The sequence below is a fragment of the Melospiza melodia genome, chromosome 14, assembly GCF_035770615.1.
Source record: "Melospiza melodia melodia isolate bMelMel2 chromosome 14, bMelMel2.pri, whole genome shotgun sequence".
NCBI lineage: Eukaryota > Metazoa > Chordata > Aves > Passeriformes > Passerellidae > Melospiza > Melospiza melodia.
Genome location: NC_086207.1, coordinates 17274293 through 17494668, shown reverse-complemented (window position 1 = coordinate 17494668; position 220376 = coordinate 17274293). Strand labels below are relative to the sequence as shown.

Genomic DNA, 220376 nt, shown 5'->3' with positions numbered 1-220376 from the left:
GAGCGGGCGCCAACAAAATGGAGTCCGCCAGGCCCTGCGCCCCGGCGGGGCACCCGGGCGGAGCCGGTCCCCGTGCACCGCTCGGCACCGCTCCCGGCCCCGGTGCCCGCGGACGGTCAGCGGGGCGGGTGGCGCGGGTCGCCGCCCGCCCCCGCTGGGCTCGGGTTACCCCCTGCCATTGTCCGCCGCGCCCCGCGGGCCGGCCCGGCGCCCTCGCCGCGCTCCCCCACCGCCCTCCCGCGCACCGGCGGGCCGGGCCGTCGCCGTCCGCGGGGCTGCCGTGCAGAGCCGTGCGAGCCTTGCCGAGCCTCGCCCGCCGGGGAGCGGCGCCGGGTGCCCGCGGCCTGGCTGTCCTCGCCGGGCTCCGCCGCTCCCGGACAGCCGCGCTCCCACCCGCCCTCCCGCCGCCGAGCGGCGCGCACCGGCCCCGCGCCCGCCCGTTCCGCCGGGACGGGCTGCCACCGCCGCCCCCCGCAACCGGCCCGCGGCGGGCGGCGGCTCCGTCGCTACCTCCGCTGCGGGCCGGGGTCTCCGCCGCCAGCCGCACGGGTCCGGGCGCCGCGCCGCGCCGCCGCCGCACCGGCACGGCTGGGCAGGCACGGGGCGGGGGGCAGCCGGGGCAGCGCGGGGATGTGGCACCGGGGCGGTGCTGCCCGGGCCGCGCGGGGGGCAGGGCCGCGCTGCCGCCCCCCGGGGTGCCGCCGCGGGGCTCGACGCGGCGCTGCCCGGGCGGACCCGCTCCCCCCGCCGCCAACGCTGCCCTTTGTTTCGCCCCCCCCCCCCGACGTCCCGGCCGTGCGGGTGCCCCCGGCCGTGCTGGCGCCGCGCTCCCCCCGCCGGGCTGGGCCCCGGAGCAGCCGCTCTGCGCACCCAGGCAGGGAGCGCCCGCTGCCCGGGCCTCGCTGCCCCGCGGGCGCAGCTTTTCCCCGCTGAAACGCTGTCCTGGAGCGGCTGCGGGCTGGCACCTCAGCGGGGCACTGAAGACTTGCCTCCTCCCTGCCTGCGCACCTTGGCAGCCCCGCTGAGGGCACCTGCCTTCCTGGTGCCCCTGCCGTCTTGCCCATGCACTCCCTCTGCCCTGTCTGTGGCTGGTGATGGAGCAACCATTTCTCCCAGCATCTGCTCCTGAGGAGCCACACCAAGGTCCCCGACCCACTGTCACCTCACTGGTGTGCTGCAGCCACGGAGAGACTGCCATGTTCAGCTCGTGCCACTCCAGCACACCCACGGAGGGTGGGGTGGCTCGGCAGGAAGCTCGTGACATGTTTGTGCCTTCGAGGTCCCAGCCCAGGGCTCAGCTGGTGCCACCTGACCTATTTTAGGCCCTTTCCCTCCATGCTCATGTCCCATGGTGACATGTGGGAGCTGGGGCCACACTGTGCCCCAGTGCTGAATGAACTTGGCACTGAGTTCCAGTATCGACACAGGTCTTCCCACCTTCAGAGAGCTGGGGCATCACCCAGTGTGCCTGGATCCCTTGGTTTACACCTGAATGGGGGAAATATATTGTCCATCTCTCAGAGATCAACTGGCAGCCGCAGCCTGGCACACCTGGGAGAGGCCCCAACAGCCAAGTTTCCTCCTTTCTCATTGGAGCCACCTGCCACGCACGTTTCTGCCACGTTCCCAAAATGAAGCTAGTGGTTTATTTATACCCCCCCAGGGGCAGGCAGGGCGTGTGAAGAGCAGGAACGCCTGGTGTCTTCCCAGAGCCTGGTGTCTGAGGCCCAGTGAGCGACCTGGGGAGATGTTTAGGGCTGTTCCAAGCAGAGGAACTGTACCCTGGGCACTGTCACCAGCTGCCCTCCTTCTGCAGAAGTGCCCCCTCTTAGGCTGAGGGGGGAGAGCCAGGGCCACCATCAGGACACGTCCCAGCCTGGTTTCCCCCGGTGAGCCCTTGGTCCGTGGGCACAGGGCACAGCACACCCCGATGGGACACTGGTGTGCAGGGGCTGTCCTGCTTGGGCAGCGATGCCCGGGCAGCTCCGCACACCCGAGGCACGTCCACACCCCGCTGTCCCAGCGGGGCCCCGCAGCGATCCACCTGCAGCCCTGTGGGTATTGGGAGGAGCAGGGCAGCGGTGGCGGGGTGCCCTCAGACGCACTTCCCATCTGCTGTGTCACCTCTGCCCGTGCCACGGCCAGGCCCGCAGGAAGGGCCCGGCTCCGGCCCGTCTCTTCCGGCAGAGAACAGGGAAATGGCATCCCGGCCGCTGCCGCCCGCTCCCGCCCGGATGTGCGGCACGCCGGGCAGCGTGGCCGGCCCCGCCGCCTCAGGGCTTTGTCTGCGGGCTGCAGCGAGGGGCGCGGGGGCTTCGGCCGCCCCACCGCGGGGTTCGCCCTCAGCCCCCACCCCGCCATCGTGCCAGCGCTATGGCCGGTCAGGCCGGCAGCCACGGAACCGCCGGCACTGCGGGCTCCCTCTGCAGGCCCCGGTGCCCGCGCACAGATCGCATCCCGGCGCCCCCACGGGAACGGCCCGGTGCCCCCGCGCCCGGCGGGAATGCATCCCCGGCTCCCGTCATGGCCGCTCCGCCCCCGGGGGGATGCCGGAGGCACCGAGGCCCCGCACCGGGGGCTCCCCCGCGCTTTCCCCGAGGGAGATGAGCAGCGGGGAGCCCCACACCCCAGCGCGGAGGGAGCCGTGGCCCGTGCGGGAGCCGCGGGCAGGATGGGCTGGTTGCGAGTCGCCTCCGGCAGCGGACGTTCGCCGGGGCGGGGCCTGGGGGGAGCGCGGACCCCGGGGGCAGCACCGGGATCCTGCACAAAGGGCCGGGGGCGGTGGCTGGAATCCGTGGCCGTGGGGCTGGATCGCGGCCGGGAGCGTGGGCGAAAGGGTTAAGGAGTCACGGCGGGCAGGGGGAGGGCTGGCCCGGCCAAGGGAGAGGAAGGAAGCAGAGGAGGAGAGGAGCGGAGAGCATCCTGCCCGGAGGGTTTGCCTGGGGCCCCCTTTCCCCCAGGAAGCGGCTTGCGTGGCTTGAAACCGCAGGGATGGAGCGGCTGGAGCCGGGGCCATGGGTGGGGCTCAGCCCGGCTCCGTGCCCGCAGGCGCGGCTGCACCCGCCCGGTGTCCCCGGCTCGGGGGCTGCTCCTCCTGCCGGGGTGACCTCTGATTCCCAGGTCCCTCACCTCGCAGTCCCCCTGCCCAGGTGCTTCCATAGCCCCCCGAAACCTTGCGGGGGCAGCCCAGATACACACAAGGGCGGTGGGTGCGGGCAGGACCGCTGGCAGGAGCTGCAGGGGACAGGAGCCATCACTGCTGAGCAAATCCGCCCGGCGCGGAAGAGCTGTCGCTGCACTGTCACCTGGAGGCTGCTCTCTGCAGCAGCCATATGCAGCAGGGGGATAATCCCGAGGGGCCGAGGCCCAGGGAGCCCGTCTGGGTGCTGCAGCTGCTCTCGGGACTGCCCTGCTTCCCCAGCCCTCAGGTTGCCCCCCATCCTCAGCTTAGGGGGTGCGCAGGGCTCTCAGCCGCGAGCAAGGAGGCTGAGCTCACGCTGGGCTTTGATCCATCCATCCATCCCAGGCAGAGCCAGGTTCACCAGGCTCGAGTGCCCATGGGCTGCCCTCCCCACACTGCTCCTATCACCTGGAAGGATACAAAGGGATGCACATTGGGACACAGCTCTGCAGCCCAAGCCCCTGCCCTGCCCCGCTCCCAGCCCCATCCATCGGTGCGGGTGATGGAGAGCAGAGCCAGGATTCATCCCCATGCCGCAGACCGTTTTTCCCACTTGCGTTTGTCATCCTTCCACCATAGTCCCGTGCCTGTCCTGCCGCGAAGGCCACTGTCACCAGCCAAATACGGGGGATGTGCGGCAGAAAAGCCGCTCACCCGCTCCGCTCGGCCCGCCCCGCGCAGCTCCTCCCGCCGGCCGGGAGATGGGGCTGAGAGTCCGCGGCTTCCCGCAGCACCGGCGGGTCCGGGCGGCGGGCGGGGGGTCCGCAGCATGGGACCACCGCCCTCGTCGGCACCCCCAGCCTGGCCTGTCCGGATGGGGCTGGGGGTCCGATGTGGGGCTGGGGGTCCGCAGTAGCGCTGGAGCCTCGGCTCTGCCGCTGGGGGTGCATGAAGGGAGGTGCAGAGGTGTGTGTGTGTGTGTCTGTGTGTGTGCGTGTGTGTGTGTATCTCTGTGTGTGTGTGTGTGGATAGGGATTGTGCTGTACATGTGTGTGCGTGCAAGTGGGTGCATGCAGATGTGTGAGGATGCACGGGGATTTTGTGGGGGATGTAGTGTATGTGCGTAGCTGGAAGTGGATGCACGCATGGGGAGATGTTCCTGGAGGTGTGCCTGAGGTGAGTGTGCACACATGGAGGTGAGTGTGCACACATGGAGGTGAGTGTGCACACATGGAGGTGAGTGTGCAGGTGCTTCTCTATGGATATGGGGGCCGGGTGCATGCCTACATCTCTGCGTGTGCCTACATCAGTGTGTGAGGTGTCCCTGGCGGGATCCAATGTTTGGATTCCTCCACAGGAGAGATGGGGCCGTGCCTCAGCCTCTACGCCGATGTGTGGGGGCTCATGGGCCCCTTTTCTCTGCCCGCTGGCCCATGGGGGCTCTTCCCTCCCTTCGCTGCCTGGGCACACGGGGCACAGGCACGGGACAATGACAGCAGTCGGGGAGCAGGGCTAGGGCAGGCAGGAGCAGCCAGAAGGGCAGTGCCAGCTCCTCCTGCTGTGGGGCAGACAGCAGCCTGGTGCCTTTCCGCCCCGCCAGCCTCACCCTCTCCTGCCCGGGGGGAGAGGCTTTCTGCATCTCACAGAAACCAGATTCTCCCCAGAGATAAAATCCTGTCGCCTTTGTTTTGTGGAGAAAAGACAACATCAGCTCCCGGCCAAACAACAGAGTCGTTAAGCAAAGGCATCTCCGGGCAGGGGCTGGGAGCCACATCCCGGAGCTGGAATGAGGAACCAGCTGGTGTCCTGGCCCCTGGGGTGCTGTCTCCCCCAGGGCTCAGCATTCCTTCCAGAACCAGATCCAGCACTCAGCATCTCCCCAAGGACTACAGCAGCTCCCCCAGGACTCAGCATCTTCCCTGCACACACCCTTCCCCTACCCCAGACCAGAACCACCTTCCCCAGGGCTCAGCATTTCCCCGGGGATCACAGCATCTGCTCCAGGAGCACAGCACCCCTCCAGAACCACTGTACTCCCCACAGGGGACCTGACATCCCATGAAGGACCAGCAGTGTAGTGGGGTGGCTGTGAAGCTTAGCCCCACCAACACCCCACATCCCATAAGGACTCACAGACATATCCCAGAAACACACAAGGGGAATCTGCAGCCCTGGAGCGGCAGATTCTGGGGGGGCAGCAGGTACATGGCCCCAGAACTTGGGCAGACGGGATGCCCGTGGGCATGGCCGGGCAGGGATCGGTGCCAGGGCCCAGGGGCTGGGAGCAGGCACAAGGGGGGCTGTAATGGTGGGGGTGTGGGAACGCTGCCTCAGGAAACCAGCAGGATTTACTGGGCTACACACTAAATCCCCCTCACAAAAGGGGCCTGTTCGTGCGGACAGGATGCTGGTGGCTCAGCCACACTTGTTTGGCCAGCAGAGCCTGGCGGATTAAGGACAATTGGTTCAGCCCTGACAGAAAATACCAGGAATGTTAAACAATAAAAACTGCCTCCAGTTGTCGTGGGGCTGCTTCCCTGCCCAGCCGTGGCCTCGGCTGCCCTGTGCCTGGCAGAGCTGGCTCGGGCACAGCCCATGTGCCCACTGCTGCATCCTTTGGGGGCTCACTGGGGGATGTGGTGGTGCCTGGGGATGTGCTGAGGGCCATTCCCCCAAGTTGGGGCAGGCAGGTGGGCACAGTGCTGGGCACAGCCAGGACCCTGTGGGCTGCACTGGTGTGGGCTGTTGGGCTCTGGGTAGCAGGCAATGCCTGCACCTGTGGCAAGACTTTTAAATGTGCAGGGAGTGAGTGAGGTTTGGCAGGGGATGGCAGGTCCCTGCTCACAATGTCCCCTTCTGCCCCACTCCTTCCCTTTGGTATTAAGCGTTAGCAAACCCACCTATGCCTCCCCCTGAACCCAGGGAAAGGGCAGTGCAGGGTGAGCAAGAACTGCCTGCCCTGTGTGCTGCCCTCAGCACAGAAACCCCGGTCTGGAGTGAGGTGGGCACAAGCTGGGCACAGCCCCTCCCCGTGTTCAGTCTCAGTCGGGTTTGGAGTGATTGCAGCCGGGATCTGGGCAGCCCCTGTGGGCAGCTTGGGCAATCTGCCCTTCAGCGTGTGAATGCCCCATTCAGGGCTGTGCGAAATGCATTGGTTCTGGCACATTAGAGGACAGCTGGGATCCTTCCCGGGCAGGCAGGCTGCGGCACAGGCAGGTTTCACACCTGCCAGGGGGCTGTCTGCCCCCAGCCGCCCTGGGGAATGGGGGGCTCCTCCCAGCAGAGAGGGGAGCTGGGCTGGACATGGAGGCTGCAAGTGTGACACTGGAATGGGACACGCACAGCAGCCCTGTGAGGGGCTGTGAAAAGGAGGGGACACCAGGATGGCTCTGAAAGCTGTTGGGCTCCCAGCACATACAATTCACAACACCCAAGGCTGTGTCACGTCCCAAGTTCTGTGTCTCCTGTGACCCCAGACCTGGGCACTACCACAGCAGCAGCCAGGATTGAGGGACTCCTTTTCCAGCTGCCCTGGGCCCATGTCCTGCCCCACAGCACCTGGCAGCCCCCATCACCTTGGCTGTTTTGGGGCAGGCTGTGCCACAGAGCCAGCTTCCATGCTGGAAGAGGCAGCTTCCAGGCGGGGGGCTGTGAGTGCAGCTGGGAGCTGAAGGAGGAAACCAGATCCTGGGACTAACGGCCGGCAAAGCCTGGGCCTGGATGAAACCCTAGACCCGGGGAGCAGGCTGGCAGGAGGGGGTGAGACAGCTGCAGCCCTCCTTGCCCACGCTGCCGTCATTGCTGGGCACCACAGGGCAAGGGGGGGCAACACAGGCATCAGAGAGCAGGGGCTGGAGACCCCCAACCTGTGCTCCCATGGGCTTTGGGGAGACAGAGCCCATAACTCACTTTAATCTGGAGTGCTGGGCCAGCCTGGGCAGGAGGGTGCGGGGGGTCCCCAGTGCGTGGGGCTGGGCCCCAGAGCACTTTCCCAGCCTGGGAGCCCGTGGCAGTTGGGGGATCAGTTTCAGGGCAGTGCTGGTAGCGCAGTTCACGGTGGCTTAGTGCAGCAGTGGCTAATGGGGAACAGATGCAAGGGTGCTTTGTGCTGGAGCAGGCCTGGAGGCACAGAAGTGGGGACATCACTTCCTGCACCTGTGGCACTGTCTCTGTGTCCCCCAGGAGTGATTGCAGCCCCTGAACTGGCTGGAGCAAGGAGGCAGCGAGGAGGCACACCCTGACCTGCCCTCCAAGCTTAGGTGAGCCCTTTGTGCTCCAGAGCAGCCCAGAAACTGCACCGGGGTGTATTCCAAAAAAATAATTTATCAGGTTGAAATTTCATGTACATAAATATTCATCTCTGTGGCTATGTACAGATGCAGCAGGAGCCTGGCAGCAGTGGGGCTCCTGCCCAGAGACACTTCCACTGAAGCACTGGCCAAACCCCATCTCCCTGGGCTACGCCATGGGCATCCCAGGCAGTGCCCACATGGAGAGGCTCTGGCTCCTGCTGCCCCACAATACCAGGCACATCTCAGCCAGGGCTGATGGCTCAGGGCCCAAAAGGAGCCTGGGGAGAGGGACACCCTGCCCTGGTGCTGTGGCTCAGAGCCCTGCCCACCCACTGCTCAGCCCGGACAAAGCAGGCACCTTTGGTAACTTGGACCCCCTCCCTGCAAGGGCAGAGGTGGCTTCAGCATCACCCTTCCCTGCCCTCCCTTAAGTCCTCACGCTGGGGTAGGAGAAGAGGTGAGGAGCCAGCGGCAGCGGGTCGTGGGTGAAGACGGAGTCGTCAGAGGAGCAGGAGCTGGCAGTGTCCTCACAGGAGGGCGAGTACTGCTCAAAGGGCATGGAGAGGTCCAGGTACTGCAAGGAGGGATGGTGCCATGACTACCAGTGCTGTCAATGCCCACACTGCCCACCCCTCACCCACCAGACTCCCCTCCTCTCACCTCCTCTGAAACAGCTGCCAGGATCTTGTCCAGCCCCTCCACGAGCTGCTTGAAGGTGGGGCGCTGGGAGGGCACGGCGTGCCAGCACTCCCTCATCAGCATGTACCTGGGGACAAGGGGGTGTTAGCAGGGTCTCACCATGCCCCCTGCCCACCCCCTGGCTGGTACTCACAGCTCGTGGGTGCAGTTGGATGGCCGGTCCATGCGGTGCCCCTCCTTCAGCAGCTTGAACAGCTCCTCCACAGGGATGCCAGGGTATGGGGAGCCCCCCAGCGTGAAGATCTCCCACATCAGGATCCCAAAGGACCACCTAGGATCACAGATAGCAAAGGGGGAGTCAAATACATCCTAGGGCTCTCCCCCAGCCTGGCCCACTGCACCCTGCACTGTTCCCACAGAGTATCCCCATTCTGCTACAGGGACCCTCCAGCACATGCATAACCCCACAGTGCTGCCTTGTCCCACACCAACAGCATCTTCAACCCACAGCCAACAGACCCTCATTCCCCCAAGGACTCACACATCGCTCTGGTGGGTGTAGACACGGTCAAACAGGGCTTCGGGGGCCATCCACTTCACTGGCAGGCGACCCTAGGAGAGCAACCCCTGCTCAGCTCAGCCCTGGTGGGGGTCCCTGTGCCCTGTCCCAGGAGCCCCACTCACGTTGCTGGTTTTCTTGTAGTAGTCGATGTCGTGAACGTCCCTGGCCAAGCCAAAGTCAGCGATTTTCATCACGCTCTCCGCTGTCACCAGCACATTGCGGGCAGCCAGGTCACGGTGGATGCACTGCCAGGGGGAGCAACACCCACAGGGGTGTGACATGGTGACTCCAGCTCCACGTGTCCCCTTCAACACTGAAATCACTGTTTCCCTCCCACACACCCGCCAGCACCTCTGCAGTGGTGGGGCCGTCCCATCACCAGGCTGGCTGCAGTGACAGGCACAGTGGGGCAGCCACATACACTTCCCCAGGGGAGGTGGGCCAGGCTTTGAGTCCCATATTTTTGGGGAGGTACTGCCTTGAGCTTTGCTGGATGGGGCTGGGAGGTTCTGGAGAGCCCATGGGAATTGGCTGGGCTCCCTTTCCACAGGGACAGTGGGGTCAGCAGGGATACACAGCTCCTCTGTCACCGCCACGCCCTCCCCAGCTGTGCCCAGCACAGGTAGCCATGCAGGCCATGCCAGCCATACCCGTTTGGACTCCAGGTACTCCATGCCACGGGCCACCTGGTAGACGCAGGAGACCAGATCCTTGAAAGAGAGCTGCTCCTCAGGCATTGCCATGACATCAAAAGCGTAGTCAGGTGTCGGGGGGCGGCGGGCACGGAGGTACTCACGCAGGTTGCCCTTCGCAGCAAACTCCACAATCACGTACAGCGGCCCTGGGAAGGGTGGCCCCTTGTTCAGCCCCTGCCTTGCCTTGTCCCTTCCCAGTTAGCCATTGACCCCAGTGCCTGCATCCCTGGTCATGCTCCATGCCCATGCCCTGCCCAAACCCTGCCTGCACAGCCCCCTCACCATCCTGTGTGCAGACTCCCAGGAGGTTGATTATGTTCTTGTGTTTGTCCATGAGCTTCATCATCTCCATCTCGGATATGAGGTCAGCCAGGTCCTTGTCAGAGGCATTGTCTAGGGAAGGAAGGCTGTGTCACGATGCCAGCTGGGTGGCACCCCCGCCCAGTGCTGATGCCACCTCTGCTCCCAGGACACTGGCACAGGAGCCATTACCTTTCAGCATTTTGACAGCCACGGTGACAGCTCTGTCCGGCCGGTCTCTGTCTATGCCGTAAGCCTCTGCCCGCACCACCTGGCCAAAGCAGCCTTCCCCCAGGGGCTTCCCCAGCACCAGCCTGGCAGGGACAAGCAGAGCCATGAGAGATCACAGGGATGGCCTGATGGTGGCCAGAGGCCTCCCCATCCATGACCTGCATGCTGCAGCCCCTGTCCCTGCCCTGTAGAACCGTACTTGTCCCGGGGGAACTCCCACTTGGCATCAAGGGGCAGGTCCAGCTCCATGACACCAGCCAGCATTGGGGCACAGCTGGAGGAGAGACGAGTGACCCGCATCAGGGACGTGCTGGACTTCCCAGAAGAGCTGGAATCCAGGGAGAACTGTGGAGAGAGACACAGCTCCTCAGCCATCCATCCCATCTGATCCCATGATCCAGGGCCCAACAAAGATGCAACAGAAAAGCAGAGATCTCACTTGGAGCAATGGGGTGAGAGAGCTGCAGGGGGAAGTGGGAAGGGCAGCTCCAAGGCTGGCAGCAGGGTAAGGTGTGATGGGCACAAGTGGCACTCCTGGAGCCCATTGGTCACCAAGGTCCCCTAGCTGCATTACTAGGGCTCAAGTTTGGTACGCACCTGTCGGATGAGCGGGAATTTGGAGAGCTTGTGGACTGCCATAGGCTCCAGGTGCTGCTTGCTGGACTGAGTCTGCATCCGGCACAGCACCACAATAATGATGGCCATGGCCACGGCCAGTGAGCCCGAGGTGTAGATGATGATGTCCGTGTACTTGGTCTCAGGGGCCTCAGCTTCCCGCACCAGCTCCTCTTCTGCAGGGAGTGAGTGAGTTGGCCTGAGGCATGGCCTCTGCGTGCTGGGGATCCCAGACCCCACACCAGGACCCCACCCCTACCTGGCAGGACGGTGAGCCAGGCAGACTGGTAGGAGAGGCCGATGGAGTTCCCTGCCAGGCAGGTGTACTCGCCAGCATCCTCCATGGACACATTGCGCAGGTACAGCACCTCCACCTCAGAGCTGTTGATATCTGCAGTCTGTCAGAGAGGGATGGAGGTCAGTATCCCTCTTCCTCAGGGAGCTCTGTGCACCCCTGTCACCACTTTAGCGTGGGTATCTGGGACCTGAGTGCTTCCAGCCCTTGTTACCTTTAACACTTGCACATAGGGAACCCCGTCGGGGCCGTAATTGCTGCCGTTCACTTCAATGTGCTTCAGCCACTGGATGTGGGGCTGGGCATCACTGTAGACCTTGCAGAAGAACTCCACATCGCTGCCCACCAGGGCTGTGGTGTTGGCAGGCAGCCCAGCCTGCAAGATGGGCCTGTGCGGGGACCTCTCTGTGCACGGGGAGCAGAGCAGTGTCACTGACATGGTGGCCCAGAGCACAGGCTCCTTTCTCCCTCCTCCTCCACCCACCAAGGAGCCCTTCCCGAGCCCTAAAAGAAACCAGTGCAACCCAAGCCTGGTCTCCATCCCATGTCCCTGGGTTGTGAGGGACATGTGAGCTACACCAGTGGATAGACCACAAACAGAGGCTCCTGCACCCCTTTTCCTGACCCCACCAGGCATGGGGAAGCCCAGATCAGCACCAAGCTGAGGAGCCCTCACCCAGCACGTCCAGGAGGTAGCTGTAGCGGATGCTGCCAAACCTGTTTTCCACCAGACAAGTGTAGTTGCCGCGGTCAGAGGGCACCACGCTCTCCATGACCAGGCTCCAGTGCTGGTGCCGGAGCTGCAGAGGGGCAGGAAAGGCAGTGAGGTGACTTGGGGAGGATGGCTCCTGGGAGGGAAGCTGTGGTGGGAGGAGCTGGCCCGTACCCGGATGCCCCCGATGCGGTGCTCCCCTCGGAACTCACGCCCGTTCTTGAACCAGCGGATGCTGGGGCTGGGGCTGCCCGAGGCCGGGCAGCGGAACTTCACCGTGTTCCCCGCAGGGACTGCGTACAGCTTCTTGTCCATCCGGTGCGGGTGAGTCCAGTAAGGAGCTGGGGACATGCAGGATGTCAGTGGGAGGGGCTGTGCAGGGAGCAGCAGTGCCCCCTGCCCCTGGTTCTGCCCCACCTGCCCTCTCCTGTAGTGCCCCGGCGTGGCACTGACCTCTGTGCACATAGACTGACTCCTCATTTCGCTCTCCGTGGGGACCGTCCCCATCGCTATCTTCATCATCATCACCTGACGCCAGGGAGTCTGCAAAGGGAACCGGGTTGGGAGGGACATCCCTGCCTGCAGGGCTGGGCGGGCAGGGGCTGCCTCGCTGCCCCGGGGGTAGCTGGGTGCTGCTGGGCTCCTACCCACGACAGAGATGGTGAAGTTGCGCAGGACCTCTCCAGTTCCCCGTGCCCGGCACACGTAGAGCCCTGAGTCCTCGTAGGCGACCTCTGAGATCTCCAGCAGGCCCTGATGGAGATGGATGCGACCCCCCGAGAGGAGTGGCCGGGACTCCTTGTACCAGACCACACTGGCACCACTCTGGTTGGCATCACAGTACAGCTTCAATGTGTTGCCGGGGTCCAGGAGGAGATGTTCATCTTCTGACTCCAGTAAGGGTCTCTCAAATAGCTCTGGAGAGATGTGGTGAGCATCCACCCCAGTGCTCACCCCTCCCTGACAGCAGGACCCCTCCATATGCCCATCTTAGAGCAGAGTATGTGGTGTGACACAGCCCAGAGCCTGGCTCTGCTACCCCAGAAGCGGGTAAGGGCTGGACTCTGCCCTGAACACAGGGACACGGTTTCCCCAATGGCATGTCCCCGTCCAAGGCCACACATGCCACTATCTTTCACCACTCCCAGTGGCACAGGGTGCTCCGGCTTGCTCTGCCTTACTGAAAGAGGATAACAAACCCCTCCAGACACCCAAAGTCAGACCTCTACATGCTCCAAGCATGTACAGCCGGGTTGTCCCTGGTAGTGGAGCCCAGCTTGCCGACGGCCAGCAGCAGCATGTGCACTTGGAGGGCAGAAACAACCTGGCCGCCAGCACAGCAATCCCATGGCAGCCCGACTGCCCACGGGAAGGAGCCCGGAGCGCACGAGTGTGTCTCCAGCCCAGGTCATGGCCAGCACAGGAGGGATGTGGGGCAGCTGGTCTCTGGTCCCAGGGGACGCTTCTCCCGCACCCACCACCTCGAGGCACAGAGTGCCCGCATTTCGCCAGGAGTCACACACAGCAGCCACAGCCCACAGCGGTCTCGCAACCCCTCTCTGCCACGCGTGTCCACCGAGCGAGCTAAGCCCCCGCAGCACAGGGACAGCCCGGCTGGAGCCACCCTGCCCCTGTCAGTGATGGAAACGCCGGTCCCTGTGCCGTGTCCTCAGCTCCCGCCAGCCCTGCCCTGCAGGCAGAACGGTGGGGCTGCGTGCCCAGGGCAAGCACCCGCATCCCAGCCGTGGGGTCGCCGCCCCAGAAAGCACAAACCCACTCCCGCCGCCCCCCGGCTCCGCTTCGCCCCCCGCAGCCGTACCTGGCTCCATTGCTCTGCCCCGTGCAGCCGCCGCCAGCAGCAGCCCCGCCACGACCTGCAAGAGGGGCCGCATCTTCCCGGCCCCCCCAGCGCAGGGGTCCCACCCTGCGGGACAGGCAGGGTCGGGTGAGCGGATCCGGGCGGGCAGCCCCCTCCTCTCCCGAGGCACCGGGGAGAAGCAGTGCGAGGTCCCCAGGTCACCGCGAGGGTGGGCGGGCATGGAAGGGAGGCAGAGCACGGGGGTCCCTGGGCAGGAATGGGAGGGGGCAAGGGATGGGAACACCCCGTTTGGGTGCCGGGAATCCGACCGCTCAGCCAGCGGCAGCCTGGGCAGGGCGCTCGGGGAGGCTAACCGGGGCGGGGGACGGCGGGGGATCCCAGGGAGGGGGAAGAGTGTCCCGGGACGGGGGGGCCCGAACGGCACCGGGGGCGAGGGTCGCGGTCGGCGGGATTACCGGCGGTGACGGGGTCCCGCGGCGGAGCCGCCTGCGCTGCGCGGGCCGGGGCAAAGTCCGGGGACAGCGGGCTCAGCGCCGCCGAGCCCCACACCGCGGCCCCATGGCGGCAGGGCCGGGGACGGCTCCGGCTGCGGGCTCGGGACGGCTCCGGCTGCGGGCAGGGCTGGGGCTCGCTCCGGGCTGGCTCCGGCCCCGCTCTGCCGCCGCCTCGGGGGCGCGGGCACTTTGTAGGGACGCGCTCGGGTTACAGCGGCCCCGCCCGGAGCGCTGGGGAGGCGGGAGGGGGGGACGGGGACCGGCCCCGCTTCTCCGGCATCTCTGCAAACCGACCTGCCGCCGAGCTGGACGGGGGAAGCGGGGGGGGGAGCACCGGCCTTCCCCCCCAGCAGCGAGATGCGGCCCCGGCCCCTCCATCCCGGCTCCGGCGGTGCAGCCTCCCCTCGCGGGTGGGGCACGCAGGGGGGTGCAAAACACCCGGGGGCTCCCCTGTGCTGTCCTCCAGGCGTGGGGAGCAGCAGATGGGACAGGGGACAAGGCCACCCCCGTTTCCCCCCGATTGCTGGCAGTAGGAGCACTCCAGCCTCAAGCAGGTGTGGTGGCCCAGGCTGGGCGCTGAGCGTTGCTGGGTGCCCAGCAGCCCACACGCTAATTGTGCCATAATTAGTTGTAGCGTTATCGCTGTCAGTGCCATAAAGTGGCTGTGACCCTCATTAGGAGCCCATAATGGAGTGCCATAAAACGTGGCTAAGGTGCAAGCCATCGTTGGAGTGGCCTAATCCAACCCATAAACACTTCGCCCTCACCTGCCCTGTGCTGTTGCCTGGGCTGGGGCAGGCAGACCCCACCATGCCCTGGCCTTGCTGCTCGTTGGGCCATGCAAGACCCCTGGGCACTGGGGCAAGCCTGGCCTCAGACACTCTGAGCTGGTGTGATCCCAAAGAACAATGTCACCTGAGCATCCTGCGGCCATCAAGAGGGGTCAGTGTCCCCCAGTACATGGCCAGGGTCTGGCCCTAGAGCTGCTCTCCTTTCCCGTGTCGCCGTCTGCTTCACCACCTACTTTCCAGCAAGATCTTCCAGGGCTGAGCTGAGCCCCACACACAGCCTTGCCCATGTCTGGTGTGGATCTTGAGGCCCTGTGAGTGAGGTACACTGTCAGTGTCACCCCTCATTTTGTAGGGCCACACTGTGAGTCCTGGGCACAGCCTTGTTCATGCTTTGCTGTGCCAAACCATCCAGCATGACGAGGTTTCACTGTGAGGTCTGGTTGGTGCTACAATCTCCCATAGCACCATCCACTCTGTGCTGCCCCCCATCTGGAGTACTGGTGTCCCCTTGGGGTGCAGAGGTGCACAGAGCAGTCCCGGGGGCCAGCAGCCCCCAGCAGCTGTTCATTCCTGCTGACGCGTGAAGCGGACGAGAACATCAATTTCATGGAGCAGCAGCCGCCCCTGCAGAGTTCACAGCGTGCCGGAAGCACAGAAAAATGTTGGGTTCATCTCAATTCGAACCAAAACCAAATTAAAACCAGAGAGAAGGGGATGTTCCCAGTACTGGGAACACGAGGGAGAGCTGGGACTCCGAGGAGTCTGTGGGAGCCGCAGCCTGGGATGAACATGGAAAGATTCCCTGTATCCCAGGGCTCCCCAATGCTGAGTGGAAGAAGGGCAAGCAGACCAGTGTGGGCACATTGCCCAGTGTCACACTGAACATCCCCACTGGGCCAGGACAATGCCAGGCACAGGCCAGGGCTTGGTGGGGCTCTGCTGTAGGCGGCTGGGAACTGGTCACCTCCCTGCCGTGGGGCAGTGCAGGGCTGGGGCTGGGCTGCCTGGCTTGATTTATAGCAGCAACTGACGGCAAACAAAAAGCCCTTCACAGCAGCCCAGCCCCACCGCCTGCCACCCGCTGCCGGCAGCACCACAGCGGCCTCTGCCACGCCAGCAGCTCAACAAGGGGGGATTGTGCCAGCACAGCACTGTGCTGTGGGTGCACCCCTGCCCCAGCACCCTCCTCTGGTGCCCCTGTATCCCCCAGCTCATGGGCTGCCCCCATCACTGTGGCACAAGCGATGTGTGACCCGTGGTTACTTAGCTCAGACACAGCAGGGTGCCCAGAGATGAAGTGCGTTCTCAGAACTCCACAGATGGTGCAGAAGGATCCCTCTTGCCCCATGTCCCCTTGGGAGAGACGACGACCCCCTGGCCAGACCCTTGGCCTTGGTTACGTGTGCAGGGCCCCACGGCAGCGAGCACGCACAAGGGGCCGGGCGCCGGCGTGCTGGGGCTCCATCCTCCCGCCCCTGCCCCTTCCCCCAGGCAGTAAATCATCCCCACTCTCCTCATGAAAGGCCCATGTATGTGCTGCCGGTGCAGGGAGCCTGCCTGGTGCCAACAATATTGCTCTTGGAAGGCAGCCGGAGCTGCGGGAACACAGCCGCCCCTTGTGCCTGGCCCCAGCACTTGCCGCCACTCCCGCTGTGGTGGCACCTGCGGCCAGCCAGAGCCCGCGCAGCACGGTGGCTCCTGTGGGGGCCGGAGCCTGGGGGGCTCTTTCCTCCTGGAAGTTTCTCTTGGCCTCCCCTGAATGGCTCTTGTTTGGGGCACAGAAGCCCCAGCTCACAGTACCCTGTACGTGCATAGGATCTGAGGCTGAGCAGGCTCATTCCATGGGCTGGGGTGATGTGAACCTTCTGGCACTGAGGGAATGGGTCAGCCCTGGAGCAAGGGGTGAGCGCCAGCACAAGGGCTTCCAGCTCCATGCAGTCCCACGGGCTTCAACGTGGTAGCTTCCAGCCCAGCCACAACCTGCTGCCCTCATATCAGTGGGCACCTGCTGAGGAAGGCAGGGGGCAAGCTGGGCAGGCAGGCAGCTGCTCCAGACTGGGCACTGTGCTCTGCAGGGGCTGGGTCCTGCCCTGGAGGAAAGCAGCCAGGTTTGGGGCAGTGCGTCCCACCAGGCCCTGGTCCTGCCTGCCCATCCTTATCTCAGCTGGGAGGGACTCAGGGAGCAACCCAGCTCGGTTAAGGTTTAACCAGGCAGAACTTGGCAAACATAAACCTGCTGCTCCCTCTGGGGAGCCAAGAATGTGGGGCCCAGTGCAGGGGCTGCAGGACAGGGACACCAGGGGCCCAGGCTCCTTCTAGCCTCCAGCATGGCACAGGAGCATCCACAAATCTGGGCAGTAAAGGCTGGGCAGGGAACGTACAAGTTGAGGGTGACATGGCAGGAGGGTGGGCAGCGTCATGCCTTGTCCTGCTGCAGCCCAGCCACCTCTTCCTGCTCTGTGTGGGGAAGTGCTGCAGTCACAGCTGGCACAGGGAATGAGGTGCATGGGGCCAGCATGTCCTGCTCCCCATGGGGACATGGCACACACCATGTGCTGGGTTGGGCACCACAGTGCTGATCTATGGGCCAAGAAAGCAGGAGCTTTGCTCACCAGCCCTGTCCCCTGCACAACACTGGGGGCTCAGCCCAGTGAAGCAGCAGCCATGGCAAGGAACTGCAAAGGAAGAACAGGGCCATCCCAAACTTCCCAGCCCCTAATTGTAAGCAGGCACCCGGTCCTGACTCCACATCTGCACTTGATTTACTCAATGGAGCCTGAGGGGCCACGAGGGATGGCAGTGGCTGGGGCTGTGGCCAGGACTGAGCTTCTCCTGGCTGAGGCAGGGACCCTGGGTGTGCGTCTGGAGGAGCAACTGGCTCCACAGAGCTGGCTGTGGCCTGGGCAGGGGATTGTGGTGTTTTTGTGGAGGATGTGGCTGGTGGGTGGCTCTATCCTCTGCCAGCCCAGAAGGCAATGGAGTTCAGACTGGCAAGGCAGCCAGAGCCCTGGCCCAGGGCAGGGAGGAGCAGAGCTGGGTCAACAGCACCAACACCAGGGCACACCTAGGGACAAGGGCCATACTCCATCCTCAGCCTCCTGGCCATGTGGGTGGCTCTGGTCCCACAGCCAGGCTCGAGGTCCCCTCTTGTCATGCCTGGGAGTGCCCATGGGTGCTGGTGTCCCTCTGAGAGCAGCCCAGCAGCAGAATGGGCAGCCCCCCAGAGGGGACAGGGAGAAGGTGCCACTACCAGCTTGCTGCCAAACCCTCCTTACACCAGATAGACACTTCCTCTCACACCGCACCCACCTTCACAGGAAGCAATTACACAATGAAAACTACTCTAAGGGAGTGAAGTATTTGCTGTCTAGCAAGTCTCTTCCAGCTGGATCCTTTTCCTGACAGATTCAGTCCCCGTTCTGCTCAACGGGTGTATACAGGAGGGTAGGGCTTTGCTTATCCAGAGGGATAATGAAACCATTGTGGGCTGGCAAAGGATGTGCATTCTGGGGCCACCAACAACTCCAAGAATAGTGCTGCAACTTGCTCTAGAGGTCTTGGCTGAAGTAACTGTAGCCTCCTGGGCCAGTTGACTCTTCCCGGACATACTGTTGTGGCGGGAACGGTCCGACAACCGGCACTGCTCCTGGCATCCTGCACATTGAAGGGAGCAAGAGAAAGGAAAAAAAGGAGACAATGTCACAAATGCTCTGAAATGTGCCAGCTGCAATCACTGCTCAGCAGGCAAGGCTGTCAGCAGAGCAACAGCCTACTGCAGCCAAGGCAACAACTTGCCAGAAAATCTTCCAAGTGAATCCCTGCTCTCTGTGCCTGTGTGTAAACAGACACCTTTAGCATGGCAGAATTAGCTGCGGCAGAGCTCAAGGGCTGCTAAAGAGTTCCCATTACAAAGCAAGCATCCTGCCTCTCTGCAGGCTGCAGAAGCAGGAACAGGACTGCACAGCTGAATCCAGAGCAGCATTCTGAAAGGGAGCTGTGTGGCTGCAACAGCTCTGACAGCAGCAGTGTCCTTAAAGAGAACATTAATGTGTGTGTTGGGAACATGTTTTCTCTCTAGAATGGGATACTTCCTATACACTGATCTAACTGTGATGTTCGAGAGCTGGAACTTCCCTGGGATGAAAGACATCTTCCCATCAAGTACTCCCCAGAGCTCAGGGACCAGGAGGCTGTTATTCCACAGACATGCAACAAGAGATTCCAGTTTTCTTCCTATCCCTTCTGGGGAATTTGGCTAGGAGCCTGCCCTCCCTTCAGGTAGGATTTCCTAATACTTCTTCCTTTTAAAAAGCTTTCTAACCAACCCAGGCTCATTACCCAGGCTCTTTAAGTGAAGGCTCTTAAATTAAAGATTGGCAGTCTCCAGAACAAGTATTTTTGGTATTAATCATCTGGCAGCTTAATTTTTTTCAATTAATAATATATGCAGGGGATGCCATTATTTAACTTGCCAGCTGCAAGAGTGAGTTCAGCAATACAGTCCAGGTTTCTGGAGCGTGCTGACTATATGCCAAATTTTAAAACAAGCAATCCCAAAGGGGATTAGAATTGCAAGCAGATCTCCACTGAGCCAGTCCTTAATTAAATTAAAATCTCAGTTGTTAAGAGAAACTGTGTTTAATAGGTGTCAGGTTCACTGCAAAGGTCTGTGCTGAGCTGAACTATTAGGAACCAAAAGCAACTGGAGGCACTTCTACCTCGGCAGCACGACTGGGCTGTCTGCAGAGGGAGCTCCTGGAGCAGCGTCAGGACACAGAGAGCCTGCACAGACCCTGCTGCTCTGTTTGGAAGTCAGCTGGAAACACGTGCTCAAAACTGCATTTTAGGTTATATTTAGGCCATCGATTTGAACAGCAAGGCTGGAAACACACTTAGACAAGAACATTACTTACTGATTCTTGTGTTTGAAGCCGCTGATGTGAGCTTGGTACTGCTCTATGGAGTTCAGCACTATGTTACATGTGTTGCAGGGGTAGCCCTTCCCAGCTGAAACAGACAGCAAGGTTAGCACACACAGAAGCCAATCCCCGTGCCTGAGCTAGAAACAAGCAAGATACTCCATCACCTGATTTATTAAACCCTAAACAAAGACAAGTAACAGTCAACAATCTGACCAAGCAGGGAGACCACAGAATCCCACTACCCCACCATGTATCAGCCAGTTATTGCAAGGGAATCACTACGCCAAAAAAGCTTTCCTGATCAGAACACAGTTTGTTCATCGCTAAAAAACACACACATGTTCCCTGCAAACAGTTCATAGCATCAGGCATAGTAAAAGTTTCAGATTTGGACCCCAAACCCCAAAGGCTATACTGCCTTTGCAACTCCATTTCTCTCCCATATTCCCACTTCTGCTCATCTGGACAACTCAAAACAGAAAATAAAGCTATACTGAACTTGTAAGCTTATAACATTTCAATAAAAAAGGCAGCCAGAGGAGATTACACCCACTGTCCAGCTCCACAATGCAGCATTTTGCTAAGCCTTGCTGAGGTGCCAGCTGAGGATATTAAGCTCTGTCCTCAAGCAGTTTGGTTACAGTCAGTGGATCAGTTAACTGCCAGGGAAAAAAAAAGTTTCCAACAATAGTGGTACTTGACAGGATCATTGGTTTTGTGTAACATGACAACTCCAGCTGGACTGAAAGTTCAGGAGGTCACAGATACCAAACAGGCAAGTACTGCAGCACAGGAGTCTCTAACAGGGAAAAATCCTGGCACTTGTCCTCAAGACAGTAAGCGCTCCTAAATTTTGGGTCACTGGGGAAGGGCTCTGGTTGGGACTCTCACAAGGAAAACATTTCCTTAAGGTGAAAGAGAGATGGACTCCAGGAGTGCAGAGCAGTAAATCATTGGGAAGCTCAACTCTGGATGCAGCAGACACTTTGCCATGTGGCTGCTGCACCTCAGATATGTCAGAATCCAGTGGGACACTCAGCTCTCAAAATGGAGCTGGATCTGGGCAGTAAAGGTCAGAGGAGCTGATACAGCCTTCAGGTCTGCTTCCCTGCACCATCAATGTCAAGGTCTCTCTGTTGCAAACCCATCCAACAGGCACATGAACAAAGTTGTCTAAACTCCACTCCTCAACTCCAAACCACTTTTTCCCAAAGAACTTTAAGCAGGCAACCACCTCAGTGTTGCATTTGCAAAGAACACATCTTTATCTGCTGCAAGTCAGGTCTCAGCAGAGAGTTTGGCTGTTGGCACAGAGACACAGGCAAAGAGAGCGGGACAAAACATCCCTGACTGCAGCCCATCTCATCTGAGAAGCCCCTGATAATAGCCCAGCTCTGAAACCTTTGCTGAAGTGCCCTGGAGATGTGACTGTACACACTCCCATTCTGCTGGCACTTCTTGGGACACATCAATCACACAGGCAAGGGCACTGCCCACCTACCCAGGCAAAAACACTGCCCACCTACCCAGCCTGCCTGGGCTGGGGCTCCTGCCCCTGTCAGCACCTGAGTCACACTCAAGTGGAACCATTCATCAGACCCCACTAATTAGGTGCAGAGCAGATGGGTAACGTGAGATACTGAGCACCTTTTCCATCTCCCACACGGCCACGCAATGTGGGAGAGAACATTACTTGGCTAATTGAGCCTCATTTGTCATAAGTGCTACCGGTATCTAAAGGTGGCCTGCAAAGAATTAGAATAATTAATCTTCTGCTTGTGTGGGTTTTTATGACAGAGAAAGAAGCTCTTGATGAAGATTTTAAGATGATCTGTCTGCTTATTATTTACCTCAAGTATCCAGCAGGTACTAAGACTTCCTGGCCCAACAGAAGGCTGCTGGGAGGAACAAAGGAGTTTTCTGTGAGCGCCTAATGCTTTCACTGGACTCAGAGGGCTTTCATCACGTACAAGTGCTCATAAGCAGCAGATCATAAACCAAAAGAGTTTTAACTGTCTGCCTAAAGTTCCTCCTTAATAGCTCTGGGGCTTTTTTTTCCACATTCCTGCTTGCTCCAGAGAGAGCTGCATTAGTTCATCAGATGGAAGTGCCCACACAGAGGCAGAAAGGCATTCAGGGAGAAATCTTTCTGGCTTTCATGTGCTTTGAAGCAGCAGGTGCAGTTAAACCTATTCCTTCCATCTCTGGCTAGTCCCCTCAAAGACGACTTTTAAGCATCAAATGCCACTTTTATCTTTCCATTTTGGATGCAATCACCTAACTAGAAACAGTACTGGCCAAAATCCCTGGATTATCCGCACAGAGAATAAAAAGGACACGTCCCCGATTAAACAGCACTGCACAACACAACCCAAAGCCTGTCACGAGTAGCTACAGTCTAAAACATCTGCTGCTGGGGGTTACAACATCAACCAAATCAATCTTAGGGTGTATCATCAAGTTCCTCATCACAAGCAATACTCCCCTGCTCCCTCCCCACACACTCTCTTGTCCAAAGGCCTGTCAGACATTCTGCTCCTCTCCCACCCTGCTCTTCAGCTGCTTATCAACCTCCCTGTTGAGAACTCACCCATGAAGGATGATGCTGGTGCATCAGGGGTTCGTCCATAGTGTGCCATCAGCTTGTGTTTGGTCTCCTGCTTTCTGTGCTTCTTGCCTACATAGTGCTGTTTTGCCATGAGGGGGTTGTTGAAGGTGGCATGGCAGAGGCTACAGAACTTGTCCGGGTCAGTAATGTCCTTGTTCTCTTCATTAGAGGATGCAGTAGAGGTGGGGAGGGCAGCAGGGTGTTTCTGTGGGGGCACCGTTTCTGTAGGGTGAATCCAAACCCCTGGTCAGTCACAGAACTCGCAGGTAAAAACTACTTTATTTCACCCAAACCCACATTAAAACCAGTAACACACTATATCTAAACCCCAAACCTAGCCAATGTAAAATATCTCAATCAATTAATGATTTTGCTACCTCTTCCCTTAATGCTGCAGAATTTAAAGATGTGGTAACATAACTCAGAGTATGCCAGGAAAACTTTCAGGGTTTAAAAAATCCAACAGATTTGCATATTTCTCCTTAACATAAGCATGACTGTATTCAAGAAACACTGGGTATGAATGAGCTTCCACAGACAGAACATGGGCACAAGCCCTTGCACAGCAAAGGCATTCTGGAAAGGATTCTGGAAGCACCGTGCAGCAACAGGACCTGATCCTGAATTCATAAGGAGTTTTGTCTTATAAGACACAGCACAAATGGGACTAGGTCTGACACAGGGAATCCACAGAGGGAAGCAGCTCTTCTGTGTGGTGGAGCAACCTGCACCCTCTCACTCCAGGGTGCCAAACAGCAGAGTGAGTAACCTGCTAGGGATCAGAGAGTACCTCTCACCAAAGGAACACACCAGACTGCTCAGTGAACATCTTCCTGCAGGCTCCTATCATACCTAAAAGCAAGAGCTCCAAAGAACAAGAAGATCCTGGAGGTGGGCTTTGCTGTGCACACATTTTAGCAAAGTCATGAAGACATGCTGGGACAGACATCTGCCTGGAAGATCCCAGGAGTCGGGAGTCTGGGTGACTCACAAGTCCCCAGCTTGGAATTAGCACAAGCTGCCATCCTCAGGTGCACTCAAGGGCTGTGTTTTCCTTCTGTCCTGGCCAGCTGCAGCCCCCCTGGCCAATGGCCACCCCTGCCTGCCCTGGACAGAGGGTGTCACTCCTCACCCACCAGGCCTTTCTGGCTGCTGGCAAAGGGATGGGACACACAGGCAGCTGTGTGGGGGCAGACAAGGTCAGAACAAGCACATACTGATGTGTCCCCAGCAATCTGCAGCTCCTGAGTCTGTGAACCTCAGAGGCCACATTGTTGTAGCTGAGCAGCCCTGGGGAATTTGCCAGATCAGAGTTTCACCAGTCACTTCAGTCTCTAACATTTAATGAGCATCACACCCTGTGGCAGGCAGTTCTACATCTTAACATCACACACCTGGTCCCTGCATACAGGGATGGGTACAGTGCCTGCTGCCACCTGCATTTCCCCCAAACAAAGCAAAAAAAAAAAAACCCCACACAACCTCTTGCCAATGCCAGTCCACTGAGCAGGCTGGCACAGCCAGGTCTCTGGAGGTGCACTGCTGGCTTAATCTGTTTCATGGCAAAGAGCACGCACTCTTACAAGAGCTCACACTTGGGGTTCAACAACCATCTCAACAGCCCTTTGGGACAACGTGAAGGTGCTGCAGACACTCATACCTTCTGCTTTGGGGGCCTGCTGCTTCATGTTCTTGGCATGAGTCTTGCCCAGGTAGTGAGAAGTTGCCACGGCCGGAGAGGAGAAGGTCATGTTGCAGATGGGACAACACTTGTTCCTGTCTTCCCCATTGCTGCCTTCCTGCTTGCTGTCCTGTGCACAGAGAAACAAGGAGCTGCAGAGGCTGGGAAGGACCTCTGCAGGTCATCCCATCCAGCCTCCTGGTTTTGAGGAGAAACACTACAGTTTGGGGGTCTAAATAAAGATCACCAAAGACATCTGGGTGTTAAGTCGATGAAGCATGACTAGGCAGAACTTCCATGATGCAGCATCACCCTCTCCCTCCCTGGAGAGTGCTCTTGCACCAGATTGCTGTTTTTAACCTGTTGGCAAACACTCCAGGCAGAGAGGCAGCTCTGGCCTGTTTGGGTTAAGGACAAGGTTAAGCCCGTGGCTGCCGAAATTGGACCACACAGCCTCATCCCCTGCAAGACGTGAACTGAGCAGCACAAACATCACTATCAGCTGGGTCATCTGCAACACAACACCAGCTGAGGAGGCAGCAGCAGGCAGTTCTCAGCCTGACACTATGTGCAAAGGCATCTGCTGTTATCCCCCAGCTCCCTGCAAATGCCAGAGTTGGGGATTACAGCTGAAGCAATCATAAAGTAGAATCTGTTCCCCAAGGGAGTCACGGGGCAGACAGATGGCTGAACGGAACGTGGGGCCTTCACTGACCAACAGGCTCCAGCTACCAGCTGAGGGAACCTAAATAAGTAAAATAAAGAACGCTCTGGGAAGAGAATTCCTGTGGATGATGAACCCAACGTGCTCTGCATGATATACAACGATTCTCCTGACAAGCTGTTGCTCCTGTTTTTTCTCTGTCATTTCGAGCAAGACTATCAAAAAGAGGAGCATGCATTTGTTTAAATGGGGAGAACAGGCTCAAAGAGGCTGTCTGAGCAGAGAGGGAAGCAGGAACTGGGACATGGCCTGGTGAAACACCTGCCATTGAGCTTCTCAGTTCTCACAAAGCCCTTTCTGAGAGCATGTTCCTTGTTAACTCACAAGGCTGTGCAACTGCCTTGAGCCCTGCAGGTCCCACAGAGTTGTATTTAGCCCTGGTGGATCCTGTGCTCACAGAACACAAGGATGGATCAGGCTGGAAGGGACCACAGTGGCCCACCTGGTCCAACCTCTCTGCTCAAGCAGGGTCATCTCAGCACTTTGCACGGGATTGTATCCAAACGGTTCTGGAATATCCCAAGTAAGAGGGACCTCACATTTCTGGAACATCCCCATCAGTTGCTCTTCACAGGACTTACCCTCTAGATCTTAAGACACTGTAGACATTACTTATAGACATCGATCAGCTCTCCTCTCACCTGCTTCACCTCCAGCTTCATCTTCTTCCCGTGGGCACCCTCCTCGCCGCCGTGGATGGACAGGTAGCGTCTCACCTTGTTGGCGTGTTTCTTGCTCTGGGGAAAGCAGAGGAAGCCCCGCTCGGTGCCTGGCCGAGCCCGGGGCTGGGCTGGGGCGGAGGCGAGGGGCTCCCCGTTCCTTACCTGATAGTGAGCCAGCCGCTGGGACTCGGAGATGAGCAGGGCGCTGCACACCTTGCACTGCGCCTCGGTGAAAATGTGTCCGTTCTCCCGGATCAGCCGCTCCACTGTGGGGTGAGAGGGGTCAGACACAAAACGGGGGCGTCAGCGGCCCGGTGGGACCCCGCGAGGTGCGGGCCGTCCCTGTTCGGGATGCCCGCACCTCGCAGGATCCAACCGGGCTAGAGGGCACCACGTGGGGCCCGAGCACCCGCCCGCTCCCGGTGCCGCCGCCTCACCCGCCTCTTTGCCCACCAGCGGCCCCGCAGCGTCCCCGTTGCTACCGGCCCCGTCCGCCATGGCCGCCGTCGCCGCCTCACGCTGTTCTCGCGAGAAGCCGCCCGCGCGCCCCCTCCGCGCCTAGCAACGGCAGGGCGGATCCCGCGAGAGCACCGCGCCCTCCAAGGGAGGCGGCGGCGGACATGTTGGTTGTGGGCACAGGGGTATTGCGGCAGCCCCGTGGCGGCTCGTTTGTGTGGGTGTTTAAGCGACGCAGCGCATCCTTCTCTTGAGGAAGCGGCGTCCGGGATGATATAAGGGCGAGACCACGAGTACCTTAGAACGATGTATCTGGGCCTGCTGTCCGCCAGCCACGGACATGGCGCTGCCCGCTTCAGCTCCCCGATGACCACGTGAAACGCAGCGAAGCCGCTGCCGCCATCTTGGTTGAGGGCAATGAGGCCTCCGCCGCCAACTTGAGCGCGGGTGCGGGGCCCGCCGACCGGGGCCGGTGCGGGCGACCAGGCGGGGAGGCCGCGGGCAACGGGGCGGCCCGGGCCCGGTGAGTACCTTGTGTCCTGCGGGGCATGCCGCTGCTGGGTCCCGGGCGAGCCGCGGGGCTCCCGGGGCTGCCAGGGAAACCCCTTCCCTCGCCCGGGGCCATTCTCCGGTCCCTGCCCCCGGGCTGACCTCCTCCAGGTATGACCTCCGGTCCCCGCCCGCGGCGGCCCGGGACTGGCCCCCAGCGCTGTCCCCTGGGGAAAGGACACCTTGCGTCTCCCTCTAGGGGCACTTCCTCTGTCTTTTGCCTGGAGGGATCTCAGGTGCTGTCCCTGGGGATGCCCTGGAACTCCTCCTGGACCGTCCCCTGGGGAGAGGACCAGGAAACCGGAGCTCTGCCTTGGCCGCATCCCCTAAGATCGAGGTGCTTCTGCCTGTCCTGTTCCTCTTGCCAGGCCCGGCTCCCTCCCCTTTTTCTGGGCGTCCTCTGCACGCTCCCTTCCCTTAGGTTTGCCCACCTGTGGCCGATCCCCTTCCCCAAAGCTCACGCCTCTCCCGCCGGGGATCCCCCATGCTTCTCCCCAGCCTGTCGAGTATCGTGACCCCATCCTTGTAAATTTCCACGCAGTGCCCGAAGGCAGCGGGTGAAGGGAAAGGACCGTGGGTGGGTTCTGGGGCGAGGGTCGCTTTTTCCTCCATGTACAGGGACGAAAACATTTTCCTCCCCTGCCCTTGGAGGAGGGAGGTGCTGCGGGCTGACTCGAGGGCGCTGGAGCAGGGAGCATCTCCCGAGAGCTCAGCAGCGTGCGCGGATGCGCCCGGCCATGCGTGGCCTCTGCAGTGCCCTGTCCCCTCTGTGCAGAGCCAGCTCTTTAAATGGATCAATCCTCTCAACAATTTCTCTCTCCCCGGGGCGCTGCCAGCCCTCGTGTCCTGCTCACGGAGCAGCAGCTGGGCCCTGCGTGCGGGGTCGAGCCGAGGGTCTGGGGATGGCATTTCCATGGAAGCGGGTGGTGCTGACCCGCCTGAGCGCGGGGAGCGTCGAGCCTCTGCTTCCCGAGGTGGGGGGAGTTGTTTACAAAGCGACAGCCTGTGTCTCCAACCACTCAGGAACTCATCCGGGGATGAGAGTCATTCATTTTTTTTGGCTTGGTTTTTTCGAGCATTTTTCAAGCTGTCACAGCTTGGCAGGTCTGTAGCTGCAGTGTCAAGATTTAGAATTATTCTGTCGGTAATTGCTTTCTGATTCATCAAAATGATAGATGAGAGGGAAAATGACAAATAATCACAAGTTGGGGATCTTCAAGGATATCCCTAAAAATGTGACTGGAGAAGCGTGGCATGTGCGAGTTCCTTGTCAGGAGGTCACCTTTGCTGTCAGAGCGTTTACAAAGAAATTCTCTTAAATTCAGAGTTGGAAAAAAATCTGGATAACTGCAAAATGAGTCTGCAGACTGGACTGCAAAGGTAATTTTAGATAATTCAGTCTCTGGCCTTTTTCTCTTTTTTTGCTGGGTCTGAAAGCAGGTATCTTCCCCTCAGGCACTCACAACTATCCTTTCCAAGAGTGCTAAAAGCAAAATATGCTCAACTTCGCTTCCTGAAGAGGAGGTCTGTGCTCTGATGCGTGTTGTCTTCCCTCAGCTACACCAGCTTGTCTAATAAAAGCTATTACTGCTCTCCTACTCACAGCTTCAGACTAGCACAGCTACCAGTGATCTCTTACTTGTCTTGTTCCCTTAGTTACATTTTCAGAGACTCTCTTTGCCACAAGTCCCTTCATTTTCAGAAGCGTTGTGGGAGTTGTGTGGTTACATCTCTTACATCTCCTCTTTTCTCTCCTTTAAATGTTGAAGGTAGGTGACTCATCATAACTTCAGCTGATATTTCTCAGTGATCTCTTATTTAGCACAGAGCACAGAGAAGAAGATGTATCGCAGAGTCAGAGGAGCAATGGTGATACCAGCATGGATTGAAAACAAAAAAAAAAAAAAAAATAAAAAGGCAGCGCAGCAGTTGTTTTTTGCTGTTGCTTTTGTTGTGGGGGTAAGAAGGTTTATAGGCTGCCTCTCCAAAGCCTCAGTGACCCTGTGTCGGCCCTTCTGTGCTCCTCGTGGCTTATGAGTGAGTGGTTTTCCAAAGATAAGGGAACATTCTCCACCACCATGGATGCATTTCGTGGAGGCAGCTCACAGCAGCTGGGTGTGAGGCTTGGCTCATCTCCCTGAGCAGGGAGGGCAAAGAGACCATTTGTAGCAAAAGAGAAAAAAATGGAGAGCATATAGTGAGGATATTCCGACAGCACTGGAGTTCAGCTTAGCTGGAACTGAACAGCTTTGTTTTTCAAGAGCCAGTGCTTCACCAAAAGCCGAGCTTGTTTTTATTTTCCCTTCCTTTAATGGCTCCAAATCCTGACAGAAGGCAGGATTAAATTAGATATTAGGAAGAAATTCTTCCCTGTGAGAGTGGTGAGACACTGGCACAGGTTGTCCAGAGAAGCTGTGGCTTCCCCATCTCTGGGAGCAACCAAGACCAGGTTGGACAGGGCTTGGAGCAACCTGGGATAGTGGAAGATGTCTTAGAAAGGGTTTGGAATGAGATGATCTTTAAGGTCCCTTTCAACCCAAACCATTCTATCATTCCTCAACAGACAAGCACTGGAGGACTGCAGAGGTCCTTGCAGTCACTTTGGCGCCGTGACTGCCCATTTGTGCAACCTTCTGCTTTCAGAGGGCTCAGCAAACCTTTGGTGCAAATCATGACTCACCAGGATAATCACCTTTTGTCTCTGGGCGTGTGTGTGCGTGTATTTGCAGAAGGAAGGCTGCAGATCGTGGGGAGGGAGCGTGGTTATTCCTCACCGTGCTGCTCGGACTGTAGATGGAGCAATGCACTGCTGTTCTCGGCGCTGATGAGGATTTTGGCCTCCCTTAGTGTTTCTCTATGCTGTGGCTGTTTGCAGTTTTGTGGTGTTACAGAGAAGGGTTTGGCTCTATCCTGGGTGATGCAGGGTTTCTGTTGCATCTTCTCTGACTCTTATTTTAGATCGCTGCACAGATCTGAGCTATTTCAGTGATCTTGAAGGAAGGCAGAGTGATTCTGGGGAAGGACACTGGTCTGGGAACCAGCCAGCTTGACTTGCATTTCCAGCTCTGCTGTTCCCTGATGTGGAACCAGGGGCTTGTTGTTCAACCTCTGTCTGCTCATGTTTAATTGAACTTCAGCAGAGCTGGTCATGCTCAGCCTGCTTTGTAAGGCTCTTTTACATCACAGTTCAAGAAGCACTGAATGTTATTGTTGAGCTACCAGGCAAAGAGCAAGCATAGGCAGGAAAGGGTGATTTAACTCTGTGCCATCCTGCTGCTCTCCTTTACTGAGATCTCTTCCCAATCCTCGCCTCTGAGCTCTTATGGGTCCAGACAGCTAATGCTTGCTGTGCATCCCTCTCCATCAGTCTGTGGGCTGCCAAGGGAAGGGATGCTGAAGTACCGGTTTGCATTGTGTGGGCACCTGCTCTCAATTGTTCCATGCACTCAGGTTTGCACTAATAACACTCAGCAGGTTGCTCGCTGCTCTTTAAGTGCCTTCGTTAATGCGGATGGTTCGGGCATGTCTGGATGGAGTTCTTCCGGAGGCTGCTGCTGCTCATTGAGAAATCCACACTGCCAGATAAACCTGTTGTCTTGTTTCCAGCCTGCCTGCTGCCATTGTCTGTGTTTTCCCTGTCTGTAGTGCTGGAGCAGCCATGCACTGAGCTGTGCAGACAGCAGGACAGCATCCTTGAACGCACAATGCCTTTCCCCCTGATTTTGTCAAATACAAAAGCTGACAAAGGGCTGTGCTGTGGTGGTTTCTTGGTCTGGTGTGCAAATGTCAGCTTGATTCACTGCCGCAGCCTGGTTTGTTTTGGTCAAGATGTGGGGCTGAGGTGGGGAGGTTGTGTTGGAGGGTGGCAGACCCCCTGTGAAGTGATGCTGTGGAGGAGTTTGCTGATGGGCTTTTAGAGGAAAGCCTCATTGCTCTGGAACAAGGCATTCAAAGTGGCTTTGGTCTGTGTTGCTGTTCCCCTGAAACCCCTTTTTAGCAATCAGCTGTAATAAAGTGTTCTTAACTAGATGAGTGGTGACTGGTGCATGTGGCTCCCAGTAACACTAAATCCACCATGCTTTGTAATAAGGTTTCAATGCCTGGGGTCTTTTGCCTAAATATAGCAAAAAAAAAAAAAGTGCTAGGGGAAATCTAAATCAGAAGGAAACAAATGGCTTTTAATCTTTCCCTCTGTTTCAGAGTGAAGGATGCCGAGGAGGAAGAAGCCTGCAGAGGGCCTGGAGTCTCGAGGTCAGGATGAGGAGGAAGAGGAGGAAGAGAAGAAGAACCCAGCCAATGCCAGGAAGAAGCGCAGTTTTGTGGATGCATTTATTGTTATATCCGACAGTGATGGAGAGGTCAGTGATGGGTTGGGGTGCCCAGAGCCTGGGCTGGGCCCTGCTGCTGCAGGACAGTGCCAGAGTAGCCCTTGCTGTCGTGCTGGGGTCAGGCTTTGCACAGAGGGTCCTGTGCTGTTCCTTTTCTTACATATGAGATGAATCAAATCCTATTTGACTAGGAAATGAATGGTGTGCTTCATGAGGGTGAGTTATGAGTCTGGGATTTGATAACCAAATCCTCTCAGAACTGAATCTGAAATGTAATTTAAAAGTAACCTTTCCTCAATCCCTTTACAAATCTTTTTTTTCATAATTTTTGTTTGATTGATTTCCAGCTAAACCTTAGCAACATGATTCTGTATTATGTGCAAATAGATAAGAAAATGATTCAGAACTCAGGCTTGTGAGTAGCTCAGAGACAGGCAGTGCCTGGTAAACTGATTCTGAATTACAGGAGCCTGAGTTTGTAACCCAGCTCCAAAGGATGTAAAGGTGAATGTGGTGTGGGAGTGCCTGGCTAAGGCATCAAGGCTCAGATCCATGATCTCCAGCGTCAGCTTATGCACATCAGCATTACCCTCAAGATTGAAATGTCTGTGTTGGTTACACGGCATGAGCATGGGAACTCCTGCCTGGGGGAAACCCAGAGCCCTCAGAACCTGTGCCTGACTGAGGGAGGCTCATCAGAGGAAATTATTACAATCAGTTTTTTATGTGTGACTCGTACGGCTTTGCTCTGTCTTGCTGGTGATTGGGGATCCTAAGCTGCTTTTTGTAATTCCACCATTTTCAAAAGCATTTCAGTTCACTCTCAAGCTGTAGATCTTAAATCAGGTCCCTTTTGCTCCCACATCTGCAGTGTGCTGCTCTCCAATAAGGCGATTATCATGTGAGGAGGGGAAAATCACTAGAAATAAACAGTAAGAAGCTGTAGGGCAAACGATATTGGATGTTTTTTCTTCACATTGTCTGAGTTCTTTCCCATTGGGAAATTCCCTGAAAGAAATGGAACATATGGCAGTAATAGTTCAGTGGGGTTAAACCCTTAGCTCTGCAATATGCTAAGTTAACTTCAGATGTCTACTGCATCACTGGCCTTTATTGTGAAACCTATAAGGAAAAAAAGAAATCAGCAGCTATAAGAGCTGCTGCAGTACATAAAAGATCAGGACCTGTTATTGTCTGCAATTATTCATCTCAATGTGCACGTATCTGAAAAAGAGGAAACAAACGTCTCTTAAAACACATCTATAAAAAGGTTAGGCTCCCTCACTGTTCTCTAAGTTTGTCTATAAACAATAAATTCTGATGGCATAATCGGTCATATTACAGAAAAGGATATGCTCAGAGAGGCCGTTAAAGAGCCAATTAGGTTGTGTTTAAGTGACAACAGTTCAGTCAGTTGAATGAGTGGATTTATTCAGTTCACTCTCTTTCTGTGAGTCATCAGCTTCCAGATCCAGTGCCACAGTCTCTTGTCGTGTTGTTTTCTGCAAAATCAAACGCAAAACTGATTTACTTGGGATCTCAAAAAAATAACTGTCTGCCTTCTGTAACTGTCTCAGTTCTTCTGTGTACATCAAGTTGAATTTCAATTTTGGACGCTGTAACTGTTGTTCTTGCACTGGTAAGACCTTGTTGTGTGTTCAAAAAGAGGTGTGGGAAGCTCAGATCAATAGCAATTTTAGAGAACAATATATTCTCAATTAATCTTGCATCTGTTAGGACATGGTTCCTTATGAATCAAAAGCTACAAGGACAATTTGGGCATCATTGATTCGATGGCTTTCTTCCTTGGCAGTCTCTTGGCAGGTATCTATAGAACAAGTCCCTAGTTCTGCTTCCAGACCAGCAGATCTTGTAGCAGCTGCACCTGGAAAGCCTCCAGCTTCTCACTTTTGATGATCTTTGGCAGACTGCCTCTCCCAGGAATTTTTCAGTCATGCTGGATTATCAAGCTCATCCATGTTATTTTGCCAAGTTCCCTTTCTTTGCTCATGTCTATGCTGTGGCATCTGCAGAGCTGCATCAGAAAAAAGTTTTCTGGACGTGAGGCTTTCTGATATCTGCTATATATAATCCTGGATTCAGGGAACACTTCTCTTTTTTTGGAAAGGGTCAGACAAAATAAGAGCAGTCTCTCTGGCTCTGTGGAATCCAGAGGAGATGACCTTCTTTGTGCAGACTGTGTCTCTGAAAATGCAGACATGCCAAATGAGTAGAGTGGTTCCCATCTGCCTTGGCTGTTTAATCCCACTGGGAATTGGTTGTCTGTGCCAGAAGATGGATGTTCATTCACAAACACACAATATTTAAAGCAGTGCCCAACAATGCTCTCTGAACATGACCATTCCTGGTCTCCTGAACCTCATGCTTGCATTGGGCTGTTGGTTTGACCCCTGGAGCCATGTCTGAATGATGATTGTTCCTCAGCACAGAGCCTGGCCAAGCATGAACTCTGAGCATAGCCCAAAAGTTGTGCTGACCTGTTAGACTGATCTGCAGCCTTTAGTGCAGTTGATCCTCACATGCTGCTGATCTGGTCTGGGACCTTTTGGAAGGGTCTTTTGCCAGGATAGATCCTTTGGGAGCTTTGAGAGTACCTGCCTGCACTTAGAAAGTTGGCATCAAGTCTCACAAGCTCTTTCTGCCAGATCCATCATCTCTGCCAGCCCTCAGGGAACATATGACAAGACTCCAGGGTGATGGTGCCATCTATTTCTGCATGGCCTGTCTTCCCTTCAGTGTGGAACATCCCTTTGCCTGAGTGTTCCTGTGTTTGGAGATGCTCACAGTCGGGGTAATCAGCAGCATGTGTTGGTGTTCCAGATCAGATTTTGGCTGTTTAGGCATTGGCTAATACCCAACCACTGCCCCGTTCCCATCATCTGTGACAGTGGAGACTCACCTCAGGACCAGGCATGGCCTGAGGGAGATCTTGCTATGGAAAGGGTGGCACTGGAAATGTCACAGCCAGGATAGTCACCCACCTGTCATAGTTGAACCCCATCCAGCAGCTAAGTACCAGGCAGCTGCTTGCTCACTCCCACCCCATGGCAAGGAAGAGAATCGTGGGGAAAAAAGTAAATCTCGTGGGTTGAGATAAGAACAGCTTAATAATTGAAACAAGATAAAATATAATAATACTATTAATAATCCTAATGATAATATCAAGAATAATTGTAATGAAAAGAAAGGAGAGAGGAACTGCTTTTCATCAGGAACTGTAGTGATAGGACAAGGAGGAATGGGTTCAGACTGAAAGGGGAGAAATTTAGGTTAGATATATGGAAGAAATTCCTCACTGTGAGGGTTGTGCAGCACTAAAAGAGGATGCCCAGAGAGGCTGTGGATGCCTCATCCCTGGCACTGTTCAAGGCCAGGCAGTGAGCAACCCAGTCTTGTGGGAAGTGTGCAGGACAGGAGGGTTGGAATGAGATAATCTTTAGGGTTCCTTCCAACCCAAACCTTTCCATGATTCTCTGAGTAAAACCCAAGAGAAAGCAGTGCCACAATGCAGTTGCTCACCACCCACTGACCAGTGCCCACCCAGTCCCTGAGCAGCAGTTGGTGTCTCCCAGCCAGTTCCCCCCTGTGCATACTCTGGCCATGAGGTTCTGTGCTGTGGGATTTCCCTTTGCCCAGTTCCCCCAGCTCCTTGTGCACCTGCTCACTGTCAGAGCACAGGAAACTGAGCAGTCCTTGATTTAGAGCAAGCACTGCCTGGCACCAAATAAACCATTGGTGTGCCATCAACATTATTCTTGTACTAAATCCAAAACACAGCACTGCACCAGCTCTTGGAATAAAAATAACTTAATCCCAGGACACCACCTCACACCACTGACCATTGGAGCAAAGCAGAGCCACACAGGAGTTTGCTGCAGTGCCCTGCTGTCTCCATGGGCTCTGCTGCTGCCAAGGGACCCAGTGCCTCCATCTCCCAGGGGAGAATGCAATGTGAGTTGGTTCTGGAGGAGGCTTCATGGCTCTGCTGAGCTCACTTGTTGAAAATCAGGTTGATGTGAATCCAGGCTCCTCACAGCCCAGTAAAAGCCCTTTTTCCTACAGAGTCCTCTCTCCCTGTGTCAGGAGCTGCATATCCTGGCATGAGCCCCGTTGTGTCTTGTTGTTCATCTCCACTTCCAGCAGGTTTGTTCTAATGAGCTGAAAGAGCAAAGCTGAAACAGATTCTGAACTGAAGTCAGAGACTAATAAAGTAGGGTGTGATATTAATTTCAGCAGCAGCCTTGGCAAGAGCCAAACATGGTAATTCCAACATCTAATTGGCTTTTAAAAATAAATTAGTCTGGTTTTCATCTGCATATTTCCCATGCAGGATGTGTGCTGTTTGGCTGTGCCCTATTGTTAGATGGTCCCAACTGCTGTTGAGCAGTAAAATTACCCAGACCTTTTGACTTTGCAGTCTGCACTGTTAGGGGTGGAGACATTCTGCTGTAGCCTTTTCTTCCCTGAGTCAGTAGAAGCTGATTTCTGTGGTTTATCATGTGGATTTGAGGGAGCAGGATGTGGGATTCTGGCTACTGGCTTCCATTTATGGGCTTTTAGAAATGACTGGAGCTGTATCTGTTTCTGCTGGCAGAGTCAGGTTCTCTTAAGTATGTGCAAAAGCATTTTTAAAATGGGAATTTGATTTCCTGCTGTCTGGTGAAACCAAGCAGGTTACAAAAACAAGGAAGAATAATAGTGGCTGCCTTCCACTAAATGTGTGGAAGACTTTGGAAACCTGTCTATTTCTTCATCTGTGTACAATGCTGACAGTGAAATTGCTCATAAGAGAGCATCATAAATTAAAGTGCAGAGCCTGACACACAGGAAGAGAATTTGGGTTCCTTCTGGCCGTTCTGCCTTGAATTGACAGCAGAGGAGGAGGGCTGCTCTCCTGGCTGGCACTGAGCAGAGGTGTGCAGTCCCTACCTTGCTTCCACTACAATAATTAGTTTCCCTTGGAAGATATGTGTATTGGAGATGACCTTGTAACTGAGAGTATTGGCTGCAGTTTGGGAATATTTTAATTGATTAAGATTATTTTTGGACTAGTGATCTTATTAGAAAGGCAGTTGGTTGAGAGGCCCCTTGAGTTCCTATTATCCTTGTAGATAGATGAGCGTTAAAAGGTTGGGTCAGGAGGAGCAGGCCCTGTTGTCTTCTCTGAATTTTCTTGGCCCCTTCTGTTTCTACCATCCCCGCCTGCATTTATGCAGAGCACTCTGGGGCCTGTGGGGCTCTCTCCCAGCAGAGGTACAAACAGCCATAAATCCTAATTAAAAGGTATGTTTTATTTTCTGAGTTTAAAACTAAAAAAGATTTGAGAATTCTTGGAATTGAGATGTGTGTATATATTTTGGCCCATCAGGATTAATTGGATTTGCTTCAGCGGTTCACTGTAGCGTGGCTGCTCAGTAGAACGCTGCTGAGCAATTTAAACATCCTTCTCGAATGTATGAGGTTCCTACAACAACGTGTCCTGCAATAATTTTGCTCCTGCCACTGATGTAAATGTTGAGATTGTTCAGGAGCAGCACAGGGAAGCGAGGCACGTCCTTGGCTGTGCTGTGGGTGTGGGCAGTGTGTCCTGTGCTCTGCTCCCCTCAGGAGCCCTGGAGGTGCTGCAGCCCCACGATGTGCCCTGGTGTGAGTTGTGACTGTGTCTCTGTGCACAGAGCAGGCACTCCCAGCCATGCAAAGTTTGGTGTGCTCATAAATCACATCCGTGCCCTGCGAGAGAGCTGCAGATGAGAGTGTCAGGGTTGACCTTCCAGCAAGTGCAGGAGTGATGAGGGGAAGATTGATGCCTAGAGAGAAGAGCTGGGGATTTACAGAGCCTGTTAGGATTAAATTGCCCCTGCTTTAAGCTGGGCTGGGTTTGGCATTGTTAGGCAGGGTTTTGGGGGAGGGCAGGAGAGCTATTGCTGAACCTCCTCCAGTGTATAACACTAGTGCAGTCCTGGTGTGATCCCACGGGCTGTTCCCCATCCCCTGAGGTGGGAGCAGCCCCTGAGGTCAGCATGGAGCTGTTGCTGCAGACCAAGGCAGGGCAGTTTGGGGTGGGACATCCCATGGTTTATGGAAAGCTGTGGAGAGGGGCACTATGCCTGGAAGAGAGAGGATTTCACCTCCTGAGCAGGAGCTTGGGATCCATCTCCTAGGAAGAGAGACTCTGTATGTGAAGCAACCTTTTGGAGACACAGTGGCAGATCTTGGAAAGGAGGTGCCTAAACCAGTCTGTGTGGGGAAGAGAAGGAATCACTCACGGAATAAAACCCTTAGGCACAAGCATGAGTGTGTGTGGGCTTGCCAAGCATGATTGCTGCTGTGTTGTGAGGTGATTCTTAAGTCAGTGGAAGTGAGGAATGGTGTAGTATTAGGGCATGCAAAAGCTGTAATGTATTAAGGTTTCAGGAAACCACCTAATAGTATGTCTTGCAAAATCTTAGTTAGATAAATAATTTAATTTGGTCTAGATAGCAGCATTCCTGGATTGAAATGCTGCTAAAAGACTGTCAGCAAGAGCTGCTGATGAACAAAGGAGAGGCTCATCTGGGGGAGATGTAAAGCTGAGGCCAAGAGGATCAATATTAGGTCTGTGTGTCTTTTAACATCCTCATTAATGATCTGTAAGAGGGAGCAAGTGGTGTATATAGATTAATAAAATCTACAGATAACACTAAAGCCAGAGATGTCTTCAACAAAACTCAGCACACAGATGCAGTCTGAAAGACTTCACAGGTTCAGAAACACGGGCAAAGGACAAAAGAAATAGATGACACTCAAAAATAATCACTACATCTGTTTGTGTTAAAGTCGCCCAAGCCATGTGCCCCTCCCTGAACCCTTCTCTTGGCACAGGAGGTGGAGTGAGGCACAAGCATGTGGCCCATGTGTCTCCTGGGCAGCAAAACTCAATGTAGCTGCAGAGGGAGCAGTGCAGAGCCCATCCTGGCCAAGCATGGGTCTGTGCCTGAAACACTGGATTTGATTCTAATCCTACCTGATTTAGAGACACAAATTGGAAGGGGTCCAGTGCCAGCCTTGGGTAATGTGTGTGCCCTTGCCTAAGCCATTAGGACAGCAACTTGCAGAAATTTGTGTCATTTAAGCCTGTGCCCATTTGTGCTGCAATCCTTGTGCTTAAAGCAGCACACATTTAAGTTGTTCGTGGGAGTATTGTTCCAGGGAGCCTCGAGACAACAAGTTTCTCAAGTATTCAGATTTCAAAAATGAAAAACTTTTGGCAATACTGCCCAAAGAAGATGTGGATGCCCCTCAAAGTGTTCAAGGCCAGGTTGGATTGGGCTCTGAGCACCCTGATGTCGTGGAAGGTGCCCTTGCCCATGGCCGAATTGAAATTAGATAATCTTTAAAGTCTCTTCCAACTCTAACCATTCTTTGATTCTATAAATACAATGAGAGAATAGCATGAGGAAGAAATACAGCTGGCCCTCCTGCCCTCAGGCTGCATTGGTGTGGGTCTCCAAAAGTGGCCAGGGATTCTGGTTTGGACCACCTAAGATTGTCTGGGCATAGTACTAGAGGCTGCATTGCAGGAAACAGCCCTGGCTTGCAGGTGTGTGATGCTCAGTTATAAAAAGGTTCTGTTTTTCTCTTTTGAGTGCTTACAAATATCAATGTTTTAGCAAGGCCAAACAAATTCTCTGTAAAATCATGGGTAGCAGGTGCAGTGCATGGTGGTGACTGGCATGAAGTCTATTGTCTCTCCTACTTCTCTGTTTATGTCAGTCTGTAACTCTTTTTGCTCGTTATGCTTATCACACAGCTTTTAATAGTTACAGAATGTGTTTGAATTACGTTTGAAATTCAAATTTCACTCAAATAGACGCTTGTTCTTGAACCAGTGTTTGTGTCTGAGTAGTTTGGGGGAGGGGGCTGGTAGTATTTCTTACATATTGCATGCACTCACCATGTTCTTTTCCATTGCAGCAGGAGTCAAAGGAAGAGAGTGGCTTGCAAAAGAAGAGAACAAAGCAGCTGGATCGAACAAAGTTTGCTGCTAAAAGAAAAATTGCACGTACGTCTCGACTGTGGGGCTGGGGAAGTTGTCTGGTGCTGAGCAGCTTCTGCTCTTTGTGTAAGAGATTATTTCCCTTGCAGAAAGGCTGTGACATGGCTGGGGATGCAGAAAAGACCCCTCACAGGGCTAAATTTTGCACTTCTAAAATCAGCGTGCGAGGGTGTTGGTACCTCACCGGGTTCAAAGCTGTCTGAGGCTGATGTGAAAGCGCCGTCAGTCACAAACTGCTTTCCTGTCCAGGCCCCTCTGCTCCTGTCTGTCCCTGAAACATCACCGTGCTCTGACCCGACAGCTGCCGCTCAGGAAGGATCTGAGTCGCAGCTGACAGTTCTCTGAAATCATCAGCTCACAGTGTGGGGGCAGCCAGAGCACCAGCAGCGCTGGGCATCATAAGGAAGGGTGTTAAGGGATTTGGTTGATGTAATTTTGCTGTTACATAAAGTGTTGGTGCACCCTTGTCACAGTGCTGTGTGCAGTGCTGGCCTCTGCATAGCAAGGACGCAGTGGTGCATCCAGAGAAGGGCAGCCCAAGTCATGGAGGGGTAGAAAAGCTGCCTGGTGAGGAGAGTCTGGGAAGATTGGGGCTGCTTTGTTAGGAGAGAATGGTAGGATCAAAGTTCCCATTGGGAAGGCAACGCCTCAGCTGAGCACAGAGCTGTTGTTTACCAGCTCCTGGGGTGTATCAGTGGAAACAGCAAAAAATAGATGGGTTTAAAATGGGTGAAGGACACTCATGCTTCACACAGCATGGGGTGAACTCCTGGAAGTTTGTGTCACAGGAGGTTATGGAGAGGTCAGCATCAACAGCTTTAATAAGGGATTAAATGCATTCATGAACAATAAATCTGTGAACAGATGCTAAAGACTGGGATGTTCCTGCTCATATTCTGATGTACAGGCAGAAGGGCCCACTGAGCATGGCCACCATACCTCTGCTCCCTGTACTGCCCCACATATTACAGCAGCCAGGCCCCAGAGGGTCCCCACTCATGTTCCTGTGCTCTGTGAGGCAGTGGTCCATCCAGCACATAAAATTCAGGACTTTTTTAGAATGGGAAGGATGTTGCCTCCTGCAAAACCCAAAGCAATCACTGAACAAAATGGAGCACGCCAGTGCTCCGCAAGCAGCGGCAGTTGGGCTTGTCAGTCCTCACAGGGCTTGTGTGAATTAAATTGTTTTTAATAGAGGCCTAAGGCCATAGCACAGAACAGCCCAGCTCTTTGTAGGAGCTGCAACCCACTGTGCATGTCAGTGTTGAGCAAGTAAGATAGCAAAGTCAGAGATGGGAAAAGAGTTCTTTTTCTCATTCTTCTTTTTCTCCCAAAGGAAACAGAGCACCAAATTAAAGCTGAAACCCCCCTTGGAGATGCCACTAAAATGTGACCAAGCATATGGTGCTAAGAGCAGGGATCTGCTGAAGTTGGATGTCCTCGTTGCATCATTGAGCATGTAGGGTTTCAGGAGCTGGTGCTGTGCAAAAGGTGTTCAGTGTGCTTCAGAAAATCCACAGGAGACAGGGCCGGCTCTCCAGACGTTGTGTAACAGAGGAGTTTTGCTGTGTTTCTAGATGTTGAAATTATTAATAATAGTTTTTCTTTTCCTGGGGCACAAGCTGTCTTTTTTTGTTGCTTGGTGTGCTTGTCTGAGTTTGGGGGTGCTTGGCACCACACAGTCAGCGAGCAGGGGCTTATTTAAGCACGTGTGATGGTGGGGCTGTTCTCATTTGTGGGAAGCTATAATTAGACTTTTGGTGTTTGCTTTTAGGCAAATTAAGACTTGAAGTAGTAATTATTTTTCCCAGTGTCTTTAAATAAATTCTTTGAATTGCGAGGCAAATTGGTCTTTTGTAAAGATTGGGTGCTTCTGGGTAGAGCAAGTTCTTTCTCCTCAAAACTGGAAAATTTCGGATATTGGCAGGCACTCGTTATAAAGCGTATCCTCCCTTTTTTGCTTTGTTGTGGTTTTATTCATTTTAACCTAGAGCCATAACTAAAATATATCTGTGACGTTTCATCCTGACAGGATAAATGGAAATACAAAACCTAAAGAAGTCTCTCTCTATTTCCAGAGGAAGTCAGTGCTTTAAAGCACATTTGAATGTTTTTACTGTAATTGCGCTTTGGATATGTAAAAATACTGAGATCCCGCATTTCTGTTATTTTTGAGTAAATCTCTTATTAGTAAGTGTTATAACTACAACTAGTGGGGTTTTGCATCTAATTCACTTTGCAAATGTCAAAATGGAACATAAATCGCTTTGCAAATTGCCGTATTAGCATTTAAAAAGGCTTGAAACGGTTTAATTTGTTTAGGGCTGCAGTATCTTAAAAACAGTTTCTCTCTGACCCCTCCTTGCCAACTGCGGGTCTCCTGGATGCCCCAGTCCCCAGAGGGGCGCTGGGATTTCCTGCCGCGTTGGGATGGACCTGTGACACGAGAGGATTTTGGAGTGTGAGATTCCCAGTGCCGGTGCTTCCCCCGGGAATGGGCTCCTGCAAGGCAGGCGAGTGATGAGTGTGAGCTGAGCATCGCTCCAGATGGAGAGGGCTCGTTTCTCCTGGGATCTGTGGAGCCCCCACCACACGCTCTGAGCTCTCTCCCCAGCTCTGTTTGCACACAGTGGTCGGGGGCTAACGCAGCACTCTGGGTTTCTAATCATCATAAATTATGACGGCTGCAATCAGCATCAAGTTTAATAAAACACACGGTGCTGAGAAGTGATCAGTCCTGGAGCATGAAATACTGTCAGCTTCACTTAAAGCAGGTCAGGTCTGCTGGAAGGCACGAGCAGAGCTGCTCTTTGCTCTCCCCACAGTAATGCCAGGTGGATTTTAAACTCGAGTTTTCCCCATCTCCAGAGCACCTACTCAACTGGAACGGTGCACTAAGTGCATCTTGTTTGTCACTGGTTTCTTTGCCAGAGGCAGCATTTGTCTGGCACATTCCCTGTCCCCAGAGGGGAAATTGCTGTGCCAGGGAGGGAGAAGAAAACAAAATGTACAGCAGTAACTCGCCAAAAAATGTTTCTTTTTATTAAGCTTCATGGATGTTGATAGCCTGAACTGGCAAATGTTCAGGCCCCTGTTGAAGCACGTGGAAAGTCGTGTGTTGCAGGGTGCTGATCATGTGCACTAGTTTTCCTGCACATGTCTGAGTTTACAGGTTCTAGCCTGGTTGCTGCCATGGTTTAGGTAGGAAAACAAATCAGCACACACTTTCTGAATGCTCAGAAGGTGTTTGGTGTTATGGGAATAAAAAAGACGGTAGGTAGCACTAAGTGCTATGGTCTGGATGACACGGTGGTGATTGGTCAAAGGTTGGACTCAATCTCAGTGGTGTTTTCCAACCTAATTTACTCTGTGATATGCTGTTTAATGCTGCTGTTCTTGGGGCTGGGAGCTTTCTCCATACGCTGGATTGTGCTTTCCATTAAAGAATGGTTGTTGTTTTTTTTTTTTTTGCCCTGGTCCCTCCTGGCTGTAACATCATTGAGTGACTTTGTCCAAGGACAAAAGATCCCCACGAGCCCTGAAAGCGCTGCAGTCAGCTTTCCCTTCAACCCCTTTCCTAATTTTCAAATAAATTACCCCCCCCACCCCACCCCACCCCAAACCAACAACCTGAAGCTATGTGCTGTTGTAGTAGGACACATAAAGGAATCTGAAGGTAATCAGTCCAAAAACGCTTCAGACCCTGCTTGGGTGGGGGAGCAGGAGGCTGCCACCACCCAGGAGCTGGGGGAAGGGCAGAGCTGTGCTCTGTGGATGCTCCTGCTTGCAGCAGTGCTGTCATGGACAGGCTGCAGCACGGCCAGAGCGCGGCTGCACTGCTGTGGTGGGGAGAGCATGGGATGGAAAATGGAAAATGGGAGCCTGCAACTTGTGAATGCGGTTTTATCCAGGGAAATGCCTGTCTCTGGAGCTGGCTGCAGTGAGGGCATGTTGTGTGCCTGGGCAGCCTCCCTGTTCAAATGGCATGTCTTAAAGATGTTGTAGCCGTCGGAGAGCGCGAGCCTTTGGTTCATGCATGAGATGGCGCGTGCAGGATTCTGCCTGGAGGAGGGAGCGGGTTCTGAAGGAAATCTGTCAATTTGTTTCAAGTGAGAAGATGTATTTTTTCAGCTCCTGAGAGTGCTGTTGAGTTGTTTTTCAAGCTGCACTCCATTCTGCAGGCATTGTATATTTTAAACAGAGTGAAAGTGTTGGATTGAATCTCAGTAAATAAGTGTTTTCCAAAGTAACTAACTGCTTTGTTTCTACATAGCTAGTCTAGACTTTTGGTTTGATTGGAGTGAGGAATATTTCAGGAATAAATTTTCTGCTGAAATAGCAGTTACAACTGTAGGAAACCTGTTTCCCATGCATGACTGACTTAGTGATGCAGTAGAGTGGTGATGTGAGCAGAAGGGGGTTGTATGCATGTGAAATATCCTCTATAATACCACCAAGCAAGTAACATTATCCTCCACAGAGCTTTCCACCTGAGGCTCGGGGTGAAAAACATGTAGCTCTTTTTCTCTTGATAGGTCTCCTGTGGTATTGCAGGTATCTGTGTCAGAAGACAATGAGGTGTGCTGCTCAGTTAGTAAAAAAGTCTCTTAAAGATGTGTTGTTTATCCTGCTTTGCTGCTGAGCCTAGCCAATACAAAAATGAGCACACTTCAGAAATCTGTCCTTTTCCTCTCTCCTTGAACATGCATTCTGCAGCTGCAGTGTGTGTTGTTTGATGGCAAATAAAATGTCATGTTGCAGTTAATATACTCAGGGAATGGGAGCTTAGATTGCTGTAGAAACCTGAGGTGAAGTTCCTGACCTGAGTTACCTTTCTCATTTAGTGTTGCCTGCTCCAGTTTTGTTGACACCTTTCCAGGACAGCTGAGGTTTAGATGATTTTCTCTGCATTCCTCCTGGGAAGGTGGGGCTCTCACCCATTTCTCCCTACATGCTGGATGTTCACTGAGTGTTTACATACACCTGCAGCTGTGACTTGACATTATCCTGTTTCTTCTGCTGTAGAGATGACTGAAGAGGAACAATTTGCACTGGCCCTGAAAATGAGTGAGCAAGAGGCTAGACAAGTGAACTGTCAGGAAGAGGAAGAGGAGGAGCTCTTGAGGAAGGCCATTGCTGAGAGCCTTAGTGTAAGTGCACTTCTGTGAAGAGGCTCACCAGGGTTCTTAGCAACATTGCTGTCTCTGCTTGCTTTACCATGCTGCAAAAGAAAGTTTTACTGGGGGACATAGATATTCCCAGCACAAACTGGAATGATGGCAGCTGCAGAGTTGCTTTATACTGTTCCTCGTGAGAGGAGCATGAAGTCTAACCCCAGCTGTCCCTGTTTTGGGGTACCGAGTTCTGATTTGGGATAGAGGAATCTGCAGTCCAGTGTGCTGGGGCAGCCCTTGGTTGTGCTGTGCTGATAGGGAACACATCTGTAGGAGAGTGAACCTTTTGTTTTTCAGAGCTGTCAGCCCTCAGACTCATCGACTGCATCTCCTCATCTGTCAGTGGAAGCACTGGATTCACAGGGCCCAAGCCAGCCTGCTGAGAGAGAAGGCTCTGAGCTCCTGGGAGACCTGGCATTCTGCCCTGACACCCCTCCCTCTGACTGCAGCTCCCACTCACAGAGCTCCAGAGCTGATGGGAATGGACAGATGGATGTCGCCCGGAGCCCCTTGGTAGTGTTGAGGAGGTTGAGCCAGGAAATCGTTGAAAGCTCACTAGTATCCAGCATAATCGTGTCTCCGGGGAAGGGCCAGCCTGTGACAAGGTCAAGTGAAAAGTCTTCCTCACCAGCAGAAAGTGATTCCAGTAACATGTTACCCAGCACTCTGGGAGGGGACTTCATGTCTTTGAGTCCCACCTTTGGCAAGGTGGCTTCAGGAGGCTCCTGGCGACTCACACCTCGGAGACTGTTCAGCAGCCCATCCAGCTCTTCTGAAGCAGCAGGCCACGAACCAAAAGAGCAGCTCCTGCCCTGCACTGGCCATTCTGCAGGAGAAGCCGGTGCTGGGAGCTCAGCCACTCCACTCTGGAAGAGTAGGACCACAGGACAGTGTGACAGCCCCAGGAGGAGTGGTGGAGGAGCAGGTACCAAACACAGCTCACAGCCTGGGCACACTGCCAAGGTCTGTGTTTCCACAGAGCAAGCAGAGCAGAGTGAGGGGTCTGGCAGTACCCCAGACCTTTCCATGCTGACTGTGGAGGAAAAGCACAAACAGGAGGAGGCAAGAAACACAGTGCACTATTACTGGGGCATCCCCTTCTGCCCCAAAGGGGTGGACCCCAACCAGTACACCAAAGTCATCTTGTGTCAGCTGGAGGTTTACCAGAAGAGCCTGAAGCAGGCTCAGAGGCAGCTGTTGCATAAGAAGGAGTTTGGTAACCCGGTTGTGCCCAGTCCTTCCTTGAGCCAAAACGAGCTTGGGAAAGGAGAAGAGATAGGCAGGGAGAATGGGGTTGCTGATGGTACAGAAGATGGAGACACAGAAGGACAAGAGTCTGAAAACATCACCTGGCTCCACCCTTCAAAGAGGAGGGAGGCAGAGAGTCCAGGGCACAGCATGGAAGACGAGAAGAACTCCACTTCTGATGATGAACCGACCACCAGCTACTGCCAGGTAAGAGCTTTGTCACTGAGCAGAGGTTGAGCAGCCATGCCCTTCTGTCCTTTTTATGGTTCAGTCCCTTCTGCAAAGCAGGCACTGCTATTTAATGCCCCTCTTAAATTTAGGGACTTCCTTCCCCAGCCACACAGGTTGTGTGGAAAGGAGAGAAGTGTACAGGCTGACACCCAGCTCTCACAAGACAGGGGCCATTGAGCAGCGTGGCAGTCATCATTAATGCTGCAGAAAGCAACACATCCAGCTGATCCTTCTTTGAAAGGTGCAGCCTGGCAGTGTGCCAAGGCAGAGGACACAGAGGTGATGCTGACCACCACCAGCTCTGGTTTATAAACCTGTGGCTGTGTGGGGAGCTCTTGGTTTCCCTTTGCAGACAGATGTGGGTTTGTCCTTGCAGCACGGCCTTTCTTGTTTGCTCCTCCATGCTTATCTGCATCCATAAGTGCTTCACTTTGGAAGTGCTCTTCTCCCTCGTGGCTGGGAGAGGCTCTGTGTGGTCACAGGCATCTTCTGCCTGCCCTGGTGATCTGTCAGCACGGTGGTGCTCCCTGTCCTTGTGCTGGTGTTGGACACCAGGCTCGGGTGTGTTAGACACTAGGTGTCAGCCTCTGTCTCTGTCAGGGCTCTCCTGCTGGAGCGGAAGGCAGCTTTCTGTCACTGCTAAGTTTAAACAGATTGCTAGTCAGATGAAGTATTTATTACTGCTGTATTTTAGGTTTGTGTCAGCCTTTTCCAACCCTCATTTTTCATAATGACTTCACTCCCGGATCATTGTATAACTTTATCTTCTCTATGACTGAAGCCTTGGCTCTGTTGTTCCTGTTTTCAAGTGTATTTGATCATTTACCCTGGTGTTAGAAAGATACTTAACTTGTTTTGTGATATTTATATTCTGTCTTGTAATATTGAACACTTAGGAAAAACGTCATGTCTGCATTTTCTGGTTGCAGAAAAAGAGCAGAGCAGCCTGTGCTGAAATGTGACTTTTCATGACAGTGCTTTGGCTCGGGTTTAGCAGATGGAGATTTAAACAAGCCTTAGAGGTGATCTGCAGAGGAAAGGAACTGACTTGTGCCCTTTTTCATTTCCTCAGGATAGATACAAAAGACCTGAGAGGTTCTTAAAGCAAACTGCCCTTTTTTTCTGTAGCTTTTCCTCTGGAAATGAAGGTGTCATTATGCTGGAAGATTGGGGTGACTAGAGGTCTTTGGATGTGTACTCTAAAGCCCTTGGGAAGCTACAGCAGCTGGGAAGGGCATGAACTTTTAATCAGTACTGAAAATTGTGTGGTATTTTTTAAAATATTATCTGTTTAATGCTAATACCTAATTAATTCTTGGGGAGAAAAGAGGTTTTAGTGGTGCTGAGTGGTAACTTGTAACCTATTCCTCTTGACCATGGGAGCTGTCTCAGAGCCATAGCCCAGAGATGTAGCCTTTCTGATATTTTCAAGGTGCAAAAATAAAGGAGGGGGAGCAGATTTTACAATTTCAACCATAGCCTAAAATTTGCCAGTCTTTTATTTACACGAGAGAAAATATTTTCTAAATGCCTTTTCATCTGCTTTATCACACCCAGCATGAGAGGCAGCTCCTTTCTCTCGCCTCTCTGTGCAGTCACACACTGAGGCCAGAGCAGGTGATTTACTTGCAAAATCAATATGTTTGATGTTTGCTTGTGCCTTGTCTCCATTTTTTTTTTCCCTCTATCAAATACAATTCCACTGGCAGTGACAAAGGAGGGGCCCAGAGCTGTCATGTCTCCACCTTGCTGCGTCTCTTGGAGACCCTTTGCTGCCTGTGCTGCCCTGGGGCTCCCCCAGTGCCACCAGGGCTGCTCTGCTGGTGGGGCTGGTGGGAGATACTGGGCTGTGCTGTGTGTAGAAGCCATCCTTGAGGACTCAAAACCGTCCTTGAAAAAGGACATGGCCTCATGCCATGTGTGAAATGAAGGTGCAAATGATGTGCTTGAGGGAGGCTGCCTCTACTCCTGCCCTGAAACCTTCACCTGCAATGGGCACAGACCTTCCACCCTGGCAGCAGTCAACTCCTGCCACTGCCTCCCACAGCCAGGGGTTGTTTGCACAGAGCAAATCCTGGTTGTCAGGAGATCTCACAGCCTGTGAACCCGCACTAACAAACTTCAGTGCTAATAGAATCAATTTTTTTTCAGAGCCTTTCATATAAGGTTAGGGAACTCTCGGTGTTTAAAAGATTCAGAGGGAAAAGATCCAATTCTGGAGATTTAGAGTCTGGTGACCTGAATTAGTGCCATATTTTATAACAGATGTACAAGGAAAAACAGAAACATGGATGAGTGTTCATGACCAGGGCAGAGGCGTTTTTAAGAAATGCACAATATGGGACAAAGACAAATAAAAATAAAAGAGGAGGTGTGGTATTTTATGTTAATGATGAGCTAGGCTGTAAAGAAGTAAAGAAAGTGTAGATAAAATGGGATATTTGGGGGTTGGAGTCATGTTAGGGAAATTTGACAGGAGAGGCCTTGATTTGAAACTTGCTGGGGAAGCATCTCCAGGGGTGGAGCTGATCGAAGTTGAAACCTTTGGTGGAAATCAAGCTCACAGCATTTGATAGACTCAAGGAAGGGGGAGGAAAACTCCTTGGGTTTCTTTGAGACCTAGCATGAGAAATTGTAGGCCTGACTGCAAGGACTGCTAATAAACCGTTGTAATTCCACCTGATTAGAGGATGGCAAGTGTAGCGTGTACACTGCAGAAGAAGAAAGGGATCTGGGTAATGACTGGCATGTTAGCCTGACCTCAGCAGTGCATGAGGCTTTTGAACAAATTTTAAAGGAAAGAATAAGTGGAGTCGTAGAGCTAAATGAAAAACTGGATAAAATGCACACAGATTTTCCAGCAGTAGATTGTGCAGGTTAATCTATTCCCCTCCTTAGATGGGACAGCTGATTTCCCAGGCAAGAAAAATGCAACAGATTTTATCTCTAGGAAATTTCAGAAAAGTGCTTCTCATGGTCAGGCATCAGCTGTACCAGTTGATCAGGTCATTCTGGCTTAGGAAAATAAATTTTGAAGTGGAGTAGGTGAGGGCTGCTAGGGTACCTGGGGGAATGTAGGGGACACTAAAAACTTTGGGATGTTTCAAGCTCAGCACAGGTAGAGGTGGAGAAAAGCTATGATTGCTGCTTACAAACACATTGAGATGGATGCTGAGAACAGGCAGAGAGCATGGAAGATGATGGGCAATGTTGGGAGGAGTGGATGGGCATGGGCTGTCCAGGAACATGTCTAGGCAGCAAGGTAACAAAAAGTACTGCCAGGCTTTATTGCAGGGAGCACCTTGCCAAAAGCAGGGATGGAGAGAAAAAGCTGACTCGTTCCGGATGGATACTGAGCCATTTTCAGATAAAAATATGGAGCAGACTGGCTGCAGTGTCGTGGACAGAGCCCAGTGACCCAGCAGACCCCAGTCAGCTGTGCACATTGTTTCATGTAACACCTGAATTTCCCTTTCCAGCCCTCCCAGGTACTGCCTGCAGAGGATGTGCCCGAAGATGGGGAACCCATGCAAATTGCGCAGAGGTGAGTAGGGTGATCAGAGTGTGGGGCTCACAGGTTCTCTCTTGTGATATGGGCTCTTCCACTCTCCCTGGAGTGTTTTGGGGTGCAGTCCTCCCACAGCTTGATGGAAAGGCTGGCTGCAGTCCCTGCTGTTAAGTATCCCTGGAAATAGATGCCTTTGGAGCAGCAAGGGAGAGGAGGGGCACAGCTGAGGAGAAGGGATCATTTGCTGTTGTTACTTGATAAGATGTGCAAGGTGCATTATTGTACAAGTTGAAGGAGTTGCTCCTTGCCCTCTGAAGCTCCTGTGACGTGGTGCAATAAGGCCATGGAGAGCTGGAGGTGAGTTACAGCCGTGCCATCGCTTGTCTGTCGGGGAAGGCAGCATGGGGAAGGGTTTACTGGATTTCTGTGTGTATTTTTATGTTCTTGCCTTGCTGCTGAAGAGGAAAGCAGGGAGGAGGAAGCCAGACGGCACTGCCTATCAGCCAAAGATAGAGTGCAGTGCTCCAGAAAAGCCACTTCAGCAGATGACAGGTGTGGGGCAAGTCAACATGCTTTTCTTCAGATTTAAGCCTACTCCTCTTTTCCTTTTTTCCCCCCTCTCCTTCCTGTGGGATGCAATTCTGCATCAAAGGGTATGGAGAAGAAGGACAAATGGGAGAGGATTCAGGGAGCAAGTTACAAGAAAGGCCAGATAATGTCATGTTTTTAATTTGTTGGGTTTTATAATTTAAACCTGCTTTGGAACAAAACTGCCAGGTTTCCTCTGATCTAACAGCATTTGGCCTGAGCAGTTAATATCAATATGCAGACTATGAAAATCCCTCTTGCTTGCACCTTTCTAACAAGCTTAAAACCTGCCTTGGGGAGCAGGAGGAACCTGCAGCTGCTGCTCGGGCTGAGGCTGATGAGCCTGTGCCAGCTGAGCTCTGAGCTTGCGTGGAAGGCAGCGAGGTGTGTGCTCTGCAGCGCTGGCCTCCCGCCTGCTTGGGGCCAGAGAGCCCAGGGTGGGCAGGATAGGAAGGGACAGGAACGTCTTTTCTTTGGTGGAGCTGGTGGGGTTAGCCTGGGACACTGCCCAAGCTGCCCGGGAGCTCCTGGCTGCCTGCTTTGGGGTGGGATGCACCTGGATGTGTTGGCCCCTCCTCGAGCAGCTGGAACATCAGCAAGGCAAGAAATGGCTGCAGTCTTTGCAGTTTTGTGCACATTAAGTGTTGCCATCTGGCTCCTGGTAATTTGCCAGCGCAGGCCTCTCTTGGGTATGGCTCAGGCACCCCAACTGGCTGGCCTCAGCAGCTCTTAATAGGAAAACATGGCTCTGAGCTGTCTGGAGGGAGTGGAGCAGTTCAGGAAGTGCCAGTCCTGTGAAGAAATTGCTTTGCTTTCTGTGGGCTGCTCTCCCCGCTTGTTCCACGCTTTGTACAGAGCATGGAAGATTGGGGTTTTAATAAATGATTATAGGCTTTGTTACCAGGAGATAGTTGGTGTAGCAAGAAATGTGGTTTGACTTCAAATTGATTAGCCCATTTTATAAATGTCATAGCAAGTTGTTTTGTGTGAGTTCTTTTGAAGAGAGCCCTGATGTTAGACACAGAGTAAAACACGCTCAGCCTGGATTCATAACAAATGCTTTGAGATGCTTTATTTAGAGAGAAAAGCCACTTGTGATTTCCTATCAGAATTTTGTTATTTATCATAAATCAGCAGTGGCTGTTCTCTCTTCTCTAAGGCCTGTGGTTGAGCTTAATAAATCTTGTGTTTGTCAGTGCGGGGATTCATGTTTTTAAAGTGTGTTCTTGCATACTTGATCAGACTAATCAGAGAGCCACGCAAGGCGCAGAGTGTGTCAGCATGGGTGCCAGACTTACTCAGCAATGCCTGGCTGTGTCAGAAAGACACTGTGCAGTGAGGTGGGAGGAAAAAAAAAAGGATTGTGCAGTGAGGTGGGAGAAAAAAAATAAAAAAGGAGGAATCCGAAGGTCAAAATGACAGGAGCAGTGCTGGGTGCTGCTCCGAGGAACCACCACACTAATGCTGTAAGGGCTTTGCAGCAGGAAAATGCCTTGTGTCACATCCATGCTGCTGCTGGCAGCACAGGGATAAGGGAGAAAATGAGCAGTGTGAGGAGGGAGAGGATAATGTGGGATAAAGCAGGTCTGTCTTTCCGCTGTGAGGATTTCCTTCCCCAGCCAGAAAGAGGCACAGTGCTGGTACCTGCACTTCTCTCACAGAGAGTCCCACAATTGTGAGCAGGTATTTTTAGTCCCTTGAGGAGAGATAATGACCCTTTCTGCCTTTCTAGAAGAAAAAAATGTTCCCTTTTGGATTTTTGCTTAGGATGGCATTTTAGACCCATATTTTGCTGCTATCCTGGTCATTTCTGGCTGTCAGATATTGACCACTTGGAAATTATGGCATCCTCTGCTGTTCTGAACTGTGTGAGAATGGCAGGTGTGGCCCTCACTCCTACTGGGTTGGAGACTCATGTTATATTTATGTTTTGAGCAGCATCTCCACAATGACCCCACTTGGCAGTAAAAGGAACCCAGATACTGCCACAGAAAACTCAGCTGAAGAAGAGATCTCTGTTTGCCCAGGTAAGAGGCACTTGAGATCGTTATGAATTTTGTACCGAAAGTTACACGCTTAGGAAATTCAGAGAAAAGAGAATTTTCAAGTTATTTCAACAAAATGAGATTTCTTTCCCCTCTCCATTTTTCAAGGCTAAAATTATTCAGGTAATTTAGTTTGAGCTCCTAGTTTTGGACCCATTTCCTCTAAGGCAGTTCTGTGACAGGGATTGCTGGAGACTTGCTCAAGAGACACCTGGATGTGCGTTGGGCATGGAGGGATCACTCAAAACAAGGTGTCTCTGCAATGCAATCAAATTTTCAGATTTTTCAGTGTGAAGATAATGTGGAAAGCATGAGAGCTGAAATAATTTTTGTTTATATTAATTAAGCATGTTTGGGACTAAGGAGTTTTTCTTCCTTCGTCTCTCCTACCGTGTCTGAGATTTTCTGGTCCAGGGTTTTAAGGGAGAAAAATAATGAAGAGGCTGCTCCTGTTCACAAGCAGCTGTAGCAGGATAGATCATGGTGGTGCTTGGAGGCATATTTTGTTGCTAACAAAGATGTGGAGGTCTGAAGAAGGTGTGACTGCGAGACAGAGCATGGAATGGGAGCTGTGCTTGTCTTGATGTGAAAGCAGCTCTATTCTTGCTTTGTCTCCATCCCAGCAAGTGTCCCACACACATTCCCTGTGTCTAATCTCACTCCCCATGAAGCTGCACAGCTGCAGTGCCTTTATCCTCACACTACCATGCTGTGACTTTAACCCCTCATCTGGCTGTGTTGTTGCACTTTGTCTGATAACATTTGTGGCAAGTCTAAAGAATGTCTTGAAACTGTGAAAACTCTAAAAAAGTGTTAAGGACTAAGCTACATCAACAAGTGGAGAGATAGTTGGGGGCTGCAAACCTTTGCTCATGGAGCTGTTTTTCTGCAGAGACACAGCCAAGCCCACTGGAAGCTATTGAGGAGAGAGAAGAGTTCTGTTCAGACAGCAGAGGTGCACCAATGCAGGTAAAAGAGCTTAAAATTGAAGAGTTCTGTTTCCAATCCTACCTTTTAGACCTTGGTTCAGCTGAGCTCTGCTGGCATTTCCCTTTGGGTAGCTGGAAGCTTGGACTTCTGCTGTTTGGATCCTCACAATCAGTTCCCTCTTTGCTTTTCTCTACTGCTTCATATCTCCAGTCCCTTTTGGCTGGGGACTGCATGCAGCTGCTTCTGAAGCCTTTCAGTCCTATAGCTGGAGAGCTGTTATCAATTCCAGCCTGTTCTTTTATATCCCAGTGCTGCTGAGCTGGAGGATGCCATCAGCGTGGGCGGCAGTGCTGTGCTTGCCCATGCTCAGGGGCACAAGCTGTGATGCTCAGCAATGCACAGGGACCCCAGGAGCTCTGAGGGGAGTCCAAGTAAACCTCAGTCACTTGTGCTGTCACCTGCTTTTTCATGTTACAGTGCTCTGAACCCCAGTTTGCTCTCCACAGACTATATCCAAGAGGCTAAGAGGAGAGCTTCACCCAGAGATCAGACTGGTGTAAAGATGTGCTTGAAGTGTTGAGGGCTGGTGGTAGTTTTCAGGCCAAGTAGAGTGTCCCGAGTCTGGAAATCTTGAGTTTTGTGCAGTAATAGTTAATAGCAAGTCAGTGGCAGGGCCATCCTCTTACCTCTTGCTGCAGATGTTGCTGTGTGCAGCCCCTTTCCCCATGTTGTCACACCTGCACAGCAATTGCTTTGCAGCTGTCACTGTACCAACATCTGACTTCAGTTCCTGCTTCTGATAAAACTCCCTTTGTCTATTAATTTAGAGAGCGATATCAAAGGGGTTGCCAAGTACTCCTCTGGTGCAGGGTACATGAATACAGAATCATACAGCTCTTGACAAGAGGATTCATTTGTGGAAAGCTCATTCTGGGAGTTTGCAGCTTGTACAGCACGTCTGCAGTTCCAATGTCTCATTCTCAGAGGCCTCTTAATAAACCATCTTCTGCTCTCGTGTGCCTTTCATTCTGCAGGTATCTCCAAGCACTGCTCAGTCAATTAGGGACTGCAGCAAGGAGAGAGGCAGTCCTGAGCTGGCCACCAAAGCACATTTGTGACCCATTTGGCTGTGGCCAGGACACTGCCCTGTCCCTTTGTGCATTGCAGAGGGTGCCCTGTGTCTCACACCTCGGCCTGGGTGGGGTGGGGAGCAGGTTCCTAGGGATTGTTTAACATCATTATGGCTGGCAGCAGGTCCCAGACCAGAGCCTGCAGCCCTCCAGGAAACAGCAGAAACAGCTACCATGGCATCAGTGGTTTGCAGGAGCCAAGCAGAGAGCACTGGGACTGACTTCTTCCTAGCAGATGCTGAGCCAGGACACAGGAGTCTTGTTGAGCTCAGCCTCTAGCATTGCTCTTGGCTGGCTCTTGGCTGCAAGTACTATGTCTTGTAGGCAATTTCCTCTGCTAAAAAGCAGAGGCAACTGTCTCTGGCTCTGACAGGGTTGATTGGTTCTGCGGTTGAGGTTTTCCAGACTGTTACAGCAAGGTTTTGTACAAGCAGTCTTTTGTTACAGAATGTTGCATTTCCATTTAAAATTAGTAATTTACCGCTGAATGTAGGCGGGCAGGGTGTGCAGAATTGGTGATCTCCTAAGATTGCTTTAAAAAAGGCAGCTAGAAGGAGCAGTGCCTGCTGCTTTTCCCATCATATTTTTATGTGTGTTGTCTGTGTAGCACAGGTTTGATCTGATCATTCATATTTGACACGTCTTGTGTTTTATGGCTCTTGAGTGTGATGCCCCACAGTGAGGACTTCGCAAGATGTAATGACACTGAGATGTGAGAGAGGGGTACGAGTGTTAATGCTGTAAGTGATGTACTTCAGCAGCCTGTGTTTGGCTGGAGGAACTCTTGTGGCAACTCCTCTGCAGAAATTCAGGGCAGAGAGCCTCCCTGGGAATGAGGGATGTTCCTGGGGCTCGCCGTTGTAGCCTTTCACTGGTATTGGGGAGAAATGCATTTTGAGAGTCAGAATCTCAGTTTGAGTCCCAGTCCTGCAATTTTTGTCTTAGCTCCTGAGTCAACAAAGCACCCTCCTTCCCTTTAGGGCATAAAAATCAGGATCAGATCCTCATTTGGGAAAGGAAGTAATAAAGCGAGTAATACAGCAGAGCGCTCCAGTGGCACGGAGCATCTTGGCTGACCCCAATTACTGCTTCCCTGAAATGATACTGTTGGAGGGAAGCAGACAGCAGTTTTGCTGCACACTGTCCACATGTCACTGCTTAGCTCTAAGGACAGAAACCTCTCCCATGTTATTTTTCTATAGGTTTCTCTACGTGGTTAATATTTAAATAGCTTTTCTTAATCATCGTGGGGAGGGGAAGGTTTTTTCCTTAAATGTGGTAAAATCTTACAGCAAGCCTGACTAGGCAGAGATGCAGTTCTGAGTGAGATGGCTGCAGTCTGCTGCATTTGGGAATGTCAGTGGCATAGGGAGCAGGCTGGGTCTCTGTGGGTTGTAGTGGAGCACCTTTGCAGCTGTGTGACCAATGCAAAAAGAGAGTGTCCATAAGTGGTAGTGGCACCCTGAGAACGTACACGAGCTGTGACATTCTGCCCTGGCGAAAAGCCTCTGCTAGTAATTCTGTGTGACACGGATTTTTAATGGTATTCCCTCTCTCCTTGATCGGTGTCCCCTCTCATGACTGCTCCAGTCACCTCCTCTATAAAGGAGGAGCTTCAAGTGATCTCTCCAGGGTTCCTAACACCACAGCAGCCTCCTTTCATCCTGGGGGAAGCTGTGTTCCCAGACAATGCTGCCTGTGTAGCATGGATCATGTCCAGAAACTGATGAGCACAAGTCAGGTGTTGAACTCTTGCTTTGCCCCATGAATTTTCCATCAGTTTCGCTTCTGAGATTTCCTGATTAATGGAAGCTTTGCCGTTTTTCCACTTTAGTGCAGGTGATGTTTGCCTTAAACGGTGTGCATGGCTGTGCAGGGAGTTTCACCATGATTCAGAAGGACATGTTGCCTTTGCAAGAAAAATTAGTTATTAGTGCAGTGTAGTTCATTTAGCCAGTGGTGTTATTTCTGAGCACTAGGTGATGAAGGAAGAGTAAAAGTTATCAAGAAAATCTGAGTCTGTGTGAAGGTGAGCGGCTACCAGACAGCATGGAGCTCTGCAGCTAAGCAAAGTAAAATAAACTCCTCTGTCTGGCTAATTTTTCTTCTTCTTCCTTAGGTTGGTGGGGATGAAGACGCTGGCAGGGCTATGTCTGAGTGCAGTCCTGCAGCTGGTGGCCCTGTGTCGTGCCCTCTGTGTGACCACAGCTTCCCAGCTGAGGAGATCGAGGTGCACGCCATGTACTGCGACGGCGCGGCGCGACCGCAGCCTGCCCACGACGCTCCAGGTCTGCCACGTGCTGCTTCCACGGCTTTGCTCCTCGTGCTCACCCCCTTCCCTGTTGGTACTTGGCAGGCAGGTGCTGCAGGCTTGTCTCTCTCAGGATATTTGGAGTGTTGGGAGGTTTGTTCACTCTGCCTTGTTCCATCTCCATGCTGCCCAGGAGTGCTGTTGGAGGCTCTGGTATTTCCAGCATCTCCTGCACAGAGATGGCATTTCTGATTGACTTCACACAATAATTCACCACATTATCAGCTCATGAATATTATTACCCCAGGATCTAGTCCTGGATGCTTCAAGCAGTACTTGTAAGATTTGTCTATTGTGTGCTTTGTTGAGGACCTGCAGAGAATGTGGCAGTGGTAGAAAATGGAAGGCTTGAGCCATGTGGGCAGTCGTCCTTCAGGGCTGTTGAGAGGGGAAAATGTCCTGTACTACTGCAAGAATGGCCTGTGCTCTGCATGGAGTCTGACATTTGTATGTGCAAAAAGGGCCTGTTTGGGTGGCAGAGACTGCAGAAAAGTTTCCCTCTTGTTTCACTAAAATTGCAAAATGATAACTATCAGTCTAGGGGTGTGGATTTTTCTCCTTCATGTGAAGAATGAGGCATAGAAGCACTGTCAGAATGCCCATAGTAATCCTCTTTTTATTCTTTTTCATATCAGTTTTCCATAGCCAACCTTTGTAGAGCTTAAGTGAACAAATACACTGGTTGGTTATCAACATATTCAGTAAGTTATGTTTTAGCTGCTGCTTGAAATGTAAAATCTGTGTTAGCACAATGTCAGGTAATATCAAAGTAGTAGCTTGTAATAAGATTAACTTTTCAGGCTGTGAATATATAATTTTCAGTTACATACTGGCTTGTTAAATGCAGCCTAAATCTATGATGTTTGAGCAAATCATAGCTAGTACAAGAACTGTAACTTCTGCATTCCTCTAGCAGGAGGAAGTTTCACCATGTAATCTTAATGCAGAGTTGATGTAGTTTAAAAATAAAAGGTTCCTGCTATACTAAATCTTTGGGAATGTGACATGGGTCCTGTCAAGATAACTGGAGCCAGAGTAAAGGCTGATGCTGGCTGGTGCTTAATTTTGGTGGAAGGTTGTCTCTGCAGGCACAGCCCAGCTACTGATGCAAAGCATTTGGCTCAGGCAAATCACAAATTATCACAGTTCCTCTCCCATCCTCGAGACTGATAAAGGTCTTATTTGTGTTAAAAAATGGAGCAGAATTTCTAGTGTGCCTTTTAGCAGGAATGTCTTTGGCCTTGTGGTATTCTGGTCCCTGGTGTGGCTGGACTGAGAGTGTATCCATTGATCCTGGGGAATCCCGACTGTGATCAGGAAAAGGCTTTGAAGTCTTTGGCAGTGCAAGGGAATTTGTTCTTTTCTTTGGCATTGGCTTTCAGCAGGACAGAGTTGAAGGCTGGCCTCTCCATTCTGCTTCCAGGCTGGTCTCCTTGGGGATGTTTGTAAGGGTTATTATTTTGGAATTGCTACTCTGCTGTTCTGGCTTGTTCAGAACAATCCTCCTGTAAGGAAACCAGCCTGGAATAAAAGGAATTTTGCTCTGTAATAATGGCTGTAAGCAGAGCAATGGGTCTGGGACAAAAATCACAGTAATTTGAGTTTTCTATTGCCAGTTATTCTAGTATTTTCCCTGTAGAGACCAGGCTCTATTAGCCATAACAGTCTAAGCCACCTGTGTTGTTTGCACCCAGGCTCTTTGGAGTACCATGGGCTTCCCAGGCTTGGGCAGAATCCTGCCTGCCTGTGGGGCTCTGGCTCGTGGGGCACCTCAGGCCAGTTTCCAACAGCTGTTGGAAGGCAGATGCACCCAGAGGGCTCTCAGCTGCTGGGCTAGTCTGTGGGATTTGGGTTGAATAGGCAGAGATGATGTTCAGCTCTGAGCAGAGGCCAGACAGTAGCCTGGCACAGCTGTGCAGGTACAAAAGGACTCTGTTTCCAGGGCTGTTGCCTTGGCATCCACCACTAGCACAACATCCACAGGTAAAGCTAATGCATGGGGAGAAAAAAGATGTGAGAGAATTGTCTTCTGAATCAAATGCCAGCTCCTGTGTGGGTCCAGAAGCTGTTCTCTAGTGCTGCAGCCCTGTGTGCTCTTGGCTGGCTGCTGGCTTCCTCGGGAGCCCAGCAGCAGCCTTGTGTGAGAGGAAGTCAGAGTTCTGCCCTCTAAGCCATGCCCTGATCTGTTAAGAAAAAAATGGCTTCAGTTTTCCTTTGGTGCACTGGATCAGGGGTTCTTAGTCTGTCTTCAGATTTATTAATTAGCCTTACTCCTGATGTCTCTGGAATTGCAGCCCTGCAAACTATAGCTGTCAGTGGTTTTCATTTTAATACTACAAAAGGATGGGGTCTTGCTGGTTTTACTTCTCTTCTTCCTTCTTATAATCATGCACCAAAGTCTCTCAGTCTTAGGTCTCAGGAGGCCAGTCAGTCTGGCTGATATCTAAGGGCAAGTTTTCAAATGAGCAGCTGGGCAAGATGAGCTACAGTTGCTTCCCCTACGTACATGGTCAACCTGGCTGGATGCCCAGACTGCCACGTACCTGGGCAGCATGAAAATCTTATCATGAATTTCCACTTTCCTGTGATCTGAGTAAATAAAAAGAAGAGCCTGATGTTGTGTTAGCCACTGTACCAGGCTGGGGAGGGCTGAGGCCCTGGGTTTCCAGCTCAGTGACTGGTGTTAATTCCAAGTGAACGAGTGGAGCTGTGGAATTTCTGTGCCAGCTCCCTCTTTCTTCATGCACTCAACTGAAGGGGCTCACTTGTGTGAGAGGGCTCTGCTGGAGTCACCACATCCATCTCCCAGTGCTGCTGCCAGTGCAGGGATCTGCTGGTCTCAGTCTGGAAGGGAGTCTTGGCTGCAGCTGAGTACAGCAAATACTCCTGGGCTTTGTGACATACTCAATGCCTCTCACCCTTCATCTACATCCATCCAGCATTCTCAGTTCCCAAGTGAGCCCAGGAAATGAGGATTTGGTATATCCCTTCCTCCCAAAGGCTCAAATGCAGTCTTGATGCAGCTGTCAGTCTTCAGCAGCAGCACTGGTGCTGTTAAAAAGCTCTTCATATCAGTAGAAGTGGCACTGATACAGCAGAAAGAGTAATGAAATGGGTGCAGAGGAAAACTGTGTGGCTTCTGAGAGGGGAGAAGATGCCATGAGCCAGACACTGATGGATCCTGCAGGGAGGTGGCACAGAGAGCACAGGGAGCTGGTGGATCAGACTGCAGGTGGGCTGAGCAGGGAGGTGAGGAGCTCAGTGGCTCTGGCCTCACTGCTCCACATGCCAGCCAGAGCTGGCAGCCCCAGGAGGTGCCCAGGCTGAGTGTGCTGATAGCAGGGCCATACTGGGCAGGGTTTGCTGCTCTTCCCCAGAGTGAATGCTGGAGCCAAACAGGCCAAGAATGACTTGTCAACCAGAATTATTGCCGAGTGAGGGAAAAGGTTGTTCTTGGGCCATGGAGTATGTCTGACCCAGCAAAGAGCATTGCATTTGGGAGGGTTACAAGGCTCCTGTCACACAAGCAGGTCAGCACTGCTCTGTGGTGGAGATTTTGCTTGTGGCAAGTCTTTTCCTGTGTTCTGAACCCCCTTCTTGGGGGCAGGGGTTGTTCCACCAGCTGGCCCTGTTCTCTTTCCTCTGATGCTTCTTTCAGCATTGCAGCTGAGGGTCTCCTCCTGGGCAGCTGCAGAGCTAGTCCCAGACATCTCTAATGGGCCCATTATGCCAGATGTGTTCACTGCTTTTGGAAGAAAATAGAAGTGATTAACACCTGAGCTGGTGCACAAGGCTCGTTAAAGAATATTAACGAGCACACGCTGATTTGGAGAGCAGTTCTCACCACGCTGTCAAACACACGTGTTGGTTGGCTTCTTGGGAGGCTGGATGGCCTGGGGGGTGGCCATTGTTACCAGTCATCCTAGTCAGGCTGCCACTTCAAATCTGGGCCAGGCTATATTGAAGAGAGGCGTTTGCTTTAGTTCCTGTGAGCGATGAGCTGTTGGTATCACTCATCGCCTAGGAGACAATACCCACATCCCAGGAAGCCTTGAGCTCGTTTCTTCAGCATGGTTGTCTCCCATCAGCCCCACCAGCTCTGAGCACTTCACAGCACATTGCTGGTTGTAGCTGCAGATCAGTGATTGCTGCTGAAAGAAAGGCTCTGCTGCATTGTGGATAGATATTGGGGTTGCCCAACATTCTAGAAATGGAGTTTTGCTAAAACTCGGGAGAATTCTCTTTGTTCCGCACAGAATTTTGTGCTTCGCTTTCTTTATCACAGATGATGTGCTAACAATAACAGGTTTGTTGTGTCTATACCTTGGAGTCAGACTTTTGTCCTCATGAGTATGGGAAGCAGCATCACCAAGCCGTAAAACAGCTCCCTGCATTGTCCCCTTAGCCAGCATGCCTGAGAGCGCTCGCTGTGACATCTGTTTTGGAGCTGGAGTCTTGAACGTCCCTGGTGAAGCAAGCTAAGCTATCTGAAATGTTCCCTGAGGATCTTTGCTGGTGGTATGTCAACAGGAATATGCTGAGAGGAATTCAACTGAAAGGGACAACACTCCAACGTGCTCCCTGCAGATGCCTGCAGAGCCAGGGGGGAAAGGCTGCTGGGGCTTGCTGGGGGAGCAGAAATGGTTGGGCCCGTCATCAGCTGCTCAGCTGGGATCTCACTGGCTGCTCATGTGTTGGAGCTTCTGGAGAGCAGCACTGCTCCTGCTGGAGATCTTCATCCAAGGGACTGCCAGGGCTGTCTGTGACAACAGCGCCACAGTTCACGTGGGCAGTGGGAAAGCAATGAGTGTGGGCTAATGTTGTAACTTCCCTTTCCAGTGTGAGCTGTGTCCCTTCCCAGCCAGGCTCTCCATCAAAGGTCTGGTGCCTCTGCAGAGCCCTTGCCTCGGCTCTGCATTCCCCTGAGCCCACAGCTGGCACTGTCCCATCCTGCAGCAGGCACGGGAGCCTGGCTTGGCAGGGAGCTGGGCTGTGCTGCCAGAGCAGCTGGGTAACGCTGCTCTCAGGCTATCACACTGCTGTCAGCAGCTCTGAAATTCCTGTAAACTACAGACTGCCAATCCAGCTGTTTCTGGCAAATTAGGTGTGAAGTGGTCAGCTGGCTCTCCAGTCTGGGAAAGGTAAATTTTTCAGTATCCCCCCAGGAAAAAAGGACACTTGTCCAGCAACCTCTTCTGTAGGAAAGAAAACCCTGCTTGTCCCAGTCCACTGCTTCTTCACCTCTGCCATCACTTCTGCTGCAGCTTTGAGTGGAAGTGATAGAAACTTGGTGCATTTTAGCATGATGTAGGGATGATTTGGGGTGAATGGTAGTAACCCTTTTTGTTAACCCTTTCTGTTTTTCTCCAGTGCTCACCCGGCGTCAGAGAGAGGCAAGAAATAAAGCTGCCAGTGGTAAAAGCAGCCCACCATCCTCAGACATTGACAAGTAAGTAGGTATGCCTGCTCCTCCAAGATTATCTCTGTGCTTCTGTACTAGCTTGGCTATGGATGTCTTTATTCCTGTACATATGCTGGCCGTTGGCCTTATAACAGTGTTTCCCTAAGAAATTGCTTTTCCTCATTGCCTCTTGTTGCAGTGCTGGCTATATTTAAACAGAAGCAAGAGGAATTTGCTGTTCTCAGATTGTTTATTTTTGCACTGATTTCCTTTCAGCCCAATCCATGACGGGTCAGGGGCACATGGCTTCTGGGGGGGAGCTGTAGCTAAAATGGTGCTAACTCAGCCAGTTTCTGATGGGAGGTTTGAGCTTGGTAACCCCTGCAAAAGAAGAGGCCAGGACATGGAGGATGTCAACATGGCACCTGTAGTGATATTCTTAATTAAATTAGACTTTCAGAATAGCAGTGGCTTTGTTTAATCTCTCTCCATGCAGCCCCTCCTCCTGCCACCCACACAAAGCATCATAAGAGAGGATCTGACAGTAAAATCCCTGCTATGGAAGCAATTTTGCTGTTACAAACAGTGGATGGCAACATCACTAATGGAATTAGGCTAATTATAGAGAGGACAGCTTCTGTTTAGACACATTATCTGGGTAATCAGCACTGACTGGAAAGAAAATACGGGAAAAAGTGCTGCAGAGTTTTGCTCGATGGGGGCTCTCCATATGCATTTTAGAGCCTGGGGTGTTTCACTCAGAGAGTACCACTATCAAACTGAACACAATGTTGCTGGGGCCGGTCCCTGGGGGCTTTGTCTCTTCCTGGAGATAGTCCATTCCTGAATGCAGCTTCCCTCCTGAACAGCCAGTGTCCTCTTCTGCAGGGTTCAGTCCCTGCTGAGAGCTGGTGTGGAAGTGAGTGTAGCTGTGTAAATCTATGCCTGACCTTCATCTCCTTTCGCCCAGAATAATCTTCTTCCCAAGAACACTCAGTTGTCCTGCGTGAGCCTGAGCATCTTCCACCCAAACGAGGGGGTTTGAGAAACAAGCTGAGCCAACCCCCCAGCAGGAGCATGTGCTCTGCAATTCCTCTCCCTGCATGGCACGATGTAAAATGGAGACAGTGCAGAGAAAGGCTTGATTTACTAGTCAGACAAGTTCATCCAGCCCTGGTAAAATGTCTCTCTGATTTAACACACTTGGTTTGCTTTTCAGGCAGAATTTAACTCCCCTTTGCAAAGCCCTTGCACTTCATTTCTGTAGATTTTGACAGGGTGCTTTATGTCTGGGGAAAAATCAGTGGTGTTTGAGATAGTTAGATGAGCAGATTTGATTACTGTCCCGCTGCTGCAGCAGCAGGACACAGAGGAGCAGGCAGGGAGAACTGATAATCACTCAGTCCTTGAGATTGGTGCTGGCCTGACCCCACTGGGTGAGACTGGATTTGGTGACACGTCTTCTCCACAGCATGGCCTGGGGGAGAGGAGTCACTGCTGGTGTCTGGGAGCCCGGTGCAGGGTGAATCCTAATGCAGTGCTCTGTCCTTTGCTGCCTGGCAGGTGTGAGAAGTGCTACCTCTGTAAGTCACTGGTGCCACTGCTGCAGTATCAGAGGCACGTGGACAGCTGCCTTCAGGCTGCTAGGCAAGCTCAGGGAACCAGGAGGCTGCGAAGAGCCAAGGTGAGGGGCGCCCCTGCACACCATCCCCTTTGCTTTGTGCTGCCTGTGGGGCCGGGCTGGCAGCAGGAGCTGCTTGCCTGGCTGGCAGGGATGAGCTGACCTGGTGCAGGATTGCCTGTCCCTGTGGGCTGCTGTGGACTGAGAACTCATTGCCCTCCTTCCCACGACGGTCTGTGGGAGCACGGAGCGGTCCCAGGGGTGAGCTAATCCAGCAGAGCTGCCAGCAGCCTCTCCAGTGGGCAGGCAGCCAGGGCTGTCCTGCTGCCAGCCAGCACAGCCTCCGTCCTGCAGCCTTCTTCTGCTGAATGTCGATGGAGGGGAGGCCAGCGTCAGCATGACAAACCTCTCTGGATATGCACAGGCCCATTCCCTTGGGGAAGGCTTTGGAGCAGGGGAAATGCTCAGTGCTGGGAGCGAGCAGCAGCAATGTCCCAGGGGAGCTGTGGGGGAGTGCGTGTGCTGGAGTGGAGGTGTGCTGGGTGTGGGGAATGTGCCTCACTAGAGAAGAGGAGGTGGGAGGCAGGAGCGTGGGTGGCAGCTGCCTCGCAGTCACTTGCCAGGTGTTAGCCCCCACCGTGCTTTTTCCTGCTCGTGGCAGTCCCAGGGGAGCACAGAGGGTCCTTCCAGGCCTTCCTGCTGGCTCCTGCAGGAAAAAGCCTCGTGCTGCGGCTTTGCCTGCGCTCAGAAATGTGATTCACGGCATGAAGATGCAACATGATGTCTTAGTTTTGTATAATCCCTTAAATCCATCACAGACCTCAGCCCTTTGGGGATTCAGATGCAAATGATGAGATTTCTGGTTGATGATTTTGGCTGGGATACAGCCAAGCACTGTGTGGTTCAGAGTACTGCAGGGCATGGCTGCTCCTGCATGTGACCAGCTCTGTGGGGGCTCTGATTCTGTCCCTGTGCCCCACAGCTGGCTGGTGTGTGTGGGTTCTGCAAGCAGGCACAGGGGATGGGGGAAAGATGCTGAAGCCAGGGGGCTCTTTGGGAAGGTTCAGCAAGGCTCTGTTACCTCTGGCTTTGTCTTTTACTGCAGTGGCAGCTCACTGGGGAAGCCTGGATGTTGGCTGGGCCATTGCAAAGCTTCCTAATGGCACAGTTAGGCTTGCAGCTTCCTGCAGTGGCCCATTTTGGGGGGATTTGCAACTCCAACACCACAGCTGGTATGCCAGTGCCTTCCAGAGCAGTTCTGGGGGCAGGGAGCAGCCAGGAGAGGGGATTCTGCTGGGCCAGTGAGGCTCAAAGCAGTCAGGCCAAGTGATCTTCCCCTAGCATGTGTGACCAGCATGGCTGCATCTTCCTAGGGGCAGAGAGAGGGCACAAGGTGTGTTCCCTGTCTGGCTGTGCCCTGAAGGAACACACTTCCCTCCAGCACCAAGCACCAATACCTGTGGACAGAGTGGGCTGAGTCTGCCCTTGGACATGCAGTGCTGGGGGATGTGTTCCAGCGGTGTCAGAGCCCCTGATGCCCCCTTTTATCACAGCCCTGTGCTTGCTGGCTGGGCTTGGGGGTGGCATCCTGTACCCTGGCCTCCCTCTTCACCAGGTTCTGCTTGATTACTGCTCTCTGCTGCCTCTGCTTGAGCACTGGTTGGGCTGGGCACAGAGCAGTGCCCTTCCCTTGGGTGGCAGCAGTCCCTCTTGTGCCCAGCCTGACCCTGCGGGCTGGGGGAACCATCCTGGCTAAGGGGTCCCTCGTGGCAGTGCTGTGATGGTTGTTCTCCTCTCCTTGGCAGGACACTGGAAGGCAGGAGAGAGGACTCCTCAGGATGCTGGAGCTCTCGGAGAGCAAATTTGAAGGTGGAAAAACTTTCTATTCCAGCCTGGCTGGGTTGTTGCTGCTTTTCCCAGCTCTCCCCTTTTGGTCCTGGCTCAGCCTGGGCTGTTCTGGGAGAGTAAATTCCCCTTGGAAGGGTCTGTTCTTTCTGAGCAGAGCAGGGGGCTGTGGGCTTAGCTGGCTGTCAGCATTCCCCAGCTGGCTGCACACATTCCTGCCAGTACCCACTGGGTGTGTGCCCACTGGACCCACACCAGAGCCCTTGCAGGAGTAGGGGGGTCCTCTGAACCATTGCCCCAAGACATGTCCAGCTTCCTGGGGCATGTGGGAGACTTCTGCTGTCCCTGTCTGTGCACCAGTGCTTCCCTCCATGGATCCAAGGACAGGAGGAGAAGAGGGGGGAGAGGTGCTTTGGCAGCACCCGTGGTTCACCCAGGAGGGCTGATGTGCGCTTTTGTTGCAGGTGCTGACGCGGGGACTCCCCTCACTGGATTAGGAGACCAGCACTCCTCTCCCACACTCTCAGCCGCCGATGGGGAGCCGTCAGCAGACAGCCCCATCTCCCTTCAGCACCTCCCTTTCCATGGCTCCCCTGCCAAACCCGGCATCTCCTTGGAAGCCATGGATGGCGTGGTGGACTCGGAGCCATGCACGGCTCTCCGTGCAGGCAGCCAGCACCGGCCCAGAGGCTGCCGCCGGAGAAGGCACAAGTTCTGAGGGTGGCAATGCTGCAGGGACCCCCAGCCGCTCCCTGTGCCCCAGCGAGGGTCTCCTTGGCACTGTACCCCTGCTTCACCTGCAGCCTTTGTCTCCTGCGCCCCTTTTATATGTTTTATACGACCTGTGCTGGGAGCGCTGGGTGGAGAAGTGACTGTGTGTTTTATAGGTGCCTGTGCAGCTTTGCTCTCTCTTACAGAAATGGAAATATATTTATGTATGTTTTTATGAAACTGCAGCACCACGGCAGAGCTGTGCTGGCTTTCTCTGGGGAATGGGAGGGCACGGGAGGGAGGAGAGAAGAAGCAGCGGGCGGTGGGTCCCCAGTCCCACTGCCAGGGGCCTCTCCTGGAGCTGGGGTTGGTGGGGAGGCCTCGGGGCAGAGGCTGCAGTGTCCTGTGCTCTGTGCAGCAGCACAGCACTGACGCTCCCAGCCGGGAGGGGCAGAGGGCACCTTGGTGCCAGCTGACAGCCGCAGTCAGCGGATGCAAGGACCGGAGGAGCCACGGCCGCGGTGTCCCCGTGTCCTTGGTGCTTTCCCTGTCCCCTGTCGCTCCCCGGGGCTTTGCCTGTCTCGCACCGGGCCTTAGAGGGATCTGCTCCCCGAGAGCATCCTCACGAGGAACGGGGGAGGGCGACCCATGGCTAATTAGTGGCACGAGCTGGTGCGGAGCTCATTAAACCCGGGCTTTAAACGGCGCTGCCGCGCGGCCGGGAGCGCGGAGCGGGGAGCGGCCCCTCACGAGGGTGGGGCCCGGAGCGGCGCCGCCCATTGGCCGCGGCGGGGCCGGCTCGCGGCGGGCCGACCAATGGCGAGCCTGGGCGCGGCTGTTGCCAGGGTGACGGCGGCGGCAACGGCCCCGCTCTCGCTGGCACGGGCGCCGGCCCCATAACGGCCCCTCACAGCGGCCGCGGCCACCGCCGGCCCCGCACGCCGCCCCGGCCACCACCGGGCCCTACACCGGCCCCGGCCACCATCGGCCCCTACACCGGCCCCGGCCACGGCCACCGCCGGCCCCGGCCCCACACCGGCTCCAAACACCGGCCCCCACCATCGGCCCCTGCCTCGCCGCCATGGGCAGTCGCAGCACCCGGCCCACATCCCAAAATGGCCGGCCCGGCGGGGCGGATAGAGCAGACCAAGGCCTGGGCGCGCACGAGCAGGACAGCCGGTACGTTGGCCGGCGAGCGGCTCTTGCCCTGCGGAGACCGCTGTGGGGCCCGGGAGGGGCCGCTAGGTTCCCCGGATCCCTCAGGCTGTTGCAGGGGACAAACATCAGCCTCTGGCCTCTTGCAGGTCGTGGGGACCCTCTGCTTCCTCCGCCCCCACACTCAGCCCTATGACCGTGACGGGGCAGAGCCTTCTCCTCCACGACCGCAGAGGCAGTGGGAAGGTACCGCACAAGGACGACCATATGGACCCCTCAATGGCCATGGACATAGACAGCAGGTGGGAGCAGAGCTGGGTACAGGCCCCCCAGCCCCACTGTGTGCCTGGGCAAGGGCAGGCATTTGTCCTGTCCTGCAGGCCAGAGGTCAGTGGGTGACATGCCACCTCCCTCCATGCAGGTTAGGGGGCAATCCTGATAGTTCCCACAGCACACCGGTAAGGCCTGTACCTGCTCCTGTCGTAAGTTCCCTGCCCTTAGTTTCTGCACCTCTGCCCTAATGCACCGTCCCCAGATACAACGAGCCCTGCGATCACTCAGCATCCCACTGGAGAGGCTGCATGTTATGAAGGGCCACATGATACAGGACATGTGCAAGGGGCTGAGCCGCCAGACACATGCACACGCCAAAGTGCGGATGCTGCCCACCTACATCTGCTCCACTCCCAACGGCACTGGTAAGGCAGCCCAGCCTGAGGATGAACTGTTCTGCTACCGGCAGCCCTGCACACCTCACTGGAGTTGACCTGGGGATGCTGGGAGGGGTAAACCACTTTTGGATCAGTTACAGGGTCCATAAGCTTCTCTGCCACTCCCCAGTGCAGGGGCAGTAGCCAGAGGCTTGTTCCCTTGGCCCCTCTGAGAGTCTCAGGATCTCAGGATCTTCCTCCCTGGGTCAGTGACTATCCCTGGGAGAGGGCAAGGAGCAGATTTTGGGAGATCTGCCACAGGAAAGGCCTCTGCCTGACACTGTCTCTGTTTCCCCATAGAGAAGGGCAACTTTCTGGTGGTGGAGCTGTGCCAGACCCAGGTTCGGACCCTGCTGGTGACCCTCTATGGAGATGGAAACTTGAGTCCCCAAATGATGTACAAGATCTACGACCTGCCAGAGGGCATCACACAGGGCGAGGGGGAAGCGGTATGAGGAGGCCATGGCAAAGGGTGGCTGGTGCTGGGCTGCCCAGCATCACGGAGGCTCGGCAGGGCACCGGGCTGGTTGGAGCTCAAGGCTGCCTTTCACAGCCTGGGTACTGAGCAAAGCAAGCAGCCCTTACCCCCAGTGATAACTTTGCAGCTCTTTAACTTCATTGCACATTGCGTGACCCGGTTCCTGTCTGAGACCAGCAGCCCTGACACCAACTCTGAGCAATACCTCCCCTTGGGCTTTGTGTTCCCCTTCACTTGCCGACAGACACAGCTGAACAAGGTGAGGGGGAGAGCCCTGCCCCAGGCTGTGACCACAGCACAGCAGCAGTGGGGAGAGGAACCGTCCTGGTACCGGAGGTCAATGGCTCTGCTACATTTTCTCCACAGGCAGAACTCCTCTCCTGGTCCAAGGGCTTCAACTGCAGTGGCATGGTGGGGAAGGATGTGGTGGAAATGCTGCAGACAGCCATCGATAAGCACGCTTGGCCAGATAAAGAGGGGGAGGCCAGTGGGGGAGGCGGTTGGTTTAAGGGCAGGAAATCTTCTCAATCTGCTCCTAGCCAGTCCCGCCATGTGGAAGTTGTTGCCCTGATGAATGACACTGTGGGCACCATGATGACCTGCAGCATGGAGGGGAGAGCCTGTGAGGTCGCCATGGTTGCAGGTGAGACCTGGGCACGGCACGTGCCGTGATGGTGCTGCTGGGGGGCCGTGCTGGTGCTCAGCCCCATCACTCCTGCAGACAAGGGCTCCAACTGTTGCTTCATGGCCGAGGCGTACCTGGTGGAAACAACAGAGGAGACCAGCGGGCGGATGTGTGTCAACACTGAGTGGGGCTGCTTTGGGGATGATGGCACCCTGAAAGACCTCATCACACCCTTTGATCAAGCTGTGGATGAGGAATCTTCCAACCCTGGGGAAAAGAGGTGCTATTTCTCCCCGAGAAAAGACAGGCTCCCTATCTATCCCTGAGCATGTCAAGCCCCACCAAGAGGAGCACTCATTCCCCTGCAATGCTCCTGGGTGCTCTTAAAGGGCCAAGAGGTGCTGCTAGGGAGGCATGACTGATTCCCATGGTGACTCAAACTCACACAGGTTTGAGAAGATGGTGGGCACCCTGTACCTGGGGGAGATTGTCAGGCACGTGCTGATTGCCCTGACTGCTGAGAAAGCTATGTTCACTGGGACTGATACTGCTGTCCTGAAGGAGAAGGGTGTGTTCACAATGCAACATCTTCAAGAGATTGTCAAGTGAGTGTCTGAGGACCAGGAGCTGCTGAGGGTGGGAGGATGGGGGGTGATGGATGGGTGTTCCTGGCTGCGGGCTGGTGAACCTGCAGGTTGCTGCAAGGCTGTGATCTGCCTTCTAGCAACGAGGACAGCATAACTGAAGTTAAGAGGATTCTGGAGGCGGTGGGGCTACAGCCCAGCGAGCGGGATTGCGGCCGGATGCAGCAGATCTGCCGGGCAGTGATGGGGCGTGCTGCCACATTCCACGCCACTGGGCTGGCTGCCATCCTCAGCTACATGTGCCAGACCCGGGATTTGGAGTCGCTGATGGTCAACGTGGGGGTGGAAGGAGAATTGTTCGCGGGCTACTCCAGGTGATGAGGAACACAGGGCTCCCAGTGGGGTGCTACCCCAGTGAGATGCCTCACACCCAGCCCATGCTATCCTCTTCATCCTGGGCAGGTTTGAGGAGATCGTGGTGAGTGTGTCAAGACTACTGGCCCCTGAGTGCATGGCCACCATCCTGGCCTCGAGAGATGGCTCTGGGCGGGGGGCAGCCATGGTGACAGCAGTGGCTTTGCGCCTGGCAGCCCAGCGCCGTGCAGTGAATGAGGTGCTGGGCCCGCTACGGCTCAGCCACGATGACCTGGTGAAAGTCCAGACACTGATGAGGCAGGAGATGGATCGGGGCCTGGGTAAGGAGACCAATCCCAGTGCCTCTGTCCGCATGCTGCCCACCTACGTTACTCACACACCTGATGGCACTGGTAAGGAACGGGGACACTGGCAGTGGGGTGCTGAGGAGGCTGTGGCCCTGCTAATGCACTGTGCTGGCTCCCCGCAGAGAAAGGTGACTTCCTGGCACTGGACCTGGGGGGAACCAATTTCCGTGTGCTGGTGGTACGCATTGCAGAGGCTGGCATCACCATGGCCAGCGAGATCTACGTCATCCCAGTTGGCGTCATGCAGGGCAGTGGCGAGGAGGTGAGGCTGAGGACCTGTGACCCAGTGCCTGGGGCGAGGGTGTGGGCATTGCCTCCCTACTTGCTCTCCATGGGGCCATGATGGGGCTGGGAGAGGCCCCCCAGCATTGCCCCAGCCTAGGCCATGCTCACCATGCTCACTCTCCACAGCTTTTCGACCACATCATCGACTGCATCATAGACTTCCAGACGAAGCAGAACCTGGTGGCACAGATGCTGCCTCTTGGCTTCACCTTCTCTTTCCCCTGCCAGCAAGTGGGCCTGGATAAGGTGAGGGGGTGGCTCCAGCACCAGGATGGTGGGAAGGACCCCAGGATGTGTGCTGCCCTGGCTCCTGATCTGGCCACTGTTGCAGGCATTGCTGCTGACCTGGACCAAAGGCTTCAGCGCCTCAGGCTGCGTCGGAGAGGATGTTGTCCAGCTGCTGCGGGACGCTGCCAAACGCAAACGGGTAGGGAATGTCTGGTGGCCTGTCCCTGTCTTCAGGGTAGGGGGACCTGCATCCAGACAGTGTCCGCCCCAGGAGGTGTCTGGATGCCACTAGACCACGTGTCTCCATCTCCTATTTGGCAGCACTTAGGGATGCAGGTGGTGGCTCTGGTCAACGACACAGTGGGAACCATGATGGCCTGTGGTTATGATGACCCCAAATGTGAAATTGGCCTCATTGTGGGTGAGGAGCATCTCTGCATCCAGGAAGTTCCCCATCTCCTCACCACCCCTCTACCCCCCACGGCATGGCCACATGCCTCTACCAGACCTGCTATGGGGGTGACACCAGCATGGGGCCTGCAGGGACAGGGACCAATGCCTGTTACATGGAGGAGATGAAGAACGTGGGCACTGTGGAGGGGGACCAGGGCCGCATGTGCATCAACATGGAGTGGGGGGCCTTTGGGGACAACGGCTGCCTAGACCATCTCTTCACCCACTTCGACCTGGTGGTGGATGAAACCACCATCAACCCGGGCAAGCAGAGGTGGGTGAGGGCCCTGGGGCAGAGGGGGTGGGAGCGGGTGGCTGTGCTTAGCTGAGGCTGTGCCTTGGATAGGTTTGAGAAGCTCATCAGCGGCATGTACCTGGGCGAGATCGTGCGTCAGATCCTGGTGGTAATGACAGAGAAAGAGCTCTTGTTCCAAGGGAAACCCTGCCCCAAACTGCAGACCAAGGACATCTTCAAGACCAAATTCCTCTCTACCATCGAGCTGTGAGTGTTGGGTTCCTATGGGTTCCCTGAACCCAGGGTGGGGGTGTCAGAACGCCAGGTGAGGAGCCAGGCTACATGATGTGGCACAGACAGGGTGATGGGAACAGTGATGGGGATGGGGACTCTGCTGCTAACAATGGCATTGGTCTGGACAGCAATGGGCTGGCCCTGCGGCAGATCCGGACCATCCTGAACGAACTGGAGCTCGATGCCAGCTTTGAGGACTGCGTGCTGATGCGGGAGGTGTGCCAGACCGTGTCCCTGCGCGCGGCCCAGCTCTGCGCTGCTGGCTTGGCTGCTGTGGTGGAGAAGATGCGGGAGAGCCGAGGCGTGGACCAACTGTCTGTCACTGTTGGGGTGGATGGCACCTTGTACAAGCTGCACCCATGGTGAGTGGGGCCAGGGGCAGCAGGCACCCATGGGGCATCCTTGCCCAATGAAGAGATCTGTGGTGGGAGGCATGGTGTGCATAGGGTGGGAGCATCAGTCCTCACCGTCCCCTTCCATCCTGCCCAGCTTTTCCAACAACCTCCACATGACTCTGAAGGACCTGGCACCCAAGTGTAATGTGACCTTCATGCTGTCAGAGGATGGCTCAGGGAAAGGGGCCGCGCTCGTAGCAGCTGTGGCCGATCGCGCTGCCAAGGCCAAGGAATAGTCACCATTCCAATAAAGCTCTCTGGTCTGCATCTCCAGCTTCTGGGGGGATCATGAGGGGCGTGGGGCAGCGCATGGCCGGGGACAGCCCCACGTAGCAATATATATCGAATTTATTTACATTCACGTCCGGCAGACCCCCCGCCCGCGGCACCGCTATTTACATAAGGCCAAGTGTAAATACTTGAATGCACTTAATACAGAATTAAAAAAACGGGCTTTACACAACACGGCACGGGGCCCGGGGCCGCCTGGCCCCACACGCAGACACCACGACGGCACCGCACGCACGACGCACACCCTGTGCCCCCCCAGTCCCCCACCATGGGGCTCTGGGACCCCAGGGCTGGGCTGAGTCCCGATGCCACAGTGCTGGAGGGGCCTGACTGCCACGGGGCAGGGGCATCCTGCCCTCCCAAGGGGGCCAGGTAGCCCTCCTCGTGCGCTGTGGGGCAGTAGGAGCCTGGTGGGCCAGCCAGGGCCCCCCTTAGCCCCATGGTGGTGGTCCCCTGGGACCCACCATGCTCAGCACTCAGCCTCCGAGAAGAGGGCACCGTCCTGCTTGCCGACCTCGGCCACGGCGGCAGCCAGCTGGGAGAGGTTGCCATTGGGGAAGTGCCGTGCTTCCCACAAGTTGAGGATCATGGCTGTAGGGCTGGCCTTCGAGGCGAAGAAGCTGAGATGGCTGGAAGTGGACAGAAGGACCATGTCAGGGCACAGGGATGGCTCCACATCCCATTATCAGCCCCGTACTAGCCTCACCTTGTTCAGCAGCCCTTTCCTGGGATCCCACAGCATTCCAGCATCCATCCATAGGTGCAGGATGAGGCCAGAACCCCTGCCCCCATCCAGCATACCACCCAGGCCCAGAAATGTCCTCAGTCTGCATTACCTGTCAAGGTTGAGCTTTTGTGCCAGTGTCCTCCAGTCAGCTCCCCGTGTGCCCGGCGGGTCCAGGCTGCTGATGATCTTTTGGCGGATGAGGAAGGGGATCTTGAAGGCACTGGGGCCCACCAGAGCCGGCGTGCCCACCTCGTCAGGGACCAGCCAGTCTGAAAACCTTGTGTCCTAGGGGAGAGCATGAGCAGGGAGGGAAGGGGATGTGAGGCAACGCTATGGCCACCCCAAGGAGTGGCCCAGTCCTGCCCTCACCTTGGCGATGTTGAAGTTGACGGTGAAGCTCTGCCCGTCTCCCTCCACCTGCCAGACCCAGATCTTGCAGGCCAGCTCACAAGTGCTGGTGCTCAGGCGCTCCAGGGTGAAGGTGCAGTGCAGGAAGGGCTGCAGCCCGCTCCAGATGTGGTAGAAGGGGATCTCCTGCAGTGGGGTGACAGAGCTGGGGGGTGTCAGAGTTGAAGGGACACCTCCCTACACCTCTATCCAGATCCCCACACACCGGCCAGACTCCTCACCTGGTAGCTGGCGAGGAGCTTGCTCTTCCAGAGGGAGCTGGGCATATCGTGGATGGAGAGGCGCAGGTTGTGGTAGCTGTCCTTGAAGTGCAGCACCCGGGGGGCTCCGATCAGCTGCCCTCCCAGCTGCTTCTCCAGCTGGATCACCTCCTGCCAGCACAAGCAGCGGTCAGGCAGGAGATGCCGCACACCAGGAGCGCAGCTCTCGCTCCAAGCCGGGACGGGCAGGCTGGGGACCCTGTACCTTGAGGACGTCCTGGGTGTCACTGAGGCAGTAGACACGGATGTTGTACTCGAGCGAGGGGCAGGCGGCCGGCGCGAACAGGACCAGCTTGAGGCGCTTGGAGGCCGCCATGCTGAGGGACTCCCCGACCAGGGCAAAGCGCCCCAGCTGCTCCGTGAACACGTAGCAAGCCTGCGCTTCCAGCTGGCAGTAGTACAGCTCTGTGCACGGCTCAGCGCCCAGCTGCAGCACGTCCTACCGGGCAGAGATGCACCTCAGCCCTGGCTGTCCCTCCTCCATCCCTGAAACCCCTCGCCCCTGCTCACCTCCCACGTGCCCTCGCACGACTGCTTCTTCAGCCGGATGCTCCAGTTCTCAGCACTGGCTTCCACGCAGTGCCCCATGGCCAGGATGGCGGGGCGGGTGAGGAGGACCCCGGGGGGGCCACAGCTGACAATGGGGCTCAGCAGCGTCTGGCAGCCAGCCAGGGGCAGCCTGGGGCAGCAATGGGGGCAGCTGAGTGAGGACAGAACCCTGTCCAACAGCCCCGTGCCCCAGCAGCCCCAGCACCTACCTCACCTCCTCCTGCTTGTGCAGGGTCAGGTAGACCTCATAGATCTTCCCCCGTGGGATGGCATCGGGTGGGATGAGCAGGCTGATCCCTGGGTGGGAAGAGGGGTGCAGGCAGGGGGTGAGCCCCATGAGGACCCTGCCTGGCCTGGGCAGTGCTCTGGAACCCTCACCCCGCTGTACCTGTGTTGGGGATCATGAGCCTGCCCCCCAGGAAGTTGAAGGTGCCATAGGCCATGTTGTTGGTGCCGCGGGGCAGGGAGCGGAAGTAGCTCTGCGTGGAGAGCCGCGCCACGAAGTCAGCACCCTCGGCGGCGGGCGAGCTGTGGTGCAGCGTGTGCCGTCCAGCACCCAGCGGGCTCAGCAGGTGCCCGTTGGGCAGCTGGAGCTTGGCAGGGCCATCCTGGCGTGGGCAGAGCGAGCCCTGGTAGGTCATGGTGGTGGTGCTGAGGTCTGGCTGGATGGTGAGCAGGCTGGGGTTGTCTGCAGCACAGAGCAAGCGACTGTGGTGCCAGGGCAAGGAGGAAACAGGGGGTTTCCAGCAATGATACACGGGCACAATCAGATTGAGAGGGCATGGGGCACACAATCTCTGCCCCATAGTGAGGACCCCATAGGGCACAGCCACCACCCCTGAGGATCTGACCCTATGTGGCATAGAGCACTGATCCCACAGTCAGGGACTCTAAGACGCAGAGTTCCCGTCCCTCGGTCAGGATATCCCATAAGGTAAAGAGTCAACTCAAGATCAGGGACCCACAGGGCACAGACCCCCACCTACGGGGGATGCCCTGTAGCAGACAGCCCCTGCCCAGAGACCCCCTGGCAGGTATGGCCACCTGCAGGTCCAAGGGACACCATGTCCCAGTGTGGGTGCACTGTCCCTGCAACTCTCACTCACCAGCCTTGCTGGGTTTGATGCTGACGGGCTGGAAGCCGGCGGTGAGGATGGAGGAATCAGCCACATCAGCGTCCAGGCCCCCCTTCTTGCGGCAGTACACCAGCACCCCCACCAGCAGCAGCAGCACCAGGCACACGGCCACGGCCACCAGCCCCACATATAGCGCTACGTCCTCTGCACCGGGGGCAGCTGTGTAGGGCCAGCACAGGGCATCAGCACACATGGTCACCCCCTGGTCCCCTCTGCCAGGGGACAACCCTGCCATCCCCATCGTGCTCACCGTGGGTGCAGAGCTCAGAGGTGCAGTTACGGGTGTCCAGCTCGGGGCCATGACAATCCCGGCCTCCGTTGCGCGGCGCTGGCTCCGAGCACTCGCGGCTGCGCCAGTGGGTGCATTCGGCCCCACACTCCGACCATTTGCTCCACTCCGACCAGGCGCCGTCCACTGCAGGCACAGCCTGGGGTCAGCGCCCTGCTGCCACCCCCCTTCCCTGCCCCGGGGCTGGCAGAGACGGACACATAGGGGAATTGGAGGACAAGACACCTGGTGGGGACGGGGACTGCAATGGGCGCAGTGGGGAGTGCAGCATCGGCACGACGGGGCGGTGGCGGTGCCCCGAGCAGGGCAGGTACCTGGGCAGAGGGTGGTGCAGGCGGTTTTCTGCACGTTTTGGCCCTCACAGAAAGCACCCCCATTGAGGGGTGTGGGGTTGGTGCACGTCCGGCTCCGCTTCTGCCAGCCCCGTCCACAGCTGGTGCTGCAGCCTGACCACTGCGTCCACGTCGACCAGCCGCCGTTCACTGGGTGGAGAGGGACCCGTCAGCGCCCTGCCGCTAAGGGGACGCAGGGAGGGACAGGACAGGGAGAGTGACACCAGGGCAGCGTGGTGGGGACTGGCGTGGAGGGGCCATACCGTAGACAGTGATGGCAGCGGAGGCGCTGCGGCGACGAGCCACGATGTTTTTGGCCACGCAGGTGTAGTTGGCGGTGTCGGCCAGGCGGGCCTGACGCAGCACCAGGCTGTGCTCTGGTGTCACATAGACGTTGGCATCCAGTTCTGGGTCCACCAGCTCCTCGTTGCGGAGCCACTCCACCTGTAGGGCACAGGGATGTCACTGGGTGCCTGCCTGGGATCACACACATCATCGCCCTGGGTGAGGGGTATCCCTAGCCACAGCCTGTCCTGCCCAGCTGCAGGGACCCACCTCGGCCGGGGGGATGCCCTCGGGAGGGCGGCATGGCAGCACGATGCCCTGCTCAATGGAGACCTCCCTGGCTGTCGGCTCCTGCTCGAAGTTCTTGCGCAGATCTGGGGAGGCACAGGGGTGAGATGGGGGGCTGGGGCCGGTGCCCCACAGAGTCCAGACACCCGCAGACACTCACAGGCGATGCGCACGAAGGCCTTCTGGCTCTTGGTGGTGCCGGAGGAGCTCCAGGCCACGCACTGGCACCAGTACTCCTCCAGCCCAAAGATCTTCTCCACTTGTTGACGGGTGACCTCGATGCGCACTTCCATCACTGGCAGCCCTGGGACCGGACAGTGGCACGTCACACTGGCATGCCAGGAGCTGTCCCCGATGCCCCAGCCCCAGCAAGCCCTGCCAAATGTGGCTCCGCAGGAGTGGGGCTGGCACTGCCGCTCCTGCTGGCGCTCACCGGTGCTGCGGTCGGTGCTGTGCTGCGTAACGTGGTCACCTTGGTGCACCCACTCGCCATTGCACTTGAAGTAGATCTGCGTGGCAGGGGTGGCACGGCAGGCCAGGCTCACTGCCTTGTTCTTCACAATGTAGACATCCTCCGGCTCCAGCTGGAAGTGTGGCAGCAGGTCCGAGGATGCGCCAGACGCCGGGTTGGCCACGGTTGCGCTTTGCTGAGCACCTGTGGGGAGATGGGGCTCGGCCACCTCCACGTGCCCTGGCTGGGACATCACCCACACTGGCACAGCCACGTGCCAGTGGCCCTGTGCCTCCCCAGTGTCCCTTCCACCAGCAGTGCGGCAGCCCTGTCCCACCCTGCCATCCATCAGGGAAAGCAGCCACGCAGTGGCTGTGCCCGCTGAACCCTTGCCGATCCCTCATGTCCACACTTAGCACTAATGAAAAGGAAATGTAGTGTGACCAACAAGGGCCATCGCTCACGCCTCCGGGGCGCCTGCCACCCCCTTCTCCAGCACACTGAGAGACACTGACCAGCCACATCCTGCCCTGCTGCACCCCAGAGTGGCACAGGGATGCTGGGCAAGTGGTGGTGACACAGCAGGCTGGCACAGCAGTGTGCCCTATCCTGTGGCCCTGACACTCACACAGCACATGGGGGCTGGCTGTCCCCAGGGTGGTGAGGATGGCTCAGTGCTGGACACACGTGCCCCCATGGGGACAGCAGTGCTGGGGACACGACACATGGCACACTCCCATGATATCCACATCCCCCAACCCAGACAAGGCCAGGTGTCTCTACTCCCCCCACCCCGCCGGTGCCTGCTGTGGAAAGAGTTAATAAACCAGGGCCCTAAATAAGCATTTGATTAACAAACGATAAAATAGCGATTGTGTCACTGAATGAAGCTGTAATTGCTGCTGCTAATTGGCTGGTTAGGATTTAATAAGCAATTAAATGGGATGGAATGCGCAGTAATTAAGTACCTTCGTTTGGCAACCACCAGCCACTCCCCATGTGCCCGTGGGACCCCACTGCCTGTGCCCACCCCGGCTGGCTCCCGCCCGGCACGGCCGCCTGTGTGACGGGAACGGGAGCGACACGGGGGTCCCTTGGGCCCTGCCTGAGCCCCCAGGGAGGCTCCAGGCCCTGCCGCTCCCCCGGCCGGCTCAGGCCCCTCGGAGCCGGGCAGCGGGTGCGGACGAGCCCGCCGCGATGCCCGCCGGGACGGGCAAGGTGCGGCAGCTAATTTACGCGGGGAAGATAAACGGCGACCATAACGCGCCGGTTATTACCCCATCAGCACTTTTACAATGTCACTGGCAATTAATTTAATTAAAACTCCTGTCGGGGATATACAGGCATTTCATATTCCACCGGTTTAACGACCCCCCCCAGCCGCAGCCTGAGGCCGGCCCGGGGGTCACGGCACGGACAGGCGCTGCGGTGCCCGGCGCTGCGGTGCCCGGTGCTGCGGTGCTGTCCCTGCCGCATCACCCACCGCTGTGCCTGCTGCTCGGGTACCGCGGGTGCCCACACTGCGCTGCCCGTGCTGGCATGTGGGCTCCGGGTAAATAAACCCAATTTATTTATGAAATGCCATGTTTGCTGCTGCACAGCGTCGCGGCTGCCTCCCGCCCGGCAGACGCGCCGGGTGAACTGTGCTGCGGGACCGGCTTTTTAATCACACGTGAAATGAGTACAGCGATTGCCGAGCTGCGTGTCTATCCATCACGGCTGAGTGCAGGGGCGCAGGGAGCCTGGGACCAGCGGCAAGGCGAGGAGGAGGCAGGATGGCGATGGAGCCCCCGCAGCTGCCCACCCAAGCGGGGTGCTGAGCGCATTGTGGGCAGGGCGGGGGGGCATGGGCAGCAAACAGAGCTGGGGATGTGCAGTGAGCAGCAGAGGCAGGATGCTGCCCAGCCTGGATGTTTGGCTGCTGAGCACTGTGCCAGGCTCTGTGCTGTGCTGTGGGCACGGATGGAGCAATGTGGCACAGCCAGGAGCCCTGTGAGGGAGCAGGGGAGCTATGATCTGGGTACCCCGTGCACCACAGACACGCTCCTCATGATGGGTACCCTACACACCGTGGGCACTACGAGCCCCCCACGCACCCTGTGACCATCCCGTGGACCGTGGCCACCACCCCACGCATCACAGTTATCCAAACACCTCGGCGATCTCATGCACGGTGGAAGCATGTCACACACTCTGGGCACCTCACATCCCCACGCCCTTCAGCCCCCTCTATGCCCTGTGGGCCCCTCCACACCACCGCCATTCCCCACAGCGCGGGCATCTCCCACGGCACAGACGCTCCCCCAGCACGGGCTCCCCGCACCCCACGGCTGCCCCGCTCTCTGCAGCCCCTCCGTGCCCTGTGGGTGCCCCCCAGCCCTGGGTGGGTGCGGGCTCAGCGTGGGCGCCCCGTGGGCAGCGGCCCCCACGTGGCGCGTGCCGGCTCCCGCATCCGCCTCGCGCTCACCTGCCGCTGCGTTGCCATGGAAACAGGCGAGATGCTTATGTCACCTTGGCAAAGGGAACCGGGGAACTTCGGCGGGGACGGCGGGGAACGAGCGGGCGCGGTGGGGAGGGGGGCCCTGGGTTCCACCCGCCCCCCGCCCCTCCCTCCCCGTGGCCGGGCACAGCCTGGGCCGCTCTCCCCGCAGCCAGAGCAGGGGCTGGGAGCTCGGTTTGCTCCAGCGCCGATAAATCTCAGCCTGCAAAGTCGGTGCATTAAGCAGGGCTTTAATATCAATTATCCCCCCAACACGTGGGCTAAGGAGCGGTGCCTGATGGAGGGGAAGGGTGGTGGGCTGGGGAACGAGTCTGCGGCAGCCAGCTCAGGGTGCAGAGGGGATGGGGACACCCCACTGTGAGCTCTGGCACCCACCCCTGCCTTCCTCACAGCGCTGTGGGACCCCCAGCTGCTCCTGCCCCCCATGCACAAAGCTCCCCCTGTTTTCTGCCACCCCAGGTGGTCACACAGCCTCTCCCCAGCAGCAGCAACACCAGGTGTACTGGTGTTACTGGCCAAGGAGAGGCCGCAGGACACCGCACTGCCCATTTTGGGGGTGGGGGGGGGCACTGATGGGACACACCAGGCTCCCATGGGTGCCCCAGTATGGTCCCTCTGCCCCTCCAGGGGCTGACCCTGCCTGGGTGACGGTGCCAAAGCCCCCAGCAGTGCCGGGAGCAGCCTGGGGGTGCCTCCGTGCCTGCCGCGGGGAGACACCGAGAAGGTCAGCGTGCTCTTGGTGAGGAGAGGCTGCGGCAGCGCCAGCCCCGGCACCGGCACCGCCACTGGGTGCCCACGGGCACAGCTGCCCCCGCGAGGGAGCCACAGCTGCCCCTGGCAGGGATCAGGCGGCTGCCTGCAGTGGGACAGCAGCACGGGTCTGCCCGAACACTGCTGCCCACCGCATCAGCCACCCCCGATGGAGCATCCACCCCATCCTCCCTGTGCCCCCACCCTCTGCGTGCTCCCCTGCCTGCTGCTGCCCCTCTGGGGCCTCAGTGCCAGCCCCTGCCTGCAGCCCTGTGCCCATCCATGGACCTCCCGAATCCCCGTGGGCTTTGCAGCCGCAGATTCGCTCCCAGCTGGTGCCCCATCCATCGAGTGTGCCAGGCCTGGCACACCATTAACATGAAAGATTTCCTCGCACTTTGCTGGCGCTCAGCCTTCGCCCCAGCATCAGGTAATTAAAGCCATAATTGCTGTTGATTGCTCCGGCCTTAACGAGGGAAGGGTGGGCATCAGGGGGAGGGCAGAGGGTGCCCAGCTGTTCCCAGGGGAGCCCGGGGGTGCCAGCCCTGCACGCAGGAGTCCCCGTCGCTGGCACTTTGCTCTCTGCGGGGTGCAGAGAAGGGAACTGGCACAACTCACCACAATCAAAAAGCTCGTCTGAGGCTTTGAGCTGGGAACCGTCCTGCTGGGAGAGGCTGGCTCTGAGCACGATCAGCTGCTGCTGTCTCTGGGAGACCCCCCAGGCGAGGGCCACAGCACTGCCCAGCACTGCCCAGCTGCTCCGAGCCTCACCCGGGGCATCAGGACATCGGCAAACACTTCCCTCACACCCACCCCACACAGCCCCACAGCAACGCCAGGCGGGTGCCAGTGCCAGCCCGGGCTGGGCAGAGCGCCAGCAGGGTCGGATGCCAGTGCTGGGCAGCAGGACCTGGCCCCTGGCCAGCCTGGCGCGTGCTGAGCACCGGGCACGACGGGCGCACGATGCCAACGCCACCTCCACGCTCCAAGGGGCACCGTGTCCCGGGCGTGCCCCCCCTACCCTGGACTGTGTCCCCACGAGCTGGCCACTGTCCGGGCCCCTCGCGTGTGTGGCCCCCGTGTGCCAGCCCCGGGGCCGGGGGGAGGCTGGGTGGGGGTGCCCGTCTCCCGGTGAGTGCCTGGCAGCGTCTGGGCGCTGATGAAGCGAGTGCTGGTTGTGAATGAATTAGGCGGGTTTGCATGACAATGGAGCTGCCTAATTAGGGATTTGAGCTGATACTGCTCTCCCCGTTACATGCAATTAGCATGTGCCAGGGCGGGCAGGGCTCCCAGCGCCCGCCCGGGGCTGCCTGCCCTGGCTGTGCCCGCACATGACCCCGCTGCACCATGCCCAGGGGCTGAGGACAATGGTGCCAGCGCCACCAAAGGCAGCCGGACCCGGCAGCCCCTCCCCAGGGACCACCTCTGCCCGCTTGAGGGCTAAACCAGCTCCAGGACCCGGTGTTGGGTGTTCTGCCCCAGGCACACACAGAGCCCGAGAGGGGACACGTTCCCACCGGCTCTGGGAAGCCGAAGGGCCCCACAGAGCCCAGACCCTCTGTGCTGTGCCAGCAGGACTCGTGCCAAGGCCTGCCAGCCCCTCTCAGCAGCACGGCATGGGGAAGGGGTCCCGTGCTCAGCGGAGGATGAGGGGGTCCCCCAGCCCAGCTGAGGACGCAAGGCTGGCCCAGTGCAACATGCAGGAGCTGTCTCTGGGGTCTCCATCCCGGGAAGCCGAGAGGGTTTCCTGGCTCTCCTTTAACTGACAATGGGAAGCAAAAGCTCTGCCAAGCCCTGGTCCCACGGGAGGAGTGTCAAGGTCACCCTCAGTCCTGCATCCCACCAGAATGGGCAGGGGACAACGGTCCCAGTGCCAGTGTCCAGCCCCACAGACTCTCCCCTCTCACCCACGGGTGTCACCCAGTGGTGATGGCAGCCCTGGCACCTCACAACCCTATGGCAGCAAGGGCTGTCTGAGGGACCTGGCACCTGAGAACCCCATCCTGCAGGAGCCCCAGCAGAGCAGGGTCTGGGGACCCATGGGGAGCAACCTGCCTGACACCCCCTGGGAGCAGCACCCAAAGAGCAGGCAGATGGCAGAGCCAAGGGGTCCTGGGCAACTGGGACTGACTGGGTGAGGACAGGGTCCCAGTGTGCCCAGTCTGGAGCCAGCCCACCTCAGCCTTCCCACGGGCAGACATGCAATCCATGCACCAGCGATTGTGCTGACAGACAGAGCAGTGCTGGCACGGAGGGCGCACCCCTGGGCACAGGGAAGGGGGGACAGTGGGACATGCACAGCCCTCAATCCCCATGCCAACATACCTTGGGCACCAGCATCGCTAACAGGGTGGTCTGGTGTGCTGCTGGCCACCCGGTGGGCCAGGCTACGAGGAGCCTGCAGTGACTCCGGGGGTGCCCAGCCCCTGGTGGCACCGTCAGCATCCCGGCTCCCTCCCGCAAGCACCTGCCAGGCTCCACACGCTTTGATGTAGTGCCAGCCCCGCGTGGCACCGAGCCAGAACAAACAGCCCTGGGCAGGCTGCGTCTGCCGCGTGCTCGTGCTGACAGCCAGCATGGCACGGCAGATTCCCGGTGCCCGGCAGATCCCCGGTGCCCGGCAGATCCCCGGTGCCCGGCGCACTCCAGCCCTGCCCCACTCCAGCCCTGCCCGCCCCACGGAGCCACCCGTGCCCAGCCAGGCACAGGCTGTAGGTGCTGTATGATGCAATGACCCGGGGTGCCAGGCTGTGGGGCATCAGGCTGTGGAGTGCAGTGGTTGGGGGCTGTCTGCTGGATCCTGAGGGTCCCTGGCAGCCTGGGGAAGTCAGCAGCACAGCATGACTCGTGTGCTGTTGGAGCAGAGTCTCTGGCCCCAGCCAGAGGAGCTGGAGCAGGAGCCGCTGTGGGGCTGGGGCAGGAGATGGGCTAGGGCCTGGCACTGGCTGCAATGATGCCAAGGAGAAGGGTCCACGATACAGCAGTGCCAGGGGCAGCTCTTGGGAAGGACCCTGCCCCCCTGCCCTTGCCCCCCTGCCGGTGCAGCAGCGGAGCAGGGCAGACCCCACCTTGGGGGCTCGCCCCTCCCTGCCGCCCATGGGTGACCCCCAGCCCTCGCTGCTTTCTCACCAGCCCACAGCCAGGGACGCTGCTCCACCAGCAGGCAGGGGCCCTTTCCTGGACACCTGGGTTCACTGTTCCCAGCCTGTGGCTTGACGAGCCTGGTGAGGGGAGCTGTGCCACGCCACGCTGTGCCATGCCTTGCCAGGCTGGAGCAGAGGCCCAGCCTGCCCCGTTTGTGCCAGGCAGTGGCTGTGTAGGTGACTGGGTTCAGTCGTGCCGTGGCTGGCTGTGAGCTGCCTGCCAGGCGAGAGATGGGGACCAGCACAACACCACACTGCCCGAGCCAGGCTGGCACCTCCGGGCTGCTCACACCTCCTCACAGGGCTGGCACGAGGTGCTCTGGTGCACCCCCTGCCCTTCTGTCCCCCACCTCCATCCATCCATCCTCACAGTTCCCGCGGGTGCTGCGGGGACGGCCGTGTCCGTGCCCAGCTGGGGTTGGAGACCCACAGCACCCTCATAGAGAGTCCCCCGCCGCCAAGAGGTGCCACCCACGGCGCGTCTCTGCAGCGTCCCCCTGCAGACGGGGCCGTGCTGGGAACGCAGGTCCCTGGGGATGCCCGCACGGCTGTGGGAGCACTGGGGCTGCAGCCCCATCAGCGCACTGAAACCACACCAGGGGACATCTCTGCTGGCGGGCGGGGGGTCAGGGGACCCTCGGGCGCAGAGGGGGGGTCCCGTCCCCCCCACGGGACCCCGCAGAGCTCACGTCCAGCCCCGCGCAGCTCCCCGCCCCCAGCCCGGTCCTTTGTCTGCAGCCGCCACTTCCCGTCTGCCGTGACACCTGCGAGCCCCGGGCACCCACCGCGCTCCCGCCCGCCGACCCCACGCACCGGCCACCGGAGCGACCGAGCCCGGGGCTCCCCGCGGCCGCTCCCGCTCCCGCCGGGTCCTGCCCTGGGGGGCATCGCCGGGGGCAGCCGTGCTCCGGACCGTCCGCGTCTGCAGCAGCACCGATACAGTCCCGCATGCTCCCCGCGTCACGACCACCCACGCGCACCCCCGCGGGGTGACGGCACCCTCCGGGCTGTCCCGTCACCGCGGTCCCCCGTGTCCCGGCCGAGTGATGGCAGCGGCAGGAGCGCCGTGCCAGCGGCAGGGATGCTGTGCAGGGGCAGGGACAGCACGCGTGGGGCAGGTGCGCTGCGGGCACCGCTGCCCGGCGCTGCCAGGGCCCCGGGGGAGCGGGGAGCGCCAGAACGCCCCGGTGCGGGCAGCGTGCGGGGCAGCGCCGGCGGGACACGCTCGGGCGAGGGGCGGGGGGCGGCAGTGCCGCCGTGGGGCGGGGGACACGTCCCCGTTCCGGGAGGGCGCCCCACCAGCACCCGAACCTCCCGCAGCCAGCGGGCATCCCGCACGGAGAACGAGCGGTCCCCGTCCCCGGGAGGGCTCCGGTGTCCCGCAGGACGCGCACCCGCCGCCGCTCCCCGGGTGACCTTGCCCGGCGCCCGGTCCCGGTGCCGGGTCTCCGCCGCGCCGCCGCTCCCCCCTCCCGCCCAGCGCGCGGTGCCCGCGGGAGGCGGCGGCGGTGACTCACCGGCGGCGGCGAGCAGGGCAGCGGCGAGCAGGGCACCGAGCGGCCCCGGCGCGGCGGCGGCAGCGGCGGCGGCGGCGGCGGGGGGGGCCCGGCGGCGGGGCGGCCGCGCACCCATGGCGCGCCCCGCGGAGCGCTGCGGGCCGAGGGAGCAGGGCGGGCCGCCCTCAGCGGGCCATGGCGCCCCCGCCACCGCCACCGGCCCCGCCGCGGCTGCCGCCCGCCGCCGCGCCGCTCCGCTCCGCCCGGGCGCCGCCAATGCGGGGCGGGAGCGCGGACCCGCCCGCGGAAGGGACGGCGCAACAGCTGGGCGCGCCCCCGCCGCCGCCCCCCGCCCGCAACGCCGGCACCGCTCCCCCCGCTGGCTCCGCACCCCCGCCTCTGCACACACCCGAGCCCGCACGGGGGGTCCGCGCCGTCCCCGAGCGCAGAGCGGCGCGGCGCCCCCGGCTTGCATCCCCCCGGGCACGGCGCATCCCCGGCACGGCGGCACTCCCCTCTCCGGGCCGCCCTCGGGCTCTGCGCACCCCGGGACACCCCCGGGACAGCTCACACCTGCTACGGCTTCGTCTCCCCTCCACGACCCACCCTACCCCCAGCCCCGCTGCACCACCGGGTGATGCCCAGGGATGCACCCCAGCCCAGCCTGGCATCCCCCGGGAAACGTCACAGAAGAGGGACCACAATCTTTGCGGCAGCGTGGGTCACCTGTGGGACCCCACCTTTCTGCTGGCCTCAAGGTACCCCACGCTCAGCCACACTGGCCTCTCCCAGGGGATGCAGCCGCAGGATGTGGCCCCTTCCCTCTCTGTCCCCTCCCTGCACCCTGCCAAGGTGCCCACGAGCAGCGTTGCTGTCACCAGCGGGCAGCGGCAATGTGGGCAAGGGGCAAAGGTCAGAGCGGGCTGAGGCCGTACTGGGGTGCCCGGGGTGCTCCCCAAACCCTGTGCAGCCAAAGCCTGTGGCAGCTGTGCAGAGCAGCCCTGTCCCCAGCAGCAGGGGCCAGGCAGTGGCTCCCAGCGTCGTGCAGCAATAATTTCATTAGCGGCATCAGGAACAATTAACAACTGCTCTGATGCCTCCAAGAGCTGAAGCGTGTGTGAAGCCAGCGCAGCTCTCCCGGGTGGCACCGGCTGTGTTGTGGCCTCTCTCCACCCCAGCGCAATGCTGGCAGGGCCAGGCAGAGTCGAGCCCACTGCCAGCACCGCTCTGGGACGAGGCCAGAGCCATCTCCCATCACCACACACCTCCTGCGACCTCCTGTGCCAATGCAGTCCTGGTCCAGCCACGCACACAGGTAGGGCAGAGATTGTGGGGTGACACCCGTGGGTGCCCATTTTCATCCCACCATGCTGCCCCAGGCAGATCCACGAGTCCCGGGACATCTGCCTGGACATTGGTGGGGGCCAGTGGCAGAGGAGCCCCCCAGCCCCTGTGAGCAGAGCTGTGGTGCAGCAATAAGAGCCCTCCTTCAGGCTGGCTCGTTATTACTGATGGCATTTGCATGGAAACAGGATGTTTTTACTCCTCGCGGCTCCATCTGCTCCTGCTGAAGTCACCGCTCTGCACATGAGCTCGGGGGGCTGCCATGGGAACGGGGGCGAGCTCCCGCAGTGCCGGGACCTCCAGCTCGGGCTCCCCCGGTGCCAAAGCCCCAGGCAAGCAGCAGGACGGGGCGAGCTGGGGTGCCCAGTGCAGATGGCACCACCTGAGGTGGGCACCCAGCACGGGGCTCCCCTCCTCCTGGTGGGGAGGGGGCTGGGGGTCCCACGTGCGGTGCCAGCCCAGCCCCATCTGCTCCTTGCACCTCTCTCCCGGGATGGCTTCCAGCTCCTGCTCCTGGCACGGCGCCGGCAGTGCCAGCAACAACACTCCCACCCCCTGGGCACCCACTGCATCCTCCCGTCCCCGTGCCCAGCTGGGGGTGCTGGTGGTGCCCAGCCCAGCCTCAGCTTCTCTCAGCTCCCTCGGTGCCATGCCAAGGCTGTGTGGTGTCACCCTGCATTGTCCCTCCTGTGCTGCGGGCCAGCGTGGCTGGGTCATCAGTGGAGAAGTGGCAGGGTGCACTGACGAATGAATAAACTCTAATTAATACAGATTGAGGAGATCACTTTTAATTCCACTTGCTTTCCCTCTTGCTGAGGAAAAACTGAAGGGATGGATGAGCCAGATCCTGCTCTGCAGCTGCCAGAGCCCTGAGTCCTGCTGCCAAGGGTCAGTGTCTGCCAGGCTCATGCCCGTGGGGGCATCTGGGACCCCTGCCCACCTGCAGGGTGCTGTGAGGGGCTGCAGCACATGGGGAGCCACGGGAATCAGAGTCTTTGAGGAGAAGATTGCAGAGCCCCAGGCCTCCAACCCCACATGCTCAGCACCTGGGTGTCCTGCAAGCCCCAGGGGGATGCCAGAAACACCGGTCCTACTGGGTGCTGTAAATGGATTATTACTCAGAGTAATTAGGTGGAATTAAAAATTAATTCTCCTCTCCAGTGTTCCGCGGTCATGGCTCAGCCACGTGCTGCAGCCATTGTGTCAGGGCTTTCTTCTGAAAACGACTGGATTAAGGTGGAGGCGGGGGGAGGGCATCACCTGGTGAGCAGTGGTACACCCAGCCCCTGTGGGCTGCAGCTGCCAGCTCCCTGGGGATGCCAGCTCCCTGGCACGGCTCACCTCTCACCACACGCCCCAGGTGCCCCTTCAGCCTGGGCCAGCTGGGCTGAGGCAGCTCCCACCCCCCCGGAGCCTGGCAAGGGCCCTGTGCCCTGCCCGACCTCCTGCCCAGCCCTGGCAGCCACGGGCAAGGCCAGCCCTGAGATTTTCTAAACTCCCATCAAATATTTAAGTAGATATTTGAGCTCATGTATAATGGATCGCCCGTGCGCTGCCTCCCTCTCCATTTGTGGTATTTAAGGAAGGCGAATATTAAACACCATTGTATTAGCAAAACCGCGCCTGCTTAATTGAGTTACAAACAGGGAAGGTGCTGATGGGTAAACAATGCATAATGCAGGGCCCCAGGGCAGCATGTGGCAGCCCTGGCACCAGGCAGGGCTCTGTAGGGCATGGGACAAGAGGGTGCTCCAGCAGGGTGGGCACTGGTGCTGATGGTACCACTGGCAGAGCCAAAGGTGTGAGGAACACGTGTGCTGTGTTACAGACAGGTGACAGCATGGCACAGCACAGCCTGGCATGGGACAGCTTGGCACAGCACAGCATGGCACAGGACAGCTTGGCTTGGGATAACGTGGCACGGTGTGGGACATCCCAGGTGTCATCCTGCACGGGGATGCTCAGAAATGGAGCCAGTAAGAACAACCCCAGCCACACAAGGAGCAGAAAGATTATGAAAATGAAAAGTAAATAAATATGGATGTTGAGGACCTAATTCTGATAAGAGGATTTTCAAAATTAGCCATTTGCAAGAGTAGATTAACGACGCACAGTGCTGGGGGTGGGAAGGGCTCCTTTAGGATGTGCACAAAGCCCATTGGGCACAGCCTGTTCCTTGTAGCCCTGAGCACCCAAAGAGTCACTCCCAGCTTTTTGAGGAGATGGATTTGCTGCTGCTGTGGGGGAAAATGAAGTGGCCAGAAGCACAGCATGGTGCCACTCTGCAAACACAAGCTCTGCAGACTCAGAACCAGGGTGCCAGGACTTCACCACAGAGAATCAACATCTGCCAGCAGTGGGATGCAGATCCTGGCACCCAGGATGACCCACCCCAAGCACTGCAGTGGGTGCTCAGGATGGAGCTGGTGCTGATGCCCCCCTGGGAGCTCCGTGGGTGCTGGGGCAGGGGCACCTCTGTATGCTCTGAGCAGGGGCAGGAGGCTGCTGGGGCTTGGAGAAGCCTTTCACATCCTCTGGCTGGGATTTTCTATCCAGGCAGCCAAGCAGAAATCTCATTACAGACTGGCACAAAGGCAGTCCCCATCCCTGTCCCCACAGCAGGCTGGGGGCAGGCAGGGTGGGCACAGCTGTGAGCAGTGCGAGGTTGCTCTGGGCATGGGCAGCCAGCGGGCTGCAAGTGGCCATTTGCTGTCCCCAAGCATCCTTTGTAGCACTCACCCTGCCCTGGGCCCATCAGTCCCATTCCCAGCCTAACACAGAGCCCCCACTTTGTGGTACAGGTGGGCCTGAAGTGGGTGCTGGCTCCTTGACATGAGTGGGGCAAAGCCCCTGTGCTGGCAGGCAGGGTGAGGCAGGGCAGGGCACAGGCAGGGCAGGCAGCCCAAGCACCCCGTGCCCAGCACTCCCACAGCAGCAGCAGCAGCAGCCAATTAATTATCAGGGCGGTGGGAGAGCAGCCGGCAGAGCTGTGGGGATCGATGGGCACATCGACCGCCCGGGAAACTCCAGCCCTCCCCGCCAGAGCTGAGGAGCTGGGGCACGCAAGGAGCCTGGCAGCCCCGGCCCCGCGAAAGGGATGGCTGCGGGTGCAGCATCGGCAGCCCCCTGTGAGGGCACAGCGGGGCGCACAGGGCCAGGAGGGAAGGGACAGGCACTGCCCTGTGTCCCCGCAGCCTCGGGGCTGCCACCTGCTCCCCTTGAACCGGGAGAGCGGCTGCTCCCCGTGGTGGTGCTGATGTTTGGATGTGTCTGTGCTGAGGGAGGTCAGGGTGGTCCCTCGGAGCTGTGGCATCCACTGTGGGCGCTGAGGGAGGGGGTGAGGGCAGGGGCAGTACCAGACTCTCAGGGACAGCACGGACACGGTGACTCGTGGAGATGAAGGCTCTGTGGGCACGTGCAGCCATCTGGGGTCACCCAGGCCGTGATAACGCACCCCAAAGGGTTGGTGGCACTGTCTGCACAGCCCCATGCCGCAGCCATGCCTGCAGGTTTGTGACCACAGCTCCCGTCCCTGTCCCCATCCCACCCGCCCGCTGCCCCCGCCCGCCGCTGCCGAGCGAGCAGCGCCAGCCCGTCCCTGCGGGGAGCGAGAGTGCTCAGCCGTGTTCGGAGCCCGCTATCCGCCCAGATGAGAAGTGACAGCAAAGGACCCTTCTCAGGTACAGGCTCCCTGAGGCGCAGGGCAGGAGATTCTGTCCCCGTCTTTGCCTCTTCTGCTGCTGGCACTGGGGACGGCCCTGCAGGCATTTAACCCCTTCCCCACCGCGCAGCTGCAGCTGGAGGGCAGCAGCAGCCCTGCAGCAGCAGTGCCTGCCCCAGGCTGCGAGAAACAGGATGGAGCAGCAGAGCCCGAGTGGGGGAGCAAGAAGCAGAGGTGCAGCCCCTGTGCTGTGCCCCTCTGTGTCCTGCCAGCCCTGCCCAGGCCCACGGGCCCCTCACCTCCCGCATCTCCCGCACCGCTGCTGTCTCTGCCGGGAGGTTGTCATGGGAACCGTGTGCTGTAGGTACCCCTCACCCTGGGTACCCCTCCTTGCACGCCACGGTGATTCCGAATGGAGGGTGGGCACAGCCTGTGCCCTTCCAGGGCTTGGCAGCGAGGGCACGGGGAGCTCCGTTCCAGGAATGCAGGCGGATGTGGGCGGCAGCCAGGGACAGAGGTCCCCTGTGTACCCGCAGCTCTCCTGCAAGGTGCAGAGTCCCCTGGGCCCTGCCTGGGTGACAGGGCAGGCAGGTGGGCTCAGGCACTGCGGGAACAGCGTGGCACAGCCTCAGTGCTGGCAGCCACGCTGCCTGCCCACTCCCACGGTGAGCCAGCGCTGCCTGTTCCTCCCCGGCCCACGCGCCCTGCACGGAGCCAGCAGCTCCTTCCCCAGTTTTCTGGGGGATTTTAACCCTGCAGCACTCACTGGTTGCAGGAATGGGTGCCTGCACCAGAGGTGTGCTAGGGGCATGATCTGTCCTTGCTGCCAGAACTGGAGACTCAGGGAGAAGCTGGACTGGCAGTGCCTGGCCATGGCTGCATGCCAGCGGCTGGCAAGGTGACCCAGCGTGGGCACCCAGCACCACTGACCCACAACTCCTGCACGGAAATGGGGGCACAGGACCCCATCCCTGCAGCAGCAGAGTCCATCCCATTCCTGCTATGCCCCACAGCAGCCCCAGCCCCATATCCCCCACCCCTCTTATGCCAATGTGGGTTCCTTGACCTGCTCCTCCCATCCCCACCAGACCCCACAGCACTCCTGCCCCCCCCAGCCCTGTCCTTGCAGCCCCTCTGTCTGCCCTGCCTCCCACCCCCACCTCCAGCCCTGCCGCATGTCTGCTGCCATCTGCCTCTCCCTTTTGATTAGTATTAATTTTTAATTATTATTATTGACAGGGCTGCCAGCTCGGCTGCCAGCTGGGACAGCTGCCCAGCATGAGATAGGCCGGGGGCAGCCCTGGCACTGCTGTACTCCCTGTGTGGCTCCTGGCAACTGCTGTCCCCACCCAGGGGGTGACTTTGTGCCCCCCCAGCACCCTCTGGCCCTCAGACAGGGACTGTGGGGTGCAAAAGTTGAGGATGAAGGTCACTGTGTCCCCAGAGGGCAGGCTCTGGGTGGGCACTGCCAGCCCCCCAGCCTGGCTGGGCTGCAGGGCTGATGGGAACCCATAAAGCCATGGAGATAAATGGCTCCTATTATTTTTCCAATCAAAAGAAATCCCACTGTGGCTACATGAGAATGGTGATGAACCACGGCACTGCAGCAGCCTCTGCACCCCCCCTGCCCCAGCTGACCTTGGCCTTGTGACGTGATGGGGCAAGGGCACCCCATGGGCACAACGCCCTTGCTGGGCTGTGGGGACAAGGACAGCCTGGCTGCAGGGTGCTCTAGAGGGGCAGTGACAGGGCCGTGTGACACAGTGCAGTAGGTTGAAAGGACAAAGGGACAGACAACCCCTGCCTCTCACACACTGGATGCTGTCACTGCTGGGGAGGGGCATTAATGGTGCATTTCAGGGGGTCTCTGCAATCCCTCCTCCAGTTTCAGCTTTGCCAGCCCCACGCGTGGCCCTGCCTGTCTCTCATTCTGGGGGGGGATTGGAGTGGGGGCGGCTGGGGTAGCGCTGTGACCCCACTGCAGGCAGGGACCAAACAGGGAGGGCAGGACGGACAGACGGACAGACAGACCGCACCGCAGGCAGGGCAGGACGGACAGACAGACAGACAGACCGCACCGCAGGCAGGGCAGGACGGACAGACAGACAGACAGACCGCACCGCAGGCAGGGCAGGACGGACAGACAGACAGACAGAACGCACCGCAGGCAGGGCAGGACGGACAGACAGACAGACAGACCGCACCGCAGGCAGGGCAGGCTGCCATCCCTGCCGCGCCGGAGCCGCCAAGGCCGGGCGAGCGGCACCATCGCGTGGCGAGGCTCCGGCGGTACAGGCAGCACCGTGCAGGTACGGGACTGGCGGGCAAGGCCGGCACAGCCACCCCTGAGCCCTGCTGGCATCACCCCCAGTGTGGGGTGCTACCCCCGTAATGCATCCCCTCATCCCAGTCCTGCCACCAGCAGCAGCCCCAGTTTGGGGTGCTACCCCCCATACTGCATCTCCATCCTGCTGCCCCCATACTCCATTCCCTCATCCCAGTCCTGCTGGCCCCCTATACTGCATCCCCTCATCCCAGTCCTGCAGCACCCCCAGTTTGGGGTGCTATCCCCCCCATAACTCCATCCCCTCACCCCCAGTTTGGGGTGCTATCCCCCCCATACTCCATCTCCTCATCCCAGTCCTGCTGCCTGCAGACCTCCCCAGCCCCGTGCCCCTGCTGGGGAGGGCAGTGCTGTGCTGTTGCCCTCGCACAGAGAAATGACCCAAAGCCATCACACGATGCAAGGACACAGGGACATGGCCTGACACGCTGTCTGCCAGGGATGAGCCCCTGTCTTCGGTCTCTAGCATCATCCTCTGCCTGGAACAGGAGCAATGTTGGGTGTGGAGGGCCCCGCGCTGCCCTGGGGGAGCTGCAAGGCTGATGTTCCTGGAGAAAGGCAGCTGAGTCCCAGGGACAGCTCTCTGCAGCCATGGCAGCTGCAGGGCTCAGCAAGCCCAACCCCACAGGCTGCACTGCAGGCAGGCCAGACCTGGGGTGACACAGCCACAGCAGCTGCCTGTCAAGCTGTGAGCAGACAGGTCACAAACAGTCAAAGAGCAGAGAGTGGTCAATACCTCATCCCTCTGCAGGACAGCTCTCTGCAGAGCCTGTCTGCAGGCACTGAGCCATCACAGCAGGGACAAACCGCCCTGGCTCTGGGCTGATGAGGCGGCACTGTTAAGGACATGTGGCCCTGGAGCAGGTGCAGCCCTGGCTGAGATGGAGCCTGGGTGCTGCTGGAGAGAGTGGAAGATATCCTGGATGAGAGCAGAACTGCAGCTGCACTGTCAGGGGGTGAGCAGACAGCTCCCCCTCTGGAATCTGACTAGGCAGGGCAGCACAGATACAACAATCAAACACACAAAAGATTAAAGGACAGAGTGTGGGGTGGGGCTGGAAGAGAGTATGGGAGGCCAGGAGCACCAGAAGGGGCAGCAGAAGACATGGGCCATGGAAAGGAGGAGTCAGAAAAGTCCCAGGGCTCAAAAGACTGAGGTTGTGAACCTGTAGGTCTGGCACCAACAAAATCTTGGGAAGGAAATGAGCTTCATAGCACCTGTGCTGTGAGTGTCTGTGGGAGGGGATGCAGCATGGGGACCGTGCTGTGCTGCAGCCCAACACCCACCCTGCAGGGACACTGCCAGCCCTCAGATGGCAAACTGATCTTCCTGAGAAGGCAGACCCATGTCCCACACATGTGCAGGGACTTAGGAGAAAAGTGGACCAGCTCCCCAGGCTGAGCTGACCCAGATGAGCTGGGCCTCACTGGTCCCTCCCATGCCCAGGTTTTCAGGGCAGTGAGCTGTGCCCATGCCTTGGCCAGGGGAGGACAGGACCTTCTGGCAGCTCTCCAAGGCCCCCGAAACCACAGCAAACACCCCCATAGCCTCAGGGAGAGGGGCACTGATCCCAGGCTCTAGGGTAGGTGAGGGGACATGTGCAGTGTCCCAAGCCCACCACAATGCCAGCTCTGTGCCCCCGGCCCCGCTCACCCAGAATGTGCCAGGGTTTGGCACATCATCCTCTTCCTCCCAGGAAATGTCCCCAACAAACATGGGCCATCTGAGGTTGCCAGGAGCCCTGGAGACAAAGGCCATGCTCAGATGCAGAAATTTATTGTGAGACAGAACATGGGGACTTCATAGGCAGCTCCCCACAGTCACACCACAAACTTGGTGTTGGCAAGGGAGCCGCTCTTGGTGGCTGTATCTGCATGAGCCTGGTACCCAATGGCCACCTTCTGTGACAGGCCCAGGTGCTCCTTGTAGACACGCCTGGAGGAGAGAAGGGCACGCATGAACAGGGCAGCACCTCTACTCCCATTGTGCCTGTTCCCCCAAGCAGGGGGAGCCCTTATTGCCCCGTGCAGCCTCCCCCAGAGCTGCTTTACCCAATGTGGGTGACCCCTTCCTGGTTCTCGGCTTCCCGGGTCCAGATGGCAATCTTGTCCCCCTTGGTGCGGATGTTGATGACGGCCCCGCACACCTGGTCGCTGTACTCATCAAACATCTCCCCAATGAGGCACAGCAGCTGTTGGGAGGAGAAGGGGAGCCTGGCACAGTCCCCACTGGGGCTCAGCCCTGGGGCAGGGGGAGCAGCCCCAGCAGGACCCTGGGGTGGGCAGCACTCACTGTGTCCAGCCAGAAGCGGTCCAGCTCCGTGTGCCGCTGCTGCTTGGCCAGCGTGATGAGCCAGCGCCCACCGCGCTTGTTCTGGCTGTCCTCCCACATGGGCTCAATGCCATCCTGGGGGTGGGCAAAGGGACAGTCAGGAGCACCAAGTACTGGCCAGAGCTGGCCTGGGGAGCTGCATCCAGCCAGGCTTCCCCTCCCATCTTATGGCAGGGCATGCTGACACCCTTACCAGCAGCCAGTGCCCCCCCATGATGCTGGGTGCTGGGGGATTCTGAGCATGGGTGTCATACCTTGAAGAGGGAGTAGTCACAGCCAGCTGCGAGCTTACTGGCGAGCTGGATGTGAGTGTACAGCCTGGGTTAGATGGAGACACAGAGCAGGTGAGAACGGGTGCCTCAGACTCAGACCCCCCCCACCAGAACAGCTCCAGAAGGGACACGGTGGGTGTGCCCACCCAATGCACACTCACGCCCAGAAATCCTCCACAGTGCTGAATTTGGTGACCAGGCGCAGGTTTGCCTGCCACATCTTGCTCTTGTCATTCTTGAAAAACCAGAGTGCCCATCTGGGGACACAGGGGAAATGGGGTGTTCAGCCATGCCAGAGTCCCTCTCCGGCCCCTACACCCCTCCCAGCGCTGGGAGAGGCTGCCCATGGCCAGGCCTCCCATACCTGTTCTGCAGGGGGTGCTTGCCCTGGATCTCTGCCGGGAGCAGCTCTTGCTGCCGAGCCCTCTGGCGGCGGCGCTCCTGGTGCCTCTGCAGAGGAAGGCGGGACAGCCCCGAGGAGCCCCATGAGCACCCCAACAGGGAGCCTGCAGCCCCGCAGCCGCCTCCCGCACCGGGCACCCCGAGGGCCGGTGGGGCTCTCTGTGTTCTGCAGCCTCCCCAGCCCACAGGGCGAGCACCCACCTGCTCCCCTGTAGCCATCCTGACCAGCAGAGGCTCCCCCAGGCTGCCTCTGGCCCTTAAGTACCCACAGGCAGGTGGGGATGAGGAGCTGTCCCAGCTGCACCTGGTGGGGAGGAAGGGTGGGTGGTGTCCTGGGGAGACGGAGCCAGTCCTGCCCCTCCTGGGGAGCAGAGAGATGGGGATCCCTCTCTAGGGCAGGGAGCTGGGGGATGAGGACAGGGGCTCAGAGCGGGATGAGGGAGTAGAGTTGTGTAAGTTGGGCACCATGTGTGGGGAGCATGGTGTGGTACGGGGAGGGCAGGATGGTACCCAGGGAGGGTGGGATAGCAGCGGGTTGGAAGGGAGGGACAGGATGGGATGGGGAGGATGGAGTCAGGACAGGATGCGATGGGGAGGGAATGGGTTCAGAACTGGATGTGGTGGGATGGGAATGGGGTGGGATGAGGTGGGGAGAGGACATGACGAGGAGGAGATGGGAATGGCATAGAGACAGGGTGGAATGCGGAGGGAGCTGGATGGCGGTAAGGATGTAATGGGGTAAGGGCAGCCTGTAGGTGGAAAGCAGTGGGATCGGGACGAGATGGGACAAGGAATCCGAGGAGATGTGACCGGGAGAAGGTAGGCAGGACGCGATGGGGGTCAGGGCAGAATAGCGTGGGGACAGCATGGGGTGGGATCGCGATGGACGATGGGGATGGGAAGAACGACGGCCCCGGGGGGCCGCGCAGCGCGGGGAGGGAGCCTGCGGGGCCGGGCCGGCGAAGGGCCGGGGGCGGCGCGGGGCGGCGCGGGGCGGCGCGGGGCGGCGGGGCACAGCTCGGCACGGCCGAGCACGGCTCAGCCCGGCTCAGCCCGGCGCAGCCCGGCGCGGCGCGGTCCCCCCCGCGCATCACGGCGCAGCGCGGCGCAGCGCGGCCCCGGCACAGCCGCACTGAGCCCGCCCCGCCGCAGCCCGGCCCGGCCCGGCCCGGCCCGCCCGTCCCCGCCGACAGCGAGCCAGGTCGGGCGGGCTGCGGGGCCGGGGCCGCGGGACCGGGATGCGCGGGACCGGGATGCGCGGGGAAAGGGTGCGCGGGGAAGGAAGGGATGCGCGGGGAAGGGATGCGCGGGGAAGGAAGGGATGCGCGGGGAAGGAAGGGATGCGCGGGGAAGGAAGGGATGCGCGGGGAAGGAAGGGATGCGCGGCGCGGGCGGGCACGGGGCCGGGGCGGGGTGAAGCCTTGCGGCCTCTCCCCGCAGAGCCGCCATGGAGGTGTTTATGAAGGGCTTGTCCAAGGCCAAGGAGGGGGTGGTTGCCGCAGCTGAGAAGACCAAGCAGGGGGTGGCCGAGGCCGCGGAGAAGACCAAGGAAGGGGTCCTCTATGTCGGTAAGGACCGGCTTGCCCTGCCAGCCCCCTGCCTGCCCCCTGCCTCTCCATCCCCGGCTAATCTCTGCCCGTCCCTGCCTGCCCTGCCGGCTCTCTCTGCTTGCCCTTGCCTGCTCCTGCGTTTGCCCTTGCGTCCTCCAGCCCATCCCCCTGCCGTCCCCCTGGCGTTCCCACCTGTCCCCGGCCCCGCTCCCCCTGTCCCCTGCTCCTTCCCCGCCACCACCACCCTGCGGCAGAGTGCCCCGGGGCACAGGGTCGGTGCCCGCAGTGCCTCGCTGCCCACCGGGAATCTGCAGGGCAGGAGAGTGGGCTCCGCAGGCAGGAGCAGAGTCGGGGACTGGTCCCCAGGCTGAGGGGATGGAACCTTCGGGGACCGGACCCCTTGCAGCTCCCAGCCTGAGGGTCTCTCAGCTCTGTGCCCGGGATGATTTGGGGCAGGAAAGCAGAGGAACCATGATGGAGGGGGTGACCCCTGTGTTGGGATGTGCCTGTCTTGGGGCAGGGGGGTGGGGACCGCGTTTGTCCCCCTTGGAGAGGCAGTGCCCTGGCGCTGATCCCACACCGGCATCTCCCCTGCCCCCGGCTGGTGACTGAGGGGTCCCTCCGTGCTGCCCCTCGGGGGCGGGCTCTGTTCGGGGTCAAGTCCTCGAAGACATGGCTGGCAGGAGGAGCAGTTCCTGGGCAGTCTGTGGTGCTGGAATGCCCAGGGAGGGAGCTGAGGCCAGCTCTGCTTGCAGTGGGAGGGAGGAGGGTGCAGGGCTGAGGCTCTGCTCTGCTCCAGAGGGCACAAGCTCTTGTGGGAGAGCTGAGGACCCAAAACTGTTCCCCTGGGCAGTGGTGGGTGCATGCCCTGAGTCCCCATCCTCACTAGGGTGTATCTGCTGGTACAGCAGCTCAAGGAACAGCCTGAGGCCCCGTCCTACAGAGGCTGCCCAGCCCTTCCTTTCCTTCCATCCTAGACACCCCACTCCCATTCCGTGGGGTATCCTGGGTGTTGTTGCTCTGCTCGAGGGAGCCTGGCAGGGTTGGCACAGCCAGCAGCAGCACCCAACTCCGGGCACTCCAGCTGTGGGGCTTTTCATGCTCTGTTGGCACCAGCTGTAGGTTTGGATCCTGTGGAAGATTTCTCTCAGCAGCACTGCTGGCATTCACCCTGCCTGGCTGTGCCCTGACACAGTGCTGGGCCCTGGGGTCTCTGCCCTGCCTGGCACGTGGTGGCAGCTCCGTGCTGCCCCAGTTCTGGCTCCTGCAGGGACAACAGGAGCCTTGAGGGGAGCCAGGCAAGTGCTCAGCCCCCCAGGTGCCCTGGCATGGGGTGTGGACAGACTGCTGTCGTGGATCAGAGCCCTGCCAGGGTCTGGGCATGGCACATGTTGGAGCCCAGCTGTCAGTCCCTCTAACCCCATCTCTGTCTCTTTCTACCCTCAGGGAGTAAAACCCAAGGTGTGGTGCAAGGCGTAACCTCAGGTACGAGCCCCTCTGTGTTCCTTCCGCGGTACCCCTCCGGCCCTGAGAGCATGGCCACACTAACGAGATCAGAGGCTAATTGAGGGGCTGATGTCACTCTGCTAAAGCCTCTTATATAACAGGGCTGGCAACCAAGGATTTGCAGCGGCTGCTCACACTCCTTGCCCAGCTGCAGAGCAGTGTCATGGCCCCCTCCCCTCCCCACCAGGGCAAGGAAGTGAGGAGAGCCTGATCCTGCCCAGCATCTCCCCGCCAGCTCCCCCGTGGGTGGCACAGGGCATGAAGCCACAGCTGGGCACCCTTTGTGGCACGGGGGGCACTGATGGACACCCCTGGCTCTTGCAGTGGCTGAGAAAGCGAAGGAGCAGGCGTCCCAGCTGGGCGAGGCCGCCTTCACCGGTGCCGGCAACATCGCGGCGGCCACCGGGCTGGTGAAGAAGGAGGAGTTCCCTGCAGACCTGAAGGTGAGAGTCCCGGGCACTGCCATGCCTGTGGGGAGGCTGGCACGTGCCCGGCTTTGGCGAGGAGCCCTTTGGCTGTTGCCCAGCCCCAAAGCAGAGAGCATGAGGGTGCCCAGGTGGTCTCCTCGTGCCCCGGGCGGGCACGGCCTCGTGCGCGGCCTGTGCGGACGTGTGCGCGCTCGGCGCCTGCCATGGCGGCCGGGCCTGGCCCGGGCCTGCGGCGCTCCAGCGCTGCGAGGTGACCTGACAGCTGCGGGAGGGGCAGCGGGTTCCAGCTCGCCGCCCCATGAGCCCTTGGCTTCCAGCTTAGCCCAAAATAGCATCAGCTGAAGAAATGAGGCCACCGCCGCCGCTGCACGGGGGGATTGGCTGCCCCCCTTTCCCGGCTGCCAGCCCCGGGGAGGGGTTACCCAGCGCCGCCCTCCCCTGCCAGGGATGCAGGATGCTCCTGCAGCTCCCTGCCAGCTCCTGCAGCCTGCCGAGGCCCACGTGGTGCCAGCACTCATTGCCTGCCCGAGGCTGGGGCTGGGAATAGTGTATATAGGGACCTACACACAGCCCCTGATCCCACGGACTCATGGATGTCACCTGCCAGCTGGGTGCTGTGTGCCAGGATCCCACTGGCTCCCCACGGAGCACCTTGTATCCTGGGTGCATTGCTGGTCTGGCAGGGGTAGGCAGGGTGGGTGTTGTGTCTGTGTGTGGGGCACTGACCTCCTGGTTCACTCTCAGGCAGAGGAGGTGGCCCAGGAGGCTGTGGAGGAGCCACTGGTCGAGCCGCTGCTGGAGCCAGAGGGGGAGAACTACGAGGAACCCCCACAGGTGAGGGGACAGGGTGGCACAATGGACACAGTGGGACAGTGGTCAGTGCACTGTCCAGAGCAAAGCTGCTATTGGGCTGGAGAAGAGAGGGGCTCTGTGCCCCACCTGAACTCTCACACTGGCTCTTTCCTTCCCCATCCCACAGGAGGAATACCAGGAATACGAGCCAGAGGCATAATGGACCCCCATCCTTGCCTCTTCCACCAGCAGCACAACGAACCGCCGGTAGCCCCCTGCTCCTCTCCAGCCGGCCCCAGCCGGTGCCCGTGCGCCGGGGAGGAGCAGGGGCGCCCCTGCCCCGTTCGCTCACGAGTTCTTCCTCCAGTTCCGTTCCAAGGGACCGTGTCCGTGTCTCCGTACCATGTCTAGCAGTGAGAAACACCCGCTGTGTCCAAGCCCCCAAGCCCTGGCGTGTGGCCGAGCCGTGGGCACTGCCCACAGGGGCCAGTGTGTGTGAGTGTGTGTGAGTGTGAGTGAGTGTGAGTGTGAGGCCCGGGTTTATGGCTCTGTCTCCCTCCCAGCACCATAAACCCTGGCCATGTCCCGGTGTGTCTGTGTGTGTACAAAGCATGTTTACCTGCTCGCGGGCTGCTGTACATTTCGCTTGCACGCGTGTCCCTGTGGTTCTGCTCTGGTCATCGTGGAACTATTTTTTTTTATATATATCTCTCTCTATCTATGGGTGGACGGGTCTTTTGCCTTTGTGAACCCTTGGCGCCCCAGCCCGCTCCCCAGCCTGCTGGGTGGTGGCGGTGCCCGCGCCTCCCCCGAGGTCCCATAGTGCCGACGCTGTGTTGTGACGTGGCATGGATATTCCCCCGTCGCTGGATGTGCAATACGAGGGCAGCTGCCAGTGACACAGCTGCCCCCGTGTCCGTGAATAAAGCCAACTCTTGTCTGTAGCCCCCTGGTCCTGCTTGTGGGGTCCCTGGGGAGGGGTTGGCCCCATGCTTTGGTGGCAGGGGCAGTTTTGGGGCTGGTGCTGGGGGAGCGGGCAGGGCTGGTTGCTCATGAGGACAAGATGCCTTTCTGTCTGCTGGCTGCTGCAGCACAGCAGGTCACTGTGCCCTGACTCCAGCCAGACTCTGGCTGAGACTTGGGGTGCAGGCAGTGTCCCCATAGCACCTGCCTGTCTGCAGGACTTTGCATCTGCAGGGGGCCCTGTGGGGCTGAGAACAACAAGCCAGGATGAGGGTAGACACAGCCCTGAGCTCCAGCCCTGGTTCCCCTCTCTTTATATGCCCTTACTCCCCTCAGGAGGCAGGGGACATGGCTGTCACCCGCAGCTTGTTCAGATGCGATGTGACCACCGGAAGGGCAGGTGGGTGTCGCACATTCTGTGGGATGTTTGTCATGGTTGTGGGGTCCCTGGGTTCTGTGGGTCCAGGGTTCTGTGCCCACCCCACAGTGCCTTTCTTGAGTCTTCAGCTCTCCCAGGGCAGGACCACCAGCCCAGCCTAGGCTCTCAGCTAGCCTTTAGCCCCTTGACTGCATCACAAGCTGGGGTGAGAGGCCGGGCTGAGTGTCCCTGCCATGAATATCAGATTAGATCCCCCACCTGTGCTGGCTCCAGCTTTGCCAGCGAGGAGTGAAGCTGCAGCCGTCAGCATGGCCTCACAACAGGTTTGCTGATGCCAGCAAATCCCAGCCTGGCTCTGGTTGCAGCAGTGCTCACAGCACTCACTCTGTTATTGGAAGGACTGAAAAAGCTCTTTGGGGGCTGCCTGGCTGTTCCCTAGAGCGTTTTTTCCTTCCCTTGCCAATTCTGCTATCCATGGGCAAGCAGACCCAAACCAGGAGCAGCATGGCTGGGGCTGGGGCAGAGTGGGGGGAGACAGGAGAGCTGTGAGAGCTGGAAGCCAGAGAGCAGGGAGGGAACTTGCTCAAACCATGCTTTATAGGAAGCAGGGTGTCCCCTCTGTGCACAGCAGGGCTGTGACCCTCAGGGGGCAGCTCCCCTGGTGCTGTGTCTGTGGGTTCAGCTGCCCTCACTGCTCACAGTGAACACCTGCTCCAGGTTCCCTGCCCACACCCAGGCTGGACTTGAGTCGTGGCTGGAATTTTCTAGAGAGGGCAGAGCTTTGAGGCTGGTGTGTGCCAGGAGGGTTTGGCAGCAAAAGGGGGGCAGAGGTCCCCATGTGGGCAGTGCCAGGTGTGAGCACCAGGCACAAGCCTGGCACAGCCTGGAAATGGGGTGCACAGCTTTGTGGGAGCACAGAGAGGGACAGGGACCCAGCAGCAACAAGGAGCTGCTGAGCATGAGGCTTTATCTGAGATGGATGGAGTCGCTGTGGGAAGATGAACCTTGTGCTGACCTGCCAGGAGCTGTGATGAGGTGCCATGGGTGGGAACCCCTCAAATACAGCCAAGGGTCTCTGTAGCAAGGCAAAGAGCCCAAGAACAAGGATAGGTGAGGCAAAGAGCCCTCAGGTACCTCAGCTGACTGTTCCATGGTACAGGACAATCCTACACACAGTGGTGGGAGGAAGCTGGTGTTTGTCCAAATATAACTTGCTCACTTTTTTCTGCTGCCCATGATTTTCAGTGCCAACAGGCTGATGTCCCAGTACCTTCAAGAGCATCCTCTCCTCTGCCCTGGGGGAAGATCTGATAAAACAATGGAGACTGAGAATGGAGAAGAGCCAGGCAAGGTCATTCCAATGGTCCTTGCTCCCTGCAAGTGTGCAGGTGTTCCAGCCCACTTTGCCAAACCCTCCAGTGACATGGAGCAGAGATTGGGGTGTGGGGAGAGGGAAGCTGTGGGGACAAACATTTAACTTGACCCTCTGTGCTGGTAACAACTCCTTCTCAGGAGCTTTTGCTGAAAAGCACAAATAGAAACCTCAGCATAGCTGTTCTTGGTGAATATTTTGGCTGGATGGAGACTAGGACCTGGCAGGACAGAGATCTCCTTGGCTGGTGGGAGGATAGTGAAAAGCAGAGTCGGCTCACCTTCCAGCTCATCCTGTCTTTATCACCTCCAGAGCTCCTGGACGTGGTGTTCCAAGCACAGCATACTGTTCAGCTCCGAGGAGCCAACCCTGATAGAAAACAGATCCAGTGAGAAACAGTCCCTTGGTGGGCACCACGCAGCATGCAGACACAATCTGAGCAATGCTGCACCTCACACTCCTGTGCCATTGGCTGCCACAGCACCAGCACAGAGCAGGGCCAGGAGGGACATCAACTTTCCTGACTGGGACAGAGGATTTTCCACTGTTTGCCCTGAAGCCCTTACCAGCTTGGTACAGCTCCTAAAAGCAAAACTGACACTGCAAAACGAGTCCCAAAACTCAGCAGAACTATGCACAGAGTAGTCAGGGTTTCCAGCTGTCTCATTCTCTGCTGTATCAGCTGTACCAGCGAAGCAGAAGGATGTGTGGAGAGAAAAAGGATCAGCACAGACAGGGCCGTTCCTGCGGGCAGGAGCTCAGGGTGCAGCCTTGGTTCAAAGCCTCTTTCACGGGGGAGGGAGCTGCTGTGAGGAGAGAGGGCTTGGAGGGATGCACAGAGGGCCAGCAGCACTCCAGCTGTGTGTTTTCCAGTTTATTCCTCCCTGTCAATGGCCTCGGGAATGGGCAGCTGCGGGCGCTGGATCGGGGCAGCAGCGCCTGGCCAGGAGCAGGAGCTCCTGGAGTTACAGCAGGGGGAAGCACCTCACCGCAGTTGCGAGCTCGACCTGGTCTGCAGGGAAGGGAGGGCAGGTCCTCCCTGGGAGGAGAGGAAAAAATGCAGTGCTGGTGCTCTCAGGGTCCCACCGAGCTCCCAGGCTCCAAACTGGGGCTATCAGAGTTTACCCAGTGCCCCACTGAGCCGGTGTGGGTGTTGGCTATCCATCTCCCACTCCCCAAGTACTGACATCAGGGGCCAGCACACCAATCCCAGGCCCTGCGGAGGTAGAAAAATCAGCCACGTCTTGTCCTGCAACTCATTTGCTGAGCTCCAACTGAAGCATATCTAGAACTGGGTGATTTCCACAGGCTGGTTATGGTCTCTGAGACACCAAGGAGACCCCTGACCAAAATGTGGTGCTACCCATGTCCCAGGGCCACCCCAGATTTCCTCAGGTGTGAATGGCTTTGGCTTTCACAGGGTCTTTGCCTTGGCCCTTACCAAGAGGGAGTGCAGAGGTCTTTGCCTTGTGATCAGCACTCACTGAACTCTCTCTCACATGCTGAGGCAGGAGAAACCTTCACTCCTCGCTGAGTCTGAGCAGGGAGTACAGGATAAGGTCCAAGTGAGGCCCTGCCCAGTAGGAGGACAATCCTGAGGGTCCCTCTACACCAAATTCTTAGTAAACTGTGAAGGGATGGTGGAGCACCAGGACAGTGACAGGCAGTGATGGTGGCATCCTCTCTATCTGCCTGGCCAGGCAGCTGCTGCCTGCTCCCCTGGCTGCCAGCACACACTGCTTACAGAGCAGGGACAAACCCACCACCTACAAACTCCTTCTTCGGCTTTTCTATAGTAAAAGGCCTTGTTATTTTCTCAGGCTCGTGTTCCTGTGCAAGAACAACAAAACACAGTTGTTACTAGAGGCCCCAGGAAAAATCACAGAGCTCAGTACAGCATCCAGCAGCTGTCCTGCCCTGCCTGCTGGCTCCAGGGAGTTTAGTCACAGCAGCTGGGGACCCAGGAATGGAAAAAAGAGATAAAGAGATGTGTGAACTTCTGCTCCCTTTGCTCACTGCCCTTCTAAGCCCGTGCTGATTTGCCCCTTCCCCCCGCACAGCAGGCAGGGGTGGGAGCATCCCCAGTCCAGGCTCCCTCAGCGTGTCTCCAGGCAGATGCACCGACCCATAAACCAGAGTTCACCCCCCTGTGCCGCCCCAAGCTGCTTTTCACAGTGCTGGGTGAGTGTTACTCACTACAAACGTCTCCCCCCGCTCGTCAGAGCACACTGGCACCGGGAGAGGGAGGGCTGTGCAAATGGAGCGTGAGTTATGGGCTGTCGGCAGGGAAACGAGGAGTGAACTCACCCAGCATTTCCTTGGATTCATCCTCACACCCACCATGGCAACACAAAAAGGAACATCTGGAGAAGGCTGGGTGAGGCAGACAGATGTTCCCTGCCAGCTCACCTGCTCCCCAGGGGGAGGAAGTGACTCTGGCAGTCGTGACCGTGTTGGTGAATCCAGGCAAGGGGCCACGGCTCCCCCGTGCCACACACACACGGCTCCCTGGTAATGCCATGGAGCCTCTGCAGAGCAGAGCTGGAGGCAGGACGGGATACGGACCTTGAGCCTGCCACAAATGCCACCAGCCAGAGCCGAATCCATGACAACCCAGGCACAGAGGCTGATCTGAGGAGCCCCATGCTGGACACCTCCTGATCAACACCAGCATCCCGGGCTGCCAGGAGGGTGTTCTGCAGCAAGACCTGCCCTCACTCATTTGTGCCCAGGGGGGCATCCTGCTCCTCCAAAGGCCGGCTGTTTTTCACAGCACCTAATGAGCTTTTCTGACTCGTGGCCCCATCCCATGCCCAAGTCACTGTGTGCTTTTTGTTCCCTTTGTACTGACCCACCACAGTGCATTTGTGTGCTGTTAATGCAGCCAGGCTTTCACTTCATGGGCATGGATTGAGCTGCTGAAATGAACCCCTGGGAAAGGAGAGAGGAGAGGTGAAGAGTCCCTGCCTGTCTGCCACAAAGGCACAGAGGCACTGTAGGAAAGGTTTTTGCTCTTCTGGAACAGCAGCATCTGGTTGTGATAGATGAGGGTATTGATGATCAGAGGGCAGGAGCATTCAGCTGTGGAGACAGGATGGGAGAGCTGGGGCTGTTGAGCCTGGAGAAGGCTCTGAGGAGACCTTAGAGCTCCTTCCATACCTAAGGAGAGCTGGAGAGGGCCTTTTTCCAAGGGTGTGGAGTGATAGGACAAGGGGGAATTCTTTAAGCTGAAGGAGGATAGATTTAGCTTAAATATTGGAAAGAAATCCCTCCCTGTGAGGATGGTGAGGCCCTGGGACAGGTTGCCCAGAGAAGCCGTGTCTGCCCCATCCCTTCAAGGTGAGGTTGGATGGGACTCTGAGCAACGTGATCTAGTGGAAGGTGTCCCTGTTCATGGCAGGGATGTTGAAACTCGATAATTTTTAAGATCCCTTCCAACCTAAACCATTCATTGCTTATATGATTCTCTGTGTTTGTTGTTTTCCAGAGCTCTCCCTCATCCTGTGCTGAGAGGTGAAATGTGTGGCTGGGTTGTTCCCCAGTGTCACCACCCAGCTCTGGCTGACTGATGCCGTGCTTGGGTCCCTCTCAGTGGCACAGAGCAGCTGGCAGAGCTGGGCCCCTCTGTGCCCCTGTCCCTCTCTCTGCCCCAGCTGGCCCTGGGGCCACATCCCTGTCTGTACCCAGGAACACCCTGAGTGATGTCCTCGGCCACCAGGCTGCAGCGCTCTGGATGCAGTGCTCTCCCATCCCACGGGGCTGTGGCACGGGCTGTGTTTTGGGGCACCTGGGACACGAGGTGGTGGCAGGGATCAGATATCCCCCCCCAGCATATCCACACCGAGGCAGCTGGGGAAACAGCGCTGTTTTTAGGGTGCTCGGCGCTTTTGGGTAACAGGGTCTCTGGGTAACACCCCGAGGCACTCACAGCGCTGGGCACGCTGAGGGTCCTCCTGCCGGTGACACGACTTGGGGCACAACACGGGACACATGGCTGTGGCTGGAGATGGAATCCTGGTGCCGCTGGGCATGCCCTGCCACTGCCATCTGTGAACACCCCACCACCTCCTCACCCGACACCTCTGCCCGCCGAGGGACCGTGGGACCCCCTCTCTCCTGGCAGGGGCCACATTCCCAGCAGCGCCTGCCGGCTGTGTCCCACCGCTGCCGGGCACACCGGAGCCGGGGATGGGAGCCGGGCAGGGCTGGGCCGGGCGCGGGGCCGTGCGGGGCCGGGCGCTGCCGCTCCGCCGTGTGCGGGCCCGGCGGCTGCGGGGGAGCCCGGTGCGCGTTCACGTGGCGCTGCCCGTGCGGCGTGGGAGGCGGGCCAGGGCCCGGGGAGGGGGCGCGGCGCTACCTGCGCCAGCTCCCCCTCCGCCGAGGGAGAAGGCGCTTTTCAGGCAGCAGCCTGGCTCCTCCCGAGCCGGCAGCGCGGGAGTGCGTTGCCAAGGCGATGGGGACCATCTTACTCATCCTCCTCGCTATTGTTCTCCTGCCAGCCCTGAGGTGCCCGGGCGGGGAGAGGAGGAGGAGGAGAAGGCAGCCAGCCTGGGATGAAGGCTGCCTGCGGGGAGGGAAAAATGCTCCCCATGGCACCCCCCATCCACACCCCCCCGGCCCCCCAAGCCCCGGCCAGCGCTGGTGGGACGGGGACACGCTGGGGGCAAGGCGCCGATGGGAATGGGGAGAGACGCTGCTGGCGGGGCTTAGAGGGGCAGTGGAAGCAAATGGCAGCAGGATGTGACCCCGCAGCCTCCTGCCTGCGGTACAGTCCCAGCCAGAGGCCGGGGGTGTTTGTCCCCTCCCCTGCCAGGACCTGTCCCAGTCCATGGTGTCCCTTGGACCCAAAAAGGAATGTGCTGGGGGCTGGGTCTGATCCCATACAGGGCACTATGGGATGTAACCCCACACCTGTGCCCCACAGGGAGTTAGTTCCCCCGCCGCTGCAGGCATGCAGTTGGGTCCAGTCAATGCTGCAGGACTGGGAGCAGCAGGCAGGACCAAGTGTGGGGACCAGCACCTTGAGGAGGGGACACATGAATGGGTGCAGGGCTGCACCCTCCACTCCAGCCTCTCCAGCCATCTGAGAGTGCCCGTTGGTGACATTGCAGTGCCTCGCTCTGCCCCAGAGAGGGAGGGGGGCAAGGATTTTTATTTAATTTCCATATCCTGCCTCCCTATTTTTAGCCTTCGGGGTTTTGTTCCAGGCTGGCTGTTTACTGAAAGAAGCATTTCCAACCTCCCTTGTCTCCAAGCAACCAGGTGTGCCAGCTCCCATGGAACCAGCCTTACCCCATAGATCTATAGGGCTGGGGGACCGGTGCTAACGTTATCTCCAAGATGGGGACACCTGCCTAACCTTAGCACCCACCCCTCCGGACCCTATAGATCGACAGCTGCTGTCTCTGAGCTGACATCTCTGGGTCGGGGAGGGGAGCCTGGTCCCATAGGGCGCTGAGGGGCAGTTTGGGGGTCATGCTGGAGGTTTTGGGGGGGATGCAGGGATGCAGGTGAGGCGAGCAGGCCGCCTTCCCCCCCGCAGCGCGAGCGGGAGTGCGTGGGAAGGAGTTAGACAAAGCCCGAGCCCGGGAGCAGAGGCAAGCGCTGCCGGGAGCTAGACGGGGCCGTTCTCCCCTCCCCGTCCTCCCCCACCCTCGGGCGAGGGGTACTCGGGAGCCCATCTCCATCCCGCCACGCTGGCACACTGTCCCGGTCCCTCGGGCTGACCGGGGCGCAGCCGCGGCCCCGGGAATGCCCGGGAGGGAAGCGGCCGCCTCCATCACCAGGTAGGAGCGGGACCGGGCTCTGCGCTGCTGTCACCCGCACCCACGGGACGTGCGCTGAGGTTTGGGATCCCCTGACTCTGACGGTGCCGGTTGTGTGTCCTGCTGTGCCCGAGCGCACCGGGAGAGCCGGGATGCTCGTCCCCGGGGCACACGGCGCGGGGATGCTTTGGGTACCGGGGGCCTCTGGGACCACGGGGGACTCCCGGGGCGGGCCGCTGTGGTGACAGCGGTGACAGCGGGGGACATGCGGAGCGCCAGAACCCCCTCTCCCCACGCGGAGCCGGCTGTCCCTCGCCTCCCCGCTGCTGCTGGGGGTGCCGGGGCGGGCGGCAGCCGGGGGGAGCGGCCCGGGGCACGGTACCGCCCCCGCCGCCACCGCCCTACGCATGCTCGCCGCCGCTGCCGCCGCCGCGCCGCGCCGAGCCGAGCGGGACGGGGCCGGACGGGACGGGACAGGACGGCACCGGGCGGAGGATCCGCCGCAGGTACCGGCGGCCCCGGGGCGCACGTGGCGGGACCGGGCCGGGCGCTGCCGTCGCCCGCTCCGTACCGGCACCCCCGGGGCGGGGGGGTTGGGGGTGGTCTGCAGCCCCGGGACGGGCGGCGGGGGCGGGTCGGCCTCCCCCGGCCGGGGCTGCCGCGGGGCCGGCTTTGTCCGGGGCTCGGCCGGGGAACGGGGGCCGGGGCGTGCACACACACGCGTGTCCGTGCGTGCGGGTGTGCCCGTGGCCATGTGCTGGCGTGTGCGTGCCCGTGCGTGTGCACACGCGTGTGCCGGGACTCGCAGCTCCTTGGCGGAGCATCGGTACCGGGCACGGCACTGATCCCGCGGGGTCGGGGCGCTGTCGGGGCAGGTCGGGCGGCGCGGCCCTCCGGGGATCGGGGCGCTCCGTGGGAACCCACAGACGGGGCGGGCATCATCGCCTCCGGGCTCAGCCCTGCTGGGGGACAGCGGTGACCGCCTGGTCCCCGCTCCTGTCGCCTCCCTTTGGGGGAACTCGCTCGGCTCCAGCTGTGTCCGCTCGGCTCTGCCTTTTTCGGGACCCACGGGTGGCCGTGTCCGGGGGCATGGAGTGCCCCACGCCTGCGGGACCCATGTGCTCCCAGCTCTGCAGGGACTCCCTGGCATTGCCAGAGCTCCCGGAATGTTTGGGGCTTCCTGCTCTGTTTCTGCCCCATGGGGCTGGGAAGGGTTTGGGGACAGCCAGGTGACACTGGACCGCGTTCCCCTCATGTGGAGAGGGAAGGGCTTGGGCTCCTGCCCTTCTCTTCAGCCTCCCTTGGACCCCAGGCCCAGCTTGCTCTCACCCCTCACTGCCCCCAGCTTCCCACTGACGGGAGGGGGCTGCCGAGCCCCCGGTTCTCAGCCTGGTGCCCGGGACCGTTCTGCAGCTCACACTCTCTCTGCAGGGGTGCCTGCACCGCGTCTCCCGCTGCAGCAGCCCCAGCAGCGCCTGGATCCCGCTCCCGGTCCTGCTGCGCCGGGAGGAGGCTGACTTCTACGGTAAGCAGCCGACACTGCTCCTCCCTTCCGTGTGCCACCACACAGGCTGTGCCAGGGACAGCCAGTGCTCCAGGTGGCCACCCAACCTGTTGTCAGGGGTGGCATGGAGAAAGGCAGCGGGCAGCTGAGGTGTGATGGGGATCCGTGTGCTGCTCGCTCCTCACTGCCCCATCCTCTCTCTTGCAGACCCGTGGCGGGACTAGCATGGGAGAAGCCTTCCCTGGGCATGGGCAGCGCTAAGGAGCCCGAGGGGCTGCAGGTGCTGAGCTGCCAGGCTGGGGCTGAGGACGCCTGCGAGCCCAGTGCCAGCTCCCCGGGCTGCCCCGTGGCAGGCGAGTGCCTGCCCGGCTCCGGCTGTGCCGCGGGAGCCCGTGCCATGAGGACCTGCTGTGTGCCCGAGGCAGAGTCTCAGGGCACCAAGGCCAACTCAGTGGCAGAGAAGAAGGTGCCATCACCAGCAGGACCAGCTCCTGGCACAGTTCTCCAGGACAGCAGCACAGAGCAGAGTGTGGCAGCAGCAACAGGGAGCTGCGGAGGACCGAGTGGTGCTGCCTCTGCCTGTGGTGCCACAGGGATGGGGGTCCCCAACACCCAGAAGGAGGATGCAGCAGCCCCCACTTCCCCTGTTTCTGATCCCTGCCTCCAGGCAACCAGCAAGGACATGGGGAGCACGGCAGCTCTTGCCAAACATGTGGCGTTCGTGGAGCCTACTGCAAGCACCGGGACAGCTGAGCCTCCAAGCCAGGAGCAGCCCCAGGACAGCAAAGGGACATCCCTGGGTGCTGCTCCCCAGACAAAGAGCAGTGAGGCTCCCAAGCACCCCCAGGGATGCACAGCAGACCCCCCCAGCACCAGCACCGCGGGCACTGGGGGTCGGAGTGAGGCAGGACCAAGCTCCACTGCTCTGGGCCAGGGCAAAGCTGAGGGGAGCTCAGTCCAGGGTGGGGGTGCTGGGAGCAGCCAGCAGCCCCACACGGCCAAGCAGCTCTGTGAATCCTACTCCTTTGAAGTGACCCCGCCCCAGGACACTGGGACACAAGACATGGGGACGCAAGTGGACAACCGTGTGTCCTTGGTGTCGGTGGCCTTAAGCCCCATGAGCCCCCCGTGTGGGGCTGCTGCCTTCACCTTCCCCAAGAGAGAGGCAGCCTCTGCAGCCCCGCGCCTGGAGCCCTCCAAGAAGGACGCGGAGATGCAGGTGTCCATGCCTGTGGAGACCCGCTCAGTGGCCACGGGGCCCATGACACCGGTGGCCAAGTCCCCGCAGACCTCGTACCCCGAGGTGCAGGTGAAGGGGACGGTGCCGGAGGTGGTGGAGGAGGAGCCTCCGGAGCCCATCCGGGAGGTGAGCTGGGATGAGAAGGGGATGACGTGGGAGGTGTACGGGGCCTCCATGGAGGTGGAGGTCCTGGGCATGGCCATCCAGAAGCACCTGGAGAAGCAGATCGAGGAGCACGGGCGGCAGGGGGTGGTGACCCCGCAGGCCACCCGCACCGGCTCCGTCAAGGGCGGGCCCCGCCAGGGCGAGCCCAAGCGGCCGCCCAGCGTCTTTCGGGCTCTGCTGCAGAACGTCCGGCGGCCCCGGTGCTGCTCCCGTGCCGGCCCTGCCATGGAGTGAGCTGCTGCCCGTGCTGGCAGGGTGGGGGTGCCTCGGGGCTTCTCCAAACTGGGGATGGGTCCCTGCCCTGGCGTCCTGAGACAGCCGGTGCCAGTGTGCAGGGCTGTGCTGGTGATGGAGCATTGCACACTGGGACAGGGTATCTCCTTTGCTGGGGTCTTCCCTGTCGGCCTGGGGTTCCCCCGTGAGTGTAGCCCCGTGGAGGTGCCCTGGGACATGAGACTGGTGCCCTGTCTTTGTGCTTGGTGGCTTTTTTCAGCACGAGGAAGCGCGTGGCTCCTTCCAGATGGAGGCAGCTGCTCCTGTGCGTCTCCTGCCCGTGGCACAGGTCTGAAGATGGCTCAGGGTGCGTGCTGCTGGCTGCCCTGAACTCTGGCACCCCAAGCAGCAGCATCACTTCCCATGCTGGAGAGACACTGGTGCATCACCCTGCCATTGCTTTGCCTGTCCAGGGCTTGGCCACCCTCCAACCAGCCCGTGCCTGGGTCCCCACAGCCACCCATGGCAATCCCCCAGCTTCCCTGTTCTCTCTGCCCCACTGCCATGTTGTGGGTGCCCTGGAGCTGGGAGGATGTGGCCACACAGGGCACCAGGACAGATCTCAAATCTGAGAGAGACAGAGGCCGACCCCGTGTGTGATGGAGAGCTGCTCGTGCCTGTCACCGTGGCTGGAGGTGCTTGGGGAGTCTGTCCCCATGGCCCCCAGCCCCACCTGCCTGCGAGCAGCACATCCTGACCACGGCTGGTGGTGGACATGGAGCCTGCCCTGCTTCCAGGCCTGTCCAGCTGCCCCAGTGGTGCTGGAAAGGCCCCCTGTGCTGGGGACACGGGGACATGTCCTGCTGGGCCCGCTGGCTTCTCCTCTTCGATGGCAGCTGGGACACGGTGACTGCAAACGCTGCCACTTTTTACAGCTGGGGTTTTACAGGGTGGGGGGGGGGGGAGCTTTTATTGAACTGTGTTTGCATTTTTGGAGCTTTTTAAGAGACACTTTCAGCCATGAGCATCCTGCCTGGAGCCACCTCCCCCGTGGTGGCCTGTGGGGCTGAGACCATCTTTCCAAACACTCTTCCTACGTGGCCTGTGCTCTGCTAGGCTGGAGAGCATTGGGAGTGAGGGGTCAGTCTGCAGGGGGGTGAATATCCCTGTGGTTGGGCTGACATCCCTGTGGCTGGCAGCACCTCAGTGTCCTGCCTAAATGTGGATCTTGGTCCCCCCAGCCTGGCCTCATACAAAGGACCAGCCCCACAGTGCCACAGCAAGGGGGGCCCAGGCCATGTCCAGCACCTGATGGGCAGGAGGCTGCAGACCAGGGGTGCTTGGAGAGCTGCACCATCCCCTCTGGGCAGAAGTGCAGGAGGTGCCAGAGTCACCACTGCGGCCGTTTTCCCTTGTTAAGGTAAATTCTTGCCCACCTAAACCCACACTGTACATCCTGGGCTTGTTTTGTCCCTGTGGGGCTGCAAAGGGCTTGCTGAAGTGCCAGCTGGCAGCCAGGGCCGTGGCAAGTGCCCGCTCAGTGCCGTGGCACTCGCTGGGACCTGGCTCTGCTCAGTGCCTTGGGCTGTGGGACCGGTGCCACGGCCGTGCCAGGGAGAGCAGGAGCCCTGGGGCATCCCCTTGCCACCCTGCCCCAGGCTGTGCTCCCCTCCAGCCCTGCACTGCCAAGCTCTGGCACACCAGCGCTGCAGCTTCATCACCCATTTTCTCCTTTCTTCCTCTTCATTTCTTTTGGGGGTGGGGCGGGGGGAGGAAGGGGCGGGAGGATCAGTCTGTCAATGTGGATGTTGGGTAATAAAACCTTGCACAAACCTCTTGGGGGCTGCCTGCACCTCCCTCTCCCGGGGCAGAGAGGGTCCTGGGGACAAGGAGCCCAGCTGAGCCCCACAGTGGCACCTCCCCTCTGGCACCAGCTGGCCCAAAAGCAGCACTTCATGCTGGGAGAGATGACCCCAGGCACATGGGCTGATGACCACAGGACGCTGTGACCCCCGTGGAACAGTTTTATTGCCAGACACCGAACATATCAACACTGGAGCAGCTGCCTGAGTCCTGCTCTGGCCCTGCTGCGCCCTGTGAGCCCGCTCACAAGTCCGTGGTGGTGAAGGTGGTGTTGAGGTATGCTGTTCTGGTGGGCTCCTTCATGTTCAGGGCAGCCACCAGCACCTCCTTGTCAGTGGGGTCTGTTGGCTGCATTTTGACCTGCTGCAGGAGGAGAGTGTGGTCAGAAGGGATGGGGACAGAGATGGAGGGCAGGGACACCTGTCCTTCCTTTCCCCTCTTGAGGGGTGCAGAGTAAAGGACATAAGGGGTCCATGAGGCCCTGGGGACAATAGCAGAGAGAAGAAGATGCAGGGTTCTCTGGCAGGACTCTCAGGACTCTCTCTGCACACTTACCTCGACCTCAAAGTTGTCATCTGCTGGTGCATTTACTGTATTTTCATCCAGGGAATTCATGCTGTGGAGAATGGAGGGTGGGAGATAAAAATGGACCCAGGCAATGGAGAAGTGAGGTATGAGGTGACAGCCTGTGGCCTTTGGGACCTGCCCACAGAGCTCACCTGGTCACAGAGATGGAGTCCTCGTGGAAGCCCAGGTCATGGGAGGGATCCAGCGGGCGGTTCAGCATGGGGTTGGCCCTGGTCAGGGATGGGTGGCCAGGTAAGTGCTGCCCCTTGGGGCACTGCAGCCCCTGGATGTGGGGACAAGCCTGGTGTCTCCCCTCCTGCTGCAGGGAGCCCCTCACTCACCCCTCAGCGTTGTACTGGTTGGTCCCAGGGATGCCAGCTCCCTGCTGTGCTGTTGCAGGGTTGAATGTTGTGGCCACCTTCAGAGCCTTCATGGCATTCAGCTTCCTCTTGTAGCTGCAGAGCCCAGGGATGGGGTGGGTGAGAGGGGCAGGGAGGAGCTGGGCTGTGGGATGGGGTGGGTGAGAGGGGCAGGGAGGAGCTGGGCTGTGGGATGGGGTGGGCTGAAGCAGGTTGGAGGATGGGGATGGGGATGGGGGTGCTGGTGAGGATGCAGGTGGTGGGGGTGGTAGGAGGGGGTGCAGGCAGTGAAGTACCTCCTGGTGGTGAGCACCAAAACCAGGGTCATGATGAGTATGAAGATGAGCAGGAATGCTGCCAACCCTGCGATAATGCCAATCAGCTCCACCTCCTTGGTGGGCTTTGTCACCTCCCCGGGGCCCTGGCACAGAGCAGGGTTAGGGCACAGTTCCAGCCAGGGGAACCCCCCAGCCAGCCCCAGAGGGGTTGCTGCCCTCTCCCCCTGCCCCTTGCCTGGCCCCACTCACAATGACAGCCAGGCCCAGCTTCACCAGCTCAGCCAAGCCCACCGGGTCGGACTGGATGAGTCTGCCAAGGAAAGCAGAGGTGTGAGCAGCTGGGCTGGTGCCAGCACGAGGCAGTGCCCGTGCACAGCCCCAGCACTCACGTGATCAGGTCATTGACATCCAGGGCAGTGCCATTGCTGTACACAAAGTAGGCCTCCATCACCGACTTGGCATCCACGCTGCAGAGCCACAGAGATGGGGGCAGTGAGGTGCTGGGGTGACACCCCTGATGCCACCACCGTGTCCCCTTCCCCACCAGCACTCACTGGGTGTCACGGGTGTCCTCCATGCCTCGGATGGCCACCACGTAGACTGCTGCCTTGGTCACAGTGGTCAGGGCCCTAGGAACAAGAGACGGGGGGGAAGCTGGGCTGGACATCCTGCTGTTCTGCTCACGGGCACAGGAAGCAGACTGACCCCCTGAAGCCCCCTCCTCTGGTGGGGACCTGCCTGGCCCACCCTGTTCACAGTCCATGAAGCTGAGAGATCACATTGGTGGGTCCATCCATGCACCCCCAGCCCAGCCCAGCACCCCTTACAATTTAATATTTTCGGAGTTACTCTGGACTTCTTCCACCGTCGTCAGGAACTGGAGCCGAATGCGGTAGCTCTGATCCACCGTGAAGATCTGTGTGTGGGGACCAGGGGTGAGCACAGCTGGCCTGCGTGGGTGGTGTGCTGGGACAGGGCTTGGGGCTGACACTCACACTCAGCACGGTCTGGGCTCTGTGCACTGGTTCCTCACCATCCTTAGCCTCCACCGTCACCTTGTACTGCCCCTTCAGAGATTCATCAAGGTTGCTGGCCACTCTGTGAGGACAGGGACACCAGTGATCCCACTGCGCTGTGCCCTGCCCTCCCTCAAGCCCCATCCTGCCTCCATGCCTAGGCAGGACTCCAGAAAGGCTTTGTCCCCTTTGCAGCCCGTGCTGGCCCTGCAGCAGGCAGGAGCTGAGCTGCATCCCCTCTCCCAGCCCGGCCCAGCCCCAGGGGCTCACCGGATACTCCCGACGTAGGCGCCCTCGTCAGGTGTTGTGGACACCCCAAAGAGGTTCTCGAAGGGCCGACTGCTCCCGCTGTCCTCCACAAGCACCACACTGACGATGGAGAAGGTGATGGTTCCCCCCAGCCCTGTGTCAGCATCTGTGGCCTGCAGGGACAGAGCATGGCAGGAGCATGGGTGGGAATGGCCCCGGCCTGCCCACGGTGGGGACAAGTGAGCAAGGCTCCACAGACCGACAGATACAGGTAGGGCAGCTCCTCACCTTCACAGTGGCCACTTGCAGTTCCACAGGAGAGATTTCGGGGACGACCACTGCCAGGAACAGACAGATGGATGGTGCAGTCATGCTGGTGAGCAGCCAGACTTGCTGCAGACCCCACGCCCACACAGCCCCAGGGTTCCAAGCACCCCCTGCTGCCCTTGGCCCCACAGCCTCCATGGAAAGCACTGAGTAACCCCAGCCTGGCCCCTGCACTGCTCAGCCCTGCCGGGCTTGGGGAAGATCCTCGCTGCTGGTGAATGTGGCAGGGCATGTGTGGGTGCAGCGAGGAGCCCACGAGATGTGCCAACCCCAGCTGCTCACCAAAAGTCTCTGAGATGGGCTTGAAGACTGGCGCGTTGTCATTCACATCAGTAATGATGATCCTCAGGGTTTCTGCAAATGCCCCAAAAGCAGAGCTCTGATCACCAACACAGCAGCCCTGCAGCACCGTCCTCTGCTTCCTGTGGGAGCTCTGTTCTCCCAAAAAGCTCAGGTCAAGAGAACTGGGGACACCCTCCCTCTGTAGCGAAACCACCCAGCTCCCAGCTTCTTGTGGGAGGTGGGAGAGGCAGTCCCAGCACCTGCCCTGCCCATGGTGGGGAAGAGGGGGCATTGGGGCCGTGCCACCCAGCACCTGCCCTGCCCATGGTGGGGAAGAGGGGCACTGGGGCCGTGCCACCCAGCACCTGCCCTGCCCATGGTGGGGAAGAGGGGGCATTGGGGCCGTGCCACCCAGCACCTGCCCTGCCCATGGTGGGGAAGAGGGGGCACTGGGGCCGTACCGTTCTGGCTGTAGCGGTTTCCTTTCTCAGTGTACAGATCCTCCACCCTCAGTGTGAGCAGGACCCTGTCACACACCTCGTAGTCGATGTCTGAGCTGTTCACCAGCACTGAGCCATTGGGTGCCAGCAGGAACCAGTCCCTGCACACATCCCCAGCACTTCTCTCCCCCTTGAAGCAGTGAACTTCCTGCTCCTCAAAGAGCAGTGAGTTATTGGTGTCAGGGTCGAAGGCGTTCAGTGTGTGGATCAGGCCCTGCTGTGTCCCGTTCTCAGCCACTGACACGTCCTGCAGCGAGCCTGGCTGGATGGTGGGGGGCTCGTCGTTGACATCGAGGATGTGGACTGTCACTGAGACGCTGGCCCCGTCCCCGGCGTTGTCTGCAGCCGTGTTCTCTGCCAGCACCGTCAGGGTGAAGAACTTCTGATCCAGCGTGTCGTAGTCCAGGAATATCTCGGGGTCTACAGACAGCTGCCCACTGTAGTTCCCTGGCCCCAGGCGGGTTGAGCGGATCAAGAAGTTGCTGGAGCCAGAGTCTCTTTCAAGCCGGAATGAAATGCGGGAATTGATCTCCGTCCTGTCGGCATCTGTGGCATTCACCTCACCCACAAAGGACCCTGCAGGTGGAGACAGACACTGAGCGGGCAGTGGGCACTGACTCAGGGCCACTGCTGGTCCCACAAACCTGGCCATGCAACTTCTACCTGGAGACTCTTCAAAGACGGAGAACTCATAGGACTGGTTGAGGAACACGGGAATGTTGTCATTCAGGTCCTGCAGAAGACAAAGCCCATGGCTGTAGCCCTTCCAGGAAACAGGATTCCCCGCAGCCAGCTGGGGACAGGAGTGTGGGCACCTGCCTGCCCACAGGCAGGAGCTACACAAGCCCTCTCCTGCCTCCCTGCATCAACTATTCACTCTGCCCCCACAGAAAGCCTGGAGACACGGCGCCTCTGCCACAGCCAAGGATTCCACAGCCCTGCCCTGCCCATCCATCCCAGCTCCAAGCCCCAGCCTGCCCCAGCATGTCCCTGCTTGTGCCCAGGGCTCACCCCCACGGTGATGGTGACGTTCACCGTGGTGTTCAGCGGTGGCTCGCCGTGGTCATACACCATCACTGTCACCACCATCTGTCCATGCTCATCCTCCAAGGCTTCACGGTCCAGTGGCTCTGTGCTGTGCATCTCACCTGTGTCTCTATTGATGGTAAAGTTGTTGCTGAACAGTCCTGGCAAGATCATGAAGCCCAATTTGCTGTTGGGGCTGTCAGGCATGTCGTTGTCGATGGCCTGAAAAGGTCAGCGTTTAGAACAGGGCTGTGGGTCACCTTGGGGACAGTCTCTCCCCTCTGAGAGCCCTGCCAACCCTCCCACCTCTGCTGGCACATACCTGGATCTGAGTGCTAACATTCTGCCCCTCTTCTGCCGAGATGAAGTAGGAGCCAATGACGATGGGTGCCATGTCGTTGGCATCCAGCACGGTGATCTCCAGCACCGTAGTGCCCACCAGGCCGCCCCCGTCCCTGGCCTGCAGGTTGGCGTAGTAGATGGAGCGAGTCTCCCTGTCCAGCAAGCTCCCATTGTGCACCAGCAGGGCCCCGCTTGTGGCGTTCACCATGAAGACATTGTGGCTGTGGCACACACAGAGCCCTCAGTGGAGCCCACCCTCCAGGGTGATGCCCTGGTTGTGGCTGGCTCTGCCCCTACGTACATGTTCTCTGGGAGCAGCTGGTAGGTGATCTGGCCCAGGACACCGCTGTCTGGATCATAGGCCTGAAAGACAGAAGGAACCATCTGGTCAGTCTGTTTCAGCCCTCAGAGCAGTGATGAGTGTGGGGCAGTGGCTGTTGGCAGTGAGCACCCCAAAAATGTGGTGCTGATGGGCAAGGGGTGCCACCCTTGAGTACCCATTGGTCCTGAGTCTTTCCTGTGTGCATGGAGAGATCAGTGCCCTCAGCACAAGCTGTACTAGAAGTGCTAGGTGTGCCCAGGGCCCTGCTTGGGGACATTAGGTGTGCCCTCTCCCAGCTCAGGGCCTGACCGTGATGTTTGGGGAGATGACGGTGCCGTCGGGGCTGTTCTCCATCACGGACAGGCTGTAGGTGCTCCGGGGGAACTCAGGGATGTGGTCATTGCTGTCGATGAGCTCAATGGTCACGGTGGCCGTGGAGCAGCAGTCTGTAGGGTTCCCTGTGTCATTAGCAATGATCTGCAGGATTGAAAAGGGACTGTGTCTCACACGAGCCCCCAAACATTAGACAGACCTGTCACACTCCAGCCCAGCTCCCCTGCACCAAACAGACTGCCAGGGCAGAGCCCTGCTCTGCTTTACTCCTGAGCTCTGCAAGAGGAGGGTCATGTCCCCACTGTGCCCAGTGCAGGCAGGGAGCAGGAGCTGCCTCCACAGAGCAGGCCAGCCCTACAGGTCCCACCTGCACCACCATGACATGGCTTATCTCGTAGTCCACTAAGGATGAGTTTTGCACCAGGATCTGGACTTCCCCTGCACCCACAATCGTTGTGGGGAACACAGTGAAGGCGTTGGCATTCGGACTCTGCAGGCTCAGCTCAAAACTGCTGTTGATGCCCTGTCAGGGAGGGACAAGAGCCAGGGTGAGTGGTGCAGCAAGGACAGACACCAGCACCACAGCCCAGCACCATGGACAGGCTCCTTCCTACCTTATCTGGGTCGTAGGCAACAATGTTGAGGTTGGACACAGGCAGTCTGGTGGAGGAGTGCTCTATGATGCTGCCTATGAAGTTGTTCTGAGCACTGGCAGAGAAGTTGCAGCTGGACAGGGAGCAGTTGTAGAACTGGGGCTTGTTGTCATTGACATCTGTCACCAAGATTGTCACCAGGGTGCTGGCCTGGGCCCTCTTGCCGTAGATATCTGGGTGCTCCTCACGTGCCTGGGGAGGAGGGGAGAGCAGGTTGGAGGGGCCCAGGGAGAGGAAGAGGATGGGGTTCCCCTTGCTGTGTCCTACTCACCGTGACTTGCAGCAGCACTTCCTCACTGGGCAGCTGCTCACGGTCCAGGGGCTCACTCACAGTGATGGCACCCGTTGTATTGTTGATAACAAAAGGAACACTGGCATCTAGGACAAGGGGACGGCAGGAACCAGTGGCAGCCACTGGGAAAGGCAGGCCTGACCCTCCCTCTGCCAGCAGGTCAGGCTGGCAGAGCCTGGGTGCCCAGAACCAGTTTCCAGGGTACCCCTTGCTGCGTGACCACCCCTCCTGCTCATCCCACTGTGTCCTCATCCCCTGCCTGCCCCATTCTGCCCCATCACTCACTGGTGATGATGTAGGAGATGTTGTCATTCACCCCTGTGTCTTGGTCCATGGCGGTGACAGTCAGCACAACGGTGCCCTGTGGGGACATGACCATCAGGGAAGGACCTATGGCATCTCCAGCTGCCCACAGGCCTGCTGGCCCAGACACTTCAGGGCATAAGAGCCCCCAAGGAGGGCCAGGGGCAGGGACATGACACTGGGGCAGGCAGGCTCCTGACCAGGTCACAGTTCTCAGGCACAGAGCCCGAGTAGGGCTCATTGAGGAACCGTGGGTCCAGGTTGGGCACGTCTGTAATGGTCAGGGACAGGTAAGTAGAGCTACTCTGGACGGTCCAAACGTTGTGCAGCCATCCTCCACCATCCTGAGGAGCAGAGCAGAGCAGCTGTCAGTCACACAGCCCCCTTACCTGGCAGCCCTGCACCCCCAGCCTGGATGGTCCCCACCTGGGCGAGGATCTTGATCTGGTAGAAAGTGTTCTTGGCATAGTCCAGGGGACCATTGAGCACCAGACTCCCATTGTTCAGGATGTAGAAGAGCTGGAGATTGTTCACGTTGTCTGGGATCACCTGAGCAGGGGACATCAGCCTGTGTCACCAAGGCAGGGAGCAGAAGTGTTGCAGCAGAGATGGGGGCTCCATCCCCATCCTTCTGCCAGGCTTGGCCCATGGGGACCCCCAACATTTACACCCAACCACCTGGCTCATCCCCAGCCTGAAACTGAAATCACCTTCCACCCATTGCCCACAACCTCCCTGCACCCCCAGAGATATGAGTCTGCCCTGGCCGTGTCCCCCAGCACCTCAGCAGCACAGGGGTGGCCCAGGGGTGGGTTTGGCTGTGGTGTGACCCCCTCCACAGTGCTCTGTGCTCACCTCCTGGATTCTGTAGCTGACTTTGGAGGCGTTCCCGGTGTCGCTGTCGTTGGCAAACACGGTGTAGATGATGCTGTGCACAGTCGTGTTCTGGGCACACAGGGGGTGATGGTGACTGAGCAGGGGGTGGTGGTGACAGAGCAGGGAGTGATGCTGTGCCTGGACCCCGCCAGCCCTGCCCTGGCATGCTCAGGGCTGCGGGTACTGCCCGGTGCCATGGGATGAGCAGCTGCCCTTGCTCAGGCCGGGCAGGGCTGGACCCCCTCCCCACCCTCCCTGGGAGGGCACACCCACCCAGCCCCATCTACCCCTTGATCCGGTGTCACCGTGTCCTGGGCTGGCAGGCGGCTTGGGCACACCCTGAGCTCATTGCAAGGGCAGAGTCCCAGCCGTCTCAGGGTGACACACAGGAATTGCCCTGGTGACAGAGTGCTCCCCCACACCCAGACACATTGTCACCACACACCCAGGTGCGAGCTCACGCTGTTCCCAGCCCGTTGTTGTCCCACTGCTGGCACACCCATGCCCCAGGAGCCACCCAGCACCCCTGCCCTGCTGCTCGAGGTACCTCGGGGATATCAGCGTTATATGGCAGGTGCTGGAACACGGGGACGTTGTCATTGCGGTCCTCCACGATGATGGTGACTTTTTTGGAAACCTGCCAGGTGTCAGAGAGGGCACAAGGATGTGGGAGATGGTGGCCAGCAGAGCTGGGTGCAGTGCTGGCATGCTGTGCCCACCCTGGCTGGCCAGCCAGCATCACCCACCTGCTTCCAACTGCCCCCCCTTGCCCATGGGGGCTCCCTGCCCCCTGCAGCCCCCAGCCCTTGCCCCAGCACTCACCTCAGAGTTTACACCATCTGACACTTTGGCAGTGATGGTGAGCCTGGCCTGGAGCTGAGGGGACACAAGGCAGGACTTGGTCAGGGCCAAGGTGAAGCTCAATCCTCAGATGGCTGAGCCCCAGTCTCTGTGTAGGGCTGAACCCCAATCTCTGTGTAGGGCTGAACCCCAATCTCTGTGTAGTGCTGAGCCCCAATCTCTGTGTAGGGCTGAACCCCAATCTCTGTGTAGTGCTGAACCCCAATCTCTGTGTAGGGCTGAGCCCCAGTCTCTGTGTAGGGCTGAGCCCCAATCTCTGTGAGGGACAGCTTTCCCTCCTGGGGTTCTGGGGCCAGGGAGTGACCATGGGCTCTGCCCTCCATCCATACCCCCAGATTCCCACTCAGGCAGGGACTCTGACCCCATGCTCTGCCCTCACCTCACGGTCCAGGGAGTTCCTCAGTGTCACTCTGCCTGATTTGGAGTCCACAGAGAAGTAGAAGGCGTCTGTGCCTTCAATTTGGTAGGTGAGGGGGTCGTGGTCCAGGTCGTAAGCCTCCAGCTGGAAAGCAAACTGGCCTGGGGGCACAGGCAGTGTCAGAACCCCCCCAGTCACTGCTCTGACACCCCAGGCCCTTCTGGAGACCCCCCTACTCACGCAGCTCCAGGTCCTCAGGCACGTAGAAGAGGGTTGAATTGATGATGGGGACGGTGTTTCCTGAAACTACAGGGAAGAGGAGCTGAGCACCATCACCGTGCTGGGCACACCCACGCCTGGCAGCACCTCCTCAGCTCCAGCCTGAGCTCCCAGCTGTGCTTTGGGTCTCCATGGCAGGCAGGGGAACCCCTCGTGCCCATCCCACACCTGCAGCCCCCACGCTCTCCCTGCTGTCCAGCCCTGCCCTGCCCTGCATCTCCAGTGGGACAGGCAGCTGATTTGGGGTCACAGCTTCCCCCAGAGAATGGAGAAAGAGTATTGGGGGCTGAAAACAGCTCCAACACCTCCCACCCACCCATGGCAAACGCCAAGAGAGTCCTTACCTGTTGCCAGGAGGAAGGGGAGCAGCAGCCAAGAGCGCCATGCCATCCTGCCAGGATGCCTGTGGGCACACAGCAGGGAACAAGCACCTCAGAGGCTGAGGCTGCCCCCAAACCCCTCCTGGGCAGCAGCCAGCAGGGCAGGAGAGGGGCTGGTGGGGACAGTCCCCTCTGCTGAGCTGGGCTGGTGAGCAGACACCAGGCTCCACACTGATCTTCTGGCCATGGGCTCTCTGAGAACACGGCATGGGAGGGCAGGGGTGACCTCCAGGTGTACCTGGGGGTCCCCAAGAGCCTGTCCTGGGCATGGCTGGAGCTCCACAGCTTGTGCCCAACAGGGCCTCTCCAAGCAGAGCTTTGAATCCAACAGTAACCCATGGCATGAGCAGGGTTGTGGGCACCCCCACAGCTGGCAGACACCCCCCCTGCAGCAGGGTGCCCGTGGGGGCCGGGACAGGGGCTGCCATCCCTTACCTGTGGCTGTGTCCCTGGGGATGCTGCCTCTGCTCGCTCATCTTGACACTGCCAGACCTTTGCCTCCTGCAGTAAACATGTTCGTCAATCATTAACTGCAATTAAGGGGTGAGAAATCCCTCCCCCCTCTTCTGTATTTCATGTTCTCATCCCGCAGCTCCCACCCAGCTCATCTCCAGGCTCACTCCCCAAACCAAGGGCCCAGCTCTCCATGCCGGGTGCTGTCCCTCAGCATTCAGCCACCCATGGGACCCCAGCTCCCAGCAGGGGTGTGGAGCCTGCAGGGGTGCAGAGGGACCCCAAACCACCCCAGGAGACCAAAAGGGGGCTTAGGGAAATGCCCTGCTTCCCCTGGGCTGGGGACCCTGGGGTCCTACCAGGACAGGGGCTGGGCACCAGCCTGGTGGTGTGGCCACTGGGGCGGGTGCCTGGGGCCCTCTGCACCCCCTGCCACCCACTCCCCTCCCAGGAGCTTGGCCCAGTCTCCCTGACCTACTTCAGACCCGCGAGGACAAGGGTGGATTGTCCAGCTCTGCTGAGGCAGAAAAGGGCTGGGAGGTGGCGCTGGGGGGGCATGGCCAGCCTGTTGGACCCCCGCATCCCTGGCCCTGTTCCCTGGGGAACCCACAGGGCCTGGATACTGCAGGAACTCCGGAGCCTCTCCAGACACTCAGCCTGCTCTGAGGTTCCCATCTCACCCCACACCTGGGTCAGAGCACCCCCAGAGCAGGGGCTGCAGGGGACAGACTGTGAGCACCCCTTAGCAAAGCTCTCCTGAGCGGGTCCAGGGCCAGCCCAGCTCCTGCAAAGGCTGCTCCAGGACATCCTCACAGACACCCCATGAGCTGCCTGCGGTCACCCCCAGAGTCCCCCAGGGCTGTCCTGGGCTGCCTCCCCTGAGATTCCTGGGGCTGGTGCTGGACACTGTTCTGCAAACTGCCCCTTGCTGTCCTGTGGCACTTCCACACCTCCCAGGGCTGTCCTGAGGCATCCACAACTTCCTGAAAAGCGGCTGTAGCCAGGTGGGACTCGACCTCTTCCCTCTGGCAACCAGTGAAGGTTTAGGTTGAACATCAGGAAGAATTTCTTCACGGAAAGGTTTGTGAGGCACTGGAATGGGCTGCCCAGGGAGGTTGGTGGAGTCACCGTCCCTGGAGATGTTTAAGGCAAGACTGGATGTGGCACTTAGTTGGCATGGTGGTGTTGGGTCATAGGCTGGGCTGCATGATCTCAGAGCGCTGTTCCAGCCGAACTGATTCTGTGATTCTGTAATTCCGGTGACGGTCCCAGCGGGTGCGCTGCCGCTCGGAGCATTACGGCCGCGATCCCCCGGTGCATTTCTGCTGCGCCGCTCTTCGGTCTATTACGGCAGGAGGCGGCGGGCGCGCCCATCGCCGCGGCGCGGGGGGGGAGGCGGCGCTGCGCGGGGAGGGGGGGCAGCGCGGCGCGGCCGGTTCCATCGGCGCGGCGGGCGCGGGGGCGCCATGAGGCGGGGCTGAGGCCGGAGCGGGAGCGGCACCGGGACTGGCACCGGCACCGGGACGGACACGGAGCCCGGCGGGCCCGGCCGCCGCGCCATGCGAGCGGGCTGAGGGGCGGGCAGCGCCGGGGCACGGCACCGAGCGCCGGGGGCGCGCCTCCCGAAGGTACGGGGCGCGGCGGCGGCCGCAGGCCCGGGCTGTGCGGGGCAGGGCCGGGGCACCAGGGGGAGGCGGCGGGCAGGGCCCGGGGCTGGGGGAAGGGGGAGGGCGGCCCCGGGGCAGCGGGACGGGGAGGGCGGCGGGCAGGGCCCGGAGCGATGGGGCGGATGCGGGGCTGCGGGGCCCGGTGCGGCGGGCGGAGGAGCGAGCGCGGCCCGGTGCGGCGGGGGCGGCCGGGCCGGGCCCGGTGCGCGGAGGGGGCGGATTGCCGGCGCGGGCGGGGGTGGCGGCTGCCGGGGCATTGGGGTTCGGGGGAGCGGCCGTGAAGCGCAGCCAGGCCCGGTGCAGCCGCAGGGCGGTGGGAGGAGCCCCCGCTGCTGGGGAAGCCCCGCGGGGACAGGGGGGGCAGCGGGGAGGGAACCGGAGCGCGGCTGCCCGTGGGGGCTGTGCGAGCCTGCCCCGGCCGGAGCCCCTTCCTGGGGTCTCCCGCGACCCCGGCCCCGGGCGGAGTCGGGGGCTTCTGCTGAGGTGGTTGTCTGCCTTCAGTTGGGGGCTTCTGACTGGCTGTGTCCGCGTCCCGCCTGGCACCTCGCGGTGTCCCGTCCGCCGTTCCCCCGGACCCGGTAAACTGTGCCAGCTCGGGGCAAGCTCCGGTGTGGGACGGGGGACGGGAGGGAAAGTGGTGAAACTCTTCGGAAAGTTGTCCCTGGGGAGGAGGTAGGAAACAGATGAGTCCGAGGTGACGGGGTGGGGGCAGTGGCACCCGGGGTGGTGGCAGTGGCACAAGCCGTGCTGCCGGCCCGGCAGGATCTGTGCTGGCACCGCGGGCTGTGTGTGGGCCCGTGGCAGCCCTGTCCCACGGAGGACGTGTGGGACCGCGTTGTGGGCAGCTGGGATGCGCTCCAGGGTTTGCTCTCTCGGGCAGGAGTTGAGCTCTGTGGCTAGGCAGGTTTTGTTTCTCTGTCTGGGGTCAGCCCCTCTTCACAGGAGCGTGGCTCTGTTTTGTGCTGGTACCTTGTCCATCAGCTCTGCACCGGCCCCGTGCTCCAGCACAACTGGCTGTGTGTGCCTGCAGCTCCAGACATCATCCCTGTGCTTGCCTTCTGGCTGTCCTGTGCCAGTGCCCTGCTCTGTCCCTCTATCACCTGCTCCCATGTCGGCTCTGATGGCCCGGGACCTCGAGGCCGCCCTCGAGGTGGGCTCCTGTGTGCCGGGGAGATGCGCAGGGCAGGGCCCGGCGGGGCAGGTGTGTCCCCGGGGCCAGCAGGAGCCCCGGGAGGAGGAGGAGCAGCTGTCGGAGGAGAGCCGGCTGCGTCTGATGTCACTGCGGTGCATGGTGGGTAATTATGCACGTTGCAATGAAAATAATAAGGCCGGCTCCATAGTGGTGTCTAAAAATACTGCTAATGCGGAGTGCCTGCTGGGCGCCTTTGTTTGTCACCTTTGGGTGTCTGCTCTGGGGCTGGCCGGGTGCTGTCACACCCCTCGAGCAGTGGGTTAGGTTTAGCAGGTGAAATGTGAACCCTCCGTTCCCCCCCGCGTTGGGACACGGTGCCAGTGGAGACAGGGCAGGTGTTGGCATGGCAGGTGAGGCAGGAGGCACCCGTGTGTGTTTGGGAGGCTCCAGTGCCACCTCCCTGCACGCAGCCATGCAGGGAGTCCTGGTGGGATGGCAAAGCTTTGTTCCCCAGCCTTGCTTGGAGCTGGGCACTTTCCAAGTGGTGGACAGAAATCTTTCCTGATATCCCCTGGCGAGTACCAGCTGGTTTAGTACAGATCAGGATTTGGGCCCTGGTGGTGTGGTCTGTCCAGCACTGGCATTGTGTGGCCAGGGCAGAGCTCACGGAGCTGGGGCTGCCGGACCTCACCTCTGTGGTGCTGCCATGGTGTGTCCTGGCACTGACAGGACTCAGACTGTGGCAACTTGCTGCTTTCTGTGCAGAGGTGGGAGGGAGGGAGGGATATGCACCTGGAACAGAGGGCAATGATGTGATAGGTGCTGGGGGGCACCTGGGTGCTGTCCAAGGGCTGCCCAGCACTTTGATGTCCACTCCCGGGGCTCTGCCTGGATGCTCTTGGTGCAGCTGTGGCTGCTGCTGTGGCAGGCCGGCAGGGGGAAGGTGTTGTGTGTGTGGCAGGGCAGCAGCAGAGGGCTGGGAAGGGCAGGAAGCACTGAGCCCGTGTGCCTGGCTCTCAGTGACGAGTCCCTTCCGCTTTGTGTGCAGGGAGGTCACAGAGGTGGCGGCTGCTCTTGGTTCCCAGCTGGTGCTTGTGGTGGGCTCTGGCTCCAGCTGTCAGCTGTGGGAGCTGAGCCTTGTCCCTGTGCACTGTGCAGCAATCAGGGAGATGTCACCCTGATGGCATGCTGGGCTGCTTCACCTTTAGGGGCACGGCTGCGTTCTTGGGGCCCTTCAGGAGAGGGAGCGTCGCTGCTGCCTCTGTTCTTGCCAGGTGCTCACTCCCACCTCTGAAGCCACGCATGGCAGTGGTGTCCCCTGAGCAGTGAAACACACTGTCCCTGCCTGCTGGGCTGTGTGGCTCCCTTTGGTGAGTGAGGAACAAGGAATGGGCTGGGAGACTTTGTGAATCCCATTGATCCACACCATGGAAGCTGCATGTTTGCATCTGCCCGTCCAGGACCAGGGCCCTGTGAGGGGAATTGATCAAGCTGTAAAACCTAGAGCCAGCTAATGAAATAGGGACTATAGATTTTTATTTTAAATGGAAGAGAGTTTAGGAGAGATTTAATTATCCTTGGTTTATGGACCTGTTAGAGGAATGAAATAACAGCTGGCAGGTAAGGGCTGGGCTTCATCTTGCATCACTTTTCTCTCAGGTTTGTCTGCGGAACTGCCCAAGTCCTGCCACCCAGGGTAGAGTAGGGAATGATGTGAAGTCACTTGGAGCAGAGTTAGACAGAGTCCTGCTTATCCTGCTGGGTGTCCCTGCTTCCTGCTGGGAGTGCATGTGCTGAAATAGCAGAGGGGCTGACCCTGGCAATTGGGGCTGGTGTAAGAACAGCTGTCCTTGGTCCCTGGGGCTTGGTGTGGGGCAGTCCTTGTGCTCGTGGACAGCAGAGAGTTTGGGAGCCCTGTACTGTCTGGGCTGTCTCCCTGTAGGTGTCATTTCCTGGGGCTGTGGGCACTGAGCTCTCACTGACGCTCGCGTACCTGCGCAGTGTGTGGAGTTTGTAAGGGAGAGCTGCAGAGCGCTGGGATTTGCTGGGCTCAGCTGTGTGTTGGACACGAGCTGTAACGCTGTCACTACAGCCACTCCTCCTGTGTGCATCCACTCCACCGTCACGTGGGGCTGCCCTCGGGGCACGGCTCGGTGCTGGTGGCAGGCGGCACCGCGCTGGCTCTCGGCAGAAAAGCCTGGCTCCCGGATGCTTTTGGGGTTTTCACCCCTTTATTGAGGAGCTGGGACACAACATTCTCCCACGATCCCGTGGCTCCATGCTTGGACCAGTCTGGAGAAGCATGGTTTGTCACCTGCTGTGTGTGGGTAATTGGTTGGCCAAGGGGTTTGTGTACCCACCTTGCAGGCACGGCATGTAGGGTGCCAGTCTGATTGTCCAGAGGCTGCTAAAACATCCGAGGAAGCTGCTGGTGCTGGGGAGCTCTGCCAGAGCCCTCTGACATTGATACAGGAACTTGGGAGAGCCAAGCCCTGTGGTCATGGAGCTGCATGAGGATGTTGCGTGGCTCCCTGAGACAGGTCAGTTCCCGAGGGGAGCAGTGTGGGTCTGTGCTGTCAGCTCACAAGGGTGTTGGGAGAAGTCAGCCTGCTGACTCTCTGGGCAGCAGAGCTGCACCATGGTGCTTATCCTTTCCTCCACCCTTGCACCTGCAAGTCCTCAGCATTTCAGGGCAGGAGCTGTTTCCTGGAGGGCACAAGCAGACCATGGGTCCCATGTCCAGTGTGGCATGTCTGGGTTTTCTGGAGTGGGGTGGTTTGGGAGGGCTCCACACTTTGCTCTGTGCATGGCAGAGCGTGAGGTTGAGCAGTGTCCCCAACAAACAGCGCTCGTTGCAGGCCTTGGGAATATTGTTTTCTAGCTGCAGGCTGGTCCCTGGAGACCTGCTCTCACTGGCTGCAGAGCTGTAGTTCTGGGTCTTCCTTGGTTACCCTGGAAAGTAGGATTTTAGCTCAGCCATGCAGAGCAGAGGACTGGCCTGCAGTACTGTGTGTTAGGAGCTGCTTTCTCTCGGGTGAGCCTGTGTCCTGGTGATCCAGGCCTCTGGCATCTCTCACTGTTGCCCCTGGGAAGGGAGGGCCACGTTCTGGTCCTCCTTCCCCCGAGCCTGGCAGTGCTGAGGCGCGGTCCCCTCCAGCAGGTTGTCTTTCCCCTGCTGGGCTGGTGGGGCTCCCTAGCTGTATTTGCATTTTGAGACAAGTGTCTTAGTTGGTTTTCTCTCCATGCCTGTGCTTTGGGAAAGTGGTGAACAATAAAAATCTGCCGTTGAGAGCTGTAGCAGAGGTCAGGCAGCTCCTGTGCCCCAGGCTGCTCTCTTGTCACCGCAGTTGCGCTTTGTGCGCGGGGGCTGTCAGCTTGAAAGTCGTGTTTTTGTTCTTAAAACCAACCTCAGGCTCTGGTCTGGGGTTTTCTGAGTGATGTACAGGGACATATTGCAGCAAACCTCCTCTGCACTTAAGGTAGTGGTCACTCCCTGTTTTGGTGCATCTTATAAGCAGCCTCTTGGCAAATTTTTAATCAAGGACAAAGGAGGGTAAATGGTTGCTGAAAATCCTGAGTTTCTCTGAGCTCCTTTCTGAAAATGATCGTTGCAGGTTGTCCGTGTCCCTGCAGGCTTCTTAAAATGCAAAACAAACCACCCAGCCCAACTTCCTATCACTAGCGCTTTCAAGAGACGCTTCGTTTTGCTGAGTGGTAACGAAGCTGCTCTTTGCCATCCTCCAGCTCCTGCCTCTGCCTGTGTCCCTTTGTAGGAGCTGCTCTGACCGAGAGCAGTGGGGAAGGTGTCTGGAGCCTGGCCCCTCCTACCCTTGGCCACTCACCTGGCAGATGCCATTAACACTGTCCACAGCCTGTAGACAGCAGGCTGGACTCAGAGAGATACTTGTGGAGCAGTGACAGATGAGCTGGGGGACTCCAGGGATGCTGTGTGGGGAAAGGAAAGACGGGTGATCCCTCCTCCCTGTGCTGGCTCTGTCCCAGGAGAGATTGGGTCTGGTTTAGGAAAGGGCTGTCTGAAATGAGAACTTAAAGTGAAGGGCAGAGGAGTGTGGAGTCCTGAAAAGCAGCATCTTGTAGTAGGAAGGAAAGGAAGGACCAGGGAGTCTACCCAGGCAGCAGGTTGGCGATGGACATGGTGGCATTTGCTCTTTTCCTCCCACCCATGTGCAACTGCACTGTGGAAGTGGCTGCTGCAGGATGCCTGGACAGACAGAGGTGTGTGTAGTTCAGCATGCTTCTGTTCAGGGCAGAAGAGGCCACCCAGGAGAGAGGAGGACACAACCCATTCCTTGGTGCTGCTGAGCTACAGAGGTGGCCAAGCTGGACTCGGTTGCTGCACCTGCAGCCTTCTGGTCATGCTATTCAGGTTGTGCTGGTGTTTCTAGGGCAAAGGAAGGAAGGTGGAGATCTCTGCAGATTATTTACCCTGTTCTAAGGAAATGAAGGCTTGTTGCAAGCTTACTGTTTATCTGTGCTCACTCTGCTTTGAACTTGCTGGATGGTGTCAGTTGGGGTAGGTGTCAGGTGTGGATGCTGCCTCTGAGGTCCTGGCTTGCTACAGGCTCTGGCTCAGGGGAGGAAGGTGCTGCTGGTTCTCCCTCTGCAGTGCAGCTCAGCCATGCTATTAGACATCAGAGAATCCACGTGGGAGAGATCGACAGGAAACTGGGCGTTATCAGTTCCGCTGCCTGTGCAGCTACTCGCTCCTCATGTCAGCATCCTCCACGTGTGTGTGGCTGGAGGCGTTTGATGGGAGTGCTGTCAGCCCGGGGGTGGGAGTGGGTGGTGTGTGATCATGGCAGAGGCGTCCTGCCTCCACTGCCAGTGAACTCAGCTCCACCCGGTGTGTGGAGCAGGGAGGGAGCTCCTTCCTCCCCCATCTCCATAGTGGAGAAGCGTTTCACCCTGCTGATATTGGGGTGTCCCATGTCCCCTGGTGCTTGTGTTGGGCCTTGGATAGGGTAGGGACACTCCCACTGCTGCTCCCTCCCTACAGTCTGAGAGCTTCTGTGTTCTTGGTGACAGTTTCTTCAGGCTTTTCTTCTGGGCCCTGGGGAGAAAAGAGTAAGATCTGGTGTCTCTTTCTCTCCCTGGACTTGTGTGAGAGGCCCAGGAGAGTGTGGAGACGAAGCATTGGCATGCTGAGTGTTGGGGAAAGCACAGGGCAGACCAAGCCTCCAGTGGGAGATGTGCTCTCACCACTGGATCACCCAGGCTAATCCTGTGTCAGACCTGACCTATATATGGGGCGAGGGAGGTGGCATGTCTGTGGCAGCAGATGGTCTCTTAAAGAGCCTGGGCTCAGGGAGACTTTGTCCTGCTGGCCCCTGGCTACCCTGAAGAAAAGGATGGGCCACCTGTCGGCTGTAGAGCATCCAGGTTCAGCCTGAGCAGCCCCTGCACACAGGGAGCTATCTAAAGCTGACGGGCTGTCCCACTCACCAGGGGTGTCACAGGTCTCTGTGGCTGCACTGGGATCGCTTGTCCTGGCCCAGAAGCATTGACCAGCCTTACCAGCCTTGCTGTAGCTTCCTTTGGGCCCCTCACATGGCTTTTCAGGCAGAGCTCTGTGCCCGGGACAGTGTGATGTGGGGGTCTGCGTGCATGGCTGTGTCCCTGAGACAGTGTGGGCAGAGCTGTTGCCACATGCTCTGATCCTGTGGCTGGATGTGTGGTGCCCCATCCTCACTGGGCACAGCCATGTGCAGCGTGGCTGTGCCAGGGGAATGATCCAGCCTGGCTGGGCAGGGAGCGTGAGCAGCGTGTGAGCTGTGTCCCATCGATGGCTTCTCCTGATGCCTCCTGAGGACATCGATAGCTGCTGCCCACGGGGAAGCTGGTGCTGCTGGAGCGGGTCTGCAGGGAGTGTCTGCACAGATATCCACCATCTGTGGCCTCTGCCTGCTGCCGCTGCTCTGCCCAGGATCAGACCAGGTCCTGGCAGTCTTGTGAAGGTGCAGTGCTGCCTCTGCCCACAAACAATGGCAAGGTCAAAGGACAGAATGCTGTTTTCCTTCTCTTCCCTGTAGTTCCCCAGCTCCTGAAGCAAAGAGGCTGTAGTGGAACAGACCTGGAGGGTGGTTGTTCAGGTTTGGGCTGATTCAATCCTTTGGCTCTTCCTGCTGGAGTTCTTGCCTGAGTGCGTGGCTCTGACACCATCATAGCTCTGCCCTGCTGTGGTGCCTTCCTGTCCTGTGTGTCCCCTACCATGGGGACAGAAGCAGTTGGCTGTGGTGCTGCTGACAGTCATGGTAGAGCGATCTTGCCCCAGAATGCTCTGTGTCCTGGAGGATCCTTGAGCCTGGTGTAGTTCCTCCTGCACACCTGGATTTGGGGTGAAGAGGTGAGAGCCTGGAGAGGGGCCTGAAGGGACCTGGGCACAGGGCTGGAATCGAGCAAAGCTGAATCCGACTGCTCATGGCAACAACGAGCTACTGAATTGTTAAATCGTCAATCTGAGGTTTTCTTTGAAAGGGGTGATGCTACAAATTAATTAGCTCCCTTTTGGTTGTTAGCACTTTAAAGCCCAGCTGTCAGGGGAGGGCTGGTTTATAGGCATTACATCAGGGCTGCCGGCTGGCTCGCTCGCCTACCTGGGAATTTCTAAGTGTGCGTTGTAACCGGGGGAAATTTGGCTCGGATGCAGCATCTGGCGCTCAGCGAAGCTGCTGCGATGTGCTGTCCTGAGCACGGGGATTTGACTGGTGCCTGAGCGGTGCTGCTGGGGCACACGGGGAGCCGGTGGCTCGGCCTCTCGGTGTGCAGCTCCCGGGGAGCCGCTGGCTCGGCCTCTCGGTGTGCAGCTCCCGGGGAGCCGCTGGCTCGGCCTCTCGGTGTGCAGCTCCCGGGGAGCCGCTGGCTCGGCCTCTCGGTGTGCAGCTCCCGGGGAGCCGCTGGCTCGGCCTCTCGGTGTGCAGCTCCCGGGGAGCCGCTGGCTCGGCCTCTCGGTGTGCAGCTCCCGGGGAGCCGCTGGCTCGGCCTCTCGGTGTGCAGCTCCCGGGGAGCCGGTGGCTCGGCCTCTCGGTGTGCAGCTCTCAGCGTCAGCCACCAGCCGGGTGACTTGCTCAGGTGAGCTGGAAGTGTGCAGATGGTCCGAGTAGTTCCTGCTTCTTGCTTAATTAATGTGAGAGAATAGGAGGCGTTTCTGAAGCAAAAGGGGCTTTTCTGGTGCGTAAAAGTTTGACCTGGCCACCGATGCTGTGGGAGAGCTGTCGGTGCGGGCAAAGGGTTCGATGTCCTAAGCGGGACCGGAGTAGCTCCTCCACGCTCCCGTCCGAGCGCAGAAGGTGCTGGGGAGCCGAGGCCCTGCTTCCCCACCCCTGTGCCCACCAGCACAGAAGCACGGTGACTTCCGGGCACAGGGGACTGCCGTTCCCGCGGCCCACCGGGCCCACGGAGCTGCCAGCCCGGTGAGCAGGGGCCCGGGAGCGATGCGGAGGCACGGCCGCAGGTACGGTGCCACCAGCCTTAGGGGCTGTCGCAGCGGGGCGAGGTGGCCGGTAGCGGCACCAGGCCACTTGGGCCGGGCGGTGCGTGCCCGGTGCCCTCGGCTGTGGGCCCAGCCCGGTGGTTCCGGCCGGGGGTCGCTGCCCCGCGTGGCGGCCCCGCGCTCCAAGATGGCTGCGGACCGTGACACGCCTGGTCACGTGGGACGCGCGCGCGCCGCGCCGCCCGCCCCCCCCCCCCCCCCCCCCGGTGCCCCCGGCCGCCCCCCTCCGCCCCCCCGCGCCAGCCGCGCGCGCCCCCGGTGCCCCCGAGCGCCGTGACTCGGTCCGGTGCCTCCCGCCGCTTCTTAAAGGGACAGGAGCCCCCCGCGCACCCCGGCCCGCCGCGGCCGCCCCGCGCCGCGGAAAACAAAGAGGCACCGGAAACAGCGGCGGCGGGGAGGGGGCCGGCCCGGCGGGAGGCGGGCGGGAGGGAGGGAGGGGAGGGCCGGCGGCGGGCCGGCGGGGGGGGCAGGCCCGGGCCCGGCGTCGGCGAACAAAGAGCGGCGGGAGGGAGGGGGCGGGGGCGCCGCAGCGGCACCGGAGCGGCGGCCCAGGCCATCGGTGCAGGTACGTGCGGGCCGGGGGGGGCGGGAGCGGGGCGGGGGCGGGGGCCGCCCCCCGGACCCCCGACGGCACCTGCCCCGGGCGGCGGCGGCGGGGTCCGGCGGCCGCCTTTGTTATTGCTTTTGTTTGGCGCCGAGCACATGGCCCCGGAGCGGCCGCTCTTAAAGCCACAGATCCGCACCGGCACCGGCGGGGTTCCGCGGCGGGGGGCGCGGGCTGGGTGCGCTCCCGGCTGCCGTGGCCGCGGTGCCTCCCCGGGGTGCTGCACGGCGGGGCGCTCCGTCCGTGCGCTCCGGGATGCGCTGCTCGCCCCGCCGTGCGCCGCCGTCCCGGACACCGAGGGTCGGGTGCGGGTCGGGTCTGGAGTGGGCTTGGGAGTCGGGGTCGGCCTTCCGAAGGGGCTGCCGGTGCGGCGGGGCCAGCGGTGACCCCGCTCCCGGGGGAGCTGGCGGCGCCCGCCTGGGAGCGGCGGGGAAGGGGCTCCGGGGGTGCCGGGACGGAGCCGGCGGTGGGTGGCAGCGGGGCGGCAGGACCCCCGGGGCGGGCGGCTCCCCGGCAGCCCCGGAGCCCGGCTCTGCCCGAGCAGATGGCACCGGGCGTGAGCGCTGGCGCGCTGCTAACTTTGTTCTCGGCGGGGCTCGGGAGCCGCCTCCCCCCGCCCCTCCGAGGGGCTGCGGGACCGCCATCCCCTTCCTTTCGGAGCCGCGGTGCCCTCCGCGGGGTCACGGTCACCCTGCTCGGCGTGACCGCTGGCTTCCAGCCGCGGGTGCGGGGGGACCCGGGTGTGCCCGCCTGGGACAGGAGGGTGGGCACCTCGCGGGTGCTGCTGGTGGCAGGACCGGGGCCGGGCCAGCGCTGTCCCGCAAGTCGGGGGTGCCGTCCTGCCTCGGGTGCCGTGCTGGGTTCCAGGAGCGCAGGCAGCCCTCCGCTCTGGAGGTCCCAGAACAGGCGAGCCCCTGCATGGCTTCACTGTTACTCTGTGGACGTGCTGCCCATCCCCAAGCCCATTGCTGTGGTGCGTGGTCTGGAAGGTGCCCGCTGGATCGCACAGGACCTTGGCACCACGTGTGCTCCGAGAGTGAGGATGTGGAACTGGAAGCGGTAACACCTCAGGGAGGCTTCAGAGTGGGGCTGAACCTGGGTTATTGCTGCATTCTGGCTGCCAGCCCACTCAGGGGCATATTGCAGCTGGGCAGAGCTTTGAGGTGGGCAGAATAAACTCCCCGTGGAAGGAACCTCCTGGGCAGGCACACTCCCTTCCCTGGTGACAGTCACAGACAGGTTCCGGGAGGGCTCAGCCTGTGGCTTTTGCTTTTCTTCTTCCTTTTTCCTACCAAAACAAAGAGAGAAATGTGCTTTCAGCTTCCACAGTAGTGTGGAGATGAAGGTGAGATTAAGAAGAGACTTGTGTGTGGCACAGGACTTGTCCCAGTGGTTGTTGATACCCATCACCCAAAAGTGACATTGCAGCTTCTCTCTGCTGGGCTGAGATCCCCGTGCTAAGCAGCATTCCCCAGGCTCCAGGTCCCCCGAGTGTCTTTCCTGTCCCGGGTGTGTCTTTGCCATGGGCACTGAGGAGGAGGTGGAGCTGAAGAAGCTTTGGGGGGGACCTCACCAGCCTGCAGTGAGCTGGATTTAGGGGTGTGTGGTGCCAAGGCCGTGCTGCTGCCGTGTGCTGGCCTGACCTGATGCTGTGGAAGCTGAAGATGCTGGGCACTGGAAGGGTACCCAGGGAGGCTCTTGGGTACACATGGAGGCAAGGAAGGCTGTTTTGGGACCTGGAAAGCAGAGCCTGGGGAAGCCCAGCCCCAAATGCAGGTGTCTCCTATGTGCAGTGCCAGGGTTGTTTTGGGCTGGGAGGGGCTCTGGTGCAGGAGCACCAGTCAGCCTGGGTGCAGGAGGGGAGATGGGGCAGGGCCAGGGCAGTGTTCCCACTGTCCCACTGCCTTGGGGAGCATCTGGGGGAGCAGAGCTGCCTCCATGGCTTCAGCACAGCCCATGCTGTCCCCTGCTCTGTGGGGATGTGTGGCTGCGCCCTGTTTGCAGCAGGGAGTTGACAGAGAGGGGCCATGAGCCCTGCTGCCACCACCAGCCCCTGTGCTGGTCACTGGGGTAGCAGTGTCACTCCAGAGCAGGATGTGCAGGAGCTCAGCAACAAAGAGCACCCCCCAGAGCAGCATCAGGGACCTGCTGGGAACTCCCCATGCCATGCTTAGGTTCCCTGTTGGCCGGTGAGCAGGCTGGGATGCTGCCACAGCCACTGGGCTCTTCATCATTTTCTTTCCTCTGTGCCAAAAATAAGTGCAAAAATAAGGCTCTCTCTCTCTCTCTCTCTTTGTGTTGTGCATGGGAGGTGACTCTGGCCATGAAGAGGAGGAACAGTAACAAGGGAGTTGGGAACAGGCTCTTCCTAGCCCCTCTCAGGGCCATATGCAGCCCCGGGAGATGGGGTGGGTGGAGGAGCAGCAAGAGCTGCAGCTGTCAGCTCCGCCATCCTTGTGAGGATGGAGCAGCAGCCTGAGCGGTGGCGGGACAGTGCCCTGACCCGCTGTCCCTCTTGCAGAGTCCAAGGTGCTGGTGCGTGTCCCTGCCTGGAGCCCGAGGTCCCGCGTGCCCACCCGCCTCCCGACGTCACCAATGCGACCATGGGAACTGGCAGTGAATAGGCGGCCGCCCTCTGCCCCCTTTGCCCAGCGCCGTTTCTCGGGGGGACCCTGCAGCAGCCCCGACCACCTCCGGCGCAGGTACGGGCTGCAGGGCCGCGTGGAGCCCGTCCCCCGTGCGCGCGGGGCTGCGGGGCGGCGGGGCGGCTCTCTGCTCCTGCTGGGGCAAGGCACCGGCTGGCTCCCAGCGGGCCGTGGGGGGACCCACTGGCAGGGAAGCAGATCCACCTGGCCCAAATGAGGGGTCCCTGGGGAGCAGGGGTGCTTTTTGTGTTGCGGACACGGAGAGGGCGCTTGCAGGGTGAGCAGAGAAGCCGGTTCTGGAGCTGTCCAGCCTGACGTGGCCCGGTACAATGCCCTGAGTATGTCACCCTGGGCACTGGGCTGATCATCCTGTAGCCATCCTGCCCGGGGCTGTGGTGCCCCTCTGGCCTGGGGGGTCACTCCTGCTCTGTTTCTCTCCTGCGGTGGCCCCGCAGCCCCTCTGCCAGGCGTCAGTGGGGACGACGCGATCGACCTCTGGCAACCCTGCTGGGCCAGGATGAGCCCCAGGTGCACCCTGCCTTCCCCCAGCAGCCGCACGTCCCTGTAGATGAGCCCCGCGCCTACGCTCTTGCCAGCACGCCGCCACGAATGCTTCACCCAGCCGCTCACCCACCCCACCAGAACCCATTCATGGTGGATCTGCATGACCAGGTAGGTGCTGCAGCCCCCAGCCCCACTCCTGAGTGTGATCCTGGGGGCTGTTGTCTGGAGTGGTGACTTGTCCTTGGGTCCCCTCTGGCCACTTGCTGCTGGGATCACCCAGCCCTGAGCCTGCTGGTGCTCTGGTTCTCTGAGATTTAAATCTTGGGGTCCCTCTGCCTTCTGGGGATGTCCAGGGTGGTCCCTGCTCCCAGGGGCTGGGCACAGTCCCCTTGTAGGGTTGTTCATGTGACAACTGTCATCATAATCCATGGTAATGGTGGTTACACAGCCTGTCTGTGTGGAAGAAAGAAGGGCTCAAAACTCCCTCAAGTTGAGCCCTCACTCAGCCCGTTCCTCTGGCCACACCAGCAGGATGGGCATGCAGGTGTTTTGTCCCAGTGCTGAGTGCCCAGTGTCCTGCTGTGACCCTGTCAGGACAGGGACAGCTCAGACAGGGCTGTGCCCTGACTGTGCCCTCGGCCCCTTGTCCTTAGGTGCACCAGGGACCTGTCCCTCTCTCCTACACGGTTACCACCGTAACGACGCAAGGCTTCCCCATCCACGCTGGCCAGCACATCCCTGGGTGCAGCACCCAGCAGCTCCCAGCATGCTCAGTGATGTTCAGCGGACAGCACTACCCGCTCTGCTGCCTCCCACCCCCGGTGAGTCACAGCGGGGGACGCCCGGGGACAGCCTGGGCCGTGAGTGCCCAGAGTCCTCTGGGTACCCAGGCCCACTGTAGTGCAAGTTTCTGGGAGCACAGGGTCCTTTGGAGGCCCTGGGGAGGGGGCAGGGGTGTCTGACCCTTGTTTTTCTCTCTGTCTCTCCCCACAGCTGATTCAGGCATGTGCCATGCAACAACTTCCCGTCTCCTACCAGACATTCCCCCCCATCATCTCCAGCGACCATTACATCCTGCACCCACCCCCACCACCAGTGCCCCCCCACCAGCCGCCCCACATGGCCCCCCTGGGGCAGTTCGTACCTCTCCAAGCCCAGCATCCACGTATGGTGAGTTGGGGTGGAGGGACAACCTGGGGACATGATGCACCCACCACCTTGGTTGGGGTCTTGTCCTTCTGCAACCCCTATGGGTCTGAGCTGGGGGTGGTGGGCAGGGTGCCTCTGTCTTCATAGCATTGGGGAGGTGTAATTTGGGATGCTCCTCCCAGCCTAACTCTTTCCCCACAGCCTCTGCAGAGGATAGACAATGACGTGGACCTGCGAGGGGAGCAGCACCCCATCGCAGGCTTCACATACCCTCCGTCTCACCACGCTCCCACGCTGTCGCCCTCCATGCCGCTGCATTACCTCCCCCACGACCCGCTGCACCAAGAACTGCCATTTGGCGTGGTGAGTCCCCATCCTGGGGAGGGGTTGGGAACGCTGTGGGGCTGGCACGACTCTGAGTGCCCCATCTGTCCCTGCAGCCATACCCCCACATGATGCCCCGGCGGCTGAACACCCAGCGGTACCGGCTGCAGCAGGCGCTGCCCCCACCGCCGCCCCCTCCGCCGCCTCCTCCGTACTATCCGAGCTTCCTGCCCTATTTCCTGTGAGTACTGCTGGGGGTATTCTCGCATGTGTAGGGCAGGGGTGGCACTGTGGATGGAGGGCCACAGTGGCGCTGTGATGGCACAGGGGGCTGTGCCAGGGTGGATGTTGGGGTTTGCAGCCCCATGCTGACTGCCCTGTCCTTCCCCCCAGTTCTATGCTTCCTGTGTCGCCAACGGCCGTGGGCCCCACGATCAGCTTAGACCTGGACGTGGATGATGTGGAGATGGAGAATTATGAGGTGAGTCTGCTTGGCTTCCTCACAGTGATGAGATGGGAGAGCTGGGGGGTTTGCTGATTGCTGTGCTGGGAGGGGGAAGCCTGGAGGGAGGCTGTGCCAGAACAGGAGGTGAGCTGAGCCGGCCTCTGCATCTCCCTCCAGGCACTGCTGAACTTGGCCGAGCGGCTGGGGGAGGCCAAGCCACGGGGACTCACCAAAGCAGACATCGAGCACCTCCCGTCCTACCGCTTCAACCCTGAGAGCCACCAGTCTGAGCAGACCCTGTGAGTGAGCTCGGGGTGCACACGGGGGGCCTGGCAGGGACTGGGGGCCCTGGCTGGCAGTGGGGCTGTACTGATGGCCGCTTCCCCCAGGTGCGTCGTGTGCTTCAGCGACTTCGAGGCCCGGCAGCTTCTCCGCGTCCTGCCCTGCAACCACGAGTTCCACGCCAAGTGTGTCGACAAATGGTTAAAGGTACTGCCTGTGCCTGCTCTGGGGAGCGGGGTGGCTTCTTGGGGTGCTGTGGGTGTGGGTTGCTGCCTTTTGGGTGGCCTCAGTACCCTGCACACGCTGGGAGCTGGGGCTGAGCACCGTGCAGGATCAGCCACTCCCGGGCTGTGGTTCCAGCCTTGCTCACTTGCCCGTCTCTGGCGTCCCGCAGGCGAACCGCACGTGCCCGATCTGCCGGGCGGACGCGTCGGAGGTGCAGCGGGAGGCGGACTGAGGCTGGCGGGCGCTGTGCCGCACAATTCGCTAGAGGACAAGGACGCCGGGCTGGGGCGGGGGCTGCTGCCCGCTGCTGGGGCCTGACCCTGCGCTTACCCCCCCTCCCCAAAGCCTCTCCTCGGATGTGGTGAGCATTGAGCAGTCTGGGCTCCCGGCCAGCCCTCCTCCTCCCCGCCGGGGCACGGACTCAGCCGGACGCCTGCCCGCTGCGCTCCCAGGGCCCCGAATCGTGTTGTGCTGGAGGCGGGAGGTGCGTGGCCGTGCCCTCTGCGCTCCAAAGACGCTGTTGTTGCTCCATCACTTTCCAGGTCTTTGTACTCTCCTAGGGAATTAGTGGTTTTTCCCTTTGTCACTAATTTTTTTTTTTTTACGATAGTTTTTTTCCCCCTTATTTCCTTTTCATTTCCGTCATGTTTTTGGTTCCTTGGCCGTTTGCCCTAGGGGCACGCAGGCGGCTCCTCCCCTCAGCGTTGCTCTGGGAGGACGCGGGGAGGAGAGAGGAGGGAGCGCTGCGGGTTTGATGCCGGCAGCACCCCGGCCCCGGGGACAGCCGGAGAAGGAGGCTGGCGGAGTGTGGCCAAGGTGGGACACCAGCAACCCCGCGGCGTGGCTGGGGCAGAAAGGCAGGAACACAGGAATGCCTCTGTCCCCGCTCCTGTGCGCAGCCTGGCACGGCTCCCTCCTGCCTCGGCTGCCCCGGGGAGCCCCCCAGAGGGCTGTGGCTGCTTGGGGTGTTTCGCCAGTGGGAGGATGGTGCTGGCGCAGCCCTGGCCCCTCTCCCTGTTCATTCCCCTGTGCCTGGCCAGCGCAGCTCCCGGGGCCAGGCCGTGTGGCATCCCGCAAGGCAGCCAAGCTTGAGGAGGGGACGCCAACCCCGTCCCTAGGGCTTTGGGCGTGTGGTGTCCCCGGTGTGCTGCCCGGCCCCCGGCTCCTGCTCGTATCTCTGTCCCGACGACGTAAATCAAGGTAGCCCCGTGCCCCGTCCTGCTGGCTGGACGGCGCGGTTTCCCCGGCCGTGGGCAGCGAGGGGCCGGCTGGGCTGCGGCCCCCGGAGAGGGGGGGTTTTATTCATAACTTCGTGGAGTATTTTCAGTGCTACCCTGGCCTTGGCCCGGCTGGTGCGGGGGAAGCTGTGAGCGGTCCCCTTGCCACCGTATCCCCCTGCCCTCGCAGGCGCTGGGGGAGAAGCCGCCACGCCGCCGCCCGGCTCCATCAATCCCGCGTGGCCGTTGTTTTGCATGATTAATTAGCGAGGAGGGTGACGGGAGGCGGGGGCAGGGGTGGTGGTGAGAGCACCGCCCTCCCCTCCCGGCGCGTCGCTGACGCCTGGGAGCTTCCGAGCGGACGCCAGCCCTATGTAAATGTTCACAAATATGCATGCATGTCTGACCAGCTTGGAACGTGGTCTTGGCTACGTCTAGCCGGCTGTGGGGTGAGGGGGGTGGGGAGAGGGGTTTTTGTGCTCAGCTGATACTGCCATGCACTGTACTGCACATGTCCGCAACGCCACAGCAGGACCGTGAGACTTTCAGGGCCGTCCCCGCGGGGTCCGCGCCCGCGGCGGCGGCGTGTGCAAGGGACCGGGGCGGGAGGGGGCGCTCCCCGCGGGGCGGGGGGCAGCGCGGGGCGGGCCCCGGCGGCGGCTCGGCCGGCTGCGAGGCGAGGGGCCGGGCGGGCACGGTGGCGTTGTTCCCCGCGCTGAGGGCCAGAGGGCAGTGCCAGCCACCGTGGGCCGGCCCCGGACGCCGCCCGGTCGGGCGCGGCGGGTGGCGAGCGGTGGGGGGCTACGGGCCGGCTCCCCCTCGCCGCCCTTTCCCACCCCTCCGGCGGCCGGAGCGTTGCAGCCGAGCGCGCCGGCCCGGCGCCGCCCGCTCCGCCGTGGCGCGGGTGCCGGCACCGCTGGGCTCGGTGCCCCTTGGGCAGGACCCCGGCCCCTTCCCCGTCCCTCTCTCAGTGACAGATAACCAAAGGAGTCCCCGGCTTCGCGCCCCCGGAGACGCCCCCTCCTCCCCTCCCGCCCTCGCGGTGCCCAGGGAGCCAGGAAAGCCTTACGGTCCTTTGACGGCGACTCGAAAGCTCACAGCTCGTGTGCTGCAGAATTTATTCCAATGAGCAGCTAAAAGTATCATTTAAAAAAAAATAACAAAAAGAAAAAATGACAAAAAAAAAAAAAAAACTAAAAAACAATTATTTAGGGTGTTTGTGATTGCTGACTGCGCTGTAGATACCACTGTTTACCAATGAATTCCTGTGGTGGGATAGTGGACTGTTTACTGTTCTATTATACCAGTCCCCGGGCCCTCCGGTGGGACCCCCGCGTTCCCCGCGGCTCCCCGGAAGGTGCTAGGACGTGTGTTCTGTGTTAGAAAGTTTTTATATATATATATATATATATAAATATATATATATAATTTTTTTTGCTCTGTTACTTGCACATTTTACAGTTACCTCATTTTTCCCATGTATGTATTTGAAAAAAGGCTAATATATAGAAAAAAAGGTTCTTAAAGCTCTAAAAGTGTTTGTTTTTTTCCATTCCATTGGAATCATATTGGTTTTGTAGCATTTAACATAACTAGTATGTTGTATTATATATATGTGTATTATACTGATTGAAATTTTTAACAGATTTGTACTTTTTTTAAAATGAAAGTTGCTAGTTCTGCTTGACCAAGTAGTGCAATCATTATTTTTTTTAATGTTGTGGCTGATTTTGAGAGGGATATTCACTAATAAATGTATGATGTATACCAACACGCTGGGCCCAGCTCTTGTCTCCATGGGGGCTTGAGGGGAAGAGTGGGGGCCAGGGATGGGAAGGAGCTGCTGCAGCTGGAAGGGCCCTGGAGAGAGGATTGGAGCAGAGCCCAGGAGAGCCCAAGGGTGGGAGCAGGACTGGTTGGCTGCTTTGCCCCAGCAGGATCTGCTTTTGAGCAGCACCACACACCCCCTCCTTCTCACCTAGTGACCCCTCACAGCTTGCACAGGGATGGGAAATTCCTCCTGGCTGCTATCCCAGGACAGCAGTGGGACACCTTCCACCTCTGCTCCATCCCAACCCTCCAGCACTCCCATGCTGGGCCAGGGAAGGGGCTAACCCTGTGCTCCTGCCCATGAGATATTCTTTGAGATTCCTTCCACCCCCAACCATTCTTGGCTCCAGAACAGGTCACTGCAGGAACACGCTCCGGCCCCTCTGGCAGGAACCAGCCTGACACTCCCCTCCCACACCTTTTCCACCTCCCACCGGCTCCACGAGGGCTGACCCAGCCTCATGAGCCCAGAGCTGATGCCACAGGAGGGGGCACAGCACAACGCCAGCCCTGCCACGGCCCATGCTGGGCACTCTCTCATCTCACCCAACAGCTCCATGGGCACACAATCCCATGTGTGAGAGCAGAGGCTGAGTGCACCCCCACTCCTGGGAGCCACAAATGCCACAGCAGCTGCCCCCCTCCCCGGGCAGGGCAGAAAGCACCAGCACAGACATGCTAGAGGCAGAGTTTATTACACTACGCAGGCTAAGAACCCTGGGCAAGGCCCCACATGGGTAAGAATCGAACCAGCTCTTTATCAAAAAGTTAATACTATAGTCAACCCCAATCTCCTTTGGTCATTACAAAGCAAGAGAAATATTAAAAGAACAGTATTTATACACAGAGGGAAGCTGAAGAGAGTCTGTCCAGCCCTTTCCCCCCACCCCAATCCCAGCACGTTCCGGTGCTCGGTCACGTGTCTCTCAGGAGCAGCAGAGTATCAAATCTTCACAAGATGTTGGGTTGCTGGGGTTTTATTATTATTGTCATCAATAAAAGCAATAATTACCAAGAGCTGCCATTCCTGTTCCTCCCCAGGGAGGGCAGAGGGGCAACAGCAGCTCCCCCCTGTGTGCACCCCGGCGCAGGGGATGGCCGTGTGTCCTCTCGCCAGCGCACACACGGCTGGCACGGCCCATGTGGTCTCTGATCCCTCGTTTGTACGCAGTCTTTTAAAAAAAATATTGTATTATAATAATAATATGAATTTCTCTTTCCGTTTTGTGTCTTCTGGAAAAAAAAAAAAACCAACGAAAAAAACAAAACAAACAAAAACAAAACCAAAAAGGAAGTGTCAATCGTCCGTGAGGTCCTGCACAAAGAGGACTTCCGTGTGGCTGAGTCCCGCCTCCTGCAGCGTCGGGGGGTTGGGCCACTCCTCTGTCGGGAGGCAGGGCAGGACACGGCGAGGGAAGTTGGCCTCAATCTGGAACTTCTCAGGGCTTTCTTTCAAGGAGAACAGGAAATCGTGGATCACCTGGGAAAGAAGCACAGAAATAATTGCCAGCTGGGGGAGCAGTGACACAGCCGGAGCGAATCCCTGGCATCTCGTGGGGGAAGGCTCCCAAATTTGCACCATCACTGCACTGTAGACCTGAGACAGCCATTTCCTTGGCACACATGAAACTGGGCTTGGCACAGAGCACCGGGGAGACCAGACTGTTTCTGACTCTTCCTACACGTTTATTTCATGGAGAGCAGTGGAATTATAATAGAATATATATCTTCTATATAATTATAGAACGTTAAGGGTTGGAAAGGACTCAAAAGATCATCTAGTCCCACCCTGCTCTTGGGAGGGACTAGAGATCATGGGCAGAGACACCTTCCAGCTTTTCCGGAGGCAAAAAAAAGCTTCTGCCACTTTTTCTGCTCTTCCAAGCTGGTGGAACCAGGCCCTATAGCACTCTCCTTACCAAGGAGCAGCTCTGCCTGCCAAAGCTCTCAGCAAAGGCCCCCATTTGGCAAGTCCAAGGGAAAAAAGCCACCTGCAAGTCTCTTTACCCATGTTCTGGAAGGCCCCTCAGCTCTGCCCCAAGCTCACCGTCAGTGACTGTGTGAAGTGGAATCGCCGCTCCACTCTGGAATCGTTGGGCAGCTTGAAAATGATCTTGACGCTCTCTGGGTCATCGGGGTGTGGCTCTGGAGGAAGGCATTCCGACCTCCTCTCCTTCTCCTCCTGCAGTGTCTGCAAGGCAAGGAGGGACAGGAGCAATGGTTGTGCACTCAGCTGACCTTGGTGCCTGTCCCCTGCAGCACAGCTGCTCCAGGAGCCTCGGAAATGCTCAAGCCCCAAGCAAGACACAGCAATTCCTCCTGCAGGCCAGGCATCCAAGGACACTGCAGCCCCTCCTGCAGCCCCTCTGCTCTCACCTGCCGCCGCCTCTCCTCTGCCAGTTTTTGCTGCTGCACTTCCTCCTCCTTCTTCTTCTTCCTCTCCCTTTCCTCCTTCTTCTTGCGCTCCTTCTCCTGGTCTGCACGCAGGGATGCCAGGTAAGCCTCGTCCTGCTGCTGCCTCAGCACTTGGGTTTGGTTCCTCTCTTCCCTGCAAACACGAGTGGGAAGTGGTCAGGGCTAACAGGCCCTGGAGTGAGGGGATGGCAGGCTGAGGGCAGGCCCGAGGGGGCAGGGACAGCCTCCAACTCACAGAAGCACACAGCAGGTAATGCCTTGGGGTACCACAAGCTCCCAAAAGGCCAAGCCAGGTCCCCACAGTCCCTCACAATCAAACTGCTTCCAAGGGTGGGTAACCCTTTAAAAGGCTTCTGAACCTCTGCAGCTTGGCAGAGCTGACAGACAGCACAAGAACAATGCTCAAGATTCCTGCCTCGTACCTGAGACTCCTCCTGGTTTCATCTCCTTCAAGTAATTCCTTGCCCATTTCATACACTGGAATGTGTTACTGGGTCCCCACACAGGGCGTGGGGCAGAGGAGGGACAGACAGAAGTCAAATGGTAGGATCCTGTTTTGGATGCAACCTGTACATCCCTAAGAGTCACCAGGGACTTGTGAGGCCCCACCAGAAAAGCAGCCAGAGCTCAGCACAGCCAGCCCAGGCAGCAGCACACAGCTGTGGACACCAGCTCTCCTGCCTGCAATGCCTTTGCTCCCACTTGGATCCTACAGGTTATTGTCCAAGCTTTCCCTGCAAAGCTCCAGCATGCCAAAGGTGTGCTCCAGTTGCAGAGAACAGAGTACTCACATCCACCTTTCAGTGGTGGGACTGCGTGTGCAACACATCTGGCTCCCTGGCTATAAGATGGCCTGAATGTATGCACTGATGGTGTCCCTGGTAAGAGGAGAGCCCGTGGGCTGTGTTACAGAAGGGGAGGTGCTGAGCTGTGTGCCTACACTCGGTGTGTGAGGGAGGCAGGGCACAGAGCAGAGCCTGCCTCAGCACGGTTCGTGCTGCTGGAGCTCCGGTGCCACCGTACCTCTCCAGGCGCTCGGACACCAGGTACGTCTGGTTGGCATCCATGATGAACATGAGCTGGTTGATGAGGTCGTCGGCCTGGATGAGCCCCTCGAGCCGCCCAACCACGGTCATCCTGCGGTCCTTGAGCATGATCACGGCCAGGAACGGGTACGTGTTCTCCCGCAGCGCCTGCGACACTGAGCGGGCACAAACGTCACCACCCCACACCAGGGCCACCAAGGGGACAGCACAACAAGGGCTCCCCATCACTGAGGGCCAAGGAAAGCACCTTCCCCACATATTCTCTCTTCCAAGGCAAAAAAGGCCTCAGGCTCCATTTTGAAAATCAAACTCTAAGTTAGCAAAGGGAGGAAATAGCTTTGGGAGCACAAAGACCGATGGGGAAAAACCCAAGCTTTCAAGTAACCAGAAAAGGCACTTTTAACTCAAGCAGGAAGGAAGTAAATGGCTCTGAATGCCTATTGAAAATGGGATAAACCATGGGTTTAAACTGCAGGAAAAGAAACACAGGACAAGTACATGTAAGCATTTGCTCAGGTGATTAGGGATAGCTGGACTCTAGAAGAAACTGTCATGGGGGAAATGGGAGTATGTTCATGTTGAACATGTCTGAACAAACTCAAGTTGGCTTTGCTAGAGGCAGGCTCTGTCTGAAGCAGGGAATGGAACAGATGATGTGCTTAAGTTACTGCTCATATATGGCTGTTGAGCCCCTCCTTAAAACACACATGGTATATCGTGCAACTTGGAGCCTTTGTTACCAATGGAGGCCCCCATACAAAACCACAGCAGCTCCAGATTAAATGGAAGGTCGTGGTCCCTTCCAGCTCTGCTGTGACTCCAAAGCATTGCAGCAATGAAACAGGAATAAGTCAAAGACTGTCTCCTCAGAGAGCTGTGCTCTCCGATTGTTGATAACTGGGAGCAGAACTATGGAGCAAAGAGTGACCCAAATGTAGCATTTTCCTGACCATGAAACCAGAAATGGTGAGAACAACACAGGAGCCATTAACAGAACTTTGGGAAAAGGCTCCACTTGCAGCAAATCCTTACCAAACGTCTGTCTGGCCAGGTATCAACAGCTCCCAGACACTGTGGGCTTTTGAGGAGACAGAGAGATTGGCTGTGGATTAAGGTGACTGTCTCAGAAAGGGAAAGAATGCACCTGACAAGTCTTTCTTGGCCTCAGGCATCACAGGAGCCAGGGTTAAGGACAGATCTAGTTGGACACTTGTTTCTCCACTCAGTTTATCCCCAGCACACACCCACCAACTCCCACTGACAAGGCACTGAAAGCAGCCTAAATGCCCACAGCAATGAGCACAGAACTGCCCAGGAACACACAGAATGGTGGAGGTGAAGATCAGAATGTATTTCCTTGGCATCCAAACCTTTGAGGTATCCCAGGAAACCAACACATGTATTCCCCCATGAAATCCTGAAATCTGTTGTATTTTGTTCAAGTAGACAAGAGTGTGTTTCATGTGTAAATGTGTCAAAGAGCATCTGGCTTGTTCCAGAGGCAGGAGGGGACAGGTAAAGCCCAGGAGGGACACACTCACCTCTGTATCCCTCCGGTTTATTGGTTGAGCAAGCCCAGAAGAGCATTCTAGTGTTGATGAGGGTGATGACCTCAGGTGCACACAGTGTATTGCTGGGGGATGAGAAGAGACCATGTGAGGGCAGCTGCATTTCAAATCCAAGGACAGCTATGTGGGAAATTCTCCTACCTACCGGCAGAACTCATCTGTGTCCTGGTGGTCGTCCCCGTGCAGATACACCAGCAGGAAGCGCAGCTCCCGCTTGGCATCGTTCAGTGCCTTGGCAAAAGAGCAGAGCAGGTGAAGTTACACAGGATCTGGGCAAGGGGAACGCAGCACCCACACGGCCTGTGAGACCCAGGCCTTTACTCTGCCACTGGAGTGCTTTGAGTGAAGCAGCAGTGGAGGATGAACCTGTCAGACTTTCTAAATGAGCCTCTATTTAAGAGGGCTACAGGGGTGTTCTCTCATGTCCTCTCAGGTTGTGGCTTTGGGGGACACTGAACTCAGAGTGAAACTGGGTAGGCAATGACAGGGACTGACACCTGAGCTGCCTCCCCAGACTCAGCTAGCAGTGAAAAACCTCCTTCATCCCCTGAGCTTTCCCTTGAGCCTGCGCAGGACACAATCCTCAGATCACACCAAATGAAAATTCTATTAAAACAGGTAATAAATAATGCTGCAGGCCTCCAAAAAACCAGACAACAAAGAAAAGAATCCCTCCCTTTCCACATCTATAGTGTCTGGATTCCACCCACCCAAGAGCATTTTTAACAAGATCACAGTTTAAGTGCACAATATGCTCCCTGTTTTACTGGCACTGAGTTTTGGTAGCCCAACCATTCCACAATTACTTGAGTTTGGATTCCAGGAATAACTGGAATCATTAGAGAGGAGCCTGTAAGAGCTGCAGAGGCGGTGAGCTCCATCACTGTGCAGTGTGGAGCAGACAGGCACTGACAGCTTTTCCCCAGGCACTTGGGAAGGAAGCAGTGCTGATCTGATGGGATGCTCTGCAGGAGACCCTTCCCTTGGCCAGGCTGAGAGCAGCTGTGCAAGAGGCAGTGTCCATGGGGATGTCCCTCTTCTACAGAGAGCCCCCTCAGATTTGATATATGGCACACTCACCTCCCACAATTTCTTAGGGGGTCCCTCTCAATGTTGAGGCCCTGAACTGTTGTGAAGTTGTATTGTGATACAAGCCCAGGCAGTTAATCCCAATTTGGGGAACAGAAGGACAGACTCTGGCACAGCACACCAGTTTATAAAAACAAAGGCAGGATTACAAAGAAAAGCTGTCGGCTACAGAGTCACACAGACGGTCGAGGAACAGCCAGAGTAGCTTTGCTTTCCAACTTTGCAGGCTTGGCAAACCATCAAGCCTGGCAGACACTGGTTTCCCAGTACACTTGTTCACTAGCTCTCCATTACCCTGTTAAGAGAGTTTGGGGATAAATGCTGGGCTTGTAGATGAAAAGCAATTTTGCCATGCAGGCCCTGATACCATGTGGCAAAATGATCACTCCCCAGGACCTGGGCACCAAGACATGACACTGACCTGGCTGTAAGTTCCCTGGTAGAAGACAGGGTGTATCCTCCCATATTTTTCCTCAAACATATGAATAAACGAAATAATGTCACCCACTGGGTCGGTGACCCGACTACGAGGATCAGGGCGTATAAAACGCAGAGCAAACCTAGGAAGGAAGCAAAGGACACTGCAAATTCAGCTCACTGACTTCTTGAGGCACAGGTTTTCTTTTCTACAGATAGTCACTGGGATTCATAAAGAGGAAAAAAGTCATAGCTGAGACCCTTGAACATTTATAATCTGAACCTAAACTGGCACCTGCTCCAAACTGATACCACTGCTACAGAACCAGCCCCAAGTGAAGATTCATCTCATGCCAGGGATCAGTAAGGATCCAAGTTCTGTGTGATTAAACAGCTTCAGCTTCCTCTGAAGCATCAGGCATAAGCCACACCAACAGTAGGAGGTTTGAAGAATTTAGTCAAAGATGGGCTGTTAAAAGCCACACGGTTTTGTCCAGCTAACTTTGAAAACTGCATTTCTGCCAATCCAGAACTAACAATTTCAGTGTACAAAGAGTTGCAGAAAGAGAACATTACACTATGAGTCCTATGAAACTGTCCTTCCTCTGAAGCTGAAACAGCTTCACTGCAAGGCAGGTATCAGTGCTGTTTAGTTCTACTGATGCACAGAAGATACACTGAACTTTGGAAATATCTTTAATGGGGAAAAAAAAGTAATACAACAGGGGAAATTGGCAAACCAGGGCAGATGGCAGGACTCCTGGCTATTGACCACCACTACCATTCCCTTTTCCTGCTATCAATGCTGTAAAGGAGACAAGAATCAGTGCTTTGGGACAGTAAAGGGAGAAGAGGCAATTGACACCAAAGGGAATAAAGCAGAGGTGTTTCCAGTTTGGGTTTTGCCAAATAACGTCCAGGAATTAGGGCAGGTTAATCTGCAGCCCAGCCCAATGGGACACGATTCTGATGTTTGTCCAAGAACACCAAACAGCTGGACACTGTTTTGCAACCCCTTTGTGTGGCACTCAGACTGCAAGGCTGAGTGGAGTTAGAGATCCAATTAAACACTTCATTTACAGAGCTGCAAGCTGCTCTGTTTCTCTGCAACAAGATTTATCTCTTCCTAAACAGCATAGGAACTTCACAAGGCCACAGATAATGCCAGTTAAGGAAACAAATGGAAAATCTGCCATGAGGCTTAAAGATCTAAGTGACAGAGCTCCAGCCAAATCCCAGCTAGTGTGTTCCCTGATGCAGTCAATAAGTGAGTCAGCACAAACAAGGACTTACCTAAATATATCAAGTAACGTGTAATAGGTGAATCGGAATGGAAGCATTATGAAGTAGTAACCCCATCCTAACAGGCCCTGCAATTACAAAGAAGGAATTAATTTTCTTACCTATACAAAAAGAGTAACGGCACCAAGTCTTACAGGTGCTCATGCAAATTTGTTTGTAAAACATTAATGAAAGTAATACTGTATTCTAGTTAATACACATTTAAGGGGAGCTCTAAAAAGAAAAACACTATCACTGCCACATGGAAGGGACAGTCCTTTGTTCCAATTCCACTGATCTAAAGGCTTTACTACACCACAACAAGACAGGCTATGACAAACAAAAAAGTCCTCATACTGTGAATCACAGCATGTAGAAAATCTCCACAGCAGTAACAGAAACTAAAGGAATAGCTCTACATTTTGTTTTTGTAAGATAAAATATTTAGAAAGGAGATAAGAGCATGCAAAGAAAACAATTTCTTTCCCTGCTTGCAAGTTCTGTATTCATAGAGAGTCAGCCAAGAAGCAGGACAAAATCCACTGTAAGATAACTTGCCCTTGGCTGTGGCCTTGAGACAACGTAGCTGTAGATCCTGTGGTCAGCGGTATTGACCTGCAGCGGCCGCAGCGGGGGAGGATTGAAGACACTCGGGACACCCTCTTGCTCGTTCAGTCGGTCCTGCACAGCTGCCTTTGACACAAGAAAGAGCAAAGGGAGTTTCAGGCATTGTGTGGTTTTTATTCTGTGGACAGTGACAGTGGGTATTCCTTGTCCACAGCCCCAGGGCACTGGATAAGCACAGCTCCAGACAAACAGGAACCCCCAGGGCTCCTGTCCATGTGGAAAGGCTTCTCCATGGCAGCCAGCACACAGCCTCCACGGGAGGCACATCCTGTGCCACTCAAGGGATTGTTCACAGCCATAACAACTCTGCTGTGCTTGGCTGAGACCAGCTCTGCAGGTGTGTGGAGACACAGCTCTAAAGAGCTACTTGGGTAAATCCAGGGGGGAACAGATTAATCTGAGTGGCAGGGCCCCCCCTCCCACAGAGGGCTGCCTTTAATCCAGGTACTTGGAAAGTGCTGCAAGTCTCATTTTCAGTGGTACCTCTATGTTCCAGTTGTGCTGCTCCAGTGTGTGGCGACATTGGTCCATGGACTCTATGCCAGTCAAGTCCTAAAGGAGGAGAAGAAAAGCAGATGAGTGCCACAAGTGCTGCATCCTGACTGCTCTTAACAAGGCCTGAGCACATGGTAGGAGTTACCACAACACATTATCACAGTGCTCCGTTTTTAAGTGCCCTGCTCTGAGTTTAAGAGCAGAGTGACCTGCAAACACACAGGAGGCCCCAAACAGGCCTTTGCACTCTGCCAGCAGCAGCCAACTCTCAGTGTGCCCAAGGTCTGTCACTACAGCAGCACTCAGCACGGTCAAGGGTTTAACACAGTGCTGCCCACAGGCTCCACTCTGAAAAGATGTGCTGGGCCAATGCCCTCAAACATCTTGAACTCAAAATACTGACAAAGCAGTTCTGAAAACTCAAGATGACTGTTACTCCACTCACTGCCAGCATAAACAGAAACTAAAACCAAAATGAGCCAGGCATTACTGAAGGTGATGTTCCCAGCACCAAAGAGGAAGTAAAAAAGCACAGTAAACAGTGTAGTAAAAAAAGCAGGAACAGTCCAACACAGGGCCTGAAACAGAAAAAGTCCAAACACACTGACAAACCTCAAAGCCAGTGGGTGGATTTTAGCCCTGTGCCAATCAGAATTTCTGCACAAGAGATCAAACCATTGTGTCTGTTATTGCAGGAAGCCACATCAGTATCTCCTGAACAGAGAGAAACGTTTGCTGAAGGAACCCCCCTGTCACTGTGCCACAGACACATCTCTCCCCACTGCACTTGTTTTAAGGCCTGAGCAGATGTGTTCCTTGCTCTCTTGAAAAGCTCCTGACAGGCTGACCAGTTAAGAATGCACTGAATTGTTTTTTTACTGGAGAAGGATGGTGCATGTATTCCCCTCCCTGCCCCCATTCATACATTCCACATGCCATTTCCACCCGAGCAACAAACACTGTGCACAAATGCCCTATTCAATCTCTGGGCTCAGTTCAAACTTTTGAGCATTTCTTGGCTTCTTTCTCACCAAGTCTCCACATCACCACCTTCTTTCCAATCTACTGGGCAAAAACCATTGTTTCATTCCGCTGCACAGACCCAATCAGACTGTTTAAAGCATTGTGACTGCAGAAGTTCAGAAAAAAACCACTTCAAGTCACTGTTCAGTGGTGTATAAATATTTATTAAAAAGTAAGTCTGCAGCAAGCCTTGCAAGGGAACACTGCAGAACTGGATTTCACAGAAGAAATAAAGCTCAGTGAACTCAGCTGTTGCTGCTAGAATACCTTTGATTACCATGCAGTTTCATCATTTAATGTTTTGTTTAGCTATCTTTCTTTGAAGATGTGCTTCACAGAGTAAAATGTAGGGTTTGCATTCTGACTTTATTTTTTATTCAATTTATTTTGCATTCTGACTTTATTTTTTCAACCTGAATTCCTACAGCAGGCACTTCATTGTCTTTTTATAAGGACACCATTAAAGGCACCGGCAATCTACTCAATTAATTGATTTTACAGTCACAATGTGTTTATTGCAGAGCCTTAGAAGTCTTCTGATCACCACTCCCCAATATTCTGGAAATTCTGGAGGTGTTTACAAAGTTACAAGATTCAGAAGCTCATTTACACCTTTGTTTCTAAATGCCTGGATTATCTGTGAGCACTAAGAACACCACCGAGCATTCCCTCCTTTTTAAATTATGCAAAATTCTTCTGCAGTTTTAGGTCAGAAAGCAGCAGAGCTATCAACAAGCATTTAATGAGCACTGAAACACTGCAGCATTTGCAAGACCATCTGAATTCCACAGAGACACCAGAGCCAACCAACTCCACCCTTCTCGACCACCACCACAGTGACAGGCAGCTCTAGACACTTCTCAGGGAGGTGAATTTCCTTTTATTTTTTTTTTTCCTTAGCATCTTAATTCAGCTGCTCTCAACTCCAACCAGAAGTGACAAAGCCACTCCAAGCAGCTCCTGCCACTTGTCTGATCAATGAGGCTGAACAATTAAACACTGCAGGAACAGCTGCCAGCACAGGCAGCTTTTAACACTCAGCACCTTGCTGGCTGCTACTCTGATGGGCTCCACTGGATTCAGCACAGCTGCACCAGGCTCCGGGAGAGACAGCAGGGCTCAGGGTGACCCACACCCGATGGGAGGAATGGCAGCACCACAGTTCAACCGCCACTTCAGACAGCTCTTGCTGGAAACGCTGATACTGGTCATTATCAGCCCCAGGGCATTCCTACGGCCCCTGCTTCACCAAGGCATGGAAACAGATCAGAAACTTGAAACTCCACATTATTTCCACTGCCTCAGCATCTCTGGTGAACTTTGATCAGCTGCAAACTAACATACATGGCCAACCAGCACATGCTTAGTATCATCAGGGCTAAGAGAATAACCAGCATCTTCAAACCTTGCTGCTCTCACCTCTTATTAGCTGTCTTTAGGAGCATGGATCTCACAGACATAATAAGTAGTTAAAATTAGTCCCATTAAACCAGCACTCTCAAACCTTCAAATAAATCCAAGCTCAACACAGTGGCTAATGTTTCTAAAACAAAATATTAAATTCCACAAATGCCAGAAAAGTTCAACAGTGCCTTCTCGACCACCACACAAAGCAAGTGTTATTGTAAAGCATCAGGAAGATTTTGCTGGAGGTAATGATTTGTATCTCTCACCTTTGAGACTGCTCAGAATCTTCTCAAAACTGAAGCAGTGGAAAGCACAATTTCATGCTTCAAAAGTAAAGGAATACCCTGAGTGGACAAAGGCTGTAAACTGGACTGACGAAAGCGTCGCCTCCACAGATCCGCAGCACAGGAGATGCAAACCCACAGCGCTGCCTGGCACTGCTCTTCCCTCCCAACCCACTGCCAAATCCAGAGAATTACCTTCCAAGGGTAAAGAACATCTGAGCTCTAACTGGAAAATGACTTAACCGAGAGTTTCTCATTGCATATTACAGCAAATGCCTTTCTGAGGGTTGTGATCGATTCACTGAGTGGGAAAGCTGCCTGGAGTTTCATGTTTCCCTTCCCCTAAATCAGAGCCATATCCAGCCTTGAGCATTCTGTTTTCCCCAGCTGAAGTCAGAGATTATGAGTGCCAACTCTCTTGCAAATAACACTCCATTACTTCACATTAGCATATTACAATATCAGACATCAGCCCGAGTGTAATGGGCACAGATCAATAACCAGATCCTAGAAAAGCTGCTCTGCTGCTTCTTCCATCTCCCAAATGAATCACATCTCCACAGCTTTCCTGAACTGTTCACAGCAAACTCCTCTCTCCAAATGTCAGGACAGCAAGGTCTTGACAGATGAAAAATTGAGTGCTTTTATTCCCTTACATTATTAGCCAGCTCTCTGGCAGTAAATGGGAGGCTGAAAGCATACGAGAGGCTTTGTTGCTTTCATTTCAAGTTTATCCCAGTTTTTTCTACTGTTTTATTCCCTTTACTAAGCTGCCCCAGCATGGTGCAGAGAGCTGCCCTGTCCCAGCCCTGCCCACGAGAAGGAAGCTGCTGGTTTCAGCTTTCTGCCAGCACAGCTGTTTGTATGAGCAGTGGGATTAATGCAGAGCAGGCACTACCACAGAGCTGTGCCCCACAGCCCAGGCAGGACAGCACAGCACTTTCACCTCTGCCTGGAGAGGTGCCCACTCCAGCAGGGGCAGGATAAACAGCTCAGGGTAGCAGCATTTCCCCCCAAGAGCTGTTTGCTGGCTGAGCAGCAGTGCTTGCTCAGTGCTTCCCTCCCTTTGCATCTCTGTTTCACTGAGGGCTTTCTCTATTCCTTACCCCATCCTTGCCATCCTGCCTTCTTTCCTGGCGTGCTCTGCTGCTCTCAGCACAGAGCAGGGGGACAGACCCTTCTGTGGAAGGGCAGGGCTCTGTCACCATGGAATGCTGCACAGCCACATCACAAAGTGGGAAATTATCCTTGAAAACACTGAAATGTTTGTTCCCTGCAAAGTCAGCAGGGATCCCTGAAGGCTTTCCAAGCTGACTCGTAGCAATGTACAAATTATTTTAATGACACTTATTTAATCTCTCCAAACACCTCATTCTTCCTATTGAAGTCTGAGAAAAAAAATCTCTTCCAAGAGGACTGATTTACTTTTGAGCAAGCAGCAGGACTCACACCTGAGCCCTTCTCAGCTAGGTGGGACACATCAGAGGAGAGGGAATCACCAGTGGGGGCTGCCATTAGCCCTGGAGAGAGCTGATCCAACACACCCCAGAGGAGGGAGGATCCTGGCTGGCATCCAAGCCTTCTGGACCACAGCTTTCACATCTGGCTCTGCACAGCAGTGGTCTAAGGGAAAAAATGTCTCCCCTTGACAGCCTGAGGAGTGTTTCCCTGTGCCTCAAAGCAAAGCTGGACAGGAAGCTGGACTAAAGCATGAATCCCTCCTTCTGGTTTCCTGGCAGCCCTCTGTCCATGACAACACCAGGCAGTATTGGGAAATAGGATTATTTCACTTCCCAGCTGCCCACAGGAGTTTGAAAACAGCAGCAGAGGCAGTGGTGAGAGCAGCTGGTGCTACCTGTCCAGATCAAGCAGAGGAGCAAGAACCAGGATGTGTCACAGCAAGAGAATGGGACATTGACACGTGCCAAACCCTCAGCAGGCAGCACAGGGACAGCAGTGGCTGCCACTGCTCTGTGCCCTCAGTCTCTATTTAATCTGACTGCCCAAAGAGCTCAGTTTGCAGGAGCCTTAGAGGGGACATCTGTAAAACAAGCTTCCTCCTGGGTCCAGTCACAGGAAAACAGCTCAGCACAGTAATTAAGTCAGGGGCTGTGAATCAGGTGAAGGCTTGGGAAGTCAATGAGTGGGTGATGAACACCTGCACTGGGTCACCTGGGGAAGGCAGGGCCAGATGCCTCTGAGCCCCTTTAAATCTACAGTTACACCAAACTTTCAATGCACAGCCTTAAAAGATAATGTACAGCAACAAAAGCAGACAAGGCACTCTTTAAAGTGATCGTGGTATTTGTAAAAGAATTGGAATCCAAGGGATGCCACATGGTGTCCTACAGCTCAGAAACAAACCCAAGACACCTGAAGGTAATTTTCATAGCTCAGCACATTTAGTTACTAATCACTGAGCAACCTTAGGAATTTCAGCTGCCCAGCGCTGTTTTCTCCCGAATAAACCACATCTTCAGACTGTGTTTGTGATCATTCATCTGCCACACAGCCCCGGGCCTCGCAAAGCAAAGGTTAAGCGACCTTGCCTGCGTTGTGTAGCAGACACAGATTAGATCATTACAGTCTCCAGCGGCGTTACCCAATCGTGAGGGGCAGGAACCATGTTCCACAGAAACCCACTGCATAACTCTGCCTCGGTGCCAGGAAAGGCTCTCCAGCTACGACAAGGAAAATTTTCAGACTAATTAAAATGGCCGGGACTTACCAAGGAGTTTTTCCTGCAAGGAGTGTACTGAGCAGGCAGCTCTCAATTAGCCATGACAGAACATCGCCCCAAAGAAGCGTTAAGGGCACGGAAATCTCACTCACCCCGGCCAGGACTGGGCCCACAGGTGTCTCTCCTCCCACCGTCCCCTCACGCCCAGCTCGACACCCCTCTCCAGGACGGGCCTATCCGGCTCCGTGAGCCCCGTACTCCCCAGCGCCGGCGGGGCGGGCCCAGCTCAGCCCGTTCCGTGTCCATGCACCGCCTCCCCCGCTCCCGCCGGCCGGCGCGGGCCCCCCGGGACGCGGCACCTGGAACTGCAGCAGCTTCTCGGTCTGTTCCGCCGTCAGCTCCCGTTCCTCAGGCGCCGCCATTTTGCTGCCGCCTCTGACCCGCCGCTCCGTCACTCTCCGGAAGTGACGTCGCCCGCCCCCACTTCCACCCCAGCCCCGCGCGGCGCGGCCAATGGCTGTTTATCGGCCACGGCCGGAACTGCCGCGCCGCATTCCGGACACAACCGAAGCGCTCTAGGGCCTGTCCGGAGATGCCCGAATCCCATCGGCGGCGCTGGCCGCTCTCGGGTGTCCCCGGCGGGCGCACGTAAAGTTCCGAAGTGTGCCGAGCACCGCTCGGGTGTTCCCGGCGGACAAACGAGGAGTTCCGAAGCGTGCCAAGGGCTGCTCGGGTGTTCCCGGAACAGGCCGGGGATGAGGGGGCAGCCTGTTGCTGTGGGAGCGGGCCCTGAGTGGGGGGATATGAGCCGAAGACCCCCGGGAGCTGGCTGTGTTCCCGTCACCGCGGGGGCTGCCGGACACCGAGCGGGTCCTGTCTGGGCACCTCCAGTCCCGTAGCGTGGGTCTTGCCCGCTACCTCCGGTCCCCCAGGGTGGGTCCTGGCCGGCACCCCTCGTCCCGCTGGGCCGCCCGTGCGCCGGGCCCAAGATGGCGGCGGCCGCTAAGATGGAGGAGGCTGTGAGGGGCCCCGCTCCCACCCGCAGCTACGAGCGCCCGCGTGAGGGGTCGGCGCGGCGGGACCGCGGCCAGTCGAGCCCTAGGGGAGGCAGGCGGGCAGCCCCGGCTCCCCGCGCCCGCTGCGGCTGGCGGGGAGGCGGGACGCGCCCGCGGGCCCGCCCCGGCGCTGATGTCAGCGCGGCCGCCCCGCCCGCCGCCGCAGTGACAGCGACAGCTCCGCCCGGGCGCAGTCGGGCCCAGCCCAGCCGAGCCGCGCAGCCGGACCGGGAGCGGCGCGGGCGGGCCGGTCATGGCCGACGACTTCGGCTTCTTTTCCTCATCCGAGGGCGCTGGCGCCGAGGAGGACCCGGCCGCCGCCTTTCTGGCCCAGCAGGAGAGCGAGATCGCGGGCATCGAGAACGATGAGGGCTTCGGGCCGACCGACGGCGAGGCGGCCGCCGCCCCGGGCGGGCAGGCGGCCCCGCCGGAACAGGGTGAGCACGCCCGCGGGGGCCTCCCGGCCGCGCTCCCGCTGGCTGCGGGCAGGCTCCCGACCTTGTGCGGTAACGGAGGGCTGTCCCCCTTCTGCCGCGAAGGCAGGGAAGGGTCCTCCGGGCCGCATCCACGCGGGGCTGCGGTCCCCGGGGGATCCACAGCATCCCCGGTGGGTGATGGGGTCTGTGCGGCATCTCGTGGGCCGGTGGCAGGGTGACCCTGTGGGCCACGCTGGCATCCTAGCAAGGGTCATCTGGGCCTTTGCTTGTGCCCAAAGGGCTTCTCGAGCCTCGGGGATGTGGGGTGAACCCTGAGCTGGGATGTGCCAGCCGTGGGGCGATTTCTCCCCCTTGTGCTGGGTTTTCCGGGTTGGATGGACTCCCGACTCCATATTTCAGTGCTTCCAGCTATGGCAGTGTAAAAGGCATCCAGGCGGCACTGAGGAGCAGTGACAGCCTTGTCACTGTCCCCACAGACAGGAGAGCCCTTTGGGATGCAAAATGGAAGACATTGCCATTGGGAACGTTGTGGTCCCAGGCCCTGCAGGTGGAATGTGCTAATTCTGCTCTCTTGTGTCTCCAGTCTGCAGGGGCTTTGGCATCTGCTCTCTGTATGGACATGGGGGCACTGTTGCCACAGGGCTCTGACTCCTTCCCCTAATCCAGCCCCACAGGGTCTCCTCGTGCTGTCTGTGGAGCAGTGGTTGCAGAGCTCTGCACACAGGGCCATGGAGGCAGATCTGGGCCTGGGGAGGTGTTGTCAGCCACAGTGATAAATGCAGTTAGACAGGCTGGAGCTGGGTGTAGTCATGGGGCTGAGCACTTTGGGGACAGTGCTGGCCTGGGTCTGTGCCTGCAGCTGGCTGGCCAGGAGAAGCCCTGTGGTCACTGGGGAAAGCTCAGGGCCTGGAGCGTGAATCCTTCAGAGCCTTTTCTCTCCTGGCAGCAGAGAGTCCCCTGCCTGGGCTGGCTTTGTGCCCCAGGTGTGCAGCTCTGGGGCTGTGCAGGTAGATGGGTGCCTCATTACCAACCCTAACCCTGCAGCTCATGCCAGGTGGGCTCCCAGGACCTGGGCCTGCAGGCATGCCCTCCTGTCCTGGTGGAGCACAAGGAGTGTTTCCATGGGCCGTGTCCCTGGAGAGTTGCCTTGGCACTTGGCCGGCAGCTCTGGCATCAGCTGTGTCCATCTGCAGGTTTGGCTTGGTCAGGTTGTGTTTCTACAGTCAGAGCAGCAGCCTGTGTCAGTCTTCTGCTGGAGCAGTTTCCCTAATCTTCAGATAAGATTAAATACCAGTGAAAACACCATAAAGACATAATACTTGCAGAAGTTTGTGTGGGAGAGTGAGAGGTGCTTGCTGAATCCCGCCAAGGCCAGGACAGTGGGAGGGTGTTGTGCCATGGGTGTGCTGGGCTGAAAAAGGCACAGACAAACTCCCAGGAGCTGATCTGATGTAGTTTCATGGACACCAGCCCCTCTGGGATCACCTGCAGCTGCCATAGTTGTGTTTTTCCTTCTCTTTTCTTTTTTCTCGAGCAGGTTTTCAGAATGGAGGAGCCACTGTCAATGGAGATGTCTTTCAGGTGAGAGCTCAGCCTTTTGCTGGCCCAGGGCTGCTAAGGAACATTGGGTGGGTATGGGGCCAGCAATTTGTTGTTCTGCCCCCAGCATTGACTGGAGTTTGCTATCCAGCTGCAGAACAGCTACGGTGCTCCTGGAAAGGTCTGGGTCTCCCGTGGGAGTCCTGGCTGCTCCATTCTCTTTGAAGAGAAGATGTGTCCCACCTGCCATGATCTGCCCCACATCTGTTTGCAGGTGGCTTGTGCCATGAAGGAGTGCCTGGGCCCTAAGAGCAGGTGACAAATCGCCCATTCCCCAAGAAGTCCCCTCTCTCCAGCCTGGGTAGCTTCTGGAGGCCTCTGGGGCAGGCAGGAGCATCTCTTGACAGGCCAGAAACAGGATAGGGCTGCCATGGGACTTGGATCTCCCATGAAAGCCACTTGCCCTGTGGCCAGGGGCCTTTTGGGGGAACCCACCTGGATCTCAAATCACTTTGGGAGCCTGAAGCCCAGCTCTGCTGTCAGCAGTGCCAGCCTCTCACTAGCCCTTCACCCCAATTTGTACCCAGCAGTGGAGCATATGCCCTGCCCAGGCGTGGTTTACAGGATGATAATCGCATCAGGAATGAGACAGACTTAATTAGATTGAGGATCTCGGAAGAAAGCTGTAATCCCATTGCAGAGCTTGGTGTCAGACTGGGCATGTGGCCAGTGGAAGGTGGTAGGGGAGGTGCTGGGCCTGACAGGGCCCTCAGCTCAGACGTGAGGGAAGCAGCTCAGTCCAGGAGCTGCCTGGGCCCCAGTGAGGGCCAGGAATCCCTGGGGAGCAGTTCCAAGGCCGGTATCTGCCCTGTGCCCTGGGGCTGCCCGGAGGATACAAGAGCTGTGGTGGCAGTGAGCAGCAAGTCAAGGAGGGAATTGCTGGGACGGCTTCAGGTGACAGAGCCTGAGGCTGGGCTTGAGCAGCACTTTGGGAACACTGTCCCACATGTCCCAAGCTGTCACCCTTCCTGCCTCCTGTCTTGGCTTGTCAGTGCTGGGAGTGTGGAGTCCTGACTGCTGCCAGCCCTTGGAGGTGGCTGGGCTGGGCTCTTGGGGACACTGGTGCTGATGGTGAGGTGCTCGTGTGCCGCAGGAGTCCAACGGCCCCACGGATGCCTACGCAGCCATCGCCAAGGCCGACCGGCTGACCCAGGAACCCGAGAGCATCCGCAAGTGGAGGGAGGAGCAGAAGAAGCGCCTGGAGGAGCTGGGTGAGACCCAAGGCTGTGTGTAGCCCCCTGTGCTTGTGGCACCTTGTGACATGGCAGTCAGGGCCCTTGGGGTACCTCACCTCTTGGTGACCCTAATGCATCCCAGAGAGATGTCTTGTTCCCCTGCCAAAGATCTCTCATCCTTGGGGCTGTGGTGCTTTTTGGCCAGTATTGCTGGGGACTGGGGATGGGTCTAAGGGGCTGCAGCTGTCCTGCCTGCCAAGGGGCTGCTCAGCACACCCAGCAGGTGCCAGTGTGGCTGATGGGCTCTGTGTCACTCGGGCCTTAGATGCAGCATCGAAGGTGACTGAGCAGGAATGGCGTGAGAAGGCCAAGAAGGACCTGGAGGAGTGGAACCTGCGTCAAAATGAGCAGATGGAGAAGAACCGAGCAAACAACAGGTATGTTGGGGTCAGCATGGCCAGAAGGACTGTCTGCCTCCGTGGGATGTTTGAGGGCCTCTTTGCCCACAGTGGGGTCCAGCCCTGCAGGGACAGAGCCTTGCCAAGCAAGGGGAGAGTTCCCAGGTCTTAGAGTGGCTCTGGTGGCTGTGCAGAGCCACTCTGGCTGGAACCACACTGGGATCACCCTGGGATCTCGGTGCCTCCTGCCCCTGCATGGGGCTCGCAGGGGGGCAGGGTTGGACTCCAGGTTCTCCTGGTGTGCTGAAGTGTGTGGGTGACTCTTTGGGAGGACTAACCCCCTCTGTTCTCTCTTTCTAACCCTCTGCCTGCCTGTCGCTCCACTCCGCTCCACTCTCTCTCTCTCTGTGCCCGGGGCTAGGATCGCTGACAAAGCCTTTTACCAGCAGCCGGACGCCGATGTCATTGGCTACGTGTATGTGCCTCTTACAGACCCTATCCTGCCCCAAAGGCTCTGGGGGTCCCGGCCCCAGCACTGCCTGCCCAGCCAAGGGAAGGGGGGACGCTGGGAGGTGGCATCACCACTGGCCTGGTGAGGTACCAGAGGGAGGATGATGCAGCTGAGCGTCTCCAAATGGTGGAGTTTTAGGAGATGAGTGGAGCTCCTAGAAATATCTCTATGGGAGCTGGTTGAAGATGCATAGCCATGGGCTCTTTTTGGGGATGGCTCTATGGGGGTGAAGTCTTGGGAGCAGGCAGATACTCCTGCGCCCCTGGATGAACAATGTTTTGGGTGAGTGCAGCCAAAGGCAGACTTGAGCATCGTGTGTCTCTTGGTCCCAGAGAACGCTGAGCTCATCAGCTGGAGTAAAGGGACAGGAAGCAGGGACACAAGGGTTTTTAAGACAGAAGGAAGAATCTCCTTGGAAAGGGGTCTGCCAGTGACAACCCTCAATATCTTTGCAGGGCCTCGGAGGAAGCATTCCTGAAGGAGTCCAAGGAGGAGACCCCAGGCTCTGAGTGGGAGAAGGTGGCCCAGCTGTGTGACTTCAACCCCAAGAGCAGCAAGCAGAGCAAGGATGTCTCGCGGATGCGCTCGGTGCTCATCTCCCTCAAACAGACGCCCCTGTCCCGTTAGCTGTGCCTGGCACAGCCGGGAGCACAGCGGGCATGGCTGGGCTCACTGAGCCAGGTGGCTTCAGGGACCGGCCCAGGAAGGGCCTCCCACCCCCTGCTCCGTGATCTGCGCCTCGGCTGTGCTCGAGTCACTGGTTGTATAACTCTCCCCATGGTTTTCCTTTGCTTAAAAGGTGCATTGGTCTCTTTTTACACTTATTTATAAATCACTGTGGCATTTCCCCGGGAAGCGGCACTGGGTGGCAGAGCTGAGTTAGTGGGGAAGCCCCAGCCCAGGCTCTTCAGGAGTTTATGTCTGAGGGCCTGGCTAAATGAGCAGAAATATCCCATCTTGTGTTCCCCACTTCAGCCCTGTGCTGGGAATAAACCTGCCTGCAGCTGTCCTGGCAGCCCCATGTATAGGCTTCAGTCCTGATCCCAATGGGATCCTGGGCTGCTGTCTGCCTTTCCCATGGGATTTAGAGCAGAGCTGGAGCAGGGTTGGGAGGGTGGAGAAACAGCCCTGGCTTGTCTCCACACGCCTGGGTCCTGCAGGGAGCATGGCTGCAGCACTGCCAGACTGGCAGGGACTGAGGAATGTGAGTACAGGTGCCCAGGTTGGGCCTGGACTGCCAGTGGCTGCCCCAAGCCCATCAGAACTCTGCCCAGCCTGGCTATGCCCTGAAATGTTGGTGCAGCTCCAGTGTCCATGTCCCATCCATCCTGCAGTGCTGGCAGCACAGTGGTGTGGGCCACTGGGAGGGACTGTGAAGTGTTCAGGATGTTTTCCTCTCCTTCCCCTATGAACACTAGCAGTTGGGAATGTGGGATTCCAGGCTTTGGGGGACCCTTGGCTTTGCTCTGCTCCTTCCCTTGCTACCAGAAAGGGAGATGGAGGCTATGTAATTGCAGGGAAGGAGGTAGGAAGGTCCAGCTGCTGTGGGGCAGGTCAAACCCCCATCTTCCTAACCTAGGGACCCAGAGCAGGGTTGGGCAGAGTTCTGGTGCTGGGGCTTGTACTGGCCCTGGGAACAACCTGCACATCTGTCTGCAGTTGCTCTGCCCCCTGGCTTTGCCCACGTAAGGCAGTGTGGGGAGATGCCTCAGTCCTGCTCCCTGCTCAAACTTTTTCTCCTCTGCTTGGCAGGGATAGCACCAGTCCTGGGAACCTGCACAACTCCTGGGCAGCAGGAGAGGGACAGCCTTGAGCGGGTGCTCTGGTTCTGGCCTGTTGAAGGCTTGGGAAGGGCTTGCAGCAGGTTGGGAGGACGTAGAGCAGAGCCCACAAACATTCACTTGAGCCCTTCTGCAGAGCCCTGCTCAGCTGGAAATCGAGTGTGCAGAGCTCTCCTGCCCTGCAGCTGTGACTCCAGGGCCAGAATGTCACCACTCCTGCTGCTGCAGCTGTGGGGTGCCTGGGCACCCAGGGCTCTGGGGCATGATCTCACCAGTGGGCTGGGAAGGTAAAAGGGTGTGTAGGGAATCACTTGCTGTTGTGTGTTGGGACTGTGCCCCCTGCCCATAGGGCTGATCATTCCTGCTCGGCCCCCTGAGCTCCAGCATGCGTAGGCAGCTCTGCTGTGCTGCACGACACCTGGGGACTCAGCTCCTGCCTCAGCCTTGCATTGCAGAGCAGCAGGAAGCACCCCTGGCTACTTGTGGGGGACACTGTGCCCCCTGTGCTCTGTCCCTCCAGCCCTGCAGGCAGCTGGGCCCCTGGGTGCCTCAGCTGCCACGTGCTCCGTGTCAGGCCGGGGCAGCTCTCGGGGAGCCGTGCCCACAGCTGTTCTACATCCCCTCGGCTTTGGTATCTGTGACTGTCCAAATTACCTGTTACAATAAACCAACATCTCCAATCCTACACGGCACTGTTGTATTTCTGCATTAGGGATGCACGCTGTGTTTAGGAGAACCTACAGCCATGAAGCCTCGTGTGGAAAGGATGGGGCTGGAAGAGGAACATCCTTCAGGAAAAAAGAGTGAGAGGAAGGCCAGAGGGGGACAAAACATGTCAGCAGGACCCGGGGCTTGGCTATCCCCAAGGAACTGCAAGCTCTGACTTGTCCAAACTGGCTGAGCTGCTCCCTGTCCACTGCACCTTTCTCCAGCTGCCAAGGGATTGTGCTCATGGATCTGCCCACCTGCTGCTCCTCACACCCTGCCCCAAGCTGGCTGGGCTGGAGGTGCCAGTGGGGCAGGCAGAAGCAGTTTCTTCTGTGAAGGATGTTCTGTGCAGGCAGCTGTAGAAGGAAGAGAGGCCCTGGGCTCCCTGTGCCAAGGTGGAGCTCACCCTGCTCAGCACTGGCGATGGCTTGATGCCCACCCTCACAACTCAGAGATCAGCTCTGGTGAGCAAGAGCCTTCCCTCTCCTTGCCAAGGCCCACCAGCCCAGTTCCCTGGACAGGACAATCCATGTCCTTGTTTGCAGACAGAGGGTTCACCCCTGAGCACATCCTTACAGGGACTCGTGGCACAGGCACCACCTCACAGAACAGCACCTGGAAGCAGCCCAGGCTGCTGGGTGAGGTGTTTCAGCACAGGCAGAGGTGTCTGTGCCCCTTCCCCTGCAGGTGTGAGCTGCTGCAGCCACAGTGCAATGAACAGAGACCCTGGCCCCACATCCTCCCAGCTCTGGCCCTGGCATGGGAGGGCGAAGCCTCATGGATCACCAAAGCCCTGGTATGATCCAAAACCAACAGTGGGACCGTGTTTGCCAGGACACAGGCAGGGCAGGTCCCCTGGAGAAGAAGGTGTTGCTGACTCCTCAGCAAGAACAGCCAAAGCAGCAGCCCATCCCAGAGAACACAGCCAGACCTCATTTCAGAAATGTGAGTTCCCCACTTGTTTACACAGAGAGTTTCATGTCTTGTTTCTTGCATCACCATAGCTTCAAGACAGCCATGCCCACTCCTTCTTCTCCCTTCACTGTTTACTGTTATGGCCTCTCAGTGCTCTGCAATCCAGTATCAGTCAGAATCTTGCTGCAATTCACTTTATTACTCACCAGTTTTAATTACACAGCTCACACAACCTCCCAAACTGCCTCCCCCAGTCCCTAGAGACTTTGTCCTGCCAGGACCAAGCCATAAGCAGTGTTCCTTCCTCATTGACAGCTCATTTCTCAAATGCTGGTCACTGCCTGACTACAACCACGCCTCAGACCATGACCGAGAAGGCACAATTTTATCAGCCTGTGACAGCATCAAGCAGGAACAAGAAGTCTGACAGGGTGACATGCAGCCTCAGTGCTGCAGGAGAGCTCTTGGGGAAACAAAAAAAAAGCGCCACAGCCTAAATTACATGTTAATCACAGAGTGTATTCACCCCATTTCCAGTGCTCCAGAACTGGCTGTACCGAGACATCACAACAGCCTCAGAAAATTCCATCCCCAGCCAGGGCTGCTGGTAGACACCTGCCCGTGACTGCCGCTTCGCTCTTGTCCGAGGTCACTGTCGGGATTTGAAGGCCGTGGCCGCCATGCCCCCCAGCAGCGCGGCGAAGGTGCAGCCCTGGGCTATGACACGCGCCCGCATCATCAGCTGGGAGCGCCGAGTGTTGCCTTTCTTGAAGCAGATGATTCCGTAGATCAGGACACTGACGGTGCACAGGCAGCCTGCGGGGAAGGACGGGGGCCGTGAGGCGCGGCTTCCCCCGCACTCCCAAAGCCGAGCCGCGCCTCCCGGGGCCAGCCGGCCGGGGCTGAGGGACCGGCCCTCACCAGCGGCCACCGCGCCGGCCCGCGCCCCTCACTCCGCCTCCGTCCCGCCACCCCCCGCCCCACCCTCACCGAGGGGCACCAGGGGGTTCTCGCGGGTCTTGCGCAGGAACTTGTCCGCGAATCCCTCCTCAGGGAAGGTGGACAGCGGGCTGGGCTCCAGCGGCGGGGGCGGCCCGGCCGCCATGGCCAAGGTGACAGCGAGGCCCTTTCCGGCTGCCGTAGCCCCGCCTCCGAAGCAATGCATGCCGGGGGTTGCAGTCCGACGCGCACATTTACGGCACGGCGCTGCATTCTCGGAACTACACTTCCCGTGGTGCCCCGGGCCGGCGCCGCAGCCCGTGGCCGTCCCGCGCGTGTCCGCCATGCCGAAGGCCAAGGGGAAGAGCCGGCGGCACAAATACTCCTACAACCTCAACCGCAAGCGGCTCTACCGCAGCGCCCGCCGCCGCGCCGCGCCCCGCATCGCCTGGTGAGCGCCGCGGGCGCGGGGGGCCGGCCTGGGCTGGGGCAGGGCGGCCGGGAGCCGCTGCACGTGTCGGTGGGGAGGGGGACGCGCGGGGCCGCGGGGTGAGGGACACCGCCGTGATGTCGCTTGTCCCCTCGCAGCTCGCACATCCGCCATGCCTGGGACCCGCACAAGTCGGTGGCGCAGAACCTGGCCGAGATGGGCCTGGCCGAGGATCCCAACAAGGCTGTCCCCATCCCGAAGAAGCAGCTGGTGAGGGAAGGTTTGGCCCGGGCCGCTCCTTTGTGGGGGGAGGTATCCTGGGCAGGTTAAGTCTGGATGAGTCTCTGGCACTGGACAAGTTTCTTATCTTGATCTACGCGCTTATCTCACCAAGATCCTGGCGTGGGAACGAGCTACAGCGCTCCGGAGACATAATGGACTTTAGAACAAATATAAAAACGTCAGTCCTGGGACTTGCCAGAGACGGGGGGGTTGGGAGCGCTGCAGCCAAGTTGTTCCTGATAACAAAGAAGGGCTCTTTGTGTACAGCAGTGCCAGCCAGGCCCATCTGTGTAAGAGAGCAGCACTTTCAGGTGAAAGGTGGCCCCCAGAAGCTCAAGGAAGAAGTAGCAATGACCTTGTTTGCCATTTGTCTCCATTCACATAGGGTTTCTCAGCTGACAGCCTCACCCACAAGCCCGTTTAATGGCACAAGTAAAGCTCTGCTTAAGCCATCTGGGATTTCCTGCCCTTGCAGCCATGTAGAAGCAGTTTGGAGTTTTGGGAACAATGTGTGGGGACACAGCACTCTTCCAATTGTGCTTTTCTTAATTTGTCTTTTCTCTGCTATAATTCAGGGAATGGAAGTGGAAAGTGATGGACAACAGCCAGGAAAGAAAATAGTGCGGAAGCCGTACGTGGTGAATGGTCAGTGCTGCATTTGGGGCTCTCCTGAGCCCCTCTGGGCTATTTTGTCACTCTGTGCTGTGCCAGGGGTAGGGAAGGGTGTTGTTTCTTATCCAGCCTCGTGGAGGATCATGTCTTTTCCACAGTGTTTGTCCCTGCAGCCTCAGGAGGGCTCTTGTCACTGCGAGATGTGCTGGTGCATGGCTCCAGGGTGACAAGAAGCCCTGGAGGCAGTGCCTGGTGTTTCAGTGGTGGGCTGGGCAGCTCTGAGCAGCCTGGGCTGAAAGGGTCTGCTCCTGTGTGAGCTGGAGAAGAGCTGCAGTGCAGGCCTGGGTGTTGTCTGGGCTGTTTTCTTGCACCAGCCTGCTGGGAAATGTCACCCCAGGCTGTGTGGCTGGGGTGAACCTTGAGGGGAGGTTGGAGACCTCTAAGGTGTTGTTGCTTCCTTCCCCTCCCTCATGCTGCCTCTGCCCTCTGCCCAGAGATGGAACTGGAGGCCAGCCTCCCTGAGAAGAAGTCGAACACGCTGTCACGGGACCTCATTGACTATGTGAAATACATGATCCAGAACCATGGGGAGAACTACAAGGTACAGTCCAGAGCAAGGGATTCACTCCTGGATTTACCAAACAGCAGCATGAGAACTGCTAATCCTCTCTGTCCTGGATCCTGTTTTGCAGTCAGCTGATTCTTAAGGGAAAAAACCACTTTGAACTGTGGCCAGCTCCATCTGAGTCAGGCAGTGATCACACTGGTGGGGGTGGGCTGGGTTGGTGTTTGCTCTTGGGGCTGCTCCTCTCACTTACCTTCTGCTTTGTCACAGGAAATGGCTCGGGATGAGAAGAACTACTACCAGGATACTCCCAAACAGATTAAGAAGAAGATCAATGTGTACAAGAATTTCTATCCCGAGGAGTACAAGAATTTCATTGCATCGCTCAAGCCAGAAAAAATGGAAGTGCAGTGACTGCTCTTTTTCCTCAGGTTTACCTGCAAGTGCAGGCTTGACGTGAATATTTTCCAAACTGAAACAGCCTCTGGTGATGGAGGAAGAACCCTCACTAGGCAGAGAGGGTTTAACTATCCATGAAAGACTCTTTTGGCACCGGCACTGACTGTGCTGTTCTGCTCACTTTCTGTGTGGCAGCAGAAAGAACTGCCCCCAGCAGTTCTTTAGCTTTGCTAAAATAAAATACTCTTTCTAGCTGCTTGTGAATGTCTTGTTTGTGGGCTCTGGCTTGGTGCAGTCCTGCTTTGGAGAGCTCCTGGTGATGGTGGCCTTGGACACGTGTCCCCCCTGCGGTGACAGAGCTGGGTGTGGGCAGCACTCAGACTTTGGCTGATTGTCCTGTAGGCAGGGTAAGTTGGAGCAGGGCCATGTGCTGTGGCCTTTCCCTGTACCTGGAGCTTGGGAGAGCAGGCTGGGGTCCCTTTCCTGCCGAGGAACTGGAGGGCAGCAGAGAAGTCAGCCTTTCATTGATAAAGAGGAAGGAGCAGCTGTAGAAAAGGTGTCACAGTGAGACTCTTTGCCACGTACTCTTGTTCCTGATGGGCTTGCCAGCTTCCAGGATTGGTTTTCCAGGACCTAACGCTCTGTGGACTGACCCAGCAACCTCCTGTCTGCAGGAGGACGGCACACCTGGGCAGGACACGACCCCAGCCCCGCCACCGGGCCGTGGGTGCGCTGTGGCCCCGGTGAACGGGCAAACCCCGCCTTCCCCGCCCGAACTACAGCTCCCAGCGTGCCCCGCGCCAAACCACATCTCGCGAGACCTCGCCCCTATAAAACCGCCCCCCGCAGGGATAAGCAGCCTCCGGCTCAGGAGACTCGCGGCGGTTCCGCTATGGCCGCCCCGGGCCTGTTCCTGCCGCCGCTCACCGAGCCCCGCTGAGCCCCCGCCATGAGCTCTGGCAAGCCCGACGCTCCCGGTAAGGTTCCGCACCCGCTCCCCGCCGGGCTCGGTCGGGCGCGGCGGCGGCGGCGGGCGCTGAGCGCTGCGCTCTCTCCGCAGCGCTGGAGCCGGGCGGCGGGCCCCGCTCGGGCAGGATGTCGTTGCCCCTCGGCGTTCCACGCCGCGCCTTCAGCTACGATGATGCCCTGGAGGACACGGCGCCCATGACGCCGCCGCCCGCCGATCTGTGCGCCAGCGTGCTCTGGAAGCAGCCGGTCATCCCCGAGCGCAAGTACCAGGAGCTCTCGAAGGTACGGGCCCGGCTGGCCCCGGCTGCCCTTGGCTGCCCCGCAGCTCTGGCACCGTGCCCTGGCATCCCCCCGTCCTTGCACCCTCCTGCCCTCGCAGCAGGACCCTCGGGAGGGGCTGGGGGCAGAGCCCGGCACTGCTGCCTGGCCTTGCAATGCGCACATGGAGTGTGGATGGGACAAACGTGTGCTGAGTGTCTCCTCCGTGTTAGTGGTTAAAAAAATCCCCAGCAGTCAGGTGTAATTAAAGTAGAGCATAAGGCTGGTTTAGGCTGGATGTAAATCCTTCACAATGAGTGTGCTGAGGCACTGGCACAGTTTGTACAGGGGATCTGTGGCTGCCCCATCCCTAGAAGTGTTTAAGGCCAGGTTGGTGGGAGCTCTGAACAAGCTGCTCTAGTGGAAAGTGTCCCCCCACCATGGCAGGGGGTTGGAACTGGATGATATTTAAGATCCCTTCCAACCCAAACAATTCTGGGATTCTATGCTTTGAGTGCAGGACCAGCCCTTTTAAATTTAGAGGCGGTTTTCTAAGTTTGAAATGAAACTAAATGTTGTTGGATGGAAGAATGTAATTCTGTATCCCTTTGAGCTTTAATCTCTACTTTAAACCACCTTGGTTTTTAAATCTCTTGTGAGAGACAACCAGAAGTTGTGGTTTGGTGCAAAAAATTAACTTTCCAGTAGGGAGCTCCTGTGTTGGTTGGTTGAAGTCAGTGTTTCACAGGATACTTTGTTTTCTAGCATTTCTTTTCTGTTTCTTTGCTGGGGTCTAGTGGTTGATCTATGACCACCAGACACACTGAGCAAGAAACATGTAAGGAATACGGGGGGAAAACAAGTTGTTCACTCCAGGCTCTGCTCTGTGCCTGCCATTCTGTGAACAGCTGGTGCTTGAGCTGCCTGGGAAGGTGCTCTTGCTGCTTTTGCCCAGTTGACCTTGAAGTCCAGTTTGCATTTAGGAGAAGAACAGATGTTCTGGTTTCTTGCCTGTTGACCTTGTTGTACTTGGACTACCAGCTTGTTTGCTCTGAGCCTGGTAGGGGCTCAGATGTTGGATGGAAGTCACTTGTTCATTGCCCTGAATTCTGAGGTTCTGGCCATTCCTGCTGCAGGGTGCACAGCCCAGGGATCGCTCCCATGGGATGAAGGCTGGCTGCCAGAGCAGCATGGCCTTGTTCACTTGTGTAGTTAGAGATGTGTCCTTGCCAGGTGCTGAGATCCCCATCTCAAACTGTCCCCTGCTGCTTCCCCACAGGATGAGGAAGGGGAGGCCAACCTGAAGCCTGTCATAACTCCTTCATCATCCACTGAAAGTGTGAACAAGGTGCCTGTGGTGAAGGCCAAGGCCACTCACATCATCATGAACTCCCTCATCACAAGTAAGAACTCACCTCTCACTCTCTCATGTGTGGTTTGGGCACTGAGGGGGCTCCAGCTTGGTGATGCCTCAGGGTAATTCCTGGAGGGCTCTTGGCTTCAGACTGGCTCTGCTCTGGTGCTGTGTGAGTTTGTTTTTTTCAGAGGATGTTTCTGGAAGGAAGCAAGGAACTGGGGAAGAGGCCACATGTGGTGCTTGTGTGTTTGCCAGGGTGGGGAAGGAGTGCAGAGTTTGTTGTTTGCTGACAGTCCATGTTGCTGGGGTGCAGAGGCTGCTGCTGCTCTGTTTGATTATTAACTCTTATTAACTATTTCTGAGTGACAGGCAGAGCTCTGCCATTGACCCAGGCAGTGAGGAGAGCTGACACACTGTGCTAATGGAGCACTTCTGGCATTGATGTTGTTAATAGCAGCAGCTGCCTTGCTAACTGCAACACTTCTAAACATGACCCATGATGCTTTAAAATAAAATGGGGTCAGTTATGTTTGCAGAGAAGATGTGCCCTTCTGCAATAAGAGGAATTATTTCTGTGTTAATCTGTCCATGCTGCCTCTTTCAGCAGCTACAAAACACAGGGATTGTTATCTGGTTTAAAGAAGACAGTGGGCTTTTCCACTAACCTTTTTGTGCTCTGATTCCTTTTGACTTTTCTCCTTGTTCCACCAGGGAATGAACATCTTATGCTGGGGTTTGGAGGGAGTGCTTGTGTTTTTCAGAACTGAAGCTGATATCAGTGTATTAGATGCTGGCTCTGTGTCTGGCTGAAATGGCTTATTTTACCTGGTCTAAAATCACTGGGAGTCTTTAAAACATGACCTGCAAGGCTCCCTTGAATGCAGTGAGCCACTTAAAGTGTCCAACTTATTGGGTTCTCCTGGATTTTATGGAGCTGTGAGTAGGAGTGATGCAGTATTGGGGTGAGATGGGATTAATTACAGGTGTTGCATTTGTGATGTGTTTGGTGATTTGGGACAAATCACTGCTTATCTCACTTAGCCCCTGTCTCAGGCATGTCAGAATATCTCACCAGCTACATCTTTCTGCCTCAGCTTGTTGCAGTGTGTGAAGGATGAAAAAGGGTTTGCATTCAGTTGCTTGAACTGCTTGTGGTGGCATTCCTGTGTGACTTTGTGCTCTTGTGTGTTCCAGAGCAGACTCAGGAGAGCATCCAGCGCTTTGAGCAGCAGGCAGGGCTGAGGGAAGCTGGCTACACACCCCACAAAGGCCTCACCACTGAGGAGACCAAGTACCACCGGGTGGCTGAGGCAGTCCATGTAAGGCTTGTTTTCCACTGCCTTTCTCTGTGTAGGATGGGCTGGTTTAACATTTACCTGCTGACAGAACTTCTGGAGTGTGTTGCTAAAACTTTCCTTAAGCTGCTTCCTCTGAAGGCTTTTAGCTCTTTGTGTAGTAAAGTTTACCCAATTGTATTTTAAAATTAACATTAGCTTTGAAACAGCTTTTTTATTCTCAAATCTGTCACATTTCACTCTCATATCAAACTATGACAGTTGTCTTTCCAAGTGGAGACAACCCTACACAATCGAATTTCTTGCTGTACTTTTGAATGGTGCCCTGCAGTTGAATTCTGCAACTGTGTGTCCAAAGAGAACTTGTAAAGTGTGCATTTCCATTGTGGAAGTTAGCAGATGTGTCTTAGTGAAAACAAAAGTCTTGAATGAAGCTGTTACTGTGGGCTGCTGAGCTCTTAAAAAAATTTTGCAGTTGGAGTTTAATGGTCAACCCTTGCAGTGTCCTCCCAGGAGGCCAAAGTCTCAGTGCCTGCGTCCATGAATTGCATTAGTGTGGCTTGAATAGCCACAGGAAACATTACAGGGTGTATTTTGTGTTTGAACTGTAACTGCCCTTCAAATGACTTCTTCAAAGTTCAGTTTGTACTGTCCAGCTTGTAAACAACATGCATGCAGGCAGTTCCTGTTTATTTTGTGCCCAGGTTCATCTCTGTTCCAGGGCAGTGTTTCCATCCTGGTGTACACTAATTGCATCACAGGGTCTGGTATTCCTGATCTTGTACCTTCTGTGAGAACTGGTCTCACCCTCATTAGACAACTGAAAGCTTTGTTGCTCTGATTAGTGCTGGAAACAAATGGATGCTGTGGCATTTAGAGCAGTTACCAGGTAGCTGAAGTGAGCTCTGCTGCATCCACAACCTCCCTGTGAGGGCTGGTGTTCCTTTCTGTAGCCTAAAAGAACTTTAAAAATGCTTATATTTGATGTGAAGAGAAACCTAAGGGGGTGTACACAGGTACTGTAATACTGGATACAACTTTAGGTGTGGTGACACTTATTCTTTATCACCTGTGATAAAAACAATTTATCAGTCTGGTTTTGGTAAAAAAAACCTGGGTGTTGTTCCTCATGTCCAATATTTAAGCTGTGTTGCTTCTGTTTCTCTTGCTTCTCCTGACAGAACCTAAAAATGCAGAATGGAGACACAACAAAAGATGACAAACAGAATTCTTCTGCCCAGTCCACTCCAAGCAGCACCCCCCAATCCTCCCCCAGGCACAGAAACAGGTACTCTGCCTCCTTTGGTTTCCTGCAGGTTGCTGGGATGGGAGCTGCTGCAAATAACCTTCCTATCCTGTGAGAGACTGCACAGGGTGAAATTCAGAGCCTCATGAGGATTTGTGTTTGGTAGATCCAAATGTTGGAAGCCTCTGGAACTTGAGCGTGCATAGTTTATCCTGGGTGGTAACAAACCTCTTAAGATTTCTTAAATTGCCCCTTTTGACTACATGAAAAGTTCCTGGCATAGTGGGGTCACTTGAATTGTATTTATTCACTTGAATTGTATTTATGTCACTTGTATTTATTCTCACGTTTTAAACATCTCAATTATTTTTTTTTTCCTTAGGGGCTGGTTTAGTCAGGGATCCTCTACTTCTATCACTGGCTCAGACTTCGCTATGGAAGGTGGTGGGGACAGATCTGAGAGATGGAGCTTTTTTGGACCCAGAGCTGTCCAGAAATCAGTCAGTGATGCAGGTATGTCCTTGAAAATCTGCCTTGCCAAGGAGGGAACTTGCTGGCTCTTTCTGGAGTCCTTTCCTGCTTGCCTTGTTACTCCCCAGGACCACCTTGGGAATGTGTGTTAGTCATAGAATTTCTGTGCCTAAATATAGAGCAGTTGGGTAAAACCTGTTATCTGCAAGTAGAAATAACTTGCAGTGAGCTGCAGTGGGAGGGGCAGGGTGTGAGGGTGACAGCTTTTTACTCTTTCTTTGATATGTGATGCAAACAAGACTGGAAGTGCCCACTCCTGATGTGGAATAGGCTTCAGATCATACAAAGCTGCTGGAATTTGCATAGGCTGTCTGTGGTGCTGAGTGTCAGTGACACTGCTCACTCCTGGCAGCAGTAGGAAGGGGATTTGACTGGTTTTCCTGTTTTTTACTGTGATTTTTTTCATCAGGAGGATTTACCATTCAGTCCTATAAGGGTGCCCAGAAGCCATCCCCAATGGAGCTGATGCGTGCTCAGGCTACAAGGATGACAGAGGATCCAGGCACCTTCAAGCCACCCAAAATGGACATTCCAGGCACAGATGGGAGGAAACAATCTCCACGTTCCCACAATATCAAACCCCGGGATCTGAACGTGCTCACTCCCACTGGGTTCTAGAGGAAAGCTTCCAGTGTCTTTAGCAGGCTACAGGGTGTCTTAGGCTCTGCTTCCCTGTCCTGTGTGCTGCACTAAAGTAGGAAAGGCTCCTTTTCCAGCTCTTCATCTCAGAAAAAGAAACAGTCCTGATTGTCCTGCTAAAGCCAGTCTTGGAAAAACTCCTGCACTGTCGTAAACCAATGTAAACTGTCCTGTCTGCTGCACTGCACTGGTTTGGGCTGCCAGTGCTTCCCAGTACACCCCACCACAGTGAAACCCTGAGCCTGTTTATTTTGGACAGGTTTCCATGTGGTGTGTGAGCACCTGGCTTTATGCCTGGAATCTGATTGTCTTGTCCTGCTCAGTGCTGAAGGACCCACAGGAGGACTGGTTCTGTCAAGAGATCAAGCAGAAAACAATGTGAACAAGCAAGGACTGAAAACTGGACCATCAACTGCCAGAAGGAAGATGGGGTGTGTGGTAGGTCAGTATAAATGTGGCACTCCCTCCCTCACTATCCAGTGTGACCATGTTTTTTGTTCTTGGAGTGTTTTTTAAAGGGAAAAGGGACTAGTGACTATTCTAAGATGCTCTCATTGGAAAGGCAGGGAGCAGAATCTAATGGAGCTTTGAAGTAATGGGGAAGAATTCCTTTTCTTCCAACTCTTCATGTTCCCCTAAGAAGGTGGAAGTAATCAAAGCTGGTGTGGTTTGAAGCAAGTAATCCTCTCTTTTCTGCAAAACAGCCCTGTCCTGTGTCCTAGACAGCAGATTTGCACGTGTTCTGGCACTCTGGATGCTGCTTGATTTGTTTTTGTTGGTTTGTTTTTTCCCCTGGAATTGTATAGAATGTATTAGACACTGGGAACACTTCTCAGACAGGGTATTTTGTTTTATCAGCATTAAGTGTGTTCTGCAGGGCTGGGGAAGGACTGGGGGCAGACCAAGGCTGAACATTCCTCCCTGCTAAGGTCCAGCTGGATGTGATCCCTGACCTAGTCTGAACCAGTTCCTGGGAACAGCTAACACCAGCCTTCAGGGAAAGTGGAAGGAACTCCTGCCTACCATCTAATCCCTTAAGCATGATAGGCAGCATTGCTCTGGAATCCTCACCTGTGCTGTGGCAAATGGATCTGCTCTTGATCTCAGCATGGTGTTGCAGAGTTCCTCAGCCAGCAGCAGCCTTGCATCTGGAAGTGGAAGCTTCTCTGTTGCCAGGACATTCTACAGAAGTTACTTACCAGGTGGTAACTGTTGAGGTCTGGAGATTCTCACTTAAACCAAACACTCTCCCTGAGGCTGCCTTGGCTGGCTGCTGGCCCCTCTGAGCAGCACATTTTGTAGCACTGCTTTCTCTCGAGCTTCAGCAGCACTGCCAGTGATGTGTTGTGTGAAAGTTTCCCACCAAACCAGCAGTTCTGTCACCACTCATTTGCACCTTGGCAATCAGGCTCTCATTTGACATTAATTTATTTGTTGACTGTATTCATGTCTCCTAATGTGTATGTTTGTTTTGTTTGTTACAGGACAATAAAATCCTTGTGGAATGGAGGTTCACAGTGTGTGTTGGTGCTGGCAGAGCATCTGTGGGAGAAATCTGGGGCTGTCCAGTGAGTGTGGGGTCAAGGTTCTGGTGGATAAGGCTCTGGCAGCACTTCTCTAGGGTGAAATACTTGCCCATACACTCCCCTTTCACAGAGAGATTGGGTTTACAGCCAGGCTCAGTTTTGTCTTAGGGCTTGTGCAGGTGAAACTAAACATGACATCTTGGTGTTTTCTTGAGCAATCCAAATGCATGTTCCTGAGATTTTGTCTCTTGTTGCTTGAGTGCTGTTTCCACCTGTACTGTGGAGGTGGGCACAGGTGTGGGAACTAGGCTGGTGTTTCCCTAGAGATGTCCAGTTCCCCTTTGGTGCTGTTGTAGTGTTTTTAGTTGCCCTAAATGATGATTGACCTGGGCTGGGGAAGCCTGAGCTCTGAATGCTGGTGCTCCCTGTGCTCCTGGAGTGTAGCTGAGCTCCAAGTCATGGAACAGACTCAGGTACTGAGGTACAGCTGCTGCTGTGGTTCTGATTACACAAGTGAATCTCATGGATTTGGAAGGCTGGGGTTTAAAGCATGGCCTTGTGGTGTGATCTGACAGAGCTCTGGACTTTGGGCAGAGCTGGCACCAAGACTAAAGACTCTTAGCAAACATGAAAAGAATTTATTTTTTTAAATTTACAAAGTGCTTTGTAAAATTGCATGAGGTAAACTTGAACGGAAATTCTGAAATAATGTAAACCAAACATCTTTCAAAAGAACTGTATAAACCAACCTCCCTGATACTGAGATTGCAGTATGAGATGGGGGAGTTTATATTGAGAACATGAAGTTTTGCCCCCTTGCTGCAGTGGTTGTCTCCATCAGGCAGCAGTGACTGTGAAGAACAACTGCAGCTTGAACAATTTCTCCTGGATTTGTTGGGGCAAATACTTTCAGTGCTGGCATTAAGACAAAATGTCTTAGCACACATGAAAAAACTCACTTTTTTAAAGTGTACAAAGTGCTTTGCAAAACTGCAAACAAGGCAAACTTGAATGGAAATTTGGAGACAATATAAACCAAAAGTCTTTCAAAAGAACTGTATAAACCAACCTCATGATGCTGAGGTTGCAGTATGAGATGTGGGGGTTTATATGGGGGGGAGAACATGAAGTTTTGTCCCCCTTGCTGCAGTGGTAGTCTCCATCAGGCAGCAGTGACAATGAAGAACAACTCCTGCAGCATGAACAATTTCTCCTGAATTTGTGGGGGAAAAGGCTCCCCCAGGGTCTTCTGCATTCTGCTGATGAAGTCATTCATCTTCAGCTGAATGTCCAGCTGGCTGATGTCATCACTGTCCTGGAGCCTGGCCTTGGCTCTCTGAGCAATCAGTTTCATCCGGTCGCTGACAGAGGTCCGCAGGTGCTCTGGGGAAAGAGGAAATGCTGCTGGGGAGAGGCAGCACCCAAAGGGCTGCCTGAGCTGCTGGGATGGACCCAGTGTGCCACAGGCAGTGCTGGAAATGGGATTGATCCTCTTGTTATCCTCCATGGTTCTGCACAAGACTTTGGGAAGAAGGAACTGGCCCCTCCTGGAGCTCATCTGGCATGCAGAGAGAGAGAGCCCAGGGAATGGGGAAGGGACAAGGCTTGTATAATCCTTGTCTCTGAGTGAATGGCAAAATGGGCAGCTGCAAAGGAGTCTCCAAAGAGCCCAACAACAGTCATTATTCTAGGAGTTCAGGGGGAGTGAGACTTTACATATATGATGGTGGATTCCTCTGCAAAGTCTCACTCTCCCTGAGAGACACACTGTCTTTCTAAGATTCACTGACCAGTAGTGATGAGAGGAGGAAGAGGAATTTGGCTGTTCTGCTGCAGCCTCTTGATGAGACTGTTAGGGCCAGAACAAGCACTGCTTACCCAGTTTTACACTGTGGTAACTCAGCAGCAGCAAACTCAAGTACTGCAGCATCTCATCCCACCTTTGCCACGTTGCTGTTTCATCCTAGGACAGAAGACAGTATTTGGTTGTTAGAAGTTTTCTCAGAGGGAAAAGAAGTCAAAGGAGAGGTTGGACTGGATACCTGGAATTGTGGCAGCACAGAGGAGTGGCTCAGGAAATACAGGACCTTGTCCAGAGACATGGATGCAGTTGTGGGCACGTCACAGCTATGCTGGAATAGCAGCTCCAGCAGTCTGCAGCGCAGGAGCTGGCTCTCCATGGTGTTCAGTAAAGCTTCCCTGGAACACAAAAGGAATTTACTTTGGTTGAGACAGCACAGCCTGACCAGATTCAACTGTTCCAGCACACTCCTGTTGACCTAGTGCAGATGTGGGGTGACTGCAGGGGCTACCCAGCCATGGCCTGGAAGGAAGACCACCAGATGTGGTGAGAGACCTTTGTTGGCCATGTTTTCCTCCTCAGGTGTGACCTGCAGCAGCTAGAAGTGAGCACAGTCTCTAAAGCAAACTGAGCTGCTTCACTGCACCCTGCCCAGCAGCCTGTGTGGCTGTGGCTCATTCCAGCTGATCTGCAGGGAGCCCAGCCAAGCAAGGGTGACCTGGGGTCAGGGGTGGAAGGATCGATATCTGTCCTGGGCAAAGTGACACCTTGGTTAGAGTCACTTTGGCTTGGTTTGTACCTGGTGTGTGCACAGAGTTCTGCTGAAAGGATGTCAAGGGCTGCTTGCTGGGCATTGAAAGGTGGGTTTGAAATGCTTGGGGGCTTAGTGGTCTCTTCACTCCCTTGTGCTTTGGCTTCAAATTTAAGAAATTTGAATTTCTTAAAGAAGCAAACAAAAGATGTCAAGGCAAAGCTGTAGGAACTGCATCATATTTCTGACTACCTGCTTGCCCATGGGAATAGCGATGTCTTTGCCAGTGCTTGGCCGTGCTGCACAGTACTGCTTTTCAGACCCTCCTTACAGTTTTAAGGTCACAACTTTACCAAGTGGGAGAATTGACTGTTCTCAGCAGCACACCACCTGGGTGTGTTTCCATCAACACATCATTGCTCAGCTGGTGATGCTGCAGCTCCATGGGAGACACAGCCACGCTGCTGCTGCCTGGCCTTTCTATACCCTCTAGAACTTTGTGCATCCAGACTTGGATGTGAATTTGGAATAAGACAATTGATCACACAGGCAAATGCTGCCCTGCACATGCTTGTCTCACCTTTGGCTCCTCAGGGGGATATTCAGTATGAAGGGGAAGATGTCGTCTGCAATCTTGCGGGAGCTGCAGGTGGGAGATCTGTCCACCTCCACTGCCATGGCCAACATCCTCTGGAGCAGGAGCATTGTCCTGGGTGAGAGGGGACAGTCAGCACAGGGGGCTCTGCCCCTCAGCTTGCCAAGCAAAGCCTTGGGAATGGCCCCTGCTTCAGCCTCGTGTGGTGAGGGCTATGGGAATGCAGTGGGCCAGGTTTGGTGTCTCCTGGTGGCTTCTGAATCTGATGCTTTTGCAAGCAAAGCTCATCCCCAGATTGACCCTTGGAAGTCTTGGTGGCTCTCCTGAGTGTGGGAGCAGCATGGGGCTGCCTGAGCTGTGGGCCACAAGCTCCAGCCTTACACTGCATGCAAGAGGATGACACTGAGCTACTTTTCTATCAGGTGAGTCTTTTGCTCACCAAGTCTTTAACCCAAAGAAGAACCAGCAAAACTGGTCACAGGTACAGCCTGGCTTCCCTGAACTGACAGCGAGAGTGACTCTGGCTTCTGCCTGCCTTGGGTCCATGATAATGCCAGCAGGGAGTTTGGAATTCTGGAGCTTACTTTTGGGCAAAGAAAGCAGTCTGGGCCTGGTCTGTCTGAGTGCTGGCCAGCCTTGGTGAAGATGAGCTGTGTTCAGCCCTGGCTTCTTGCAGCTGTTCCTGGGGCTGGGAGAACCCAATTCCTGTAACTGCTGCCACCAACCAATTGACCACTTCCCTGGAACAGAAACAAGAATTTTATTGGGGATGTGCCTCGTTTTGCTGTGTTCTGACCTCTAGATCCACTTAGAACTGGAGGAAAGGCCCTGACTATGAAGACTATGTTCCACCCACTTGGACAGGTTAGGAGGTAGCTCTGTTGAACAGCTCAACAAAGGAGCTCTCTTGATTTGTACACTTGCCTACAGACTGCCTCCTTCTCAGTCCTGTCCTGAGCAGTGCAAATCTGACCTCATCCTTGGAAAAAGCCCACTCTGTTGTGACTGGAAAGGCCTTGCATCATCTGTGGTGGTTTGCTTTTGTAAATGTTTTCCTAGTCCCTATAGCTGGCCCTACGCTTCCTTTGTCTCCCAAGTCTGCTTCTTGGAAAGTCTGAAACTCTGGCTGGAGTCTTGACAAATGTTCCCTAAGGCCCTGCCTCTGAGCTTCTGGTTAGACAACAAGGAGGAGGTGTCCCTTACTTGACATTGTTGAAGCACAAGTCACATGAAAGCACTTTCTTGGCAATTGACTTCTGCAGCTGGTATGACTTCAGATTGTGCTGGAAGTCATCCTCCAGGGTCTGTACCACGTACTGCAGGAAGAGGAGCCAGCCAGGGGGCTTCTCCTGGGGGCAGAGGGAGAGCATGTGAGTCTGGTGGGACCACAGGCCCAGGGACACCAGGGAAGCTGGCTGGCTTGGGAATGTACTGATGTACATACTGAGGAGTAGCTGTAGGAGGAGCTGCCTGAGGGGCATTGCTGGGCATTGCACTGGTGCTGTGACCCAGAGTTTATCTGCACCTTCTTCAGTGGGACAAACTGCCTGAAACTGTGCCGAGTAAGGGAGCACTGTGGATGAATGTGGGATTCCCAGCTGGCACTCACTGTTGGACTGGCCAGCTCTGCAGCAGAGCACAGCCACAGGAAGCATTTAGGAACACTCACCCTCCCTTAGGCAGTATGTGCTCGATGATCCCTGCCCCCTGTGACACCCAAGGTGCCAAGTACCTGCTGCTCCATGATGAATTTCACCAGTGTCCAGTCCCATCCCACCGTGGTGATGTTGGCTGGATGGAGCCTGCAAGGACAGCCATGTCCATTTGTGCTGAACTGCCTGACCCTCTGCTTGGAGGCATGGCAGCCTCTTAGCCCTTCCCCAGCCACTCCCAGTCCCACCTGCTCAGGTGCCTTCCCTGCCTTCCCCTCTCCATCTTTGCCCTCACCCTTTCTCCTGCCCATAACACATTAATTTTTTGGAAGTACCACACAGGGGTTATACTCCAGGGAGATGCCCAGGACTCCTATGTCTGTGGCCTCATAAAACATTGTACCTCTCTGTGGGAAGCCTGAGCAAACTGAGGGAGCTGCTCCAGCCACTGCTGGCGCTGCTGCAGCCCAGGGAAGGCACCTCTGCCATGTCACAGCAGTGAAAAATGAAACCTGTGCTTCAGGGCAAAGCAAACACACTCTTCTGTCCCCAGGGGCTCCCTTGTGTCACAAGCTGTCCCTTACCCACCCTCAGAGAGCCCAGGGTGTGCCTGAGTTGGCAGGAGGATTATCCTGGGTTATAAGGGGAAATCACTCTCTGTTCTGTGGGTGAGCCCCACAGAAAATAACCCTTAGGCTGGGCAGACCCCTGGGAACACCCAGCCAGCCCTGGGACAAGGGGAACACATACATTTGGATCTTCATCAGCACTGCGTAGATGTCATTGAGGACCTCCCCTTCGTGGGTGTCCAACAGCATCTGTTTGATGAGGTGGCAGATGATATCTTTGGGGGGACGGTGCTGGCAGGAGACAAACTCATTCAGGAAACACAAGGTGCCCTCCAGGATGTTCTCCTCCATGGTGGTGTGCACCATGCTCAGCTTCCCCCTGGGGATGAGCCCAGGTTTCTGCTGTGTGCAAGGCAAGACAATGGGTGAAAGCTCCCCAGACACAGAGAAACCCAGCTGTGATGTGGGGCCCACTGTGAAGGGATCTGCAATAACCAGAGCCCCCAACTGCCTGGCAAAGGGGAGCAGGGGCTGCTCCAAACCCTGTTTACCTTCTGTGTGTCCCTGTTGGGTGTGATGCCTTGGAGGAAGAGGTGCTGGACTCCACTCCTGCGGAAGTTGTGCAGTTTATCCAGCAAGGCCTTGCTGTCAGCATCAGTCCTGGCTGGGGTGGCTTGCTGCATTGGTTGGTGTGCTGGGAAGTCACTTCCTTCTGGCAAAGACCTTTGGGGCTTTCCTGGTGTTACAGGAATGGTTGGGGCAGGACTCAGCCTTGGGGGGAGGTTCCTTTCCAGGCAGGGCTGGGGAGGATCCTCCTCTGGGCCATCAGCTCCCATGCTGCTGTTGCTGTCCAGGCTGGGGGGAGATGGGGACCTGCAGTCTGAGTCTGACTCTGAGTCCAAGCTGCTGTTAAAGGCAGTAGTGCTGTAATCCTGCTCCAGGCTCCAGCTGTGGTGCCTAGAGACAGGAGAAGGGCAGCTGCAGTTCTCCATGGTTTCTGCTGTGACCACGGTGGAGCTGAGCTTCTCAGAAGTGCTGTGTGATGCTGGTGCAGGGCTTGGCTCTGGCACTGCCTGTGTTTCTTTTTCTGCAGTGGGGCAGAGTTGGGCATGGGACGTGTGTGCTGCTGGGGCAGCATTTCTGGAGTTCTGAGCAGCCCCAAGGGTGGAATGGAGAAGGCTGCACATGTCCTCAGTCAGGTCGATGATGGCGAGGCTGCTCGACGCTGTTGGGTCTGAGTTTGCATCCTCACAGGTCAGGTCAATGATCTCCTGTGGGGACAGAGCAGCAGTGTCAATGTCCTGTCCTGCCAGGAGCCCTTGCTATGGTGGCACTGTAGTCCCAGTCTAAGAGGGAAAAGGGCACCAGCCTAGAAAAGGGGCAAAGACCCTTCTGCTTGTCCAAGGGGGACTGTGGCCCTGAGCTCTGGGATCAGCCTCCCCTGGCAGCATAGCTGAGCCTGAGCCAACCCAGGCTCTTCCCCACTCCCCTCAGGGCTCATGTCCTCGTGCCTTGGCTCAGAGCAGACCTGGCTGCCTGTTCAGCTCCTTCCCACGACAGGAAATGCCAGTCCTGCTGCCATGCCCAGGGAGGGCAATGGAAGCACAGGGAGTTCTCCTGTACCCAGGTGCTGGCAGGAACAGCACAGGATCCAAACCCTGCCACCTCTTCTGTGTCACATCACCTGCTCTGGAGGACAGGAGTGGCAGGAAACAAAGCTGCCTTTTGATCTGTGGCACCAATCGGAGCTACAGCAACCCTGACACTTTGGGGACTCCTATCTGGGCCTCGCTGGGCAATGCAGGCTCCGAGGGGCAGCAAGGGAGGCAGCTGTGCCTGCACCAGCAGCAGACCACACACTGCACTTCCCAAGCTTTTGGCAGGCCCAGGAGGGGTCACAGCCTCTTTGCTCTTGGGGAAAAAAAATCTCCCTCAGCACCTCAAAGCAGAGACTTTAAATCCACTTTCCTCCCCCGGCTCAAACCTGCTGCCTCCCCAAGCAGAGGGCAAAGCCCAGCGGGCTGCGGGACGCAAGAGGAGCTGCGGAGGGAGGGAGGGAGGGAGGTACAGGGCTCCAACCGCCTCAGGACCCGGGACAGCGGTGCGGGACCGTTTCCCCGTCCGGGCCCGAGCCTCGTGCCGGAACCGCCGCCGCACGGCCCCACCGGCCCCGCAGCCGCCGGCGGAGCGGGACAGGGCCGAGGAGCGGCTCGGGGAGCAGGGGCGGCAGCCGCCCCACCGCATCCCGACCCCGCCGGGGGCTGAGCCCTGCAGGGCCGGACCCTTCTCGGGGTGCAGCGAGGGCACCGCGACACGCTATGGCAGGCACCGGGCTCTTTCTGAGGGTATATGGCCAAGGAGGCCGGGACCCCTGCGGGGAGCGCGCTTGTGGAACGGGGCTCTGCTGGCGGGAGGCACCGCGGCGACCCGAGCCCGGCTGGGAAGAGGGTGGGAGCTCCCTGAGGAGGCGGCTGGGACGGGACGGGACCGGGGAACACACGGCCACCCCCTCCACTGCCCCCGAGGCTGCTCGTCCGTGCGCGCCCGCCGTCCCTGCCCGCCGTGGCAGCGCCGCCATCTTGTGTGGGGCGGGGGCGCCGTGCCCGGAGGGAGCCGCGGACTCACGGCGGGGCCGGGCAGCGAGTGCCGGGAGCGGCAGGGCTGGAGCGGCGGCGAGCGGGCGCCCTCTGAGTCGGAATCGCTGACGAGGACCACGCTGTTGTCCATCGCGGCGGCGGGCGCCGGCTCCGCTCCGCCGGAGGGGCCGCGCCGGGCGCGGGGGGGCGGCGGAAGTGGCGTCAGGCGCGGTGCCGGGGCGGGGCGCGCGCGGCGGCGGCGGTGCCGGTGGCGGCGGCCCCGCCATGGCGGTGTCGCCCTACGTGCAGGCCATGCAGGAGCTGTTCCGCGCCAACACGCGCAGCCGCGAGTTCCCGGCGCACGGCGCCAAGGTACACTCGGTGGCCTGGAGCTGCTGCGGCCGCCGCCTCGCCTCCGGCTCCTTCGACAAGACCGCCAGCGTGTTCCTGCTCGAGAAGGACCGGCTGGTGAGAGATCCGCCGGCACCGGGCGGGCGGGGGCGGTGCGGGTCGGCACCGGGAGCCCTTGGGCAGCCCGGGCGCGGCTGCTTGGGCTGGGGTCCGGGAGCGGGAGAGTGTCCCGGTGGTCGGTGCCGGGGCTGGGGGTGGGTGCCCGGTGTGCACCGGAACAGGGGCAGCGCAGGCCGGGGCTGCGGGCCGGGAACGGAGCTGGCGGTGCCCGGCAGGGTTCTCCATCCTGGCCGGCCGTGGGCGGGAGCGTGGCTGGGCCCCTCCTGATCTGTCCCAGCGGGGACGCAGCGTGCTGGGATGTGGGCAGGAGCTGGAGCAGCGCTGGGCACAGCCTCACGTCGCCTGCCCTCTCCCTCCAGGTGAAGGAGAACAACTACCGCGGCCACGGGGACAGCGTGGATCAGCTCTGCTGGCACCCCAGCAACCCGGACCTGTTTGTCACAGCGTCAGGGGACAAAACCATCCGCATCTGGGACGTCCGCACCACCAAGTGCATCGCCACTGTCAACACCAAGGGTGAGTCCTGCCTTCCCCGGTGGGTCCTGGCAGAGGCTCAGCTGTGTGGGACCCATCTGCAGTGGCACAGAGCTTCTTTGCACCTTTCCTGTGGTTATTTCTGACTGGGACATCTTTGCTAACTGCTTTATATTTGTGTTGCACTCATCATGTGAGAGCTGATTTACTGTGGGGTCAGGACTGGTAGAACTGCTGCATATGCTGCTGGCTGTTAAAATGTCCTTTGTACTTGTCTCTGGAGTCAGTGGGCTGTGAGGCTGGACACTGGGGAAGAACATGTTTATAGAGAACCGTGGTGGAAATAAAAGTTTGTGTGGACTCAGAAAACAGTTTGAATTCATATGATCTTTAACCCAAATACCATCTATGGTCTGTCCAGTTTTGAGTTGTTGGGGCTGGGAATGGCACAGTAAAGTCTTATAACAGCAACCTGCCATGTTCTTATCTTTATTCAAAGGTATTTTTGGCTTCTGCTTTTTCTGGATCTCAGAGATGACTGGATTCAGAGGATCTTTGGCGTGACCTTGTTTGGTGATTGCCGTGGCCCCATCTTGGCTGAAATGGGCTGTGGCATGTTGTCTTCAAGCTGTACTTGTCACAAGTTTGGTTTTGCTGGATAGCTGCTGTGCAGGGTTTGTGTGTTAGACTGAAGAACTGGCAGTCTTTCCCATTTGGGAGTGGTTTGGAGTGGAAGTGGGACCTGCTGCCTTTCTGTCCTTTCAGGTGAGAACATCAACATCTGCTGGAGCCCTGACGGGCAGACCATTGCCGTGGGGAACAAGGATGATGTGGTCACCTTCATTGATGCCAAGACACATCGCTCCAAAGCTGAGGAGCAGTTCAAGTTTGAGGTGAACGAGATCTCGTGGAACAACGATAACAACATGTTCTTCCTCACCAATGGCAATGGCTGCATCAACATCCTCAGGCAGGTGCCCCTGGCTGCTGGTGGGCTGGGCTGGCTGCAGTCATTTGCAAGTGCCTTTGCTGTTTTGGGAAAGCTGAGCCCACATCCCAGCAATCCCCTGCCCGCTGGTGGGAATGAGCTTGCCTGGAGCTCAGGTTGCCACAGCTGTGGGCTGGGCTCAGCTCCCCAGAATGGTCCCTGGTGCTTTGCCTCCTTCACTGGACACTCAGTGAGTCCTGCCTCGGCAGGGTTTGCTCCAGTCCTGGTTGCCTCATGCCTGCCCTGGTGTAGGGAATCCCTGCGCTTCTCTCACTGCTCCCTGCCCTCTCCCTTCTCCTCCACAGCTACCCAGAGCTGAAACCCATCCAGTCCATCAACGCCCATCCTTCCAACTGCATCTGCATCAAGTTTGATCCCATGGGGAAGTACTTTGCCACGGGCAGTGCTGATGCACTGGTCAGCCTCTGGGACGTGGATGAGCTGGTGTGTGTGAGGTGCTTCTCCAGGTAGGTAGAGCTGTCCCAGAATTGTTTTCCCCCTCTCTGGGGACCGTGGTGGCAGTGCCTCACTGTCTGCTCCCCTGGGTTGCTGCAGGCTCGACTGGCCCGTGCGGACGTTGAGCTTCAGCCATGATGGGAAGATGCTGGCCTCAGCATCAGAAGATCACTTCATTGACATTGCTGAAGTGGAGACAGGTAATGGTTTTATTTTGGGGAACAGTAAGAAGGGAATTGGATGGAGAAGTGCTGGTGGAGCTGGGAGGACACAGGGAGAATCTGTCTGCTAAGGAAGAGCTTTCCTGTGCAGAGAATGCCATGAGGGGGAGCCTGTGCCTCAGAAGTCTGTGGCAGGCCTGCCTGTCATGTCTGTACCTTGTCACTGGGTGTCTAAAAGGCGCTGGAGCAGCGTTTGTGCTGCCTCTGCCCTTCGCTGAGGGAAGCAGCAGGTGCTTGGCTCGGGGAGGTGAGCAGCAGAGGGGGCTGGAGGCTCTCCAGGCTGACGTGGCTCCTTTTCCATGCAGGAGAGAAGCTCTGGGAGGTGCAGTGTGAGTCCCCCACCTTCACAGTGGCCTGGCACCCCAAGAGGCCTCTGCTGGCCTTCGCCTGTGACGACAAAGATGGCAAATATGACAGCAGCAGGGAGGCTGGCACTGTCAAGCTCTTTGGGCTCCCCAACGACTCCTGATGAAGCTGCTGCCCCCAGGGAGGCAACACCTGCCTGCCCTCGAGGGTGGGAGCTTGGCACAGGTGGGCCAAGGAGCTGGCTCATCTCCTTGCCAGCCTGGCAGGGCTGTGACCTGGGGCTCAGCTCGGTGTGTCCTCTTCTTGGGAGCTTCATAAACAGGCAGCTGTGTGCTGGGGAGAATGGGGGGATTCTGGCAGGGCTCCCCCTCCGCTGCCTCCTCTCTGGGGCGTGGGGGGCTCGTTCCAAAGGCAAGTGGCCAAAGAAAATCAGTCACTGAAGGCGGCTGCTGAGGAGCCTGCCATGGGAGCTGCTCTGCTGTGACCAGGCTCCCCAGCAGTGATGAGATACGTGACTGTCCCCTTGTCCCCAAAAGCCTGGTGGCAAGGGCAGCTCTGGGAGCACAGCCTGCCTCTCCCTCTCCCAGACATCCCATGTCCCTTCCCTGTGCTGGGGCAATGAGGGGAGAGTGGGTGGGGGGATTTGAACTGGTAGATGTTTTCCCAGCTGGGGCTTTTTAAAAATATTTGTGATGTCTTTTTCTAATTTTGATAAATCCTCTTCCTTAACGAAGGTGCCTGTGGCTGTTTGACGGGGATAAAAGGGGGTGCTGAGCTGCTCTCCCTTCCCCTGCCTCCTTCCCTTGGCCATAGCAGGGCCCTGGCAAGGGGTCTGTCGGGCATTGTCGCTCTTGTCTCCGCTCCTGTCGCCGCTCTCGGTGTCCCCTGTCCTGCGCTGTCACCGCACCAGGGGGCGCTGCGTCCCCGCGGTGGGGACAGGTGACAGCGGGGACACTGCTCGCATCGGGACATGGAGGACGCTGCGGGTTCCGTGCCACGCTGCCATCCCCGGGCACAGCCCTACCCCTGCCCCGTGCCCCCTGCCCCGCGAGGGCTCTGGGGATTTCTGCCTGCCTGCACCGTGCCGGGTCACAGGGCACAGCCTGCCTGCAGGGGAGACCTTGCCTGCGACATCTCTGCCGTTCTCTACCCTCGTATTTCCTTCTGACAGAAGCTTTTCTGGGTGACTGCTCTGCTGATGCCGCCTGGGTAACAGCTGAGCTCTTTGCTGGTAAATGATGCACATCATCAGAGCTGAGGCTGGCACCAGGCTGAAGCCTCTGGAGCTGTGCCAAACCTGGGCACTGCCAGGGTCTCTGCCTCGGTGTGGGGGCATGAGATGCACCATGCCCAGAGCCTCATGCTCCTCCCTTGGAGTGGTGGAATGCTGAGACCCATCAGAAACAGCCCTTGGAGCCCTGGGTATCCCCAGTCATTCAGTGAGGGAAGTCCTGGAAGGGGGAGAAACCTTCATGCCATGTCTGTGGGACATCCCCTTTGTCTTGTCCCCAACCCCAGAGAGGACAGGTGCCTCTGGGAGCCACATGTGGCTTCCTGCACCTGTAGGGGCCTGGCTGGGGGCCAGCCCAGGTGTGATGAGCTGCCAGATTTCAGCCCTGAGGTTGGTGGGGTGTGAGGGAGCTGACACAGGGGCCCAGGAAAGCAACGGATGAGAAGAGGCCGGAGCAATGTACAAATCCCTTTATTTTATTAGATCGTCAAAGACTAGTTCGAGCAGGATGGTCACAGCATGTCTGTGGGGCCCCGAGCTGCCCGCCACCTCCCGGGAGGGCCCTGGGGAGCGGCCGGGGGCCGTGGCTGAGGAAGCACAGGGAGGGAGGGAGGGAGGGAGAGCACGGTGTGGCAGAGACGGGCCGGGATGGGGCTGTGCCCCTGCCTCCCCCGGTTGGGGTGCAAGCAGCGGCTCCTGGGACACCCCGGGGCGCTTGCCCAGGGATCCCTTCCCAGGCCCGGGGACCCACGTGTCCAGCGTCGGGTGAGGGCAGCCGGGTGTCCCCACCCGGGAGTGGCCCGGCAGCCCCCGGCCCGCGCTGGCGTTATTGCAGGGGACAGAGCGGGGGTCCCGCAGCGAGGGCGCCGCGAGCGGCCCCCGGGGACAGTGGGGACGCGGGCTGGGAGTCAGAGCAGCGGACACGAGGACGCACGGAGCGACGGGGCGCACCCTGGCACGGAGACACTAATGCGAGGACGGGGGCCAGCGGGGCCAAGACACGGACGAGCGAGCGGCGGGGACGGGGACGGGGCAGGGGGGCCCCTGCCCCGCGCGTGCCTTTGTACACGGTTGGCGGAGCGCGGCGCCCGCTGCTCCCGGTGCTGAAGTATTGCAGTCTAACTGATATGGCTTTAACTATGGGGCCAGAGATGCGGGGAGGGGGGTCCCCTCCAACCCCCCGATGCAGGAGCACACCGGGCAGCCCCGGGGGACCCCCGTGCCCGACGACCGGGGCTGGGGGAGCTGCGGGCAGGGCGCCTGGCTTTGTGCTTCGGGCTTGGCCCAGGGCGGGAGGGGGCAGGGGGATGGCAGTGTTGGGGACGGGGGCAGGCGAGCAGAGGCCTCCTGGGGTCCCCTGGGAGAAGAGAAGGGGCAGGGCAGGGGGCACGAGGGTGCCCGTTAGGGCCTGGGTGCCCCTCGCCTGCCGCGAGGTTACATCAGTGCATTTGGTCCCGGTTCGCCCTGTCCGGCCAGGGCTGCTCCCCTTTGGCGTGGTGGGGGGGCCCTGCCTGGACGGGACGGGGCGGGCTTTTGGTCTGGTCGGGGGACAGGGCAGGAGGGGACGGGAGGGGGTGTGGGGACCCCCTCTCCGGGGCCAAGGGAACTGATGGAGGAGTTGTAGGAGAGAGGGCGCCCGTGCCCCAGCACCCTATGGCAGGGTTGACGGTGCTGTTACTTCTTGAACATATCCTGCAGTGGGCCGGGCAGGTACTTGAGGACGGTGTCCAGGATGCTCTCCTCCTCCTCCTCTTCCTCGTCCCCACAGCCTGCCGGGATCGCCTTCTTGGGGCGCGTCAGGCTGCCCTCACACGGCTGCTCCAGAGCAGCTTTCTCCTCTGCTTCCTTCTCCTCCTTCTTCTTCAGCCCGTACTGAGGGGACACAGGCTCTCAGCAGGGCAGGCAGCGGGCACTGCCCGCGCTGTGCCCCGTGCCCATCGCCACCGGCTCGTCCGCCCTCCTCCCGGCCGCGCCGCTCGCTGTCCCAGCCCCAGCCCGGCTGCCACAGGTGAGGCAGGGGAGGGCCCAGGGGAGGTGTGTGCCCACCTTGTCACGGATCTGCTGCCGGACTTTCTCCCGCTCCGCTTCCATGCGGGCGTGCTTGGCTTTCCGCTCCTCCTCCTGCTGGCGCAGGGCTTCCTGCCTCTCCTCCTCCTTCTTCTGCGCGTCGGGATCCTTCTCCTCCTCGCCCCCCAGCATCTTCCCCATGTCCTTGGTGGCCCCTGCATATAATAAGACCCTTGGTTGGTCCCCAAGTGTGCTGCTGCCAGGAGCAGGGAGGGCAAGGAGGTCCCTGGCAAGGAGGACCTGGGACATCCCCAGGGCCACCTGCGCTGAAGTGCAGGCTCGGGAGGCTGTGGGGATGGGGAGTACCACGGGCTGGCTGTTCTGCCCTAGTTCAGTGTCAGCTGGGGGAGATGCCAGCAGCTCCTTCTTCAGCACCCAGGGGACCTGCTGGGGAATCCCAGTTAACAGCAGAAGAGCCAGGATTCCCCAGCCAGCCGCTGACAGCACTGGAAGTGGGAAACCCGGAGGGCTCCAGCAGCAGCTCCCCACTGCTGGTGGCTCTCTGTGTGACTGTCCCCTTGCCATGTCCCTCCCACTGCACTACTGGGGTGCTGGGCCAGCATTGCTCACAGATGGGGACCCTTGAGGGGGAACAGCTCCCACTCACCGCCCAGCGCTTGCTTCATGACGAAGTCCATGGTGCCGGTGTGTGCGTGTGGCTAGGCCGGTGCCCAGCGCTCATCCACCGCTCTCCGGGCTTGCTGACCTGGGCCACCTGTGCAGGCAGAGAAGGACAAGGCTGGGGATACCACACCGAGGTTCCCTGCTGCCCAGGCTGAGGGATGGAATGATCTCTGGGGCTGTGCTTTGCACCCTCTGCATCCTCAGCCCAAATGCCTTCCAGGATGGGCAGAAGGAAGTTCTGGGGTCTGCAGGCAGAGAGTGGCAGTGCCTGCTCCCCTCAGCCCCCTCCCTACATCCCTTCTGGCCTTGAGGACCTGTGGAGGCACCAAGGCAGGGACTCCAGAGGGATGCTCCACCTCAGCACCGCCCTTGGTGTGGCACCAGGAGCCCTGGTGTGCTGCTTGGGGGCTGGTGGGATGGGGACCCACCACGCCACCATGCACTCTGTGCCCTTGCTCTGCAGGAGAGGGTGACAGATCTTGTGTGGGGGACCCAGGGTGCTGTGTGTGCATGTGTGTGTGTCTACAGCAGCACGAGTGCTCTGCAGAGGGATGGGGAAGAGGCTGTTGGCGCCTTGTGGCAGCGCTTGGGGGCTGCAGGGGTTGCAGGCAGCAGCAGCAGCCTGTGACTGGTGTGTGATCCCTGTGTGTGTCATCTGTGCTGGTGCTGCGGGTGGGTGACACCGTGCAGGGGCACTGCCTGTGCAGTGGGTGACACCGTGCAGGGGCACTGCCTGTGAGGGTGGGTGACACCGTGCAGGGGCACTGCCTGTGCAGTGGGTGACACCGTGCAGGGGCACTGCCTGTGAGGGTGGGTGACACCGTGCAGGGGCACTGCCTGTGCAGTGGGTGACACTGTGCAGGGGCACTGCCTGTACAGGATGGAGCGGGTGTGTGCCGTGCCTGCGCGCGCTGCGCGTGAGCTCTGCGTGCGGGCTGTGTTTGCTCAAGAGGTGTGTTTGCGGGTGCCTGCAGGCTGTGTTTGCATGGGGGGTGCGTGTGGGTAACTTTGTGGGGCTGCAGGTTGCGTGTGCCCCCGTGATGAGCGGGTTTGCAGCCTGTTTGCCAGCTCGGAGCGCGAGCGTGCGCGAGTTTTGGGGTCTGCGGGCTCTGCGGATGCGTGTGCACGCAGGGCTGCGGGCTGTGCCTGCCTGCTGGGTGTTTGTGCTGCGGGTGTGCGTGAGTTTGCACACTCGGGGGGTGCTGCAGGCGGTGCGAGTGTGAGTGTGGGGGGGTTGTGTGTGCAGGTCCGTGGGTTTGCAGGCTGCACGGGGGGCTGAGCACACAAATTTGCAGACTGTGTCGCGTGTGTGTACGTGTGGGGGTGTTGCAGGCTGCCTGTGTGCCGTGTGTGCATGCGGGGGATTACGGCAGGGGGTGTGTGTGTGGGGGGTGCCCGTGCCCCGTGTGAGTGGGGTGCTGCAGGCTGTGCTCGGAGCCTGGGGGTGCAGTTTGCAGTGTGTGTGTGTGAGTGTGTGTGAGTGTGTGTGTACGTGCCCGGTGGGTGCTGCAGCCCAGCGGGTACCCCCACCCCGGCTCCCCGGAACCCCCCTGGGGCTGGGGGAGCTGTGACCGCGGGAAGTTTGCTGCTGCCAGCCCCGGGGCACCCCGCGACAATCTGGGGGGGCTCAGTACAGTGCTGAGCCCTGGGACTGCAGCGGGGGCTTGGCGGGACCGGGGACGGGGGAACACCGGAGAGCGCAGGGACACCGGGACCGTGGGCAAGGTGCAAGGATCACGGGGAGCACCGGAGCACGGGGGTCGCGTCGCGGGGGGGGCTCGTAGCGATAGCGGGGGACATCGGGAGGTGCACGGGCGACGCAGGGGGAACACAGCAAACGGGGGGAACACCGGCAGGCACCGGGATACCGGGGCCACAGGGGCTGCAGAGACGCAGGAGACACGGGGGGGCGCCGGGAAGGCGGGGGACAGCGGGGACACGGGACGCAGCGGACACCCGGCATGCGGGGGACACCGGGATGCGGGACGCGGGGGGCGCGCCGCCGTGGGGAGCGGGGGAAGGCGGGGCGCAGGCACAAGGACGACGAGGGGGGAACCCGGGTCGGGGAACGCGCACCGGGGGCGCAGGGGACACCGGGGAACGCGGGGACACGGGGAAGGCGGGAGCCGCGCGGGGGGCGAGGGTCGCGCAGGGGCCGCGGGGACCCCTCTCCCCCCCAGCCCACCCCGGGGTCTGCGGCGCGGGGCCCCGCCCGCCGCCCGGGGCCGCCCGGTGCCGCAGCGGCGGCGCTGTCCCTTCAGCACCGGCACTCACCGGCTCCGCCGCCGCTCGCCGCTGCCGCCGCTCCGCCCCGCCCCGCCCCGCCGCGGCCCGGCCCCCTCCCGCCCCCGGCGGCACGCGTGGGCCCGCCCGGAGCGACACCCCCCGCCACCGCCACCGCCACCGCCACCGTGCGGACCGGCCCCCGCGGGGGCGGCGGGGTGTGGGACCCCTGCCGGAAAACGCCGCACGACCCCCGGGAACGTCCCGGGCAGCCCCGCAGCGCTCCCCGGGACGGGGCCCCTCGGACAGCACCCGCGGGGCAGCGCCTCCCGCGCGGGGTTAATGATTCACCGCCGCCGCAATTACCGGGGACACGGGGCGCTCATCAGCCCGAGGTGCCCCCGGTCCCGCAGCCCCGGCTCCCTCACTCAACCCCCGGCCCGCAGCTCCCCGGCCTCCTCTGCAGCGATGCGGGGCGGCTGCGGGAGTTTAATTAAAGTCCCTGATAAATCATATTACCCTCCCTCCCCTTTCCGCCAAGAGCTGCCGCTCGGGGGCCCCAGCTTTGGATTTCTGGTGCTGCTCCCCCCGCGGGGTTCCCAGGGCAGGGAGGGGATGCCAGAGGGGGTCTGTGGTGGCATCGAGGATATGATGCCCACGGAGCTCAGAACCCCCTTCAGCGAAGGGTTCCTGGGTAGGAAATGGGGTGCACCACCCTGCCTGCCCCCCTGCACCTGCCCGAACGCAGATGGGCTCCTGAGCCCCTCGTGTGTTCATCCTCTGCAGTGCGGGACAGGGCTCCCCACCCCTGTCCCGATGCTCAGGGACGCTGTGTGCTCTCACACAGCCGCTGCCTCCTCATTAATGCAGCCCTGGCTTCTCAGAGACAACATGAGCCCTGTGCGAATCTCACCAGCGGCACTTGGAGCCGGGCTTTGGGATAGCCCGTGTTTGATAGTGACGCTCCAGACCAGCAGCCTGTGGGGGCCCAGAAGGGCACTGCAGAGGGTCGGGGTGCAGGGTCCTTTCAGGGATGGCCCCCCCTAAACGTGGGAGGCTGCAGGGAGCTGGGACAGGCTGCAGCTGCCCCCGCAAGCCCCCTGGGGTGGGCTCAGGAGATGCTGCTGGGGCTGCTGTTTAAGGCTGGGGGAGATGCAGGATGTGGGGCAGGAGTGGGGGGACATCTCACAGCTAGGGGGGACAAAACTGCCTTGCAAGTGCCACCTCCAGAGAGATGCACTGGCAGATCTGTGCGTGCACAGCCGCTGCCAGCTTCTGCCTCACCGCACGGCCGCTGCCACGGACACCTCAACACAGGGACAGCACATCAGGGACTCGTCCCTCCTGTTCACCCACTCTCACTGCTCCCAAAACCACCCCCTGGCACAACCCATGCCCAGCAGCCCCGAGCCCTCAGCCTGGCACTGACCAACAACTCCTTCTTCCACCTCCAGGGTAAAAACCCCTCGTGCCCTTGTGCCCAGCCCCGCTCTGCCTGCTGGCAGCTGGCGGGACGGGCACGTGGGCGGCAAGACAGGCCTGTGCTTGGCCCGTCCGTCTGTCTGTCCGTCCGTCCGTCCGTCCTGCGGCAGCCCTGCTCCGGGCGTTGACGTCAGCGCTCCCGGCAGCCGGGCGGTGGGCGGGCGGCACCGCTCCTATTGTATTAAAAATAATACAGCGGAGCACAAATTCATTACAGATAAGTGTGACAGCCAGGAGGAATTAACGAGCCCGTCTCTCAGCGCCTGACAAACGCCTCCTTTTGTTCCTGGGATGGGTCCTTGAGTCTTTCAATCTTTGGAGATGCCTCGGCTCATTAAGCACATCCTCCTCCAGTAGATCCCAGTGTGCCAGAGAGGACTGCTCCCAGTATCGGCTCAGGCCAAACTGGCAGGGACATCCCTTGTGCAAGCGCCCAGTGCTAAATCGGGCTTGCCTTTCTTGGGGGTCAGGGGCCTGGAGCACTGTCCCCAGTCACTGTCCCCAAGCACTGTCCCCAGTCACTGTCCCCAGTCACTGTCCCCAATCACTGTCCCCAAGCACTGTCCCCAGGCACTGTCCCCAGGCACTGTCCCCAGTCACTGTCTCCAATCACTGTCCCCAATCACTGTCCCCAGTCACTGTCTCCAATCACTGTCCCCGGTCACTGTCCCCGGTCACTGTCCCCAAGCACTGTCCCCAGTCACTGTCCCCAGGCACTGTCCCCAGGCACTGTCCCCAGTCACTGTCCCCAGTCACTGTCTCCAATCACTGTCCCCAATCACTGTCCCCAGTCACTGTCCCCAATCACTGTCCCCATCACTGTCCCCGGTCACTGTCCCCAGGCGCTGTCCCCAGTCACTGTCCCCATCACTGTCCCCAATCACTGTCTCCAGTCACTGTCCCCAGGCACTGTCCCCAGTCACTGTCTCCAATCACTGTCCCCGGGCACTGTCCCCAGGCACTGTCCCCAGTCACTGTCCCCAAGCACTGTCCCCAGTCACTGTCCCCAGGCACTGTCCCCAGGCACTGTCCCCAGGCGCTGTCCCCAGTCACTGTCCCCAGGCACTGTCCCCAGTCACTGTCCCCATCACTGTCCCCAGTCACTGTCCCCAGGCGCTGTCCCCAGTCACTGTCCCCATCACTGTCCCCGGTCACTGTCCCCGGTCACTGTCCCCGGTCACTGTCCCCAGTCACTGTCCCCAGTCACTGTCCCCAAGCACTGTCCCCGGTCACTGTCCCCGGTCACTGTCCCCAGTCACTGTCCCCAGTCACTGTCCCCAGGCGCTGTCCCCAGGCACTGTCCCCAGGCGCTGTCCCCGCGTGGGTTTGGGTGGCCGGGGGAGGTGGGCGGGCAGCCCCCGTCCCTGCTGCTGCTGCGGGAAGCACGAGGCTGTGTGAGCTCAGGCCGCCCGCCCCAGCACTGCAGCTGCCAGTGCCGGCAGTGCCACCGCAGCTGCTGGGCTGGGGGCTCCCTGCTCTGCCCTGCTGGCCACGATCCCATGGGAAGAGCAGCCCTGGGCATTGCCTGCTGCCCTGCACACCCCTGCACACCCCTGCTGTGGGACAGAGATGGATCCAGGGGACCCCGCAGTCCCAGAGCTGAGCTGGTGTTTGGGGGATGCTCCCTGGGCTTGTGCCCAGTGTGGGCACTCCTTTAGGCCCAGCTGTTCCTTGGCATCATCCCGGGCAGTGTCACCTGCTGGGTGCCTGCCTGGAGCTCTGGGGGAGGCAGGAAGGGGAGGGATGTGGGGAGGTGTGAGGGGCTGGGGAGCAGCACCGTAGCCAAAAGGAGGAGGAAGCTCTCAGCACCTCCAAACCCTGCAAACGCCTCTGTGGAGTCAGCACAGGTGCCAGGGCCCCAGCAGTTCTGTGCTCTGCTCCAAGCTGGCACCCAGGGAGGGGATGGGGCTGGCTGGTGCCACCACATCAGCCACAGCAATCCCTGAGTGGCACCTGCCTGCTGGCATCGTCCCCATTGTCCCCTGACAGCCAGACAGGGACCCTGCAAGGTCACAGCCTCTGTGGGCCCTTTCAAAGCCCCCCAGGCAGAGGGAATAGCTGCACCCATCCCTGCAGCACTGCCAGCCCAGCCTGCTGTCACCCATTAGCCCAGGGCAGTTATTCCACTTATCCGCCCCCCAACATCTTTGCAGAAAATAATTATTGGTCCTTCTCATTGCACCGAGGGATTAAAAGTGGTTAACTCCATTTCCAAAGGCTTTGTTATGTTGGTTTTCCCTCAGCTGCTGCACAAGGCGATTTCCACAGTGCCACTTAGGCAGCTTTTATCAGGTTGTCTTCTGGAGGTAATTGGGTTTTTCAGGAGCCTGTTTAAAATTCGTAACCCAGCCTCTTAAACAAAACAAAAACAGCAGCGGGGAGAGGAGGAAGAGGCAGCACGAAACATGCAGCAGCTGCAGCCTCTGAAGAGCAGCTCTGGTCCCCTGGGGGGGGACAGGGACAGGGACAGGCACCAGCCGTGCTGTGGGGTCAGTCTGGAGACAGCAGCCCCTCCAGCTCAGCGCTGAGCACAGACTGCTGGGGACAGCGGGGACCCGGCGTCACTCCCCCATGCTGTGTCAGGGCCAGGAGGCTCTGTGGTGCCCAGAGCCACCCACGTGCAGTCCCTGGGGATGCTGCGGCCACCACTCTGTCCCTGCAGCAACTCACAGACCCCCAGCACCGTGAGAGAGACCCCAGCACCCACTCAGCCCTCACCACAGCCGGGTCAGACACGGGCTGTGAGCGGGGTCTGTGTGCTCAGCACTCCCCATGGGGCTGGGGGAGGGCGGGGGGCACATGCCACAGCCCGAGCCCCGCTCCACCATGAAGCTCCAGCTGTGGCAGGGCCCCCTGAGCTCACAGAGAGGGACACAGCAAATGGACAAAACCCACCCTTATGGGGTAACTTCTGCCAGCCCCAAGCCCTGGGGCTCTCCCTGGCTCTGGGCTTTGCTGGCTGGCTTGGGGGGGATCCTGCTGCCTCCCCTGTGCACCCCTGCAGCCAGAGGCTGTTGCTGCATCCCCTGCATCACAACCCTCTGCATTACTGCCCATCTGCATTGCTGCCACAGCCCTGCCACTGCCACTCTCTCCTGGCTGGACAAGGGGTGCAGGGGGCACCCCCAGCCCATCCTGCCCCTCTCGGGGTGCAGTGTGCTTTGGGGAGCAGCGGGTGCAGGGAGCTGCCACAGCAGATGGGGCTGGATCACGGGAGTGCTGCTCACAGGGCACAGCCCGGGGCATCCACAGGAGCCGGCTGCGAGCTCACCCCTGCAGGGCCCCATCATGAACCTGCTCATCCCAGCCCTGCCTGCGGGCCGGGGAGGCTGTGGCTGAGCCAGGGATGGGGAGAGGAGAGGACCGAGCCCGTAACTCCAGCTGTTCCCAGCTTGGCAGTGCCCCCGGAGGGTACCAGAGAGAGAGGGGTGCTCCCAGTGCTGCTCAGCCCTCCAGAGCTCCCCAAAATTGCCATCTACACCCACATCTGTGTCACGCAGTGCTGCAGGGGCTGAATCTCCCAGCGGGACCTCCCAAGAGGACAGGGACTCAGCTCCAGGCTCCAGCTAAGAACACTCCAGAGTGGCTGGGCTGTCAGCCACGGTGTGACCGAGCACCTTGGCTCTGCCACCACTGCTCTGCGCCCTCTGCTCACCCAGCCCTGGTCTCAGAGCCACCCAGAACCCCAAGGAGACAACATGAGCACTGAGGCACACCACGATGGAGCTGGGAGTGCCAGGGGTCCCTGCTGGGGTGGACCTGGGAGTGCCAGGGGTCCCTGCTGGGGTGGACCCTGCCCCTGGAGTGCTGCAGTGGTGACTCCTCACGCCTGCACTCCCGACTCCCTGCGTGTGCCCGGTGCCTCTGTGCTGTGCATTGTTAAACAGAGGCACTGCAGCCCCTCGCTGTTTATCCTGCTGTGGCTGCTGGGGACAGGCCCTGGTGGCTCTCTGCACATTCAGCTGCCACATCAATGCTCACTGCAGGTCTGGCCAGCTCCCCAAACAGGTTTATGACCCCTGGCCTCACTCACCTGCCCGCTTCCAAGCCCCCCTCCCTATAGGATGGCTCCCACCTCCCTGGAACAGACTCTGTGTTCCCCTTGGTGCTCTCCCCCAGGCTGTGCTGCCCTGCCCACGCAGCAGGGACAGCATTTCCACCCCCATGGCCTCTCCAAGGGCACGCTGGCGCCGAGTGCACCCCATCAATATTTATGGCAGGCACGCACGCCCGCAGCTCTGCAGGGCCGGCGCGGAGCCGGGCTGGGCACAGCACACCAGGCTCTGCTGGGGAAGCAGCAAAACCCCCCTGAGCCCCTGTGCTGCCCGCCCAGCCCCTCACCCTGTGCACACATGGATTTTCAGCCTTGCCACACTGACAGGGCCCGTGCAGACACCACTGACTGAGGTGGTCAGGACTGTGTGGGGGGTGGATGCACAGGGATCAGCTCCTGGCTCTGTGTCAGGATGGGATTTGGGCACCCACTCCCCACAGAAAGCGGTTGTACACACTCTCATCTCACTGGCAGGAAAAAGACATGAAGGACAAGGGCACGACTGGCTCAAGGTTGGGCAGCCAGGTCAGAACAGAGCAATGGCAGCCCCCACCTGTCCCCTCTCCAGCCAAAACACCCTAAAAATGAGACCCTTGGCACTGCTCCCTGAGGTTCAGCCTCATGATGATAAAGCATTGATTTTGTAAAGATCCTGTAAGCTCTTTGGGGCACCTGAGTTGAGGACAGGGGTGCTTCAACCCTTCTCTGTACCAGCAGTGCTGGGGGGTGGGAGGGAGTGAGGAGCTGGGATGCTTGGCCCAAACTCCCAGAGCACCTGCCTTCTGTGGGTGAAGGGCTCATTGTATCCCATGAGAGGGAGGATTTGGGAGCCCAGAATGCCCCATGGCCTGGGCAACAGAGCTGGATAAGGGGGGACAACACCAGGAACACCCTGCTGGTGGCAGATGGCTGCATGGTGGGGGCTCCGTGGCAGCCTGGGGGGACATCTGGGTGCCTGGGCTGGGGCCAAGCTGCAGCTCGGTGGGAGCAGCAGGACGAGCCTGACTGCCCGGCCTGGGGAGCTGGGGAGGGGGCCCCAGGAGTGGCTGGGCTGGGTGTGGGGCTGGCTGCCCCCCAGCTGCCTGTGCTGGGGGTTTCTGCTGCGCCGTGACGCCGGGCAGGCACCGTGCTGCTCCGAGAGCTGCTGGGGCTCGGGCCAGGAAATTCATTCTTGGCTGCTTTCAGAGGGGTTTGGCTCGTACCTTTCCCATCTGGGGGCTTTCAAATGGAGAAAAAAAAAAAAAAAAAAAGAAGAAAGGAAGAAAGAAAAAAAGCCCTGTCCCTGTGCCACCTCCACAGTCACCATCACTTGCCATGGTCTCCAGGTGGGACCGTGCCCAGCATCTGCTGAGATCCTGAGCTGGTCGTCACTCCCCTGGCCCCGAGCTGCTTCAGGTGTCTCTTGCCTGCATCAAAGTGTCACCAAGATGAGTCCCCCCATCCTGGGTGACCTGACTGGCTCCACCGAGGCAGCCCCAGGCGGTGCCTCTGAGCCTCCCCACCCACCCCATGACTCTGCTGTGCCCCCCACACCACGGGCAGTGAAACGGCCCCCCCAGCCCCCCAAGAGCCACAGCGCTGCCTACCTTGGTGTGTGCAGCACCGGGAGCCTGCTGCTTCAGCACCTAACGCAGGGGACAGGGACCTCGTGGGGGTGGCTGGGCATCGCAGGGAGAGCAGGGCCTGCAGAGACACCAACAGCGACAGCATGAGCGCCTCGGAGGGGCCACAGCACCGGGGGGACACACAAAGGGGAGCCACCTGATGGGGGACAGACAGAGCACACCACTGCTTGCTGCCCTCTCCTCTTCCTGGGTGGCTCTGTGTGCTCCCTGCATCCCCATCTGCAAGGATGGAGCAACTGCCCAGAGCCACCAAGCCCCTGCAGGAGGGAGCCCAGCAGGGCGTGCAGAGGGTGAGGAGGTGCAGGAGGTGGCAGCTCTTCCTCTCCTGGATCAGGGGCACCCACTCTGCTGCTGGCAGAGGGCTCCTGGCCATCTCTGCAGGTACCTGGCAGTTCGGATGCCTTCATTAAAAATTTAGAGGGCTCTCAACTCGTTAAAGGTTTTAAAATTTCACATTGACTCTGCCTTCCTTAGCTTGCACATGATGAATTTCTCCTTTGGAGAACATAATGGCAAGTTAAAACAAGCCAGCAGACAGAAGTCTTTGCTCAGACTCAGCAACTGGAGGAAGCCTGGTGCTGCTTTGGGCCTCAGGAAACTTCTGTCTGGGCATCTCATCCCTTCCTAAATGCCCTTGAAATGCCCCTGTGAGGCTTGGGGAGATGCTGGCATGGGCAGGGGCTGTGCAGGGAGCTGGGTGCCAGCCCTGGGTGCCACGCTGGCAGTTCTGGGGTGGGCTGTCCCTGTGGTGTGGCTCATGTCACTGTGAGATGTGTCATGAGTGTGATTTCTCCTCTGCACTGGAGGAGCAGGTTCCTGGGGAAGTTACAAATTCATCCTGACTTCAAGCAAAGGCTTTTCCTCCACCCTGGGGAAGGAGGGAGGCTTTGGCAAATTGGAGATAAATCTGTGACCCAGGGGAAACCCAGGCAAACACCGATGCTGTGGAGGAGCAGGGCTGCCATGGAAGGATGGAGCCTGCATTCTGAAAAGCTTCACAGAGCAGGGATGCCTCATCCCAACCCTGGAGCAGGAGGCACTGACAGCCCCTGGGAACAGGTTTGGGGAGGTTTTGGCTGTGGGAAGAGGCAAAGGGCCCCCAGTGGGAGACCCCAGAAGGGGGCCTGGTCCCCTGGGAAATGCAGTGCAGAGAGCTCAGCCTGCACAGGGCTCAGCAGCAGCAGCGTGAAGGTGACCTTTGCTGGGGACAGCCACTGCCTCCTTTGGGATGTGGGAAGGCTCTGGAGCAGGGTGAGACGGGCTGCATGCAGAGAGCTGCAGGGATGTGCTCCCGGGGGCGTCTGGTTTCCAGACAGCGCCGTGCCAAGGACACAGCTGGGCTGGGAGCGGCAGGGTGGCTCTGCTGCCATGGCCCGGGGTGCACAGCAGCAGAGATTTGTCTGCTGAAAGCCTAGAGGGTGGGTAGGGCAGGAACACCCTGCCCAGGCTCCTGAGAGAAAGCAGAGAGTCCTGAGGGGTGCTGCTCTAATCCCTGCAGGTGCTGCTCTGATCCCTGCAGGGTATTTTTTATTTCAGTCAGACCAAAGAGGTTTTTATCTCCTTTGCAACAGGCAGAGCCTGGCAGTACCATGAAGATGCATCTCACCTGGGCAGTGAGATCTCACCAGCTCAGTCTGTCTGTCTGTCTGTCCAGGCAGCCAGACACCAAGCACAGCCAAAGCAGAGGACAGGAACAGCAGAGCAGGCTGATGGTGCCAGAACAGCTCCAGGGACAGCAGTGCCCCCAGGTGCTGGCAGGGACGTTTTGATCCAGTCTGGACACAAGACACAGCACCCAGGGAAAACTGAATGCTCCGGATGAGACATCAGTGAGCCCACAGCTCTTCTGCTTTGGCACATCCAGCTCTCAGCACCCTGCCTGAGCAGCTGAGCTTGTGCAAGTGTCTGAGAGGGGGGAGGCTGGGGAAGGAGGAGGGTGAGCACTGAGGTGCACAGGCTGAGAAACTCAGGCACATCTCAAATCACTTCCCCTGCCTAAGGGAGATGCTCCTGGGTCTGGCACCAGTTTCCAGCCTGGGCAGCGGACGAGAAGGAGGGTTCAGAGTCACAATGTGCTGGCAGGGTGCTGTCCTGGCTCTCATGCAGGATGCAGGGGACTCAGGGTGCCATGCCACACTGGGCAGCCCCCAGAGGCATTCCCCAGGTGAGGTCTGCACCTGAGCTGTCCTGCCTTGATCCTCAGCCTCAAACATCTCAATTGCTCTGGCACAATTCCTCCCACCTCACACTGGGGCAGGTCTGGGTTGCAGCATTGTGGGGCTCTGGGATGTGACTGGGATGAGCAATGTTCCTGAGTGCCACAGAGGGGCTGGTGGCACCAGCCAGGGAGGGATGGACCTGCTGCTCTGGCTGCGTGCAGGACGAGCAGGGTGGTGCAGAACAACACAGCAAAGGTGGCAGTGGCAGAGCCCACAGCTGGACAAGGCACTGGTCGGGGTCTCTGCAGGCAGGGAGGCCCGGGGGGAGCAGGAGAGCAGAGGGGAAAGCTCCTGGGACGAGCAGAGGGCGCTCAGGTGAGAGCAGGAGCAGGAGCAGGAGCACGGCTTGTTTACCCTGGCTGAGCAGGCCTGATTGCTCTCTATAAATACACCCAGAGAATAAACACCAGGGAGGGAGAGGGAGCATTTAAACTCCAGGATGATGCTGGCATAGGAACAAATGGGAAGGCCTGGCCAGGAGCACAGAGGCTGTGGGTGAGAGCAGAGATCCTCTGGCCACGGGGAAGATCCTCTGGGTCCAGCCCTGGCTGCTGGGGCAGTGTGTGATGCCCAAGGGCCTGGGCTCGGTGCCATGCAGCCTGGGCTGCAGCGACCATGCTCTCCTGCCATGCCAGAGCTCCAGAGCTCCAGCCACAGGGGCACACTGGTGCCCAGGGGTAGGAATGGAGATGTGCCACACTGCCAGTGATCACCACCTCCTCCCCAGAGGGGTTTTCCACAGGGACTTCTCATCTCCAGAGCATAAACCAGGCTGGGCAACTCAGCACAGCTGCCCTTGGCTCCTGGTATGGGCCTGGTGGGCTTTGCGTGGCAGCAGCCCCTGCAGAAGCCCAGGGAAGAGCCCAGGTGTGAACCACAGTCACCCTCCAGGGCAGTGAGGTGTCCTGAGCTCTGTCTGCTCGGGGTCATTTCAATACTAATGTCATCAAGCAAGGCAATCGAAGAAACAAACGCTCGGCCCAGAGCCAAGTGAGACTTTGAGACATTTTTCTGTGCCAGTTTGTCTCAGCTGAGCCATCTCCAGTTTCCCCAGGAGTGGGGATCAGACACTGTGAGCAGTGCTACTGGATGGGATTGAGCTCCTTTGTTTCCATGCTGGAGCCTGTCCTGGCAACCCTCGGGGTCCTGCAGCCTCAGAGGCACAAGCGCAGGTTTGGCAGGGAGGGCATTTCTCTGAGTGTCCAGCCCATCCTTCCTCATCCTCGGTTTCCAAACCCAGCCCCTCAGCTTGACTCCAATCGCTCCGGTTCCCTCAGCAGCCCTGGCCAGCAGCTGCTGGAGCCTGAGCAGGGAGCCTGGCAGGTGGCAGGAGAATCCCTGAGCGCTGAGCCCTGTTCTGAGCGAGGTGCCAGCCCTGCCTCTGTGCTCTGACTCACTGCTCTGCCAGCCTCGGGCAGCGGCTGCCCGGTCACGCCGGTGCCATGCGGGTGGCACTGCCACCGCGTGTGCCAAGGCCTGGATGGCGGCAGCCACCTGCCCCTGTGCTGCCGGGGACACGCGGGGACAGGGCTGGGCTGGGGGGCTCAGCCTTGTGGGGACAGCGCACAGGGGAGAGGGGTTGAATCTCAGGGGACTGGGAACGGCGAGGCTGGGATGCTCCACCAGTGGCTGGACTGAGCCGTGGATGGAGAGCAGGGTGGAGGAGGGAGCCCCTGACGGGGAGGCACGGGAGGAGCCCGGCAGGTACCGAGATCCCCACGGCAGAAAGGAGCACGGAGCCCCCGGCTGCGGGCAGGGGGTGATGGCGGGATCAGGTCTCACCCTCTCCCTGCCCTCAGCCCCGCTCTGCGGAGCCTCCTGCAGGGCATGGCCGGGCACGGCGGGGCATCCAAAGCCCGGTGCGGGGGTGACAGCCCTTCTCCTGCCATCCCTGCACGCCGGCGTGTCCCCCCTCCCCAGAGCTGCGGGTGGGCACCCGGGGGGCGCCGCTCAGCTCTGCATGGCTCCCCGCACCCGCATCACTGCCGGGCTCCCCGCATCACCTGCATCCTCCCTGCATCCTCCCCGCATCCCGCCCCGCATGCCGCATCCCGCCGCTCCGCGGCCGCCGCCCCGTTATATAAGCCGGCGGCCCCGGGAGGCTCGGCGGGCCGATCGCCGCCCCCCCCGGGCTCTGCGGCACGGCCCGGCCCGGCCCGGCCCGGTCCCGCACCCACCTGGCTGGCTCGGCGCGGCTCCGGTGCGCCCCGTCCGCCCCCGGCGCGGAGAAGGAGCCGCCGCCGGAAGGGAGGCGGGAGCCGTAGCGGTACAGGGGGGGGCCGGTGCTGGCTCCCCCTCCGCCGCACGGCCTCCCGGGCGGGGCCGCCTCCGTGCCCGCCTCCGGACCGCCCCGCGCCCCGGGCGGCAGCCCCCGGCCCGGCCTTCCGCCCCGCTACCGGCCGCGGTCCCTCCGGTACCGGTAATTGCTCCTCCGGTACCGAGATGGCCTCACCCCGCTGTTCAGCCATCCGCCCCTGCAGCCCGGCTGTGCCCCCCTCACCCCGCATCACCCCCGGTACGGAGCGTCCCTCCCGGTACCGCCTGTGCCTCCGGTGCCGTGACGGCCGCCCCCAGTGCGTGGCCGTGTCTCCCAGTACCCCATTGCTTGGCCACCCGTTTCTCCAGTGCCCAGCAATTCCCCCCACTCCCCAGCCATCCCTCTGGACCCCCTGGCCCTGCCAGTTCCTCCCCATCCAGCCATTCCTTCTAATATTTGCTGTCTCCCCACAGGCCCCGGTGCTTCTCTGCCCCCTGAGCTGGTGATTCCTCTCCCGTGGCATTGCCAAGCCCCCAGAGCAGGGGTCTCTACACAAGGCACCCCTGGGTGTCTCAGGTGCTCCCCAGATCAGAGATCCCTGCTGCACAAAGCCCTTGCCCAGGTTCTCTCACAGGGTGTCCTGAGGATGGGATGATGAAGAGCCATGAACCTGCTGGAGCCTGCAGGGCTCACAGAAAAGCCAGGGGGGAGCAGAGGAGGTGGAGGGGCTGGAGCAGGGGCTGCTCCGGGAGCTGCAGAGCTCCGGGATGGGGACATGGCCAGGCTGGCCACGTGCTGCTGCACGGAGTGGGGAACAGCAGAAGGAGGGGGCGTGAGAAGAGCAAGAACTTGTCCACAGAGGCTTTAAGAAGCCAAAACTCTAGTTCAGGGATTGGTGCAGAGCACGGCCAAGAAGACTGCAAGATCCCCACTGGCCGGAGGGGCTGGAGCTCATCCTTCCCCTTCCCGGTCCCTGCCCACAGGCTGCTCCCTTGTGTTCCTGGCAGGCAGCTGAGGCCCTCTTCTCCCTAGATTTTGTTTTGGGTTTGTGGATGCCCAGAACAGCTCCCACCAAGCCCTGGAGATGCTTGGTGGGCTCCTTGCATTGCAACTTGTCTTTGCAATCTGTTTGGCCATTGTGATCTCTGATCTCTCTCTGAACAGGGGGGTCCTGTCTCTCCCTCCTGAAAAGGGGGTGCAAGACAGCTGTGCCTTAATGCCCGAGGAGCTCTCAGCACCACGGCCCCAGGGGAGTTTGCTGCTCCCATTTCCCACCCTGGGGAATGCCTCCTCCTCCCCCAGGCATCACGGCAGGGTCAGACGCGGGTCACCCGGGAGCCACCTCCGGCTGTCCCTCCCTGCTCCCGCCGTGCCGCCCGTCACATCGCGCAGCAGCCACTGCACCACTCCTTCCTGCAGGGCTGCTGCGGGATGGCGAGAGAGGCTGATGAATAAATCAATCCCCCTCGGTGCTGAGGCTGCAAAACTTGGATGCGAGCGGAGGAGCAGCGCCGGGGCTGGCGGCCGGGGCGGCACCGCTTGTGAATTTGTGAATTCCCCCCGTGCAGCCGCGGCAGACGGAGCTGCTGCTGCTGCTGCAGCCAAGTGGGCAGCTCTGATTGCCTTCTGCACATGTTTTATTTATCAAAGCGCTCAATATGCAGCTCTCTCCGGCTGTCCCACATTTCCCCCAGATTCTCCCGGCTGGAAACGGGAGCAGGGTTTGGAGAGGAGCCGTGGGGCGCTCATTGCCGGCTCCTCCTGGGCTCGGAGGGCAGCGGTCCCTTCTCCTCCCTGCCACACGGCTCTCACCAGCTGCCACCGTGCCGAGGACAGGGGTGCCGTGCTGTGAGCAGAAGGACAGTGCTGTGCTGGCCTTTCCCGAGCTCAGGGAACACTTTAAAAAGCAGCCAGGCTTCTGGTGCTCCTCCTGTGCTTTGCCAAGAGCAGCGGTGCCCCAGCAGGTGCCAGGCGCTGCAGGAGGATGCTGCAATGCCTCCGTGCATGACAGAGGCTGGCTTTGACCTGCTCCTGGCCAAACTGGCTCCTGCTCGCTTTCCTGCATGGCCTGCAGCCGCCTGTGCCCGAGGAGCAGAGGAGGGAGCTGCAGGGTGCGCTTCTGCAGCCTCGCTGCTAATAAATAAACCCCAGTAATGAGTTGGGCTCTGGCGGGCGGGCAGGTAGCGGCAATAATCCCCCAATTAAGTGGATGAGGCAGACAGTTAAGTGCAGAAAACCCACAAATAAACAAGAAGGAGAATAATATAGGAGCAGGGAGGAGCTGGTGTCTGGGTCCCTCAGCCTTTCCCCCGGCAGTGCCAGGAGCACTCTGGGAAGTGTAGTTCTGCCTTCATCCTCTGCCGACATCCTCCTCCGGAGGGACGGAAATCCCGAATTTTCAGCCCGTTCCTCCCGTTGCACCAAGGCTGGGCACCCCATGGAAAACCAGGACAGTCAGCCCTGGGGATGTGGAGCAGGACAGGAACGCAGCTCTGAGGGGAACCTGTGTGCACAGAGCATCCCTGCCGAGATGGGAGCCCGAGAGGAAGCCCTGCCAGGCAGACAATCCTCAGGGCTGTCTCCATGCCACCAGCGTGGAAACTGAGGGATGGAGAGGCTGCAGCTGTGGGATGGCTGCTTTGCCCTCTCACCCCTGCCATGCACATGTGAGCATCCCTACCCTGGAGCTTCCTCCGGGTGGAAATATGGGCTTGGAGAGCTGGGCAGAGGCTGCACTGTGAGGATGGAGCTGTGCAGGGGCTGTGCTGGATGCTGGCACAGCTCAGGCTTCCTCCTGGAGCCCCAGACGGACACAGAACCTCAGGGAGAGCAGAAGCCTCCCCGGCTCCATCGATCCGGCCCTGGGCTGTGCGTGCCTCGTGCTGGACTCACAGCAATGATCAATACTCGTTTTTCACCTCACTAATGGGAGCCACCAGCCCTGCCACCAGCCCAGAGCTGCCAGGGGAGATGGCCATGGGTGGGCTGGGGTTGGATCCACTCTTCCTTTGCACCCTTAGGGTGAGAGTCCCCGAGAGCTGCGGCGCTGTCACAGCCTGGGGCTTTGCCACCAGGCACTCGTGAGCTGCTGGCTGCCAAGGCCAGGGGGACAGGGGGCACTGGTCCCCAGCTGGCGCTGGGATAGCTGTGATTAGTCATAAACAAACGTTTCAGAGCAAAGGTCTGAGGGTTTGTGTTGTGCAGGGAATTTTCCCCCTGCAGGGACACATTTCACCCCTCATGGCAGCCAGCAGTGCTGCACAGGTGCAGTGCAGGAGGAGATGCTCAGCTCCAAGCTCTGCCTGTGCCACTGCAGGTGCCTGGGAGGATGTTCCCACCGTGTGTGGGTGGAAGAGGGAAGCCCATGGTGCCAGGGGCCGGGCTGCAGTGCCAGGGGACACGGCCCCATCCTGCCTGGTGGCAGGGCTGCTGATGGTGGCACCACGGGGGTTTTTCCTGTGCTGGCAGCAGAGGGGGGACTCATGAGAGGCATAATAATAATAATCCCCACGTGAAGTATAAGAAAAGAAGCTATTTCAGTATTGCCTCCTCCGCCTGGTGAGCCCACAGCCAGGCCTCCATCAGGAAAGGGAATGCAGATAAATCAGACACTCTCCTTAGGAAGATGAGCTTGTACCCCTCATGTGGCACCAAGCCTTGGTGGGAAAAGTGCTGGTTTCTGGTGAATGCTGGGGTACAGCTTGTCACAGACACAGATACAGCCTGCCCACAGCCCCAAACGCTGGGCAGGGAGTGCCTGGCATCAACCGAGCTACCTGGATCCCTGTGATGAATTTCCCAGAGAGAGCAGCAATTCCTGGAAATTTTCTTCTCAGTGTCTGTGCACGCAGTATCTGAGAGCTGAACTCCCTCAGTGGAGAAGGGGAAAAAAAAAAGACCAAAAGGAGATGGAAGAGATTGGGGTTTTGATGCCTTTTCCTTTGAAGGCAGGGGCTTGCAGAGCTGGGCGGTGATGGGTGAGGGGCTGTAGGATGGAGCATGCACATTTTACACCACACACATTTGGGAAAGCCAAGGCAGCATGCATGTGCCCTCTGTCCTGTTTTGGAGGGCAGGAGCTGCCCTTCATGGCAGGCTGCAGAAGATTGATGTGTTTTTGAAGGCAAACCAGAGTTTTTGCCCTGAATCGGTGTGGGCACCTGCTCCGAATGCTAAGCAGCTCCTTGGAAAGCAGCTTCAAAGAACAAAGGGGAGCAGGATGGGGGAGCAGAGGCACTCAGCCCCCTCCTGTGGCCCCTGGAGACTGCGCTGTCTCCTCCCAAAAGTCACAACAGATAATCAAACTCATAGGGAAAAAACCCCAGGAAGTCTGGCCCGTGTTTCTGGAGGTCTGGCTGGTGGAATCCCCCCTCAAGAGGTCACAGCCTGTTTTGTGGTGGCCAAAATCCACTCCTGGAGGGTCATTTTGAGGGGCAGTGCTGGGGCAGTGCTGGTGGGGCAGGAAGCAGAGGAAGGCACGGGACCTGTCCCAGGGGTGTCACCAGCTGGAGTTGTCCCTCATGGCTGCTCCCCCCAGCCACCCCAAAACTCCCTCAGCCTCAGCACCATCCCAGGTGCCCTTGTTGGGGTGGCACAAGAGCAAATCCTGTGCCCCCAAACTGGCACCCCATGCCCGGGGGGCTGTCAGGGCAGAGGGTTGGGACCTGCACAGTCAGCCCGCTCTCCACACACCCTCCCACCTGCCTCTGCCGACTAATGGAGGTGATTTTCACCTCCTTTCATCTGGAAAACCGCCGGCAAAACTCATCTAACAACTTCCCTGGCAGCAGGAGCGTTGCAGAGGTTTCTCTCTCGCATTCACAGCAGGTGATTCTCCATCGGAGGAGGATGGCTCTGCCTCGGGATGCAGAGCAGCTCAGTGACCCCGGGCCACACTCAGCGCGGCTCTGGGACGTGCAGAGGGGCAGACATTGCCCACCCTCGGCTCTGCTTCTGCTCCATCCTGCCTTGTGCCTGCCCTGTGAGAGGTGAGGGGTGATGCAAAAACAGCCGGCATCACTCCCAGACAGCAAACATCCCAGGGATGATGAGAAGAAGGGCAAAGAGTTCAGGATGGGGGATCCCCATGGATCCCCCTGTACTGTGCCTGAGCACGACCTCTCCTGCTGGTGGAGATGCCTGTGAGCATCCACTGATGGAGACACCTCTGTCTGGGGGTGGGAGCATCATCGCAGTGAGGTGGATGCTGATATGGGATCCACAGGAGCTGCTGTAATCTCATTCCAGGAGCAAATCACATCCCCAGCGGCCAAGGACATGTTAGGTCTTAATAAAAATGGTAATTCCCAGCAGATTGAGTTGGGAACAGGGAAGGTGGCTGTTGCTTCCCCTTTCAAGCCTTCTCCAGTGCCCATGGGGACTGTGGTGATGTTGGAGGAGGCAGAGGGCTGCACTGAAGGATGAAGGATTTGGGAAGTAGGAGCAAGAGGTTTCTGCAAAACCCCAGCTCCTCACGTCCTCTGAGATCCGGCCTCGGGTCCTTGTCTGCCTAATCCCTGCCCTGACGCTCACCCGAGCTGCCCAGCCATGAAAGCCAGAACTGTTTGTTTGCAGTTTCCTAGGAGAGAAATCACGTTAAAAAAAATTAATTACACACCTGAAAACAAAATCTGGCTGCTCAAGTGCACATCAGGGATAAATGGTGTGCTCCAAATGAGACAATTTACAGCTTGGGTAAGTAATGAAGGAACCCAGCCAGGCGTGAAAGCAGAGGGGGGGAGTAACCCTGGGGGAATGTGGGGTTCTTTTCTCCCTGCTCCCCTTGTCCCCCATCCCCTTCATCCCTCTGACCCCCTTTTCATTGCTGCTTGCTGAGAAACCCCCATTTACCCAGCACTGTGGCCCCAACCTCGGGAGTTCAGCAGAGATTTTGAGCCCTTTTAGAGCTTGGAGACGGGAACAGCCCCAGAGAAAGGGGCAGAGAACGGAGCAGGAGGATGTTCTGTGCATCCCAGGGAGCCAAGGGCCGCGTGGGACCTCTCCCCCCGTGCCATCCCAGTGAGCAGAGCTGTCCAGCATGGGGAGGGGTCCCTGGCTGCCCCCCGACCCCCCTGGCACCCCCAGCCCCCGCTGGCCTCTGCAGTGCTCGCTGTGCCGTGCGTGGGCGGGCTGGCAGCGCAGCCGAGGAACGGGCAGCAATCCAGCCTTGCTGGCGAGAAGAAAATAATTTCTTTGCCTTATTTTTCCCTTTACAGTGTCCCAGCCCAGGCTGTGAGTGTGGGGATTTAAAGGGGCTGTGTCCCAGGGCCGTCACAGCGCGTTGGTGGCAGTGGGGATGGTTGATGTGGCTGGATCCGAGGTGGAGCTGAGCTCCGTGAGTGGGCTGCTGGCTCTGGGTGCTTCCTGGCTTGCCTGCAGCAAAGAACAACCTATGGGGACTTTTGCTGCCCCGGGGCAAAGTTAAAGCGTGGGCAGCACCCGTGATGGGTGAGGACATGCCCTGTGCCTCCCACACTGCCCAGGGGGAAGCTGGAGCACAGCAGCATCCCAGGAACCCATAGGAATGGACCCCCCTCTTCCACCCACGCCCCTCTCTGTCCCCTGTGTGCTGCCCACCAGCTCCGGCAAGGGGCAGGATCCTCCCAAGCTCCCCATCCTGCCGACGTGTGATGGTGCGTGGGGATGGGAGCGGCCTCCCTTCTCCCCTCTCTGCTCCACTCCCACCTCTGCTCGGAAACCAGCCAGCTAATGATGTGAGCTGCGGAGCAGATGGGGGACCTGGCGCTCCCGTCCCCGGCGGCGGATTAGGCGTGCAAATGGGTGTGCGGAGACGGAGCCTCCTGGCCTGCATCCCCGCCACCCCCAGCACACGAATGGCGTTTCCATCCGCAGCCCCCCCGGCCCGGCCTGGAGCCACGTGCGGAGGGCAAGCACGGCCGGACAGACGGACACGGGGTTGTGTAGGGTCCGGGCAGCCCTGCCTGCGTGCGGGGTGGCCGCTCCTTGGCCTGCGAATGCCGCCTGTCCCCGTGTGACAGCGGCGGTGCATGAGCTGCATCGCCCGCATCGCTTCCTCCTTGTGCTCCTCTCGCAGCCCCGGCGGTGCTGCCGTGCCCCGTTCGGGGCGAGATGCTGGGCAGGGAGCTGGGAGCAGCCCTGGGACAGTGCCCCAGCTGTGCTGACTCCAGGCATGAAGTCCCAGCAGCAGGGATGCTCTGGGATGCTCTGGGATGCTCTGGGATGCCGGCAAAGCTGCTCCTGCCCCGGGCAGCACCAAGAGGCGTCGGTTCAGCTCCTGCAATGCCCGTGTCCACTTCTCAGCCTAATAAATGCTGTGAAATGTGAGCTGGCAGAAGCAGGACGGTCTGACTGAGCCCTACTCCACCTCCAAAACCTGTGGGCAGCTGGAAGGTGCAGGGAGGTTTGGGGCTTCATGATGCCCCACACAACCACGAGCCCTGGGGGGACTGAAGCAGCTCCAGAGGAGACCAGTTCAGAGTGGGAGCAGAAAGGACAGCCCTGACCAGCCCAGCCCTGCCCTGCAGCTGTAAAACCAGCTCCAAGAGGACACAAAATCTGCCCTTCCCGACATGGGGATGAGGCTGTCTGCACCTGCAGCATCACTGCCTCAGACCCTCTGTGCCACTGCAGCATTGCTGTTATCTCTGATGCCTGGGAGCGGGAAGGAGATTAATATTCATCACAAGGGAGTGGAGCATATGGAATATGAATAATGCTAATTGTGTCTGTATAGATTTAATGTAAGAAGCTTCCATGCATTAAGGAGGGAGGGAATTAGTTCTCTGAACCGTTTCAGACTCATTTCTGGCAAAGGAGTGCCTGCCTGCCTGCAGGTTGGGAGACAGGGGTGAGGATAAAACTTTAGTCCTGTGCCTGAGTGTGGGAGAGGCTCAGGATGCAGGGAGGCTGTGCAGGGGAGCCTGTGCCTCCCAAAACCCAGAGTGATGGAGCAAACTCAGTCACTGCAGATGCCAAGGAGGAAAAGGGGCTGCCTGTACACCTGTGAGCCCCACAGCCATGGGCTGCTGCAGCCAGAGGCACCCCCAAGTGCCTGTGCTGGAGGTGACTCTAAGCCTGCTGTGCCTTGGCTGCTTTTCCATGTGTGGCCCCACTGAGCTGGGGTCCCTGGGCCAAGAGTAGTGCAGGGCTGGCACTGCTCGTGCCCCAGGTGAGTTTATCTGTCCCCAGGTGCATGGCAGGCAGGGAGCTGGCAGGAGGCAGTGCCCTGTGCACTGGGGGTTGGACTAGTAATGAGGTGCTGGGGCCAGAAAACTTCATGCCTTAAACATCCGTCCCATTTGCCTTCTGGGGACCAGGGCTGGTGCCCCGATTTAATTGAATCAGCTCATGGCTTTAATGAGGTGAAGAGGAGAAGGCTCATTTGCTCAGCCAGGCAGGGAGAGCAGGCTGAGCACTGCAGGTCCAGGGCTTGGCAGAGCCCCCCCAGGCCCTGCTGAGTGTGTCCCCTCCTCGTGTGGCACGGGCTCACTCGTGGCAGTGTCGCCTTGGTCACAGGGGACTGGTGGGAACATCAGGATCAGGCTCTCCTCCCTGCAGGGGAGCTTCTCCCCGTGCCCCAGCACTGCAGAGGGGCTCAGGCTGGACACCCCTCCCCTGCTCTGCTCCCCAGAGATGGTCCTGGAGCAGCAGAGAGCTCAGGAAGGGCTGGGGTCCTCCCTCTCCTGCAGACTGGAGCTGGTCAGGGAGATTTGGCAGCCTCAGGAGAGGATGGAAAACACCTGGGGTCCAGCTGCTCCCTGAGATCCCTTCTGGCGTCGCTGCAGCTGCAGTGGGAGGATGCTCCAGGCCTTCCCCACGCTCTGCAGGGCCAGCAGCTGCAATTGTCTCAGGCCTGACCATTGCCCTCTTCCTCCCCTCTCCTCCCATCCCTGAGAACGTGATTCCTCTTCCTGCACTTTGATCTCTCCAATTTTTAGCTCGTTCTGGCTGCTTTATAGGCACTAATCCCTCTGCAGGCACTGGGGAGAATCCACCTACACTCCATGCAGTCTTAAGTCTTATTGTGTAAACAAAATCTCCAACACGAAATCCCTAATCCTTAATGGTTGGAGCCTCGGATACCTGTTCCCCCGTGTCCTGCCCCATGGAGGCTGGAAGAGGGGGAAGGTCTCTGCCATGTTTGCTCCCATCCTCACCCTCAGCACAGATTAAACATCTGAACATGCTTTTAACCTTGTTTTTTATTTCCTTTCTTCCTGCCTGTTCACACTGGTGAGCCACCCTGGCCCCCTCCCTGCTCCACTGCATTTGTTCAGCTTAGGGGATCAAACTGGGTGACATTTGGAGTTGGGATATTTAAAATGCAAATTTCCCTTGGTTAGATAAGTGGAATTTGCTCCCTCTTATGAAGGGAATCTCTGGGGAGAGCCGAGCACTACGGCCAGCCTGCTCTGAATGAGAAACGCAGCCAGGGGAATCCCTGCCTCCCCCCAGCCTGGCACTGTGGGCAAACACTGGTGCAATGCCCACCCTCAGATTTCCCCCAAACACAGTGAGAGGCAGGAGCTGCAGGGCCAGCAGAGAAACCTGTGGTGATTCTGGATTACAGCCAGGGAGGGGGAGATCTCGGTGTAATCCCAGAATTGATGTTTTTTTTCCCTCTGCACCCGGGGTGCTGCTGATGTATTTGTCTCTCCCTCCCAGCTCGGAAATTAAAGCTTTCACCACTTTTCTTGCTGCAGAGGAACAAATGTGCGTCTGAGAGGGAGATTTACACTTTGCTTTCCTTTCTGGAAATGGAGCGTGATTTTCCAGTGACTGCAGATGCTGGGCCTGTCCTGACGCCTTGAGAGGAGCTGCTGGGTGGGGAGAAGGAGCCCCCAGCCACCCACCCTCCCTGCCAGCTGCAGCAAACCAGGTGGGTTTACACCCCAGAGGGTCTGGATGAGAGGGCTGCAGTGCTGTGCTTCCCCCTGTGCACTCACAGAACTCCCTGTGCCCCCCTCATTCCTCCCCGTTCCTGGTGCAGCTCCAGGCTGGGCTGATTCACCTCCTGGCATGGCTGCACTCGGCAGAACCTGCTCAACCCCCACGGAGGGAGAAGTGCAGCATCTCTGGGGAAAAACACTCGATTTGCTGCCAGGATTAGGATGCAGGCACCAGACTGCACATTGGGGGGCTCGGGGGTGTGGAAATTACAGCAGGAGAGGAGCAACCCTGGGTTGGGAGGCCCTGGGAGGGCTGGGGGGAGCTCACCTGGAGCCATTCATGTGCATCAGCTTCATCCCTGCCTGCCCACAGTCCCCCACTCACACAGCAACAACTAAAAGCAAAGGGAAAAACCATAAAGCAGGAGAAGTTCAGACAGCTCTTTGAGCTGGTCCCGGGCTCCTGCAGTGACTGGGGGCTCCCCACAAACCGTGATGCACCAAGGAATATCTGGAACGTCATAAATATACCCTGGGAATGAAGGAAAAGGGATTTGAATTTCAACTTTGATGCATAATGTGCTTTCTCTATAAAAAAAAACAAACCAGCCTTCTTGGCAGGGACCAGACAACTTCACACTAAATCTCCTGCAGGAGCATGTTGCCAGTTGCAGAGATAAAACCTCAATGAAACACAATTAGTTTCCACTTGGATTAGCCAAACGCGGGTCTCTCCTCCCACCCAGACACCCCGGCAGGCAGCGGGATGGGGATGGGGATGGGGATGGGGATGGGGACGGCTCGGTGGCAGCCCCAGTGTCCCCAGCCCTGCCGGGACCAGGACGGCTCTGCCCGGGGGGAGGATAACTCTCCTTTCACGGCTAAGGGGAGCCGACAAGTGATGAATACCCAGAGCCGGAGCGCTGCAGGGCAGCTCCTGCGTCTCATCACGGCTGGTTTGCTGCGGTTCTCTGAGGTTTGCTGGGCAGCCCGGGGCAGGGTCTCCATTGTATCCCCGGTTGTCCAGCCAGCTCGGGGCTGGGGCATGGCACTGCTGCCTCCTGACCCAGCTCGGTCCCGGAGGAGGGAGGAGCACACAGAGGGGACATGCCTGCGGCAAAGGTTGCTGAGGGATTGTTTCTTTAGGCAGCAATGTCTCGAATAGTGTATTTATTTTTTCCTTAAGGCTTATAAGCTGGGAGGTTCTGTAGTCTTGGAGCTTTAGGTTTAAGCATCACTCACGCTGGCAGTGTCTCACCCCTGTTTGCCCCTGACTCCTCGGTGTCACTCCGAGCCCAGACATGTGTCAGGCTCACTTGTGCTGCAGGCACATTTTTGGAGCAGGCTCACGCCTTCAGGCTGGGTCATGGTGCCCTAGTGCCAGGCTGGCAGGAACAGATCATGGGGGAGGAAGGAAAAACAGCCCTGAGCCATCCCTGGGTTGGAAGCACTCCCCAGGCCCTGCAGGTCCTGCCCAGAGCCATCCCTGGGATGGGAGCACTCCCCAGGCCCTGCAGGTCCTGCCCTGCTGGAGGCAGCTGAGAGAGGGACCAAGAGTTGCTGGCAGGGCTCTGAGGGGAAATCAGCCTGTTAATTAAGAGCTTAATTACCCAATAACGAATGGTGGTGGCCTTAGCTCAGCCCTGAAGCAGGCCAAGCGAGTGAAGTGCCCTCGGGGAGGGCCAGAGGAGGTGAGGCGAGGGCAGGCTTTGCCTTCTGCCGTGTTTGGGAATATTTGCAAGATCTGTACACGGAGAGAACAGAATCCTGCAGCCCCCTCAGTGTCGCTGTCCCTGCTGTCTCCAAGGTGCCATGGGAGGACAGGGGTGGGGGTCACTTGTCCCTCCAGCAGTACAAAATACCCCAGGCAAGGGGGGCACTGCAGGGTGGCCATTCCTGCTGGAGGAGGAGGGAGGGGAGTTTGTGAGCTGCAAAGGGAGAACAATTTCCTTGGCTCGGTGTGTTTTGCTGCAGAAAGGCGGTTTCAGCTCCAAGGGTAAGGGAAATGAAACAGAAAAATGCTTCCTATTAAGCAAAAGGGATGGAGAGACGTGCATAGCAGAGCTGTCTGCAGGGGCTGCTCTCTCCTGCAGGGGCTGGGCTGGGCAGAGGGACACGGGGACAGCCACACTGGGCTGAGGGACATGGGGACAGCCACGTCCACCCCCGAGGGTGGCAGGCAGTGCCCGGGAAAGGGCAGCTGGGTGCTCCCCACACAGATCCCTCTGGTTCCCTGGGCAGGTCCCATGGGGAGGTGGGGATGCCTCAGCCCAAGGTGTTGACTGAGATGGGCCTAAGGAGCTGCTGGAGGGCATTTGGCCGATGCCCACAGCCTGTCCTGAGGGTCTCCTGACTGCTGGGACATGGGCAGTGCCAGCGCACCCTCCTGCCCTGTCTGCAGCCTCGTGGATCCAAAGAACAGCCCCAGCAGAGACCCCAAACCCAGCAGTCCCCCTTGCCCAGGGCATGGCAGTTCTTCATCAGGGGATGTTCTCCCCCTTTGCTTTTAGAATTTTTTAAAGTCTGAGCAGACCTAGCAGTTTTGTGGCAGGAAGAACAACATTCATTCTGGAGTTTTCCCAAGTAATTCATCCTCTAAGAAATTAATTATCAGCACCGGGGCTGTGTTTAATCACCACCAGTCCCTGTGTGCCCGGGGTCGGAGGGCGCTGCTGCCTCTGCCTGCAGCAGCTCCGGGCTCCTGCCGGCAGGGAGGGGATCAGTGCTGCCCATGGGATGGGAACGGTGAGCCAGGAGAGCAGATCCATCCCTGACAGCTGTGCAAACACCCCGGGGTGACAGCACCTGCCAGCTACGCCCAGGCTGGGTGGAGGGACTGGGCAGCCCAGGTGCTGAGAGTGGCTCTGATGCCCACACAGAAGTCTCAGGGTGCTCATGGGGTTGGGAACAGGAATACAGCTCTGGGAATAGGGCTGTGTGACCCCCTTCCTGCACCAAGGACAGCTCCAAGGACAGCTAACCTTGGACACAGGGCTCTGTGACCCCCATCCTGCCCCAAGGACAGCTAACCTTGGACACAGGGCTCTGTGACCACCATCCTGCACCAAGGACAGCTAACCTTGGACACAGGGCTCTGTGAGCCCCATCCTGCCCCAAGGACAGCTCCAAGGACAGCTAACCTTGGACACAGGGCTCTGTGACCCCCATCCTGTACCAAGGACAGCTAACCTTGGACACAGGGCTCTGTGACCCCCATCCTGCCCCAAGGACAGCTAACCTTGGACACAGGGCTCTGTGAGCCCCATCCTGCACCAAGGGCAGGTAACCCACACAGGGTATGCACACACATGGGTGAAGCTGTGTGCCACACAGGAAGGAGGGTGTAACAATGGTGACAATGTCTGTTTGCCAGGGGACACGGGAGCACCTGTTCCAGCAGAGCAGCCTCTGGCAGCTGTTTCCCTGACAAATGTGTTTGGTTTGGTTTGGTGGGAGAGCCTCAATGGAAGGGGTGGTGGCTGCAGGAGTGGGGAGGGGAGCGCCTGCCTGAAGGAGGCTCTGGGGAGGAAGGAGAAGGGAAGGACAGAAGGACAGAAGGACGTTGGACACGTGCCTTGGCAATGACCAGATGTCTCCTTGTGTAGGGGGATACAGGATGGGTAAATGAAGGTGGTACACAATGTAATCTTATCCCCCAATGAGTTGCAGCTGGACCAATTACTGAAGATTAGGAGCCGGCCTGATCTTAACAAGCCACACCTGTAGCCAATAAGAACAGTGGTATAAAAGGGTGGATTGGTCTCATCTGGAGTCAGATGAGTGCTGCAAGGATCAGGAAGAGTCTGTGCTTTGAGGGGCTGCCTGTGGGAAGCATTGAGGAGGTATGAATCTCTGGTGATATGGAATCCTTGCACTATAGTGATACAGGACTCTTGATATATAAGACAACATCCTTGCAGGACCTGCACCTCGCTGCCTGGCCAGGGACACCCAGATCTCCATGGCCTGGTGTGGTCCTGGGCCTCCGGGAGAAGGTTTGTTCCTGCTGGGGGAGAGCTGGGGGTGCCCTTTTGGAGGTGGGGGTGATGAGGGGATTTGGGGACCTCTGGGACTGTGGCCCTGCAGAAGCTGGAGGTGCCCCGCTGTGTTTCTGTCATACTTGTGCCCTCTAGTGGCTCTGTCCTCTCTCTCTGGTCCCTTGGCCACCATGCTCCTGGTCTCGGGGCCACCGCCCTGCGAGGGCTGGGGTCTGCCTGAGCCTCTGGCACTGCCAGCCTTGGCGTCCTTGGAGGTGGGGAAATGCTGGGCAGGAAGGGATTAGCTGAGGCCAGGGAGGCACCTGGTGCTGCCTTCCCCATGGTCACCTCCTCCAGGCTGGAAGGGAGTGCTTGTCCTTGCTTTCAAGGTGCTTCATCATGGAAATGTGATTTTTAGATTAGTGGGGAGGAAATGGGTCCCATAACCTTTCCAGAGGCGTGATTCCCCAGCCAAAACTGTTGGGTGAGTGACCCCAAAATGTATTTTATTCCAGAAAATCCAATCTTGAGATTTCTAACACAAAGTTTCTCATTTTCCACTGCTCGGGGCTGTTCTCTACCTTTCTGTTCCCCCTGTGTTTAATCACATGACAGCCTGAAAAAAACCAACCCCAACACAGTTTTTTTCTCATTCTACTGATGTTTCTCTTTTATCTAAAAGAAATAAAACGCTCCTTTGCCTCCGGCCTGTGGCAACCACCACATCTCAGCTGTGCTCCTGGGGGACTGGATGCTTGGATGCCCTGCAGCTGCTCCTGCCTCCCCTGTGCTTCTCTCCATCCCTGTTTCTCCTCTTTGTAGGTTTTTGGACCCTCTCCAGAGCTGTGCCAAGGACAGGAAAGGTTTGGTGGAAGAAGCCCAGGCAGGCTCTGTGGGTGCCTGGGGTGGCTGCTGGAGCCAGGTGAGGATTTGGTGCCACATTTGGGGCAGCGGAGGTCCTGCAGGGACAGGGGGATGGGGATGTCCCCGTGCACTTGGCAGCCAGCCCTGCCTGTGCTCCCAACGCTAGCAGGGGATATTTCCTATCTGTGAGAGCAGATGTTGGTTAGGAGCTTCCTAAGCAGTTTCTCTTCCCTCTCAGAATTGCTGCTTGGCGAGAGAATTAAATTCCCTTTTGTTGTCAGTTTAGAGGAGAACAAAACCAAATGTCACCTGGAGAAATTCTCGCTGCTGCACCCCCGGGGGATGGAACGGTTGCCTGAGGAGCAGGATTAGCCCATCACTGAGAAAGCCGATGGTCCCTGGGGGGATTAGACAGATGATCGATGCTGGGATTGGTTTGTGTGGTGGCTGCGGTGACAGCAGCGACCCAGAGCAGCAGCTCCCACCTGCCTGGGCTTGCACCGACCCCAGCCCGTTCCCGGGGTCTCTGGGATGGTCCCTGAGCAGTGTCAGCCCTGCCGCAGCCAGCCCTGCCACAGATGTTCTGCGTTTTGGCTTTCTCCCCTTCCAGCCTTGTTAGTATTGAAATTAAAAGCAAGTGTTTGTGAATTGGTAGCTGTTCTCCAAGACCCTAATTAGCAAATCTCTTCATCCCCTGGGGCTGCAATCTAATAATCAAAGAAAGAAAACCAAAAAAAAAAAACCACCCAAAAAGCCCAGCACCCAAACAAGCCCCAAACCTTGTTTGATGGATCGGGAGTGCTACTGGAACAGTAGGAAACAGCTCTTCCTGCTTAGTATGGTAATTAAACACTTCAATTGCAATTATTTTTGCAATTAGATAAGCCTCTAATTGTTATCATAGGTGGCAGGGGTTTGGGTGTGTGTTTGCCAGTTCCTCCCGGAGCTGGAGCACAGCGTGGATGCTCCAGGCCTGCTCCTGCTGGGTTTGTTGGGGGAGGAAAAGGGAAAAGCTC

The 220376-nt window shown here is 58.1% G+C and overlaps 18 protein-coding genes across 32 annotated transcripts; 9 read left to right on the top strand and 9 right to left on the bottom strand.

Moving 5' to 3' along the window:
- Positions 1-7424: 7424 nt before the first annotated feature.
- On the bottom strand, positions 7425-13615 carry FGFR4 (fibroblast growth factor receptor 4). The gene is made up of 17 exons (XM_063168992.1): positions 13282-13615; positions 12110-12379; positions 11916-12005; positions 11637-11803; positions 11427-11550; positions 10965-11155; positions 10715-10853; positions 10438-10631; positions 10040-10185; positions 9802-9923; positions 9592-9702; positions 9265-9455; positions 8737-8859; positions 8594-8664; positions 8246-8383; positions 8074-8179; positions 7425-7987 (listed from the first exon to the last, which is right to left on the bottom strand). The coding sequence occupies exons 1-17, from the start codon at positions 13499-13501 to the stop codon at positions 7841-7843; spliced, it is 2550 nt and encodes an 849-aa protein (XP_063025062.1). The 5' UTR covers positions 13502-13615; the 3' UTR covers positions 7425-7840.
- Positions 13616-17905: 4290 nt separating this feature from the next.
- ZNF346 (zinc finger protein 346) lies at positions 17906-25676 on the bottom strand. The gene is made up of 7 exons (XM_063168991.1): positions 25601-25676; positions 25326-25429; positions 25143-25238; positions 23757-23907; positions 22079-22318; positions 19480-19573; positions 17906-18220 (listed from the first exon to the last, which is right to left on the bottom strand). The coding sequence occupies exons 1-7, from the start codon at positions 25659-25661 to the stop codon at positions 18115-18117; spliced, it is 852 nt and encodes a 283-aa protein (XP_063025061.1). The 5' UTR covers positions 25662-25676; the 3' UTR covers positions 17906-18114.
- A 379-nt stretch (positions 25677-26055) lies between these two features.
- UIMC1 (ubiquitin interaction motif containing 1) lies at positions 26056-65540 on the top strand. Of its 5 annotated transcripts, none has more exons than XM_063168986.1 (13): positions 26056-26142; positions 30369-30526; positions 38471-38558; positions 43578-43702; positions 44024-45181; positions 48685-48749; positions 51240-51328; positions 52239-52315; positions 55526-55694; positions 61088-61166; positions 62682-62802; positions 64545-64608; positions 65049-65540. In XM_063168986.1, the coding sequence occupies exons 2-13, from the start codon at positions 30377-30379 to the stop codon at positions 65300-65302; spliced, it is 2439 nt and encodes an 812-aa protein (XP_063025056.1). In that variant the 5' UTR covers positions 26056-26142; positions 30369-30376; the 3' UTR covers positions 65303-65540. The 5 variants fall into 5 exon arrangements, with proteins under 5 accessions (XP_063025056.1, XP_063025057.1, XP_063025055.1 ...); XM_063168987.1 differs by lacking the exon at positions 26056-26142 and adding an exon at positions 26487-26505 and having other exon boundaries at positions 38474-38558; XM_063168985.1 differs by lacking the exon at positions 26056-26142 and adding an exon at positions 26487-26505.
- Positions 65541-66376: 836 nt separating this feature from the next.
- On the top strand, positions 66377-71726 carry HK3 (hexokinase 3). The gene is made up of 19 exons (XM_063168980.1): positions 66377-66474; positions 66600-66752; positions 66872-66908; positions 66986-67148; positions 67461-67609; positions 67766-67897; positions 68005-68281; positions 68360-68543; positions 68713-68868; positions 68988-69221; positions 69310-69614; positions 69692-69831; positions 69981-70100; positions 70186-70281; positions 70404-70503; positions 70626-70809; positions 70882-71037; positions 71193-71426; positions 71554-71726. The coding sequence occupies exons 1-19, from the start codon at positions 66377-66379 to the stop codon at positions 71693-71695; spliced, it is 3060 nt and encodes a 1019-aa protein (XP_063025050.1). The 3' UTR covers positions 71696-71726.
- A 63-nt stretch (positions 71727-71789) lies between these two features.
- UNC5A (unc-5 netrin receptor A) lies at positions 71790-84500 on the bottom strand. Of its 4 annotated transcripts, none has more exons than XM_063168983.1 (16): positions 84386-84500; positions 76458-76679; positions 76185-76328; positions 76007-76110; positions 75715-75895; positions 75434-75601; positions 75081-75245; positions 74801-74989; positions 74083-74382; positions 73904-73991; positions 73656-73824; positions 73351-73584; positions 73107-73256; positions 72847-73011; positions 72587-72762; positions 71790-72379 (listed from the first exon to the last, which is right to left on the bottom strand). In XM_063168983.1, the coding sequence occupies exons 1-16, from the start codon at positions 84498-84500 to the stop codon at positions 72220-72222; spliced, it is 2730 nt and encodes a 909-aa protein (XP_063025053.1). In that variant the 3' UTR covers positions 71790-72219. The 4 variants fall into 4 exon arrangements, with proteins under 4 accessions (XP_063025053.1, XP_063025051.1, XP_063025054.1 ...); XM_063168981.1 differs by lacking the exon at positions 84386-84500 and adding an exon at positions 82051-82347; XM_063168984.1 differs by lacking the exons at positions 75434-75601; positions 84386-84500 and adding an exon at positions 82051-82347.
- An 8969-nt stretch (positions 84501-93469) lies between these two features.
- Positions 93470-95379, bottom strand: EIF4E1B (eukaryotic translation initiation factor 4E family member 1B). The gene is made up of 7 exons (XM_063168975.1): positions 94921-95379; positions 94682-94767; positions 94479-94574; positions 94300-94363; positions 94007-94120; positions 93766-93905; positions 93470-93649 (listed from the first exon to the last, which is right to left on the bottom strand). The coding sequence occupies exons 1-7, from the start codon at positions 94936-94938 to the stop codon at positions 93535-93537; spliced, it is 633 nt and encodes a 210-aa protein (XP_063025045.1). The 5' UTR covers positions 94939-95379; the 3' UTR covers positions 93470-93534.
- A 1-nt stretch (position 95380) lies between these two features.
- On the top strand, positions 95381-99939 carry SNCB (synuclein beta). Of its 3 annotated transcripts, none has more exons than XM_063168976.1 (6): positions 95381-95538; positions 96160-96287; positions 97716-97754; positions 98100-98218; positions 98948-99037; positions 99183-99939. In XM_063168976.1, exons 1-6 carry the CDS (start codon positions 95501-95503, stop codon positions 99213-99215), a joined length of 447 nt encoding a protein of 148 aa, XP_063025046.1. In that variant the 5' UTR covers positions 95381-95500; the 3' UTR covers positions 99216-99939. The 3 variants fall into 3 exon arrangements, with proteins under 3 accessions (XP_063025046.1, XP_063025048.1, XP_063025047.1); XM_063168978.1 differs by having other exon boundaries at positions 95420-95441; XM_063168977.1 differs by lacking the exon at positions 95381-95538 and adding an exon at positions 95838-95920.
- A 7343-nt stretch (positions 99940-107282) lies between these two features.
- On the top strand, positions 107283-112367 carry GPRIN1 (G protein regulated inducer of neurite outgrowth 1). 2 transcript variants are annotated; one of them, XM_063168973.1, is made up of 3 exons: positions 107283-107495; positions 108906-108999; positions 109186-112367. In XM_063168973.1, the coding sequence occupies exon 3, from the start codon at positions 109226-109228 to the stop codon at positions 110615-110617; it is 1392 nt and encodes a 463-aa protein (XP_063025043.1). In that variant the 5' UTR covers positions 107283-107495; positions 108906-108999; positions 109186-109225; the 3' UTR covers positions 110618-112367. The 2 variants fall into 2 exon arrangements, with proteins under 2 accessions (XP_063025043.1, XP_063025044.1); XM_063168974.1 differs by lacking the exon at positions 107283-107495 and adding an exon at positions 107897-107980.
- A 239-nt stretch (positions 112368-112606) lies between these two features.
- On the bottom strand, positions 112607-122673 carry CDHR2 (cadherin related family member 2). Its single transcript, XM_063168972.1, has 32 exons — positions 122498-122673; positions 122027-122085; positions 121644-121709; positions 121425-121564; positions 121007-121060; positions 120732-120821; positions 120164-120253; positions 119735-119857; positions 119509-119652; positions 119291-119366; positions 118985-119091; positions 118675-118905; positions 118428-118583; positions 118037-118204; positions 117707-117768; positions 117386-117626; positions 117049-117285; positions 116701-116770; positions 115999-116613; positions 115538-115609; positions 115217-115266; positions 114950-115101; positions 114659-114761; positions 114491-114579; positions 114218-114292; positions 114053-114130; positions 113913-113973; positions 113682-113806; positions 113368-113481; positions 113179-113256; positions 113015-113075; positions 112607-112822 (listed from the first exon to the last, which is right to left on the bottom strand). Exons 1-32 carry the CDS (start codon positions 122587-122589, stop codon positions 112703-112705), a joined length of 3999 nt encoding a protein of 1332 aa, XP_063025042.1. The 5' UTR covers positions 122590-122673; the 3' UTR covers positions 112607-112702.
- Positions 122674-132951: 10278 nt separating this feature from the next.
- Positions 132952-139627, top strand: RNF44 (ring finger protein 44). The gene is given in 15 exon segments (XM_063168971.1): positions 132952-133023; positions 133026-133156; positions 133158-133283; positions 133285-133339; positions 133341-133389; positions 135950-136130; positions 136529-136745; positions 137231-137398; positions 137571-137747; positions 137928-138089; positions 138167-138291; positions 138444-138531; positions 138673-138794; positions 138885-138984; positions 139172-139627. Coding segments are annotated over 15 exon segments (1836 nt in total). The 3' UTR covers positions 139235-139627.
- Positions 139628-142725: 3098 nt separating this feature from the next.
- Positions 142726-156890, bottom strand: FAF2 (Fas associated factor family member 2). The gene is made up of 11 exons (XM_063168970.1): positions 156741-156890; positions 150976-151044; positions 150424-150558; positions 149878-149954; positions 148589-148727; positions 147224-147309; positions 147052-147143; positions 145488-145665; positions 144426-144597; positions 144097-144240; positions 142726-143529 (listed from the first exon to the last, which is right to left on the bottom strand). The coding sequence occupies exons 1-11, from the start codon at positions 156801-156803 to the stop codon at positions 143347-143349; spliced, it is 1338 nt and encodes a 445-aa protein (XP_063025040.1). The 5' UTR covers positions 156804-156890; the 3' UTR covers positions 142726-143346.
- Positions 156891-157627: 737 nt separating this feature from the next.
- Positions 157628-164022, top strand: CLTB (clathrin light chain B). 2 transcript variants are annotated; one of them, XM_063168968.1, is made up of 6 exons: positions 157628-157873; positions 159411-159454; positions 160566-160683; positions 160973-161084; positions 161467-161520; positions 162012-164022. In XM_063168968.1, the coding sequence occupies exons 1-6, from the start codon at positions 157690-157692 to the stop codon at positions 162181-162183; spliced, it is 684 nt and encodes a 227-aa protein (XP_063025038.1). In that variant the 5' UTR covers positions 157628-157689; the 3' UTR covers positions 162184-164022. The 2 variants fall into 2 exon arrangements, with proteins under 2 accessions (XP_063025038.1, XP_063025039.1); XM_063168969.1 differs by lacking the exon at positions 161467-161520 and having other exon boundaries at positions 157632-157873.
- Positions 164023-165458: 1436 nt separating this feature from the next.
- HIGD2A (HIG1 hypoxia inducible domain family member 2A) lies at positions 165459-166112 on the bottom strand. Its single transcript, XM_063168966.1, has 2 exons — positions 165951-166112; positions 165459-165776 (listed from the first exon to the last, which is right to left on the bottom strand). The coding sequence occupies exons 1-2, from the start codon at positions 166063-166065 to the stop codon at positions 165610-165612; spliced, it is 282 nt and encodes a 93-aa protein (XP_063025036.1). The 5' UTR covers positions 166066-166112; the 3' UTR covers positions 165459-165609.
- Positions 166113-166208: 96 nt separating this feature from the next.
- NOP16 (NOP16 nucleolar protein) lies at positions 166209-168439 on the top strand. The gene is made up of 5 exons (XM_063168965.1): positions 166209-166350; positions 166488-166599; positions 167187-167256; positions 167718-167824; positions 168059-168439. Exons 1-5 carry the CDS (start codon positions 166244-166246, stop codon positions 168200-168202), a joined length of 540 nt encoding a protein of 179 aa, XP_063025035.1. The 5' UTR covers positions 166209-166243; the 3' UTR covers positions 168203-168439.
- A 626-nt stretch (positions 168440-169065) lies between these two features.
- Positions 169066-175991, top strand: KIAA1191 (KIAA1191 ortholog). The gene is made up of 7 exons (XM_063168964.1): positions 169066-169164; positions 169248-169438; positions 170694-170817; positions 171966-172090; positions 173248-173354; positions 173695-173825; positions 174253-175991. Exons 1-7 carry the CDS (start codon positions 169137-169139, stop codon positions 174459-174461), a joined length of 915 nt encoding a protein of 304 aa, XP_063025034.1. The 5' UTR covers positions 169066-169136; the 3' UTR covers positions 174462-175991.
- A 635-nt stretch (positions 175992-176626) lies between these two features.
- On the bottom strand, positions 176627-184142 carry SIMC1 (SUMO interacting motifs containing 1). Of its 3 annotated transcripts, none has more exons than XM_063168960.1 (10): positions 184002-184142; positions 181928-182647; positions 181558-181778; positions 180888-180957; positions 180359-180504; positions 179740-179895; positions 179141-179269; positions 178051-178207; positions 177887-177971; positions 176627-177391 (listed from the first exon to the last, which is right to left on the bottom strand). In XM_063168960.1, exons 1-10 carry the CDS (start codon positions 184101-184103, stop codon positions 177171-177173), a joined length of 2007 nt encoding a protein of 668 aa, XP_063025030.1. In that variant the 5' UTR covers positions 184104-184142; the 3' UTR covers positions 176627-177170. The 3 variants fall into 3 exon arrangements, with proteins under 3 accessions (XP_063025030.1, XP_063025031.1, XP_063025032.1); XM_063168961.1 differs by having other exon boundaries at positions 181558-181775; XM_063168962.1 differs by lacking the exon at positions 184002-184142 and adding an exon at positions 182905-183426.
- Positions 184143-184211: 69 nt separating this feature from the next.
- Positions 184212-187498, top strand: THOC3 (THO complex subunit 3). Its single transcript, XM_063168963.1, has 6 exons — positions 184212-184420; positions 184783-184939; positions 185663-185867; positions 186191-186352; positions 186441-186541; positions 186868-187498. The coding sequence occupies exons 1-6, from the start codon at positions 184238-184240 to the stop codon at positions 187029-187031; spliced, it is 972 nt and encodes a 323-aa protein (XP_063025033.1). The 5' UTR covers positions 184212-184237; the 3' UTR covers positions 187032-187498.
- A 1497-nt stretch (positions 187499-188995) lies between these two features.
- On the bottom strand, positions 188996-204676 carry CPLX2 (complexin 2). 2 transcript variants are annotated; one of them, XM_063168958.1, is made up of 5 exons: positions 204571-204676; positions 200136-200232; positions 190774-190881; positions 190146-190321; positions 188996-189971 (listed from the first exon to the last, which is right to left on the bottom strand). In XM_063168958.1, the coding sequence occupies exons 3-5, from the start codon at positions 190802-190804 to the stop codon at positions 189774-189776; spliced, it is 405 nt and encodes a 134-aa protein (XP_063025028.1). In that variant the 5' UTR covers positions 190805-190881; positions 200136-200232; positions 204571-204676; the 3' UTR covers positions 188996-189773. The 2 variants fall into 2 exon arrangements, with proteins under 2 accessions (XP_063025028.1, XP_063025029.1); XM_063168959.1 differs by lacking the exons at positions 200136-200232; positions 204571-204676 and adding an exon at positions 193065-193118.
- Positions 204677-220376: the final 15700 nt, after the last annotated feature.

Excerpts from the sequence above, each read along its gene's own strand:
- KIAA1191 (XM_063168964.1), top strand. The coding sequence starts at position 169,137 with ATGAGCTCTGGCAAGCCCGACGCTCCCG. Across the intron at positions 169,439-170,693 it reads AGTACCAGGAGCTCTCGAAG|GATGAGGAAGGGGAGGCCAA; the intron begins GTACGGGCCCGG and ends GCTTCCCCACAG. Across the intron at positions 173,826-174,252 it reads GAAATCAGTCAGTGATGCAG|GAGGATTTACCATTCAGTCC; the intron begins GTATGTCCTTGA and ends TTTTTTCATCAG.
- FAF2 (XM_063168970.1), bottom strand. The coding sequence starts at position 156,803 with ATGGCGGCGCCTGAGGAACGGGAGCTGACGGCGGAACAGACCGAGAAG. Across the intron at positions 144,598-145,487 it reads GTGTCCGAGCGCCTGGAGAG|GGAAGAGAGGAACCAAACCC; the intron begins GTACGGTGGCAC and ends TCGTGTTTGCAG. Across the intron at positions 144,241-144,425 it reads CAGAGGAGAGGCGGCGGCAG|ACACTGCAGGAGGAGAAGGA; the intron begins GTGAGAGCAGAG and ends CTTGCCTTGCAG.
- GPRIN1 (XM_063168973.1), top strand. The coding sequence starts at position 109,226 with ATGGGCAGCGCTAAGGAGCCCGAGGGGCTGCAGGTGCTGAGCTGCCAG.
- HIGD2A (XM_063168966.1), bottom strand. The coding sequence starts at position 166,065 with ATGGCGGCCGGGCCGCCCCCGCCGCTGGAGCCCAGCCCGCTGTCCACC. Across the intron at positions 165,777-165,950 it reads GAACCCCCTGGTGCCCCTCG|GCTGCCTGTGCACCGTCAGT; the intron begins GTGAGGGTGGGG and ends CCTTCCCCGCAG.
- THOC3 (XM_063168963.1), top strand. The coding sequence starts at position 184,238 with ATGGCGGTGTCGCCCTACGTGCAGGCCATGCAGGAGCTGTTCCGCGCC. Across the intron at positions 186,353-186,440 it reads TGTGTGAGGTGCTTCTCCAG|GCTCGACTGGCCCGTGCGGA; the intron begins GTAGGTAGAGCT and ends GGGTTGCTGCAG. Across the intron at positions 186,542-186,867 it reads CATTGCTGAAGTGGAGACAG|GAGAGAAGCTCTGGGAGGTG; the intron begins GTAATGGTTTTA and ends TTTTCCATGCAG.
- UNC5A (XM_063168981.1), bottom strand. The coding sequence starts at position 82,303 with ATGCTGGCTGTCAGCACGAGCACGCGGCAGACGCAGCCTGCCCAGGGC. Across the intron at positions 73,257-73,350 it reads ACACCCAGGACGTCCTCAAG|GAGGTGATCCAGCTGGAGAA; the intron begins GTACAGGGTCCC and ends TTGTGCTGGCAG. Across the intron at positions 72,763-72,846 it reads TCAACTTCAACATCGCCAAG|GACACAAGGTTTTCAGACTG; the intron begins GTGAGGGCAGGA and ends GCTCTCCCCTAG.
- NOP16 (XM_063168965.1), top strand. The coding sequence starts at position 166,244 with ATGCCGAAGGCCAAGGGGAAGAGCCGGCGGCACAAATACTCCTACAAC. Across the intron at positions 166,351-166,487 it reads GCCGCGCCCCGCATCGCCTG|CTCGCACATCCGCCATGCCT; the intron begins GTGAGCGCCGCG and ends GTCCCCTCGCAG. Across the intron at positions 167,825-168,058 it reads ACCATGGGGAGAACTACAAG|GAAATGGCTCGGGATGAGAA; the intron begins GTACAGTCCAGA and ends GCTTTGTCACAG.
- UIMC1 (XM_063168986.1), top strand. The coding sequence starts at position 30,377 with ATGCCGAGGAGGAAGAAGCCTGCAGAGGGCCTGGAGTCTCGAGGTCAG. Across the intron at positions 45,182-48,684 it reads CGACCACCAGCTACTGCCAG|CCCTCCCAGGTACTGCCTGC; the intron begins GTAAGAGCTTTG and ends TTCCCTTTCCAG. Across the intron at positions 62,803-64,544 it reads GGAGGCTGCGAAGAGCCAAG|GACACTGGAAGGCAGGAGAG; the intron begins GTGAGGGGCGCC and ends TCTCCTTGGCAG.
- CPLX2 (XM_063168958.1), bottom strand. The coding sequence starts at position 190,804 with ATGGACTTCGTCATGAAGCAAGCGCTGGGCG. Across the intron at positions 190,322-190,773 it reads CATGAAGCAAGCGCTGGGCG|GGGCCACCAAGGACATGGGG; the intron begins GTGAGTGGGAGC and ends TATTATATGCAG. Across the intron at positions 189,972-190,145 it reads GGCAGCAGATCCGTGACAAG|TACGGGCTGAAGAAGAAGGA; the intron begins GTGGGCACACAC and ends GTGTCCCCTCAG.
- EIF4E1B (XM_063168975.1), bottom strand. Across the intron at positions 94,575-94,681 it reads AAGCACCCCCTGCAGAACAG|ATGGGCACTCTGGTTTTTCA; the intron begins GTATGGGAGGCC and ends CTGTGTCCCCAG. Across the intron at positions 93,906-94,006 it reads ACCGCTTCTGGCTGGACACA|CTGCTGTGCCTCATTGGGGA; the intron begins GTGAGTGCTGCC and ends TCCTCCCAACAG.
- ZNF346 (XM_063168991.1), bottom strand. The coding sequence starts at position 25,661 with ATGGCGGACGGGGCCGGTAGCAACGGGGACGCTGCGGGGCCGCTGGTG. Across the intron at positions 23,908-25,142 it reads TGAAGCTGGAGGTGAAGCAG|GACAGCAAGCAGGAAGGCAG; the intron begins GTGAGAGGAGAG and ends CTCTGTGCACAG. Across the intron at positions 19,574-22,078 it reads ACCAGCATCATCCTTCATGG|CTGGGAAGGGCTACCCCTGC; the intron begins GTGAGTTCTCAA and ends TGTCTGTTTCAG.
- CLTB (XM_063168968.1), top strand. The coding sequence starts at position 157,690 with ATGGCCGACGACTTCGGCTTCTTTTCCTCATCCGAGGGCGCTGGCGCC. Across the intron at positions 160,684-160,972 it reads GAAGCGCCTGGAGGAGCTGG|ATGCAGCATCGAAGGTGACT; the intron begins GTGAGACCCAAG and ends CTCGGGCCTTAG. Across the intron at positions 161,521-162,011 it reads GCCGATGTCATTGGCTACGT|GGCCTCGGAGGAAGCATTCC; the intron begins GTATGTGCCTCT and ends ATATCTTTGCAG.
- FGFR4 (XM_063168992.1), bottom strand. The coding sequence starts at position 13,501 with ATGCCCGCCCACCCTCGCGGTGACCTGGGGACCTCGCACTGCTTCTCC. Across the intron at positions 10,186-10,437 it reads AATTCCCGCTCATCCGACAG|TTCTCCCTGGATTCCAGCTC; the intron begins GTGCGTACCAAA and ends CTCTCTCCACAG. Across the intron at positions 9,703-9,801 it reads GGCTGTCAAAATGCTGAAAG|ACAATGCCTCTGACAAGGAC; the intron begins GTAATGGCTCCT and ends TTCCTTCCCTAG.
- SNCB (XM_063168976.1), top strand. The coding sequence starts at position 95,501 with ATGGGACAAGGAATCCGAGGAGATGTGACCGGGAGAAG. Across the intron at positions 97,755-98,099 it reads GGTGCAAGGCGTAACCTCAG|TGGCTGAGAAAGCGAAGGAG; the intron begins GTACGAGCCCCT and ends TGGCTCTTGCAG. Across the intron at positions 98,219-98,947 it reads AGTTCCCTGCAGACCTGAAG|GCAGAGGAGGTGGCCCAGGA; the intron begins GTGAGAGTCCCG and ends GTTCACTCTCAG.
- HK3 (XM_063168980.1), top strand. The coding sequence starts at position 66,377 with ATGGGCAGTCGCAGCACCCGGCCCACATCCCAAAATGGCCGGCCCGGC. Across the intron at positions 68,869-68,987 it reads CATCTTCAAGAGATTGTCAA|CAACGAGGACAGCATAACTG; the intron begins GTGAGTGTCTGA and ends TCTGCCTTCTAG. Across the intron at positions 71,427-71,553 it reads TTGTACAAGCTGCACCCATG|CTTTTCCAACAACCTCCACA; the intron begins GTGAGTGGGGCC and ends CATCCTGCCCAG.
- CDHR2 (XM_063168972.1), bottom strand. The coding sequence starts at position 122,589 with ATGATTGACGAACATGTTTACTGCAGGAGGCAAAGGTCTGGCAGTGTC. Across the intron at positions 114,580-114,658 it reads GAGCCCAGACCGTGCTGAGT|ATCTTCACGGTGGATCAGAG; the intron begins GTGAGTGTCAGC and ends CCCCACACACAG. Across the intron at positions 113,807-113,912 it reads AGCTGGGCCTGGCTGTCATT|GGCCCCGGGGAGGTGACAAA; the intron begins GTGAGTGGGGCC and ends GCTCTGTGCCAG.
- SIMC1 (XM_063168960.1), bottom strand. The coding sequence starts at position 184,103 with ATGGACAACAGCGTGGTCCTCGTCAGCGATTCCGACTCAGAGGGCGCC. Across the intron at positions 181,779-181,927 it reads CCAACAGGGACACACAGAAG|CAGAAACCTGGGCTCATCCC; the intron begins GTAAACAGGGTT and ends CCTTGCACACAG. Across the intron at positions 178,208-179,140 it reads ATCCCCCTGAGGAGCCAAAG|GGAAGCTTTACTGAACACCA; the intron begins GTGAGACAAGCA and ends TTTGTGTTCCAG.